This window comes from Cygnus atratus, chromosome 6 (assembly GCF_013377495.2).
Source record: "Cygnus atratus isolate AKBS03 ecotype Queensland, Australia chromosome 6, CAtr_DNAZoo_HiC_assembly, whole genome shotgun sequence".
Taxonomy (NCBI): Eukaryota; Metazoa; Chordata; class Aves; order Anseriformes; family Anatidae; genus Cygnus; species Cygnus atratus.
The window spans coordinates 4,949,342-5,175,877 of NC_066367.1; the positions used below are offsets into that span (position 1 = coordinate 4,949,342).

At 36.5% G+C, this 226,536-nt stretch overlaps 1 protein-coding gene across 13 annotated transcripts; it reads left to right on the forward strand.

Annotated features, from left to right (window-relative positions):
- Positions 1-9,533: 9,533 nt before the first annotated feature.
- On the forward strand, positions 9,534-222,609 carry TFPI (tissue factor pathway inhibitor). 13 transcript variants are annotated; one of them, XM_050711583.1, is made up of 11 exons: positions 9,534-9,551; positions 142,702-142,838; positions 159,741-159,849; positions 194,529-194,648; positions 202,493-202,693; positions 208,158-208,196; positions 211,070-211,246; positions 212,836-212,931; positions 213,401-213,493; positions 220,245-220,427; positions 220,792-221,551. In XM_050711583.1, the coding sequence occupies exons 4-11, from the start codon at positions 194,534-194,536 to the stop codon at positions 220,902-220,904; spliced, it is 1,017 nt and encodes a 338-aa protein (XP_050567540.1). In that variant the 5' UTR covers positions 9,534-9,551; positions 142,702-142,838; positions 159,741-159,849; positions 194,529-194,533; the 3' UTR covers positions 220,905-221,551. The 13 variants fall into 13 exon arrangements, with proteins under 13 accessions (XP_050567540.1, XP_050567542.1, XP_050567539.1 ...); XM_050711582.1 differs by lacking the exon at positions 9,534-9,551 and adding an exon at positions 120,132-120,147; XM_035569280.2 differs by lacking the exon at positions 9,534-9,551 and adding an exon at positions 142,289-142,447.
- The last annotated feature ends 3,927 nt before the right edge of the window (positions 222,610-226,536 follow it).

Genomic DNA, 226,536 nt, shown 5'->3' on the forward strand with positions numbered 1-226,536 from the left:
CATGTATTCTCCAGCATATGACCATGGGCCTCTGATTTTGGGGCTGGCTTCAGTGTTTCCTCAAATCAGTAGTGATAATCTCACACAAAAGGTAGTGAAATCCTTGTGTGTGGAGCATGTAGTTCTGTGCTGAAGCCTCACTAATGGTTACTAAGTGTAGTTCACCAGAAAGTAAATTGATTTTTTCAGAAATGTCTGTTCACTGCAGATGTCTGGTTATTCTAATGTTGTTCTGATGGAAACAGTTTCAATGAGAAACAGAAGTCTGTCTATTTCTGCTTCATATGTTTTAGCCATCTCCATCATAGCTGGTAATTCTGTACAGCTGAAGGACTTTACTGCGGTGCACTGAATACAGGTGCATGCAGCTGTTTTTCTTTTCTTTTCAGCTGTTTCTATTACTTTCCAGTGTTTGTGTGTATATACTATAAAGGTGTCTTACCGAAGAAAGAGAGTAATAAAAAGTTGGTGTCATGTTTAAGCTAATCAAAGCATGTCTCCTTGTTTCTTTCTACAGCTGTCCACTTAGAGAGATTCTAGAGGTATTGGGTATTACGAAAGCTCCATGTACCTTGCTTGAAGCACTGACTGATTAAACTGTCCAGAGGTACTAAGCCATTATGTTGAAGAATTGGTATAGACTGTTAGCAATGTGTGGAATTTAGTAAATTCAGTTCGACTGTTCTCAATAGCTTTCTACTTCCTTCCTTTCTACACTATTTTCTCTTGTTCATAATCTGTATACAGTATTTTTAATGTTAACGGTCAGTTTCTCAAATTTCCATCTAATAATGTTGTACCAGTTTAATAAAAAAAAAAAAAAGGAAAAGTAACATGAACCGGCAAGAAAGCTGCAAAACCAAGAGTAGACAATCCTGTTATTTTAGTGTTTTGTTTTTAAAATGTCAGCATCTAGGAACACCTGATTTGTGTTGAAAGATTACACATTGCAGCATATAACTAATCTAAATCTGAATAACCTTTTTGTCACATTTCAAACTTTAAAAGGAAGCTAAAATCTGAACCACTGATTTATAAATTGGGGATATGGATGGCCTGTTTGGGGAAGTAATGTTCCTGGCCTCTAGAATTTAACCAGATGGTTGGGAGAGTGTTGTTGGGTAGGATGTAATAGGAGTCTGTACTTGAGAGACTTAAAAACCAGTGCTACTGGCTCAAGACAGGTAATTTACATCAACTTCCAGGACTGTCTTGTGGGCTCTACTCTGCATGTGTTCAGGTGAATCCCCTATAAACTGAAATAATAGGATAGTATGGCAGGAAATTACTTTGTGCATAAATCTTTTATCTTTTACATTGGTATCAGCTTAATCTTTGTTCCTATCATGACTATATTACTTAATGCTTTTAAATCTCAATTCAAAGAACATTTGGAAGACTTATAGTAGAAGTTACGGTTACATACGTAACTTGAAATTTATCATAGTGTTTATGTGATTCTTTGTTAATAGGAAATAAAGAAAAAATGGTGCTGCACTTTTCTTCCCACACAATGTGAACTAAAATGAATTTGAATCTAGGATTTACTGGGACGACTTAGGTGCCAAGAGAATACCTTAGAGTGCATGCCAAAAAAAAAGTCACTTTACTGAATAATGGAACTTTTAATAAGTTAATAAGGTTTCAAAACCTTAACTAGCAATGCCTTGGTGAATTATTTTTAAAGACCTTTCAGGTCCTCATGTAGCAAGACATACATAATCATTCATTATGCAACCGTGGAAGTAGGCAAATACTACTGACTGAGGTTTGGATAGGATGTCTCTCCTAAATTGCTGTAGGAGGCATTCCTCAGCCAAGGAAAAATAAATTATGCTAGCTGTTAGCTTAATCAGCTAATAGGTTATCTGCCTACTCGCTGAAATGGGGAATGTGAACTGTATGAAGTGTCATTTTGTTCCAATTAATGCAAACCTTTTTTAACATGCTAGCTAGAATGTCTGTCTTCACAATTTGGCAGACCTAGATGTAATGGATAGTAACATTTGTCCTTGTTCCTAGTTCTCAATCACTTCTTTAAACTTGTGATCACCTGCTGTGTTTTCCTATCTATCATTCTAACTGTGGAATCTCTGCTTGGGGCTGATTGTGTGTGTTGTCTCTGAAATGAACATGAGGAGAAAAACATGAAGTCTAGAGCTGCTTCTGCAAGAAAAGGTACAGACTGGGGCAACTGAGCTTCTTTACTATTGATTAGATGAAGATAGGAGTGTGAAAATAAACTATAGATTAGTAGATAGAGCTCTGCACATTAGCACTCATCTGAAACCTTACGTGGAATACTAAAGGCCTATTGATTCTGCTACTTTTAAAAATGCAAACAAATGCAAGCTGAATTGTAAGACGTGACTTTTTAAGTGCTTGATATACATAATTTGTATGTATGATTTACGCATGCAGTCATTCTCCTATGGAAGATGGTATCATGAGTAAAATAAAAACCTAAGGATTTTTGAGTTAGACTGCATCATGATGATGGCTGCTGGTTGTGAACACAAAAATGAAAACTTCGGAATTAGCATGTACAAGAAATCTGCTAATTTGGGATTAAGAAAAATGAAGATTAGAAAGCAGATGAGACTATTCCTTTTAAGGGAGTGAAGAAATTATTCCTCTTTAACGAAGACTCTGGTAGGAACATAAAATTATTATTGGGATGTGTAACTTTCAAACAGTGTTTGAACTAATTCATAAACTAGTTTTCTTGAGATTTAACTTGCATAACTTTGCACTTGAAGATCTCTAAGTTTTTATCTATTGTTTCTATTCATGGAGGGAAAGATATCCAAGACTAGATTCTTCAAGTAAGCCAGCATAGCCCTATTTATTCAGTGTTTTCAAGTTTTTTTGGTTGTGTTATGAGTCAACCAGATTCCTGTCATCTAGTTTTCATCAAGAATTTCCTCTCTGGGGAGTTAATTCTAAATCCAGCGGTAGGTTACACCCTGTTCTTAAAAGACTGTAGGTGGTTTTCAAGGGACAGATCTTAGCTTTGTTTTCTTAGGTTCTAATATATGTTTGAATATGGAAGAGTTGATTTGTGAAATCCCTGTTATGAATGTAGAAATATGTAGAATTAAATGGATTATGGTTTTCTATTCATATTTGTTAGCAGCTTTAGAAATTAACTTGAAATAAGTATGTAGACCTTCTGAACATGTGGTATTGGTATATTTACAAAGGCTTTTTTGTAACAAGGTACCTGTTCCATTTTAGATCCTTATTGCTTTTTAAGCTTCTGCATCTAATTAAAACATCAGAATGGGAGTAGTAACTTTATGGGCTTGTATACCAACTTAATTACCAGCTTTTAACATACAATCTGGTACTTTTATTAGCTTGGCATATAGAAAAGTGTAATGAGCTCTGAGCATTACTCTGCTACTGAAAATAGGTGGTAGTGGTTACGGCGGGTGAAGCAAGTTTTCTGCTACTTGTATAAAAAATGGTGGCACAAAAAATGTGGTTGGCTGTTGGAGGAAGATGATATTTAGGTACTGTTGCAAGGTATGCAATATTTTCACTCTAAAACTATGTGGATATACTAGTAAAAGTTTGCTATCCTTTCTCTGTCTGGTCCTATTTTATGGTTTCTAAGAGATTAGGGCTACTTGACTGATTTATGAACAGAGCTGAATTATTACCTCTGTAGTTATGCTGAATATTTTAATGCATTCTTTTTGCTGTGTTTTCACAGAATAAATCCCCGTTTAAGCTCTTTGTCAGGTTCATCTGTTTACTGTTCCTTGGAGATCTGATGTTCTCTAATTGACTGGAAAAAAAAAACAACAAAGAACACCTTGCCTTCTATATTGAAAGTGACTTCTGTTACCTGTAATTGGCTTGCTTATCTAGGTGTTCATATTTCTTAGGGGGGAAAAAAAGAGCTAAAATCAATTTTCATGGAACTATGAAAATCAAAACTTGAATTTTATTCACCTGGGAAAAAAACTCCTAAAAGTCTAGTTGCTATCTCTTCAGACCCAGTATGCAATCCAAACCACAGGTCACTTCATTTTGTGCTTTGTTACCCTATCTGTATATTGTAGATGGCCCTACAGATGCAGAAAAACCTCTTTGAAAGGAGTCTACATAGATTTAGTAAGTCTGACCAATGCTATTACATTATTTCTGAAGTACTGCTTGAAGGTCCTTGTGAAGTGGTCAATAATTAATAATGTTCCCTGACAGGGAACTAGACCTGATTATCCTTGATGTGCCTTCCAGCCCAATGTTCCTAATTCCCCAGATGTGCTTCCCATGTGGGGGGACATGCTGTTCTGTGACTGCATCTTTTTACTTGGTTTATTTTTGATATGATTTCTGGAATCTATGAGCTTTACTAGTGTTTAATTTACTTGTGTTTAATTTAAGCTGCTTGAGAGACCATAGAGGAAAACGTGAAAGCCACCAGCTCAGCAGCTTGTAAACTGTTTCTTTCTCTTGATCTCTTCCCCAAAATTCTCATCAATTCTATACAGCATTCTGCAGATTAACTTGAGTGCAGCTACAAATCAAACTCTTAGCCCCTGAATTTTCTATATTGGTATGGGTGTCAACTCAACAAGCACCAAGATTCAGAACGAGATCCAGGTGAAAAGGTAGGGGAAATAGCAAGATACTGTGAAATTGTGATACTGTAGCATAGCTTCTGCATCTATTCATATGCTGCTGCTTTGCTGTACTGCTTCTCTTACTGGGGTTGTGCATCTTCTTTAGTGACAATCCTTTCCCATTGAACTCAGAGGTGAAGGCCACATTTTTTGTTTGATTTGGGCCTAACATTTCCTTCCAAGGAAGTTCTAAGGTGAGTTCCCTTCAAGTGACAGGAGGAAGTATTCTGAGGTAGGTTTCCATCAGTTTTTCCTGTTAGTGATTTAACTCCCCGTAACCACACACAAATGGTAACTGATAGATGGATAGTAGGACTACAGAGGTCTGCTGTTCTTCATGGATTTTTCATAAATATTTTTAAATTTTTCATAAATATTTTTAAATATAAGGGTATATTTCAATAGTTTGGTGTCTGTAAAAAAGAATTCCTTGATTTCAATACCCCCCTGTACTAAGACACAGAATAAATATACATACACAAACGCAGGGGAGAAAAATGAGCAGTGAGAGGTACTAAAGACCGACTACATATAGTTAATTAATAAAATTCTGAAAGACAATACTAATATCCTATGCTACTTCACAACTGTATATTCTCACATTGTTTCACAACCCTTGTGTTGCATTCCTGGCTTCAGGTGTTTATTTGGAAATGTTTTTAAAAAAAAAAAAAAGTAAAAAAACTCCTCAGAGTATTGGAAATTGCCTTCCTCCTGTACTTGAAGTCTGTTTCCATATTGCTGCTGATTTCACTTGAGAATTTTCAAATTGCCACACAAAAATTAGCAATAGAGACAGACTAGCAGGGAGTTCATAAACATTTGTGCTGTTCCCCATCTAATATTTGCATCTGTGCATGTTTTTGTACAATGTCCGCATCAAAAATGTAATTAAAAAGTTAATATTTAGGAAGTCCTTGAAAGAGTTCACATGAGCTCTCTAAATGACTTTGGGCCTTAATCTTTCTCTGTTTATGCAGGTGAATGATGTAAAGTTTATTCCATTAAAATATTGACATTTTCTGAATTCTTGCTGCTGTTTGTTAAAGCTAATCAATCTTAAATCTTTGCTACAAATGGATCTGAACATTCTGCACTCCAATTCCTGTGAAATTAGCACTAATTTCCTTTGAGAGAGATTAGAGAACAGGCAATGAATTATTACTCTCCCCACCCACAAGTGGGTTCTATGCATTCAAGAACACTTTGAATAAGTACACCGAAAAAATTGGTGATTTTTTTTTTTTTTTTTTTTCTGGCCATACTGTATCCCTATACTTTTAACGTTATTTTAATTCAGCTGCAGGAGGGGGGCTTCAAAGCATCTTTATTCAAGTAATATCTCTAGCATTTATTTGTTTTTGGAGCTTGAGCTAAGAATGTCCAGTTGCAATGTATGGCAATAGAGAAATTGAGGCAGGAACTTAAATATCTATCACACAATACTCCAGAGTATCACACAATACTCCAGATACAGCAACAAATCAGAATCCTGGCCTGGGTGATGGCAAGACTTAGAGAGATGTCTTTTTGTAATTGTGCGCTATTACTGTAGCTGTAGATCATCACCATAACTTCTTCCTTGATGTTTAGGATTGGAGAGAACTTTCACTTAAACACCTTGTTGTGGTTTAGCCCGGCTGGCAGCCAAACACCACACAGCCGTTCGCTCACCCTCCCCCCTCCCTCTCCGGGATGGGGGAGAGAAACGGGAAAGTGAAGCCTGTGAGTTGAGATAAGGACAGTTTATTAAGACAGGGAAAATAATAACAATAATAATAATAATAATAATAGTAATAATGTGTACAAAGTGATGCACAATGCAATTGCTCACCACCCGTTGACCGATGCCCAGCCTATCCCCGAGCAGCCGGCCCCCCCACCCCGGCTAGCCACCCCTATATATTGTTCAGCATGACGTCAGATGGTATGGAATACCCCTTTGGCCAGTTTGGGTCAGCTGTCCTGGGTCTGTCCCCTCCCAGCTCCTGCTGCACCCCCAGCCTGCTCGCTAGCAGGACAGAGCGAGAAGCTGAAAAGTCCTTGGCTTGGTGTAAGCATTGCTCTACAACAATTAAAACAGGACACACCTGCTACGAACTAACATATCCAAAGCAAGCAAAAGAAAATTCCCCAAAGCCTGCAGGTTGTCCTCTATAGGTTATTAGGGTTGCAGGAGAAAAGGCTGTTAATAAACGTTGACTTGGAATATAAAAAGTGTTAAGTTTGCATTGGAGAACGATGGATCTATAGATGTTAATGCATAACACAATGACTCAATTTTCTTGCTTTTCTGTTTTGAAAGGAAAGATGAAATAAAATACCCTGAGAGGTGTTTTGATTTTTGCCAACTCTGTTCTTCCCTTTTTTCATAGCTGACTAGTATAGATAAAGCCCCTTTTCCTTCCTTTAAGAATGCATGTACTTAATTTTAGAACATGCTCTGACTGGTAGTTACTGTATTGTAAACAGTCCCCCAAACCATGGTATGTAAAGTCCAGAACTTGCAATTTAAAAAAAAAAAAATATATATATATATATAAGACATTCTGGAATTTATTCTATTAATGGTGTCTTTAATCTCTGCTAGCAAAACCGCCATTTATTTGGAACAAAAGATGGGGAGTAAAATAGAACTGTGCAGAGACTGCATCGGGAGAACAGTCATTTGAATACGCATGTGGTTTGGTGTCAGAAGCCTACAGAATTATGGTAGACATCAGGAGTATTCAATTAGTATGTTATCTTGAAGATTTAGTGTGCTCTCTGGGACTTGAACTATCTGTACTTGACTTGCATGAGACCTTCCACATTTTTTATTACTAATGAATAAAGCTTAAAGATGCTTCTGCACACAGAACAAAATGTTCATCACTTCTGCGTTCTTAAAATCCCTGTAGGATTCTGGTGTTTCAACACAAGGTCTTTAAAAGCTAATGATATCCTGGGGGATCTACAGTTATGTATATACTCACAGCACACAATACTGGTGCTTTCATGTGTCAAACCAGCTCCAAAGGCTCCCTTGTTAGGTAGCTCAGGTGACCATGTGTGACCATGTATGACCATATCAGGAAGCTGAAGGCACTGAATGCTGCTCTTTGTTCTTTTCAGTGATATAGTAGCTAAAGAAGAAAATCCTGGTTCCTCATGGAGAATCATGTAGAAATTACCCAGTGGTTATATAAGTGATCTTTGGAAAGAATGTCGAGGTTGTTTCTGCTGGCTGCCAAATAGTTTTCTATCATTTATCATCCACTTGCTCACCTACAACTATTAGAAGGGCAGGTTTTATTCTTTAACATGAATTTGTCACAAGATGATCTTTTTGTGTTCTGAGATGTACTGGACTGAGCATTGTGGAGCTAACTCTCAAAACATCTCACCACTTAGGTAGGGTATGAAAGTCAACACAACTATCAGAAAGAAGAACTCCACGTGGGAGAGATTCTGGGATGATTCTGCTTTTCACATGAGCACTGGGATCGTGGATACATGCTTCAATTTGGGTTATAACAGAATTGAACATTTTGATTACATGGAGTAATTGTTTGTAGTAGATGACAAGATGCACTGATGAGACACTGCCATAAAAATTTGGACCTGATCTAAATGTAAGTAAGGCTACAAGAATAGCAGCTTATGTAAATAGCTATAGCTATTTTTTCAGAGCTTTGCTTTTCCTAACCCCTGGAAATTTGCTCTAAACCAATAAAATCGTTAAGACATTTTCAGTTTCTGAATTTTGCAGTGGTCACACATTAAAGAAAACAAGCTGTTTAACTTCCTCATGAAGAGATTTCTGGTGTGACGGGCTTACGTGACTGTTGTATGTCTTTTTCATGCTTGCAGTGTGCCACTTGTGTGCACGCATTCAGCCTTTAGAAGGAACTAATTACAGGAACTAATAAAGAGCTGATATTTCTTTCATTCCTGAAGTGTCACACAGTTACTGTGCAGTAGCATGCTTTAGCTTACCACAGGCTTATATGTTAAAAGAGAAACTTATCAACATGATCTATCCCCCACTCATATCTGGTCATCTTGAAGACTAGAGATGGCTGGCATGTAAGAAGCCCTGTGGGCTGTAATTCAGCAAGTCAAGAACTGCCAAAATATCTTTTGGATTAAATAAGTGGTCTCTATTTTGTGATTTTTTTCAGATCTTTAGTGACCGAAGTTGAAAAACAGTTAACAAGTTGACATTTATTTATGCAAAACATAATTCAAGCAATGAGTCTTTTCTTCCCAAAGTTCCCTGCCTGTACTTGGCAGGCTGTTATAAAATGAAGATATTTTGCATGTGTAGTGATCTTACGAGCAGTACTATATTGTGTCACTGGTTTAAGTAATGCATATTTCCCCCCCCTCTTCCAGTGGTAGCCCATGAGCACTTCTGACTAGATAGCAGCTGAGTAAAGGAAAGAGCGTGGCATGGTTTGTGTTCACTCAGTCCCAATCCTCTGTTGACATTGGCAGAGAAGAAAATTAGTTCATGTTTTTCCTGTTATTTGCTTGGCCAGCTGTTCTTGGTGGAAAATACCACAACGGAAGGAATCAGATTCTTCTCCAAGCTCTGCTTGCTTTCCTGTCCTTGACTTTTCCCTTGCTCCCCTCCCTACCACAGCAGCAACCACCCAACCACTGCTCTTGCCATAGTGTTCTTTCCTGAGCATAGGGGAAAGACCAGGCAGTCTGGCTTCAGTGAGGCTATTCATACAGAAGGGGTTTTCAGTCTGAGGACTACACAGGGTGAGGTGATCCGAGGATTTCCTGTGTAATAAGATTCTGTCACAAAGTAAATGCCATACAAGATGGCACTTTAAGTGAAACATGGCCTAGATTTACTGAGGGTGAAAATCAATAAGATGTATCATAGCAGCTAGATGCCAAAGGAGACTGCTGTTCACGTTCAAGGTATTTCTTAGATGACAGTATGCTATTTTTCTTCCTGCAAAGAAGGACTTATGTGAGTTTACTTGTGCCTTGTCAGGCAAAACAAATCAAAATGTTTAGGCTGCTATATGAATGTTCTGGCAAGGAAAATGTTAGCACAAACGCATAAGATATGTTCAACTTTAATGGAAATTTGCAAAGGAGAAGTATGAGGTGTAGCTTGTAGAGACAGCTTGGATGTGAATGGATAACATACTTGCCATTTTTAGGACTTCTTTAGATACAATTTAGCGCTGCTCAAACACTACTTATATGTGAGTCCATTCTGTCCAAAGGGAGTGGAAGATGCATAAGATAAAATTGCTTTATATTGGATTGATATCCCAACATCTTTTGCCTGTTCAAGTGCCCATATAATAACAATTAAAGCCAAAATTCAGCTTTGTGTTCTCTTCAGGGGCTGAGTATTACAACAATTATTTGAAATAATTTAATCTTCATTAAATATGCTATTTTGCTTAAATGCTGCATGGCCACAGATTCCTGTGATCGATTATAATTTTACCAGCCCAGATTTCGCTCTGTGTGACATATTATAAATGGCTTAACTTTTTGACACTGCGTTAGATCTCAGATTACAGTCACTCCCTGTACTGGCACTGCAACAGCATTGCAGCAGGTTTTCAGTTACTGATTTACTCACTTTAACAATAAAGAAACATCTGTGTAGATTAATGATAGAATGATTCAATAATTAAAATAAAAATTGTAATACAAATTTCAAGCTTTTTTGCAGACAGGGGAGTTAGCTCTAAGAATGAAAAAGGTTTGAGTTTACTGAGGAAGATTACAGTTGTCTGAAATAACCAATATATATATATTTTTTTTTATCTTGTGGGAAAATATGTATCTTTTGCTCTTGGAAATGATCATTCTTGCAATTGGCTTGCAGATCAACTCAGCTGTACCCAGAGGGTTGCTACATATAAATTCATAGTTTTTAAGCAGTATGCTTTTATGGATTTTTTTTGCAGGAACTCAATTGAGGATGGCTGAAACTTCATGGCTCTGATAAGGTCCCATGGTTTAAGATTATTTTTTTTCAGAAGCTATTGTTTTGCTAAGATGAACTAAGGCTCTAGTTTCCCTTGGCCCTGTGTGAACATGCAAATGTACATAAGTGCCCTTTTTGAGGCTGTTTATGTATGACCACAATTAATGATACCCTTTTAAGTACTTGTTATTATTAGCCTGAAATAGAGGTTACAAAAGTATAACATTTGTTTGATGTTTCTGTTCTTAAACATTCCTCTTAACAGAACATGTACATTACTGTATACTTGTATTGCAATGTTTGTTGCTTTAAGATTATAACAAGGACAATCCAACAGCCATGTCTCTCTTTATGATTAGACCTTGTTTTTTCATTGCTCTCCATAAATTGAGCATTTCTTTCTTATCCTGGAAATTCTATTATTTAATCACTTCATTGTGCACTGTGGTACAAACCTTCTAAAGGTTAAGGCTAGTCTCTTGTGTGATGTAACTTCATATGGAGTTTATAAATGTTAATGGTATCTGGCAATATTAATCCTGAATTATTTAATGTTTTAACTAGATATTTATGGCATCATACATATATGTGAGGAATGAATGTTAGTGTTTGAGGTTGTGAACAGCTGAAGAATGTATAGAAAAGTAAGAAAGATGCAGGGTTTATTTTTATTAAAGGGCATCTTGATAATTTTCAAGTGGAAGTATAGCAGTCCTGTGAGAATGTTCTGAAGATTTGGTTAGCTTTCTGGAAATATGGAGTCTAAAGTGAAAGAGGGATTAAGAGTAGGGAGCTTCTTTAGTTGATTTTTCCAATTATGACTATTTTTCCTAGATGATGATTCACTTTCTTACCCTTTGCAGAAGAATTTACATGCATTTTTCACAGATAAAACTCTGCTCAACTTGCCTGTTGCTGCTTCTTGTGAGAAACAGATGAGATAAGTTTTTGCAACAAGCCTACTAGTCATTTTCATGCTCACCTTCTTCACTTTTGTGGTTAAATGCACGCTGTGTATTTCAGGAATACTCACAAATTCTTCTCAATATCTGTTCCTCAAAATCTTCCTTAAGGCTTCCTCTTGTGGTACCTTGAGACACTGAGTATATTACACATTACCAATTTTGTTCTTAAATTTGTATACTCATTGAGAATGACTTTCAGTGCTTTATTTATTATTATTTTTACATGTGATACCACTAGAATTAGTTGTTACCTGCTAGATCTGTTATGGCTAAGGGGTTTGGAACAATTGTTTTTGTTACAGGAATCTGACTAGCAAACATGTAGCTCAAAGTAAATAATCCAAATTTGACATCTGAAAAAAAAAGTCAGCACTGCTTCCATTACTACTACTAATAGCTCAACTCATGGCCTTTTGTCTTTTTCCCTGTTAGAACTGATCATGCAAATTAGCAGCAAAGTGCTTCTGTTCTACTAAAAAGATGACAGTACAGAATTTACATCAATTTCATGTTTAACATTGACGCGATGCTTGTTCCAAGATCTTTAAGCGAATAGAAAAGCTGTCCATCTGTTAGGGGCTTTCTGGGTTGTGGGATGTCAGATAGTTCCATTGTACCAGTTCATAATGCAAAACAGGGCTGAAAGTTACGGCTTGGAGATTAGTTGCAAATGATCACAATTAAAAGGGATTAAGCAGCTGGTTAAACAAGAAATTTTGATTTTCTCCACATGCCTGAATGGCCTTCGTCCTCTACTCTATTGGAATGTCAATACTGAAAGCCAATCCACTTTGTTCCACTGAGGGCTACTAACATGGAGAAGATCAGAGGAACTGGACTTCATTGGAAAATACTTGCTTCTAACTATGCTGTGAATGTTACCAGGAGGTTCTTGGCAGGAGTTGTTCTGTGCAATACGTGAAGAGAGTTACCTATCACTGGACAAGCAGATAACAAGCACTGATTCAGACACGTAATGTCTAATCATTAGTCCCATTGATGATTTCAGACAATTTGCTGCTTTGCTTAACTGGCAGTGCATTTGCAGGGACAGATTTTCACAAATGAGCAATATTAATGTTATGGGGGGATTTTTATTTTTTATTTTTTTTAGATTACTCCTAGATCATAAAAGTGAACTTCTGATCTCTATTTTGATATTTCAGTTGCTTGAACTCTGAATGTATTCACCGCAGTACTTACCCACATAAACATAATGTCCCTTCTTAGTACTGTCACTTGCGACAATGACTGTTTAGAAGAATGAGACTAAGACAGAGCTTGTTGCCTCCTGCTAACCTTCAGGCTAGTTTCCTTGTAAGAAGAACTTTCTTTCAGATTACAATTTTATTCAGTTAGGAAAAGGGGAAGAACGTTAACTAAAATGTAATGTATTTCAGCAAGTTGTCTCCCTTAGAGTCATCCCTGTGTTTACGAGGTGCAAACCCACACCTAGATAGCACTGACAGCAGAAAGTGTTCTGGTGGAGGATGCAAACAGCTGTAAGATTTATCTGACCTGCTGAGCTCTCACTGCGGTTAGTCATGCAACTGAGCGCCAGTGCAGGGAATCAGTCTGGCCAGGACTTTTGTTGTATCTAAATGGCCACTGATTCAATGGTCCTCTGTATTTCATATTTGACAAGAAAAAGCAGACAGCTTTTATTAATGCCATCTCTAACTGTGAAAAGACCAGTGTCTGGAAATATGCAGATGTAATTAGTTCAATCTGCAGGAATCTCTGCTGTACTAATAAACCATGCAATTCTGTATGTTCTGAGACACTTTTTCTGTACCAGCAATCTATTTGGCTGAATATAGTTGCATCTTTTCCTTTGCTTTCAATCTACATGGTGGATGATCATCAAAGAACCTACCAAATTATTTGAAAACTTGCCTGCAGCGGGTTCAGTGTATGATCTTATCATACATGTCTGGCAGTTTCGTTTTATCAGAGGTTTGTGGCCAACCAGATAAGCTAGGCTTATGGATATGACTTTGTGGTATCACACTACAAAATTCACAACACTGGTGAACATTTTAACACTGGTGAACAACTCCATTCCAGATAGGCTTTCATTAGGCTATTAGACCTCAGTGTTCTTGAGGTTTAATCCTGCTTATTATTTGCTGCATGTGGTTTATGTGAAGTTGTTCACCTGAGTTTATCTACCTAAATTATGGGCACAGTAGTAACATTAAATAACTAAGATAATCATATTGAATACAATGCACATACTTGTCGAGCATCATGAAGAATAAAAGTCCCATATTACCTTCAAGATAACAATCAAAATAGATTAACAGCTCAAGTTTCTTTACTGCTGAGCATGTTTTATTAATAAAAATCTATTTAAAATGTGAAACCTAATAAAATTGCTACTGTTATGACTATAAATTCTAGTTTCTCTCCTGCTTACTTGGAAGAATGTTGTACTTTCAGTTCATCATTATTCATTTTAGGATAACTAGATGTTCTGTCTAGTATGTATGAAACATTTAACTGAAAGTAAATGAAAATATCAAGTGTCTCTTGAATAATATTGGAAAAGACTTTTTGAAGCCTGAACCCATTTTAAAGAGGTACCTTGAAAGCTGCTGCTTATAGAAGAAATAAAGCAGCAAGCTGCCAGATGGATTTAGTGCTGTAAGGCTAGCTTACACTCTGTGTATGCGGTAAATGTGTCCCAAGTCTGACCATTCAAAGTATGAAAAAACTAAGACAATATTTATCTTCCTGTGAAACTCATGTCACAAATTTTTAAACTGATTTTACTGCTTCATTCTATTGTGTTGCCCTGCAATTAAAATAAGCCTAGTTAGAAATAGCAGAATCTTTTTCACTCTCCAGAAATTTTTCCATGGATGGTTTTTTCCCTGAGACTGGGTTACAACTTACAAATGGAAGCTGTAGCTGCAACAACTTGTGAAAGAGACAATTCAGCCAGTCAAATCTCTGAAAGACTGAAAATTTTGTTTGTATCCCAGATTTTCACTATGCTGATTAAAATAAAAACAGGCAGATTTCATTAAAAGTTGTGAATTCTGTGACGTGGTTTCATATGAATCATCAATGCTGTCATGCTGAGTGCTTGGATCTTTTATACATTAACTGTGTGAAAAACCTTTGAAATCTCTGGAAAGGGCAGCTCTTTCAAGTAGATTTGAACAGCATGAAGTTTCACTCTGTCAATGTAACTGACTGCAAGCTCAGGTGGGGATTTTCAAGTTGTCTTCTGATTTGGAGATTAAAGATATGTATCTGATTTCAGGAGAAAACAATTCTAGACGTTTAAATATGTTGTTAGAAGAAACATACGCTGCAACTGAAACTGTTTTAGCTATCTATTCAAACTTCATCAGGCTTTTGCAAGCAATATTGAAACATGCTTTGAATGAACTTGAGAAAGCAATACAGGATGCCTAAATTGTAGTCCACATCCTTCACATCCTTTGTCTTGTTTTACACTCTGCTCTGGAATTTCAGCAAAACTGAGTTTTAGCTAAATCTGGCCCTTGAAACCTTTATTAGCGATATGATATTGTAAAAATAAATAAAAAAAAATAAAAAAGTTCAGAAGGTGCTGCAGAGAGATTAACTGGGGAGTTATTTTTTGTTGCAGGTCTGATACTTTCTTTTTCACATATTCAGTTGAGAGGAGATGCAGTTTTAAAGTACAGTCTTAGTTTTGGGGGAAGCAGATTTAAATGAAAATAGGCAACCTAGGTTAAAGGTACGCATACTTAGTACAACAGAATTAGGCTGTGACAGAATTGCAAAACACTAATATTTTCTTAGTTATGGGACAGCATTCAATCCTGAAGTAGCTTTGTAATGCTAGGAATACTAGTTAGGGAACACCAAAGCTCACTGTGTGCATCCCGAGAATCCGTTGGAGAAAATGAGTGTGAGGGAGTGGGTGATGCAAGGTCTGTGCACGCTGGAGTTGTATCTGAAGCTTGTGGACAGAGGAATTGACTTTCATATGGTGCTGGTAAAAGGCAGAAATACTACAAGCAGTTACATTTCCATGCGTGTCTAACAATTACAGCCATGGTTACTTTCAGTAAACAAAAAAAAATCCCTTCTATTGTTGACTACCTCAGCTTACGGGTCCTTTTTTCTTTGACAGGCACTCCTAAAGCTTGGAATGCCCTTTTAGGGAAATTAGTTGGAAAGTGGAAAGAGTCATCGTGCCAATTTCTGCAGCTTATGGAAATGTAATAGCTGTACAAGAATTACTGGAACTTCTGCTCCATCGAAGGCTTGCAGATATTAGGCTTTTTGGACAAGATGTTGAACCAGAAAAAAAAAAAGTATTTATGAGCAAGTTGGAGGTCTTGGTGATTCTAGACCCATGGATGGATGCAGCCTGGCATATCCCTGTTGTTAGTCAGTCCACTCCCAATCAGTCTTCCTAAATTTTATTTTTTGAAATGCTATGTCCACCAAAGTTCTGTGCTCTCCTTGCTCTAAGACAATTAGCTAATGTAAGATGTTCTCTCTCTTTTTTTTTTTTTTAAAGTATGATAGAAATAACAATGAGCTTTTATTTTGGTATAAAATTTTAATATATCAGGCTGATATTTTAAATGTCAATTTGAGTGTTGTGCTGTTGTCTGACAGAACAAACAATTGTTTTCAACATTGTTTACCACGAGATCTGGAAGAATGTACAAGTCTCTTGCTAGCACTGTCTCCTGTGATTGCCATCATGTTAACAACATTTAAAGCACACTTTTTCATTTATATCTTTTAGTTGCTCTGTTTTGTTTGTCCTGGACAACTTCTGTTCTTGGTCAGAAATGCAGGCAATCTTTCTAGAATATTGGAAGTCTGTTTAATAAATATAAGCATATAAGCCACTTTTTTTTTTCCCCCATTAGGAATAGATGGATATAGTGCAGTCAAAAGCCATTTAAAGTAAAAGAGTTCCTGGTGTGTTTTTTGTTTGTTTTAAAAAAGGTGAATAACAATCTAACCTGAAGTGGTTGAAACAGGAAGGTTTGGGATGCTCAGCTGGTTAGTCAGAGCCTGTTTTTCGTCATGGCCCACAGAACTCCTAGAGCACAAGGTACTTCTGAATAACAGCATGCTATGAAATGAATGCCACGATTTGGGCATATCCCGGCTTATATTATGTCTAATTTTCCTATAACTTAAGTAACAGGGAAAAGTGTAACTCCTGCTTCTCTTCAAACTTAGTGACATTTTGTACCCTGAAATCTTTCAGGGAATTGGAATCACAATAGGGTTCTCTTTATACTCAATTAGTAGTGCAGGAAAAGAGAAACTGTGTGGGAGGGAAACTCTACTAATATTTGAAAAAATACTTTCCTAAAGAATGAGGTCTCATTTAGCAAGCCCCTTTCCATTTCAGGTTTTAAATGCATTTTTTTTTCCAAGTATGCTTTTTCCCCCCCAAGCAAAACTCAGACTAATTCCATTAATCTCCTTGCCTATTTATTGTTACAAGGAGTTTCCCTCAAAAGAGTTTTCACAGGTAGTTTCAGAGGAATTATGGTGCTACTCATGTTTCAGCACTAAGGAGCAAATAAAGTCCTGTTGAGTATATGGTCCTGTGCAAGTATCAATTCTCAGGGAGAGGACCTCTTTTCCAGATCAAATGCTTGATTCTACTATAAATAATCATAGTAGTCTTATGGGAATGTTTTCATTGATTTGTAGGTATTTTACCAAAAGTTTCAAACAGTACATCAGTGTTCTAATGTCTTGGCTTTGCATTTAGTTTTGGAGCAAGAACATGTTTTTAAGTTTGCTGTATTTTAAATTATTTGGCATGAATATGTTTCTATTTAACATATATTAATAAGGAACATTAAGATTCTTGTGGAAATAAATCTGGCAACAAAAGAAAGCAGAGAAAATAAAGGCAGACATGCCATGTTCTTTAAATCATAAGTACCAGCTCTAACAAGTTACGCAAAATAATTTGATCTTGATTGTCAGCAAATTTTACAAGATGTATTTTAATGAATAAAAATAAGCATGTGATGGCCTCATGTAGTATCTATGGCCTTAAGTGATCATGTTATTATTAATAAACATCTCATGTGAATATTATTTATGACTGCATGGTGAAAACATTTCATATGAATCCCTTCTCAGGGAAAAAAAAAAAAAAAAGTATTTTTAGAGCATGAAAGTCTTGTAGATTTTGATATCATCTATTTGAATCAAAGCAAAGCTGTCAGTATGAAAACACTAATCCAGCACAAGAACAATTGAGAATGAAACACATAACATCCTAGATTGTTTTGATGCTAATGATACACTCTGCACCTGGCACATTGTCTGCACAGTTTGTAATTCTCTTTAATTGAAGAGTACTTTGTATATCTTTCTCTGATTTTTCTCTGTTGCTGCACAGTGTTCTAGTTCAGTCTTGAGTTCATTCTTTACATAACTGCCCTCATCCTGTAATATGTCAGCCACATGAATAGACAGGTCCCGTGTGATAAAATGAATGGGAAGCAGGGTGGTGTGAAGACACGTATGTAACTCTGGCTTAGTATTTGGTAAGTTTTAAGGGCATGCAGAAGAATCTCTATGCTAAAGGAGTTTACTGGATTAATGCCATTTGTGGCTTTTGAAGTAGCCTGTACTCAGTTACAAAAAAGTGTGTGAACCGGAGACTTCATAGTGTACAGTACTGGATGTTCCAAGCAGAACAACAGTTTACTACATATCATGTCTCTATGTATTTTCTTATAACTACATATATCTCAGTGATCAAATATTTACAGAGAAAAAGCAGCATGCGCCTTAGGATCTTGCTATTATTCACTTTGCCTTCTTGCTTATTCCTCTCCTCAGTCTGAGATCAGTCCTGGTGACTGCTGAACTCTAAAACCTCTGCTGATGATGTGGAAACTGAAAGAACCCAACTTGACATTCAGGTCTCTAGCTTAATTTTCAAGACATTTAAAAAAATAAAAATAAATGAAAGCTAAATAGTGCATGTATCTTAACAAGCAGCTCCTTTAGGCATTTAGTTTTCCTTAAATTAAGTAAATTGCTTTGGGGCAATTATTGAGAGTTTCTCTTCTTTTTTTCTCTTTTTTTTTGTTTTTTGTTTTCTGATGTGCTTTCCACAGCCTTGACCCAGCTATGTTGAAGTATATGAGATTCTTTGATTTATGACTCAAAATCACTACAGTAGTGATGCTAAATTTTGTGTAGTTTAGAGCTAGTAAGGAGAGGAAGAAATTAGATTTTCACTGAAGAAACAAAACATTGTGTTTCAGTCTCCTAAGTGGCTTAGGATATGTATATAACATAAACTGGCAGCATGCAGTTTAAAGATGATGCTGATGAAATGAAAATCAGATAGGGATGATTTAAATGCCATTTTCAAACTGATATATAAAAGAAGAGTTTTGTTTGTTTTTTGCTTGGGCATATTTCCCTGCATGACATGTGAGATGCTATAGCAGTAAAAAGAAAGCTTGTTTTTCAGGTTGTGTAAAGGGAAGTGATCTTCAAATTGATCTGATGTTGTCACGCTTCATAACCTTGCCTTTCTTTTTGCCTTAAAGCAGCACTAATCATAACAGCTATGATAAATGGAAATATTTTTAATGCTTTTCATCTCTGCAGGTAGGAAATAATGTTTCACCAGAGCAGAACTTTGTTGTCAGTCAGTGCCAGTTTATGCTGGAGACTTCCTGAGCCAAATAATCTAATATGTCCAGACTGTACGTGTGAATTGGAAAATGTCTGTCTAATCACATCTAATGTCTCTGGACCATGTGCTTTTATTTTGAAGTATAAAACAAGCTCATTTTGTCTTAGCCAGTACGTTTAGTTGAACTTTTAGGCCTATCCCATGAATTTTCTTAACTGATTGGGAAGTACATTCAATTCTACATTCCTTGATCTTCACCCCAAATAACAGTGAGGAAATTTAAGATTATTAAATTATTTTCTTCTTCACCTCTGTAATGATTTCAGGACTTCTTAATTTAGTGGTTCTGTTGCTCTTACCCCTTTCAATTAAAGTGTGTGCTAGATTCATTGGTCCATGACCATATAATTAATACCTAAGTTCTGCAATTTTGTGGAATATTTGCCTGCCTTCATATCACAAGCTCTACTGAAAATGCTTTTTGTGCTGACAGATAAAGGAATGGAATTTTTATTGAAATACCAGACAGGCTGACTTAGAAATTCAGGGAAATGTGTATTTGAAATATAGAATTATTTTTTGAAAACATGTTCCCAATTGCCACTGAAGTATATAACACTGTGTATGGGATACCTAGGTATTGGAACACGGTCTGCACTATGCAAAATACTGGCAGATGCTGCTTTCATAATATTTGGTGCTATTACTTAAATACAAAATGCAATGTCTGCCAATTTCCTTGGAGCTGACTTTATATTTTTCCAGAACGCCTACATTAGCTCATTCAGTAACTTGAATCTGTCTTTCTTTGAATTAACAGCAGGGGAATCCAATTTCAAGAAGAGGAAGTGTCAAATGATTTGCTTTTAGGGCAAGAGTGCAACCTAGTTGGAAATAGCCTGTGAACACTCAGTTTCATGGAAGCTCTCCCAACTGTGGGGAGTGAAGGGACATTTAATTTAATGGAATAAAATCCTCCTTACCTTTTTATGTCTATAAAGCTGTAAGACGGCACCTATATTATTCTACAAAACTGTGAGACTGACTGGTTTCTTTGCAATATGCAACAAAAAGCTGCTAATGATTTCTTCAGGCTGTACCTTTAAATATGTGAAAGTGCATAACCCCTTTGCTGCCCTTGGAAGATTATTTGGCCTCAGATGTGTCATACTTAGGACTTTATTACCAGCTGTTTTACTTTGTGATAGAATTGCTCCTGAGGCTGTTAAGCACCATCATTTGTATGAGTTGTTAGGGTCTTTTTTTTTTTTTCCTTTTTTCTTTTTTTTTTTTCCTTTCCTAAAGAGACTTGGCAGCTGCAAAAAAATTACACCTTGGCTCCTTTTACTTCTAAATTTAAAAATAAAATTGTGCCCTCTGAGAGGGGAATCCTTCTGTCTTCTGTTCTTCATGGTGGCAGCAAGTCAAGCTTACTTTTCCATCAACCACAAAGCTTTCTGTTGTGCCAGCTGTAACAAAGACCACAATCCCCGTGTTTGTCACGGATGACTTGCTGGGGCCATCAGTAGTCCACTGATTAGCTTGAAGCTCTGCCTTAGCTGGAGCAATGGTGAGCAGCACAAGGAAGAGATGTAGGGGGAGGAATGCTGCCTAAGATAGTGATTTGAGGCGTCTTTGACCCGCCCCCCCCAAAAAAAGCTATTTTAAGGAAAATGTATTGCAGATCACATGCTTTTTAACAAAAGCAAGATAAAATTGTTTAGCAAGAGCCTGAAATTAATTTCAGTTGCAGAAGTGTAACTCGTTCTCTGCCTGACGTAGATACTGGGAAGGAACAGCACAGGCAGATTTCTTCATTACCAGTCCTGCTCTCCACTTCTATTTCCTCTTATTTATATGCTTCTTTATTCTTTCCTTGTAAATGAGCACCTTCTTGCTCCCCCTTCTTCCTTTGAAGAATGCTGCTGTGTTCCTAGATGGAACGCAACCCCCTTGTTTCTGAGAGCACTTTAAATAAGTAAATTATGTAAATAAAAGTTACTAAAAAACCAGTTATTAAAGGCTAGGAACAAGTCAAAGGAAAAGTCTGCCAGAGGCAAGCAAGACTGTGAGTAGTGCTTTTAACTGGAGAAAGCAGTGTGCTGCCTGTTAATTTTGCCAGCATTTTGGGGCTGGTATCTAAAATTACCAGGCAATCTTAGTAAAAATCTCCCACTTCATTGGTAAAAATTTTTAGAGCTCTTCTGTTTTCTGTAAGGCGTCTTCAGGCTGTGGCTTCTGATAGGAGCTGTTCTCTATTGTCAGCCAGAGACAAAAATAAGGGGGAGACAGGAGAGGTGGAGGACAGGGGACATAAAATGGGAACAGAGCAAACTCATTCCAGCTTTGCATGCTGTGTTCAGTACTGATGTCCTACACTGTGGGACAGTAACATTACATCTTTGATTTGCTTTCTCAGATCTGTAAAATGCATAATGTGGGAGCCAGGGAAAAAGTACTGACTGCTGCTCTAGCTTTGTGAAACTGCAAATTATTCACTGTTATTGAAAAATTACTTAGAAATTATAAAAAGATACTCAAAATGGCAGGGAAGGCAGGAGGTATTTCTCATTATTTTGATTTGTCCTTTTGTTAGATCAGTTAGCACTTCTACTCAAAAGTAGCTCCAAAAGGCTATTTGACATTATTAAGGTGCCTTAAATCCTGGGAAGGAGAACACTTTAAAATAACTACTTTTTGTTTGTTTGTTTGCTTGCTTCTGCGTAACACTTTAAATTTCCTCTTCCTTCCCTGTCCTTGCTTTCCAAAAGATGAAACATGGTTCAGAGAAACCCAGTTACAGTCGTCTTGGCCTCCTTGCATGTTAGTTGTCTCTGCTAGCCTCGGGTAAGGGTTACATTGCTGATTTAAAAAAAAAAAAAAAAAAAGCTAAGCAATGCTGGGAGTACATTTCAAGAAATATCTGATATCTGAGGCTGCTTTCTTAAAAGGTCTTAAACTTATGTTCTGCACACTGAGGTTTCTACTCTTTTGGTAGTGTCTTACATTGTTTCACATCTTTTATATAAAAATATCAAAATCTGATCTAATTTTAAGGCATTTTACACTGAATGTAGATATTTGACATTTGTTTGTTTTCTCAAAAAGCATGCATAGTGACTATTGAAGTCTAAATTGATACTTCATCTCTTTTGGTAATTTTCTTTAACAAGGTTTTACTGCATTGTAGTCTGACACTAGATTGTCTCCTAGAAGATTTTCTTTAATACCACTTCTTGGTCAAGCTTTTTTTTTTTTCTTTTTCTTAGTTTTTTGCATTGGTCAAAATAGATCTGATGGAGGGAAGGAAATCTCATTGCAATGGAGGAAGATAAGGTAAAAATGAATATAAATGTAAGGCTGCCACTTAGGGCAACATTGTCACATGAATACAAGTGTGCAAGTGCAGAATACATGGACATTAACAAGTCATAGAATGGGTTCATGGGATCATGGGCAGCCCTATCTTCTGATCACCTTGGCAAGAATGTAATAGCTAAAGGGATATATTTCAGAATTTCCAGTCACTGAGAAGACAGGAGTACAGCAAGCTCATTGTGCCTTGTGCTACACCAGATGAAGAAGACTAGGAATATTTTCTCAGCCAGAGCTTTTTGGGGCTCTGACTGAACTTCATTAATGTTTTGGAGTTCTGTTACGTAGCCCCACTTCTACTGCTGAAAGTACAAGTAGAGGGTATTTTAGGCATTATGTAGGATATCTGACAGGCTTCCATGGCCTGTTTTAAACCGTTACGTCATTCTCATAAAAGTTTCCCTGAACTTATATTGTCTAACCCCGTTTATTAATCTTGAACTGGGCATAAATTTTAGATGGTTAGGAAGAATTTGTAAGTGATTTAATTACCTTTTAGCAGCCAAAGCATTGTTGAGCATTGTCTGCATGGTCTTGTGCAGACAACCACAGCTGCAGGGCAAGCGAGGACACCCAAACCCTGATATCCTTCTATTGCCAATGCAGTAAATGTCACCAGAACCTCCCAAATCCTATAAATTAAATTGATAAAACACTTCTGTAGGGAAATCTGTCTATCTGAAATTCCGATGAACTCAAAACCTTCTGAGAAGTATGTGTGATTTGAATTGAATGGATGCAGCTTCATCAGTGAAACTTTGAAATCAAGACAAAGCCATAATATAACCATTAGTTTTCAGAAAGCATTCCCCGTTGTATATTTTAAATGCTAATTTTAATCACTATAAGAGACATCTAAACTAGTCATGAAGCTTCAGTCCTCTTGAGAGCAATAGGATTTATGGTGTAGCCGCTTGTCTGATGAGCCTCCTCAGCAGTTGTATGAAGAAATGCTTAAATGAGGAAAACATATTTTGGCAGCTTGTGACTTAGAAAAGGTTTCCAGCTGTTCCTTTGAATTTAAAATACTAAAGAGTAAGTTTTAAGGTCTTCAGGTGTTTGTTGCTACAGAAGTCATTTTTTTCCTCGTCCTACTGTATGTTGAGGGCACTAAAGTAATCTCTGGTCAGATAAAAGAAAACCTGGGAGTGGGGATAGAAAAGCAGTGTAAGAAAACTAAAAAGTACTTGTGCGTACCATTACACCATATGGGAGAAGTCAGTGTGAATGTTCCAGGAAAATGGGAGGTGGTGTTCTTGGCTGTCACATGTACATGCATGAAGAAAGCATTCCCTTTCTGTGCTACAATTTTTATCTTCCTGTAACTGCTGTCAGCTGTCTTTATGGGTTGCAAAGGCTATACTTGGTCCTGGTTGAAGTGCTCAAGATGTTATGTACTGAACACCGTGCTTTGTGCATTCAAAAAAGCTTACAGGGAGCATAACAGTTTAAACACCGGTGGAACCATCAGAGGTGTAAGGACTAATAATTCAAACATTACCAGTAGTTATGTCTCTCAGGTGTCATTTCTGAGCCAACGTCATCCTGATAAGTAAGATGTCCAGTGATATCTAACAGTCAGATACTTTCTATAGCTACCTTGAAAACAATTTTCCTTTTGTTTATTTTCTTTAGACTTACCCTGCCCTGTAGATGACGGATTTCAGTTTTCCCTTTCAGATCCAATTCTAAAATATCTGATAGGAAAAAAAAAAAAAAATTTGTTTAATCTCTTACAAATAGCAGTCTAATTATTTCTCATTGATTTCTCTTCTTAACAAGACAAACCATAACAGTGCCCAGAAAAATCAGATATACAGAGTAGTACTGTTTGTTCTTGCTTTCAGTCTGTAACATGTTTCTTAATACTAATTCATAATGCTGCTTTAGCCTGTGTAGTCAGGGTCAAATGAGTTCTGAAAAAATCCCATTAAGCCTTGGTAGCAGGATAACTGCTAATCTTATGCCATAGATGAATTGATATAGTTGAAAGGTAGATTAAAAAACTAACTAAACACCGTGTCAGAGGTTTTTGAATGGACTTGACTATGTAAAACATGGTAAAGTGATGCAGATTATGGACTAAACCAAACCTGATCTGTTGAATTTATTAGCTATGAGATGAAAAAAGCTGGAGTGATGTGTTTGATTACAGTGTGCAATTCATCCAGTTCAGTATTGTCTCTTTTGCTTAGGCATGATTGTGTGGTGAGATGCTAAGCTATAATGACATTTATGCTGTAGGAAATGAGAAAATGGAGATGTATAGTTTCTTTTAAAGCCCAAATTTACTGCTGCATGCGTACAACCCTTCTGAGGATCCCTCAAATCAGAAAGCAATCTCTATATTTTTCAGCAGAGGGCTATTTGTATTTTAATACACAGCAGTACTTCGGAGATTCACCCAGGAAAAGCTGCTTTGCAAATGTTTATTAGGCATAAACACAGTTGGTAAAAAAGGAAAGAAAAAGGAAAAAGGCAAGAAAAGAAGGGAAATGAACTCCAGGAGGAGAGAACTATCCAAACTGATGACATGAATAACAATTTATTTTTTTTTAAAAAGAAAGTACGCTGAGTGAAGAAACTTTGGGGATAATGTTCTTCAAATGAACTCAAGTGTCATAAAATTGTGCCAGGATTGCTCAACAAGGACAAGTTAAGTTCCTCTTCAGAGTGAAGTTAGATAAAATTTGGACACTCTTAGTATTTTTAATTAAAAAAAAAAATGTTTTGTGCTTGTAGTTGTGCAAATATGTAAGCTCAAAAAGGCATCAAAAATTCCAGTCAAATTGTAAAAATGAAATCTCTTTTACAACTCTAGTCATGAATGACACTTGAAAATGAAAAGTTTAGATTAATATTTAATGACCAAGAGAAATCTAGCTGAGGGATTAGTAACATGACAAGGGTCATACTGGGTCTACTTTGCCCAACATCCAGTCTCTGACTGGTGCCAACAACAGATGTCTGGAGAAAAGGCAGAATACAGTCATTACCAGTCTTCCTGGGAGAAAAAAAGCTTACAGCTTCAAAAGATATACAGTTTTAGGAACTTTTCACTCTGTAACTAGTCACTGCTTTGTGAGGGGGTAATAACAAGATGCTCTGGAATTTGAGTATGTAAATTATTGTAAATTGGCTCAGATTGGTTTTGTTAGATGAGCCACCTGCCTAGAAGAGGAGAGGAAATGCCTTCATATTCACTCAGTGCACAAGCATGCATCAAGTAAGCTTTCCATTTGTCAAAAAAAAAAAAAAAAAAGGAAAAGTATTTCAGTTCCTTTTTTTTTTTTTTTGTCTCCAAAACCAGCCCTATTTTGGAAAACTGAGGCAAAACTATTCCTTACAGAAGGTGTAATAGCATAGTAGATTCATATGTTTTATATTCATTGTTAGAAAAGGTGTCTGCTCAACTTGAGTAAGAGAGAGACCATTTGAAATCTTAAATTTTCATTTATTCAGTCTGGTTTCAGATTAGCTATCAGCAATTGAGCAATTGTTAGATATAAAAATTGGGAATGTTTTAAGATAACTGCAAAGTTTTCCAGAGATAAAAACACTACAGAGGAAGCATAAAAACTGCAGAGTTTGTTGTTGTTTTAAATAAAAATAAAAGAATTGCATTACATGTATATCAACTCTGATCATTATAGCAGTGAAAGTAACTGGTTTGAAATGTGTATTATACAAGTCCCAGCAGGCATATGGTCCCTTGATTATTAACACATTTGCAGATTATATGTAAGATTAAATAGAAGTGATCATGCCCTGTCCATCTGCCTGAAAATCCTCTAAGAATTTAATTTCACAGTCAATACAATCAATATGCATTTTCTTGTATCTTTTTTTTTTTTTTTGTATTTTCTGTGGATGTTAGAGATGTTATAATTTATTTGTAAACCCAGCTGCTTTTACATGGTTCTGTCTGGGGCAGGAAACAGTATGCCTTGGATTTTAATGAGTCTTCAGATCAGTTTTAAATGCCCTGACTTCTGTTCTGCCTTTATCAGTTACCTTGTTACACTTTTTTCCCCATCCTTCCATCCTCTGCCTGCTTAAAATATCATAACTGTACAGTCACACATGGTTTTTCCTATTTAAGACACATTTATTTCCAAAACCTATGAACCCCACTCTGGGATACTCTAAGATTGAACTGAATGTTTTCTAAAGCTTTTATTATGGCATTTCATTTCAAACATGCCTATAAATCATGATCTGCAGTGCTTTGAAACTAAATCCAAAACCTGCCACTCTCTGTGATAATTTTGCAATTTATTTAATGTTGCAGAGAGCTTATCTTGCACAATCTTTTCTCACAGTAAAGCAAACAAAAAATGTAAAATTTGTGGGTTTTTCAAAAACTGCACATATTATAGTTACTTTACTACTGTGGTATGTGTTAAAAATGCATGTCATAAGTGGTAATACAGAAAACAGCTAACGAAATTTCAGAGATACCCATTGTCAGCAATGATTTAAAACAAAAAATAATTCCAAGTCCAAACCAACTCTTGCAATTATTTTTATAAAATGATGATTTAACGCTAGACCTATTTATCTTGGAGTTGTTTGAAAATATTATTTAAATGTAGAAACTGCTTTCCTTAAAAATCTAATACTTTAAATACTGGGAGTTGTTGATGAAAATATATCAAGGCATTGTGTTTTGCAAAATTCTGGGATTTTGTTTTGCCCTCGTGAAGTTAGTTGGTGATAGCAATGTACTGTGTTAGAATATAATAATCAAAAGCAGGAAGGTCTTCATTGTTGAAAAAAATCTTAGTGCTGATACAAACACTTCATCTTTTCAGCACCTCATTTTCATGTGCATAGCATGCTGGGGCAGGTATGTTCTGGTACTTGTCAGATGGTGCTGAATTCTGTGTTGTAGTAACTCAGTAACTGAACTACGTTGTTTTTAAGTCATGCTTACAAATACTGTAGGAATATAATAATAATTCCAAATGTTCACTTCGTAGTTCCAAAAGTGAAAAATGTATTCCTTGCATATATATCCTCATCTTTTATGGAAACGTTGAAAATATTTTACTTAAAAATTAGTGCAGTTATTGGTCCTATAAATTCCAATGATATTTTTCCAGCTCTGTGGCTGTTTCTCAGAGAAAAATCAGTGTAATCAGTCCAATGGATAAAGTTAGTAGCATTATTGTTTATTTCCAAGTTTATGTATGTTATAATTGCCCTCTTCGTTTATATTCTGTTTTGCAGACTGTTGTTATACAGTCTGATTAGATGTGAAAAGGAAGTACATGCTGAGCACTACATTCATAATTTTGAATAATTAGTACTCATTAGCCAGGCAACGCAGCAGCTGAAGCCCAGGGGATGAGGAATGAACTTTATGGGTGATGGTGGGTGAATGCTTACTGCTCTGAGATGAAAATGTTCAGTTCATGTCTATTACTTTTTGCTTTCATAAGAACTAGTATAAAATAGAACTGAAAATTTACTCAGGTTTGCCTCTGATCAGACTTGATTTTGTAATTAATCAGATCATTTGCCTGCAGTTTTCCCTTACCTATTTTATTGAACCTGACTGAGGAACACTGATGCTCAGTTTCAATTATACGTACCAGTTAATCAACACAAGTGCTGTTAAGATCAGGCACTTTGTCTAGATGTAAAATGTATAATTACTCACTTTGATGTGATGTTAATCTTCTAATCTTTGCCCCTTCTAAAAACAGTGTAAAGGAGGATGTACTTCAAAATTTGTGTGGAAGAACACTTCTTGCACCTTTTTCTCTCCTTTTCCTTATCTAATTTCATCCCTCAACCTCAGCTTCCAGACTATTTCCCAAATACTTTGTTTCTAAAACTGTCAAACCTTGCAAATCTGTTATGTCCGGCGTTACCCTGTAAATCCAATAATTTAAGCTGTTTGGACTCTGTGCTCTATCATACAGCTTCCTGTTCGGCTTCAAAGGACAGTTTATAGTTTTACTGTAGTTTATAGCTTCACTTCTGTTACCAAATGATTTTTCAAAACACAGGATGATTTGGCTGGTATATATGTGCTCTGCTGCTTTTAACTCTAATACTGATCATTCTATACACTATAATGACATAATGAAGTAATTCACTACATGCTCCAAAATACCGAAATAGTTTCAGAAACACAAAATAAATCTGATATCTGTCAATTGCTCAGCTTTCCCATCCCAAATAAGCGTGGAACCAGTCATTTCTATGAACTCATAAACAGGATGAGACAAATGGAGGGTTTTCCTTAAGTAACAAGCAAAGGAAGCATCCTGCATGGTACATATTTCCTGTTTCTGCTTATGAATTGAAAGTGATCCATTGCTAGAGATCGATGGTAACCGTGAGGGCACCAAAAGCAACAGAAGTTGCTTTTCAAATGGGTGCTTGGGCAGTAAAACAGAGCAATCATAAGTAATCACAGAAGATATAGTGTGATTCAGAAGCTCTCTGTATGTCTCTGATTTTGATGCCACACTGAGCATGTCTGCTCAGGACTTAGGATTTTATCTATCCAAAAATGAATAGGAGAGTATTGCAATGACTACTCTGTTCATGCAGGAATAATTGAGTCATTTGCCCATGGATTCTTTTCTAGTGTAATTTGGCACCCAAATGACCCAAAGCTAGCTCCCTATTTCCAAGGAACAGTATTTACAACAGTCCTTTGGGTGTAAGATGTCTTTGGGCACTGTTGTGCATGGAATGGAGAAATATAGCTTTATAGAAATGATCTGGGTAATGTTAAATTTCTGCTTGTTGGCTTCAGTTAGCATTCAGTTCTAAAAACTGAGTGAAACACTAGAAAAATGGTTTTAAAATAAAGTACATCAGCACTGTTTCAAAGCAGCTTGCAACGTGCTATTTGAACTTGCTGAGAGACATGAATAATTATTAATTGTTGGGTGGCTAGAATGTTTGCTGATTGATACTCATCTAATTGGGTTGCTGATTAACAGATGATCAATAATCACTCGACAACTTAACCACTCAGTACAGTGGTTAAGTTAATGTTACCTGACATCCTCCTAGTTATTTACATGAAACAGCTCTTCTGTTGCAGCTGCTCTGTGTCTCCTTACTAGCATTCTGACTCTCAAAGGGGCCTAAATATGTCAGAAAGAAATTGTTTGGGGGTAACTAATGTTTCTATAGAATTAATGTACTGATAATCTTGTCCTCGATACTGTTAGCAACACTGCAAAAAGTCAGACCGAGTTGTCATCCTCATCATGACTGAAAGTTTGTTCTTTCAGTGCCAGCAAGGTACCTGCGAGACTGCTGTCTGTAATGCAGTGCCTGCAGACAGCATCATAACCAAGACAGTGAAAAGACAATTTACAGCACATTTATGTAACTTGAGATAGAGCATCTTTGGTATCTGAGGATCTGATTGCAATATTTCATGCATACAAAATAATTTCTAAGGCAAGTTGTGCAATTGGCTATTTCTAGGTGCTTCTTGGCATTGAAAAGTAGTGGTTTATGGTAGCTACTGGATTTCCAGGTTTTGTGGGGTAGTATGAAATACCATTTTTTTTTCAATTTGGGTATTGGGAGGATAGCCCTGGGTTGGGAAAGCTGTGTAGGAATATAGTAACAGCATCAGAATTCAGCACCATTAAGTGGTCAGTGTCTGCTGGAGGGCTTGGGGAAAGGGGTGATTAAAAAAGGCGGTGTGGGAGGAAACAGTCTGTTGTGCTGTGGTACAAAAGCACTATCTAGGAAGGGCATATAGGCATTTGTAGGTGTGAAGGATGTTTTGCTACTTATGTAAATTAATAAGGAGTTAATGTGCAACATGAACAAGTACCTGGTGAAAGTAATTTTCTATCTTTTCTTAGACTGTGTACAAGATTATAAAGAATATACCATTAAAAGACAATGTATATGTTGAAATTTTTAGTAGTGGAAATACTTCTGAAATTGCTTATAACAAACTGGAATTGATAGTATTAGAATCAAAATCTTTGTATCACTTGTAAACCTTATGGTATCAGCATTGCAGCAATACTGTGCAACAGATCTTAACATAGTCTCAAAACAAATACAGAGACTCAGGAAAATATCTCGGTCTGTCTGTCAAGATTATTTTATATTATAACATCTCTTGTCAAAATGTTAACAATATTCTTCAGATGTATTCAGATGCATTTAATTTGTTCCTTAATTTTGTGTTTGTTTTTTTGACTAAAACGTTTTCTTTAAATGCACCAGCTCTATTATTGCTTTACAAATGAGCTCATTCCACCATGAGTTAATTTTATTCCTAGTTCAGTATTATTTCATGCCGAAAAATTGGATTTATACTCTGAAAATGATGCTGCCTGTTACTTGCTCAATTCCCAATCATGTTCAGTTTGATGCTTTCAGGCCATGATGTGATTGGAATGTGCCTGTTTGAAGTTGCTTGTTTCATGCCACAATAAATACATGTCAGCCTTCATCTGTATGATTCCCCAGTCTTGAAAACTGCTTATGCCATTTGATAATGCTTCTTTCTTTCATCTCTTAATAATGAGGTCTTTGTGAAACTTATAATACTTAAAGGTGAAGTTCTTTTTCCACTAACTTGTTGTTTAGTACTGAAATAAACTAATATTGGCTACTGCATTTCTACTGAGGACAGAATAGAGGGGCTGCACGCAACACCTATACAGAAGATGGTTAGCTTCTGGATAGACCCTGCAGCTTTCACAGCAGGTATAGGAACAGTCTGAGCATGAACTGAGAGCAGAACTCAAACTCCCGTGGTTTTGATGAACCTTTATCTATTGCTGCTTCTACCTGCTCTTTCCTGTTTCTTTTCACATCTGTATTGCCCCAGTTGTCTTCTGTCCTCTCGGAAGAACAGGGAACACTTTTTTGGCTATTCCTTTCTATCCTTTGTTTTGCTTTCCTTAAATTCCTTATTCTGCCTCACTCTCTCAGATTTCCACCTGTCGCTTTTCCACTACCTCCTTACAAACAAAAAAAGAGTGAAAGATCCCACAGTGTACGCCTTGCCAGCTCAGATTGCAAGTCCTTCAGGCCAGGGTGGTCTTAGCTATAGTACTTATCAGAAGCAGCTTAGATGAACTAGAAGCATCACTATTACAACAAGAATTTATCAAGTTGAGAGGCCTCTCCTCCTTCTCCTTGACCTGAGCCAGCCTGTGGACTGAGATAGACTTGGACCTATCTTGTAATGTCAGCTGGAACATTTCTCTTCATCTGGAAAGAGTGGTTCTCCAGTCTTTAATTACAGCAAATACTTGGCCTCTCAAAGCTGCCTTAGAAGTGCAAAAGAAGAATTATGGAGTGGATTTTCCTCGGTCAGCAGGTGCAGTAGCAAAAGCATTTAGGCTCTTTGGAACAGCAGAGTTGGTACAGCAGCCTTTCAGGGAGCTCGTTTTTGTTCTCCACCTGCAGGGGAACCAGAGAGGGAGACAGCCCTGGGACCTCAGCAGGCGGTTTGGGAGCCATCTGGGATTTTCACTGTTAGTGGGGCGAGGTTGTATTGAACTGCCACTTGTACACACTTGTTACTGCTGCTGTTTATAAATCTCAATGTGAAAATATTTTCTGTAGAAGCTCTAGTAGTATTTTGTAAGAATGTAGAAAAATCTGTAGAGAACCTCCAGTCAGATGGATGTTTGATAAAGAAAAAATGAGATTACTATGTTGAACCATAACTCTCATAAGAAATACAGGCAATACATCATTAAACTGAATAGAGATGAGCTGTGCAAACATGAAAGCCATAAAAATATTGGATAGTAATGGAAAAAAAAAAAAAAGAAAGAAAATTAATAGGCATAGTCTGGCTCTCAGAGGTGCTCAGCACTTCCATCAGTCAATGTCAGAAAATCCTGCACTGTTTGGCATCTCTAAAACTGAAGTCAATAAAGGCAGCAGAAAATTGACATGTTTGTGGTAAAAAGGCTTAGACCTAATTTTCAAAAGTCAAAGAACGTGAAATAAAACAGCCAATCAGGTGCCCTGATAGCTTCTGCATGTGAAATGGCTGCCATACTGCTGCATGCAGATTGTAAAGGTGGGGTTTCAATGCTTACAAATGTAAGGAGACAATGTTCCTTCAATAAGATTACCATGTGCAATATTATCACTTCATGATTTGGAAACAAAGGTGATCTCATTTCCCTGAAGTAGGAAAAGAAAAATCAAAATCTTCAGGAATAACAAAAACAAAGCCAATAAAAACAATAATATCACAACCAATATGGTCAAAGAAGAAAAGATGAAAAGCATCAGACAGCATAGAAGCGTTGAGTGGTGATTTTGTAAAATTGTTTTTTCCACCCTCAAAATGACATTTTGGGGCATTAGTAAGTTAAATAATAAAACTGAGAAGTGCAGTAAAAATTAAGTTATTCATATAACTCCAGGATAAAAAATCATTAAGTAATAAGGGAATTGTATTCATTTTTTTCATTCTTTTATTCTTTTTCTTTTCTATTTTTAAGGGGAAAAAGGTATTAAGGAACACAGTATAATTTTGTGTGTAAGGAAGGTATTAATTTCCCAGTCTTGCCTTAAGACTAATTATTCATTTCTCCCAGTTCTGGGAACAGCGTTTAAAAAAAAAAAAAAAAAAAAAAAGGACTAATTCTATAATGTAAATGATAAATGAGTTAATGAGAAGATGAATGAATACAAGTTCCAATTCACATAATTGCTGTAGATTATTCTGTAGAAAACGCTTAGGTATCAGAAGTACAAAAATAGTTGTACTTTCCCATGTGATCTTTTTGAAATACTTTTCACCTGTTTAAGGATAAACCAAAAGACTATTTCAACCTTATTCCTATGAGGGACTTCATCTCTTTCTGCAATATATAGAATGTCTTTGGACTCTTTGAAGACATGTATTTTACAACTTCTTGAATTGAAATCAGAATGAATAAGAAGTTGGTGGTAAGTACTCTTTTTAAAATAAATTTACTTATATTCCCTGAGTCCCACATCTATCTGATCTGCCCGACCTCTAGCATTGTAAAGCTGCTAGTTTCAAAGAAAAAATTAATTGTGACATGAATTTATATTTATGGGCACTTAAAATAGTCTAGTGGTCTCATTTTATTTTCAATTACACAATAATGCAGATAAGCATTAAATCTTTTGATTAAACAGAAAAAAATAATTAAAAAATACTTATGGTTAAGTCCTAATAAGGACCATAACTCCTGGATAAATTATGAAGAAGGTGCTCAAAATTTGAAAGCACTGGTTCGGAAAAGGAGAAATGGAAGATATTTGCCAACAGGTTGAGACTTGATATAAATTGCACAGTAAAACTATTCTGTTCTGACATGAATCACTGCAACTGTCTGAAGAGCAAGCAATTCATTACAGTTAGTGTTTAAAGACAGGTATGTACTTAATGCATTATGTATTGTTGGTTTTGTTTATTTGTGTTTGAATATCAGATATAAAGTCAGTTGTCTTAATTTATTGCTACTTTCATGAAGTTGTAGTTTTTTGCCCCCTTCAAGTTTCAAATGGTTTATGATTGGCAGAGAAAATACTTCACTTTTTTCTTTGGTGTTTATAATCTCTTACACATGATTACTGAGACGTATTTCATTATTTTTATGGATGATAAGAAACACAGTTTTAACAGTATGATACCCAGGAATTAAATCATTGGGCATGAAGTGTTGGCACTAGTCAGTACCTAAGGTGAAGAGCAATGGTATCAACACAAATCAGCCCAGCTACTTTGATGAATCCCAGATGATGCTAAATAGATTATTTTCTAAAAAAAAGAAAATCTGTAAACTCAGCACTTATTAACATCCTCTTCTCCCCCACACACCCCAAAGAGGAAAGTTTTGGAAGGAACTCTGTATTATTGCTTTTAAAGTGGAACATGAGACCATCTTTAAACTTTCTCTGGTTTATCCAGATAGACTAAACATAAAAAAAATAAAAACTTTTTTTTTGTATATGTGAAATGCTTTTAATTGAAAAATGCATTATATGTCTGTAAAACCATTTAAACCTAATCTGGTAAAGAGAAATTAGTGTTGAAGGTTAATGGGGAAATAATGTCAGACTCAGAGTTGACATCCCAGGTGTAGACGTGTTCTGAACATGAATGTATGGAACAATACCAATTTCCTGAAACGTGTCAGAGGTGAAAAGTTGTGGTGGGAGTGATGTATATCGACCCCAACTTGAAAAGAAAACAATTGTTAATGAGCACCTCTGTGTGTTTTTTGTTGTTGTTGTTGTTTTGTTTTTGTTTTACATGAAACATTAAATGGAAGAGGTGAAATGGCAGCTTCTGAATGATTTTAACATGGCCAGATTAGATAACTCAGCTCTATTAGGAGAGTGAGTTATCTAGTTATGACTGATGTTGACTCTGGAAGTGTTTTCTGCTGCTAAAGTCTTTTAAAATCTTTTAAACCTGGTAAATCTTCAACCACACTTAGTAACCTTCACTGTCAGAATGGGGTATCGGGTTAACCAGTACCTGTTAATCTCAAATGCTGAGAAGGTTAAGTAAGCCTCAGCAAAATGCAGCTGCTTTAAGTGACCATAGTGATAGAAGATGGACTGGAAACTTGGAAAATGAAGTGTTTTGAGTTCAAGTGGACCTTAGAAAATGTCAGTGATACAAATTGAAGTGATACTGATTCAAAATGAAGAAAACATAAATCTCAGTAAAAAAGTAAAATGCAATGAGGTCTCTTGCTCAGGAGAGAGACCTGTGACTTCAGGGTCAATTATGGCTTGTACTAAAAGCCTTTCGTTAACTATAAATAAAAGTATCATTGTAAGGGATGGGGATTCAACTGGATGTGATACAGCCATGAGAGTTCTGAATACCTTAGACTGTGAAAACTGGCATATGTGATGGTCACTTCAAGATTTTTGATCTTAGTACAGTGCTTACGGTTATCATTGCTTTGAAGCAATAAGTGAACAGAGCTGTTGCCTGAAAAGAAAGGACTCTGCTGGTAACAGCCTGTCTTCAGGAAGATCTTGTATAAAAGATGCACTGAAAGATTTGAGTGACAGTTTTCTGAGAATTTTAAGGGTCACTATATCCATAAATGATGAATTTGTGAACTGGAAATTACCCAAAAAATAAGAAGTATTAATATGCATAGGGAGATGACTTGTAACAGATATGCTTACAGAAGTATGTCTGTTAAAAGTATATTTTGACTATAATAGAAAGGAGGAGAAGTGAAATGCTTTTTAACTCTGGAGGTGAGTATCAGAATGTTGCTGTTGCTCAGATCCTTGTAATGTTCAGGGAAATAAAAGGACTAAACAAAATAGATGAGCTGTCGGAATAATTCATGTTCTCCGAAGCACTAAAGTAGAAGCAGTTATCATGAATGAGACAGGTTAGATTGACATTTGAAGTATTACAAAAAACTGTTTTGTGACAGTTACAGAATATATGCTGTAGATGATCCTGAGAGTGCAAAGAAAAACACTGACACTTGGCAGTAACATCGAGAGTAAAACGTGAGGGTGAAAATTACAGGAAATAAATCTGAACACAGGAATGATATATACTTATTGTCTGAAGAATAGGAAAAGCTATGGATGTTGATAAAAAGATGAATTTTGGACGAAGAGGAAGGTGTCAGTATTCTGTGAGTATTAATGAGAGAAGTAAAGTAGGCAACAGAGTTGTTGTAGCACTCAATCCTATTACGTCTCAGAAGGGATACCGGGTTTCTTCTGTGCAAAGGGGCCAAGCCTAATCAAACATTTCAACATCTTTGTGCGGGTGCATGTAGAGCAGCTATGAAAACTGGAGAGGTAGGCATTTGTTCTGAAAGGTCCCAACTACTACTTGTATGCAGTTGTTTAGAGCTATTGAAATTGGCAATCTTTTTCTTTGCATGTCTATATGCATTGGTTTGCTCCCATGTGGCTTCTGGATTGCGATTCAGTGTATTTTACTGAAAACTGTAAAAGGCAAACACAGATATCTTATGATTACAGGAAAGCTGTTTATAGGAAGACAAAGGAAGCACACTGAGCTTGAAAACAGATGCAGACGTTATTTCAGTCAGCTTGAGCTCATAAAATGTTCATGCAATATTAATCAGGATAGTAGCTTCTACTAAATACCAGAAATGAACCTCTGTGAGGAATATCAGTTTTTCTTCAATGTAACTGTCACTGCTGTAACACTAAGATCTTAATAAAATAGAAGAAAATAAGAATTGAATAATTGAACACTTCCAGTATATATATTCTTTCATCACCTTTACTTGATAGCTTTTATAGTTTTACAGTAACATCTTAAAAACTTGCCTTTTATAAATATAACAGATTAGAATGACATTTGGTGCTGTTACATTGCTGGTCTTTTGTTCAGGTGCAGTAATTTCACCAAATATTCACTTTAATCAGTTTGCGCATATATGGAGAAAAAAGACTACAGGAAATGAGCAGTGTGTCACCCATATTTTAATTCTCATATAGATCCAAATTTGCACTTAAAATATTGCTTGAAGTTCTAATGAAATTGCATTCAATTGCCCTGATGTATTAAGCTATTTTTCCGTGGTCAGAACTTTACTGATGTCATGTTTTATGGTATGTTGTACATGTCTAGCAAAATCAGTATTAGAATGGCTGAACAGCTTATTTCCATTAAAAAAAAAAAAAGTCACAGCTTGGTTTGACAGGTCTGTCATTACTGTCTGTTTGCAAACAGTTGTAACTTCACATTAATGAAGTTAAAGTTTTTAAGGTTTGACATCTGTAACAGGTAATGTATGTGGAACTTTTGGACAGCTGTATTAGCCAAAATGCTTTTGGCTGACTGGATTTATTTTTTCAAATCTGACTTTTTTAGCTGAAATATTCTATTTAGGTAATGCTATAGTACTATGTCAGGGAGAAAAAAGCTAGTATGTAAAAAAAAAAAAAAAGTCAATTTTATGGTACAGTTATGCATAACGTAATCAACATTCACAAAGTTTATATTACATATGAATGCATTCTCCGTGTTCTGTTTTACATGAAGGCTTTTTTCAGCAACAATCACCTTTATATGTACATTTTGAACGCAAAATCAATTGGTAGAAATTGTGATTGCCCATGGAAAAGAAATGCAGTCAATTCTTGCAAAATGCAGTTGAATTTTAATAATTTAGACTTAAGCATCTGTAATTTTAAAACCAGACTTCCTCCTTCTGAAAGGACTGAAATGCTCTATCAGTAGGCTTGACAATTCCATCCTATGTGCTTAGAAGTCAACTTTGATTTCCTGGACATGTTCAAGAAATGTTATATATCTTATCTTATAAATGTTTTACTGTCTTGAATACATTGACTGCTGCTGTCACTCTGGAGTTGCATGCTGCTGTGTGTACTTGTCAGAGTAGTTTGATTCTCTATGTAGATAATTTGTAGGCTGAATCTACTTGCCCTGTGTGCACATGTACTGTACCAATAACTGTTAGTGGAAGAATGGGATCCACTCCTCTTTTAACAACTACTCCCCTATAGAAAGACTGCTAACAACTCAGATCTGCCAACTGAAACTGTGGCATGTAACGATTCACTTCAGGCAGAAGCTAGTTTGAAGTCTGTAAACAGTACATCTTTGCTGTTGGTTTGTGTAGACTGAAATAAATGAAAGAAAATTTCCAGGATGCTATCATTGATGTCTAGTCTGGAAAACGTGATGCTTGCACATCCATAGTATGGATGGAGAAGTTTTGATTTCAGCTTTAGGAAACAATTTGTTGAGAGCAAGCGTGAGCAAGAAGCAACTATTTTGAGTCTTTCAATGAATGACTTGTGCAAAAAGTAAACTTAGGCAAAACTATGACTGAATTCACATTACCTCACTCATGTTTAAGCACTCCCCACTGACATCAGTGTGGAGTTCTTCACAAATGCTGTCATAATCTCATTTTAAAACAAATATGCAGGTCATGAGTCCAAACACACATTAAATGTTAATATTCTGATAAAAAGGAACCTGTGGTTACCTTGCTAAAAATGATTAATAGACAAATAAGATGTGCTGTGAAAGCATAACACTTTTAATGCACTCAGATGACTGGAACAGCTTATAATACTGTTCCCGCAGAGAAAAAAATACAAAATAAAATTATTATAAGTAATGTGCCCATAAATTTATATGATATCCTGTCCCCAACAGTAGGTGTAATGAAAAAAAAAAAAAAAACTCCAAAGGAATGTAAAGCCTTTCTATTACTTCAGTGAATTGAGTATAGATTTTGATGTAGCTTTATTTTCATTTGTTTTATGTCAGTGATGACAGTCTAAGGGGACTCAGGAGAATAATATAAATAATACATGATGCCTTTTTTGGCCTGGGAAGATAAAGCATACAAGAAATACTATACAATGTAGTTTTGTTTATAAGATAGCTTGGGTAAATACTGTTGATTTTATAATCATATTAAATGGCTATTGAAACTGGATAAGATCTGAGAAGTTAGGAAAAAAAGTTTGAGTTGCTGGTAGATATTTTGCATCTTTGACTTATGACTCAAAAATACATTTTTTCATTTGCCTAGGTCTGTATTTCTCTTAATTTCTTGGTTCCAGAGGATAGGATCCAATTTCATAAAATTGCAGTATTTTATCATTCACAGCCATAAGATTTATAGCAAGGAACAAAAAAATAATTTTAGGCTTTATAACTTTCATGCACTGCTATCGACTGAATTGGTCTGCCTGTAACCTGGTATGGTATGATGACAAAGTGGACAGTCTTTTTTTGTGTAGTGCTATGGTTTATGTATCATATAGTGTTGTAGTTAACAATAAATGTGTGCCTCTCTTCCTGAAATACTGTACCAGAGAGTATTTAGTTGGCTTTACTGGTAGAGTCAGAGTGTGTCATGGCAGAGCTGATTTGTGACAATATACTGACTTCTCCATTTAATCGCACTGTCAAATACATTCAGTCTTATGACTTTGTTAGAAGCCAATCAGAATCATTTAAGGAACAGTCTGCAGAAATTCCTCCCTAGAACTGTGCTGCATTCCTAATGCAATGCAGCTGTACTTAAATGCAAAATACTGAATATTTTTAAATTGTCCAGTATATTAGCTTGTATATATGCCTTCAGTTCTAATTACTAGTGTCTATCTCAAATACATTTGCAATATCTAGAGATGTTGTGATAATTAGTATTCCATTTATTTTTTTTTAATGGAATAATACTTGTAACAGATGACAAAATTCAAATATAAATTCAGGAATGGCTGTTAGCAAAAGGAGATGCCTAAATTTTGTCACCTTTTTGGTAAATGCAATGAGCCTTGTTTTTTTTTGTTTGTTTGTTTGCTTGTTTTTTTTTCTCATTGTATGGGAGGGAGGAGCAACAGTGAGCTGCTGCTAATATGTATTGGCTTTGTCCGGTTGTTGGTAACACAGTGCTCCATCACAGCTATGTTTTCCATAAGATGACAATTTCCAAGTTCCTTTCTTTTGCTAGCCAACCTGTCTGCCACCTGCTAAAGTGAATTAAAGCAGGTGAAGTGTAAACTGCTTTGCAGCCACCTTCTGTTCTGCTAATAACTGGAAGTGATCATCAAGGTCATGTAGTCCCTGCTGGATTTTCAGAATCAGTTTGCTAATAGGAAAGTCAGAGACAAGTGTTCAACTGCTCTTTGTGCACTTAGGAAAAAACTTCAGTGGTTTTTAGGCTCATTTTCAAAATTTCATTTCTAACGTAGAAGACCCTGTCTGTCAATGCTGATGTACTGATTGCTCCTTCATTCCAAGTTTTAAAAGGTATTGTTTTGGAGGAGTGATTCAAGTCTGTTTGCTAATGAACTGCTTCCCTTTGTCTTTAAAATTTGGTTTCTGCATTTGTTAAAGAACATAGTTTTGAATCTCGTGACTAGAACTTAATGTGTGTGGAAATCAGATAAAATATCCTGGATCTGTTGAAAAAACTCTCAGTTAATTGAAGCCAACATTTTCTGTCTTCAGCACTGAATTCTCTCTTAAAGTTGCTGTAAGTTTTCATTTAATGTTACACATTTCAATAGGAGACAAAAAAAAGGGGGTGGGGGAATGTTGAATATTATCTGAGTTGTCTTTACATCGTGGAGGCAATAGGTCTTTGAGCTTTGATTTATTGGGTGGGGATCAGATTCCATCTTTCAACTTCTGTTTAGCTGTGTGAGTTGTACAATACCTTGTTTCAGGGAAGATTTAAAAATACTAATCTTTGTTCCTTCATTATTGAGGTATCCAATGTTTCTCAATGGCTGACAAAAACCTCTACCTAGCAGTTGGTATTTCAGAGTACAGCTTTTAATTGCAAGATATGGGATAGATTATTTGCTTATTTTTTTTCAAGAAAATTGTAGGACACCCCACAAAATATCTAACCTATAGAGGAAACTCTTACCTAATTACCTGGAGGCAAATCAACCTGTATATGTGCAAATTTAGATATATTCTAGACTTCACTAATCATACTATAGTGATTACCAATTACTGTACTCACTGAATTAATAAAAGTGCACTGCGTCTGTCCCTGGATTTCTGTTTTTCTTGCTGCATCCATGGGTGACAGAACAAAGCAAAGAGCTCATTAAAGTGTACCGCAAAGAGCAGCCAAAGTATGCAGGTTCTCAAGGGCTAGATGAATTTTTATTTTTTTTTAAATAAAAATAAAAAGTGCTATTCACGTTCATCTCAGGCTTTTTTTTCAGTAATTGAAGATTAGTTGCAACCTTTCCATAATCTCTAAAGCTTTCTGAAGCTTATGAATCCATTTCACTTAAGTAAAATATGCTGTCAGCTTCCAGTCACGTTCAATGCTTGGACATATTTACTATGGTTGCACATTTTATCCACTGATGGTGATGGGTCAGGGTGCAATTAAGCTTGTCTTCTTAGCAGTTACTGTGGAACCTGAACTCTATGCTGCCTATCATCCTATTTTAAGGTCCCTTCAGGTGATCTGGTCATAATCATTGGTGCTGGGGACTGTTAGAAGTAGATCTGTTTTTAATATTTCTATACATTCGTAATTTGTCAGTCTGCTAGGAGAGAAATTAGGCCGCGAGGAAGGTGTGTTATTAATATGGAGCAATTGCAAGTGATGTCATAGCAAGCCCAGAGGAATGAGATGCCTGTAGGCAGCCTGTGTCTATTTAACTGAAAGCTTGTCAAGCCTCTTTTGCTGTTGTTATAGTGTGCTCCAGTCAGTGTGAATTAACCTTTTTTTTTTTTTTTTTTATGCTATGCACTCTTCACCATTTTAACCATTACTAAGATTAAGAGGAAAATTAATAAGTGGAGAAAGTTCACAGTAAAGTGGTATGGAAATCATTGTAAGTCTGCATGTACAATATAGACAATTTATAACACCTGAAGTGGGAAACATTTGGTCTGGGGAGTATTTTCCTCAGGTTCATAACTATACACACATACAAACCATTGAAAGATGACTCTCCACCAAAGCAGTCAGATGAAAAGCAATTGGGGTTGGCCACAGAATCAGTGAGGTTGGAAGGGGTCTCTGGAGATCATCTAGTTCAACCCCCCTGCTCAAAGCAGGGTCAGCTAGAGCAAGTTGCTCAGGGCTGTGTTCAGTCAGGTTTGGAAGACCTGCAAGGATGGGGACTCAGCCTCTCTGGATGTCCTATTCCACTGTTTGACCACCTTTGCAATGAAAAAAAGAATTGTTCTTTTTTTTAGGATCAAATGGATTTTACCTTATTTTAGTTGTGCCCATTGACTTGCCCTTTCATTGGCAGACCAGACTAGTTCCATGTTCTTTATTGCCTCCCCTCTGGTGTTAGGCCCATTGGTAAGATCTCTGCCCAAACCTTCTTCTCCAGCCTAAAAGATCACATCCTGTCTTTATATGTCAGATGATCCAGCCCCTTAATCGTTTTCTTGACCCTTCACTGGACTCCAGTCTGTCTATGTACTGGGGCACAGCACTTCAGATGTCTCACCAAGGCTGAGCAGAGAAGGGCCACGGCCATCAACCTGCTGGCAATGCCCCTCCTAATGCAGGCCAAGATGTTGTCAGCCTTCTTTGCCACAAGGGTGCATCGCTGGCTAATTTTCAACTCGTGGTCGACCAGGACCCCCAGTTTGTAGCCTTGTATGCAAAATTGATCACCCTCGATATGCTGGTGCATGGAGTTATTCTTCCCAAAGTACTGGACTTCACATTTTTACTGGTCTGTAGTTCCCATGTTGCCCTTCTTGAAGACAGTATCATTTTCCTTCCAGTCCTCAGGAACATCCCCTCATTGCCATGACTTTTCAAACAAAAAAAAACTTTAAAAGTTATCTTTCCAGAAACCTAATCAGTCTTTGAAATTAAACTGAAGAGGTTTTTGCAGAGGATAATACTAGATCCTCTTCTCTCCCATCAATTGCTTCTGAAGGGAATCAGCAAATTATTGTGTTAAAGTGAAGCCTTGGAATGCTAACACAGAACTTCATTAAATTCAGAAATTACTCTGTGGTAGCAGAGTAGGTTCCTGTTAAATTTGCCACAGTGTTTTTTTTTTTTTGTTATGTTTTGTTTTTATTATTATTAAATAAGATAAAATCTCTATCATTAACAGAAGTTCTAGCCTTTGAGTAATATCCTTTGAGCTACTCTGGGCATGACACTCAAAGAACAGTTTGGAGCTTACTGTACTTGTTATAGTTACTTGTCAAATCCATTGGCCACAATCGCCTTATTATAAAACTCATATCTATATATATATTTTCCAAATGTCAGTTTTATGTAATAGAAAAGTTATGTATTATTATGTATCATATTATGTAGTATCAATAACTGTTCTATGGTCTTAGCAATTTTTGCAAGGTCTACTATTAGGTTAAATCAATGGAACTGTGGCAGAATGCTTAACTATGGGTCTACTTTGCTATTTAAAATGAAAGTACAAAGGAATGTCAAGACAAATTTCAATGCAGTTTTTTTTTCCTGATCAGCAGTTTAGGATGCAACTCTTGTATTAATAACTCTGAATACATTATTGATGAGGAAAGGAGACTTCTAGTGCAGTTCTCTCTAAATGCTCAGTATAACTCAGTGTGAATTGTATTGCACTGGGGTTGTCCAAATCTTGAAACATCTGTTAGTATTTCAAGGTAAATAAATAAATCCCGATAGTGGTGTAAGCTGCATATGGGGCAGAGACTTCACAACTTTTTCACTCCTTTTTATGCCTATTTAGTTTCACTGGTGTAATACCTTTAGCTCTGCTCATGTCCTCAGTCTTAGAGAATCATGTGATTACAAGAAACTCCAGGATTTTTAGTCTCTGAAGTCTCTAGCTTTTCTGGTAGTCTGAAAAGAGATCAGAAGCATTGAATGCCTTTTAAGGTAGGGAAAAGCAAGAGCATTGCAGTAGAAAACTTGCCATCAGAAAAAAGAAAGCTGGCTAAATGAAGCAATATGCAGCTTAACCTACAAATATACAGCTTTGAGATAAAAGAACTGTTGCAGTTCCATAGAAGATACAATTTCAGTTCTAAGCAAATAAATGGCATCAGTCTGGAAGTCAAGTGTTTCTGTCGCTTCCATAGCAACTTTTTAAATGGCACTATTTTATAAAATTGTTGTTATAAGATGAGGAAAAAAATAAGCTCTGTAAAGGTCAGAATCCTTGCCAAGGATTCAAACTCCTGCTTAATAAATCTAACGGCTATGCTGAAAAAGGTATGAAAATGCAGTCTTCAGGCCCTGGTTCAGGAAGTCGTTTAACCGTTTCCTTCCTTGAAAACACACAGGTAAGATGGGATAAATATCCACAGATGTTGTATTTTTCTTTCAGTATAGATGTGCTTATCTCAAACACAAGGACTGGTTTTAGGTTTAGAGCTTCTCCTGTAGAGCTTGTAAATTTGTATTTGTATGTGATTGTTTTTTATCACTTAGAGTAATTAGGCTGTCAGGACAGACGACCACGCATTTACAATATCAATGCATTTTGATCAGTTCAATTTTGTTTTGTGTTGCCCATTGACAATACATGGGCATGAAGTAGTAAAGATCTGTAATGGCAAAACAGCCCAGCCAGCCATGCTTTCTTCTCATAAAACAAAAAGATTATAATCACTTCAGTAGTTACAGTCTGGGTTAGCTAGGAGCAGATGCTAATTTAAACATGATACTAATACAATCATAAGACCTAATAAAGTTGGATTCTGACAGTATAGTTGAAAGAGATGAAGTACTGAGAGCTCTGTATAGCACAACAGAATTGTGATATGAAGCTTGGGAGGGGGATGTTTGTCTCATTGTAAAGATCTGGAATAGGGAGATTTTCTTATTATGACCACAAACCTGAGTCAGAGGAGCCCTGGGTTCTGCACAAACAAAAATGCTGCAAAAAAGGAAGTAGGCTTTGAACATAGTGATAAGAATACAAGTTTGGGTGTGGACAGATGAAGGAGTTTTAATTGATTAGTATTTTTCCTTTGTTTTAAAAATATATAGTTGCCCTGTAACCAGTGAAAACAAAGCTGATGAAAAGCAGCATTATTATTTTAGTAGACTTGTCACAAGCAGCAAATTGCAGCAGAGAGTTGAAGGCTGGCATTTCAGTAGAAAATCTAGCATTCCTCGTAAACCTTACTTTTCTGATCAGCTGGAATCCCACATTAATGAAAGGACAGAGAAGATGAATCCTGAACTTCCAAGGTATTTCCTGTTTTAGGTTTTGAAGCTCATGATTTTGGTTTCACTAAAGAAAAACAAATTGCTGCTCAGCTATGGAGTAGTTGCCATGAAATCTGCTAGTCAGAACTGGCAAAGCTGCTTACAGTTGGTGGAGTAAAATGCTTTTAAAGTAAATCAAAAGCTCAAAGACATGTTGCAGTATTTTGCAATTTCTATTTATATAAGTATATGATATATAAATGTTGCATTCCAAAGGGCTACAGTACAGTTAGGAATGTAAGTAAATAGTGTGTATTACCTAAATGTTTGCCAGCTGACTAAAGTGTTTTGTCACTGACTGAAACAGGCAATAGGGCAGTTGGAAATGAAATCAAAATCATGTCGTATGTTTTTAAATAGGGTTTGAGCAGTGCAAGTTTTGACCTTTTATTTAAACCTACACGAAGATTTATTGTTCCGTTGTTTAAAACAGACTTTGCACAGCTTTCTTGGTAGGTATTGCCTTCTGTTTCAGGTAATACATGATACCTATTTTTAGCCCCCACAGAGATCTGAAGTTATAACAAACCATTATCAGGAACAAAAAATATGATTTAGCCTTTATTATAGTCACAACTGAACCCCTACACTGTTTAAATAAACTTCAGTTTCATCCACTACTATAATTTAGATTATGGCAGAGGAGAATTCTGTTGTAAATTGTTTTTCTCGTTCCCCTGAGATATTGTTATTTACAAGCTTGTGAGAGTCCTTCCCTGTATTTATCTTTGCATATGTTTTTGCTTCTATACAACATTCTCTGTCAAACTGAAGGATGAGGAGACTGTAAAAAGAGATTTTATGCAATTCATCAAGTTATATTCTCAGTGTTTCAGGTCTTTTTGCAGCAACTTTTTAGTTTTTTTTTTCTATTAGTACTGCAGATGTGACTTCATGTTTTACTGGACTGAACTAGTGTGATCCAACATCTGTTTTGAACTAACAAAAATGCTGCAAAAAAAGGTTTCTTAATTTAATAACAGTGATTTCTATCAAAAGGTAATATATTTGATTGAATAATGAGCTCTAAAAAGGCTGGAAGGAAATTTAATTTCTTTTTGTGTAAACACAAAATTATGTATTTGTGTTCATGTATTAATGTTGTTTGGCCTACGATGTAAATAATGAAAAGTGATTGCTGAAACTAGCGCTTCCCCTAGCTGTGGTAGTAAGAATTCTCATGAAATGACTTAATGGCTTTAATGACAATCATTATAAGAAATTGTTAAAAAAAAAAAAAAAAAAGGGGAAAAAAAAGGAAAGAAAATTGTCAGTTAAAAAACAAACAACTGCAATTATGTGCCCATCCATCATTATTTCTGAAAGTTGTGTATATAATTATTGCGTATATAATTGCTTGTATAAACTTCTTGAATGTTCATAAAAATCAGCTTTTGCAAGATCTAGAATTAAGATGAACAAAACTGATTTAATGGGAGAAGAAAAGGCAGACAAAAATCCTAAAACAAATTATTCCTGTATCTTCCTAATCTGCAGTTTTGCCAGTCCATTCCTGAGGTTCACACCTGTGTAAGTCTCGTCTTTTTCTTTCCTGCAATCATGGAGGAGTATGACTAAGGATAGCAGTCTGATATATCCCCCTTCCAATAGCTTTGTTTCCAAAGGAAATTTTAAACACCACCAAAAGCAAAACAGAAACGATCATTGATGTGTTGAACCAACTTGGGAAATGTCAATGGACATGACCTGGCAATAAATAGGCTGATATTGATATAGGAACAAAGAATTATAATATCCAGAAAAACTAGTGTGAGGCCTAAAGAAAGAGATCTGAAAATAACTATTTACAAAGATAAAGCTTTTGGTATCTTCCAGTTAAATTTCCCCTGAAAATTACTTCAACACAGAAAATGAAATCCAATTCTCCTCTGAAAATGCTGCATTTCAAAACCAAACAGAAAGTGACATGAACAAAAACACATTTATCCCTTAGTTATCTATCTGACCATGTTTTGTGTATAAGTGTACATAGGAAAAATTATTTTCACAGCCAGTGTGCATATCTGTAGTGCTTGTTGACATCTGATAATCAGTTTTCCAAATGACTGTCTCTGCATTTGGACTGTGAAAGCCTTGTTTGAAAGCAGACTGGCAAAAAAAAAAAACAAAAAAAACTTGTTCTCCCCACCTCATTACTTATAACTACCCTGTGCTTTCAAAGAGACTTCATTACTGTGCTGTGACATCTTAATGTTATTCTTTTGCATTAATAGTTTCTTAATGGGATTGAAACTTTGGAAATTGCGGTGCCTGTAGAAGTAACTCATACTGGTTTAGAAATGTCTGACTGTTGAATGCTATGGGCTATCTTACAGTTACTATTCTTAGTGTTTTTACAAAATCCCATTGAGATTAATTAGAGTGAGGGATAAGAAAGGGCAGAGATGCTTTATAACCTCTACAAAGCACCTAGCACTGCATTCAGCACAAGTGGCCAAAAGCATTGCTTCTTTACCACAAGGGGAATTCATGTAACTTGACTGAACAGTAGGTGTTTTCTAAGTCATTCAGTTGTTTTCTGTGGGAGCTGGGCTCTTCCTTGAACAGATAATAATATATTACATGATGCAATTGTTAGTATGGGTTTGTCAGCTTAGTATTGTTAATATAACTGTTTAACTAATAACACCTCACAGAATTAAACACCTCACAGAGTTGTCATTCTTCTTGAGTTCTCCAAGGCTTCTACAGCCGCAGTTCCCTCAAAGGTACTACAGTATGTAGCAGGGAAATTCCTTCTTCTCACTTCCAGGATACCAGTGAAGGTAGATGGCTAATCACACTGCTGAAAGGTACTTTTCAGGGTTTGACAGTTGGGCTACTGAAGATTCACAGAGCAAACCTACTCCTTTTGATATGATACATATTCTATGTTACTAGAGCAGATGTGTACTTTTATTTTAATATGTAATTAAGGATGGAAAATAAGGGTCCTGTCATATTGGCAGTGGATATTATCAATATTATAGGGGATATCTTAAGTAATATAATCATGCTTATCTGTCAGAAAGAAGTTGGGTATATTATTCTACATGGAACTTCTAGACTACTATACATTTAGGTCACTGCCTTTGGGTCTCTTGTGTTTGTGAACCATGCAGCACTGATTATTAACAAAAGTAATTTCAGAATTGTTTGGCAGAGGTTTAGTATATGCTATAGTGAAATATGTCACCAAAGCTTCTTGTTTAGATTGTTAGATATTAATTTTCCTCCTCCTTAAAATGTCTGCAAAACCACCACCACCACCACCAGTAATGAGAACAGTTAAGATTCTCTTGGTACTATAGCCAAAAGCTTTTATTGCTTTGTTGTTGTTGCGTTGCCATGACACAAGCTGTTTTGTGATATGGCTTTATCAGCTGTTTTTAACTGGTATTCAGAGTTATATAGTCTTGTTATTAACTAGTCTCATTAACTAATCATTGCATGCATCATTGTCATATGCCATTCCACTGACCCCTCTTTAGATCCATAGTTGTGTTTGTTGCTTTTTTGTTTTCACCTGAAGATTTTCTCAATCTGCTCAGTTCTGTCCTTGGGTGGCTAGAATCTAACTAGAGCAGCCAGGATGATATTGTATTATCGATCAATATCATAGAAAGACTTTGTGTAATTGTCTAAAGGAGGTAGGGAGGAAAAATGGAAAAAGCATCCAATAAATGCTATAAATACCAAGAGTTATTTATTATATGTGGGGTTTTAGAAACATTGATTTCAGTTGATGCAATTTCATTTTTCTTAAAGATTTCTGAGAGTTTGATAATCCATGATGTTTCCTGAAGCTAGGTAAATAGGTTGTTTTCCTTTCCATGGCTCAATCTCGTTGTGTCTCAACAGCACTGAATTATTTTCTCACCTTGTTTTTTAGTGAGAGCTAGTATCTAGTTGAAACTGAAAATAACTGCTGCGGTTCATGGCATTCAAATATTCCAGTTCCCACATCATCAAAATATGCACCAAATTGCTTCCTTCAAACTTGCACTTCAGTACAGCAAGCAGGAACTTATAACTTCCACCAAAGAGGAAGCTTTACTGCGGATTTGAAATTCATTTAGGGACATTGGCATCAGGAAGTGCTTTCTGGCCCCTACAGTAAAGTGAAATGACATTGGTAGTCCCCTGATTTGATTGAATTACTTATTTTCTTTTCTTCCAGTATTCTTATGACTATGCCTATATCTCTTTCACCTTTTTCACTTATTTTACTACTGTTTTTCTTTGTCTATATTCTCTTCTCTGAGGCCTCCAGCTACTCTGCAGAGCTGGTTAGAAAACTGTCAGTTCAGCAAAGCAAAAAGCACAAGGCAAGCTAGATCTAATTGTTAATTCCAGAATGAGTTCTCAGGATTTGTGAAATCCTACAAATAAAGTGAAAAATATACTTAAAATACAAGTCGAAGTCAAAATGTTCCATACAAATTTACCATATTTAAACATGAATCCAGTCAAAGCAAATTGGGATACCTCAAAATCTACAATTCTCTTTCCTTCCTTCTCTCTGGTTGAAATGCCAACCCTGGAGAGTAAGCCTATGGTTGCCTACTGACTTTTTTTCTAGCATGTTAGATCATTCAAAATGCAGAAAAATAAAAGCATTTTTCAAATGTCAAGCTTTTTTTTTTTTAACTGAAGTTCTTCTCAGGAATGTTACTGACATTACGTGGTTAAAGGACTATTTTAATAGTGTATTTATCGAAAAAGGTAAATGTACTCTATGGAATAGATATTCCTTACTACTATTTATAAAGTAAATTATGAATTTTTAGAATGAACCCGAGCAGGACAATATGAAAAAAAAAAAAAAAAAAGGTAGCCTTAATCATTTTTTTTATGTAGTGGTTGGGAAGTTTACTTTTTGTGTCTAGTGATATTATGCCAGCAACTGGGAAATTAAAGGTATTACACAAGCTCAAAAGCGACTTTGCTTCAAGGTAATAAAGGATGAGTGTCCTTCTCAACAAATAGTTACTGGTAAATCATGACAGCCTTTATTTGGAAATCTACTTTCTTCTTAGGTGTATTATTAATCTTTAATCTTTTTCATGTGGGATAATATGTTACTACCTGAATGGTTCTGCAGAAGTACAAGCCATGGAAAATAGAGCTCTGTGATCATTTTTTTTTGCTTAAGGGTTAGCTTACAGCACTGCAGTACATTCTGAGGAAAGAACAGCGTAGCTATAACTTGAGACTAAATGAATTCATGGGTTCTTTCTGTTTTACTTTTACTCGTAAGAAAATAATCTATTACTAGTCTACTGAAACAAGTAACAAAACATTGATTTCATCATAACGATGAAATAGGTTTGCTTTGTGATCGAAAATATTTAATCTGATTTTTTATTCTCTGCATTGGATGAGGCAGAGAAGAGCCTCCAGTTGTAGCCCTACTCAGGATAGGGGTTACAGCCATGTAAAAACTATCTGCACACAGCCGTGCAGTGCCAGTTGTATTTCTGTGCAAGGGGAACTACAAAGCTGTACAGAGGTCAGGGAAAATGGAATCACCAGGATGCTGAATAAATCTAGGTGCCAGTAAATTGCAGGTGTGTGTAACAGGGCTTCTCTGCACTCCTCTGCTTGGGCAAACCCCAGTTTAGCCTCTATGCCAACTCAGAGTATTGAAGTGCTTTGTCAATCTTGGACTTTGTGCAGGGAACATTTTTATGTTAGAGACAGTGTATCTAGCAACTGCAATGGACTACTTGAGAACATATTTCAGTCAGAGCACTTTTCATTAAAAAATAATCATTTTAACAAAGAGCATAGAATTCTTGCATGATTGGAACAGGAAGTATTTCCTATTTAGGGGAAAAAAAAAGTTCTACTCCTTTGTGTATTGCATTCTTTACAATTTGCAGCAAAAGCTTCCTATTAAGCATTTGTGAAGAGCATGCCATTCAAGAAAATTAACTTTATATTTAAGTAGAATGGTTAATTTTTTTTTTCTTCAGTCTCTGTGACTGGGTTTAAAAATAGTGTTATCTTACAAACGTTGCAGTGTGCCATTTTGACAGCAATATTCCAACTTGGAAATACCTGTACTAAGATCTTGCATACTTACTCGTTTGACTGTAGACATGTTATGCTTAAAAATCAACATTTCCCTGAGGTATTTAGAATGATTTTTAAAAAGTTCACTTAAATAAAGGTGCAATTGTGTGTGAACCTACAGTTATAGAAATTGCAGTAGACTTTTAGCAATGATCTTTAACACCTATACAAAGCTCTCCCTGCTTCTTGGCAAGAAAAGTATAATACACCAAGGTGAAGGAGAAGGCATTCCTCCTGATTGACATTGGTCAAAACCTGCTTGTGATTGTATTTTGGTCTGTAATTGCAAATGTAAAGAACATTTGGGGAAAAAAAAAAAAGAAACAAACAAACAAACAAACTATATGTCTTGAGATTCTGCCTGCTATGCCAACTTTCCTAATTTTGTACATGACAGACAAGAAATGAGCATCTCTTTCAGAAAGGAAGAATGCTCAGCAAATGACCTTCATCATTAGTCATCCATATCTGTCTGGCACTCCCAACTGCCAAAGAGAAGTAATTTCCTGAGTGAAAAAGTAGGTAAAATGAGATGAACATTTGCCCTTTCAGGACTCATGTAATGTGAGCCCCTCTTTTCAGAACATAAAGGTGTATGGGACCAGGTGAACACTTTGTACCTGTTGTGGGAGATGTAATTCCAGGAAACCTGTATTTGCCTTGGTAAAGCTCCTATATAGGATTCACTCTGATTCTAAATGACCATTCTCATTTTGAACAAGTTCTTAAAAAAAAATGTTATGACAAGCCTTGCAATTTTTTTTCCCTCTTTTAACTAAAAGAAATATGTGCTGCTATCATCTGCTTCCAACAAATGTCACTTTCAGGCTTTTTTCCCCTTGCATTTGTGAAAGTCAGCAGATTTGTCAGCTTCAAAATCAGGGGAGGAGTGATACTGTTGCAGCTTTTTAGCTTTTACCAGTGGCAGCTATATCTTTCAAATTTAGGATAAATGGCTCTGTCTACATTTAATGCTGTCATGGTCTTTGTTTTTAGTGTAAAATAGAAATAAAAACTGCAAAATACAGAAACAATGCTGGATGCTTGTTTGCATGTTACCACAAAAACTTTTTGTTTGTTTGTTTGTTTTTGTTTTGTTTTTGTTTTTGCGTTGTAGGCATATCTAGAAAGTATGGAAGTATCAAAGGAACAAGCTGTTTCTGTAATTGCTTACCTATGCGACTGAATCCTGCAAGGTCATGAGGTAGATGAATGTTTGAAGATCATGGCTATATTTAAAATTGTTTCAATTCCTGAGGAAGCTGTTTTCTCTAAATTCTACAACATGTAGTAAAAATCCCTAGAAATACCATGATATTAAGGGGTAAACACTTTTTTTTTTTTTAATATGTACATCTAACTAAAGTCCTCAGCAGTTCTGCGGCTAAGTCTTTTCTCTAGACAACCAAATATCGAAATATTTTCCTTTGCCATTGTCTGTGCTAGCTCATCTTGTTCTTGGGAATAACATGAATTCAGGCTTCTTGTATGTTTCTGCAGAATGTGGAGTGTAAATCTACAGGAAGAGAAAGGAGGAGGGAAAAATTAAAACTTACTGGAAGACAGAGTATTTTGGAGACACTCCAGAGCAAGAGGGAAAGTTCAGTGACAGAAACAAAACTACTGCTTTATATACAGATTTATAGCTGTAGAAAAGAATAGGAAATCAATTCAATTTGAAAACATTTAACTGGTTCAATTTGAAGACCTTTATGTTAAGTTGAGGTTGTGCACTTAACAAACCCCATGCCAGACATAGATTTCAAAAATTTCCCTTGCAGACTGAATCTGAGAAGGTAGTTAAGGGTTTCTATCTGAAAGTCAGAGTTAGAAAAGAGCTGGCTGGCTTTGGGATGGAAACTGTGGGAGTTGGGGCATTAGTCCAGCTCCCTAGGCTTTGTTGAGAGCTCAGGACTGCCAATCAACTGTGTTTGTGGCCAGTTACTTAACGTGAGAGACTGCTGCTTGGGTTGGAGCTCACGGATTTCCTGACTGTGGGGAAAAACAAAGTCGCAACAGCTCTGGGCCTCCCCTGTTGGGTTGCCAGGCTCAGTAGTTCAGAGATGGTATGTACTTTAGAATCTAAGCTCTGCAGGAGCGCCCTGGATAAGGTAGCAAAGTCTGAGTTGCTGGCACTCTGCCTACATGCTCTTAGACGGCATCAAAGGCTATGTGCTCTTGCAGTTTCTGATAAAAACTTGTTTTTCTGGGTAATTTCCAAGCAGTTCTGCCAAGAAATTTAGAACATCAGAGATGCTGAGCCAACAAGAAGAGCTGACCAACCAGTTTTGTTTTGTCTTTTTTTTTTTTTTTTTTTTTATTCTATTTAAAAGTGGTAGAAGGAGGAATGGAAAAAGAAAAAAAAAAGAGGGCATAATACAGTACTGAGTCTTGGAAAGCAGGCACACAGCTGAACATGCTAAACAAGTAGCTTCCTATAATTGACTAAAATAAAATCTTCTAAATGCTTGAATAAGGGATAAGTTTAACACTCAGTCTCTGAAAAAAGTCACTCCTTTTAAGACGTTTCAAGTTGAACACCCCAAAGGAAACTTAAATTGCAAAACACTGCAAATCAAAGCTCAGCTTTCTCGTGTCTTGAGCTGTGTGTCTGCTTATGGACACCATGAGCACAGACCATTCATTGTGCTATACTGAGTGGGAGGTGAGGAACGAATGGGAAAGTGCACAAGTGCTTAGTGATTTTTCTCCTTTTCTGATCCCTTTCACAGATGAAATGCTTGAGCAACTGAATATCTTAGTATCTTTAAATACTTGCTATCTGGGTTTAAATCTAGATCTAGGAATTAATTTTAAAATGAAAGTTCTTTCCAGTTAGTTTTCAGAATTAGTAAGCATTTTTATATGTTTTTAGCTACAGTTGCTTTGGCTACTTCATTTTTTATTCCCGATGTTTCTACAAGAGATTTTTTCTCAATATGTATGTGGCCACAGATACGATGAAGAGGGGAATGAGAACCTTCCAGCACTTCTGGATTTGAGGAATATGAACAGTGTCGTACTTGTCTTTGAGACATGTAGAAAGACCTATTGCTAGTGCTGTTAAAAACGGCAACCAGCTGCTGTTAGGAGAAAATGGGAGCAGCATTTGATTTTTCTAGTGTGGTCATTAAGAATATACTCAAATTTACCTCTAACTTGAATTTTAAAGAGTCATTTCTCTTTCCTTGTGATTATCTACAGTTATGAGGGCATTTTGTAAGAGACCACCATGCTGCTCTTCCTAAGCTTTCCTTAGATGCTTCGCTTTTTACTTTTCAGATCATTTTCACTTCTGATCTTGATTTCAGCTGAAGTGCTTAAAGATGATGCCTCTGTAGTGACCATAGCTTAGATTCTGAAATAAGTGCTCTCATTTTGCTGTAGAAAGGGCTACGTGATCAGCTGGCAAATGACCTTCACAGACACTGGGGCTTTGGGGTCATGTGGCTTTTACTTTCATTTTTTTTTTTTTTTTCAGTTTCAAATTTATTTTTTCAATTTTCTTTCTTTTACTGCTTATTCTACTTATAAACTGTAGTTGCTCAGATCCATGCTGCTTTGTTTTTTAAAAAAAGTGTGACAGTACAGGTGTATCTTAAGAGACCATGTCCTGAACTGTGGCTATTGATATCAGCTCACAGTATTTCTCCTTACTTAACATTTGCATGCAGTTAAGTCTTTTTTTTTTTTTTTTTTTCCCCTTCGTTCTTTTAACAGGCCTGATCCCAAACTCTTTGGAATTAAGGACTTATTTTTCATTGATTTAAGTTATATAAGTATTGATTCAAAAGTTCTTAGACACTAAAGCAAAGTAGGGAATCTTTCTGTATCTTTTTCAATCTTTCTGAACTTTACTAAGTTTTATGGAATGGGAATATTAAATAGCTTGTCTTTACAATAAGGCTCGAAATGTTTATGTCTGTTTCTTTTATTCATCTAGTAAGTGTATTCTGAGATCAAACTGATAACTTATAATGATGAAAAAAACACATTAATTTTAGCTTGAGCCAGCTTGAGATGTATAAAATCACAACCAACTTATGCCCATTCATCTGTTTTTAAATGAGGAAAAATATTACCTTTGATTAAGTTGTTAAGCACATAAGTGAACATTTGTGGTTGTGTATATTTCTACTGTCAGGGCTGCAGTATGTATGTATTCCCTTCATTCAGCTTCATGGTGAATGCAAAGATGAAAAAGCCCAGACAAGGTTTGCTGGTGTAGAAAACATGTAGGACTACCGCCTGTTTTTATGGCTTTAAAGCCAAGATGGAATAGGACAGAAAAGAACAATGTTCTACCACAACCTGAAAGCAAAGCAGTGAGATGTGATATGGAAGACAGAGACCTATGAAACACCATTTCGTTTGTTCCCTTTTCTCATCCAAGTACTACTTAGTTTCCCTATTACTTGTAGCCCCATCAAAGCTTTAGCCTAGCTAATAAAATATAAATGTAATGCTAAACTTCCATTTGCTGTCTGTGCTGTGAATCAAGGTTACAAATGGCTGCATACATGCAAGGTATGCAGTTGCATCTGTCCGCGTAGCTCAACTTTACTGTCATAGATGATGAAGTGCCTGACAGGATAGCTACCCATGTGGCAATTCAGCTGTTTTCATTTATTCTACATAATTAATTTTGAATAATGTACATATTGATTTCCATGTATTATGCAGACTCCGTATAAAATTAGGGCCTCTTTGTTGACTAGAGTAGGCCTCAGTGCATATATCTATGCTTTGCATCGATATGTAAGCTAGCAGCAAGAGGGATGATGCATTTATGTAAGGCAGTTCAATATTTTGCCAATAGGTTTACATGGTGTAGGAAGTATCGGTGTTGCTCTCAGCATAGACAAGAGGTGAAAGACTACAGACTCATTGACATTGCTAGATTATTTATAATTTAAGAACCTTGATGTTCTTAAGTTAGTTCCTGTATGGTTCTCCAGAGTATGAAGAGGATATAGCTTTCAGCCTTCTGAAAGCTAACTCTTTATTTTTCTTATGTACTTTAACAAGGCAACCGTGCTTTATTTTCCAGTTAAATGGTAGGGGTTAAAAAATCTTTTTCTCTTCTCTTGTGCTTTTTTTTTTTTTTTTTTGATGACTTGAAATATCCTTTGGGATATGCAGATGCTGAAAGAAAAATCAATGATACAGAACACTGGTATTCTACTTGGAAATTGATGATAATGATAAGATCTGCTAACTTGTACTTTTATGGTGATTTTCAGAAGCTTCCTATTCTTTCAGCTGCTGTGCCAAATCAGTGTCAAAAAGGACTAGTTACAGGCTTGTAGTCCTGTTGGCATTGCTCTTTTAAGAGAAAATGCTGCTTTGAAGACAGGATCTTGTCCTTGCAATACTCTTTGAATCAAGAATGCACTTGAATTTTTTTCCTGTTGTTCCTGAGTCAGAAATATTTCCTGAGGACTCCTGAAGGTCTTCCTGAATGGAAAGTCACAGCATAAGCAGTAGGAGGCATATTTTAAAAGCAAATGCAAGACAAACTAGATGATAACTTTACCACAGATCATTTCAGAACAACAACAACAAAAAAAGCTTTGTCATTGTGCAATTAAAGAATAGTGTTACCCTTACAAGTGAACTAAGCTAGCTGACAGTGAGAATTACGTAGTCTTTCTAGGTAAAAAGTGTTGTTGTTATGAGGGGTGTATAATATTCTTATTTCTTTCATGTTCCAAGAACATTTTCATTGTCAGGTGCCCACCTGGTACTAGATTAATGTACTGTACAGATCTGGTCTTTTGAGTTTCCACTGGTGATATATTTCAGCAATGTATTTGTCATCTAGATCAGGCTGTAGTATGGTAATATTAATATGGCATGCTCAGCAAATAAGCTGCCCAGACAGTATATATTTCTGTAAAATTTAACATGAAAGTAGTTACGGAAAAAGTTGGAAATGCCTTACTGAACCTATCCATAGTATATTAACACGAGTGGATATATTGTATAAATGTATAAAACTATATCTACTAAGATGTTAAATTCCACTAATGTGAAAACACTGACATGGTGATTGATAAAATATTTTAAAGAAAAATTGATTTACCGTAAGTCTAGCAATTTGTCTTGTCTTTAACTTATCTATATTTCTAATTACAAGTTTATGCTTGTGAGTATTCTCAGTATACCACAAATGGGATTTTAGAATACAGATGGATGTCATGCTCCTGCATGGAATAGTACAAGCTGAAGCATGAAAAAAGACAGTTATCTAACATTACCTCTGAATTAAAAACTGTCTAAATGAACTTCTTAAAACAAAATGGTAAAATGAGAGAACTTAGTTTTCATCTTCCTCAAACGTTAGAGAAGCCATCTAATATCTCAATATTATCCTCGGGGGCAAAAAGATTTCTTAACAGAAGTAAGGATTCATGGCAGTGACAGAACAAAACGTGTTTTATCAGTTTGACATTTGCCTGATGTTTTGCTTTAGGAAGCACTTAATTAGATTTACTATTGCTGTAAATTTTCCATATAAAAATATAACTTGTTCAAAGAAGTTCATAAATAACTTATGCCTTCCATTCAGCTGGCTCTCTCAGTACAGTATCAGTCACAGAAGATAAATCCATTATTTTGTTTAAAATAATGATTTAGTTTAAAATCAATTTCACCGAACAAGTTGGGAATATAATTGTAAAAGGAAGTGTTTATAAATGATTTGTCAATAGATGATTTGGAGCAGTGCTGGGCAAATCACAGAAGTGAATAATTTTCCCTTTAGAAATTTTGATTTGCAGCAGTCTCCCTAGCCTGAGACAATACTGGCTTCAGGCTTCTCCGGTATCAGGTCTCGCACAGTAACTGAAGTTGATCACATTATACACTGGGAAAGGGAATGTCATTGAAGAGATGGTAAAAGCTGTCCAAAGGGATAGTTAGTGTTATGGTAGGTGATAATGCCACATGAATGTGTTTTAAGATACACTTCATAAGCAAGTTTTGACCTCTTTGTATGCAGAAGGATTTATAGAGTGCAATATTGATATGCTCAATCATTTTATTTCTGTGTAGCATTAGGCTGACAGAAGTGTAGACACATTAATTGTTTTGAACTCATTGCTTTGAAAATCTGTTTTTGTTACATTTTACAATTGAGTAAGATTGCTATTGAAATTTCTTTATTGAGGTTATTTCAAAGTCTTTATACTTATGAGCCATAAATGAACAGTGCATTAATTTGATTTTAAACATTATGAAATAATTTTGCTTGAACCATGAGGTGACTTCAATCTCATTTGCAGGATTGTCTATGGCTAATTACTTTATAATGATAATATGAAAAAAGAAAAAAAACTGTTTTAGAGATCTTACTGAAGCCTGATCCCTTTTGAGCAAAAAACAGAACTAAGCTACATTTTTTGTAGCCTTTGATATTTTTTTCTGTGCAATTCTACCTGTTGCATGAAAAGCTTCCTTGATATTTGAAATGTGCTTCTGTTGTGGGCATCAGTAGCATATCATTTGATGAAATTTGTCAGTCTACTTGCTGGAAGCAGGCATCCAGATTTCACGTAGGGAAAGCACAGTACATTTTGGTCTAATAAAACCCTCTCCTAATGTAGAAGCTTTGGTAAAGCTGTTTTGCTAATATTTACGCAAACAAAACTAAGAATTCCTAGTTACCTTGGAGCCCGGAAGAAGACTTCATGCCCTTTTGCAAAGAACATTTTTCCTGTTCCGCCCCCCCCCCCCCCCCCCCCCTCATTTGAAGAAATTAGGAGCAAAATAAGAGGGTAAAAATTGTTGCGAGATTTATGGTGAGACTCTCTTTTCCTGTCAGTTGTCAGATAAAAAAAAAAAAAAAAAAGAAAATGCTTAAAAAGAGTTTAAAGATAGGAAAATCGTGTGCTTAGGAGCTGTACAGAATTTTTTCCTGACCGTTAGCACCAACTGAATATACAAACTTACATAAAAATCCACCTCCATCAGGAATTTTGTGAGCCCCAAATGAAGCAGATCTCAGGATTTCAAAGGGTAACTCCTGTAGAGAGCTCATTAATGTGCTGGTTTATATCCTGAGGCAGGATACTCATCCTTTCAAAACTTAGAAGCTCTAGGTAATTTTATAACTCTACATGTCTAATTTCTTCTAGGATGAGTATCTTCTGTAAATTCTGTAATCAACTCTATGGAGAATGTGGTTTGCTTCCAGTGTTAATGGAGGGGGAAAAAAAAGTACCAGAGACAAAATTTGTGCGTAATGGTCCATTGTTTGGGGAAGCTGTTACTTAGCTGCTTCTTCAAACTGCTACTTGTGGTAATGTTTCCTTTCTCTTTTTTTTTATTATTATTTTTTAATTATTATTATTATTATTTTCAGGTTTTCATTCTTAGTTTTATTTAATGTTGCTTAGGAACAGATCTTGCCTGTATAATTAGGCATTAATATGATACTCCATCTAAATACTGACCTCTAGTCCACATTTGTGAAGGTGCATTCTGACATTGCCTAGACCTTTACAGATTCAAACAGGCACTTGATAGGTACCTCAGCAGAGTCATTTTAAAATTTTTTAAATCATTCCTACTTAGAAATAATATTTGCCAAGACCAAGCTGAATCTGTATTTTGTGCCCTGCAAATAACATCTTTTCTGATGCATGTATTTTATTGCTGTAAAATAAGATTAGTGTAACCAACAACCTTCATGAAAGTGTAAACGATATATAAAAGCAATTTAACTAAGCTGAAATACCATCTGTATTTTGAAGTTTTGAACTCTACATATTGCAAGATTCATGTGACAAAATCTTTTAAACAGTCATTGTTTTTCAGTAAATCCAAAATGCTGGGATTTTCTTTAAAAAGCACGGACGACTATTATGTTGCATTTTACTTTCCTTCTCTTTCCTCACCACCCCCAATCCTAAAGTGTACTTCAGGAATTTCTCAATAAATAAAGGAATAAAGCATATTGCTTTGTTAAAAAAATGAAATATGAGAGATTGTGATTAAAAAAAAAAAAAGCAAAATTCAGTAGCAGTGACATTTTCCAAGAGAAAACATATATTCAATAAACTCGTCAGGGTTCACAGGAGGTGATATTAGCTTGTTGAGAAGATGGCTATTTTTAAGAAGCTTCATTTTTTTCGTGAATAAAATTTCAAACATTAGTTTGTCATGGTTGCTCACTACTCTGTAAGGAAATGCTAACATGAAACATCTGCAGACCTTTCTACTGCAGTAGATCTCTTTACCAGAGATGTACTAGATCATTATTTTAGCTTCCTGGAAATGTCTGCTTGAATTCTATAAATTTTTCATGTAAACATAAATAAAACTTCCAGTTTAAGATTTATCTTTTTTTTTAAGTTGTCAATACTTAATATTTTTTTTTCTGCTATTATGAAGGTGGAACCACAGTTTTTTTGGACGAAAAAGAAAAGTTTTGTTCAAGTTACACGAAGTACATGTGAACATTGTGTTCACTGAGATGATGAAACAAACATACAAAAAAAAAATTTAAAAAGTCAAAACTAACTTGTGCTTAAGGTCTCTGCTGGTCACTTTCTGGTGAGTTCAGCCACAGGACACTTCTGCACAGAATAATTTGTCTTTCTGCAGAAACCTAATTTCACTCCAAAACTAAGAATTATAGTAAGTGTTTTGAATATGCTTGAATATATGATGCTCAAGGAGAACAACATAACATAGATTATGAACCTTATGGGAGCAAGAAATGTTCCAGTACTGTGTTGTTTTTGCAGATGAAGTGTGAAGTGACCTTAGCAATTTAGCTTCACAGTCAAAATAATTACCTATGAAACCTCTTGCTTCCCCAGTAAACAAGATGAATCCTCTTAATGAAAGTAAGAATAGTCAGTAATTTACAGTCAAGGTATTCAAGAGCAACCAAGAATTAGAAAAGTCTTTTTGCAGTGGATGAGAAATAAGTTTGAAATAATTCTTTACCTATAGAGAATAAGATGCCTTTCACAATTCTCAGGCTGTATTTTCAAAACCATACTCCCAAATTTTTAGTTGCTAGTGAAAATCTAGGACTGCTCAGCTCCATCAGAGTTCCTATATCCAGTCCTTCCAAAGTTACTGTATAGTACCTAATGGAAGCCTACTACATTCATATGATTTTATTTTTTTTCTTCATGTAGTTAATCTGCTAAACATTTTCCCACCTAGATCTCTCAAATACCACTTCAGTTCTCTGATTCAGTGTAGACTGAAGGGAATCATTACCCAAGAGGTTTTGAGTAGAATAAATGGCAGTCTGGGATGCCAAAGGCAGATTGCCATTGAAAATTATTTGAGAACAAATGCACTTGGAAGTGCGAATGAGTACTTACAAATGAGACTTTCAAGGGTAGTTAGGTAGTCAAAGATGCAAATAAGCACCTGACTAATTTGATATCACTGACAGTTGAGTTCTTTGAAAATCCTACTTTATGCCTATTTACATCTTTATCATTAAAGTCTGCTGTCCTAAATCATGTGTTGCCTACTTACAGAAAATTTCCATTGTATTTATGGAAGTGTAATGTAAGCAGGGAGAGAAAAAAATTCTCTCTCCTTTCCACCCGAGATAATTTTCCTCAAAGTTATTGTCATTACAAAAACTAATGTTATGCATTCTGTAGGAGATAAACTTGTTGGCTCTAGGGAGCAATAAATTATGTACACATCATAATTAGCTACATTAGGAAGTTGCATTATTTATAAGGATAGAAACATTTTCAGTAACTTGACATCCAGGTGTTGTATGTGATAGTAGATAGAAACTGAATTATGTAATTGTTAAATCCCAAAGAGAAGGTCATGACTCATGCTGTCTGAGGTCTGGAGGAGATAATTGCTGCAAATATTTGCCAATTAAAGGAGAATGTTCAATCAGAAAATAATTGATAAATCAAATAGTATTTTTATGTGAAAGATGCTGAAAAATTATTTAGCTACTTAAAATAAAGATAGCCTGATAAGCACATCACCATGCCTACTTTCAAAATCGGTCTCACTCTTATTTGCAAGTGCTTGTAGGCTGGATATTTGGGTAATAATTAGGAGGACATTTTTCATTAACTTGCATTAATGCAACTTTTACCAAAACTTTTAGTTGAAATATCTTAACTTTGAGTTGATCTCTGAGAAAGTTTTTAATCAAACTCCTGCTGGACTGGGGAATGGGATACCACAACAAGCTCTTTCTGGTTCTGGATTATTAAATGAAACCCTCCATGACCTGTCAGTTGTGTTTGTAACAAACATTTTTTTCTCGGTTTGCTATTAGCTTTACCCTCTGATGCTGGAACACTGTCTGACATTAAGTGGCAACTTTGTCTCATGATATGTAAATGAAACTCAGTAGTTTACCAGATCAATGGCCTAACAGGCAGAGAAAATATATATAGATAGATGTATGTGTTTCTATATACAGGGGCTTTTTTCTTTGTTTTATAATATATGGTTTTGCCAGTTTTCTAGTACTCCTAAATTGTTAGTTGTCTAGTATTGTAATAATAGACATTGTGGATTATTTGCAAGATAAGGTAAAATTTAATTTTCTAAATAGAAATCCGTTTATGCAGGAAAGCAAAATGGTAAATAAAATGCACTGAAGGCTTAATGGTGCGTTAAAATCAGGCAAACTGGAGAAATACATACATATATGTATAAAACTTATCTGTAGATAAGGTTGAGGTAAGAATTGAAATGAATGCCTGTTGTCATTCAACGTAATAGCATGATTGTATATTTTGATTGAGATTGTAGTATTATCTTTGAGTATTGGAAAGCACAGCTCAGTTTGGAAGACATTTTCAAATAGGTGATACTTAAAACACACATAAATGTCTGTTAAACAGATGGAAGAATGGCATTTTACCTCCTCTTGAACAAGTTACCCTATAAATAAACTGTATATTAAATCTTAATACTTTAGAGTAAAGAGTATCATCTTTCCAAACAGGTCACTGTGTTACCTCCAAATACATTTTATGAGAAGAGTTAGTCAGACTTTCTGAAGTAATTTTATTATGAGAGCTGCTTAGAGGAAGTTAACACTTTCCCTCTTCCTCTGGTAAAGTGACCAAGCAAATTCCTTTCAGTAACTTTTAAATTCATCAAGGAAGACAGGTAAAGGCAGAATTACAATGTGATTTCAATGTGTCTTGCTGGGATGATGATATACATCTGGGAGAGTGGGAGGGAAAGGGAGAGGTTTGGTGCAAATGTAATAATGTATTCCTGAGACTAATCGTATTTGATCACCCATGATAATATAGGCTAAATGATTTCCTTCCAGAATATATCTGACAGGGTATTTTTAAATCAATATAAACATACAAAGATTTCTGTAACTAAAACTGCAGTCACACCTTGGGTTACCATAAAATAATGTAGGCAAGGAATATTTCTATCTAAAGAGTCTACTAATTTATTTAAATAATATGTCACACTAATTGCTTAAACCTGTTTTGATTTCCTCCTGGACTACTTATGCTCCTGCATTAGGCAATTTCTTTGTGTCCTATTATTTCAAGCCAGTTTGTGTACAGGATTTATCAGTGCTGTGTTATGATTGACACTGTGGAGGCAATCAAGCACCAACAAGTGTTCTCAGGCTCATTTTAGCCAAAATGATTTCCGATAATAATCCATCTGACCTTTAGCGGAGCCCGTTGAACCCTTGCACCCTCAAAGTTGAGGATCTAGCTTCATTCTTAGTATGTTGAATGTTGGAGGCTTTGAGTTTCATCCTGTCAGGACTCACTTCTCACCAAGCTTTGGGAAGCACTGTGTAAGGAACAAAAATAGATGCTATCATTTCTGCAGCTATAAAATCAACAACTCAGTAGAATCTCTCAAAAGGAGAACCTGCTTCGACATGTTTTTTTCTTCAAAATGTCTGCCTTTAGCCGAAGCATCTCATCATCTTACCATCAAAGGAAGAAAAGAAAAAAATAAAAATAAAAAATCCTAAGTTCAGCCTGTTTTCTGTCTACTGAAAGGTGTAAAAAATAAATAAAATTAAATCAGGGGAAGCAACAGAAATGAAATAAATGCTGTATGCCTGTAAGCAGGTGTGCTTCTTCACTAGTAAACAGGAAAAAAAAAATGTTACTTCAAAATAGTCATTTGGAAGATGGCAGATATGTTTGCCAGATATGACTCTTTGACATGACTATTAAACCAGGTCGGAAAGATGGAAAAAGTTCTGGAAGATCTTTCCTGCCGGTATTTAGCGCAGTTGGAGCATATATTCTAGATGGGTGCAGATACAGAATTTCAGGATGTCTCTGTAAAGCTAACAGCTGTATTGATAGTGACTGCTGTTATCTGTCAAGGCTAGACTTTTGCCCTTTCCAGCACTGATGCTTGTGATAGATGACTGATATATGGGGGGGGGGCGGGGTGGAGCATGGCACAAGTTTCTTGCTCTTTGCTGTGGGAAAGACAATCTGTATATGTAATTTTAAACTCAGAAATCAATTTAATGTTTTCAATTTTATGTAGTGGAGTGATGTGGAAGTCTTATAGGGTTTGTGATATTGCTTTTGTTCATGAGCCACTGACCTAGTTTATGTGACTAAAGTAAGCAAAAAGGTTCAGGTTCTTGTCAGCCAGCCCACAGTTCATGATACTTGGTTAGCTGGTGCGTTAAGATGAACTAGTCTTGAAGTGAAAGGATTGGAGATGTGTGGCTGTATAGTTCAAATTAACAAAGGTACAGCAATTTAAATTTTCCTTTTCAACAAAATTCATTGATACTCTTACCTAGGAACACTCAGAAGATTTTATTAAATCCTTTGCATTCCTAAACTATGGAAATACCTTTACATTCTTCACACATTCTTTTATAGGTTATGCACTCTATGCACATAATTTCCTTTTTTATATGTACTTAATTCTCTTTGACGTTTTTCTTTAGTTTGCCTATAATTTCTTCTTAATTCTGTATATTCTACTTCTGTAAAAAGATTTTCCTGCTTTTATTGAATCTACAAAAAGCTCTTGTAGACTCCATCAAAATAGATCTAATGTTTTCCATACAGTCCAGTAAGCTTGACTGTAAATATGTCACAACACAACAATAATGATTTCCAAAGTAATGGCTGCCAGTGAGGCGATATTTCTTCAGTGACTTGCTCATCTCCTGAACCACCCTATAAATACCAAGAATCCCCTGAAAAGTCCTTGAATATAAAATCAGTTTTTATCCTACCTTAGGTGCATGCATCTGAGATGAATCATTCTGTGATCTTTGCATTTGTTCAAAGTTCATGCAGAAAAATATCTGCAGGTACATGTTCCTAAAACATCAAGTTCTGCATTTGTTCATGACCATGGCATTTCATTGTAGTTATTGTTAAGGTGACTTAATCTGTAAGCAGTTAAGTATGTGCCCAACTCAGGCAAATGATGTTAATGTAGCCCATTAAAAAATGAGAGAGGTCTGCAAAGGCACTAATAGGCAGGTTTTCCTTAAACTGAAGAACAACATGAAATAAAATGTCTCCCAGGATAAATATTTGCCTTCCTGGGAATGGAAATGAAGATATGAAAGCTGCTACTATACAAGATGCATTGATGGGGGGGGGGAAAAATGTTAAAAAAAAAAAAAAAAGGATGTGTAGAGAGAGATGGAGTGAGTTTGTAATTGCTAGACTATTAGCCTAGTAAAAAGTAAACTGTCTTTTGGCTCTTGTGATTGACTTATGGCCAGGATAGCAGAGGGCTGCACTCTGGGTGTTTAGCTGCAGTAATAAGCAGTGGAATTAGTTCCCTGGTTTGGCTGTAGTCCTCTCTCTTGTCATCAGCTGGCAGACATAGCGTAATCAATCTTTAATCTTTCACAACTTCTGGCTTCAATTAGAAAATAAACATTGAAATGATAAGCATTTCTCTAGCAGGTGAAAGCTTGAAATAAAAAATATAATCAGTTTTTATAAAGCATTTTAGTAAACAAGGGAAAAGATGTATGTGTATACGTGCACAGAGCACAAGTCTACACATGCCACTGTTTACTCAGCTTCTAATGCAGAGGTAGTCTGAATGTTCTGTTTGTTCATCCTTTCTATTAATTCACAACATAAAAGGGCTTCCTTCAGGAGATTCTGGTGTCTACTGCTTCATTTTGGTTCTAAAGGTGACAAGCATTTTTTAATACATAACGTGGCTTAACTCAGAGCCATTCTGGTTGTGGAGATAGCATGTCTCCAAGTCTTTTCTTGGTCCAAAGCGATTTTGCAGTTTCAGGGTAAGGCAAGTCTCTATAAGTGTATATGGAGCAGGTATGTGGAGCAGCTCATTTTGGTAGCCCTGAGAAGTTGACTGGAAAGTTGGATTTGCACCTCTCTTCCCTACCGTTATCTTCATATGTAGCATTATTCATTGTTTGTAAGTCTTACTGTAAGACTGATAGTTACCAAATCTTTCATCCTACGTTGGTATTTACCATAAGGACCAATTTATGGGGATAAGCATGTACTTGGTGTACAGGCAACGACAGGAAACCAGCCTGTTAGCTTTTATGTTTTCTACTGTGATCTTTCCTGCTTTGTGATGCTGCACCATCTCCATGGTGGTGTTTGCTTGTGCTGCAACCCTGGGTCTGGCTGCCAGGGTCTCCTTCCTGAAACACATCTCAGGCAGTTTCTTTAAATTTTTTTGTTATTCTAGGAAATATTGTTCTATGCTCTAGCTATTTTTTTTTTTTTTGTCAAGGTCATATATCTAATTTTCTAATTTAAGGTGGTAGAAAGCATAGCTCTAGCATTGATCTGGGGTGAGAAATACTGTCACTAGTGTTTTGTCATCCAGAGCTTGTCTGAAGGCTCTGCTGCTGTGTCTTCTGTTGCCCTTCTGTTGCTTGACCACAATTCTTCCTGTCTCGTGTTATAACTGCTTGATATAGATAGTTTTTGTTGTTGTTGTTGTTTTGTAGTAATGTGCAACTTTACTGTCTATAGTAGAGAGATATCATTTATCTAAATAGAAATCATGAAATTGCATAACTCCCATGTGGCTTAAAAGAAAAAAAAAAAAAAAAGCTATACAGCCTAGCTTTTAAAAAATCATCTGCCTAAAACTCTTTCACCCCAAGACCTTTACTTGGATTAGAGGTTATAGATGCTTCTTGTATGCGCAGAGTATGAAATCTGATATTTTGTCAGTAAGATTTAGGTGGTCTTTGTAGAATATTCTGCCCTTGAGTTTTCTTCTATGCAGTATCTAACATACTAGGAATGCTAAATTCAACTGAGTCCTGCAGTTTGTGCCTCAGTTTCCTGTATTGATAACTTTAAGTAATTGAAATGCCAATAACATAGGCTATACTTTTAAATTTTCAAATTTATGGTTTTCACTCCATTTATCTTTGTCTAAGAAGCAATGCCTTTGTCACAACATACATGAAGATATTGGTTAGCATGTCAACTTTTTTTTCCAGCTGCATTCAGGTTACATTTTCTAACTAGTCTGACTCACTTTTAAGGCAGACAGTCCATAGTTTTTAAGACAGACAGCCCATAGTCAAGATGTTATTGAGGTTTTTAAGTAACGCTTTTTGTCCTTGTTTACTTCATTTACACCCACAGCAGTAGCAATATTGTCATAGCTCCAACAAAGGAACAAATGCAAAGCAATCAGATCACATTATTTCCAACAATGTAAAGAAGCCAGAAAGTAATATTGTCAATTACATCCTTTGCACAAATGTCACTATAAGAAAAAGTACCAAAAGTTTCTTGGTGGCACTTCCAGAATACAAATGTTTTCCCCTGTCCTAGTTAGGTGCTTCTGAAACAGTATTTTAAGTTATTTAAATAATTGTGAACTCCGCTGCTAGGATATTGAATATGCTAGGTCACACCAAGAAATCTTTTTAAAGATATTCAAAGAGACTGTGGAAAAATTCTTAGGAGAATAGTAAGGTCTTATTAAGAGGAAATGACAAAGATTTAAGCCAGTTCTGTAGTAAAAGATGGCTTTTGATGTTGTGCAGGTTACAGAATAAACTGTGTTAGTACAACAGACCTGACTACATTACGGGATTTATTTTTGATTCATGTTAGAATAAGGTTAAAAATTCTGTTTCTCAGTGGGAGTTATTGCATTTATAAAATTTTTTTCATTTTTCTTTTTAGATTGTTGTGGACAGTAGTAAAAGTACAGTTGGAACTAACTGCAGCTTTATTAGTTTCACGATCCCTGGGCACTTAGGTCCAGAGAGTAAACCAGTTCATGTAAAATTCTGGCCTCACTGACTTCAGTGAGGATGTAATTTTATCCCGTCTTTAGAGCAAGTCTCTTCTTTGACAAAAATGAAGAACAGTGATCAAATCCAATTTGGCACCAGTTGGAATATAGAATTAATCTTAATTATACAGTGTAAATCTAGGTAGCTTCACTGAAATCTGTTAAGTTAAATTGCTGTGAAACAAATGTGAATTAAAACTTATGCTTTTAATGTATATTAATAAGGCTTTACTTTGCTTTAAATGTTTAATTAGTAGTAATTAACAGTAGTTCTCAGACTTTTCAAAGAAAAATTTTAAGACAGTTGTGGTTAAATTGAATTTGAAGTATGCTTTGAGGGATTAAAATAAATGTCATTTTCTACATCACTGTTGTACAATTAGATCTCAGTGATTTCTGAGGAATAGTTCTCTCAAACACATGCAGAATTAGAACTGTTTTAATATTTCAGCAAAATTCATAGGCTCTGTGATGATAGGTTCCAGCATTATCTGTCAATCTATTCAATAAATTTTTATACTTTCTCAGTCAAGCCTAAGAATTCAGCTTTAGCTATCAAAATCTTTTTAAAAATCCATGATGATTTGCAGAAATCCATCGTATATTAAGAAAATTATTCTTGTGATTTGTTACCTTCACTGAACCCTGAAATTCTTTCATGTAATAAAAATGAAACTCCCTTTTATATTTCTATCTTTGAAGAAATTCACATCCACTTTCAACTGAAATGCAAAGTATCATTCACAAAGTTCAGCACTGATAAGCTTAGAAATTCCAGTGATTTGCTCTAGGAATGAAAGATGTTTATGCAACCAGGGTTTTAATTCTGCAGAATACAACACAAGTTTTCTACCTTGTTTTCTGGTATAGCATTAGGCTGTGATGACTAAGCTTTCTCTGCAATTCTGTCCAAATCTTTTGTTTCTTAAATCTTTTAATAGAGAAAAATAATCTGCATGGAAACAAAAACTATTCTATCTCAGCTGCAAACAAAAAGTACGAAAAGAAAGTTTACAATTTAAGTGGAAGAATTGCCCATCCCTGACTGCTATGAATAAGTATAGCAACTTTTTTTGTTTAGCACTCTGGGGTAGAACAGGGGAGAGTTATTATGATGTTTATATCTAAAATCTGCCCTTTCATGATTTAAATGTTTTAGATAAAATATTCATTTAATTATACAGTGCATGTAGGCATAGAACTAGTATGTTATTTCTGTTGGCTAGCACTGCATGAAGGAAATAGCTTTTTCAATTTCATTATATATATATTTGTTTTATGGTTATTAATATCACTGTATCACTGTTTTAGATATGATAATTGGAATAAGACTGCTATGAAAAGGTTTCTATTCAATATGTGATACCCTTATAAGTTATAGTAAAAATACCCTTTCTAATAGACAAAGAATAATAATTGTGGAAAATTGCCACAAGAAGTATTTAACTGTGCAAATTATTCTAATGGGTCTAAGGTTGCATACAGAAAAAAGATTAATGCTTCCTTCCACTTGAGCCAGGCAAAGGATGTAAACAGCCTGACACATAACAGTCAGGGCAGCAGGAGAGAATGCTGACATTTTCTAAGTTTTCTAAGGGCTGAAGATTACAGGACCCCATTCAGACCATCCATCCTGGTGCCTCCTTCCTTAGTGATGCAAAGGTCCATGGCGATGCTGTCTGACTCCCAGACATTTCCCTATACTTTGAAATGAGCCTTATCTTGGTTCTGCAGCTGATTGAATGCCCCCAGAAGTCATTGATCTGTTTTCTTGGAATTCAGTGGACATCAGATTGGGATCATATGGAAAGAAGATTAAATAATTACAAATAGTCTGCTGATAAATGAGAATCCCCAGTCTCCGGATTACTGGGGACTCAGTGAATTAGTAGGCAAACTACAGTAGCACTGAGTACACAGTGTTTCCCTTCCTGCTTTAAAGAAGGAACCATTTGCTACCTATGCATTCAATATTTGACATTATGAAATCTAGTTTGTCAACTAGATTTGATGGCAGACTCAAATTTTTAATTTTTGTTTTGAGCCTGTATTGTGACCTGGGCATTTCAAACTTAGCTTCAGCTCTTCTACCTGCAAAATGATGAAATACTTTGCTAGCATACTCTTATTGTAGTTATTTAAGAAACTGTCGTAGGGCTGGAAGTTTGAACCCTTTTCTGAGTGACAGTGGTACACACTTGATAGCTTTGATGGTAAAGTGATGAGTCTAAGCAGTCCATCATTGCAGGGGAGAATGCATCAGTAGATAACCAGCAGTAAGCAAAAAGAGAGAGCATGTCTGGGGAAAACAGAATTCCGAATGAAACATTTTCCACAAAGATTATTTTACGTGGTTGGAAATACATTAGAAAAGCAGCAAACAGAATTTGCTGTCAGTGCAAAAGGAATTAAACTGTGCAGACTGATTCTGATCATTATGATATATATTTATATATATATGAAAGGCATGTCTACAGTATTCAAAACCTGTAAATGTCTGAAATGGCAAACATCACATGGACAATGTCAAAATAAATTGAAAATCAGCTCCTGAGATTCCTTAAACAAAAGAGGGGGATTATTGGTCTAGAAGATTTTCTTTTGCTTTTCCCTAAGCATGTAAGGAATACCAATGAATGGGTCTCTCTTGGAGAAAAAAGAAAAAAAAAAAAAGAAAAAAAAAAAAGAGATGTCACTTAAATTGCAGTTTAACAGAAGGAGGAAATTAAACCCCATGGACAAAAGTATGCTTCCTTATGGATGACATTAGTTTTAACCAGTTTGCAGACTTAATATACAGCATGACATGATTTCTCTCCTAAACATTCTGGTAGAAAAAAATTATCTCAGACTAAAAGCAGAAACTTTGATTTTTGCCACAGTTACCAGCTGAACTTAATCTAAAATTGTTAGCAGGCATTTGATTGAGAATGTCTTATTTTTCTTCCCTGTCAAGAGTTAACACAGCTGTCCCTAATTTTGGTTATTGCTTCTGATAATAGCTCTTAGCTTCCAAGCTGATTTTGAAAGAAACTGGCTATCATTTCCTTATGTTAGAGCCCAAATGTGGGGCATGGTATATTTTTGTTTTGATTTGTGTGTTGTTTTTTTTTTTTTGCCACAAAATCATAGTGTAGAAGAATGCTGTGACAGGGCTTTGGAAGATTTTAAATTTAATAATGGTAAAGTAATTTTTTTCTAAACCACAAAATCTTCTTCACACTAGTCACTTGTATGTCATGTGCACTCTAGTTAGAGTTAGTATGACTTCATATATACTATACACCTATGTAAGATTTACAACACTTAGATTGGTCTGATACATAAGATAATCAATTTCAACTCTTCTGTTCATAAATTCCTGTGTAAAAGCATATGATTTTGAAGTTTTATGAAAGAATTTTTTCCCAGCTGCTGAAATGCAGTGAGATGAGTCTTGCGCTCTTCACTTCATTTCACGTTTACATATGTACATACAAACTACCAAAAAAAAAATACAGAATAAATGAAACTATTAGACAGAAACATTAATTTAAGGAGATAGAATTAAAGGTATGTACTAGGAATTGTTAACACCAGCTAACAGCAATTAGAAGCAGTCCTTGAAACAATAACATATAGTTCTTGGAAGCCTAATGCCTCGATATGACAAAGGAAAACATTCATGCATAAAGATATAATTCCATAAAATGCACAAAATCTTTTGCTCTCAACCCCCCTCTTTGCCAAACAATGTAACAATGAACAAAAAATGTAATGTTGTTTGAAAGATTAAAAAAAAGTCATGCTTTGTATATTTTTTCTTGACAGGTCTTTTATAAAAGCATTAATTAATAATGATATTTTGAAGTCAGATTTTTATACATTAGGAGGTTTCTACATATGTGGCATATTTGAGAACAGCATATTGAAATGGCTCAGAGGCTTGAACTGTCTGACCTGGTATGCTACATCATGGCATACATTTTGAAGAAAAAATGCTTTATAGGCTTATGTTTAGAGAAAAAATGCATGACCGGTTTTGTACTTCTTACGAGAAATCAAGCCTGTAAGGTTTTGTCTCTCTGTATAGTCTGTATCTCAAGTGTTCTTAATACAGAGGAGCAGTGAGTTTAATAATTCTGTTAGAGAGCTATCTCCTGTGGCAATTTTCTGTTGAATGACATATGAGACACCAGGCTCATCCACCAAAATGGACAGGGGCCATAACACTATCTCTGCAGTCATATAGGGGAAAAAAAAATCCAGCTGTTTACTATTTTCTGACTTCAGTACTGCAAGATGAAGGATTATATTTTTGAATACCTGAGATGGAGAATGACAGAGTTCAGGGTTACTTCTGACAGCTGGACATGGAGTCTGCAGACATTAACAGCTGTTGTTTTTTTTTCTTTGACATACATATTTAGGGCTAACATAAATCTGTAGAAATGTCAAATGTAATTAAAATTTTAGTTCTGTTAATATTAGCTGTCTGTTTTTAGTACTGGAATAGCTGAGATTACTGAAAAGAAAATTCAAAGTGCCAAGGACAGCCAGTGAATGCTGAAGAAAGCATAAAGGCCAACAAACACTGACGGTCCCAAAGCTCCCCTAAATCTCAGAGGACTGGAAATGGCTGCAGTGGGAGGAGAACTGGGTCCTGCACAGTCCAAGAAGCAGGCGGTGCCAGCATGAGCATGTGTGTGTTGTATGAACAGAAAGCTCTGGAGGGTTTTCAGAATGTCCTGAGGACTTTCAGTGCAATATTTTTAATCTAAAAAAACAAGACACTAAATTCAGCCAATTTATCACTAATAAAGAAGTGTGTCTTAGTGAAGAGAACAGCAAACTACCTGTATATATGTATATGTAGGGCTGTGCTTAGTCCTATGCCTTACAAAAAAAATTGTGTAGCTAGCTCGCTTATCTTTGGGAGTTTATCTCAGGGGTGAGAAAATTAAAATTCAATCCTTTTCTTTGGCAGGAAATGCAAATGAGAAATTAGCAATCTCTATATACCAATATTTGATTCAGCATTCTGAGAGAAACCATTTTGATAATAAATCCCTACATAAGTGCTATGATATACCAATAACTGTTGTGGTTTAGCCCGGCCGGCAGCTAAACACCACACAGCCGTTCGCTCACCCTCCCCCCTCCCTCTCCGGGATGGGGGAGAGAAACGGGAAAGTGAAGCCTGTGAGTTGAGATAAAGACAGTTTATTAAGACAGGAAAAATAATAACAATAATAATAATAATAATAATAATAATAATAATAGTAATAATGTGTACGAAATAAGTGATGCACAATGCAATTGCTCACCACCCGTTGACCAATGCCCAGCCTATCCCCGAGCAGCCGGCCCCCCCCCACCCCGGCTAGCCACCCCTATATATTGTTCAGCATGACGTCAGATGGTATGGAATACCCCTTTGGCCAGTTTGGGTCAGCTGTCCTGGGTCTGTCCCCTCCCAGCTCCTGCTGCATCCCTAGCCTGCTCGCTAGCAGGACAGAGCGAGAAGCTGAAAAGTCCTTGGCTTGGTGTAAGCACTGCTCTACAACAATTAAAACATCAGCATGTTATCAGCGCTCTTCTCATCCTAATCCAAAACATAGCACCCTGCCAGCTACTAGGAGGAAAATTAACTCTGTCCTAACTGAAACCAGGACAATAACTTATTAGGACAATTTAATTCTAAAGTATCCTGACACCAGTTCTTTCAAGTATGGGCACTTCTGTGTCATGCAAATAGTTTTCCTTGAGAGCACAATTTGGATTAGCATCTGATGTTCAAAGTAATCATCGTATTGCTACCAATGATATTGCATTCTCTCGCTGAAGAGTTTTAATATGAATCTGGACTAAAAGCTATTTCTATCAGTCACATTCTCAAAGCTTCAAAGGAACATGAAAATGATATCTATTCCAATTGGTTAGAAGAAGTTGGTTAATGAGTTTATTCTCATTAGTTGATAAAGAATGTTGGTAATGTTGGTGATGCAAGTTAGTACATCTAGAAAGAGATAAGAATACCCTCATGGATACTCTTGAAAATAACTGTAATTTAGAGGTAGATGGAACTAGAATTTTCCCTTACCATTTATTGCTTGTATTTACACACCCCGTAAAAGCAAATGTCAGCCATTCAAACATATGTGGTCAAAGTATAGGTTGGATCTAGAATTCAATGTCAGTTATACAAATTGGGAATTGGAAGTTTTTGTTTGTTTGTTTGTCTGTTTGTTCTAATGGTAGTCTTGAATTAGTGGGATGGCTTCATGAGTAGGGTGAAGGCATGTGGAGAGGAAGAAAGAAGGGTGTCATTAAATGACTATGCTTCAGGTACAAAGACAGCTCGGCAATAGTAAGTGATTTTATTATTTTTTTCTTTTAAAAAAAGATCTTTCCCCTGTTTTCACACACTACACATCAGTCACGTGTATGAATTTCATTTTTATTTAGGCTATGCATGATGTTATTCCAATCTAAGCAAAAATGAATTTTAAACCCAATTTAAGCTGTATTTCATCTTAACATTTTTTAAATCAAAGACATGAGAAGAAAATCTTGTGCATTAAAATGGTGTTATACTTTCATTAGATGTTGACATTAAGTGAAGGTTTTACAAAAAACTCTAAAAGAATTTCTAAAAAGCATTAATGTTATGTGCACATCATGAACTATTAGGTGTTTTTTTTAGACTTTTTTTTTGTTTTATTTTTAACCTGTACCAAAATATATAAATGTTGAATTCAAAAAGATAGGTATTTAACAAGATCAGAAATTAAACTTGGCACAGAAAAACTTGTAGTATCCAAACCATGTTTTTATCATGTCCAAGGTATTTTTTAAAACATGCTTGTTATTTACCACAAACCATTTTTGTTAAGGACTAGACTTAAAAGAAGCAGTAGTTGGCCTTGAATTCTTCCCTTAATAGGATTATACAATTAAATCTCTCTCACAAGGGTGCCCAATAGATCTTTTCCAACTTGGCAATAATATTTCTGCTTTCCTCAGGATAAATTTAGTGATTTTTTTTTTCCTTTTCATTCTTTATCTTGTATTGTAATTATAAGATTTTGAGATTAACAAATACTATCTGCTTGTCACTGTAGAAAATACTTTTAAAAGTATATTTGAGAAATTAAGCCTCAAATATAAATACCAACCACATCATCATTTTAATAGTAATAATTTTAAAAAGATATATGTCCTTATTCAGTTTGTAGACTCTTTTGGCTTCTCAGCAGTATTTTTCTGTTATTTTTTGTCTTTTATTCCCCCACAACCTGTTCATTTCTTAATATATGATTGTTATAAGATACAGGTGGCTGGTATATGACTGACAGTATTTAATAACACTTGACATTAAATGTTGTCTGAAAATATTGGTGCAGTGGAACTGCAGTGAAATCGCTATGCCTAGAGAATTCCTGTTGAATCAGGATGCTGCTCAAAGAAACAGAAGAATTTGTTGGGGGCACTAGGCAAAGGAGCTACAGCTTTTTCCTTACCTCAGATGGAAATAAACAACCGTATTTTTAAATGTGAGAGGGGCAAATACAGAAAGGAGCTGTTAGAACAAGAAAGTGGTTTGAAAAAATTGTACTGTGGAAGCCTATGACTACATTCTATGCAGAAGAAATTATCCTACCACAATGAATGCTCAGCAGTAATAAATAAAATCAATCTTTCACATCAGTCAGTCTTTTATGTATGTCTGCACATTTGTATCTTTCTTCCTGAATGGTTTCGATTATTCTCAAAGTCAGCAAAGTGCTAAAATACAATACCCTCTTAAGCCGACGATTTTAAACATGGGTGCTTCAATCTGACTGATAAACTGCATACTTATTCCTGTTGCCACAGAGCACTACCATTTTAATGCAGAGTAGGAATCTGCTCCTAAAGTTTTCTGCAATTCAGTTGTGCCAAAAAGGAAGCTATAATGCCTGCAGAAGGGAACAGATGCACTATGGCCAGTGGCTACAGAAGCATTGCCATTTCTACTTAGCCTCCCATGGCTCACTTTTCTACACAATTATACTTCAGCCCAGAGGAACAATGCTACAGCTCACTGTGTTTAATAGTCCCGAGATCACACATGAGTCAGTGCCCGAGTCCATCCTGGTGTTAGATTCTCTGCTGGAATGAGTGATCCAGATGATTGCACTTGCAATGATAGTGCTGTGATATGCACATGCATTTACTGCCCATCAGTATCAAGAATGAGGCTATCAGGCTTGCTCACAGAAGCCATCAAGCAGTCAGTTGGCAACAAAAGCTTTCAGTGGTAATTGACCACAGCTAGAACATAAGTCATTCATCTCAAAACTAGCTTACTGTGCAGTCTTTAAAAAAGGTTCCTGTACTAAGCACCTTTTCTCCCCTTTAAAAAAAGAAAACATGGGATTCTGATTCAGATCATATCACTATTTCCACTGATTCTGCTTGTTCATAACCGTGGTAAATTGTTAAATGTGTTCTTTTTTTATGTTTTGGTGTTGTGTTTTTTTTTTGTTTGTTTGTTTTTGTTTGTAATATATATGTTCTCACTCTCACTCAATTTTTTTTTTATTTTTTTATTTTTTAGATGGAGGCTCTGTATATACATGAGTATAGATCTATATTAAATACGAGAACTTGCTTTAATTCCCTTAACTTATGCTTTTTGGTAAAGATTGCATGGCCATGAATTGCTATATCAGAGTTTATGGGGGAAAAAATGGAATATAGGGTCTAAAATCACCATTTTTAATTGCAGAAATGCCTTTTCAAAGAGAAATCACCACCTGCAAAGAGTCAGATAACATGCTAAAATGGTAATATAATGTAGTCATTTGATAATGCCTGTATACAAGTTTTCAGAGCATGCTGTGAATAATTTTCTATTTAGAAAGTTAGCAAAATCATGAATAGACTCCTTATTCCTCTTATTCTGTTAGACTGTAAACTAGATGTGATCAGAACATTTCTTTATATAAACATTAAGATCTAGTTCATCCATCATTAAGATCTAGTCCATCCAAACCTAAGGAATCTCAGCAGGCTGACATTGTTTATACATTTCAGTGCCTCATGTAAGGAGAGCAAATTTATTCAGTGGCTGTCTCTATAGATTCCATTCTCTTTCATAGCCCAACACCCATCCATCTGTTTTAGATGGGGGCAGGTTTTGCATGAATATAACAATTAGTGAGCTGAGTGTGTGCTGTCTCAGATAATGGTGGATAGATGGTACACAATGATGCTTGCAGAACAGGTGGCATAGGAGAGCATTCCCTTCTGAATTCTGCAGATTCCCCCACTATTCTGCAAAGGAGAGCATCCCCTGCAAAACGACTCTCTAAGTCCTTGGTAGATTTTTGTTCTGTCAGTATTTTCTACTCACTTTCTGAAGCCAAATGGCCTTCACAACATTTTGTAGCACAAATTTCCAATTCTGTATATTTGCCCCATAATACATATTTCCTTTCCTGTTTTAATTTTCATAAATAAATATTTTATATTCTTTTAATTATTAATAACCAGAAAATCGGAGTTTTTTTGTTATTATTTTTAACCTTTCATGTTTTATAGTGTCATCTCTTTTCCAAAATAAATAGTGTAGCCAAGTGTATTTAATCTCTTCTTGTGCAGGAGTTATTCACAGGTCTTTGCCACCCTTCTTTGTACTTTGTTTGTGTATACTACATTACAAAGTGTAACTGTGCATGGCAGAGTTCTTCTATGTTTTTGGGAGGCTGGAAGAGCAGGAGCAAAACTGTTCAAAACGTACTTAGTATGCAGCATATTATGTATTTATGTAGTTGCACAGTATTTTCTTTTGTTAGCTGTTTTTTCTCCAAGTATTTCCCAATAGCAAACGTTTAATATTTAACACGACTGAGGACTGTACTGATAATTTCATAGAATTACACAGAAACATGCAATCTCTCCTGCTTGAATAATTTTAGCTGATTTAGAGTCCATTTTTAGATATATAAATATACCTTTTGTATTTATAGTTAAACTGTTTGTATGTGCATCTCAGATATAAAACATATTTTGAATAAATCCTGGATATATCTGAAACTCCTAGTTCTAGAAAGTTGGTTTTCCTTGTATTTACCTACCCTAAAACTGGAGAACAAATGAAAAGTTTGTTCCAAACATAGGATACGGTAGGTTGAGCTCACTGCTGGATAATTTATTCTGTGATGCATCTGCGTAGCTCTTTTTGGTTTAGGAATTCTGCTCATTCCTTTCTCTTTTTATTGTGATGTCTCAATACGATCTAAAATTTTGTTGAAGGCTTATATTTTTGTTTAGCTGAAGTTCTTGCAAAGACACAAACACAGGAGAAGGACATCAAGTATCTCACAAAATATTCTTGCTTCTTTCCAGAAAGAAATTATTTTCTTGCACAAAACTACTGATTCCTATTTGTACAGTGACCAACTATATTAACAAAACTTTCCTACCCACATAAGTAGTTGAACCTGTATTACTGGATATAAGAAAGCAGATTGGTTAATCACCACAGATTGTCAGAATTAAAATAACTAAAAATATGGCACCTTAAGAGTTGTGTGATCAACTTGTTGCTCTTTTGCAAAAATGACAGTCAGCCAATTTGTCCTGTGGTAGACGTCCCTGTGGTTTGCAGTCTATACCAAACCCCATAATTTCTTTCACCATCCCTCGTAACTAAAGATCATTTCCCGGTCCATCATGCCAGGTCACCTCCTTTCTCTTTCCCTGAAATAAATTCTGACAATATACTGCTATTTGCACCTTTTTTTTTTTCTTCTCCCCTGCTTTACAGAAGCAATATATTTTTTCCTTTGTTTTACACTCATGGAGTATAATTTCATGAATGCAGTATATAAATAATGACCAAAAAGACATTATCTAACTGGAGATTAAGCTTTTAACCTTCAAGTTCCCTGCTATTAAGCACAAATGATGAAAATTGTGTTTTCACAGTTAGAATTGCCAGAAATAGGCTGCTTTGCATAATAACCCTTATACAGTTGGAAACATTGATGTAATATGTGGGTTTTTATCTACTGGAAACATTCACTTAGCATTTTCCTGCTTTCCCTGCAGACAAACAGGAGGAAAGATGGTTTCACCAACTAGTTTACCAGGACCAGAATTTTATCCGTATCTGTCTCTGCATAATCCTTGATAACATATAGACAGAGAAGCAGATCAGCTTTGTACAATAACCACAGTTCAGGTATAGAAGATGTCACTGCTTGAATATTACGTTGTTTTTTTTTTTTTTCACCTGAAACCTAAAGTTTCTGGTAAAATATTTTTAGTGCAATAAAGTCAGATTTTTCTGATATTTAAGAAACTTTTGACATATATACTGCATTCTATAGTGTATCTGTAAGAAGGTATAGATGAGCACCTTGGGTGTCTGAATAGTGGGGCTTGAATAGTATGGGTGAGTTAGGCTGGTCAAGGCTTTCTGTTCTACATGCAATGCAGAAAGAAAAACTTGGAGAAAAACACCTCAGCCTTTGACAATGTAGAAGTCAGATTTTATCCTTTGAAACTTAGCTATGTTTTGAATTTTGCTTTGACTGCAAAAATGAGGTAAAAAAGAATCCATCAGGAAGGTTTCATATTCTGAAAATATCAAGCAGAGCATGGCAGTCTATTTCTGAATGATTTTGCTTTGTTGTACTTGGTAATGGAGACAAAAAGGTGTGCTGAATTATCATCTCAGAAGCATTGTTAGCAAAGTCAGTTAGAAAACTCAAGTTTTGAGACTGCTGAAATCAGTAGTCAGTTTTAAAAGTATCCCTTTACTTCTATTTTTACTGATTTCCTCCATTAATGGGAAGCATTAGACTAATTATTAAAGTTATATGCCTGATTCTTTGTTATTAACTTTGTAAATCTTCTATCAGGAAGTATTTAAAAAATAATTCCATCAATCGGTCAAGTCACTCTAAGGAAATGCTCTCAATCATGGAATCAATATAAATTTTTTTTTGGACAATATATGAACTAAGTGGACACTTGGCATCTCTACTGCTTTCTTCAGTCATAAAAGCATTTTACATTGTCACTCCTTTCAGTAGCAATTTAGATTGATTGAACTGTTACCATTTAGACTATATTACGACATTTATAGAATGAAAATAAGCTGAGTCCACTGAGCTGTCCTCAACTCCTAAATGATCAAGGCTCAGAATTAGAAATGTTTAACTATGATATAATTTATTTTTTAATCTCTTTGGCTGGTGTGTGCCAGAGAGGAAGCAACTCTTAAGGAATTAAGCAGGGTGAATAATCTTTGAGTTCTTTGATTAGAGAAGTACTGAAATTGATAAGAGTAGTGAGATGACTGAATCAAGTCTGAGTTGTACGATTCAGTGCTTTTAATGCTTATACTTATATATTAATACATGGACTGCAGACTTTGATTTCTTTAGCTTTTTAGCTAATCTGTCTGTTAACCTACGCATTCCATCTTTATCAGTGTTTCACATGAATGTTTGTTATTAGTCTTTTTCTGCCAAAGATGATGACATTGGAATGTAAATAATAATAATAATGTTTGCAGGTCACATATTCCTGATTTCTTTCCGATTTATGGAAAAACTTTTGAAGAATTGGCAGAATTGCATAGTTGTACTTTTATCTTCATCTCCTAATGCCTGAAAGCACCTAGTAAAGTAACTAAACTATGAAACTGTGTCAGCTGCTCTCAGGAAGAGATATTAGGGACTTCATAAGGACAGGGAGTGAACAGTGTCTCAGGATCAATGATGTAATTTCAGAGTTGCAATTTCTCTCTTGTTTTCATATCGGATAAATTACAGTGGCATATTTTCTATTGATTGCAGTGAACACCGATTCATCTTTTAGCTACAAAATGAGGGACTTATAATAATAATAATAATAAAAGCAATGAAAAAAATCACCATTATAAATGTGAAGCAGTACTATTTAAAAGGCTGATTTATTTCAGGTACTTGAAGATATAATTAAGCTTCTCTGGATGCAGACAATAGCACATTAAGTGTTCACATTTATCAATTGAATTTGTACTATTATCCCAACAATTACTATATATGGAGAGATGATTTTGTCTTTAACAGCATTCCAACAGCCTTTTGAGGGGTTAACTGTTAAAGCAAATCTGGTATCAATAAACAGGCTGTAATAGTTTATTCATTCATGTAATATTCTTTTTGGACAGCAGATATATTTGCACTAAGGGTTTAAAATCCGATTTTGTAAAGGTCTCAGCTTTATTCTGAAACTTTCTTAGAAAAAAAAAATTCTCTGGTATTACTGCCTGGTGTACTTTAAGATATGATCAAACTAATGTGTCCAATCCATCTCACCCCATTGTATCGGATGTGTAGAAGCAATGAACAGAGCCCTATACAACTTCCAGGACTCTTCTAGAAGATGGCCAAAGCTATGTCTTTTGTAACTTTCAAAGAGAGTTTGCAGGGGTTTTTGGTGAATTACCTAATATATTCATAACAGATGGTGTGTGTTCAGCAACATAATAACGAAGAGAGTAGGGAATTTTCATTGCTGTGACCTTTCATCCTCAAATGTTGTATTTCATGCCTTTATTGTTAGTGTTGCATATGTCCAGCCGTTTGTATAGGACTGTGTACAAATGAGACAAAAATTCCTGGTGGATTCCTCTCTGTGTCTTTTGAAGAACAGACATGGTGAGATTTGATCTTACTTTTTGGGGGGAGGGGTGTGTCATCTTTTTTTTTTTTTTCTTTCAGATTTTGTAATTTTTCTAGATTTATCTTTTTGTGATGTTCATTGCCATTGTATACCAGGCAGTTTGCATTTATTTTTCCTAATACGTGGTTAAATGAAAGATGGAAACTATGAAACTCTTAATATTAAGGAATAAATGGTGAAACTTCTGAAAATTACCTCAGTATTTGGACTGTCAAACTAAGGTTTTGGATAGACTTGTGAGATGTGTGAAACCTACAGGTTTTGCATTGTATTTGCCTGTAGTATTACCTCAGCCCTTGAAAATATAGAAACCTTTGGTCTCTTCTTAAGTGTGTAAGTGTTTTGTTCTTTTTTTTTTTTCCAAGCTGAAACCTTTTCTGCCCAAGGATGGGCAAAAAGCTGGTCAGCCTTTTATTATTTTTAAGTCTTAATTATCGTAATGATCTCATTTCACTTCATCATTTGCCCACATTTTACTTTTTTTCCCTGTAACCTTCTAAAGCACGTGAACGAATTGATACGTACAATAGTGCAGTGATGCTATAAAGAAGGGACTTCTAGCTTTTCATCTGTAACCAACGATTTTGACTATTCTTATTATGATCTAGGGTCATTGGCATCTTCCGTTGTGATCAGGCGAAATGCCACTATAATGTCAGATGGCTATTCATAGACAAAAAAGCCAACTAATACATTTCTGAAAGACAAAAATCACAGTCAAAAGAAAGTTAAATATGTAGCTATCCTGAACGTCTGCTTCTGCTGAACATGACTATACAGTTGTCATGCTTTCAACTTCCCAGATACAAATGCCATGCAAAACAGTTGAACTCTGTTGAATTCAGTCATTCATTCTTGCAGAGGTACGCCCATATTCTATAATACTGTATATCATTCTAACAAAATGAAGAAAACTTCTGACATAATTACTCTGATTTCTCTGATTCTCGATACCTAAGATGTTTTAGATTTCTGCACAATAAATCAAAAGAAGATAAACTGATTGAAGTTGTGGTCTCTCAAGTCAATGAGATCTGTGAAGGTAATTCAGAGATTTGTAGAGATACGTGAATCTAGACTGGAAAGAATCTAGAGAAAGATATGTTAATAACCATTTTTAAGGCATCTCCACAAAGTTTTTGATTTCCATAAAGTCTGTATTTTGCATCCTGATGCCTTTGATCATCACCATGTCTTACATGGATTAATGTAAAATTATATGGAAGGATAACAGGAGGGAATTAAGGAAGGAGAAAGAGAGTCTGCAGCCATTCTTGTACAGCAATATAGCTGAAACACATAAATGCTGTAATAACTAAATGAATGCTGGCTTCACTTGAAAAATTTCTTACTTTTCATATGTGTTAAAAAAAAAAGTAATTATTTATCTTTACAACCCCTTTTCTGTAGCGATGAAATACCCAGACTTGGGCTGTTTTCTGAGACTTGTTTTTCCAGCTCAGCTGAATGTGTCTTGGCTTCATTTCATAGAATAAATCATTGATTCAGTTAAGGTCAAAGTTAATTTTCTCTTAACTCCTGTTCTGCCCTTTCTGTTAGAGTCTTCACAGGCTACTGTGAATGTGGCAATGCAGTTTTTTGAACCGGAACAGTAAAGAAAAACTAAATTAAAAAAAAAAAAAAAAAGACAACAAAACACTCTATATTTTACTTCAATTAACATAAAAAGAACAATTAAAAAACCTTGACAATTAAAATAATTTTAAATATAAAGCATCTGTTTGTTTGTGAAAACAGGTGGAAGCATAAAATAAAGTAGAATCTCCTTCTTTCGAATGATGCCTACCCTGCTTGTATCTTTGTACGTGCGAGAATAAATCCTTGACTGCATGTCAGCAGGTTCCCAGCACTACCCTGGAACTGCGGATATTATGAGTTCTAAGAACTACAAGTTGAAAGTGCTTGTGCCCTTGTACTGACTCCAGAAGATTAAGATAAACTTTTATATAGTATTGATGGTTTTATACTGAGAAAATTAATTATTGTTATTTTACAGCTTTTGTGTATTTGAAATCATGACTGTCGATAGCATCTTGAGTAATTAAATACGTTGTTTTCATTTGAAATCTATTTGCTGTGTAGAAAATCATACCAGATGATCCTCTCAGTTTTTTCCTATGAAATTTATATGAAAATAGGAGAAATACCTAGATTATAGCTGGTACTGTTTTTTTGTTTGTTTGTTTGTTTGTTTGTTTTAAGTTTGAGGTAGCAGTTTTGGCAATAACAAAATGAGTTCTATTTTCCAATAACTCTAGGGTCACGGGATTGAAAATGGAAAAAAAAGGGGAAAAAAAAAGGAATTTGGAATGGGTCCATTTCTAATGTTGGTTCTCAATCAGTATGGTAACTCATATTTTATAACAATGTTATATAGAACACTACAGTTTAAAAGGTTATAAGAAAGTTGAAGTTTTTAGTTCATAAAACTTATTCTTAGTGTTTCATTCTAGACAAGCTCTCAGTCCAGAATTATAATCAAAACAAAACTGGTTAACCAGGTTTTGGTTACACAGAAATAAGTATCTCAAAGGATTAAGGATTGCTAGTGTCAAGACACAGTGAGAACATGTGACTTTTAGTGATCCGTGTTTTAAGGGAGGAATTGCCCTGTGAAGGACTAATTTCTGTGGATGTTTTAAAACCAGAACCAGAAACAAATTAATGCTTGGTTCATCCAGGTAAAAATAAATAAATAAATAAATAAAATTAATAATACCAGAAGTTAAATCTCCCTATAGATGAAAGTTCAAAAACAAAAGAATCAATCAATTAGACTTAAACAGGTTAATTTGGAGAGGCTGATGAGCATAATTGATTTAACTTTTGAAGTGGCTGGGAAAAGTATTCTTCTTGGTGCTAGGTGAGTGTGAATGAAACAGAAATGCAGTACTATGCAAGTGCTAGTAAAAATAATATTTAAACAATAAACATGCCTTGGTCTGTGGCAAGAAAGGATTGAGACTCAGAATCATCCACATCCCTGTTCTCTGGTTCTGCCTGAGAGTTTGAGGTTCAAATTTACAGTCTTGTATGAGGCCTACACAGCCTTCTTCCCCATTTACGGAAATAATAAACTCTCAAACTTGAAATATGAGGAACTTCTTGCTTTCTTTGCCATTTGCTTCCCTTACAAATTCTGACTTGCCACAGTGAAAGAGGCAGGAAAGTACAACAGGAGAAAGAGAAAGCACCAAGTATAATTAAGAGACATAGATAAACATACTAGGTTGGTATCAAGTGGACTGAGCTACAATTCATGTTGGCCGTTGTTTTTGGCAATGGATGTATAACTGGAAAAAGTTTTTCTCTCATTTTTGAACATTAGTTCTGGAGGGAGGGGACTTTTTCCCATGACACATTTGAATCATACTTGTGTAGCTGTAAGCATCATGGGAAATTCTAAATTCTGGATGTTATTAAATAAATAAATAAAAGACTAATTAAAATTTTAATCAAGAGCCTAATCCAAAACTCCTGGTCTTAAAGGAAAGAGAAGAATCTGATTATCTCCAGGAGTCCCTAGATGAGATTCGGTGCTTGCTGAAGAAATAAAAAATCTCCCAGCCATATCATTTTGCCATCTACTAGAGATTTACTTACCCATTCTTAAGGTTGGCTGCTTTCAAACAAACAGGCATTGTAAATGTTTGTATGCTGGAATAGCTTTGTTTTTCAAGGGCATTTAGTCCAGATGATCCTTGGAGTTGAAAAGCTGCCTTAATTTTTTGGCTCAAGGTCTCTGGTAAATTTTTGATTGGTGGCATTGAAAAAGGTAGCCTTTTCCAAAAAGGCATTTTGTCAGGTCCCTGACCTTTCTAGCTTCCTCTGTTGCTTGCAGTGTATTTGGATATTAAAGCAAATATAAGTGGCTCACCAAAGATCTATGCAATTTAACTTTTGTAATCTGTGCAAAAGGCACCAGATATTACTGGGATCCCAACTTTTCTGTCTTTGGACTTCCTTCCTTTACCATCACTATTGGAGGAAAAAAAAAAAAAGCTTTTGAAGACTTTGAAGACTGTGATAGTGTTGTCTGTTGATGCTCTTATGTTATGGTTTAAAATACTTTAGAAAACAACCAGATGGGCAGCACATCAAAGCACCTCAGAAGCTGTGTGAAGGAATGAATGTTTCCTTTTCCATTTTAGGCAAAACAATAGCAAGATTAGCATATGTATGAGCACAACAGTTTAGAGGACAGGTTTTCTCCTCAATTATAGCTGTGGAATAACTGCTTGTAGTTAGGTATTTGGGAAAGATTCTTTCTTTCTCTGTCATTCAAAACTGGGAAAAATAAATAAATAAATTGCTATAATTCACAAATAGAGCACACTGCCTTATGTTCATGCGTAGTATGACTGTTTTGCAAAGTACATTCTTATTTCCTTCCAGGTTATTAAAGGCGACGGCACTAACGTATTCTTATGTGTTTCCTTTAAAATGATTGTAAATGTCAGTGATGTTGGAGGGAGGGGAACCAGAAGGCTGAAAGCATTTATTTTTTCCTCCTACTTAGCGCTATTTTTTTTAGAAAGTTATTGTAGGTTTGAGGTCTAGGCAGTTGTTTGCATCATCAGAAAGTTCAACTAAAAAACAAATCATATGCACTTACATGACTTAATGAAGTAATCCCAGTAACTTTGTTGACTTAATTCATATTCCGGAAAGGGATTTTCAGGAAAGCACTTATCATTCTTTGTTTTAATTGGCAACATAAGCAGAGATCAGGAAATAATTTTGTCTCCTCAGTTTCTGCACCTTTTTACTGACTGTCATGAAAGAATAGATGTTGAATTTTACTTTGTCATACTTTTCAGAAAAATAGAAAATCTTTCAGTGTCTAAACTCCTGTTTGAGGGGAGTGGGGGCTGAATCTGCATTTTGTTTGGGTAAAATATCTTGGGTAAAAAGTAAAATGTTTAAATCTAATATTATTTCAATTTTTGATACCTTGGGGGGTGGACAAAAAAAAAATATCCCTTTTAAATGCTTTTAGTTAAGCAAAAATTAGAGATGGATAAAAATCACAGAATCATCTAGGTTGGAAGAGACCTCCAAGATCACCCAGTCCAACCTCTGACCTAACACTAACAAGTCCTCCACTAAACCATATCACTAAGCTCTACATCTAAACGTTTCTTAAAGACCTCCAGGGATGGTTACTCAACCACTTCTCTGGGCAGCCTATTCCAATGCCTAACAACCCTTTCAGTAAAGAAGTTCTTCCTAATATCCAACCTAACCCCCCCCCTGGTGCAACTTTAGCCCATTCCCCCTCATCCTGTCACCAGGCATGTGGGAGAATAGACCAACCCCTACCTTGCTACAGCCTCCTTTAAGGTAACTGTAGAGAGCGATAAGGTCGCCCCTGAGCCTCCTCTTCTCCAGGCTGAACAATCCCAGCTCCCTCAGCCTCTCCTCATAAGACTTGTTCTTCAGACCCCTCACCAGCTTTGTTGTCCTTCTCTGGACTCTCTCGAGCACCTCCATGTCCTTCTTGTAGCGAGGGGCCCAAAACTGAACACAGTACTCAAGGTGCGGCCTCACCAGAGCCGAGTACAGGGGGACAATCACTTCCCTAGCCCTGCTGGCCACACTGTTTCTTATACAAGCCAGGATGCTGTTGGCCTTCTTGGCCACCTGAGCACACTGCTGGCTCATATTCAGCCGACTGTCAACCAGTACTCCCGGGTCCTTCTCTGCCAGGCAGCTTTCCAACCACTCATCTCCCATCCTGTAGCGCTGCTTGGGGTTGTTGCGCCCCAGGTGCAGGACCCGGCACTTGGCCTTGTTGAACTTCATACAGCTGGCCTCAGCCCATCGGTCCAGTCTATCCAGATCCTCCTGCAGAGCCTTCCTACCCTCGAGCAGATCGACACACGCATCTAACTTGGTGTCGTCTGCAAACTTACTGAGGGTGCACTCGATCCCCTCATCCAGATCATCAATAAAGATATTGAAGAGGACTGGCCCCAGTACTGAGCCCTGGGGGACTCCACTAGTAACCGGCCTCCAACTGAATTTAACTCCATTCACCACGACTCTTTGGGCCCAGCTACCCAGCCAGTTTCTAACCCAACAAAGCGTATGCCAGTCCAAGCCTTGAGCAGCCAGTTTCTCAAGGACAATGCTGTGGGAAACGGTGTCAAAAGTCTTACTGAAGTCAAGGTAGACCATATCCACAGCCTTTCCCTCATCCACCAAGCGCGTCACACGTCATCCACACGCGTGTCATAGAAGGAGATCAGGTTAGTCAAGCAGGACCTGCCTTTCATAAACCCATGCTGACTGGGCCTGATCACCTGCTTGCCCTGCAAGTGCCGCGTGATGACATTCAAGATAATCTGCTCCATGAGCTTCCCTGGCACTGAGGTCAAACTAGCAGGCCTATAGTTTCCTGGGTCAACCTTCTGGCCCTTCTTGTACATGGGCATCATATTTGCAAGCCGCCAGTTGACTGGGAACTCCCCTGATAGCCAGAACTGCTGATAAATGATGGAAAGTGGCTTGGCCAGTTCTTCCGCCAGTTCTCTCAGCACCCTCGGGTGGATCCCATCTGGCCCCATCGACTTGCATACATCTAAGTGCTGTAGCAGGTCACCAACAATTTCCTTGTGGATTGTGAGGGCCACATCCTGCTCCCCATCCCCTTCCACCAGCTCAGGGTACTGGGTATCCAGATAACAACTAGTCTTGCCGCTAAAGACTGAGGCAAAGAAGGCATTAAGCACCTCAGCCTTTTCCTCGTCTCTCGTCACTAAGTTTCCCCCCCCATCCAGTAAAGGATGGAGATTCTCCTTAGTCCTCCTTTTTGTGTTATTTATAAAAACATTTTCTGTTATCTTTAACAGCAGTAGCCAGATTGATCTCCAGATGAGCTTTGGCCTTTCTAATTTTGTCCCTACACATCCTTACAACATCCTTATAATCCTTCTGAGTGGCCCGCCCTCTTTTCCAAAGATCATAAACCCTCTTGTTTTTTTCCTAAGCTCTAGCCACAACTCTCTGTTCAGCCAGGCCGGTCTTCTTCCATGCTGGCTCATCTTTGGGCACATGGGGACAGACCGCTCCTGAGCCATTAAGATTTCCTTCTTGAGGAGTGCCCAGCCTTCCTGGACTCCTCTGCCCTTCAGGACTGCCTCCCAAGGGACTCTGCCAACCAGTGTCCTGAACAGCTCAAAGTCTGCCCTCTGGAAGTCCAAGACAGCAGTTTTACTGGTCCCCCTCCTGACTTCACCAAGAATAGAGAACTCTACCATTTCATGGTCACTGTGCCCAAGACAGCTCCCGACCACCACATCTCCCACCAGTCCTTCTCTGTTTGTGAACACAAGGTCCAGCGGGGCATCTGCCCTGGTAGGCTCGCTAACTAGCTGCGTCAGGAAACTATCTTCCACGCTCTCCAGAAACCTCCTAGACTGCTTCCTCTGAGCTGTATTGCATGTCCAGGATATGTCTGGGAAGTCAAAGTCCCCCATGAGGACAAGAGCCGATGATTTTGCAACTTTTGCCAGCTGCCTGTAGAATTCCTCATCCGTCTCCTCATCCCGGTTTGGTGGTCTATAACAGACCCCCACCAGGATGCCTGCCTTGTTGGCCTTCCCGCTGATCCTAACCCATAGGGACTCAACCTTATCATTCCCAGTCTCAGCCTCGAGATCCACAACATCAAAATACTCTCTAATATAGAGAGCCACACCACCACCCCTTCTGTGCTGCCTATCCCTTCTGAAGAGCCTATATCCAGTCATCTTCTGAGTCAGCAGGAAAAAAAAAAAAAAAAAGGAAGAAAAATAAAAACCACTTCTGACTAGTTTTGTTTGGTAAAACAAATGAGGAAATCAGTAGGAGTGAAATTTGCCGGGTGGAATGTCATTTCCACAGATCACATGAGCAAGGCCATTGGCAGTTTCTTTACCTCCTAAAATCGACAGATATGGTTCATCAGACTTGCAGGACCTACTGGAAAATATTGGAGCCTTCCTAGGACTCCTTCAAGAAAAAGTATTTTTACGGTTCATACTAGCACTTTTTTTACACTTTAACTCAGATAATAATTGCTTTTCTATTCCCAATGAAGCATTAACCATACTAAGCAGATTCACGGGCTGATTAAAGCCTTGACTGTAAGAGTGAGGCTAAACAGAGAAAAGTTCCTCTCTGTTTCCTTCAGAGAAGGTTAAAAATAAAGAGGAATGGTGAAGGATATTTGATACCATAAAAGAGAATAAACTTAAATTCAGAGCTCTGGGAACTATCTGGTTCCATTTTCACAAAAATAGCCACATGTGCTTGTGTCAGTAATTGTGCATTAAGAACCTGCAAACACTTCTGAAACAGTTGTTACTGCCTAGCTTTATCCTGTCACTTTGTCAGTGTCATTCTTGTCACTTCTGTCATAAAACCTCTGCTTTAAGAATGTTGATATTCAGCAACCTCTCTGTTATAATTTATAAAAATTCAATCTCATTAGACTCATGACTTTGTTAAGGGACAGACACCACACACACACACACACAAAATCAGAGCAATGCAATAGGTGTTACATCATGTATGAAAATTCAGGAAGATAAGAACATGTTTAAAGTTATAAGCAGCTCTTTCTCAATTCAATATGTTCATATTTTTTCCTATTGGTAGGAACTGACTTAGAAATGAGCCTTATTTCAAATTCTGTCTTTATTTCTAATAATTGATTGCATTGAATATCTTTCCAGATGGGTGGCCGAATGCTCATCCCCTGTAGTTTTTCATAATGAAGCTTTCATTTTGTCTTATTCTGTTTCTAGATGTGTCAGTCACATATACAGCCTTGATTTTCTGTCATTGAGAGAAAAATAGCTGACAATAGATGCAACCATGATATTTTAAAATATTTCCTCATTTTGAAGCAGAGAACTCTGTGAAAAAAACCTGTAAAACAGCAAAAAGTAGTCTGAGTACAATCGTTTCTGTGGATGCCTGTTAAGAGAAAACTGTCACTATTTTTACAGATATGTAGCAATAAAAATCAGAAGTTGGAACCATGAAAAAAGTGATTGTAAACCTTGTGAACATTAATAAGCACATTCCGTTAACTTTTTTCTCTTACGAAGATTTTTTGGTAAATTTGGGATTTTTTTTCTTTTAAGGACCAATGTTTAACTCTTCTCTGCAGATTTAAGTCTCTTGAGTGTTTTCAACACTTTCTTATCAGCATTGTTTCTGTTCTTCCCCTTACTGTTGTTCAGACGTAATAACAAGAAGACTGATACATCAAGGCGGTGCTGCACTCTTCGTTCTTTGTGTATGCTTTTGTAATTCCTCTTAGTTACAGAAGGGTTAAAGATAGATCTTGCAAAATTTCTTCTTTTTAAGTATTCTAATTAAAGTCACAAATGTAGGATTGAATATCTGCATTGTACAGACACAATGAAGCACAACTGAACTGCAAAGCTTAGCTAGTTATAACTTGTCAGCTGAGCAACTCTGAATAAATGCACACTTTTTCTTGTCTTAAATGTGACAAAGAATAACACCTTTTTTTTTTTTTTTAGAAGTGCTTTCATTGACCAGTGTTCTTCAGCTCGCCCTGTTAATAACCTCAGCCTGTATGTTTGCAAGCCTTTACAAACTTCTGCTGTCCCTTGGAGATCACAACTTCCTATACTGCCTTTCTGCAATTGTGCGATAGTCTGCTTTTTAAGACGGCTTTCCACTTTTGTGGAAAAAGTAGTTGAAAGAGCAGTAGACAAGCTCATAATTTCATAACACAATCTGTCGACATTTTGCATTTTCTCATCTCTCTGTTTTACTAGTGTATTATCATACCAAGTATTTGTGTCAAGCTGACCTGTTCTTAACTTTGGGGCTGAATAAGTACTACTATTTAGGTTTCTGTTGGTTACATGGAATCCTCTATCAGAAACCTTCTGCTTTTGACTTCTTCCAGGAAACAGATACTGGTGACAAGGCTGCATCTTCACGGTCAATTAAATTCACATCTGAACATATGTCAGTGTCACTCACTTTTCTGCACTGTTACTAGTATGAAATATTTTACACTTTATGTTATGGCCAAAAGCCTTCTAGGTCAGAGAAAATGGTGGAACAACATAAAATAATCAGAAATTCAGGCTAAGAAAAACACTAAATATTGGCTTCTGAAAGCCATTACGTTATTAAATGTTACTTACCGATCCACTGAGTGTCTCTGTCTTAGTACAAAGTTAAGCAACATTGCTTTATGGTGACTGTGTGAGAATGCTGACACAGCACCCACACAGTGGTGTTTGATGTCTCCACTGAGACATTGTCCACTCCCAGTTTTGTGTGATCTATCAATACTCTTCTGCTTCACCACAAAGTTGAACAGTTTGTTTCACCTAAACTCTTCCTTTACCCTGCTGCATTGTCAAATAACACTTTAAGCAAACCCAGTTTAACTTCGCATTATAAGAGGTCACCTAGCCACAGGCAGTTTAAGAGGCTGCTTTTTTCTGCCTTGCAGCATTCAGTTGCTGCTGGCAGCTGAGATGCAGTTCAAGACTTTCTTTCTACTAAGGTAAATATAAAAGCAGCAGGACTCAGGAGGATGAAGGAAAACCTCTGGATTGGGTATTGGGGCCAACACCAGTCCAGTCATTCAGCTCAGATTTTCTGTCAAACAAAACATGTTTATTGTGTATGTACAGGAGTTTAAGAGAACGCTGCTGCAAAAATCATGAACAGTACGTAAGTTATGAATTATCAAGGTAATATTAACAAGATAAGAATGTTTGATCTGTAAAGAAACAAAAAAATAGTGTTTTATAAAGTACCTTTTATTATTTTTTGTGTGCCTTTTTTTTTACCTTTTTTTTTTTCATAGCCCAAGCTGCCACATAAGTCACTATGAATGTGGAATATGAAGGAAAAATTCCTGTTGAGGTCTATTGCACAGGTACATGAATGCTCAAGGGCTCAGTAACACATTTACTGAGCTTGTGGGTTTTTTTTCTTAACTAGGATTAATCGTATTTGACGTCTCTCATGGTGAATAATACAGATGTAAATGATTTATTTAGCTTACGGCATTCATTTTGAAATCAGAGAAATCCAACCTGAGCCCTATCAATTCAGACTTGCATGTTCACATCGTATATGTCACTTAATTATGTAGATTTTTATTCAGTTTGTCAGCAATTTTGTCTACCTAAGCAACCATCCAAAATCAGTATGTATGGTCTAGCATGCCTAAAACTACAGCAACTAAACCCTGATATGAGATGAAAGTATGTCTTCTACTGTGAGCAGTAAAGGCACATTCTGTTGTTCAGCAGTGTAAATTATGTTGTCCCATCCCCTTAGAGATGCAGGTTATGTACTTTTTATGATACTGATTTCCTCTCCCTTCTTCAACTTCCTTTACATTTCTGCATCTAACATGATATTTAGGAGCCTTGGTATTGCTTAAATATTAAGCTTTGTGTAGCTGGACCTCAGAAGCGAAACACTGCATGGAGTACATCAGAAAGGTATTTGGTCCCTTTCAAAAATAGAATTGTTTGGGGAAAAGTATTTTATAGAAGCAAACAGCTGCTTTCTCACAGGCCAACCAGTGATGTAAGGAATGTCACTTCTCTTTTTCAGTCCTCTAGTCCTTGTCTGGTTTTCTAACACCTTTTACTTTTTGGTCTTTTTTTCCTCCTTATTGTCAATTGTATTTAACCTATTCCTGTCTCTTTAATCATTTCTCTGGCAGTGTTCATCTCTGGCAGTAATAACTGCTCCTTACCCTAGTGCCTGAAGTCAGCAGAGTTCTTCAAATTAAGAGAAAGAATAATTTAACTGGAAGACAGATGTAGCAGCACACAGAGCAAGTTCACTTGAATTGCAATAAGTAGATACCTTAATCACAGCGATTAGGACAGGAAATTGTCTGACAGTTATGAACTTGGGCACTTTATAGTAATGGCACCTGGCTTCTTCAGTGTCATTTTTTTGTGTTAGATAAAAGGATGATGGTTCTCATCACATTGACCTTTATTAACTCTGAGAGGAATTGTTGTTTGAAGTAGCAAATCTGTGGAGTAATGCAAGTGTTTGCTTTTGGGTCAAAGATGGGGAAGGCTGGAAAGATTAACCATAGGTCTTACTGGTTTAAAGGAAACAGGATCTACCACCATTAAAAAATAATAATTCTGTGGTAGCTGTGCAAAAAGAAAAAGTGTTTTATTTATTTAAAAGTAGTTCTGCTATTATCAGTATGTGTCAGGAAGATTTGTAGCATTTGGGTTATCAAAGGCAAACTAATAAATATATGTAACAAAAATGGTGAAAGAAAACAAAGTTCTCTACAATCTATTACAGGAGAATCTCAGGGAAAGGTTTTGCAGGAGTTTTGTATAGCTGAGTAGTCTGCAATCCTACAATCTACTTTTCACAGATTCAAAAGGGAATGATCTAGATAGAACTCCTTGTGAGAATGTGGTCTAGGTTTACACGGGGGCAATTTAAAATTGCAAAGATGGGATATGGAATCCTATTTTTGAGATTCTTTGACGTGAGACCATTATACTTAACAGGTATCTTGCTGTTGAAGACAATAGAAGGAATTTGCAGTTGTGATGAAATTGGTGCCAATTCAGGCTTACAGCTAATTTGAGTCTATATTTTAGGACATAGGGAGAGATTTTAAAAGTGATATATGATCATGGGTATCTATGGTTATCTTAATGTTTCAATTTGCAGGGTGTTTTACACTTCAAATGTGCATATGGTCTGTGTAGATTGTATGCAAAGAAATTCTGATGTAGAGAGATACTTGAATCCTTTTATACCAAGTCAGCTAACTGAAAAATTTGGAGCTACTTCCATGATCACAGTAACCAATTTAGAGGTAACAGTGAAACTACGTAAATTGTAGTTAGAAGATCTGTTTGTTTTTTTTTTCTTCATTTTTTTTGTTTCTCCATTGAGTATGAAATCCTCTGTTGTCTGCATTTTGTCTAATATCGGCCATGCTATATACTGCACAGGATTTGTATTTCAAATTCCAGAGCCTAGGTAGAAGTAAAGAAATACTGCAGTTGTGCATAAATGCCTTCATTTGTACTCTTGTTGTCTTAGTTGCCATGAATGGAATTTGAGTACTGAATAGAACCACTTATTTGGTTAGATTTATTTATGCGGATCCCATAGGAGGCTTCCTACTTTCTTAGCCAAATTCAGTTTGTCAGAGGTCTGTGCACCAACCCTATTCTGTCTATGTCTGGTTTGAAACTCCAATGGTCTTTCCTTGATGTTTATATTGTCTTTCCTTTGCTGACATAGAGCAATCCCACATGCAGGCTAATTCAAATGTCTGCTATGTAGACTAATTCAAGGATTCTTTGATCATCATTAGTTTTCCAAAATCTAACCTTTATTTTTGTTGTTGTTGTTTTTTCCCACATGAAATAATTTGAAAACAAGTGTTGTTCTGTCTAACAGACGAAGAGCATGGACAAGGCTCGGTTTATCTTTTCCAAAATGTGATTGTTTGTATGGAGCTTTGACCACTCTGCAAAAGCAATTTGGAAGGAAAAGTATCTCAGCAGTGTATGTGTACTAACTTAGTGCTTGCTTAGAGAGTCCTAGGAAAATTTCTTTCACTGAAACAAGCCTTATTTGGGTGAACGGTAACCTGTACTATTTGTCTGCCCAAGAGAAAGTCTATTGCAAATAAAGGCTAGATAATCTATTTTTTCTTTATTGTTAACAGATACCTTCCTGTTATTTTTCATCCTTTATGTTAAAACAATGCTTGATAAGACTTGCATGCCCTGAGCACAATATTTGTCTGAAAGAAAGTTTGAAGGCAAAAAGAACTGTATTATTCTAGGCATCTGTTGAACATTTTTTTTAAAGAAAGCTTGAGTCTGTGACTTCAAATAGATTCATAAGGAAAACTTTTGAGTTCTCTACTTTGTTTTACAAAGAAACTTGAGCCTTTTTCAGTTGTTAGCTGAGATACATGTCTATAATTATTGCCTTGTGACAAACTGATTAAGATGAATAACTTGCAGTCCATGGCTCCATTTGACTTGAACCTGTGTATTGTAAAATTCAGGAAATGGTTTAAGCTTTTCGTCTGTCTTAATTTCAAGGATAAATATGGCTGACCAAAAGATTCTATCCTAGCCTGGAAAAATCTTTCCAATTTTACTTGTATGCTCTGGAAATTGATTTGATTAATGAATGTTTTCTCTTACAAAGAGAATTCCCAAGAACTCTATATTCTTATCTTGAGAGTTTTCATGGGAGATTGCAATGCAGTAGGTATGGTGAATTTGTTGGCTGAGGCAACAAAAAAGAAGGTACTGAAGGTTAAATGAGGAGGAGTGGCTTTAACGTGAGGGACAGCTGCAAAAAGGTGTGTGGATCAATCTGAAGGAATAGCTGCTATTGAGGTTTGCCACAAGCAGTAGTAGAAAAAGCATCTAGCCAAACAATAAAGGTCTAATCGTGAAAGATATTCATGTACTGCACTTCTGCACAGCACTTTAAAGATGTAAAATGTAGCGTAATTTCTATGATTTATTAATGCATTCACCTACTTCTGTAATAGCTCCAGTATTTTCTATTAACAACAAATACATTTACAAATGCATTGTTTGCAAAGCTGTTTTAGTCACCAACCACTTTGAAATGTATATAAATTTTAGCACATTATTTTAGCGTGCACTTTTATATGCAGAGTTTTCTACATATAAAAGGCTCCTAATTTCTTTTAAATTGTACCCTAGGGAGTTAAAGCCCAGGAACAAGATTATTTAATGGCTTACTAAGTTGATAATACACACTGCTTTATAGCTACTTGAAAGCAGTACATGATTTGCCTGCTTCTTTATGGGATGGATTACAATTGTTTTCTTTTGTGGAACTCAGGGTTTAACAACCAGAGCTATGAATAGGGTGCCATGTCCCATGGAACTGCAGCATCAGAAAATGCAAGTTCTTCAAGCAGGATGAAGGGTTTAGTCTGCATAGACTAATTGGACCTGCTTTACACAGTTCTCTTGATAGAACCTAGTAGACTTGAAATCTGCTTTCCATTTCTCAAGCCCTGCAGGTTTAGCTTGGCAATGTGTGCTGCCACAACAGCTGGAGAGTTTGCTCTGAATTTCCTGATAGCTTCATGGCAAATTCCCTCTAATCAAAACTTTGGTCACAGCACAGAGAAAAAAGCCAACTCTTCAGTATCCTTTTACTGGTGTGTTAAATTTAAATAGAAGTAAATTTAATAACAAAATATTTTGAAACAAAAAATTGAAGCAAATATTTCTATTTTCAACACTAGCAATATTGACCTAAGTCTGACAGAAAAACATTTACGGGGTGTTTCTGGTAATTTTTGTTTGCATATTTTTGGTAACTCTGGTAACTCATTTTTGTAACTTTCTTAATCTTGTTTTTCCTCTGTAATACTTACTGGAAAGTGTGGCCCTGTATTTCTAATTTTAACCTCTCCTTTAGCTCATTTTGTGGTAGAGCAGGACTCTTGTCTCTTCACTGACAGATCTCTCCTTGTAACAGAATGTATACACTTTTTTCTTTTGAAAATAGATTGATTGAGGTTGACTAAAGCCAATTTAAAAATCAATCCTTCTTTCATCTGATTTATTTATTTATTTATTTATTTTCCTGTCTTTTATTGGGGGGGGGGGGGGGGGGGGGGGGAGACATGGAAGCAAAAGCTTAAATATTATCTCCTGCTGGATGTTTGGTTTTAAAGGAACCTTAACCTAGAGATTTAAATGGAAACACATTATCTGTAGTTTTAAAAGGAGTATTGGAATTAAGGTTTGACCTTTAGGTTGACAATGCAGAATGTGTTTATCAGAATTGAAGTCAGCAAGAAATCCAGAAGCCTGTGTCTTTCTCTTTTTAAATAATATTTTAAATTGAGCCCTATCCCCTTGTTGGGCATGAAATGGGAAAAGAATTTAGTATAGATGGAAAACCAGATTTTGACCATAAATCAACATTTTCTGCTCCTCTTCCTCTGTTCCAGACACTGAATATTCAACTATATCTGCTACCTGAGGCTTTGCTTACTCAGTTTCAAAAATAGGTTAAAATGAATGTTGGGGAGAAAGGGATACGAAATGTATTCCTAAGTATTTCTGAAATGCTGAGAAGTAGAGAGCATTAGAAAAAAACAGCCTAACTTGTCAGGTAGCATGTTAGAGGAAAGTAACAAAGTTAATGCATATTTGAAGTGCATGTTCTCTTGTGTGAATTTGTATTTTCTTCATATTCAGGCTTGTTGACAAACTGAGAATGATTTGGGGTTGATGGCTATGGCAGATGTAGGGACATCTATTCAGCAGCTGTATGCCATTATAAGTAGATAATTCTGGGCCCATTTGTCCAAAGGAACAAAAGGACTGTGAAGTGCTAATTACACTTAAGGACACCTGCTCACTCTCAGATAACTCGAGTATGTTTCCCTTTATTCAAGACTGTTTCTTTCATATCAGTTGCTGCTACACAAGTGCAGCAAAATAGTGTCAGAAAATGCTGGTTGCTCTTTAATGCTGTCTGGCATGACATCATCTGACATGTTCACCTTTGGGCAAATGAGTATTTTGACTGCCACTCTTAACTTCAAAATAAAGGTTCATCCTGAGTATGCACTGGACCTGCCAGTTTCCCTCTTTAATCTGAGTTAATAGTCCCTTCATATATACACACACATTTACCATTCCCTTTCAAAGACACCGCCAAAAGATGATGTATTTAAATACTATACTAATAATATTTCAATATACAAAAATGACCTGACTGAAATGGGATGAGTAAAAAGCCTGCTTTACATAGTATGCCGAACCCCAGTTGCTTGCACAGTGGCCAGTGGCAGGTGCAAATCACCTCACAATAAAGTCCGAAGATGCCAATAATCTGACCAGAGAAGGTTTCTTGGAGCTATCTGTCTTGTAAGCAGAGAGGATATGGAGGTGTGTGGAAGCCAGTGCCCCTCTAAGATTTCAGCTCTTCTCCAGGTTCAGGAAAAAAGCCTGCACCTCCCATAAGACTGTCTTGCCCCTGAAGGTTTATATCCCTTCTTCCAAATAAGGTGTTCTTGAACCCTTTGCTTCTGAAGAAGGTGATGGTGGAGAAAGAACTGTGTATTCATGGTTTAAACACTGTTCCAGAGAGGAAGAGACCTGACTCCTATACCTGCTACTGGTGCTCAAAAGACACTTCCTGGCCTCCAGGGACTGTGCTGAGTCAGATGGTCTAAACATTCTGCCTCCATGCTGGGCTACGATAAAATTGCCATTTGCTTTCTTTATGCATTTATATCATAGGAACATTTCTCCCATATATATTAGTATACAAATCATTCATATATGTATATAATACACATATATACAGTCTGAAGATAGCCTGAAGGCATACTGCAGAGCCTTAGCTTTGCAATAAGTCATTTTTAAGAAGAGAGATGATATTGCAAATGATTTTAAGAGCAAGGGGACAGCATTGTGACAGACTGACTTAGAAACTCTTTAGAAAACTGCTTCACCCTGCAGAAATGTTGTGGTAGGGTTCCTGGTGATTCTCTGCACTGTGGAGAGATTTGAAGGCAGCTCTCCAGGGCTGAATACCTTTCCTGCCCCCAGTTACAGTGAGCAAAAGCTTTTCTGAGTCACAGTTATCATGTTCAGGTTGCAGTGTGATGGTATTTGAAGCCTCTAGTGCATTTGACTGCTGCATAAGTTTTCAGTAATAAATTGGTGGAGGAACTGGTCAGTTTGTGGGTGGGTGGCCTCTTAAAACTGCTCTGTGTCTCTCTGATTGATTTGTCTAGCAAGAAAAGAAACAGTACACAGAGCTGTTTAAAGAGTATTTTGATACTATTTGCAGCAGTTCTTCAAATGCTTTATATATTTCAGAGTTGAGAACATTTACCTTGTAGCTTTGTGGAGAGAGGTCTTTTTGGCTTTTGTTTGTATAATGCCTTGTGAAATGGTACAGTTATAAAATGATAAAAAGCCCTAGCCCATTTGGAGACTCACTCATTTCATAAATGGAACTGTGAATAATCAGAACTTTATAAATTTTCTCAAGAAAAACACTTGTCAAAAGAATAAATGCATGGGAGAGGAGTAGAATATTCAAGAGCTCATTTTTCATTTCTTTAGAAGTTATGATTAATAGAGTTACCCCACAGAATCTTTCATCTTTTTCTGGCCTGCAAAAAGCACAAGGCATCAGCGTTGTCTGACGCCATTTGAATTATAAGAACTGAACTTTGCATTTTACAAAGCAAATGAACTTTTAAAATTGCTTTCAGTCTTGTCCTTGCGTTTAGCCACTGACTGCAGTTTCAGGAAAACTTGTTATAACATTTGCTTATAATTGACACAATGACTTCAGTAGAATAATGTAGAAAATTGTGGTTTTTTTTTTTTTTTTTTCACAATTAATCACAAACTTTGAACTCATGGTGATTTTTTCCCCTCAACTTTTTACCCTCTGTTTGGCATCCGGTGTAGTTCCCATTGACACTAGACAGAAATATGACTTTGTTTTGTTCTACTTTTTTCCCTTAGTAATTTTCTATTGATACATAAAAATGATAGATCTGTCCTTTAACTAGTAGTAATAATAATAATAGTAGTATCAATAATAGAAGATTATGTATATGTTTTTGTTTTCTAGCAATCCCAGATGGGGATTTGATTTAACGTCTAAAAACATCATCATTAGGACAAAAATTTCCACTTTAAACCATGAAGTGTAGTTTTGAGAAAGTCAAAGTACAGTATAAACTGAGTTACAACTTGTTTCTCTTCATGTGTTTATAGTCTTACACTTGAATTCAGAGATTGAACTTTATGATGAAATCACAGGGATTTATTTACCATTTCTAATCCAACTCTGTAATATATAGAATCATAGAATCATAGAATATCCCGAGTTGGAAGGGACCCATAAGGATCATCAAGTCCAACTCCTGGCACTGCACAGCTCTGCCCAAAAGTTTAGACCATGTGACTAAGTGCACAGTTCAATTGCTTCTTAAATTCAGACAGGCTTGGTGCAGTGACTACTTCACTGGGGAGCCTGTTCCAGTGTGCAACCACCCTCTCGGTGAAGAACCTCTTCCTGATGTCTAGCCTAAACTTCCCCTGCCTCAGCTTCACACCGTTCCCATGGGTCCTGTCACTGGTGATAACAGAGAATAGGTCACCTGCCTCTCCACTCCCTCTCGCGAGGAAGTTGTAGACTGCAATGAGGTCCCCCCTCAGCCTCCTCTTCTCCAGGCTGAACAGGCCCAGTGACCTCAGCTGCTCCTCATATGTCTTCCCCTCTAGGCCCTTCACCGTCTTTGTCGCCCTCCTCTGGACACTCTCCAACAGTTTCATGTCCTTTTTGTACTGTGGTGCCCAGAACTGCACACAGTACTCGAGGTGAGGCCACACCAGCGCAGAGTAGAGCCGGACAATCACTTCCCTCGACCGACTAGCAATGCCGTGCTTGATGAACCCCAGGATACGGTTGGCCCTCCTGGCTGCCAGGGCACGCTGCTGGCTCATATTCAACTTGCTGTCGACCACAACCCCCAGATCCCTCTCTGCAGGGCTGCTCTCCAGCGTCTCATTGCCCAGTCCGTACGTATAGCCAGGGTTGCCCCGCCCCAGGTGCAGGACCCGGCACTTGCTTTTGTTAAACTTCATGTGGTTGGTGATCGCCCAGCTCTCCAATCTGTCCAGATCTCTCTGCAAGACCTTTCCACCCTCATCTGAGTCCACAACTCCTCCAAGTTTGGTGTCGTCGGCAAATTTGCTCAGAACACCTTCTAGTCCTACATCCAAATCATTTATAAAAACATTGAAGAGGACTGGCCCTAAAATGGAGCCTTGAGGGACCCCACTAGTGACCATCCGCCAGCCAGATGTGGCCCCATTTACCACAACCCTTTGAGCCCTGCCCGTCAGCCAATTGCTCACCCATCGCATGATGGTTTTGTTTAGCTGTATGCTGGACATTTTGTCCAGTAGCATCCTATGGGAAACCGTGTCAAAAGCTTTGCTGAAGTCCAAAAAGATCACATCAGCTGGTTTCCCTTGATCGACTAGATGGGTGATCTTATCATAAAAGGAAATCAAATTTGTTAGGCAGGACCTACCCCTCATGAACCCATGTTGGCTGGGACCAATGACTGCATTGTCCCCCCAGGTGCGCCTCAATAACTTCAAGGATCATCCTCTCCATAATTTTACCAGGCACTGACGTGAGACTGACAGGCCTGTAATTGCTAGGGTCTTCTTTCTTACCCTTCTTGAAAATTGGCACAACATTTGCCAGCTTCCAGTCCAATGGGACCTCTCCAGATTCCCAAGATCGTTGAAAAATAATTGAGAGAGGTCCCGCGATGATGTCAGCCAGCTCTTTAAGCACCCTGGGATGAATCCCATCCGGACCCATGGACTTGTATGGATCCAGGTGGAGCAGCAAATCCCGCACACGTTCGGGGTCGGTTGGGAGTTTGTTATTCCCACCGTCATGGTCCTCCAGCTCAGGGTACCCTGGGTCCCGAAGCCCATCATCAACGTTGAAGACAGAGGTGAAGAAGGCATTAAACGTCTCTGCTTTGCCTATGTCATTGTCTGTGAGGAGACCTTCCCCATCTAGTAGCGGACCTATGTTTTCTTTGGTTCTCCTTTTTCTGTTCACATATCTAAAAAAAACTTTTTTATTGTCTCCCACAGACATGGCCAGCTTCAACTCTAGTTGGGCTTTGGCCACATGAATTTTCTCCCTACAAACACGAACAACATCCCTATATTCCTTCATCGTCGCCTGACCCTCCTTCCAGCAGCCGTACACTTTCTTTTTTCGCCTTAGCTCCAGTAGAAGATCCCTGGTCAGCCAGGCTGGCCTTCTGCCCTGCTTGCCTGACTTCCGATATTTTGGAATCGCCTGATCTTGAGCTTTTAGGAGGCAGTGCTTAAAGATGGACCAGCACTGATGGACACCAATGCCTTCAAAAGCAGTTTCCCAGGGGACCTTGCTGACTAATTCCCTGAGCAGCCTGAAGTCTGCTTTCCCCACATCCAGGGCTGGAGTTTCGGTGGCTGTTTTCCTTCTGTCACCATAGATTCTGAACTCAACCACTTCATGGTCACTATGACCGAGACGGCCGCCAATTGCCGTGTCTCCCACAAGACCCTCTCTGTTCTCCAGCAACAGACCTAGGAGGGCGCCTTTCCTAGTTGGCTCACTTAGCACCTGCACCAAGAAGTTATCATCTAGGTGCTTTATGAACCTCCTGGACTTGCTCGTGTCAGCCATGTGGTGATCCCAGTTGACATCTGGCAAGGTAAAATCCCCCATTAGGACGAGGGGAGTCGATCTCGAGGCATATCTTAGTTCTGCAAAGAATAATTCATCGGTGTTGTCAGTCCTGGCCAGGTGGTCTGTAATAGACTCCCACAACGACATCACCTTTATTTGTTCGTCCCTTAATCCTTACCTCTCAACTTTGCCATCGCCGACTTGAAGTTCCACACAGTCCAGCCCATTCTTCACATACATCGCCACCCCACCACCTCACCTACCCTGCCTGTCCCTCCTGAAGAGCCTGTAACCGTCTATTGCAACACAATAGACTCCCATCAAAGTAATTAAAAATAAATATGTATCTGAGGCTTAAACACCTGTATGCATGCACGCATTCAGACAAAGTAAAGACCAGGTCATTTAGAACTGTTCCTTACATCAAATTGTTCTGTATAACTTTATACTAGAGTAGGTATGTAAACATTATTATTTTTATAAAGTTCAATAAGGGCACAAAGGATACTGCTACCAGAATGTATTCCTGACTTGCTCTATACACAAATATTTTCCTGATGACTCAAAAGAAAAACAAGTCCTATCAAAATAACTAGTAGTCCTTTACTTTCAACTGCAGAACACCGAAAATATTCTAAGCTGGAACACGACTGGATTTCCCTCTATCAGTTGTTGATTTTTGTTGAACAAATATGCCCTTTGTGTTTTAATGTTTTAAATATTATGAATGTCAGTGTGTTTTCCTACAATAAATAAATAAAATTCCTCAAAGAGTTCAGATAAGAATGGTCCTACACCCAGCAGCTTCCAGTTTAAAGAGTTTATAGAAAACTTTCCTCAGTTTTGTTTCCTAACAATTGCTTCTCTACATCATTGCCTCAAAGCCCACATGAATTATGAATTCTGAAAATAAAAATTATTAGAAATGGATAAAATCCATAACTTCTACTCCCAAACTCATAAATTCTGTTCCTCCCCAAATTCCTCCATGATATGTTCTTTCATAGCCCTGATTTCTTATTTTCATTTTGGCTGATTTATTTCTTGTGCTCCCTCTTAGTGTGGTTTCTTGATCAAACTGACCCCCAAACTTGTTGGATGATGTTCCTCAACTTGAGGAAAGATGCTGGACCTGGTTGTCTCAAAGGTCAATACTGCTCCTCAGCTGATGGAGAGTCTGCAGAACCGAGCAGGCAAGCCCTGGGGGTGTGCAGTAACAGACAGGAAAAGGGGCTGGAAAAGCAAGGAAGATGTTCTGACTGCATGAACTTTAAATTTAGTAAGTAAGTGTAGTAGCACAAGCTTACACCTGGTTCTGACTCCACTTTTAACATAACTTTTTTTTTAAAAAAAACTTTAAGTATGTTAAAAGTGGAGTCAGAACCAGGTATAAATTTGGGCTACTATAATGAATACTTAATCCTCTGACCTAGGAAAACAACAACAACAACAAAAACTAGAAAATTACTGGCAAGTAAAAGCAGTGAGCAACTGCTTACTTGCAGTCACTCACAACCGCAGAAACTGCAGTACTTCACTTTCTAACCCCCTGTCCTAACCCAAGAGAGCTGAGCCACTGCTTCCTTTTTTTCTACTTTTTATTTAGATTCTTTTTTTCCTAATGCTTTGCAATGCCCTTTGAATTTTTCTGTATTCTCTAAGGGGTTGTGAGACAGTGTGAAAAATACTCCTTACTCCAACTGTTTGGCACTGTGGGACCAGAGTATTTACCCTAGGGCTAGCTATGTTCATCTGTCACAGCCCTCTGGGATCACAAAAATGAAAATGTCCTCAAAAAAAACTCTATGTAGAAAAACATCCATGCTGAGAAAAGGAAACAAATCTGGGGAAAGACCAATTTATTCTAATGGTTACTGGGTTTTATGTCAAGGAAAAGAGATTTGTTAAAGAAACAATACTCTCTCGTGAATGGCCAACTAGTTTCTGGACCCAATTTTTTCTACACTTTGTAGGCTATATTTGTAGTGTTTCTACATTTCTTGCCCCCTTTCCACATCAATGGAATTTCTAAAGCTTTCTCTCTCTTTTCTTATTTTCTTGTAATGTAAAAAAATAAAATAAAAAAAAAATCCAGCATCTCCAGGCATTCCCAGGGCTGACATTGCATTAGCAAGACAGATGTATTATACAGAAGAAACTTTGCAATGAATAAAGGTGCATAAAACATTTCCTGTAAAATAGGATCCCCTCATGCCTGGAACAGACATCTTTTTTCCAGCCAGACTAACACTCCTTTAAAATTCTGAAATATTCAACTAAATAGTTTAATTCTCTTTAGTTTCTGTCTCAGCCTGGGGTCAAGACAGAAATGCCACTGGACTGGCTTTTCTCAAGATATTTAATATTCCAGTCTGGCAAACTCATGTAACTTGATAAGATCTGTGTGTTTTAATGTGCATCTGAATTAAACCTTAATTCAGTACATTCAAGTACTCCAGCTACAGAAAAAGTACTCAAAAAGTTTCAAGTCTCTGTAAGATTCAGTAAGGCATGACCTACATTTTTTGGATTTTTAATTATTCAAGGAGCCTTACGTAGCCTTTTTTTTTTTCTTCTTCTTATTTTCAGAAAAAAATGAAATACGATTGCAAAGAGAAGTATTTTCCTTTTTGGTATGCTCCCCCTCATTTTGATCATGCATGCAAAATCTTATAAAAATCAAATGAAAGAAATTTCTAGTGTTGAGTATCCAACTTTTCTCTGCTTAACTAAAATGTATGAATCTGCAAACTGCTTAATGGTGTCTGTTGTATGCTGAATGTGTTATGAGAGTTTCCTCTTCAGTGTTTTGTTCTTTAGGGTAGATAATGCTTTCTTTGTTCTCCATATATAATAATCTTACTGGTACAACATGTGTAAGTCATTCTGTAGTATGTATTTTCAGTTTTTTGTTATGTAGCATTTTTAATACAAATCAAAATTATCCCTTTCCCTTTCCTTTTCCCTTTCCCTTTCCCTCTCACATGAATTGCTGTGTTTCATTTATTTGCGGAAAATAAGATAGTCTAGCTGTTTCCTTTCCTGAATTATCCAAAGCAGGCATTTCAGGGAGGAGCTGTGCTCTAAAATTAGTGGTGCAATATTGGTCCATCTCTTGAAAATATTGAAGATATTTTGTTATATTCTACTCTGGCATGGAGAAAATTACATACAGTTGCCCACTTTGAGGCTTAATAAGAAATACTACAAGTGTTGTTCAAAATGTATAGTAGCAGATATATTTAAGGATAGTACCTAGAACAGATGGACTTTCAAAAATATATAAATATATATATATATATTTTTTTTTTTCCAAGAGTTGAATAAAACTCCATTGGAGTCAGGAGAATTTTCCTATATAACTCATTGGGACATCAGAGTCAGGCCTTCACAGAACCACTTCATTTTCTTATATGCCAAGAAAATCTCAGAGAGACCTTGGTCTGCTTAGTTAGACTTAGGGAGCAAAGATTAGTTCTCTTGTGTTGCAGTCAGATGTTTGTATAGGACACATACTACATACATTTACTGTTCTAGTGGGACATGCAAGTTGTGTGGCACTTGGCTCATTCCAGGATATCAATGCTTTCCACAATATGCATAGATGTAGTTGATACTTTTCTAAAAATCTGATAATTGTGACATAGTAGGGGTACAGATTGGATGTCTCTATTTCTGGCCTTTCAGGATATGCCCATGACAGAGGGAAATGAGAAGGTCAGAGCCCTCAGGAGTCTTCTGCAGAAGAGTTGCTGAGAAGCTGTTTTGCTAGCTAGGTTGAGAGAAAGTGATGGAGCAGCAACTTTTAGAAAGCAAAAGCACCAGAGCCTATAGTATTGCAATGCTCCTCTACTACTTGGAAGCATCTGTACATATCTAATATTCATACCAGAAAATATTTGCAAGGATAGTTTCCTTAGAAAATATTTGGTGTAGGTAATTTAGACTGAAATTAGACCTGCCATCAATTGATGTTGTTTTTCCCCTCTCCGTACAAGTAGTTTTTATTTTTTGTTATTCTGACTTGAGAAGAGAAATGTTGGTTTCAGGGATTCAGTTGATGCTGGCACTAAAAGCTTACCATATGGCAAATCTGCTCACTGAATCACAGTTTGCATCCCCGGCTACCATAGTCTCAAAATAGGTATTTTTAAAATTCAGTATTATGCTGTTATTTGTCTTGTATTTTATTGTATCGTCATGGTAGTTTAAAAGAGTCTTGCTGTAGACATGGCTTATAATTAATGAAAATTCTAATTAATTTTTTAGCAGCACAATGGTAAGACTCAGTCTGCAAGATGCAAAGCAGTCCTCAAGTCTTGCTCATTTTGGTACTAGTTAATGGTACTGGTCTTGCAGTACTAAACCTAAAAGTAGTAAGCAGCAAAGAATTAAGACTTGTATGAGTAAGTAGATCTAAGTCACCCTCAGCCTGGATTATATCAACATTGAAAACCACTGAAAGTGACTTATTCTTGGACAACAGTTTTTTCTCTCAGAAGGCAGGGAGTTTTCATACTCTAGAGGCATGAAAGAGTGTTTATTATAAAAAAAAAAATCACAGTAAGTAAAACTTCTATGTACACCAAATTATTTCAAAACTATTTATACTTAAGTAAATCTTTTGTATCTACAAGATAAGCTGCTTGCTTCAAATCTCCCTCATGGAAATCCAGAGCTTCCACTGTTGCGCTCCAGCATCATCATTCTCAGGGAAGCCTAATGGGGGGACTGAAACTTAACCTTCTATTTAGTTTAAGAAACCAATGTGCAGTTATCACTAGATAGAAGAAGACAGGCCAGCAGAAAATCTCACACTTCATTAGCAACATGCAGAGAAATATTCAATATAGTATGTTTCCTTAACAGAAAGGTTTTCCAAGACATGAAATTTAATAGGAGTGCTTTATTGTCTGTCAAGCTCACTGGCAGTATCTTAAAAAGTCAAATCTATTAATATAGTTTTTATTTATTTTTATATCATTTGGTTCCAATTGCTTCTAAAATGTATTGTTCCTTTATGGGTATTTTTTTCCTGTACATCAGTTAGATATAATATTAGACACAGCAATATCTAAAAAAAAAGGGGGGGGGGAGGGTATTTATGGCTATATGCATTATTCTGAAACTAGGAATAAATACTTAGAAAGTCTGCACTAGGTACGAGATGCAATATCAACACTTGCAGGAAACTAATAATAGCTGCTTTATGATAAAACCTGAGAAATGATGGGGGGGGGGGGGGGAAGCCCAAGTAATTGTGTTCCAAATAATCAAGACAGATGTCATATATGCCATTTAATCAAAACCAAAAGTCAGTGAAGAACATATATAGGTAGAACTTAAACATCATTGTCAAATAATATTCATGTTAATACTGCTCATTTATACACCAGCCATTGAGGTTAAATTATGAAAAGCTTGTATGAATCGATAAAGCTGAATTATTTTTTAGCTTAAAGTTGAGGAGATGTGTATCTTTGTCAGGCAAATTGCTTATTTCAATTTGCTTGTTTCAAGCAGCAGAAAAGAAAGGATTACATAGAATAGAGGAAAGGCTTAAAGGCTGAAAGCCATTTATTTCCACAGAAACTGAGTGGTTATCACACAGCAATCTAGAAAGCAAGGATAGTTTGACAATAGGAAATTAACAAAACCAGAAACAAACGAGCAAAAACACTGAATGTAGAACTGAAAGTGAAATATTTGTATAGAGCTTAAGTGTAGATTTAACATGCAAGAGCATCAGTCAAACATTCGGCAATGTAATGTGTATTTAAACAGGAAAAACCGCAGACAGGATCACATTAATAAACCAACACATACTGATTCATTTTATGCTTGTAAGCACTAATTAAATGTGTGAACAGCCTACTTGGGTATCATTATGCCCTAAATCATGAATTTCTGTTGTTAAGATAACATAATCATTTCTAGATCCAACAGAATCTAAATAAAGGCTATCATTCTTCTGTTCAGAGAAAACTAAATCCTCAAGGAGCCTCAGAATGAAGCTCAGAATGAAGCTACCATTCTTAACTGGGTGAGTCTGAAACAGAACAGAAGTGACAGACTATCACTGAATAATTAAAGTTTTACTTAGAATTATAAGGATAAAATTAAGGAAAACAAATTACATTCCTGTGTTTGAGAAGTGACTTGGGTAGGTATGCTACACAATAAGGAATAAATAAAGGAATGAGAAGAGTTGAGGTTATTTGAAATAACCACCAGATTTCAACGCAGCTATCAGAGGACAACTGCAACCTGGTTCCTTTAGAATAGCAAAAGCTGATTGAGCATTCAGAGAAATGTGTCAGGTTTTACATCCACCAGCTGAGAGCACCACCTTTATCCAAGGCCAGCAGGACCCCCATTTTTTTTCTTGATAATTTTGCTCCTTAGCATAACCTAGCAAGTAAATATAATTGAACGCATGCTTGGAATGAAACTTAAGCCTAAATTTTTATTGTTTTTTTTTTTTTTTCTTTTTCTGTCCTGCATTTATTCAGTGTCAATCCTAGAGAAGTTTTAGACCAGAAATGTTTAAATAAAGAGAATTTCAACTTCCAGGCAGTTTAGCAAGAAATGGTAGTATGTGTTCATGCTACTGCCCTTTTGATTAAACATGTTTTCAGAAAGATGAAAAAACTCCCCAAGAATATCTACTAAAGAGTACTTCAGTAGAACTGTTGCCAAAAGCAGAAGCTAAAGCTATCAAGTGTGAAATGAAAATTAGGAAGTCATTGGACATTGATTTGAATTAACTCATAATGACCTGGTTTATGTTTCTGGCCTCTGGAAAGATGATTAGAACATAAAAACAACTTTCTGTGAAGGACATTGAACTATTAGTGAGCTAGTCATCAGAACATGAGCCATAAATGTCTTTGGTTAAGGTCTCTGGAAAACAATCATTCTGTTAAGGTGCTGCAATAAACACTGGAATGGGATGAAAAGACCAGAAGAGTCTAAAACGTAAATGATTGTATTCTAGAAGGAAGCACAGGGGCATAAATGAATCAAAAGAATTAAGTGGCTTTCAAGAGTGTAGCTTAATTATAAACACGAGAGAAAGCAGCATATGGTATTGTGATTTATTTGGTTTTGGCCCCTCTGCAAAACAACTGAAGGTCAAGTTGTAGGAGAAATGCAAGGAAATTCAGTGTTTTTCTACTTGAAGTGTCTTGGATGACCCATATAAACAGTTTTGTTATAAAGGGAGCTTTAACAGTTTGTATCTTCTGATGATCTGTTACATGATTCTAGTTGACAGAATATTTTTTTGGAAAATACATTGTGAGAAATGAAATGTTAAACCTGAAAACAGATCAGTTCTATGCTCCTAGACATACCTTCAAGATTTAAAAAGAAGATTGGGATTTATTTCAATTTATGGGCTCCTCCTTTTTTCAGTTTCATTACCCTTTCCCTTTCACTTTCCATCCCCATTTTTAGCAAAAAAAAAAACCAAAAACTGAATGCAATCACAATTTAACTTTTGGGAAAGATGTCTATGTTGGATTCCTGTTTTTCCCTTGTATTGTAGGTGTAACGAGGTGTAATGGTCTTAAGAAATGGAAATGCAAAAATAGAGAATTAAAATATTAAAATAAACATATGATACTAATCATTTAAATGGTTGTGAGGCTAGTTTCTTGCATGCACAATCACTTGGATTTGTAGTCTCTGATTGAGGGATGGGAGATCTGATACATATCATACATATGCATTTTAGAATTTCATACAGCTGCTTAACTCTGGGTTATATCAGTGGGTTTTAATGTTTTGTGTTTTTTTTTGGGGGGGGGATAAAATCTACATATTCTATGAAAAAAATCAGTAAATATTTTTAAAATTGTTAAAAGCTTTTTAAAATAATTCCATAATATTGTGAAGAAAAAGTGTTATAGTGTCTGAGCTGTAATGTACTGTAAATACAAAAAAAAAAAAATAGCTTTTAAGAGCATGGAAAATTCTGTTCTAAAGGATTTTTGCATTTAGATATTTGGTATTGAATATGCTGTCAGTTGAGAAGGTCTTTATTTGAGAGAAGAAATGTTTGATAGCCAAGAACTCTCTAATTGACCTCTGCTAATTATAATATTGATTTAACATGCTCATCATTCTACTCGTGTTTTATTCATGAATTTTATGGTGGGGAAAAAAAAGTCTTCAGTGTAAATCTCTTATTGAATGACAACCACTGAAAATATATTCTTTGTGTCTGATTATTGCAGCAGAATAAGAGGTATGGATAGTAAAAGATACCAGTTTTAGCTGTTCTAGGATATGGTCTTGCCTTTCCAACAAGGTATAGTTGGATAATTTGCCATTTAGGAATTTATATCATCCCAGTATTAAAAATACATGTTTCAGTCTGTGAAATCTTATAAAAACTCCTTAGTTGGCCACAGTTGGAGATTCAATTCCTGTGCAGCATATCCCGGAAGATCTTCTGAAAAAAAATGCATCTAGCCTGCAGTGTTCCCAGTCTCAGCCTCTAGTGAAAGAGGTGTAAAAATACACCATTACTGTAGTTTCATTCTATAATCTTCCATTAAATAACTCTCTCTTGTGATCATGGTGTCTTTGATTGTCTAAGCAATGTTTTGGGGCTTAGTTGTTATAAAAAGTACCAGGTTTCAAGTGATGGAGAACTTTTATTAGCAGAGACATTATGTCAAATATAATGAGGTCTGAGCACCCAATGTGCTCTTAGCACTTGTGGGTAGAATGGCAAGGAATAGGTAATTTGTAAGTGAGAAGGTGGTATAAAGTAAACGTTCAAAATCTGGACTTAGAATGTTTTTTTATTATTTATTTATTTATTTTATTTTTTTGTTGAGGGGTTGTTTCTCACGGTTTTCCTCTCTAGGTTCAAGTTATGACTCAAGAATCTAGGAGAGGTTGACAAATTCCTTCAACAGAAGGCAGATGTGATTTAACTGTATGGTACATCAGTTGTCTTAACTTAAACTGCTGTTGCGGGGTATATAAACTAAACCAGATTTTGCATAATCGTGGTGCTCTTGTGTTTTCCATTGCATGCTTGATCTGTGGATGTTGTCAGATTGCTGAGCAAGTAAATGATGTGCAAGTAAATTTTGTCTTTTCCACCTAGATGGTGCATAAAATGTCTATAGAGACTAAGATATCAGAAACTGTTTTGGGAAAATCTGTCCTAAGATTACAATATCTTTGGAAAAAGTCATCATTTCAAAGTCCATTTCAGTTACACAAATATCACTGAAAAGCACACCCCTCTCCAAACAAATAAATATATATATATATATAAGCTATATACTTTGTAAATATAGGTAGAAGATACATATGCGTATCAATATATAGTGATATAACTTTATATGGTGGGGCATGGGATTCTCTGTGTGCTAGTCTCAAGCTAAGATTTATTAGTAGTACTGTTGGAAAAATGAATTTTCTTAAAACAGAGAAATTTCTGAAAAAGACTATACAAAAATAAAAGATTTGAAATGAGTTCTCCCTGATGCTTAATGTGGCTTTTCAGGGCATTTCTTTACCTTCAGATTTTTTCTCTGTTTAACAACTTTTTAATTGCTTCCTGGATTACAGTAAACCTTCAAATCCCTTCTGAGTCCCTAGGAAAAATATCTCTGCTTCTTGCTCTTCTCTGAATTTCCAGAATCAGCCTTTGCTGCTCTAGGGACCTATCAAAAACTTAGAGAGATTCTGATCTTTCAAAGATGAAATGTGCAACAATTTTTAAAAAGGTATTCTGTATAATCCCCCCAGTTCTCCTTTTGTTCATATTTTCTCTCTTGAAAGACAATATAATAAGTTCAACTGTTTCTAACTAGTTTCACTTTCAGATGTTCATTTAGTAACAGAAGATTGCAAAGTATAAGAAATGAATGCCATCATAGACACATCTTCTATTGGTAGTTCACATCCAATTTCCCACAGTATTAATCTCTTAGTAAATGCAACCCTGCTTCCATCTGAAGTTATAAAGTTTTACTATGGCAAAAATATAAATAGGGGACAAAACCTTAATAACATACCTTAAAGAGAATATTTTGGAAAGGCATATTCTCAAAACTGGTCTTCCATATTAGTGCAGTGACAGTGGGTGGCAGGGGAGAGGAGGGAGAGGAGACATTTTGGTTTGAGACCAGCAGAACTGACTGCTCCTAGCAGCTCATTGTAGAACATGATGGACCTAAAGAAATTCATGGAATCCTCCTGTACATCATATGACATTTATTTGCTTGCAAAAGCTTTTTTAGGTAACCTCCACAGATGTTTATTTTAAAAATACATGGGCAATGTTTTCTTTCATTGTAATGCTGACAGAATTGCATTTAGAACTCGGAAGCAAAAGATCAGAAACAATAACAATGCCAAGAATCTTTTTTTTTTGACTGACAGCCACACTAGTTTGTTTGTTTTTACTCTGACAAATCTGGAACAAAAACTGAAGATAGTCTATGAAATGAGATCTAGGACATAAAGAAGAAAACAGTAAAATTTAAACTTGTTACTTCTTCAGAGTAAAATATTTTGTGTATTCTAACTGATTTTGTCTTGGGAATCCAAGTGGTATCTAGAGTATTCAGCAACAAAGCTGTTAAAAAGGACATCAGTTCAGAATGAAAAATTAACTTCTATGCAGAAGCTAAGGCTGGTTCAATTTTAAGAAAAGCTACCTGTTAAATTGAATTAGCTGCACGTTCTTTGCAAAATAGAGGATTTCAGCCAGATAAGCATTTGGCCACTATATCAGGTGCATGATATTGCAAATAGTTATTGGCTTCTCATAGAATTGTGAGACGCGCTGGTTCAATATGAAATGACAAAGATGTCACTATGAAGATAGAGCTTTGCAGAATGGTTATGGCTCCTGATCTGTCAGTGGGACTATTCCATTATACGTCACAATATGAAGTAGACTTTCTTTATTTTACATGGAATAGACCTGTTATATCAACATCTCCATTATCTTTCAAGTGTGAGGAGATGCTGTTTGTGTTCTTTAAAGGACATCTTAGCTACACAGTTCCCATGGAAGGTTTCATGTTTTGTAAAGGGAATTTTTCTATTTAATAAAAGACAGCAATGCTTCTGAAAATTAAAGAAAAGTTTTCTTCTTCTTAGACTGGTGTAATATACTGTCTTTATCCTGAAGCAGGGAGAAAGAGGGGCTCCTCAGTCCCTAGCATCTCTTCATAATTTCTTGCCCATGTAGGTTTTTTTTTGTTGTTGTTTTGTTTTGTTTTTATAAAAGTCAGATTAAACACAGATGTAGCACAAGAACTGTAAAAATGCTTTCTTTTGGAAGAAAACATAAAGTCCCAAAGTGAAATTCTGTAAATATTGTATAATTATTATATGAACAATTTCTTACTTAGCAGGTGTTTGGTTTTTTTTTTGGTTTGTGTGTGTGTGTTGTTTTTTTTTCCTGACGTCTCATGTCTAAAGGAAAGACAAGTAACAGTCAAATGTACCTCACCATTGTTAACTGAGTATTGGTTGGTTTATTCCTCTGTATTCATTCAAAAATATCTATGGGTCCAAAAAGCTTTGCAAAATTTCATCATGAATGATGATAATTTTTGTGATGGATGATAGGGTGATATTGTTATTTTATTTTACTTTGTTTTGTTTTGTTTTGTTTTGTTTTGCTTTGCTTTGCTTTGCTTTGTTTCAGGGAGGGCATTTTACATCTTTCTAATTTTTCTGTTTTAAACTCATTCAATTACTCAGTCAAGAAATTTAAAGTGAGTGACTGGCAACTGCTATGAGTGACACCTAGCAAGTATTTGTAATGGGAGCATAACATTGGTAACAACACATCTTGTGTTATAGGCAAGGAGGGGGTGGGAAGGAACCCTTCAAGGGAAATGTTGCAATCCTAAATGGAAGAAAGGATATTAGAAAAAAACACACAGCCTACAGAGAACAGTGGAATTTATATGTCCCAGAAGGCTGTATCTTGAAGGTGAGGGACCATCAGATCTAACTAATAATAATTGTCAACCGAAAAACACAATTATACTTTAGGAGGGAAATTAAAACTGATACAAATGGTCCTTTAGTCATAAAATAAAATGGGATCTTTATGCTTTGACAATGAAGATGAGATTAGAGCTGATCAAGATATTACCCCTGAACTAGAGGAATACATTAGCTAAGTTTTCAGTAAGAGTGATAAGGTGAAGCATGAGGATGGAAACAAGATAACTAGTGGAAATGGAAATAACCATATCCAAAGAAAACGGAAATTAATTCAGTCATAATAAGGATGAAGGGGAGATAGACAATTTCCATTCCAGAATACAGAAATTACAATGAAGTTGCACTTCATCAAAAAAAAAAAAAAAACACCACCACCAACAACAAAAAAACTCTGTCAAACGGGACATGGTTTTATATGATAGGGAGGTAACAAATGTAACAAATGTACTTATTTTAAGAATCAGAACTGAGGTAGGAAACTATTAATCTGTTGTTTTGACTTAAAAACAACAAGACTCCTGGAAACAAACATTTGAATGCTTTGAGGGAAAGGGGAAAATAGGATTATTTAAGACTGATCGTTCAAGACCTTATTGTTTGTATACAGAATGAAAAAGAAATTTAACAAGTATGAGACCCATGCTAGAAGGTTGACCTACATTTTCCATATGAGACTATGACTCTTACATCTACTGTCATCAGCATGCAATTTCTTAGAAAATATTTCATGATCTAAGTAATGCATTCTTTCATGCACACATTCTCCTTGAGGCAATTATTCCTATGTCTTTTAAACTATTTTAGACTAAAAAAGAAATAGGGAATTAATACAGGTACATTTACAACTTGTTCTAGCTTGTAACTGTAAAATATAACTTAGTTTTACAATTTACTACTGTAATTGATTATTAATTTATTTTTTTTCTCATTCCTAACTCATATCCTTTCCTTCCATTGAGAGAATCACAGTTCTGACAGATGTATTTTTATGGAATTGTCTGTAGATATTAATTGGTGTAATATGCATATTTCTTTGGATCTCCATGCCAACTGAGAGTAAAAGTACCGAGAACAGAAATAGTTTGCTAGGGATTTTTTAGAGCAACTGTAGTATAAACCACACAAAAGTGATTTTAACTCCCCCCCCCCCCCCCCCCCCCCCTTCAAAAAAGGCCTTTCCAATTACACAGGGAATAATTAACATACTTGTAATACTGAGCAGAGAGCAAGTCAGTCATGGTCCTTTAAAAATGAACATAGCTGAATTTACTGATGTGAAAGTCACTCTAGCAAATACTTTTCCATTTTTGTTTCCTTCATTTTTTGACTAAGCCTCACACTTTTCTGTGTAGAGAGCTTTAATTTTCTTTAGAAAGAGGAAAACGGGAATGCCCTGTTTGTGAATATATTACTGTTGTTTTTTCCCTCATAGCTTACAAATGTTTTGCTCTTTTTCCTTCAGTTATACATTACACCTTTCTGTTTTATGGAGACTATTATTCATTCACTTTTTCTCAAAATAAAATGTTTGCTTAGCAGTTTTATGTATGCAATTCTCTGCTTACAGAGCTTCATGCTATCCAAGTTCTTTGACATATTTGGTGTCCTACTTTGATGTATATGGAATCAAACACATGGAGAGTGCTATGTCTCCCACCATATGAATACTTCCCTTAGGTTCTGCAGTGCATCTCATTCCAGAGCTATTCATTTAACCATAATATTTGCTTTAAGCTGTTGCTAAGAAGCTTAAACATGTGCCACTGCAGTGAAACACTTTCAGTTGACCTTAAAATGCATCCATCTTTAAAATTTGCTTTTTGAAAGATGTCGTATTTTATCTCTAATTGTAAACAGTGATAATGTAGTTCAAAGACAACCTGAATCTTGAAACTGTAAAACTTGTGGACATACATCTCCACTGCACCATGCAAAGCTCAGATTGTGATGGGGACACCACCTGTCCATAGAAGATTAATGATATTGTGGTATTGCTTTAAAACTGTCAAATTACTAAAAGGTGGATTCATAAAGGCCCGTAACTGAGATATGGCAGAATTAAATATTTAATTCCAATGAATAGTGTAAACTAGCAGCAGAGCAATGTCTATTAAGTTAGACTCATTGCAGAATAGCACTGCCGTACACTTTCACTATATTCACAACACTTGTATTCATTTCAGCTTTCTACTCAATTTTATTACCCTTTGGTACCTGCTATTTTTCAAACAAAAATTTGTTGTGAAGCAATCCATGTCCTCCTGAGCACTGTCTTTCTTTCAATTCTTCCCCCTCCACAGTTGCACAACATTTCACTCCTCTCCATGTTTAGATATTTACTAAAACTGCTGAAAAGGACTTCTGGAAGTGGGGAGAAATGATTAGCACAGTCTTTCTAATGGTGATGTGACTGAGAGATATATGTGATTTCAAGATAGGGATGTGACCATACACACGTTAGGGAGAATCAAGCTGATGTGGCTACAAAAATTGCAACTGTAGTTGCAGCTGTTTATTTTGTGTCTTGCTGTTGTTTTCTAACATGGTGAAGATTAAAAATCCTTAAATTAAATAAAAAATCTCTGACAGCATGAGTGCTGTATCATCACCTCTTAGTTCATAAAGGTAGATAAATATTCAAACATTCATTTGTGCTCCCTTTAAATTACTATGATGTGTTACTTTTTCATTAATGACAATACAGTTATTTAAATTTGAAGTCAGGTTCATGAATCCATTTCAGAGGAGGATGTTAACATTGAAAAAAATCAATACATAATCAAGATTATACAATCCCACTATACCAACCTTCTGATGAAAATGCAATAGGAGATGGTAATTGTGTTGATTAGCAGTATTCACAGACCATGACTGCAGAAAGTGTGTGCAAAGGATGAAGAAACCATACACATGGCGGAGGACCAGGCAATTAAAAACTGGACGTTTGTTTTTAATTTCATCCTGAAACAAAAACAAATTTACACTTCACTGATTTCTTTTTAACAGAGAGGAATCAAGTGAGAAACAGTAGTTTATCTTTTGTTTGGTAATATTTAGGTACAGAGGGACAAATAACCGAGGTGTTCACAGTATCTCTATAAAAAATCGTGCTGGCAAGATATGTTTTCCCTTAGTCGTTTACATATGATTAATATTTTCAGTGCCTAAACAGCAGGGGGGCAAAATGGACCCTTCAAATATTATATAGCAAAATATATACTAACTTATAGATAATCAAGTTGAGATGGCAATAATGACTGGACAATTCTAGATATATCATAAAAATTGGAAAAAAGTTGTTTTGTATTTTCCTCATTCCATTCCTCCTTGCTACCTAAATGCCAGAATTCTGCCGGTATAAAACTGATGCTTCTTTGCTTTTTTTTTTCTTTTTTAATTTTATTTTTTATTTTTTTCTTAAGGAGAACTAGTTTAAAATTTTCTTATCTTTTCACTGATGAGATTTATTGATCTGCCTCACTGGTCCTGCTTTCATATCAATTACATTGAAAACTTCATGTGTTGAGTACCACTGAAAATCAGTCTGTGAGCTACCTAGTACTGAAAGCATTAGACCTTCCTCAGGAACTTTTTGTTTCAAAGGTATTCTTTGTGCTGTATGTGTAAGAAATCATATTTTGAGCCATGGAGTGGAAATGAAAAGCTGCAAAGCTCTGACCTGCTTTGATAAAAAAAAAAAAAAAATTATAGAGCTGTGCTCGTTTTCTTCCTAAAGCTCTTATCAGCCCTAAAAGCTTTCAATCTACCTGAAGCTGCTAAAAAAAACCTTAATATCTTTCAGGTTTTGCAATCAACCCTGAGATTTAGTGCAACTTGAAAAGTATCACATAGGGAGGATATTCTGTAATAATTCTTTAGTGATCTCCCGCTAGGTATTTGCCAGTTCTCCAAGGTATTCCCTGATGAACAACACAAACTGAGAAAATACATGCACAAAAGTAGCACAGACACTGGTTCCTGGTTACCTTACAGGGAACAAGTAGTCGTGTTTTTTGTTTAAATTTAGTTAATTTAAATTTTAGTTGACAATTGGTCGGTTTTCAGAAGGTTGGCTTTGTTTGTTGGTTGGTTTGTTTCATTTCTTTGTTCTAGTTTGTCTAGGAATGTACTGGAGGTTTCATATTCATTGTGGGAAGATATCCCCCACAAAATCTCTTAGCTGTTATGCAGCATTTGACGAAAAGCATAGTCAAAGACATGCCTGAGATTCAAATTCTGTTGAACAAACCTGCCCTGTTTCTTTTGCACTGGGTTTGCATCTGACCTAGCTTCTTCTTGCTTGCTGATTTATCTGATTGCTATGTCAGAATGTGGCCATATTGTAGTTAGACTAATCAAAAAATTTGGACCATTAGTTTTGTTTACTGCACAGCAATAGAGCCATAAAAAGAATCTTACCCTCTGTATTGCAGAGTTCCCAGCACAGAGCAAGATCTACAATTTTGTCGAAAGGTTGAATGTCTAACTGAAAGTGATGGACAGTACAGAGAATCTTTCCAAGGTATCTCTTTTCTGTGGCTTGAAGTGGACTGTAAGTACAGATTCAGACACTTTTATTCTGAAGAATTATTAGCTTTTTTCTTGAGTATAGCTATTTGTTTGGAATGTGACTGCAGGTACATTAAACCTGACACCAAATAACACATGCCAGTTTCAGGTTCTTGCTGATTTTTAACAGCCATCAGAAACTAAGAGCTAGGGAATAGATAGTAAATGATAGCTATTGCTATCAAATGATAGCAATTATTCCATTATGAGGCATTTCTGATTCAGTGTGATGAGAAGAACATTAAATTAAGTTCTTCTCTCATTTTCATCTTTCTGAACTGTTTGACCAACCGCAGATATATATCAGAAAATTGCACTCAGGAGATAAGGAACTAGTACAACAGAGGGACATGCCAGCAGTTCCTTAGAAAAGAAGATTGGGGCAGAGGCATTTATTATTGTAAGGTATTATTGTAAAAAACCTTAAAGATTTTTCTTAGCTGTCGAAGTTGCAGAAAAAGAGCTTAGGTTTGAGCCCATCTAAGGTCAAAAGGGTCAATTTTGTGGGCTTTATTTGCAAATAGTCTCATTTTCCAACTTGAAGTTTGGTGAATAACTCTGTCTTTGCTCAGTTCATGCTTTTAATCTTTCTGTTAAAATGCTGTGTGGAAAGGCTGTGATTTTTCTGCAAAACTGCTTGGAATAGAAACCTGATATTCCAAGTGGAAAGGAGGATATTTTTTAAGCTAATGAGTGTATTTTTTTGTGAATTAGTTCAGACTGACTTTACAATATTTGGTACAGTTAACCACAGAATTTTCAAGAAGTATTTTGCACCAGTGTCACAAACTACAGTCGTACACAGGCATTTAAACTTTCCAAAACACACACAAATTCTTCCATATGCTTATGCTGTATAGCAAACATTTTTTATCTCCATTACAAATGTGTGACTTTTATGACTTCTAGGAAAGCTACTAAAACATATCTGGGAGAAAAATCTGCTCTTTAAGATGGAAGAAAAAAAATGTGAAGGACTTTGAAAGCCTAAATGCAGCACTATGTCATCCAACTTGCCTGCATGTACTATTTTGTGGGAAAAGTGAGTAAAGATAGACCAATATAAACATGAAAATTTGAGTTCTCATTTATTTCTTGCAGAAAGATTGCAGAATTATTTCCAAAAGCAATGTGGGCATAATCCTGTCTATCATTTGCTGCCAAAGTGAGAGACTTCAGGGAGAAATTCACTTGCACACAAAGCAGGGCTGAATCATGTAATTTTACTATAAAAAACAGTGGGTTTAATCTTTGTATATAAATGGTTAAAGTTAAGTGGTTTTGCAGAGTTATGAGCAAGATAAAATGGATCATTTTCCCAATTAACTTTAAGAGTGAACACTGAAAATAATTGTAAAAATTATGGGAGCAAAAAATTCAGTATAGTCCCCACAGGGCTAGAGTTCTAGAGCTAAGAGGGTCAAGACAGCAAAGATTTTGGCATTTGAACTGGTATATGTTTTGCTTATACTGAAATAATTTTAAAACAATCTGTGCCTCCTGTATACAACTTTTTTTTTTTTTTTTTTTTTTCCAGTTTAGGTGATTGGAAGTGAACAACAAAGTTTGAGATAATGCATTTTTTTATTGTAAATTGTATTATATGCTACAAATAGTATGTTTTCTGTGCATAGGTGTTTGTCTATATTATGTAGGTAAAAAATGCAAATGATTTGTATTTTGTCATTTTGATTAGGTTTGAGTTGATGTGCAAATCTTAATCTCAGAAGGCTGTGTATTGTTCTGTGTGGTTAGGCTAGACTTGTACACAAATTCTTACTAGCTTCATGGGAAAAGTCCAACTTGAAAGTGGGAGCTCGCTCACACACCAAACCTTGATCTTCAGACAGATAGTGTGAACATAACCTTTTGTAACCTCCTGAAAAGGCTGTTTTCACAATCACAGGAAAGAATAAAGAGAGCACATTGGAGTATTTTTGTTATATTTTTCTAGTCCAACTCCCACTTTAGTAAACAGAATTATTCCCTTGTGAATTGATGGATTTATTTTTTTTCCTTTCAGATTTGTTTTCTTGTCTGAACAGTGTGTGAGTACTGTTCTCTGACTCTTGACTGAAGATATGTTTCATTTTTTTGTTTTAACTCTAATGCCATTTTCAGATAAAGTGGAATGAATGCTATATCTGCCTATGCAGCAGCAAATCCATTTATGAGTATTATAGGCTGATACTTTTCCAGAAATAATATAAATCTATTGGGAAAGCAGTTGCTGTATTGATACATGGGTGAATTTAATGTATTCATATTGTATTTTTGTTATATTCACCAATAGTCTTGTTCCCTGTTCTTCCTGTGCATTTTTCAGGAGTTTATTCCCATAGTAGAATCTTACGTGTTGTTGAAGGTATTTTTGTTGTGGTGGTGGTGGTGGTGGTGGTTTTGTTTTGTTTTATTTTAATATGTCCTGTCTGTAGTTCACCTGGTGTAATATCTCTTTATAGCAGAAGCAATTTAAATTTTTAAAAATTCTGCAGCTCTTGTGCCAGAGAAGAATCCAATTTTCTCTGAAATGGTATAGACTATGGCATGACTAGGTGAAATTACGGGTTAAACCTGTGACTGCTTTAAAGCAAGTAAACAAAGCTGGAAAATGCATAAGAATTACATGGTTGTGACGATGTGTCAGTTCAGTTTGGACTTTTAGTACTCATAGTGATGTTTGTCTCAGGTTAATCTGACCTCTTAAGGTTTAATTCAGGCTTTTATTTTATTTTATTTTATTTTATTTTTTCTTCTATGTTTCCCAGAAGCCCAGGACCACACAAACAGTTTGCATATACTAATACTTAAAATGCTAGTATTAGATACTTCTCTGAGCCCCTAAAATGAGACAGTTATTTAATTGGCACATACATAGAGTCTGTACCAACTATGCTCTGACATACCTGTAATTCAACGTGTAGCTGTACCTGCTGAAATCACTTACTACTCTGAGGCTTTGTGCTGCAGTATCATTTTAATACTGTAAGTTACATTGTAGGAATTAGAAGGGAAAACATAAATCAAGTTACAGTAATAGAAAAGCTACTTTAAAAAAAAAAGGGGGGGGGGCTATCAGGTTATCGGTTCAATCTCTGATTTTATTTATTTTTTTTGTTGTTAATCAGAGGAATTTATGTGCTGTGTTTGTATTTCCCCTGCTTTTAGTACACATAATGCAGTCAAGATTCAGGGTATTGATTCACTAATGTTATTCAAAGTCAGATGCTTTGGAAGCATTCAAGTTTCTTTTCAGTTTAGTTGTTTTGTTTGTTTAGTTTTGTGTTGCAAACAGCTGTTTGAGTTGACACAACAAAAATGTGGAGAAAAATAAAGGCAGTATATGAAAGACTTTTATCATTATGCTTTCAGAGTCTAACTGACTGAAGTTGGAAACCAAAGCTATTCCCCTCTTAGGAGAAACAAAGTTAATTCACAAGGGCTATGCTGACTGTAGCTTTGCTTCTTCATGAGTTGGTTGTTGTCAATCATTTTAATTGCTAGCAATCCAAGTTGTGCATGTAGTAAATTAACCTCTTCTCAATCCTCTTTCACTAATCTTTTACCATGCTATCTAAATGCATAAAATGGGTATTAAGTAACACATAGTGTAATTCCCAAGCTGAATCCTTACACTTATATGAATATATCGCTAATAAAACTAACTCGGTTATGTTCTGAATAAAGATGTTGATGTCTTAAATCATACTTCTGACACCATATCAGAAAATGAGTTGTTTTTAAAAAGAATTAGAAAATACGTTTGTTTCCATTTCTCATACCATATAACAGAAAAAGACAGCTAGCATCTCTCTTTTGGAGCACTATCTGATTGCATTGGCACCTGAGCATACCATATGTCCTTTTGGATACCCAGTGGCAATGAAAATAAGATATTCACCTACTTTGAAAGACAAAAGTAAAAAATAGCTCTCTCAAGTATCCAATTTCAAGATCTTTGAAAATATTCCTGCATATTATAGACCTTTGATTTCTTTTCTGTCCCTAGGTACAAGAGACATGCATGTCACCTCTCCTGTCTGTGAAATATGATTTATGATGAAGATAAACGATTACAATAGCATTTGAAACCAGTTTAGTTTTCTCTTTCCAGTAAAGCCTTCCTATTCATCAAATATACAACGGTGTGTACAGTGCTATCACTGAATTTAGTGGAGTTGTTTATCTGTCTAGAATAAGCTAAAACTTTAAGCACTTAAATAAAGTGTCATATATGTGACGTATTGCCATACATATTGTCATGCACGTAAATGGCAAAACTGTACATGGGAGTGAACCCTCCTAATGTTTTCTGAAGGTACCGTTTCATACTGGATCTGTGTAAAAACTGACAAAGGAGACTAGGAATTAGAGATTACTTGCAGCTCCCTTGCAAACCTCTCTCTTAGTGTGACTCAGGCTTTGCTCATCTGTTTTCCGTACTTCCACACATTAATCTCTGAAAAAGAAAACTGAAAAGATGAGAAACCTTCCCTTCTTCTCCAGTGAAAGTGAAAAAATCCATATTCTGCCCCACCAAGAACTCCTGAGGTTACCTGAAACTGTTGAAGGAGCTTTACCTGTCCTCAATACAGCTCTACTCTTGTGAGCTGCTGAAGGAAATGGTATTCCCTATAACCGCAGGCTCCTTTTCTCATTATCACAGACAGCAAAACTTGTCTTACAGGAATGAGCTATGACATGAGGTAACCTTAGCAATGAATTACTGTAACTTTTTCTCATTGATGAATTTCTGTAAGCTTTTCTCTGTGTATTTCATGGACAAGGTCATGCAGTAGGGAGATGACTATACTGTGGAACAGCACCCACAGATTTAAAATTAATTTTATATTAAATTAATTCCTACTACCAAGATGGATTAGTCTGGTTAGCAGATGCACTTTCTTCTCTTTTAGCAATAAAGAAAGATAAGAAAGTGATAGGAATCAACTCTTTGTTTTGAGATTCAAAAAACAAGAGGCATGAAATGAAACAAACTAATGGTAGACCCTAAACAAATGAAGATTGATGCTCATTAACAAGACAGGATCATTACCTGGGGAGGTCCATGGTTCTTTGGGAGACGAGTATTGAGCTAATAGGACTCAATATATTATGTTTGTTCTTCTTTGTACCATACAAAATTAACTTCTAAAGAAAATTCCATTTTAAGTCCCTTTATAGTCCAAAAACTCAATCCAAAGGTACTTTCTTCATATTTTTCTTTTCAAAGTACAATTATATATGAGGTTGATCAACTCCAGTTTGCAAGTCACCAATATTTCATTTCCTTTCTATCTTCTGCACAAGGGTCAACAGAGCATTCAGCTCTGATAAATGCACCTTTGCAAAGGTAGGATGTTTGGAAATGTTGAGGTAGGTATTTTAGACAGCTTGATTTTTAATAAGCACATTCTGCATAAGAGAGGCATACTTAATTTTACAAGAATCCATTTTAAAGGAAAAGATAAAATACCTGTAAAGAAAAAAACTGTAGAATACGTGGAAGTAATCATAGCTTCATTAATTCGGTAAGTTTTTCAAAGGAAGGGAAGATATTCTGTGATTTTTATATTCCAGTTACAATAATAGGAAAGCAAGGTCCTTTCTTTCTCTTGAATCTTCTGCCAGCTGTTGAGTTTTGTGAGAGCTCTCAGGTTAACCCTTTCCAAGATAATTATTTACAGCTTTCTGTGTGAATCTGTGTCTGCATTCAGTCTTACTGAATTATTGGAACAGACAGCTGGGGGCAATGATTGGGAATTTGCTTGAATTGCAGAGTTTGCAGCTCACATAGGAGGTCTTCTTTAACTGCCCCTGAAGCTAAGGCATGCATTTGAAAAATGTTCAAGTAAGAGAGGCATCGGTGCTTCTGAAAGACATCTGCCCACGTAGTACCCAAATTTATAATATGACTCTTATTCAAAAAGGTACTACCTGACTCCACACATATCTGCTGTGCAGCTACACTGCTGAAGTAGTTCTGATATTGCCAATCATTATAAATGAACACTATGAAAAATGTCTTAGGTGTGCTACACAGGGCACAGCCTTAACAGTTTAAATATTCATGGAAGAGAAACATGCATCAAAGGGTACTAACTACAAAGACAACATCTCTGGCTGAGAACAAGTCTGATCCAAAGTTTGTTGAAGTAAGGAAATATATTTTGATGCCTCTTATGCCAGAAATGTCATAGATTATACATAGATGGATATAATACTACAGATGAATACTATTCCAATAAATGCATTTACTGTATTAGGCCAAGTTTTGGTTTTCATTTTTCTGCTTTTCATTATAAATGAATAATGTGAAATAACAAGTTTGTGTAACACATTACAATTGAGTCATTGCCCATGCCTGAGGCAGGGTAGTGATCTCACTTGTCCAAGTCACTACACAAGTCAACAGGGACTCCAATCTTCACCAGCATGATCGGACTTCTGGAATAAATTCATACTCATTTTCTCTGTTATACGTACTCAACCTGGAAGTTTCCTCTAATTGAAACATAGCTTCATGTCACTACTTTTTTCTAAAATCCAAGAAGTCAAAGAGAGAGTTTGATTGTAATTCTATGACTATGCTGGTGAAGAATATTTTAATGATAAATCTTTTTCAAACATAAGACCTCTAATCTTATTTCACTAGTACAGAGTTTTATACACACAGTCAATTAAAAATCTTTTTTTTTTTTTCCAGTTGATTTATTAGCTGAAAAATATGCATGCATAAATGCCCTCATTTTCTCCAAAGCTTGAATTACACTCACCCAAAATCTTTGGTTTTCCATAAACTGTTAGTAGGGATAGCAAACCTTGAAAATAATCCTTTGGTTTTGTCCATTCATAGTATGATTTATTTTTCATCAATCTTTGTGTTAGTTACTTTCCTTTCACCCAAATTGTATGAATAATAGAATAATGCTTAAGCTAAAGGTAAGTGAAAACAAAATACAATTAAGCATGGTAAAAGTTATGCATTCAGCCAAGACATGAACACAGGAAATTTTACAACAGATCACTGCAGAACCAGGGTCCTCATTAACATGAATACATGTCATTAAGGGTTTTTGAAATGGTAAATTATATTGAAATATTTGTATCAGAACTAGAAACCTGACAGACTTTCTAAATAGTGTTGTCCAGATAGTACTGTAAATACCAATGATGCGTTTGGAAACCTAAATAAATTTAAAGATGCTGATGAAATATTTAGTGAGATGAAATATTTAGTGAGCCTGTAATTGCTGCTGGGAGGAGTATTTTAAGTCAAAAGTCAAGATCAGTTTTTTCTGTTCCACAGGCCCTAACAAAAATAAGGAGCTAAAATGATCAAATAGAGGACAATACTGTACTTTTATTTCCATTATAGGAGATTTCATGCCCTTATGTACAGAAAGCCCGTGTAAGACAGACATAGCCCAATTTAAAAAGGGTTCTAGGAAATCCTGTGAATACAGAGGTTATTTTACAGTAAGAGTGCATGATCTGAAAGCTGAATATAAACCTCACAATCTTTAAGTATTTGCAGATACAGTCCTAGAGCAGTAGAAAAAAAGCATGCTAAAGTTGAGAGCCAAATGTCGTTTTGATATATAAATCTCACTCTTGCAGGAATTGCACTTTTTAATTGTTATTATACTTGTTTCAAATGAACAGTGAACTGATGCAGAGTTTTGTTTTCATCTGATAGGAAGTAAAAGAGAATGTTTTGGGTGACATGGCAAAAATTACGTCCTTGAGACAAAACATAGCTTTGTTTATGCCAATTGGGAAAAATATTTTAATTTAATGTGTATTACTCTCTGATATACTTTACCAGAAGATACCATTATGAGAGAGATGATTACTTATGCAAACTTTGCTTTTTCCAGACCAAGTATACTTAACATTATAATGTTTAATAATGCCCAATTTAATGAGCGTGAAGTGAAACGTTTTTAATGGTGCTATGGTAAAGATAGGCTTTTGGAAAACCATAATAAATTAATTAAGAAAAGCAACAGAGGGAAAGGATACTGGACTAAATGTAAAGCTGTACCAAATGACGCTAAATTGCAGGCTGCCGTGAATTGGTTTGTTTTCTGCAGCTCTTCATTAAAAATTTAGTAACTAGAACACCTTATAATAAGAGAAGTTAGAATGCAAAGGAACAGAGGCATATTATATGGAGACAGACTTTTCATTTCACACTCAAAGAAACAAAAACAATCAATAGGATGACAACAAATCCTTTCCAAGATTCACCTAACATTTAATGTTACATATCCCTGATTAAAATAAGACAGTTATCATCCCACATGATTCATGTCTTTGACAGGTGCCTTCACATCAAAGCCAATTCTAAAGTAAGAAGAAAGAAAGAAAGAAAGAAAGAAAGAAAGAAAGAAAGAAAGAAAGAAAAAAAGAAACCTACAGTACAAAAAAGTTTTCTTTTGGAGGAGAGACAGAAAAAAAAAAAAGCTCAAAAGCTGTTGATCATTGCCACAATCGTGAAATGTCATGAAATTATTTTAAAAGACAAGTATGAGAATTTGGAGAAACAATGAACAATGAAATAGTTTATTATTTTAACTTCCAGTAACTGCCATTATTTTTCATTTCAGCATTCACGAAGATTAAATAGTGAAATAAGTTTCCATCTGTCTTATTAAAATACTGATCAAAATTCAGAACCCTACAATAAAATTAAGTCTAGACCAGCAGCCTGGCATAAAAGGCTTGCACCACTTTTCACCCAAACTACATAGCATTATTTTAGGGGATATATTTCTGTAACAATACAGAGTGAAACCCTTCTTGTACCCTACATGCATCCTCAATGCATGAAGAAGGCAACCAGTTGTTGGATTATTTATTTATTTATTTGTTTGTTTATAGAATACTTCCTTAGTAAGAGTGTCATGAACCTAAACCTAAACACTGGCTTTTAATTGAAGATTATAATCTGTTGGTTTACAATTAACTAAGTAAACGACATGAAACTCTGAATTGTTTCCATCTTAAGAAGATGTATTGTGTTTTTTAAGGCTAAAAACAATTTGCATTGAGTGAGATGACAATTTCTTTTCAGTCTGGAAGAGTTTAACATTTTCAAGCCATGCCAACTTTTCAAGTAATTGGAACGATGAGATGAAACCATTATAGATAATATAGATAAACTCTGTATGAAGAATGCAAAGTAATTTGAGTACCTGAACCAGTTTGTTAAAGAAGTGACCTCTGAGATTCAGTTCTTATGAACTTATTTGACCTCTTGATGCTACAGAAGTGGACAAACTGTAGAACAGGCTTTAACAAATCACAAAATATGTTTAAATCACAAAACAGCTTCAAGTTTCCCTTAGTCTCTAGTCTTATCTGAAAAATGAAAGGATAGAATATAGATGTAGAAATAATCTTCAACATGAAAAGCTTAAACTTCAATACTGACTTTGAGTTAAACTGAGCCTTCAGTCAAAGCCTGTAATTAAATTTATTGTAACTTGAAAAATAATAAGCAAAATTTTCAGGGACATTACAATTTTAATCTTTTACAAGAAGTGATCTGGAGATACTTGTCCCTGAGACAATTTTCCACAATTTCCTGCATGATTTCCCTCCTATTTTAGTATACTTTTGTGTCTGAGTTTATATGTCTTTACATGTTCCCATTATGGTGTAATTTCACTCTCCTGGAAAGTGAAGAGAGATCAGCTTGAGCTTTTGGCTTGTCTTTTAATGACTATGATTTGTTTTGATCTTTATGCAAAGTAAAGAAAAATTAGTGGCATCTTAGTAATGACACCAGTAATGCTGATGTAAAGTTTAAATTACTTGGACTCAGACATTAGCTACCACACATTTTCTGTGTGATTTTAGGCAAGACGTTTAATTCTATATCATAATGTGATTGAACATCATAGTGCTTTCTCACCTGGATTTTGTACCAGGATTATATCTTCAGCTGTTCTGCTTCAGAGCAGCTTTACTAGGGTAAAACCAGTCTACATCATCTGAGGATAGGGCTAGTAAGCCTCCACTGAGGCAATGATAAAAATACGTCCCTTGCTTTGAAGGGGCTGTGAGAGGTAATCCAGCAGCATATAAATACATCTAAAATTAAGAGGCACTACATTCATTCACCTTTCGTTTCTCTTTTTTCTCCATTGTATACAAATTTGAGAAAATGCCCCAGATAAGTTATCTATTAAGGTTGCTTTTTAAGATTTTACAGTAGAAGTCTGATTTAAGAAAATCTTTCCTAAATGAAAATGCTGTTTTCTGATAGCTCTGTTGATGTGGAAAATGGAGTTGGTTTAGGCTCTCCCTCATCCCTTCAGCATTTTAGATATACAGGAGCTAATTTGTGTGAAATGAGAGAACTGATTTTTTAGCCAGCTCATTAGATGCAATTAGAAGAAAACTGTCCCTCAGGGTCAATGAAAATCACTACCAGAGAAATGATTATTCGTGTAAGAGGGCCATCTTTGCTTAAGTATAATAATGTTGTGTTGGCTTGTACTTTTCATACACTTCTTGTGGTTTAGTTAGAAACAACACACAATGAAAGAACACTCACTTTGCTGCATGGAACATTTGAATCTAACCTTTTTTTGTTATTGTTGTTTGTTTTTATTTTTAGTAAAACCCATGTACTATAGAGTGGAAACCTGGGTTTAGAAAGATTTTGTTCATAAAAGAATTGATTTTCAAGTGTCATTTAAGTAGTTCTGTATAAGATTTAAAAAATTTTATTTTTAATGTAGTTTTGTGAGGAAAAATGGAACACTGAGAGTAGTATAATGAATGGATAATGTTAATGACTGTGTGTACTTTTATACCTAAAGATAAAATTTTGCAGTATAGATAATATTATGAAAAATTTACTATAAATGATTCTTGGAGTCATTCATCTGAAATGATTCCTCAAAACAAAATTATGAAAATTATGCTGAGGTTAATTGTTTTGATATCTGCACCTCTTTTGCTTGTCTTCAAGCACGGGAGTATTTTGAAGCATGCATGCCCAGAGGAAGAGTTTATGTACTTCTGGGCATGCAGACCAAGTTACTTCATCCATCCTTGAAGCTCTGACCCTGTGCCAGAAGAGTCTATTTCTGCCCTCCCCTCCTCCCCACCCCCCTTTCTTTTTTTTTTACATCACATTGAAAAACAGAACACTTTTTCCATCAATAAGTTAAATATAGACATGTTTGTTACAATATGCTAATGAGTATTTTGCCTAGTTTCTCAGCAAAACATACAAATGAGCTGTAGCCATTTCTCAGGGAGACTATTTAATATTTAGGAGATATTTGTGTTAGTAAAATATTCTTAATGTTCATTCTAAACGTTTCCTGTGGTCTGTTTCACACTACTGCTTCTAGTATTGTCCTCTTAGACCTTTCTCAGTGATGTACAGCCCTCTTTGGAATAAAACGCTTCTTTTGACTATTTTTTTTTTCAATCATAAAGCACAAGTATATACTTCTAATTTTAAAATTATTCCCTCTTTCATGTTGTGATCCAATGCTCCACAGAAGAAAGACAAGCAGCTTTACAGAACAGAAAATAATTGCTGTTGTATATTAAATACTGAAATATAATTACCATCTGAAAGTTACAAAAAATCCTAATTGATCACTTGCTTCTTTGCAATAAAAGACCCAGTGTTTCCAGAATAGCAAAGTGACGTACTTTGGTGTATAGTTAAATAATAATAATAATAAAATAATTAAAAAAAGTAAATGCCAGATTTTTCTTTCTATTGGTCAAAGTTGCAATTATTACAGCAATTAACCTTTTGATCTCTGTTATAGTGCAAGTCAAATCAACAGAAGTTAAAAATGACATGGTGGGGTTTTTTTTGCAATGAAATGTACTAGCAGAAGCTGTCAAGAAGTTTAGCAATGAATCATGCTGTTATGGATATAGAAATCATTCTGTCCTTTAGAAATGTATGCCTCACACATAGAGAAAATAGTAATGTAGCACCTTGAGACGGATACTTTTTCTGGTGTTCATCTATTAAAATTGAACCAACTGGTCTTCAGATTCTGAACTTTTTCTTCAGGTAAATTGGTTAAAAGAATTTTATACAGCTTGTGTATAGTCACAATGACCCAAATTGGTATTAATCAGTAACATTATGCAAAAGTTATGTGATGATTATTTTATGAGGCCAAACGTGTATTACAAACGTATACAATAGATTTATCTAGATAAGTAGCTTTTAAGAAGTAGGGCAATTAAAAAGAGAATGCTTTGACCTATGTTGTCCAAGCAAAGTGATTTAAATTTAATATTCTACATTTGCTAGTGAGCATGAGGTTTATTTTCATTGGCTCAGACTATAAAAGACCTTATGGTCTCATGATTAAAGCAACAATTTAGCACTTCATGATAAGGTTATACAGAAGTTCAAGACGGGATGAGGGCTACTACATTGAAATACAGCCACAGTATTTATTTAGGCAAAATAATTATTGGACTGGAAAATGGTGTTGTATACTGGATTGCTGAATTAATTTGGCTTTTTAAGTGTTTCTCTAGAATTCCAATTTTTTTCTTTATTTTTTAACCAAGATCAGTTCACAGCACAGCTACACAAATAATATGGCCCAATAAGAGATCAGTCAGGAGCAAAAAACAGGTGACTGAGACAAGTGAGAGGGGCAATTATAATCCATTATTTATTTTTTTTTCTTTTAAGTCAAATTATTCTAGTACTTGAACATAAGTTGGAGTCTTTATAGTTTTGAGAACTCAAGACTAGACCAGTTTAAGAGAAAACATAAGCCTTGCAGCCTTAAATATACAGAAATGAGGAAGAGGAAAAAAGATGGATAAACACAGCAATAAAAGTGAAAGCAATTTGGCCACAGTCGTTCAATAAATTAGTGGTATTCAATACATTATATGGTATTCTGGATATTTTCTTTTTGTGATATTCTCTGCATGCATACCTACTATTACATGCTATCAGGATTAGTAGTATTAACATTTTATCAGGTCTTCAGTTATGAAGAGAATAATGAACCAGTATCTAGGGAAAATACTGAAACAAACCAAGGCAAATTCATCTGTAATGCAGTAGAGACAGCACCTTTCTGTAATACTGTTTTGATTTGGTATGGTATGTGTTATTGCTCATCAAAGAAATTTAATGGTCTCATGTAATGATTGGTCAAAAGGAGAACAGTTTTATTGAGACATAAAAGATTAAAGCAAGAAAAAAAAAGAATAACATTTTTGTTTTCTTTGTGACTTCCAAGTGGCTATTTTTCAGTACTAACTGCTTTTTTTCTCCCATAATCTGAAATAGTTTCATAAAGATCTATTGTATTTGTCTTCATATAATCATTCCATGCATCCAGTTTCAAAACCATTGAAGATGTTTTGATCTATATCACACTCATACTTGACTAATGTTTTTACACGGTATTGGATAACATGAAATCTTTTGTGATGGGGAGGGACAGCAGCCATGGATGAAGCACAGATCTAAGGCTTTTAAGGTCTGTTGCCACAGTGTTTCATGAAAAGCTGACATTTAAGTATCTGTGGTATACTTTTTTTGTGGGATATATGCAGTTACAGGGCAAGTGATTATCTATAAATGAATGATTTTCCAGACAGTTTCAACATAATTAGGCTAAAGAATTAGTGAAATGAGAGGAGTTGTTTGCACATGCTCATAGCTTTCAACAATGCTTTTAACAAGATGCTAAAATTGTTTTCCTCAAGATATTTACTGAAGAGTAGTATTAGCTAATTTAGAAGAACTCTGCTTTAATCTAATTCTAGGAAATTATAGATACTTGAGAAGAATGGTTGTGGGATTTTTTCTTTATCCAATAGTACCATTTCTGCTTGTTGAAATAGACTCTGCATGGAAAAAAAATGGTAAATCGGATTTTTTTTTCCACATTGATCTAAAATAAATCTATCAATTTATTGATGACCTTTCTGCTAAGTGTGAAGACAGGGATCACTTGAATTGTGAATCAGTTCACAAGAAGTGAATACGTATTTTTGTTATCTATCCCATACCAATAATATTCTTAAGTTTTTTTTTCATTTCTTCTTTTCATTATGGATAGCAAATTTAGATAAAGAAAAAAAAAAGTTATTTATAATTAAAATATTACTTTTGTACTGGAGATCCACTGTATAAGACCTCATTTTATTCTGCTTTTCTTTTTCATGCACTTAATTTGGTTACTATTTGTCCTATTATCAAAAGACTTGAACTGTAATTGGAGAAGAGTCCTTGGAAGTTAAAGAACTTGCTGTGCTTTGGTATAGCAGGACTTGACATTCCTACACATGCCCCAAGAGGGAAGCAGAGTGGCAGCAAAATCACAAATTAGTGATCTTTCTTCTCCCCCACCCCTCATTTTTTTCTTTATTTATTTGAATGGATCAGTCTCCAAGAGACTGAATGTCTCTTTTCTGGTATTTTCTGGTATCTGGTAAAATACCTTTTCTGGTATTTTGCCTTCATCACAGTACTAACAAAACATTTATTTTTCTATAAATGTTTTGTTAGTACTGTGATGAAGGCAAAATACGTATAAACTGCCCTTCTGGTTTTAGTCACTGTTTTGACTGTTTTTTAGTCACTGTTTTGATTTTGTTTTTTAATTAGTCCTTGCCAAGATGGGGGAAAGGTGGTTATGTTAGTGGAAAACACTACAAAATCTTTTGATACTCAATTCCTGTGCTAGTATCAGTGATTACTAATGCTATCAATAAGCCTATGAAAATATTTGACCAGTAAGGAGGTTAAGAGTGAGAAAAACTTAATATGAACTTTAGGCATGGAAGAAACTACAGAAAAATCAAAAGCTAGCATTAATGGAACTGGAGCATTCTTATGAATTCTGTTTCTGTAGTTTATTTTCAGCAACCTTAATCTATAAATATGCCTATCCCTCCATCCCACCACCCCTAAATTTTAGTTCAGATATAGAACACAGACTCATGATGTAATAAACAGACAGAAAATTCATTCATAAATATATTTTCTTTCTTGTATAGGGCAGGTATATAGCCTGAATCTCATGTAATGGTATTTATCATTTGGTCTTTTTTACTCCAGCCACTTTTTGTTCTATTTCACTGTGCTTCCTTCTAGATGTATATAGGCTGGATGAAGTTCAATAAGCAATAAAGTATTTTGAGTTTATTAAAACCATTTCAACCAGTATGCAATTAATTGAAATTCTCAAGTTTATAAATAATTGGGCAAAATATCTTTATGCTACTTATTGGACTAGTAGTAGGAGGTGCCCCTGAGAATTTACAATATGATTTCATGAAAGATTAGGAAATGTTTCTCTTGGGATAGCTGTGGTATCCAAATTTATCATATTCTCTGTAAATTCCATGTGGGTATATCGGTTTTTAATATGTTATTATTATCACACCACAAATATAGTTAGTGAGGTATTTAGTATAACACTGAATTTAATTACCGTAACAATACACTGGCAAAATAGGGAAGTTATATTGCTTTCATTTTGCCCAGAGGAAACCTAGATGCAAAAAGTGTATGTCTTATCCCATACAACATAATTATAATCTCAGGTAATATTTCTGTGAAGTCATCCTGAGTACTACAATAGTAATTTACCCACTGGATTATCACTGGATTAACTCTCACCTTGAAAGAGAAAGAAGGAAAGGAAAAAAAAAAAAAAAAAAAAAAAAAAGATCTCTTTGCTTTTGTTTTAAATAAAAAATTAAATGCTTTTGTTTTAAATAAAAGATTCCCATTAGACAAAAAGGGTCTTTCCATTGACCATGAATGAGTTGATGAGTCTTAAAAAGATTATTTTTGTCTTCTAATTTCTCATGGAAAATGAGATGACTGCCTATTTATTTATTTATTTTTGCATGCATCATAAGTACGGGTTTACTTTAGGTTCTATTTAAAGTGGTGCACAGTTTAGCACAAAATATACTTCCTAGCATGCAGTACTATTAAAAACAGTATGTTTGTCTTCTAAATGTTAATAGAAATCCCTTGACAAAAGGACGAAGTTCAACAATATCTATAGTATCTCTAGATACTATAAAATCAGAAATTCATAGATAAAATAGATAAAACATGTAATGCAGTCTAGGCAGAATCTGGTTTTATACAAGATAAGCAATTTTACGTGAAGTTGAACATGTCATCTGTCCTAGTTTCAAATGATTTGCTTCACTTAGAATACCTATCAGTAACTGATAATTATTTTCAATAATGAATTTTTCACACAAGCATTTTTTCCACCATATCCATCCAAAACCATACTAATTTGTACTCATTATAGTACATTTTTCTGCCTATGTCAGAACATTAGTTACGCATTTGAAGTTATACCAACAGTATGGTACATGAAAAGTTGTTCAAAATGTGTACTCTAATGGACTATTATTCAATTTTTAATTAAAACCCTATAAAAGATACTTTTTTCATTACTATATTGACACACAACCAAAGTTATGCAAATGCTCTGAAGCTGCATCGTCATCAGCTGCTCTTAGATCCAGATTATTTCAAAGATCTTATATGGAATACAGAAATATCTTAAATTAGCAGCCAACAGAACAGAAAGAGGTGACTAAATTGCTATAGGCTATGTTGGACAATGCATAGATCACTTTTATTGTGGACCTCACTTTTACTTGCACTCACCTTACACTCACCTTGACTTGATAGGTATCTCAAGAAACAAGATGTAATAGAATACGTAAAACTTTATTTTACTCCTTTTAACGAGGCATTGATTTCTTGCAGAGGAAAGTCTGAGGCAGTTCTTTACTGTGTATACATCCTATGTGTTCAAATGGGGTGCATAATACTATTTAATATAGAATAATTCTGATATTCACTTGCTTGACCTTCTACAGGCCACCACCTAAATAGGTAAAAATAAATAAATAAATAAATAAAATCCTATGTATCAAAGATTGTGCAACCACAGTCAATGTCTTCTGTGGGGGATTTCAAGACTTCAATACGAAAAAATAAGGATGAGTCAGCTGATGGGACTAACTCTTAGAAAGTGACCTCATTCCATCTGAGCATTACTTAATCAATGTAAGAAAAACAATAGTTGAAGGAAAAAAAAAAAGATCAGAATTACATTAATGAAGCAATTGTTTATCTCTAGTGCACATGCTATGAAAAAAATAATTTCAGGAGAGATGACTTAGTGGATAATTCTGTAATAATTGCAATTTTATCCTTCAAATAGGTACTCTAAATATAATATAGGCTAATAATGACTGAATGGCTCCCAGTAGCTCCTGCCAAATGAATTGTACAAGAATAAAGAATACTGTGAAAATAACATGTTTTTTTGAAGACAGAGGACTTTTATTCCTTAAAATTGCTAATCTACCATTTTTAGAATATCATTTTCATTGCTGTTTCAAAACACAATATGAAAATAGAGAGTTCTATCTCTTCCATCTTGCAGGTTGTATTTGTCACAAAATTAGATGGTATTGTTCCTTATAGCACATATCAAGTAATTTGATAATAACATTAATTCAAGCTTCCCACAGCAAAATGTAAGGATGGCACAAGCATTCTCTTTAACAGAGTAAATTCTTGGAGTAAAAGCAGTAATATTCAAGCACGCTGAAAAGGAATATTGAAAGATATCATTTGTATCATTAGTCTAGGTCCCACAGCATTCTTATACTTCTATTTCCCCGGTAGTTTTTCTACAGATATTAACATGAAGACACATTTTGTTACCATGAAACTCTACAGCTTTTGAGCTTTGGAATAAAGTGTGGTAGTGCTTGACTTCACTATTTTTTTTATCCGTTTATCACCGTGAGATGTCTTGTTTCTAATGGAAATGGAAAACCTGTTATGTTCCAGCTAAAAATGCCAGAGGCTAACATACAAAACTTTGTTGTTTCTAATGTCATTTAGAGATTCACTATATAGATCTCCAGATACCCACCAGTTCTTAAGAAGAAGAAGTGAACATTTTAAGAATATGGGAACCAAACCCACAATTGGAGAAAATAAAGTGTTAGCAACTCCCTTGCTTCTGCAGAGGTGATTACTAGTCTTTTCTGCATTTCTTTGTACACTAATAAGTGTGTAAAAACACAGGAAAATTGCCCTCAAACTGAACAAGAGGTGTACATTATCTGTAGAAACAGATTGGTAACATCATTTTCAGTAAACAGTAGATTAGTGTGAAATTACTTACTTTAGCCATGGCTAATTGAGCTGCTGTAGTGGCACTCTTGTCTCTGTCAAAGTCAGCGATTCTTTGAGGTCTCACAAATACGTCCAGGAAAAGGGAGTGAGCACACAATGAATAAGATTATCTAAAGAAAATAAATGAATATGATGTTAGGGCTCAGATGTATAATTTGCATGGACAAGAATAATATAGATTTTGAGGGGTCTACAGACTGTATAATATTTAATACTGGGACTAACAGGAACTGATAAAATTTGTCATGCTCTTCGGAGTCTGATTTACGGAAGTAACATGACTGAGAGCTATAGTTTTATGTGAAATTCAGGCTTCATGAAGACTGCCATAATATACTTCATTCACATCTCTATAATAAGATTGTAAACAAATACTAGTTATGAATGTATTCTCTGTGGGGAAAATTTGTATGGAATCCATGAGGGGAGGATTACTGGTTATTGCTAGAGTTGAAAGAGAGTAGTAAGTACATAAAATAAATTAAGAATCCATTTTTCTTCTGTGTTACTGCCACAACACTTGCTTGAATTTTTTTTTATTATTATTATTTTTTTTCTGAATAGTATGATTGTTGCCATCAAGATATTTGTCTTACTGCTTATGGAGTGCTTTCAGTTCCTCATCTGCAGGGACAGCTGCAGGGTCCCCAGGACGGTACATTGTCTTCTGAGCAGGGGCAAGGCTGGGAGCAGAGGTCTAGGACTCAGCATGCTTTTTAGGTGTGGGGCACGATGATGCAAGAAGTAACAACAGAAGGAACTTCCATCCTCATAGAGTCTGTCTTCTTCCCCACTCACTAAAGCAGCCAAAACCAAGGCAGAAAGAGGGGACAACCCTGTCCCTGTCTTACAAGGCTGTCCACACAGCTCCATCCTTCAAAGTACCCCTTTCCCCTCTGACAGCTACCACCCCGACACTCCACCAACTCCAAATGCCAGCTGACAGCCCTGGCACTTGGGTGTGTAGCTACATTTACATTTCACGACTTCCCCAGGGAATCCACTGCAGGGAACACCTCCTCCCAGCCACCCCAAAACACCCCAGGCATCCCTTTGCTGAACCCACCAGCCACCCTCTGCTGGGAGAATCTGCCTGGCCACCTTGATGGAAGGCTTCAGAATCTGGGGCATCACTGAAGCTGGCACTCTGGGCACATTGTACCGGGCAGGAAAGGCTTCAGCCCTGTTTACAGGGGGCTTGCTCTACACTGGCTCAGCAGCATCATGCCAGGAACTCCTGGGCACAGGCTGTTTTCCAAATTACAGGGCAGCCCTGCTTCCAAAGGGCAGAAAAGGCTCTTTTGCCCTGATGCAAGTGGTATACTGCAAGACACCTCACTTCTTAATGGGGTGCTTACCCTAGCCATATGCAAGCAGGCAGGAAGTGGCAGCGTAAAGGGCCCTGCCCTCCTTATAGGGCAGGCAACAGTTCTCCATTGAGGACAAAGTGATGCTCACCCTTCTTAAAGGGTTGTGATTCTCCTCAGGTAAGGAAAGGAGCAACAAAACAAAGGGCCACAAACAGGCCAAGACCCCAGCCCTCATTATAGAGTGGGTCACCCAGCTCCAAGGCAGGCTGGCCAACAGCAGGGCCAGCCATGCTCTTATGTGACCTGGGCTTGGTTACAGGCAGGTCCCTGTGCACAGAGTGCCATTCTCTTTTCTTCTTTTTGCTCTGTTTTTTATAAAATTTTCTTTCTGTCTCAGCCCCATATTTTTTTCTTGCGCTGTAAGGCTATGAAATAAAAAAAAATAAAAATAAAAAAAGGTCAGGAGCTTAAGGCTTACTTTCTCAAATTTAAGAACTATAGCTTTTGTAAGTATAATCCAAAACTCTTGTTCCCACTTGGACCAAAAATTCTGTTCAGATTGTTTCCTTGATGATACATTTCTTTTTCTAAACTGTTTCAAACAATGAGGTCCTTTGAGTCAGCTCTAATATATTTTACTTAGAACGTATGGTTAGAACTAGCAGTAGTAGTCAACGAAGCTGCTTCAACATTTCTTACTGAAATCTTCATCCTTTCTTCTGCTTTTCACACCTACCTATTTACGGCCTGCCCCCCCCCCCCCCCCATATCTTCTTTCCTCTTTCCACCAAAGTTTTTCATTCCCTTTTTGCACCTACTCTTGCCTTTCTGCCTTTAAGGGCTACCTGTTCCCTATTACCTGTTCAACCAGAGGATTCCTTAGATTTCTCATAAAATTTTTACCAGTGAATCAGTTTGTCTACTGTATATCAGTAACGCACCAGCTGTCACCCAAATGCTTCTGCAATCCTCAGATAAGTCAGTATTTCCTGCCTAAACACAGAGAAACTACCTCAGTTATTTCTGCTCAGAACATTCTGCTCTCTGCACAGTGTTACCTCAGGGATTCCCTACCAAACTCCTCTGCTTTCCCTGCTGAGGAAACTCAGGGTTTCCTTCCCAAAGCCTTCTGCTTTTCCTTCCAGAAATGGGTTCATACAGTCAGCTGTATCCTCCACATTCAGTGGCTTTGTCAGTTTTCTATCGTGCAAAGAACTGTTTTGTTTTCCCAAACAGAAAATATTTTTATTTGTGGAATTTTTTTTAAGGAAGTCAAAACTCTTATTCAGAACCAGGAACCAAAGAATTTTATCTCATTTTCAGGCTGGGCAAGAGGACGTAGGGTGAAAGCTGGAAAGGGAGTGGACAAAACACGTGTCTCCCTTATCTCAAAAATTTTGGAGATCATTCTGAATTGGAATGAGAAAGGAAGAATCGAGCCCAGGCAGTGATGAAAATCTGAGAAATGCAATGTCCTCAACAGAGTCTAAATATTTAGTTCAAGAACTGGCTGAAACTCATTCAGCTGAACTGTATTTAACTGCCTCCTCCACTGGACTGCTTCTCAGCAGAGCTGGCCTGTAACAGATAGCAATGGCAGTGTGCTTTGAAGATTAGAAACAATCATAACACACTCTGAGAATACCACCTATGTATTGGAGCCAAACTGACTGCAACTATTAAATTAATGATATGTTATTAAAGCTCTGAGATACGTATGAAATCCAATCATCAGAGTACTTGTATAATTACCACTTATTCATCAGACTTTTGAGTGCTGCAGTCTGCCATGCAAAATGGTGTCATCTGAAATGTGTTTGCAAGAACCAGCTTGTCCTTGTGGCACAATCAGGATCACACTGCCGTGTGGATTGCTATGTTGACATTCACATCAGGTGAAATAATTGTGACTCTGGAAAACTCAGAGAACTCAGAAGAAAAGAGAAAAATTGGACAAACCAAACTGAGCTAAACGAAGTACAGACTAGCTGCATTTTTCTGGATGTTCTGAGATACATCGGCTTGACAGAGGTTTCAAAACATCTAGCAGTCTTCTTGTGTCATTTTAAACCATGATTCTTTGAAAAAATGATCATTAATCCTGTCAGAAAAGGATCTTTATCTCACCTTTGCGCATTATTTCATCCTTTCGTCCAGCCTACATCTAAGCTGGAGTTGATGTTTCTGTGAACGGGGAGGTTTTGCCCCTTGAGCTGTGGCCATTTCCCTGCCCCCTCGGGGAGAGACACTCCCAGCCTTTGGGGGAAGGTTGGCCATCAGCAGCCCCCTTGCTCTCAGACCGCACGGCCACGTCTAGTGTAACTAACACTTGCTGCTTTCGTCACGTCGGTCACGATAGCTTTTTGCTGACCTTCGCTTCAGTACAAGCTTCGTGGCTTTGCCTGCACTGCGCCGGGTCCCTCGGAGGGGACTCGCCGTGCTGAGGGAGGCGGGCTGGGGCGTCGCCGTTAGGCACCGGCACGGGGGGGTGGCGAGGAGGCTGAGAGCGCTGCCCCTTCGTGCCCGAAAGGACTCCGTACGGTCTGTACGGTAACGGGAGAGCGACCGTTGGTCCCTGCGCGCGGCGGGCGGCTGTAAGACGAGGCGGGCGCCCCCCGCCACCCCGCTCTGTGAGGGGCCGTTCCAACGGGCGCCCTCGTGGCCCGCCTGGGTGCGAGTAGCTTCTGAGAGACTTTGGGAGACGCCGCATTTAGCTTGTGAGGAGAACGTTTGTTCTGTGGTGTTCGTTTTCGATTTTTTTTTTTTTTTTTTTTGTCTAGCTTAAAAAACTCTGTTTGTTTTCAGCTTGGTAGCCTTCCCTTCTGGTTAACGTTGTGTTGTTGGAGGAGTGAGCAATTTACCAGTAGCACAGGCATATTGTCAAGCTTTTACTGTGTGGGCCAAAAAAATGAGCATTACACTTATATATTTAAAGATATTTAAATGCATTGTTTTTACTATTCCCTTATAGATTAACACCAGAGGCGCAGTCCTTCCCATCACCCAACACACGCAGGTGGAGCAGCGTTGGTCTGAAATGCTGGAGCAGTCATGCCTGGTGGGCAGGTGGAAACAGCAGAAGCTGTGCATGCTGTGCTTGGCTTTCAGGTCAGGTTGGCACAGAAATGGGATCTTCCTGAAAAATGGGAAATACAAGGGCAAATTTAGTGCTTTTCACAATGGCAGACTTTTTGTTTTCTGTGTTCAATGGCTTAACTAAACTGATAAGGCTAGCAAGTAAACAAGTTTCTAAGTAATTCAGAGATGTAGTTTAAGCTGTTTTCTCACAGGAAACCAGAATTCTATAACACTGGGAAAAAGTAGTGAATGAACTGATTACAGAAACAAAGTATCTAATACTTCGTACATCTTTTAAGCTATTAAGAAAAGCGCTAAAGGTGGTGCGAAAGGGGATGATTTCATTAGTGGGTGTAAGCAGTAGCTGCAGTACTAAAAAGTGCTCTTTAATATTCCTATTTGAATGTATGTACAGCGGAAGAGATAAAGAATGGCAAAGGTCAAACAGCTCTGCTCTGTACCCTTCTCACAGTATGTTGCGAATAAATTTGACTAGCAGCATCTGTTTGGCATGTATGTAAACTGCCAAATAAATTCCTTGAAGATGAGGAAAAAATGCTTCAGCTTCCACCGGCTCTGCTTTGAGCATGTAAACACCTTTATAGATTTAATGAATTAGTGGGGGAAAAGGATTTAAAAAAAACCAAAACAATAGTAATAAAAATGAATATTGAAACAGTTTTAAATACACTGTCAGGAGTACTTTTGGAGTATAAATTAACTTCTGCATTGGTGAGCACAGTGCTACAATAGTCAGACCTCAGTCTGGGTTAATGGCAAATGAGAGAAGGGGTGAAAAATTGAGTTATATCATCAGCTACAACTTAATACTTTACCTTATAAAACAGTTTTTCCTTCTCTAGCTTCGTAAGACTAGATGTGAAAGGTAAGTACGTGAAACAAAACTGTGTATGGATATGGTTCGTTGTTAGAATGAATTAGTAGACCCAGAGGACTCACTAGTTCCAAGACAGGTAGTAAAACTGTCTGTGGAATGTTGGCAACTGTAATAAGGCTCAAGATTATCTTCTGTGGCAATAGTGGGTCCAAAGGCAGTACAAAATACCCCTCTCTTCCAGGCTAGCCTGTGAAAGTGACAGTGTCTAAACTTTTTCTTGTGTCTTGTAGTTACTTATGATCAAAAGACATTTAAAAAAAAAAACAAAGATGGAAAAACTGCCACAAGCTTTCTCCAAATGGTATGATTGGATTAGATAATGACGCTTAACAGATTTCCAGTGGATTCTGCTGGACAGTGTTATTTAAAGGATAAAGGTTGCATAGTAGCTGTTCCTTTGTCTTTCCCTACCTCTACAGGAAGGGAACAGACATCAGAAACAATAGGTATCTCTTCTTCCACTATTTTTTTTTTAATTAAAAAGACAAACAAAAAAACACATACCAATAAGTAAGTATTGGCCTATTGCTTCTGACGAACAACGGCTCTATGGACTGACCGCTTTTTTCCCTCTCTCTTTATGGAGTTGTCTTAAATTTTGACTAAAGCTTTGCAAGTTTAGGTATCACGGCTTGTTTTCTCTAAAATGGTTTCAGACTCCAAACTTTATTCTGAGACTAACATGTTAGGTAGAATAAAATTCTCACAACATATACCTGAATTAATAAATTCAATTTTTACACTTGGTAAAATAATTCTGTATTGAACAGAATAATTCTGTACTGAACCATGTTGGTTCTGTGGTTGGTAGAAAAGTTAAACTTTGTAGAGGATGGATTTTTTTCAAGTCTTCAGTCTTGAAAATTAGGCATTACTTTTCTTATAGTTTCTTTGGTTTTCCATAACTTAAGTAGTAAGACTGTTACTGCAAAATACGTCTGTCACATGTATCCCTTTACACATGCTATGAATAATACCATCAATCAATCTGAAATTTGAAAAAATAAAATAAAGCATGCCATTAAACCTTATGGAGCACCACCCCACCATCAGAGGCAACCTACATACCTTCCTACAGAGAACTGCAGTTACTTCGAAGTAACTTCCAGTTAATTACATAAGTGGCTATTTATATGAACACCTGGTAAGGTAGTATATTAGCAGAGAGCAACCAGCAGCACTTAGTGCTTTTCAACTAGCGGGTATTTCAACAAATTACTGGCAGAACTCTAGAGGATCAGTGACTACTCACTGAGTTTAGCAGACAAAAAGGGTTAGGGTGGGCATTAAGTAGATTGCTGTCAGCTTTGCAATCAGTGAATTGTTAACTTTTGTCTTTGCATTGCTGTAGGAAGCCATGTTTATGCTTGTTTTCAACTGCAATTAGCTGTATAAAGCAAGTATTTTCTTCAGCGCCTTTCAAAAGTTTTTATAGTGGTAGATGAGGATTTGCAAGGTTGAGAATTAAGTGTTAACCACAGACAATGAAAGAACTGAAATGTGCTATGAAATAGGGAAACTGAAGAAGTTGCTGTTGCGGTGGAGCCAAAGTCACCAAAAGGCAAGAGTCCATTCTCTCCTTCTCCTTCCTTTCCTTGCACATCCATATGGATACATAATCACCTCTCCTTTCCTTGAACAAACTTGTGGATTCCTTTGCTGAGCATTAGTGAATTGAGTGAGAAGGCCAAAGAAGCAGCTGAGCTGGTGTGACAGAAAGATGTGATGGCTGGGAACAAAAGAAGAAAGGTAGGGGGCAGGCAGAGAGCAGGTCATTCATCTTCTGGAGACAGAGGGCATTTAGACTGAAACATGCATCTTAGCTGTGAAATGTGACATTCCCTAAAAAAAAATATATATATATAAAAATATATATATATATTTAATAATAATAGTAATAAAAACTGTCAGGGAGCAGAAAAAGCAGGTTGTTTCATCAGAGAGGTTGTTTCAGGCAGGCAGGAGCAGTCCCACTGGGTACAAAGGGTACAGTCCCACAGTATGAGTGAGGCAAGGACAGAGGTCCTGGGGATGGCACCCAGGGGTGGTTAAGGATCCATATACACAGGCAAGTTTGTCATGATAAGGCAGGTCTGAGATCAACCTGGGGAGTGAGCAAGACAGGGTTGGGATTAGGTCTAGAGAGAGTAACCAGGGTCAGACACAGCCCAGGGATCACAAGACAAGTTCCGCAATGATGGGGTGGATTTTAGGTCAAGGCAAGTCAGTCTGTCGGCCAGGGTCTGGAGCAATGGCTTGACACAGGCATGGCTGTAACACTGCTGCAGTGCTGGTTTCCCAGCACCAATGTCTAGTTGGTCCTAAGAAGCTTTGAAACCGTGTCAACAGAGCTGTGATCTTGATTTTGTTTTTCACCATGTGAGATAGGCAAGAGCCGAAGGCTAGATTCGGACCGATAGCATACATATATGCATATACTGTATAGCATACAGTAGGAATAAATTTTTTTTTTTCAATTCTCTTCAGTGCCAAGCAGCTTCAGGGGACATTGAAAAAGAAGGTAGTGAATGAAGTATTGTATCTGAGCTGTCTTGCAGTGAGAACTTGACAAATTAGAACACTAGTTCTTCTATAATTGGAAAATCAGTGGGAGATTAGATAAATTTCCACTTCAGAGCTGATGACTCAAATCTGGTTGTAGTTATTTTCTTGTTTCTCCTTAACTGCTCAGATGAATAGCTATATATTCTCCAGATGTTTTCTCCCCCCCCCTATACATAGAAAAATGCAAAAAAGGGACTCCCCGTCAAAGATAAGTAGGACACACAGAATGGGCCGAATGAGGAGTAGTCAGTCATATGAGGAGTGATATTTGAAAGGGGAGTCAAGTCAGAAAAAGGATGATTTATAGACAGTTAAGTAAGACAGTTATGAGGTTAACTTAGCTTCCTCTGGGTCTCTGAAAATGTGTTTTTGAACCCTGGGAGATACATAGCTCTGGCAGATTACTGGAAACACACTAATGTGTGGTGTTTGTCTTGGCCACTTAAATAGTTCATGAAACCAAATAGGCTTTTTTGTAGATATTATACTAAAACAGGGCCAGTTTTTGCATTAGACTTAAGGCATATTTGGAACATGTAGCTGTCAGTTTAGAGTTGTCTTATATGTCAAAATGATAAAACGCGTTATTGAACCACATTTCCAACCTGTATAAATAAACATTGGTTTTCATTAATTTCTGTCCTAATAAAGGAGCCAGACACCTTTATGCTGAAGTTGCTGACATTTTCATACAGCTGTCTTATGGATAGCCAAACTTGCCTTTTTTTCTACACTGTTAAAATATGCTATTTAAATATACCTAAAATTACAGGGAGAAAAGGTGGGAATATGAGAAATATGACCTAAATTCAGGTTGATGCAAGTAGAGATAAAGCTGCACAAACTACAGTAATATTTCCTAGCTCTTGAGGGGTTCTCACCATTCAATTGCAAAATTGCTGCATTCTACAGCTCTCCAAAAACTGTACATATCGAGTTCTATACCCTATGCAAGTAGTGTATAACAATACCGACCACTGTGTGGGTAATGTATTAAACCTCTAAAATGAGAAACCTGGAAAGTTACTGAACATAAAATGAAATGGTCATTATGAAGCTTTTAGTTTATGTGAAATAGATACACAGAAATTCAATAAATGCAAATACTTCTTTTATGGAAATGCTTAATATGTGTGTGCAAAATTTCTCATCTTGTAGATGAGATTTATGTGAACAAATGGTAAGTCATTCACTGGAATATTTCTCCCATGTCAGTCATAGTAATATTCCAAATTGTAGAGCTTTTGAGTCATTGAGGCTTGGAATTGACTTTTAGGTTTTGGTTTTGTTCTGATTTTAGTGAAAATATTCAGTTGTGAGCTTTATATATAAAATAGGTCATTACGAATGTCTACTGTTCTGATGCATCGCTGTCTGCATGTGGAATGATAGATCCATTCCACAGCGTACATTAGTAATGCTTGTGTACAACCTGAGTTTAAGTCCTGTCCCAAGAACTTCAGTTAATCAAAATGTTGCCAAATAATGCTTCTCTATTTAATCTAATGATACATTTGCGGTACCTTTGACACTCCCTGTATAATCAAACTAATAGAGGCATAATTAAGAACAATTATATACGTTAACTAACACGCGTCTGATTAGTGCTACCTACTCTGTGTTGTTAGAACAATAGTGTACTTAGAACTGTTTTTGCTACAAGGAAGTCCATGTTTTTGCAGCTTTAAGCTGTCTAAGTTTTAGGCTTGCCTCTGGCTTTATAGAAGTTTGTCTAGGTATAATCAGTTGTTAGTCAGCTTTACCTCTTTTCTCTTGTTTTTCCTCAAGCACTTGTCTCAGCTGCTACCAATCTGTAATCTTTTTGCCATTGAAATGTGACACCAGGTTCAGGGAAACATTAGGGAATGCATTTGTGTAGGGAAAAAGGAACAAGTTATCATTAGTTTATATTACCTTTAAGCCTTGCATCTCATGCTGTGGATATGCTAAAAAAGCCAATGAAGGAACTTGCTCTGTATGTGCATGGGAAGAAATTCCACAATAGGATTCTTGCAGTTCATTTAATGTGAGGAAACTCCATTCTCAGGGGAAGAAGTGAATATTCAGCATTCCCTCTAATACAAAATGATTTATAAAGAGAAGTGGGTGAATATAACTGATAATTTGCCAAAGGATGTGGCTGAGTTGTTCATCCTGTGCAGGTTTTCTACTTATGTGCAGTACAATGACCTTTCCAAATTTAATAATACTCGCTTACTTTTTTATTTGAAAATTAGGCCTGGAGTTTGTCCCCTCATGTTTGTAGCAAGAGGCTGCATTAGCTCTGAAACCATGGCCTGGTCTCTCTGGAATTCCAATTTCATTTTAAACCTGTCTTAATATGCTATCTGTCCTGGTTTCAGGTAGGACAGAGTTAATTTTCCTCCTAGTAGCTGGCAGGGTGTTATGTTTTGGATTAGGATGAGAAGAGCGCTAATAACATGCTGATGTTTTAATTGTTGTAGAGCAATGCTTACACCAAGCCAAGGACTTTTCAGCTTCTCGCTCTGTCCTGCTAGCGAGCAGGCTGGGGGTGCAGCAGGAGCTGGGAGGGGACAGACCCAGGACAGCTGACCCAAACTGGCCAAAGGGGTATTCCATACCATCTGACGTCATGCTGAACAATATATAGGGGTGGCTAGCCGGGGTGGGGGGCCGGCTGCTCGGGGATAGGCTGGGCATCGGTCAACGGGTGGTGAGCAATTGCATTGTGCATCACTTATTTTGTACACATTATTACTATTATTATTATTATTATTGTTTTTCCTGTCTTAATAAACTGTCGTTATCTCAACTCACAGGCTTCACTTTCCCGTTTCTCTCCCCCATCCCGGAGAGGGAGGGGGGAGGGTGAGCGAATGGCTGCGTGGTGTTTGGCTGCCAGCCGGGCTAAACCACAACAGTCAATTTGGCGCCCAACGTGGGGCACGAAGGGTTGAGATATCGACAGATTTGACCTGAGTGTGTTAAGCTAAAATTGGTATAAGTATTCGACCTGCTTAATAGTTGCTAGTCACAATGTTGATTGCTTTCATCTCAGGTCTGCTGTACCTGTTTCCCAAATTGAGTTTTATAGCAAGTTACTTTCTGTATGTGCTCCCTGTCGTGCTGTTTATCCTTTCCGGGCCCTGGTTCAAGATTGTTATGGTACTGTGTGGTGTAACGATGGCTTATGAAATGATGAGATATCTGGTCATGACTCTAACCTGGTATTTGTACTCAGCACTGTCGTCGACTCTATACTTCGGAAACCATATCTCAGAAACTATTAGCAATTACACCTATTGCCTTTTTTCATCAGGGAGCCAATCTCTGGAGGGGACAGGGGAAGATATTTTCTCCTACCTGTTCACTCTCCCTTCCTCCTTCACCACCCTCTTATCCCCCGAGCTAGTTACGGTAGCTCTCCAAGATGTTGAATATCCTTGGGATACTCAGACCAGCATGTTCTTGTTGTTATGTCTCCTGAATGCGCTTCAGGTTTTGTTTAAGGTTAAACAACTACTTAGGAATCTCATCCGGAGATCTGTCTTGAGGCGGGATAGTTGCGAGTGGCAGGGAGTGTGGGAGGATATGGGCAGGTTTCTAGGGCAGTGGGCACCTCCAGTGTTTTGGACGTTCACCCCTGAACAACTGCAAAATCCTAAAAAACTGGTAGAATGCTTGAAAAAAAGGTGTCATGACTCCGGCAGTTCCGAAGTGACACAAATCACTGTGGCGTGCTGGGGTCTGGCCTGTGCCTATCGAGCTGCAATTGATGCTACTATCAACCTAGTGACAGCTCCCGCAGCCGTTCCAGCTCCAGCTCCCGCAGCTGTTCCAGCTCCAGCTCCCGCAGCCGTCCCGGTTCCGGCTCCCGCAGCCGTTCCAGCTCCAGCTCCCGCAGCCGTTCCAGCTCCCGCAGCCGTTCCAGCTCCCGCAGCCGTTCCAGCTCCCGCAGCCGTTCCAGCTCCCGCAGCCGTTCCAGCTCCCGCAGCCGTTCCAGCTCCCACAGCCGTTCCAGCTCCAGCTCCCGCAGCCGTCCCGGCACCCACAGCCGTTCCAGCTCCCGCAGCCGTTCCCACTCCTGTGGCTGGGTCAGAGAAACGAACTGTAGCAGTGCAAGTTGCCCCTGCAGAGGGTACTCCAACCCCTGTGGCAGACCCTGTGGCTGGGTCGGAGAAACGAACTGTAGCAGTGCAAGTTGCCCCTGCAGAGGGTATTCCAACCCCTGTGGCAGACTCTGTGGCTGGGTCGGAGAGGCGAGCTGTAGCAGTGCAAGTTGCCCCTGTAGAAAAGGTGAAAAAATGGCATAGAGACTCAGGTCGTTTAGAACGCAGAAAGTCTTCTGCTAAGTCTGGGCGTGGAGAAGACGAGGCTGGGCCATCAAGTGTGCAGGAGGATGAAGATAAGGATGAGGATGTCAGACAATCAACAGTAACTACCCGAACCCTATACCAGCGTGAGCTACGAGATGTGCGAAAAGATTTTGGTCGTTGTATAGGTGAACAGCTTGTCACCTGGCTGCTCCGGTGCTGGGACACTGGAGCCAATGGTGTGGAATTAGAGGGCAGGGAAGCCAAGCGGTTGGGATCCCTTGCTAGAGATGCAAGCATTGACAAAGCAATTGGAGATGGAACACGATCTCCCAGCCTCTGGAGGCGTCTCCTGTTAGCTGTGAAGGGAAGGTATCCCTACAAGGAAGAACTTGTATGTCTACCAGGCAAGTGGACCACCATGGAGAAGGGAATCCAGTACCTGAGGGAATTAGCCGTACGGGAAGTAATTTATAAGGACCTAGACGACGCACAAACATCCACAGATCCAGATGAAGTCCAGTGTACTCGACCCATATGGCGGAAGTTTGTACAGAATGCACCATCATCATGGGCCAGCACATTGGCAATACTAACCTGGAAAGACGGTGAAGATCCCACAGTGGGTGACATGGCTAAACAACTCCGGCAGTACGAAGGAAATCTCTCCTCTTCCCTACAGGCCTGCGTCTCGGCTGTGGAGAAACTCTCTGAAGAGTTCCACCAACTTAAAGAGAATTTATCTTCCCCCCCACCTGAACAAACCAGTGGCCACCAACTAAAAGAGAATACTTTGGAGAAACTTTTTGAAGAGGTCCACCAACTTAAAGAGAATTTATATTCCCCCCCACCTGAACGAACCAGTGGCCACCAACTAAAAGAGAATACTTTGGAGAAACTTTTTGAAGAGGTCCACCAACTTAAAGAGAGTGTATTTTCTTCCCCACCTGTACGAACCAGCGTCTCGGCTATTAGGGGTAAACGCGCATCCGTGCAAAGAAGACAATATGGTGGGTACACACCCCGCGCCACCCTGTGGTTTTACCTACGTGACCATGGAGAGGACATGAGAAAATGGGATGGAAAATCTACTTAGACCCTAGAGGCACGGGTACGTGAGTTGCAAAAGAAAACAATCGGGAGAAAGGGGTTCTCTGACTGTGTGGATTCGATGGCCTGGCACGTCTGACGCACAGAAGTATAAGGCTTTAGTAGACACCGGTGCACAATGTACTCTAATGCCATCAAGCTGTAAAGGGCCAGAGCCCATCTGTATTTATGGCGTGACAGGGGGATCCCAGCAGTTAACTGTATTGGAGGCTGAAGTGAGTCTAACTGGAAATGAGTGGCAAAAGCACCGTATTGTGACTGGCCTGGATGCTCCGTGCATCCTTGGCATAGACTATCTTAGAAGAGGATATTTCAAGGACCCAAAAGGGTTCCGCTGGGCTTTTGGCATAGCTGCCTTAGAGACAGAGGACATTAAACAGTTGTCTACCTTGCCCGGTCTCTCAGAGGACCCTTCTGTTGTGGGGTTGCTGAGGGTTGAAGAACAGCAAGTGCCAATCGCTACCACAACTGTGCACCGGCGGCAATATCGCACCAACCGAGACTCCCTGATTCCCATCCATGAGCTAATTTGTCAACTGGAGAGCCAAGGAGTGATCAGCAAGACCCATTCACCTTTTAATAGTCCCATATGGCCAGTGCGAAAGTCTAATGGTGAGTGGAGACTAACAGTGGACTATCGTGGCCTGAACGAAGTCACACCACCACTGAGTGCTGCAGTGCCGGACATGCTAGAACTCCAGTATGAACTGGAATCAAAGGCAGCCAAGTGCCACAATTGATATTGCTAATGCATTTTTCTCCATCCCTCTAGCAGCAGAGTGCAGGCCACAGTTTGCTTTCACTTGGAGGGGAGTCCAATATACTTGGAATCGGCTGCCCCAGGGGTGGAAACATAGCCCTACCATTTGCCATGGACTGATCCAGTCTGCGCTGGAGCAGGGGGAGGCTCCTGAACACCTGCAGTACATCGATGACATCATTGTGTGGGGTGACACGGCAGAGGAAGTTTTCGAGAAAGGGAAGAAAATAGTCCAAATCCTTCTGAAGGCCAGTTTTGCCATAAAACAAAATAAAGTCAAAGGACCTGCACGAGAGATCCAGTTTTTAGGAATAAAATGGCAAGATGGACGTCGTCAAATCCCAATGGATGTGATCAACAAAATAACAGCTATGTCTCCACCAACTAGCAAAAAGGAAACACAAACTTTCCTAGGTGTCGTGGGGTTTTGGAGAATGCATATTCCAAATTACAGTCTGATTGTAAACCCGCTCTACCAAGTAACTCGTAAGAAGAATGCTTTTGAATGGGGCCCTGAGCAACGACAAGCCTTTGAACAAATTAAGCAGGAAATAGTTCATGCAGTAGCCCTTGGGCCAGTCCGAACAGGACCAGACGTAAAGAATGTGCTCTACACCGCAGCCGGGGAGAATGGTCCCACCTGGAGCCTCTGGCAGAAAGAACCTGGGGAAACTCGAGGTCGACCCCTGGGGTTTTGGAGTCGGGGATACAGAGGATCTGAGGCCCGCTATACTCCAACCGAAAAGGAGATATTGGCAGCATATGAGGGAGTTCGATCTGCTTCGGAAGTGATCGGTACTGAAGCGCAGCTCCTCCTGGCACCCCGACTGCCGGTACTGGGTTGGATGTTCAAAGGAAGGGTCCCCTCTACACATCATGCAACTGATGCTACATGGAGCAAGTGGGTTGCACTGATTACTCAGCGGGCTCGAATAGGAAACCCCAGTCGCCCAGGAATCCTGGAAGTGATTATGGACTGGCCAGAAGGCAAGTACTTTGGGATATCAGCAGAGGAGGAGGTGGTCCGTGCTGAAGAAGCCCCACTGTACAACAAGCTACCAGAAAATGAGAAGAAATACGCCCTGTTCACTGATGGGTCCTGTCGTATGGTGGGAAAGCATCGGAGATGGAAAGCTGCTGTATGGAGTCCTACACGATGAGTTGCAGAAGCTGCTGAGGGAGAAGGTGAATCGAGTCAGTTTGCAGAAGTGAAAGCCGTTCAGCTGGCCTTAGATATTGCTGAACGAGAAAAGTGGCCAGTTCTCTATCTCTACACTGATTCATGGATGGTAGCAAATGCCCAGTGCTACCTAAGTAAGTAGTGCTAAGCTTAGTGCTAAGCTAAAAGTGCTTAGAAAAAATCGTTATCTCAACTCACAGGCTTCACTTTCCCGTTTCTCTCCCCCATCCCGGAGAGGGAGGGGGGAGGGTGAGCGAACGGCTGTGTGGTGTTTGGCTGCCAGCCGGGCTAAACCACAACACTATCTTACTACATTTTCATCATGTTACATTCTATTTAAACTTTCATGCTAGATGTAAGGAGGAGATTAACATCTAGGATTTGGTGGTGGAGCGGAAAAAGAAACCATGGTTTATTTTTATGTCAAAAGGACTTGCTGAGTGAAAGAGTGGTATATACCCTGGAGAAAAACTCCAGTGCAAAGTCATCCTTTTTGTATGAGTTCTACTCTTTTCTGCAAGTAACTAAATTTATCAATTGAAGGAAAGCTTAAAAAAAAATCCTCTTCTTTTAAGAAACACAAATATCAGTCATTATTTCTTTCTCTTCTTAACTGAGTGCTAAATGTAGTTTTTTGCATTTCTTGCCCTGGGTTTTTGATGCATTGGTGGAAGGTAAATCTGCGGCTTGTGGTTTGTTGCAGGAGGAGGTGAAGGCAGCTTGGTGTTCTGAATGCTTTGACTTTGGCTCTGTGCCTACTTTTCAAATGTGAGGATTCAAGGACCCAGGGGTCCCTTCCTCTTTGTGTCTTATGTTGTATTTTCATGATACATGTAAAACCTTGTTCATGAGTATGCACATAGTATATATGCATATAATAAATCCACCAACATTATAAGCATTTTATTATTTACAAATTCTTGCTAACAAACTCTTCCCTACTTAAATTAACAAAATTCCTAGCGCTATTAATAAAAGGTGTTTATTTTCTTCCTCTAACTTGTTTTCTTGTTGCATAGAGCTTGGAAATTATGTGTAAAGTGTTAGCATTACAGGAAATGGCTCAAACTATGACTTTTACCGTGAAGTATGTTCATAACTGCAAACACTTCAGAATTGCTTTCTATAAATAATCAGTGGTGTGGAAATATGTGTTTTTTTTCTTTTTTTTTTTTTTTTCTTTGAAAGCAGAAAGTAAGGACTCATCTGCTGTTGATTATCGTGCTACCACATGTTAATTATGCCTGGCAAAAGGTTTTGTTGTTTTCCATTATATGTTTGCAGAGAAGCTAGTTAGTCCTGCTTCTTTTCAGTGAACTGGGCTGATGTCCCAGAGAGCTATTTTTAGTTACTGCATTGCCATAGTTTATACCAAATGGTGAAATTTATAATTATCAGGATGAAATGTGCAACCTGAAAAGGAAGTTCTTGGGGAAACATGTTTGTGTTCAGTTCGTTCTGTACTTATGCCATATTCATGACAGCTAGGTTTTTCAGTTTATTTATTCATTTGTTTATTTTGTTATTGAGCTCTTACAACAATTAAAAAATAAGCTGATATTTTGCACCTTAAGTTGTGGAAACAGGGCTATAAGACATGGCCATGTAAGAAAATTAACTGTAGTAAGTGCCTGAGAAGAACACCAAAACTGAACTTGAATTTGAATTCTGATTCAGCTGTATGTCACTGAAGCAGATCTCCTTAACCAGTAGGGCATCTGTCTTCCTGGGTAGCTTTGTTACAGATTTATTTTGTGATTGTTACTTCTTAAAGTTACAATTGTATTTCAGCACCACCTATAGGTATTGAAAGGAAATATATTAAAATCTGTGGCCAGGATTAACAAATAGATCCCATATTTATGGAAAATGAAACTATTTTTGATGAACCTACAGCTACTGCTACAAATAGATATTTTCAGTTTTCATTTGTAAGTCACATAAACTGTTATAGTACTGTGTTTTAGTGAGCAAATATTTAGCATGAAATCGTACCACCAGAGAGCATGACAGAAATGTTTAATGAGATGGAATTTTCAAAAATAGAGTAATTTTTGCAAGTTTTTCCCCTTTCTATGTAACCAGAGGGCTGGGAGGCAAATAGAAGATATTCCACAGTGGAAACATTTTTCTCTTTTCATAGGTGTATATTATATAGTTTTGGAAGCATGTTTTTGATTATTAAAAACACAATTGCTTATGCAAATGTGGCTGATAGTTCAAAGTACCTAGTACACTTTTGGGCCAGTCTCATGTTTACATTGGGTGGTTCCTATGTTGGCATTTGGCAAGAGCAGTGCAATAATTGCTGTTTTAACTGATTAACATCTGAGAACTAAGGTTGCTTAGGACTTCAAGAGAATGTCTATTCAAAGAACCCATGAATTTGGTACTTTTTGAGAAACTACATACTAGTATGTTAGTGCTTAGAAATTTTTATTTTAAGATTTTATGCATTGCCTGGAATTTTTATATAGTTGAATCAAGTTTTGATTTACTGTTTTTTAATCATATGTCAAAATGATATTTTGGGTAAGCCATACAAAATGCATACCAAAGCCTTAAAATACATTACTAGATCTGAGGTAAAAACAATTCAACTGAATATTGGGCTTTCTAGCTTGTGTTTGTGAATGAAAAATTATTATTGACCAGATTTTTCTACAGATCTGAACAGAGAATACAGCCATCAACTTGTCATCCCTTATTCTGTTCTGCAAGTTCATTGTCTGCTTAACAACACACAAAGAATTGAGCAAATTATGAATTGAGCAAATTACTTTTTTTTTTTTCCCCTCTGGACAGATATTATTAGTAGCAAAGGTCACTCAATATGGGGAAAAAATAAATAAATAAAAATAAAACACCTGAAAACAAATCAAGAAAAGACCTTCTAGTCTGCATATTGCACTTCTTATCAAACTGCTTTGAAGAGAAAGTCACTATCTTATGTTCCTAATTTAATGGCATGCATGTTTGTTATTGTGCTTAAAATGAAAACAAAGAACATTTAGAAGTGGACCAGTGCTGTTGGACAGTTCATTACATGGAATGTGAATGTGGAAAGTAAAAGAACAGGTTGCTGACATACTCAAAACTGGAGAGTCCTACTGTCTTAAGGTGAACTTTTGTTTCTCAACTATTTCAATTATGAGCCTACTACTGTACTTGAAGCAAATATAAGAGATCTGTTATAACAAACTAAAATTGGAGTCTTCCTCAAGACCTTGTGTTGTCTCCTCTATAAGACTTGTACTGCACATGGGGGAAAATCCAAGTGTTCAGTACGTTTTTCCATAGTTGTCCAAATGCTGTTTACAGTTGGCCATAGGCTGATATTTAATTCTTGGTAAAAATTTTAGTAATTGTATCTCTTTCCAAAGTTTTCATTTCTTCATTGATTAACCTGTCTGAAGCATAGCTCTTAATTTAAACCAAAGATTTCAACTGTAATTTGTATTTTGGTCTCATGAGAGACAAATAGCAATAAAAAGCTATTTAATAATTCCTTTCTCCACCTCATCATGTCCATCATGTGCATGACATAGTACAGACTGGATGAAGGGACAGGAAAGCATTGGGAATATTTCATTCCTTTCTAATACGATCATGTGTCACTGGGTGCTCTCTGAAAGGCAAGTAACAAATTGATACATCTCATCTGGCTTTTCTGAGTCTATGCTTCTGGCATTTGTAGTTACTGCTCTAGTCTAGGATTGGAAGAGTTGAAAGGGCAGCTTGCTGTAACCTTTAAACAAGACATGAGCTACAGCTGGTGAGGCTTAAGTGCTCTGAATCTTTAGAAAGTGCAGCTAAGTGGATTTGACTTAACCTTGGTTCATACTGCACACCTTGTACTTGGCTAGGTAATGCATGAAGGAGTACTGCAAAGTTGTTTTTTCTTACTAGCATGGTATATTATTCCCATGCTGCAGGAGCATGCTTTTGTTCTAATTCTGTGTGGACAATATGGAAAAACATAACAGACTAGCTGCGGTACCACTTGATTCAAGCAATAATTTAGAATTACTTCTTTCATCATCTGCAATACTTCCACGTATTCTGTTATTCCTTGCTGAATATCTGTGTTGACAAGTATTGATCAAAAGTAATTTTTTTTAATCAACTATATAATAAGAATGGTGTACCTTAAGAAAATGAAAAGAGAATTTCATTTCTTTTCCTCTCATTTCTTTAAGATAATAATCAATATATAAATTGAATATGGGAATGAGTTCAAAAGGAAAAAGATTTTTGTGTGTGTTTTTTGTTGTTTTTGTTGTTTGTTCTTAACTTAGCTACTGAGTAAGCTTTCACCTTATGGAAATTGCTTTGTATTCAGAAAAATACATGAGGCTTCCAGGCGTGGGCAATACATTACCCTTTTTCACTCACAAAAATACCATGTGACAAGTTGTGTGTCTTAAATGACTGAGCCAGTTAAGCAGACTAGTGCTTAACTCAAGATAGTAAGTATTGTAACTCAAGTGAAACAGACACCATATTTCTGAATGGAATCCTGTCATACTACCATTTCGAAAAATTGTGAGGATGAATAGGGAAAAAGGAAGAAGTATTCCAGGTGATGTCTATTGGTCATTGGTTGTATATCATGTATATCATATATTCCATGATCTAGTTATTACCTGACTTTGTGAACACAGAGTCACTTTTACTTACTCTCACTCAGGCAGGACACAAGGGCAATAAATGAAATTAAACAAGGGATCTGTGCCTCAAAGAACGCATCAGAAGGATATATTCATTCTAGTTAGATAGGAGAGGAGTAATCAAGTGCATGAGGAAATCACATTGAATGAGAGCAATTTAGAGAAGGTTGCTAGAGGATTTTTACTTACTGTTTCATGTTGGAGAAGAATGCAAATACAACCTCAGAGATAAAAGGAGGGCAAAAAAAACTGATTTGAAAGTAAGACGAGGTTAAGAGAAATGCTTGGTTTTTGTCTCAAAGAAAAATAATATAATGCCCACAATCCATTCAGTGTCAAATGAAGATAGTGCATGCAACTCTGGCACTTCAGGCAGAAATACTTTTGAGAAGGCATCATTCTTTTTTTGTTTGTTTTTGTTTGTTTTTTTTTCATTTGCCTACATGTGTATATATATCAGAAACGGGAGGCCTGTAGCCCACCTGGCTATAAGCATGATTAGCTTTAGTGGCACGATTAGCTTTAGGAATATCCTGTATGTTATCTTCTCCAGTAGGAGAAGCTTGGACCACATAAAAGCTGTGATAAGGGAAGAGATATAAAAAGTTGTTATGCAGATATAGGAGGCAGTGTCAGAAACTGCTGAACTTGAGCTGAAACGTAGGAAATAGATGCTGTGAGTCCTCAGGTTGCTTAAAGCAGCTCCATTCCACATTCACCTGAACCCACTTGCATTTGTGACACAACAGATAACCATGCCAGACAGGGCTTGAAGGAGACAGGGCTTTCCTGTTCTTCAATATCTGTAGTAACTCCTATTCTTGCCCATTCTGAGGCTCTTAAATTTGTCTTTTCTTATCCTAACCTTAGTCCAAAGCAGACAGGACTTCTTGTTGCAAAATGATTCTTAGTTCTTTAGAGATCTGCACTGGCCCTGAGCTTCTGTTTCAGTTCATTTAGCAATCGCAGTCTTTTCTTTGCTATTATTCATCTCATGTATCTTTCTGTCATGCATAAGGTACTCTGTGATAGTTTCTTGTAACAGAAGCCAGTCTTTTGCCACAAGATGGCTCAGCAGGTATTGGTCTTGCTAGCCCTATTTGCTTTGACCATTGCTATTCTTCCCATCTCTATAGTTATACCTGCACTGCTCCATTTCCATTCTCCAGTAAATTCACTCAGAAGGCTGCTTGATTGTCACTAAACATAATGTTAAAGGAAGATAAAGCTTTAAGTATTCAACTCTCTTGTTATATCTTCATACACCAAGTATGATATATACCAGAGAGCAATAATTTTCTACTTCTGACAACAAATGTATTCCTTTGAAATAATGAAGTGTTTATTTGAAAGAAAGAATTTTCTATTTTGTGTTATGTAGGGAGCAACACTTTACAGACACTTGCTGAATTAGTGAGCTGTTTCCTACTTCATGATTTTTATTTTTTTTACAGGATTTCAGAAGTTCTTACTGCTGTGGCAGGTGAAACCCCAGACCTCTCATGTTGATGCTGATACTATGTTTTGAAGATAGAATAAATGGATGAAATGTCAAGCAGACTAGTAAGTGGAGCATTTGCCTGAGACCATTTTCTCCCTTTATTTAAGGACCCAATTGCTAAGATACTGGCACTTCTGGCATCTGTCTTTACTTTCTGGCTTTCTGCATAGATTTGGTTATTGCATTCTATTGGTATATTGCCAAGAAAAGGTTAAGTATTAATAGTCTGACATTTCTGACTGAAAACTGTTTCTTGGTAGATAACATCCATTTCTAAAACATATCCATGTTTAAAGAATGTTTTCCTTACCATATCCATATCTGGTGATGATTTAGGTAGTCATTAATCTGTATGTAGTACATGATTTAGTAGTCTTGCAGGGAGAGAACTTAAGGTTAAAGAGAGAGAACTTTTTTCCAAGAACAACATTAATAACGCTATGGTACAGAGCAACTGTATAGAGCTTTTATCTTTCTCTTTCACATTGTTTCTAAGTTTTTTTAAGAGCTTTATTTCCTTTTTGTGTTTTCTTGAACTGTATGAGTACTGAGGTATACTGTAATGTCTGAAGTAAGAATAAGAATGTTTACAAAACATAGCATCAGTATCTTCTAATATAGTAATCTTATAACTTAAGATTTGTACTGAGAAATCTATAACCACTATGACTTTGTAATTACTATAGTCGTTTTTTTTCTGTGGTTCTGTGGAATCTGCATCCAACTGAAACTTGCAAAAGGCATTAATCTGTTTTTCTCTTCACTTTCAACAATTGCTTTGTAAAATTACTCTTTAATGTTTTATTCCAATCCAGGTAAAATGCCTGTCAAAAAGGTAGTAGTGAGTCTGTTTTATTGTGCATGATGTCAGCTGCATCACCCAGTTAATAACAGAGAACAATTCACTCCATCACAGAACTAGCTAAACAACTGTTCTTTAGACATTATTTGGGACTAGACTGAACAGTATTAGTCCTAAATACCTGGTTGAGGCTGTAGTGTTACTTGAGCAGTTGACTTCTGAGGGATTTTTACTTTAGCAAAAGTAGAAAATGCAGAAGAAAATCCTAGCTACGTTTTTTTTTTTTTGTTGGTTGGTTAGTTGGTTGGGGTTTTTTTGTTTGTTTGTTTGTTTTTTTAGGTAGCACATTTACCTGGCTCTCCCTTCTATTTCTGGTAGAAAATTTTGAAAAATGATTCCGTTTCTGATAGTACTAATAGTAGCAGTCACAATATTCCTGGTAACTTACATTATTAGCTAGACATTGGCTGGGGAGGAAATGAACAAAAAATGATCAGACATGAAATAGAATTTGTGCTGTAATAACAATCAAAATTATGTTGTCATCTGCAAAGGACTTTGTCCATCTAGAATAGGTGGAGAAGTTTCTTTTAGCTGACTTCATAGCATAGCTACCTTTTTGGGAACCAACAGTAGTGCATTCTTTGGAAAAATAAGATTAACGTGATGAGGAGAATCACAGAATCATCTAGGTTGGAAGAGACCTCCAAGATCACTTAGTCCAACCTCTGACCTAACACTAATAAGTCCTCCACTAAACCATATCACTAAGGGCTACATCTAAACGTCTTTTAAAGACCTCCAGGGATGGTGACTCAACCACTTCCCTGGGCAGCCCATTCCAATGCCTAACAACCCTTTCAGTAAAGAAGTTCTTCCGAATATCCAACCTAAACCTCCCCTGGCGCAACTGTAGCCCATTCCCCCTCATCCTGTCACCAGGCATGTGGCAGAACAGACCAACCCCCACCTCGCTACAGCCTCCTTTAAGGTACCTGTAGAGTGCGATAAGGTCGCCCCTGAGCCTTCTCTTCTCCAGGCTGAACAATCCCAGCTCCCTCAGCCTCTCCTCATAAGACTTGTTCTCCAGACCCCTCACCAGCTTTGTTGCCCTTCTCTGGACTCTCTCGAGCACCTCCATGTCCTTCTTGTAGTGAGGGACCCAAAACTGAACACAGTACTCAAGGTGCGGCCTCACCAGAGCCGAGTACAGGGGGACAATCACTTCCCTAGCCCTGCTGGCCACACTGTTTCTTATACAAGCCAGGATGCTGTTGGCCTTCTTGGCCACCTGAGCACACTGCTGGCTCATATTCAGCCGACTGTCAACCAGTACTCCCAGGTCCTTCTCTGCCAGGCAGCTTTCTAACCGCTCATCTCCCAGCCTGTAGCTCTGCTTGGGGTTGTTGCGCCCCAGGTGCAGGACCCGGCACTTGGCCTTGTTGAACTTCATACAGTTGGCCTTGGCCCATCGGTCAACCACAAGATGTATTTGTTAAAGTACATTGGACATTCTTCATGATCTCAAGTTCTTAAATCAAGATTAGATGTGTATCTTAAATATCATATGGCCAGTAACTGAATTTAGTGAAAAGATTAAAAAAAAGCTGTAGTCAGAATTACAGAAAAGGTCAAATTAGATGGTCAACATGGATTCTTTGGCATCTATTAGTGAATGAAGCAAGCCTGCACATTTCTCCTTGGGGAACTGAAGAGAACATAAAGTTTATAATGCATGGTTCAATTGCAAAGCAGAGGAAATATTCTCTTCAGAATTTAGTCATGTCAGGGGTTTTGGGCAAACAACAGAAGAATACATAAAGCCTTTTAACAGTGGGAGGGCATAGTAGACACCTTGGCTTATAGCCCAGATCTGAGGCTTCATATATGAAAGCTGTACTTTAATGGGGTTTGAGAATTCAGTCTTTTTTCAGATGTGGGTTGAGCAATCCTATTAGCTTCCTTGGTGCACAGCCAGTGTTTCAGTTCTATCACGCAGGAACTGATGGGATTGACGATTGGGCAGATTGCTCTTGGTAGAGACATCTGCTTATGACTACAGGGGCCTTGCCCATCAGCAAGGATAATTCACACAATTCTGTGATGTTTTCACCTCTATTTTGATCATTTTCTTTAACCACGATAGTGATGACAGACATTACAGTATTATTACATACCTCTCTACATAACTGCTGGATAGCAAATTAAGTGACCTCATCAATGACAGCATTGTTTTAGTAAAAACAATGGCAGTGAAAGTGTGAGATTATCACACTGAGGTTATTCATAAAAAAAAAAAAAAAAAGAGAGAATAAAAAAAAGGAATAAAACTCCAGGGGGGATTTTTTTCTACTGCCTCCTCATTTTTCATGAGGACAGTTGCTGTTGGCATTTTCTGTGTATTGATGTCATCTATTTGCTTTAAATAACTTTGGGACTTCTGCAGCTTTTTACAGTTTGAATAGCAACTTGGTCTGGTGTTCTGAGTTTTTCACTTTACTGCTGATGCTGGTGAATTGTGAAAAGAGCTTTTGTGAGTAATTCAAGCTTATCATTTTGCTCTGGAGTTAATTTCAAAGTCCAGTGACACTGCAGGTAAATTCTGAAGTTAGCAGTGTGAATTGCATTTTAATAAGAAAACCACATGCCAATCTGAAATGCAGGTGAAAAGTCTGCAAGCTGAAAATTTTCAGCAGTGCTATATGAAATAATAAGACATTTTACCCAATAAGTTCATTCTGTGGATGTAAGCTGGAAGAAATTCTTTGTTTTTACCATGCTTTTTGTTTCCTAAAGAAGCACCTTTATTCCAGTTCCAAATATTCTAGGCTTGTTATTTATTATGTTATTCATAAGTTTTATGAACATCACATTTGCTCAAGTTTTTGTGTGCTAATTCCGTGACTTTTTGGTGGATTACTGAAATGTAAAAATATGCTTAACTCCCCTCAAAAATAATCTGACTATTAACCCAGTGTTTCCTTACCCCAACGGTTTCAATTTTACTTTTCAGTCTATGGTTAAATGATACTGTTGCTCTCTGTCATTGCATCTGGTGAAGTGTCGGTGTTGCTTTCTGATAAACTGTAGTTAAACTGGTTAAACGTACTATGTTATTAGCTATTCTGAAATTTTCTTATGAGGATCTGGATTTCCATTGGCACTAATTCAACCATAGGATATGTTTTTCTAGTGTATTGCCAGCTTTAAGAGAAATTTTGGGGAAGATAAACTGTAACAGACGTTCGCCATCTCTTCATCTTTAACGGATAATAAAAAGAAGAAAAAAGGAATCATTCCTCCCAGTCAAATGCTATAGTCAACAATAGGTAATTGTTAAAACTGTAAAAAGGATTATATCTTTCAATATAAACAAAATGCATGCCAGGTGATATGAGGAAGCATCTCTGCAGAACTTCATGCTTTGTAGTACATGTAGTCGTAGTGCATGTTCTTCCAGCATCATATAACGAGATCATTTATTTTGAGAGATATTTTACTTCTGTGCTATTGTTGTTGTATTTCACTTTATTTGTTGGATAAAAGGGTCTGTTGTGTTATTTGAGCTTCTGTCAGAAAAATGCAGGTTTAGAAATGTATTGAAGAGAGTGGAGAAAGGAAGAAACACAAAAGTAGGTAAGCAGACAAATTATTTCCTGAAATTTAAAGGAAGAATTAGCAGCTATTGCTTTTTTAGGGGATGAGTGCCAATGTCTGACAGAGCTGACATTCCGGCTGAGGGCACATGGCAATGGGGCAGCTAAATGGTCACTCCAGCACCAAGAATAAAAAAGACAATTATTCACCAGCGAGATGATGACACTTTTTAAACTGAAACCAGAAGTATTCCTTTTCATTAAACTCTGGTACCTATTCAGAGCAGATGCTTCTGTGGGTGGAGAAGGAGAGGTCCCACTGGGGAGCCTCTGTAGGATCTGACCTAAGTTATAAACCCTGTACTGTAGTCCAGGAACCTGAGGAAGATGAGTGTTGGAGTCTTGGCCAGAAAGTAGACTGTTCTGCTACTGGTTTGATGCCTCAGTATTACTGAGACTATTAAAATACTAGCTGCTTTGTAGAACTTATCATGGCTTTTAGGCTACTAGGAGACACAGAAATATTTTAAGATATCGCACTTCCAAATAGCAAGCTGATGCATTGTGTCAGCAGGATTTGTCAGTATCTTCCCATTTCTCAGGCAAGCAATGTTGTTTCTTTATTTGTTGTTTGATCACAGACTTGTTTGTCTATAATAAAGTCTCTTGCAATTTAAACATTTCTTTCTGGTCATAGTATAAAAATGTTGCTTCACTCATAGCAGACAATGAAACTGCTACAACACTGATTTGAGTAATTGGCTCTCATTAACAGTGACCAGCACCAACCAGTGAGACTTGGCTTCATAAATGTGATGTTTACTGAAGTTCACAGCACACATTTTTAAGAAGTGTGTAAAGGATTCAGCAAAGGGTTAAAGAAAATTAACTTTTAGCTTGGTCATTTGTCAAGAATGTGGTTCTTCATAAATAGCCAGCGATGTGAGCACACTGTTCAGATGTCCTTTGTCTAAAGAAAAAAAGAAAAAGCATTTAGGGAATGTGGGCCTAGTTCTCTGCTGTCTATTGCTGAAATAGAATGCACATATTTGTATAGTCTTGTGGAGTTTGTGGAAATGAACAACTTATTATTCCATTGAAAGAAAATCTGTAAAGCTCTGCTGCAGTTGTCAAGGCCTGTGTTATGAATGTTCCTTTTAGTTTGCTTCAGACCCTTTAGGGCACAAGAGTTACTCAACTCCTTGGCCTTCAGATTGGCCTTTCTCATTAGGCATGCAGAAAGCAGTGCATGGGCTCACCTTCTGCGTGGTGGTGGTTGACTTTCTTTGCTGGAGACTGTTTCCATTTACATCACATTTTCTCTGAATAAAATTGGTTATTAATGACTTTAATTTTCATATCACATGCTGTTTGAAAGCCTATGGTGCAGTTCTTGCTTTTGAATCCTGTTCATGCAAAGAAGATCCATGATGTACTTTCACAGAATTAAACAATACTGACAGGCTAACTTCTTAATTCCTTTGTTGTTATACTTTACACTTACCCTGATATTAATGCTTATTTTCTTCTCTGATTTTTCTTGCTTATTTTGTCTTGTAAAACTTGGTATTACCAGCTAGGATAGCTTGTTCTCATACTTAAATGACTGTATCTTGCTGAAATCAATCATAGTAATGTTTGGTTATTCAGAAGTCCTGAATTGATTCACAGTTATTAAAAGCCCTTGTATTATCCCTGCAAGGCTTTAATACCTGAACACCAGAGTTCATTGTGGTTTATTGATGTTGCTCATTTTAAAATAGAATTCTAACATAATGGCATAGTGAATTATCTGTTGCTTAGATACAATGCAGTGTAGTTGTTTTTCTTTTCAGTTACTTATTTTCTCCCGTTTCTTTGATTGGCTGCTAAGGCCTATCTCTTACGGAAGTTTTCTCAGTGTAATATCTTAAGACCTGACTTACTGTCCACCCTTCAAGGAATTTAGATGGTTGTAATTCAGACTTTAAAAAAAAATAATAAATAATAAAATCAAAACAAGCCGACCAGCCAAACCACCACCAACAAAAAGTACCCGTGCAAAGAGAAGGTAAAGACGTAGCCATCAGATAATTTCTTCCTCCATCACATCTTCTCGCTTGTCAGAAGTGACTCAGTTCTAGTATGAAGTTAAGCATCCCTTGATATTCTTACTGTTGAAATTACAGTAAAGTTTGTTTATCTGTTGCTTATCCTAGGAAAATAGATCATGTCAAACAAAGGTTGTCTTTTTCTTGATAGACTCTTGATGCTGGAGTATCTCCATGCCTGTGAGGTGGTAAATATTCAGTGTTCCACTTAAACTCCTCTTGTTTTGGAGGAATAGAGATGTTCTCACAAGTAGCCACTGTAACAGTGGAGTTTGTGTGTTTTTTCATATGTGTATTTTACAAAAATAGATGTACTCAGTGAAGAAGTGACTATTTTACAGCGATTGAAAGATACCACGCATACAGAATATTTGCTGTGTCACTGTTAAGCAATCTTTTAAAGTAAATCTGAGAAAACAGCTTTTTTTTTTTTTTTTTTAATTCTTTTGGAAAATCAAAGTACATCAGAGAACCTCTGCATATATCAAACAGTGAGTAAAATCACAATTACTATTTTCATCCTATTCTGTCTTCAATAACCTACGCTCCTGCTTAACCTTAGATTTATATATTCTAGTAGAGCAGGGCTTCATTTTTCTTATGAGAAAGCTACACTGAGCAGACTGTTTTCAGGTCCATTTTGAAATAAAAGTTTTTTTTTTTTTTTTTTTTTCTAGACACTTGCAGACCTTAGCACAAAGGGAAAAAGGTACATCAGCAAGCTAGGAGGAGAGTCCCAGGGTGGTTGTCCTCCATGCTGTGTACTGCAGAGCTGCAGTGCCTTTCTGTGATTTTTCAAGACATGGTTGGTATACACTGATGAAGGAAGAAATACAATTGTAGGACTTTATTTTTTCTCCCAATAAAAACTACCACCATATTCACAAAGGCTTCTTCAAACTAACTAGCAAGTAACTAAATTCACCACTGTGAAGTCTCATGCTTTTTACCAAAAAGCAGTAATCAATCACCAAGAAACTATTTTACAATTTGGCATTAAGCACATGCCCCTTGATATGCCTGATGCCCAGCCAAGGTATTTCCTCAATAAATTACTTAATTCATTATTCCCTTAATTCAATAAGCAGAAAGAACTGGCAGCCCATTATTCACACAGATAATTGGTTAATCATTTTCCTATTGTCTCTGGTAAGCAAAAGATTGATAGCTGAGAGATTTCGATAAGAAAGTTGAATGTGAATATTCTCTGTAAAAAATCTAAGGATCTTCTTTTGAGAGTAAATCAACTATATTTAGCAAAAAAAAAATTTTTTTTGGAAAAAAATACTGTTTACTGGGGACCTAACTTTGCACGAACATTTTTATTTCCAAAAATACATGCAAAAACTCCCTAGGGATTCATCTTTAAATGTCTCATGCTTTGGGCAATTGCAACTTTCTGCTTTATTTTTTCCTTCTTTCCAGCTGGCCTACCCACCTGCTTGTAATTTGTGTCCAAAAAGCACAGTTCAAAAACCAGCAAGTTGTTTTAAACAACAGAATGAGTCAGTCATGATAATGCCTGTGTTCTTCATTACTTCTAAAATTTTGACATAACCTGGAAAAATGCATCCTGACCAGTACCACTGAATGAACTAATGGACTGGATGGTGAAAACCTTATGGTAGAGTAGAAGATAAGGGAATGATTAAATTGTATATGTTTTTGTGCAAATGTTTACAAAATATTTTCCTTATGAATGACTAATTACTCCAAAGGTTGCTTTGTTTTGTTTCTCGTTAAATTCGACCTCATCTTACATACTTCGCACTACACTAACAGAAATGAAGAAAAATCTTGAATTTTAAAAATGCTGTTGCCTGAATGAGCATCATTTTACATAATACAGGGAACAAGTCCTGAAAACTTCATTTTTCTTATCTTTTCAGTATATAAGCCTATTCTGAGTCTGTCTCCTGTTCAAGCTTCTGTTTAATTAACCATCCACACTCTACATATTTTCTTGTTGGTTCATCAGTAAGGGAATAAAAATGAGATGAAAGTTTGTTATTTGGGACACATGACTAAATCATCCGTCATTATACTTTGTGGAGCAGATAAATGAAGTGGATAGAGCAGCAGAGTTACAAGATTCCTATGCTTATATGCAAATAAAGTTTACTTGGTCCCCTTCTGCAGGACTCATAGAATCATAGGATGGTTTGGTTTGGAGAGGACTTTAAAGTTCATTCAGTTCCAACCCTCCCCCCACCCCCCCATCATGATCTGATCTGAGTTCAGATCTAATCTGAAGTGTCAGTTGCAAGCTAGACCATGCTTTTCAGAATGTTGGATATACTGCATGACAAAGCAGCAGTCCAGACAAATAATGTGATTAGGCATTTAGCCTGTGCAAAATCTACAGGCTACTTACAGTCAAACATGAATTGGTTTTGGTTTGTTTGTTTTTTTAATATGCTTCTGAGTAGTAAAATGCAACTCTGCTATCCTTTGCTTTTAGTGTAAAATTGCATCAAGTCATCGGTGCTTATATAACTAATATCATTCATATTTTTAAAGCAATAAAAATGTCATGGAATACTTACTGAGAAGCTCCATTTTACAGTATTGCGTTTGTAATAACAAAGTGTTTGAAATATCGTTCATTGGCAAAATTTTTACAAGTTTTTTGCATAGAATAGTTTGAGTTTGGTAGTACTAAATGACTTACAAAAGTTTGCCAGCATTTTTCTTTACTGTTTTTCCTAAGTCATTCAGCTTAAAGAATTTTTTATTTATTTATTTTTTTTAAGTAAGAGATTGCCTATTATTTGCAAAGAAACCATGACTTCAGTGGTATATTGCATTTTAAAAACTTTTTTGGTTATCATTAATTGAAATACGCAAGTTACAAAACAATTCAATTAATTGTTTTATTTTTGCTTTGTCATTAGCTGTACTAAGTATTCCTTAATGCATGGCATAAACAGCAGCAGCACAAATACCAGATTAGCGGCAGATACAGTTTTCATTAGCAGTTATTATAGACCCAAATCCAAGTCATTAAATTTTTTTGTTTTTGTTTTGGTCTATTACAATACATGTTCTCTGATCTCTCCCATGTATCTTTTACTTATGGGAGGCACAGCAATAGAACAGCTGCTTCTGGCATGTGTGAGGTCAGTGTATGTTTTATTTACACAGTGCCAGCGTGATGGTTTTCCATTAAAACAATGGATTGTAAATCCTCATGAAACACTTGTAGTGTTAAGATAAACTTAATCTTCACAATTGCTTATGTTGTGTATTATCATTGAATGGCAAAACCTGCTCTTAACATATTCTGGTTGTAAATGACAATCACCACCTTACCCAATAGCATTTTTTTTCTTCTTAGGTAATTCTTAAGCAGCTGAAATATCAAAAAATCAACCAGGTTGCAATAACCTTGATTCAGAGTTCATGTGCATATTCACTTGGCCTCCTGTCCTCCTCGCCTCATGTCACATTTGGAGAAAAGGCATACTCACCATTATCTCAGGGGAAAGAAATCCAGGTTTCCACTAGGATTAAGAATTTGGACTACCCTTGTAAAACTCTAATTTTTTCTTTGGTCCAACAGAGTGCTCTGGTGGCTGTTGGAAATCTTTGTTCTGCCTAAGTATAAGTGTTAGGAGGAAATCACTTGTTTGTTTGAATCACTGCAAGTAGTTTGTATTGAGAGTATCCTTGAAACATAGGTGCAATCAATAGCAACTTGCTTTTACAAGCATTATTCCGTGAAATAAATGTATATGCTTACATTAGAATAGTTATCCACTGTATTAGAACAGACTGTGTGTATTATTGTATCTTGGCTTTGGGCAGGTTTTGTTACCTTGTAATGTAAGGAAGCAAAAATTATGACCCCTGTTATCCCTCGTGCTGTAAAATCAAATAGGCTGTCAAGTTTCTGCCAGAATCTAGAGGAGATTTGTATGGTACTGGAAAGAGATTGCAGAGGATCAAAGGGAAATATAGAGTAATTTTTAATCTTCTTTTCCATACGGCACCCAAGCTTTATAAAAAATCCTCCTCCTCTGCATGTTTTCTTAATAAAATGAACTAATTCAGGGAAGGTGGAGGGAGACTTCAACCCTTGATCCAGCTTCATGATGATGTTTAATGAAAAGATGCATTATCACAAAGCCTCACAAAATAAGCATCAAAAGGAAATCTCATTAGTAAATACCACTTGTAGGTTTGGTTCAGAGAAACGTGCAAAAGTATGATGGTGGGTTTTAATTTATACTGTCTTTCATAGTGATTATTAAAAAAACTGTTTATATGAATTAAATATTTAAGTGGGAGTTGTCATTTAAAAATTTGTCCCTCAGCTAACTAGTATTTTACAAAAAAAAAATTTGGATTTTTCCACAGAAACCATACAAATTTCCACATATTGTAAATACAAATTCTGTGAGTACTCTGAACAGCTGTGTTGAATTATGCTGTAGTAAGGGAAGTACGTACTCCTCATGAACAACCTATAAATACTAATTTTTCTGGTTATTGATACAGCATCATTATATTGTCAATCTTCAGTAAATCTTAATCTCAGTTTCCTACCTCCTCCAATATGACTTCTCCTCTGGTAGCACTGGTAGTAAATATTTTGCATGAACTGCCTGGCATTAAATTAATTCATTCCTACTAAAGGACTATTATGGATGGAATTTCAGTTGAATCATTCATCTAGTTACCAACCAGTGGAACGTGTCTGAACTTGCTAATGAGACAAAAATGCAGTAGTAAGTACAATTTAATGTAGCATCCTGAGAAATATTTTTCTGCTTTGTAAAAATGCTTCCTTATTGCTGTGTTATTACTCATGTGTTTAGAATTAGGCATATGCTTAAGTGATTTTGGCTGGTCAGCATCCCAGATGTTTATTCTTCATTTTGAAAAGATTAAGCCAAAATGGAAAACTCTTCTGAAAGGCATTATATGTTCCATTTCCTGCCTCCTGAGACAGGCAATCTTGCAAAGGATCTTTTTTATTTTTTGCATTTTTGTTGGTGTGCCATGAAACTCTTACACGTAAAAGATGTTTTGAACCCTGTGTATTAGCTGAAGTCGTTTCCCTACTAAGGAAAGGAATAAATGGCATTACCAATGAATAACTTGATATATAGCAGTCATCTAAAGTAGCTCTTACCTAATGAGTTTGTATGGGGTCTCCTGTCTAGACTGGTGTCACAGGACCTGTGACACACAATTTATTAGTATTGCATCATCAGTTTTCAGTATTATACTGTGCAAAATAGTTCATGTTTGGCATAGTCTTCTCTTGATTGAGTAGCTTTGAAACAGTGTGATACTGAACATTCAACATGCTATGTTTTTTGCAGTTTTAATCAAGTACTTCCCTTCTTCTTGAGGTAGAGACTTTTTCTTTTGATAGATTTTTTTTTTTTTAAATTAAAAAAAATTAGCGTTACTGACACGTGTGAAACTAGTATCTAACCAGAAACACAGTGACCTGACTGGAGAGATCTCAACAGAGAGCTATTTCAATGCAGTCCAGTAAGGGGAATCACTCACTCAGGATGGACAAGAGGAATTACATATAGACTTGATTGATATTATTGTGTAGTGGCATATGTGATTGATCCGTCAACTTCTGTAAATACATAGAAGCTTCCCACTGTTATAGATACTGTTCAAATATGGAATTAGAACAATAACAGCAAAAGTTCCAGGTCATTTTAAGGTATATTGTGGCTGATTCGACAGATTGTACCTCTTACTCACAATTGAATAACTGCTTGTAGTTCCAAAACTTGTACCAAATAGATTCTTAAAAAATCTCATTTTACTGGATTCACCAGTTTCACCAGGTTCACCAGACTTCAATAGCAAAACCAGTTTAAATGGTCAGGTTGTGAGCTGACTGCAGTTTGAAATCCTGTGATGCTGCCAGTGCTTCATGGTCTCGTGGCAAAGCTGTTAATTGGTCCAGTCTGTGACTAAATGAAATACTGATGAACTTTGTCTACTTTTGTTATGCAACAAAATCCAAAGCTGTAAACAATTTGGGGAGTTCTATATGCTTATGGATTAGGTTGCATTATAAATATTTTTAATTTTTTTTGGTTGGAGCTGTTCAGGTTTTCCATTTGCATAATTTCATGCTTGCTTTATCTGATGGGAATTTTGTCCATTGTCCTTTTAATCACCTGTCTCTCCTAAGACATAGGAACTCTGATATCTAGACGTCTTACTGATGTCTATCTGCTCGTTATTTATTACTTATTCTCTATTGGGGGGAAAAAGGTAGTAATAATACTGGGAAAATAAGATTTTTGTCTCACAGCTAGTCAGTATGAACTTTGCTGAAGATGGATTAGTGTTCTGTCATCTGAGAAGCATTAATGGTTCCCTCGCTTCTTGGAGAGCACAAGCATAGCAAAGGGCAGACAATTGTTCTATGCCTCCTAGGAGTTACAATTGCTGTGTAAATAATTGTCCTCCATCCTCTGGAAAGTGAGTGCACTCCAATAAGAGCGTCACACAGGAACAACTGGCTGTTTTCTGTGTTCTATTGACTTCTCATGAGAACACTTCAGGAGCTTGTTGAGCTCAAAGTTGTTGTCTTAGATACTGGATAGCAGCTGAAGACAGCTGCCAAGGCGTATGCAGCATTTGCCAAACATCTTTTGTCCTTTATCTCCAAGAGAAGTCTTTTCCTCTTCAAATACACACTTGGCTGTCTGCAAGGCAGTGAGGTGGGGAGGAAGTGGCCTGGCCTAGGGAGTGCAAGACTTTATCATAGCAGTTGTTGGCAATGCTTTGTTTTCTTTTTAGTGGCCCAGTAGGGTTCAGAAACCAGTTTCCTGCTCAGCTGCTTGAATTGTCTTTCTATAGCTATAGGTGTACAGGTGTATAGGTGTATTTCTATAGGTGTAGGCATTAGGAGTGAGTAGGTGGTAGAACACAGAAATAACAACTAGGACAGATATGCTAAGAGCCAGTCTTGGCAAGAGAGCAATGGCACCAAGTTTGAGGTGGGGTGAACAGAAGGAAGCAAGTTTGACATCGCAGCAGCGAGGGCTGAGGGGTGGATACAGGCTTGGCAGACCTGTTAGTTGATGCATCGTTACTAGCTGCTCAGACTCCCCAGAGCTGGCAGCAGCTCACGTGTCCTCAGTTGCCATCTCCTTCAATTACTCATCCTCCCAAAATACTTTTCTGAAAGCATATTGTGAAACTCCTGTTGTTGCTCCTTATGTCATGGTCTGAGCATCTCTTGTACCTTCTTTATTTATTTCCCAGCCATAATATACCGGAGAATTCAACCTCACAGGCTGTAAGAGGCTGATATGTTTAAAAAAGAAAAATAAAATGCCATAGAAGAAGACTTAGCTTCTGTTTGTAGGAACATTTGTAGTGGCTTCTGGTCAAATTCACCGTAGAGAAAATAATTTTCATTTCTGTTCATAAGATAAAGAATATACAGGCATGCTCATAACTTTCCTGGCGGGGGGCAGGGAGGCAGGTTGGAAATCCAATGAACAGGGAATAATGCTTATTCTTGGTCATCTATCTAAACCCAGTTTCCATGGTTTTTTTTCCACTTTGTTTCATTTAAATGAGAGATGGAAACAGACCATGTTTTTTAACTAAAATAGAAGTAGTTTTGAAATTAAATGAAATCCCAACTAGTAGAGTAGTCTCTTTTCTTCACCTCACAGCACAGAAGTGTTCAGGCCATATGATAAATCTAAATACTCTATCCACAATAAAACTCGTGCTGATTTCACCCAGAGTACGAATAAGACCCTTTAAAATGACATTTAAAAATAAGTAAAAATGGAGGGGTAAAAAAAGTAGAAGTGTATTTGCCTTCTGTTTCCCGATAAAATACCTAAGCTCTTAGCGCTGCAACAGTGACATCCAGTGACTAAGCCCGGTAGTTCTAGACTTGATCTGCATTTGGACTGCATGCTAAAGGGCATGGACAGAAAGGGAGGTTTATTTACTGAGATCCTTAGTGAAATACTGGACCGATTGAGGATAAATAGACACTCCATGAGAACGCAAAACATGATAAATAACTAATCTGAAAATTTTATATTAATGTTTAGTTATCCCATATCTGTTTCAGAGTTAGACGTTTAATGAGCCAAGGGAGGAATAAATTATTTTTAAGCAATAGCTTTGTCCAGTGAGGCAGTTTGTTTATTGAGATTATACAACATTTCATACGGGTTTTGATAATTTAACGATAGAATTAAATAAAAAGACCAAAAAGAATTAAGAAACCTTCCTTGTATAAGGAACATGACAAAATGCGTACCGCCCTTTCATACCTGATTCCGTTTTAACTGAAGTCAATGTGTGTTTGTAATGAAATTCAAACCTCATGTAAACTTCTGGCTCTGAAAATGAGTGGCATCTGGTACTGACCTGACCCCCTACTACCTCAGCTATCCAAATGGTCTTGGTTGGAACAGACTCTTGAAATATCTGTATTATTTGAAATGTTATGTTATACGTTCTGTTTATTGTAATCATACTATAGAAGTACCTTGTTTCTGGGGTTTTTGAAAAGGTAGTAATAGATGCTAATTCTTTAAGGATTTCAGCTTTAAAGCATACTCCAAGTTGCAAACTCTTTTACTGTTAGGAAATCGATGAATGAAGAAATGAGAGTATGAGTTATGTAAGCTCATAAGTAAGGAGAAATACACAGGAAAACTAAGAACTGAAAGCAGAATTTTAAAAATGAGCTTAAAGTTCATGAAATAGTATTTATGTGTTTACTTGCTCAAGACTCGATATTCCTTTTAGGCCTCTGCCTCAAATTACTGGAAGTGAAATACAACCTCAGATTCAGAAATGTAGCCTACTCTCATTCTGTGTTTAAAGCAGTATGGACTAAAATAATAGTAAAATTGGAGAAATATTAAAAAGAAAAATATTAAAAATTATTACAGTGCACCTTTTGGCCCCAAAAAAATGGGATATGTACTGCATTCATTAGAAATCTGGTCCATCTGGCTTGCTAAAGATACTGAGGGATTGAAACCCATGATGAGGCAGTTCATTTCATGTAGTTAATCATAAAACTGATTCTGTTGAAGTACTCATTAAACAAGAACTCTGATTCAGCTCAGAGTTTTCCAAAGGAAATCGTTTTTTTTGTTTATTTCAAAATCTTTTTTTGTTGTTGTTTGTTTGTTTGTTTCCTAGAAAACAACTTTGTGTTAGTATTATATTTAAAAGAATCAGAAAGAAAACAAATGCCCAGCTAAACGAAGAAATCTGAAAGTTTGTCACATCTACCCTTTGGCAAGAGGTAATGCTTTTGATTAGCAATACGAGGAAAAGAATAAAAACTTAAAAAGTAGATGCTGAATGTACTCCTTTCTCCTTCTCAAACAGTTTTAATAGTTCAGCAGGGAAACTTTTCAACCAGTAAGGAATGGATCTGATTATCAGTTTTCTCTCATCTGTCACTCACTTCCTTTCCTCTTCTCAACCCTAAAACAAACAAAACTGTTTATCCAACTTACCCTTGTTAGCCTTGCTACATGTTTGATTTTAAAAAAAAAAAACAAAACAAAACATGTAAGACATCTTCGATAACCTAAATTTGGATGTAAAGAACCCAAGGGAATTGAGAAACTTGAAGACTCTCTCCCCTTTAAAAATGTTGTTACCTTTCTATCAGTCAACTTTAGTAATAGTTTAGTAATAGTTTAGTAATAGTTTAGTAATAGTTTAGTAATAGTTTAGTAATAGTTTAGTAATAGTTTAGTAATAGTTTAGTAATAGTTTTAGTAATAAAAGCCTTACTGTATCCATACCTCCCAAATGTACACGTTCCTTAGCCTGTTAAGAGCACTCTCTCCCAGGCATCTCAGAATGCAGGGAGTAACATTTGAAGAGCCTACCTTTGAAGATGAGTACAGAAGTGAGGACAGAGACATAGTCGTTTCCTCATAGTGCTATGTTCTGCTATCAGCATCAGCAGTCATCCTTTCTGTGCATTCTGATTTTGGTCTTTAGAAATTGCTCAAGACATCCATGGTTTCCTTATAAGAATATGAAGTCACAGGAAAGAAGAAGGGGGGAAAAGAGGATGAATGTGTTATAGAGACAGATTTTCAAGGGTCAGCTGCTGGGTTCTGGTCTTCCTTTTACTTTGTTTTGGGTGTTTTTATGTGGGTTTAAAATATTAAATGCTATGAAGACCACAATACAAATAATAAAACAGATACAATATAAAACAAATAATTGAGACACCTGTGAAACTCGGTTTTATTAGATGGAATATACCTAAAATTGTTCTTTTTCTACCTGGATGGGTCCTTGCAGCTGCGTGTCATTGCATGTAGGTGACCTCAGCTGGAAAAGCAGGCATACCCTTCATTCAGTTCGGTGGCCTCAAAAAAAAAGATGAACTAGTTGTAAGACATTGTAATACTTAACTACAAAAGTAACAACTAATACTGCAAATGTGGAGTCTGTGCTAGGTAGACGGTCCCAACTTGTAACTGCTGTGGTGTGCCACATGGGCAACAGCAACAGTCTGTCCCTCCAGAAACTCTGCAAGAGCAACAACTTCACGCTAAGATGATTGTTAGCTTCTGTGCTAAAGGAAAGGGTCCTTTGTAGCTTTTGCCCTGTATGCTGGTAGCAACTGCTCCCTCCCTCTTAACTTTTCCGTTAAGATCATTGGGACAAGCCAACCATGCTGGTGGTGCGTTTCCTGTACACATGCTGCGGTCTGGTTCCTTATGAGGGTGAGAAATATCCATACTTCATCCGATACAAGCACGGAGTAAAAGTATTAAGTTATGATTTAGTTTGTTGAAGGCAGGAGACAGGAAGCTCTTGATTCTATGGACATTTCTAAAGAACTAAGCAATGGAAAAATGAATCGGCATCACTAGGGGGCAATAAAACATCACAGACGTCTATATTGTTAAACAAGAATGCAAGCGATGTCACTCCCTCACTGAGGGAGGCACTTGTGTTATGACCTGAAGAACAGCTTGCAAATGATTTTGTGTGAAGAACAGTTTGGCAAATGCTTTTGTGTTTTTCTGACTGTGTTTTGTAGTCAGTCTTGCCCCAAAGATGATAGAGTTCTCAAAAAAAATACATTTATATTACATAAGCAGACAAAAAAATTTTCGTATAATTTTGTGTTGTTTTGTCTCCATTTTGTCACAGTAAAGCAATAGCAAGATTGGGCATTTGAGCATCACTTTTGTTTCTGAGCACCACGTATTTAGCACTGCGGTTAAGTATAACATATTTTGCTAAAGCCCATCCATTTTGTACAAATAAATCAAAGATACAGAGTACTAAAAAATTTGAATCTGAAGCTCACTGTCTTTTGCTCTGTCCCTCTCAGTCTCTCCTTGAGACCACCAACTCAAACTGTAGACAGACAATCCAGAAGAGTGCTGCCCCAGTCCTCTTAAGCTATCAAGTTAGTTATTAACCATTGCCTCCCATTTTCCCCATGTCTTGCTGGCACTATATATCTGTTTACTGATTTTAGAGAGGTATAGAGGCCATAAAACAATGGATGTGTAAGACTTTTTGGAGGGCAGAAATGCAGTATAAACTGTGCCTGTGTTAGATTTCTTAACAGAAGTTGTTGGAGATATGATTGATTTTGAACACATTCAGTAGCACTGATCTTGTCTGCTGTCCTTCAGGCCTTTCTACTGGTCCTTTTCTGCTCCAATCTGCGATGCTCTGGGGTTGTAATCCCTGAGTAAAAGTTTTCCTGACTATAGGAGAAGAGTCATATAAATGCTCTCTGGCCTTTCATTTCACTTTCAAACCTGAGTCTTTTCCAAATACGTCAGCAAAAAGTGGCGTGTAAAGTGGACTGGAATATTAGGCTTGTATTGCCCTTGCTGCATGCCAGTGCAAACTGTGCAAAACAAGCAGGATTTGGTAGCTAACCTGTTGTTTGTGTGTACTGTAGATGGTCTTTACTCACATTGATTCAACAATTTGTGCAGTGCCTATTGTTACATAACTGTCCAGAGCCTGACTCTGTGGATAGACCTCAGAAGTCATGTGAAAGAGTGATCTTATTAACTGTAATCTTTATATTGACAATTGTTTCATGTGACACATGCTGTAAATAAATGTGAAGAGAGAATGTAATGATAATGTCACATACTCAAAGGTTAGAAATTCCTTGAGTAAGAATTTCTGGGTTCTTCAGAACAGCAACAGTGCTTAATAAAAACAACAGTTAGGCGATGTCTTAAGGAGAAGCTAGATCAGTGAATTTCTCTATGATTTGCAAGTTCTGCATTTCAAAAGGTTGTCAACCTCCCACAGGACATTAGAAAAGTGTTTTAGTAACTTCTTATATTTTCCAGAAATTTCAACTTGCTGATCTTGAAAGTCACTCCTAAAAAGGATCCGAAAAACTTTGTTAGAATTGTAGGGACTTTTTCCTGTGGTGTGGACCTTTAGCTATTGACAACTTTCTCAAGCTGTCAGCAATCTCCAGAGCAAGACAGAGGTCAGTGCGATTGTCTTCACCAGGTCAGAGCGGAATGGAATTCTTTGATCCCACTTCAGGTTCAAAACAGTTTTGTTTCTATCTTCAAAGTGTTTCTGGTTGCATCTTAGTTCTTTTGTGTTTTAGTTAAAATTACAATGAAAAGGATTCCAAATGTCGACCTTCTTGACTACTAAATTAGGAGAAGTGAATGTGACAGCTGAAGAGACGTGAGCAAAATATATAGTAAAAATATTCATCTTAAAACGAAATATTGTTGCCTTCAACTTTCTTTTAGATAAGCATTTTTCACTTACATATGGTGATATTTTCACTCTTATCCTGTTTTATTAATATTAACCAAAGATTTCTTAGTATAACTTGTATCAAAATAAGGGGTTTCATTCTCATAAATGTCCCCCCAAATAGATTTCTTTATATATATCATTTTCCACTTATTTGACCATAAGAAGACAAAATATGTTTAAGAACTGCAGCATTTTCTTACATCTTGTTTTTTTATGTCTGTGTACTAATTCTTTCAGAATTTCTTCATTGTTTTGCACACCAAATTTGCGTGACTTGAGGAAGAATTTGGAGAAACTAATAAGGAATGAGGCTGATACATTCTGATATAAACCTTCAAAATTTTTTTGCACATTCATTTAAAAAACAAAATAGAACAAAAACACATTTCCCATTAAAAAGCAAAAAGAAGCTTACTTGAAGTTTTGACCATGTCAGGTCCCTAGATTAGAAATATGTTTGTACAGACTGGTAAATTCAGCCCACTCAGCATCCAATATGACAAAAAATAAAGCAGTTCTGCTGTAAATGCCCTGTATAGTGGGGCAACTTTGAATCTCTGTTAATCCACATTTTAAGAAAAGCAAAAGTAAGATATCTGTCACGTATCGGAAGCCTAGCTGGTTTTGTTCCTATTCCAAGTGTATAGACAGATTTCTTTAAATCATGATGTAACCTTAGTGCATCTGTTTTGGTCCATCTTACCTTAGAGATTTGTGGATAGTTCTACCAGAAACTAATTTCTAACACAGGGGCTCCCAAAATGTTTTTCAAAGGCTTGGGTGTCACACAAATGAGAGACTGACCACTTGCATTTACCTAGCGTCTCCTGAAATGGTTTGCTCCTCCCTTTATCTGAGCTCGGAGTTGGTAATTAGGAACTGTATGACAGAAGCCAACCCGCAGTATTTAAGCTGCCTCTTTACGTTTTGAGTGCTTCTAGTCCATTTCAGGAGAGTTAATCCATTTGATTATTGACCCAGTTAATAGTTGGACTCAAATGGCTACTGGCTTTGCCTTGAAATGGATTACAGACAGTCCTACAATCCAAGAATGACAGATCTCAGAAGCTACCAGGAACACTTCTGATTGTTTCAGAGCAAGTAAACCTGTTAACAGACTTTGAGAAATTTCCAGTCTGTTTCGGGATGTTGATGAACATATGAATATAAATCTTCCCTTTAATTTGTCTGTTTGTCTTTGCCTGGAAACAATTGCAATTGGTTACAGCTACTAATTGTATAAGTTGCTGTTCTCCAGCTGTTCCTTCTGTCTCTGTTGCTATTTAATTCATTACCTGGGAAATTCTCTTCAAGTGGTGTCCAGGACTAGGATTCTGGTCTACTGTCTTTATATGCACAAGTTACAACGTCTCTGTCTTATAAGAGTACAGTAGCTGAGGAAAGGGATGGCTACTGTGATGATGTTTACTGTTTTAGCACATACTAACACGATTCATAATTAGGTTGTGCGTATGTATTTTGCTCAAGGCAGAATAGCCTTTGTAGTCAAGGTGTTGGTGCTGTAATGAACGCAGCCTAGATCTAGAGTGAACGGCTTCATTTAAAAACTGACAAAAAGAACAGAACTGTAAACTACATCTCTGCCTTAAATAAGCAATGCGTATGGCATCCTCATGAATTGAAGTCTGCAAGGTAAAAAGAAGAGAATATTCTACAGGCTGTCTCTTGTTCTTTAAAACTGTGTTTCAGTTTAGCTAGTGCCATTTAGAACACAGTTGCTCTAAACTGGGAGCAGATATGAAAACTTAAGCAGGAAGCTTCCCTGCCGCTGCTGCAGAGCTCTGACTTGTACCCAGAGTAAACCCATGTGCTCTACAAAAGCAAGAACGAGGACTAGCTGATTAATCAACAGGCAGGATCCTGCTCTAGGAAGATCAGGTTGCAATCCTGCCTTTGTAGCTTTACACCACACCCCCACGTATTATCTTAAATGTGACTTAGTAGGGGAGGACCACATTCAGCACGGATTCAGGAATCCTCTGTGTGTATAACAACTGTTTCTAGGAGTTTGGTGAGTACTTTGTAACAGAATTTGTTTTACATGAGATCTTTTTTTCTTCAGCTGGCAGAAAAGTGTCCACTGTTATGTTTTCTTTAGAATGTGGTAGATGCAGTAGTCAAATGTTTAGATTCAAAGTCCAGCTGCAAAAAGGGAGACTTCTGTATAAATCTGAAACAGTACAGCAATAAATGTAACTTTACAAATACTAATACAACTAATCTTTGGTTGTCAGAATGTCAGACTAAGGTATTGTTAGCACCAAGGCAATTCAATATCTTTGAAAGAAAGCTATTCATAAAGTGAATATATTCATTTTGATCAGTAGCTGGAGTTTGGGGGGTGGGGGGGAACTGAATCTTCTGTTTATTCAAACAATTCCTCTACTACAGTAACTTCAAGGGAGGCTTGATTCAGGCAGAGTGGTCTGCCAGGCTATTTCAAATCCTTCTAAGTTATGTAACATTTGAAGCAATTAATACTTGGAGAAGTACAAGAATATTTTAAGAGTCAAATTAAGCTGATGTTAGTACAAACCAATTTCACTCATAATGTATATGGAAATTCATAAGTACTAAAACATCTGAGCAATAAAGAGGGTAGTGGGATGGGGCTTGCAGACCTTGGTGCCAATTAAAAAAAAAAAAAAGGCAGAAAAATGTCAGTGACTTCTGTAATATTTTACTTGTAAGAATCTACATGAGCTTCATCTTCTGTAACTCTTCAATGAAAAACAATGATAACAATCTGCATTAAAAAAAAAAAAAAGGTAAAATATAAATAGCTGTTCTAGAAAATCTAAATACATCTTAAATGAGGAAAAGGCATGTAACAATGGGAAAAGTGGAGTAGGGAAAACTCAAACAATTTAGACGGGGGGAGTATGTGAAAGGTCAGTGTGACTCAGTACTCTAGAAATTAGTCATCAAAGTACTTCATGGAAAACATGTAAAGATATAAACCTTCCTTCCTGAATGCCTTATAGACAGATGCAAAGACAGGAAATCCAAGCTGCCAGTATAGATATGAACAGCAAAGGCATGTTTTCATAATTGCTGGGAACCTACTTGGGGAAAATTGTTGGCCTTTTCCCTTTGCCATCTTCTGCTCATTCTTTAATTCTATCGGGACAGAGTTTGTGATCAGCTGTGAAGGTAGCAAGCATCTATGTCCACAGTAAATTAATCTGGCCTGTTGTTTGAGCTGCATTTGAAAACTGTAATCATTAACCAGCTTACTTTGGGTGAAATGTATGCAGTTAGAACAATATTAAGGAGCTGAAGATTATTAAAACATATTCTGCTCTAGTCTTTTTTCCTGTCAAGCATGTCCCACTTAAAAGGATTAATTAAAAAACTAATCACATATGCCATTGCTTGGTAAATCTATGTCTTTTAAATATATATATATAACTTCTATGGTAAGGAATCACCAACTGTACTTGAAATTGAATTTCAGTAATCTTTGTTTATCCTTACTTTGTGAGCTGTATAGTTTGCAATTTGGAGATAAAATGAATTTCAACTGTCAGTGTAAGTTATTTGATCTTCAAAGTGCATTTAGCCTTGCAGTGCAGTGCCCCCACTAACTGATATTGTTAATGAAAACTGAATTTTAACTCATCTAGCTAAATGCAGAGTAACTTTAAACTGAAGTTTTATGGTCTTCTTGTCTCAGGAGAGTTTGAACAATTAATGGCACTGAATTTATCTATCCTCCTTAATCTCATTGCAGAGTTAATGTTGGAAGTCTAATGGTCAAAACTCCTGAATTGCTGTTAACTATTTAAGAGCTGGATGTCAGGTGTGAAGGGCCATGACACACAACGTACCAAAAAAAGAGGCCAAATTTCTGTCAGAGAGGAAATTTTAAGAGACTGGGGGAAAAGTTGTCCAAGATAAAAACGTGGCTAGGAAACAAAGCAAAGATGTAAAAGAACAAGCTTCCAAATAGGCTCTTAGAAAACATATACAGAGTCTCTAGAGAGCTGGAAATCTCACCTCTATCTAGACCAGACCCACAGTCAGAGAAGAACTAGTGGATTCTAGGTCTAGCTTCAAGGACGTTTCTGCAATAACCCTTCCATGTTAAATGCATAAACAGGAACAAATATTAGCATCCAGTTTGTTCTCTGTTCAGTACAGGGTCACCAATGTCTTTTATACTACTCTTGTGACTCTGTGAACCTTAAATTATGCTAGTGGAGAGAGCACAGACTGTTCTCAGAGATGTCAACATATAGCAATGGAATGAGGGTAGTTTCTGGAAATGTGAATATCAAATCTCTTCTGGACAAAAAGAGGAACTGCTGCTGTCTCTTCTGTTCTGGGAAGCTGCTCTAGCACCTATATTTACTTTAAGAAGATGATTCTGGCAGTAACTCTCTTCTGTGTTTTAAAATAAAGTGGTAGCTGCTTGAAGTGCTTTGCAAGTATTGTGGTTTTTGGTTTATGGTTTTTGGTGTGAATTCAGCATGTGCTGAGAATGTCTGCCAGAGGAAGTCAGAGCATGGGTGCAGAAACAAGAAGAGAAATTTTAAAATTAAAAACACACACACACACAAAAAAAGAACATCAGTAGAGCTTATGGGCCTCAAGAATGGCACGAATCTTGCACATTACAATTTTGGAGCACACTGTTTACAGTTTGTCTAATTCCAATGCTCTTTGTTTGGGCTAAATTTTGAATAGTCATATTATCTCTTTGAAAACTGGGAGATACTAACAGTTTCTAAAGAAACCAAAACTAGACAGAGGGTTTTGGTGAGGATCTCAATTTTTAAAGCTCTTCATGCTTGAACCCAGTAAAACTGCTCTTAAAAAATAAAAAAAAATAAATAAAAAAGACAAACTACCGACTTCTATGTGTTTCTCTTATGAAACTTAGAGTATGGGACAGAGTGCCCCTGGGGATGGAATGGAGCAAAGCCATATGGGGAGTCATACAATTCCTTTCCTATTATAGTTACTGCACAGCAAAATAGATTATTTTTTAGTCATTCAGCTGTTCATTTTCCTTCCTTAGTATTGTTGTCACTTTCCCTGATATGTGTCATGCATAACTGAAGTTACCTAGTTAATTTGATCTACTATTTAGAGGGAAAAAAAAAAAAAATAGACATTTGAACATGGTGACCCAGGATGAGCTCTGGACTCCAGAAAGTTCAACAACCTTCTTCCAGAAAACAGAGCATTTCAAAAGAACTGATTTTAAAACAACCGTATTGAAGGTAGCAACTGCAGCAAGCAAGTTAGACATACAAGTATATGAAGGAAATATTTAGCTGGTGCTGGTACCGTTTTTATGAACTTGACAGGAAGGTCCATATAAACTTATTAGTGTTTTTCTGTAAACATGTTCTACTTTTCCATTGATTGACTGTTACTGCCACTTTTTTTTTTATCATGTTTCCATCTCCCCATCTCCTCTCCCCCCCGTTAGGTGGTGGAAGATTCACAAGGGACTGTGACGCTTTCCTCTCTGTGGCAGTGTTATTTTGTGTTGGTTTTAAGTATGTGCAGAGTGATAATCTGAGGCTGTTTCAGTTTGCAGGTATTCCCACTGGTGGTAATTGTAGCATTACCAGTGCAATGATCCAGAGCATGCACAGCCATTGCAATTAAAATCTTTTTGGTGTATCGACACGGGAAACAGAGGGTGAGCTAAACTTGCTTGGCAAAGCAAGATAACTAGTATTTTGATGTTTGGTATGTGTGCAAAATGTGACTTACAATTATGAGGTTTCACAGTGTTAATAGTTAGGTATGGTCAAAATCAGTCATAAGACACCACTGCGGCAGATAGTTTCCTCCTATGCCCGCCTGCCTGTTACACTTTCAATAAGTGGCAGCTTCACTTCAGTGCAATAAAGTAGTTATGTTTCTGTAGTGTGTACAGTGTGGAAATGCACACAACTGAGTTGAAGACAAATACACAGCACTGAAATGACTGTCCATTAGAGAAGAGGATTGGGGTAGGCTAGCTAACTGCTAAATACAGGACAGTTTGTTTCTAAGTGAGGAGAGCTGAGATTTGGAAACATCCACTGTATTTTTTCAGTCCAAACTGCTGAAAGAAGAGGTTGGAGGCTTTATAATCCCGGTGTTTGCTGTTGGGACTGCCATGCTAGTTTCCAAAAGCATAACTAAAATTGCTGCTTGTCTGTTTTGTTTGTTGCTTCTGTGCTGTGAGGGTAGGTACTATTAGAATGATGAAGGCATTCCCTATTTGAAAATAGAATTATATGACCTATGATTTTGCTACCACCAATTATTTTTTGTCTAAACCTAAACACTGTGCACCATTATATGATGCCTGTATACATCTTTCCTGCTTAGTTTTCTGAGGCGTTGGGCTATATTTTGCATTAAATGTAACATTAACCTAGTTTTCACTTACCAGTTTGGGTACATCTTACCTTGTTATCAAAGGGGAGAATTAGTGCAGGATTGGGTATGTGGTAGTGATAGATTTTTGGTTATTTTTGTTTTCAAATTTATGAAATAATGGAAACTAGTGATTTGGATTATTCCATATTAAAATAATAATAATAATAATAATTTAATAATAATAATTTTTGTTGGAACAAATTAATATTTCTTTTCATTATTGCAAGCTATCTCACAGTGCAGACAGGGCTGTATATGATGAACAGAGATTTACCTCAGATATGGCATGTCACATAGATGTCATTGCCACATCTAAATAAAGAACTGACTCGTTATTTCTTTATTTCTGTTTAAATGAGCCTTCTATGAGGTGGAAACAGAAAGTCAAGTAATGTACTCAGTATGTCCTTTTGATGAACTCATAAAGTTGGGTCATGTGCCATGTGCTTTTTGTTTTTTTTCTCTGTGGTTAGAGCAAGTAGCTAGAAAATCATTAGACATTCCCTCAAGGTCTCTTTAGTAGCTTTGCGATTTGGTGTAGACAAATCCTGTGTTCCTGTGAAAGAAGTAAGTGCAGCTATTCAAAAAGTAACGCTTAATTTCAGGGTTTGTAAATAACTTGAACTTTGCACCAAGTGGTCTGCTCTACACTGCCATAGAGTTGAGCAAGTTTCTCGCAGGCTACCTCTGCCAAGGCATGCCATCTGTAGGATGCATTCTCAGCCCATTCTCCCGGTTCCCAGCTCTTGGATGATGTGAGGCCCAGACTGAGCCACCTAGGAAGAACTCAGGGGAGGAGATGAAGTAGGGTCTGGAGCTGTGTGACACGAGAAGGTGAGTGGAAGCATGATGGCAGCAGTACCCAGAGCCAGGTGTGAGATGAGTAGAAGGGAATAGATCCTGGCACTAAGTTGGGGAAATGGAAAACTGTTTTAAGCACAGGCAAAAGGAGTCAACAAAGGAAAGTGAAAGGTCAAGAGACATCTATAGTTATGTGAAAAAAAGAAGGGTATTCTGGTGGTAGCCTTATTAATTAATTTATTGATTTTTCTGTCAAAACATGACAAGGTTTTCTTTTCAGTTAGTTTGTAAATTGTGTTTGCAAAGCATCATTTACAACTTTAGTGCAAACAGAACCAAAGTGAAAGTTTAAGTCTGAAACAGTGACATCAGGCCATGCAGCTCTTTAGCATAAAAGCTAATGAAGAGCTTTGTTTTTTCTAAATTTTAACTTCCCAATTTTCACTTCACTACCCAATTTTCACTTGGAAACTTAAGGTGCTGGAATAGTGCAGCAGCAAGTCAACCTTCACGTCAAATGATGAAAGGTAACCAACCAAAATCCTCTTTCATAACGAAAAGGTGATTTGAAGTTCTTAGAATAATCTGGTGGAGTCTCTGATCTTAGGACAGATATGGACTATTAGGGAGGTAAGATGAAGGGTGGGAATTTTGATAGCTCATGTTTTCAGTTACTAATGTTTGCTTGCTGATGATCCACGTTAGACTGCCTCCTTTCTGATAAGTTGCTGGGAGACTGCAAGGCTTTGCGTTGATGTCACTTTGAATGTCAGACTGGTACTGACTCTGGGACTGATACAGAGCACAAGTTTCTGAGCCACAGTGTGAATATCCTCTTTTTATATATATGTAAAAAGACATGGTGCCTGATGACCTCTTGCAGTTCCCCTCATCCAGTTTCTGGGAATACTCTGCCACAAGTCTGTGAGAGGAAGGAAACAGGCAGGTGGAATGTCAAGACTAAATACAGACCCTAACTGTATTTACATGTAGTGTATGTATTGTCCTAACTTGAGAGGGTATGTTCTCAAATCATGTGTAATGTATATATTTATATAGTAGGCTCAGGAGGTGCATTAATGATACCCTGCTGAAAGAGCTGTCTGCCTGCTTTATGCAATGGGAAGGGCAGAAGGATTTGTCTTGACAAAGGACACTTTGTCTTGATAACAGCTATAATAGCTGTGATAGAGGCAGTTTTTACCTTGAGTTGCATTTTATATCTTTGCTAGCCACACCAGATACTGCGTAGTAAGAGGATTTTTTATTTTTACAAGGAATGTTTGATAAGTTAGTGTAGTACAGCTGCCATGGTGCCTTTTCAGTGTTTCTGCATATGAAATGTTACCTAAAGGGAGACCGCATATTGGTTCAATATAATTTTGCACAAAGAAAAATCTTTGTCAAGCTGATACTCCCAGAGTGGTTGAGAAACAGTCCCTCTCGCTGCTGAATTGAAATAAAATGTGTTGGTTTAGTCTTGTTTTTGAAATGAGTCTGCTTTCTGTTGCCAGATCAGCATGTGGCTAAGGAAATAAGTCTTAGCAGGAGTCTAGTTTGGGAAGACTGGGAGGGTGGCTTAGCTGTTGCACTCATGCTGACTGCAATGTGGACATTGTTTTAAAAAGCAGAAAATAGGAGAGGGAAAATATTAAAATTCAAAAATACCTTTAGTACCAGTCCACCCAAGACAGTGGCATATTGGTCAATCTTATTGACATGTTTCTTGAGCTAAGCGAGTGTTTTCTGGGTTAGGATGCAGATGCATATCAAATATATGTCCTGGCATTCAGGAGATACTCTCTGCAATATTTACTTTTTTATGAGGTCTATAAGCTTCTTTATTGGCAGTGACAGTTCCTTCTGGTTGAAGGCACAGGTCCAAGTCCTGTCTAGTTCCTAGTAAGAACAGTTTGCTTGCATGTGGTCTGGAGGACAAATTTAGAGTCTTTCTTCTGTTGTAATACATTTAAATATTTTAAAAACAGCTTCACCTGCTGCCACACTTTGATTCCGTGTGCCTATTCCTTTATGAACAGATTCAAAAACTTCTGAGGTCTTCTGATCCTTAGCATTCCACACCCGACCTTCACCTCCCATGCTGTCGCAAGGGTGAAGCATTCCAGGTCTTATTTGGATGCATAACTAAATATAGTACAGGGTTAAAATAAAATAGTATTTAGGCTGACTCCAGGAGTGTATAGGTTCTCAAGAACAGGCAGGGATGGCATTTGGCTGAGTGTCAGCAGTTAGAGAAGTGACATCAAGCCGTTACATCACCAGAGGAGCAGAGAGCTACTTGTGCAAAAGCACAAGGTTGGGGAGAATGTTGCCACAGGTGTACATAGCAAGCATAAGTATACCATAATGAATCATGGAAAGATATAGTTGCTTCAAGAAAGTGCAGAGATTTTGCTTTTGCAGTTGCAACAGAATTGCTGTAGTAGCAGGTGGTAAGAGTGGAGTGGTAAGAGTGGGAGTAAGAGACTGTAGTTCCCACTTTCACATTTTAATACAGCTTTCTAGGCAGAACCTGACAGTGGAGACCTACTCACATTGCACCTCTCAATGTTTTAGAGGATCATAATTTTTATAAATAAATTAATTATAACAGCAGTGTATTTTTCTATTACATCTTCAAGGATGATTAAGCAAATACAGAAGTTATAAATATGTAATTATTTTCCACGGAATCTTGCAACCCATAGGTCTTCTCCCAGCTGCAATGAGAAGTTTGCTATAGTAAAGTCTTTGGTAATTGGAGAGAAAGTAGAGTCTCATTCCTGGTGTTCCTTTACTCCCCAGGCAGGTCTCCTTGTCTGCTGTTGTTTTAGGTGTTGCACAGTTGATTTCTTTTCTAGCACATGGCAGTGATGGAGTTGATGATAAATTATCCATGCTACATTTAACAATTGGCACATGTTTTACAGTGGCACAGAAGCTGTCTTACAAACAATACTCAGTCTTCTGAAGTAAACATGCACAAAAGGATTATCAGTTTGTCTCGGGGGGAAAAAAATATGTTCCTCTTTATTTTATTCAGAAAATAATCTGGGAAAAACAGAATTCCCTCTTATTTCTGGTGGTCTCATGAAGAAAAAAAAAAGTAGAATTTGTCTGGTTTCTGTAGCATCTTTTTCTACTTTTCGTGATGTGCCTTGGGTAATGCTTGTAGTGTTGGGAAAAATAGATATGTCAAGGATGCATGACTTCAACAGTCAAATATTAGTCATCTGTCCCTAACTTTAGTGAATCAAACTGAGTTCCATAAACATTTATCTTGCATTGCCCTTGGCTTGCCTTTTAACTAAAGGAACACAGTTTTAGAATTGATAAATGATATGATAGGATTCATACTTTCTTCATTGTTCTTACTTCTCCAGAGTAAGTGAGCAAACATGATGTTTCAAAAAGCTGTAACACAGCATGTGTAGTAAAATACTTTCAGGCAACTCACTGACTCAGCCAGCTGGGAGACAATTCTACAATTAGGTAGAATTCAATTAATTCTATCAATCTAACAATCCAATTAATTCTCTGTCATATACGTCCCAGTAGGTGGTACAAGATACCGTAGGGCAAATATAACACCCGAGAAGGACATTGAGCTAATAAAGGTCTGTTTTCATATCAGAGGCACTGTAATGTTGTCTAATTAGACCTTCTTTAATTTCAGGCTGTGCTAATTTAACCTTTTATTCCTCCATTTACTGTATCCTTTTTTTTCTTTCTTTTTTTTTCTTTTTTTTTTCTCCTTCCATTTCCTGGGCTGTCAGTGTGAATGAGTCACTTTTACAGTCATTACAATGTCACTTTGTGCCATTTTCTGAAGCTGTCTGTTTCTGGCTACTGCGGAAATGCTAGCTTTTATTTTGCTTTTTCCAGTTAGCTGGTTAGAGATAAATAGGGTGCTGAAGAAACGCTTGTTTCTAAACATTCTGGTAACTATAGAAATTGCTGCAGAACAGACTAAGTAAACATACAGATAAAAGGTCTGACTCCAATGGCTGTAAACTGCTCAGAGAATGCAGTGAGTTTTCTACTTATCTGCTTTTAGCAAAAAATCTAGAGAGCCTCCTGGTATTTCTGTGTTTAGGTGGCAGGATAAAAAAGACCTGGTTATAAGAGAGATAATAAGGGTCTGGTACTGGGAATTTCCTTGATTGCTTGTGATCTGCTTTGTTTACCTATATTCCAGCTTGACGGAAGCTAGTGGCATTATTCACAAGTCAAAGCATTTAATTAAATCAGTGAGTCACTGCCAGCTACCACCCATAGACCTTTGATTCCCTTGTCAGGCAACTTAAACATTTTCTGTTTATGGATAAAAATATCTCATCTAAAAGCTAGTTAGTTTGGGAGCAGCACAGCTCCTAAGGAAATGTTTTTAGGAATTTATGAAATTTGCATTAGTGACATTTTGACATATAGAAAAGCCGCTATTAATGCTGGACTGATCTTTTGCTGTCCTAAATTAGAACCCTTTCTGGAGTAAGAGGCTATATTTACTCCCAGAGATTTTCTTTTTTTGGGGTCTATATAATCAGACCATTTAACATGAGTTATTTATGCTCAAAGCATTTTCAATATTTCCCATAACATGCAGTGCTTCACACAAGTTCTTTTATACTTTACTGAGATGAATGTCATAGTCACAGTAATTTGAATTTTACCTTTCACTTAAATGCAATAACCCTCCCAATGTATTAAAAAAAAAAAAAAGAAAAAAGAAATAAAACCAATATCATAATAATCAAAAATCAATATCAATTAAATATATCAATTAAAGCTTACAGCTTTAAAATTCTGTTACAGAGCAACTGAACATTAAATCAGAGAACTTGGACTTTTCTAGATGGCTGGGTTTTTTTAATTGAAAAAGCACAGCCAAGTTCACTTTGATCTTGGATTTTACTCTTCCTTTAGGAATTAAAGGATTTAAGGATTTAATCATTTCAGTACTAACACCTGCACCCCCTTCATCCCATTTCTACCCATACCTGATACTGTGCTCTGGGAATGTACAACCCTGTGGGAAGGCTAGCCAGAAGAGAGGCAATTATGTTTGGTCAGTAGACTTTGCAATAAGGTAGATATACAGTTAGCCTAAATTTTTTGTCTTGTGAAATTGGCCGAGCATAAATGAGTCTGACTTTCCACAACATCCTCTCTTCAGGGAATACAGGAGTTAAGTGGAAGAATAGTAATACTGTACCCCAGTGAGATTTTTGATCTCTATACAAACGCAGTCATTTATCCTTGTAATCGCACAGTGGCAATTACGCATCGTAGCTATACAAAATTTTATTTTAAAGTGCAAAAAAAAATATACAAAATTTTATTTTAAAGACTCATCTTCAAATGAAACATTTATTGTGGATTTCCATTTCTGGATGATTTTCCTATATTTTCCTTCTAATTGGGAACAAAGTTTTGGGAATATAGGATGACAATAAAAATGGATTTACTAAATTGCCATCATGTTTGGAAAAACTCAAATACAGAAAATGAGAGCCACAGGGCAAGCTTGGAATTAATCCACAGGCAATTGAGGCTGTGGGTAATTTCCAAATCCCTTTATGAAGGGTCAAAACCATGTCAATTATTACCAATTAAGGCTTGTAAGGAAAAGAAAGTACTTAGAAAATTCCCCTTTCCCATGTCATTTTAAAAACTAAAATTGAAAGTCTGTTCTGTAATTTTTCATTCCTATGAACTCAGAGTAGTCAGGCAAAGCCTTTCAGACTTTTCAGGTTCTTTTTTAGCTACCTGAGTATCAAATCCGAATATTTGATGGTTATTTCTGATTTTATCCAGCTTTAAATGATATCAAACTATCACCACCTTTATTTACATTATAATGCTGAGTACTTATACAATTATTTGAAAATTTTCCTTAATATTTCTCCCCATACAGTTGTTTCTTAGTTGTGGATCTATATTGTTTTAGTTAGTGTCAAACTAATATCATAACTCAGATGTCTCACAAATTATAAAGAGAATCTTAGACAACTTCACATTACCTTGTAAGGAGTTTTTTTTTTGTTCCTCTTTAAAGCATGGCTGTACTTCTTATCGAATAGTGAATAAAGAGATTTGCTCTACTTTATCTAAACTTGTGATAAAAAATAAATAGAAATCTACGACCTTGTACTACAAAACTTTGCATGGATGAAAATTTGGTATTAGGCCAAATGTATCATAAGCGGTGTTCTGTTTCTGGAAATCATACTGGCCTATGGAAACTAAAAAGGAATGTTGTCAACTCTCTTGACTTTGTGCAGAAATATAGTCAATAAAACTCCTTTTTTTCAGATGCTTTGTTGGTCTATTTTGGATGTATGATATTCTCTTATGTGGTATTATTTCAATATGTTAAAATTTTTGCTTATTATGTATGTGGCTTATTTCTAGTGTCTGAAGTCTCAAACATGATTTTTGCAAGGCAGTGCACAAACAGTTGCATCTCTGTGGACATTCAGGCATTAAATTCTAGCACACACACAGAAGCTTATCAATCTTCCTGAAAATGTGACAGTAATGTCAAGGTTGGCTGTTGCCCTTGGTCTTGAACAGTTACTTTGCTCTAACTGTTGGAGAGGGAGTCTCTGCTGTTTGGTTTACTGGAAAACTGAAAATTATCTGGAAAATAATAAAATGAAATGCTGAGAATATCTTAAAAAGACAGCTTGTTAACGCTAATGTTAGGCCTGGAACTCAAAAGTATTGAGTGGATAGCAATGAGCATTTCAGTAAAGACTCTTCCTCTAACAGTGTATTATTTTTTAAAGCCTGTTGGTGAGATAACATCAGAACAACTGTTGGGAGCATTAGAAAAAGGAAATAATTAATGCACGTAATTATCACACATAAATAAGAGACTTATAGACAGAATGACAAAGTAGTAAGAAAGATAGCCAGATGGGGTACACAAGTTAGTGCAGACAGTAGCATTAATGAATGTGATCTTGTCTGACATGTCAGAATGAAGTGTTGAGTCCATAGCACAGTGTCATGTTTTCTTTCTTGTCTTTTAGCAATGCTGTAGGGATATCAGGCAGTCAGCAGAACACACCTTTGTTTTTTTTTGTATTTTTTTCTACAGCACTGTGAGTTAGGAAAACACTGGAGGAAAAAAATTGAAACAGGAGGAAAAAAATGAAACATTCTCAAATGAGAAGTGAAAATTCGGGCTCTGGTTTGGTGTTGAAGATACAACTCTTACTATACAACTATATCCAAAGTCGGGTGGCAGGCTCTTCCCCCAGACCCTCCTGCCCTCATTGTTTTAGTACCTCTGCATCACCCATCTTCATAGACAAGTAGACAAAAACAATAATGATAAAACAATGCCTGAAGGCAAGGAACTTCCTAGTCCTTTAGATTTTTATGAAGTTGGTGTTAATTAACTTAGCCAAAGTTTGATATCGTACTTTAAGAAAAGGGGACATCTGTCGATAGCTAAAGAAGATATTGAGCCTACTCCCTAGTTAGAATTCAGGGTTACCTAATAAGCTTTTAATTAGTTTGAAAACATGTATTTCTAAATAATTAAAGCAAAAGTTTTCCTAAGGTGCTCTCCAATATGTGCATACACAACCTTATTTTCAGCATAACTTGAACATGCAGGCTTCTGTGGAATAATTTTCTTTGTGTGAATAACTATGGCTTCACTGATCCCATGTGGAAAAGAATAGCTCTGCACTTATTAACTGAGGAATTCAATATTAAGGGGATCTGCAAGATACAAAATACTATTTAATACTGTTAAAGCCCATGTTGCGAAAAAGTTCACTGACTACAGTGAACTGCAGCTTCCAGGAACTCGATAACTATAAATTGATGAAATATTTGTTAAAAATATAATACTGTGCTTTTGGCAATGAACCCATGGTCTGCAGACAGAGTAAAACTTATTTTGAAGAACTAGAAATAAGGACATTAAAAATTTATTTAAAAGTACAAAGTATTACATTTTATATTGTTATGTATTCTGGGAGGTGATTTAAAATTGTGGCTTTAAATAAAAATAACGTCAATGTCTCTAGTATGTACTGGAGATGGGATGGGAGACTTGAAATCAGCTGAAAGCAACTAAAAATCTTGTCGTGTTATTCATTGTGCTTATAATATAATTATACTAAAGTATCTTACATTATTCCAAAGCTCTCTGTGTATCTATCCATAAACCTATGTTCTACCCTGCTAATGACTTTTGCAGAGCACTCAAGAAATTTGATTAAAGTGTATATTGTCATTTATATGTTATTCAGGAAAGATGAAAGGAAGAAAGAGGGGATGTTTCTTACCTTTAACCTTTTTCATGCTGTTTGTCTGTATCGCTGGACATGTGACTGATGACTCAGATGATGGCGAAGAAGAGGATGTTCTTGGTAAGAGTTCACAGAAACAACACAAAAAACTCTCTCTCATAACAAAACCACCATGTTATATGCACTCTAAATGTACTTCTGTACTTGATTTTTTTTTCAGGGAAAATTGAAAGTGGAACTAAGCATGCAACAGTGCTGAAAACAGACTGGGTTCTTAACTAACCAGGAGATGCTCAGAATTTTGCATCTAGCTGTAGCAAAATTGTTCACCTTCTATAACAGCTTCTGCTTTGTATGCTTTTTGAAAGTTCTAATCTTAATCAAAGTATTAGATATCAAGATTATTCCCTTTAAGCTGTGCTTTAGGACCTCTGGAAAAGTTCAGTGTTGAGGGAAAAGAACATGCAGGTGGTAAACTCTGGCTTTGTCTTCCTGTGCAAATGGAGTAGAAACATGATGAATAACACTGTAAGCTGATATTACTCTCTCCTGTGCACAGCTCTCTTCAGCCACAGTTAATTTGCAAAGTTTGCAAAATTCTGGATTGCCCTACTTGTTTTCCTTGGCCTTAGAGATGATTTCTGTATGAAAAAAAACATCTCTACCAAGTGATTTGGTATTGGTGGATAAATAAAAACTCGGCAGTTAGAGATTTTTGTTGGAAAAAAATATCAAGTGTGAGTTAGGACTGGAGGGGTTCTTGGATTCTCTTACCATTGTAAGGCTGTTGTTCATTGTACCTTCACTTCATTGAAATTCAGTGAGTTGGGTCAAATTTCTGTACTGGATATCATTGTGAAAAGTATTTTAATTTCATCACAAGCAATCATGAGAAAGCAGATGAGGGAAAATGCACTTTTTGTACCATATTGAAATAGGCTTCTTTCCTTTTAGAAAATGACTTAAAATGGTGACCTCTTTCTTACGCTGTAGAAAGCAATGTAGTGGATACCTCTCACATTTGACATGTCTAATTTTGAAGACCAACTAGGAATACAGCTAAGGGTGACCTTCTGTTGCTGTTGCTGGTACTCATATATCTGCCTATGGCTTGTCAACTTTCCATCCACATTATTTCTTTCTATAAGTTTTTTGCAGCAGCCTTGTGACAAAATATTAATTCTGTACAGTCGTGGCTGTACTACAAAATAAGCCAGCACTTTAGGGCCATATCACAATTAGTCACCACAATTTAAAATATTAGACATTCCACATTAAGTGTATGCTTATCATGCCAATGTCGTCAGATGGTTTCATAAAGAAAAAATTTTTCTATTTACCCTTGAGGTACCTAAGTACCCTTCTTGTTTGAAGGCAAAGTTGTATTTATCTTTGCTCTCCCCCACAACTCTGTTTTATAAAAACCTCAGCCTAAACTTGCAGTTCATGAAGGCCAAATTGTCTTGTTGGTTAAAATAATACACTTCTTCAACAGAACAAGAAATATGCAGGATTAGTCTTTTTTTTTCTTTTTTTTTTCTTTTTTTTTCTTTTTTTTTTTTTTTTTGTGGCCCTGTGTACTTACTTGTTTTTAAATATAAAAGACAACAGGAAAAGCATGCCAAGGAAATTAAATAGTCTCTTTTTTTTTTTTTTTTTAATCCAGCAGTATTTTATCACCAATTATTTAACAATCAGTCATTTAAAATTATACAGCCAGTAAATGATTTAGAATGAGGGACAGTTATTGACTTCTGAACTAGCATTCCACAGTAAAAAATAGTCAAATGCGATGCTTAGAAATCAAACCAGGGCCCTGTTATGACTAGTGAAGACTCGGTTGTGGTGTTTACAAGAAATTATTTTTGCATTAATCTGATTATGTTTTTATAAAATGATTATGTTGTTGCTATTTAAAATTACTCATGATTGCTTATGAATTAAATTCTGGTTTCACTGAATTTAACAACAGAAAGTTTGTAGGCTGCAATTTCACTAATGGCATGTATTTTCTGATGGTAAGTGGTTATAAAACGTTGACGTACTTCACCCCAGCATTCAGTACCTTCCAGGTATTGAAGGATGAAATAAGTTGTATGCATCCATTGCTTGCAATATGGTACTTTTGGATCGCATTTGATACATGCTCTGTATGAATCTGGGCTTTTTAATTCTTTTGTATGTGTGTCTGTTTTGTTTGTGTGTTTGTTTTGTTTTGTCTATTAGTATTTAAACTGCAGTAGTAATTAAAGTTGAAAGTCAAGTCCAACAGGTTAAAACGGGTTCTCAATGTGTTCTTTTCCAGCAAAAATGCAGTCATTTTTCCATGAGTAAATTAGATTTATTAAAAAAGTAAATGATATAAAAATAACTAGTTCATGTATATTGTTCCATAATACCTTATGTGTTTGGGAGCACTTTAGTTGATGTTCCAAAGCCTGAAGAAAATAACTTACTAGTTGAATGTGCTTTTTATTCTAATGTGAAAGTTTATCAAGAATAAATGTGACTGCTTTAAGAAAGGGTAGGAAACACATTGGTAGGAAAAGCAGTGAACAGTGTGTGGGTGGGAAGCTGTCAAACGGGCAAAGATGGAGAAAGAAGAAACAGTTATTCATTAGCGACAAGGTGCTTAGTATTGATATCACTTATCAAAGAGAGACATTTACAAGAAAGCTTGGAAAGATGACAGCATATCTTTGTAATTAAGGATAACCACAGGAATTCATATGAGTGAGAACCTGTAACCTAAGAAACAAAACAGAATGTATTCTACTTAAAAACAGAAATTCCTATTTCAGCTTAACATAATATAGATCAAACTTTTTTTTTTCCCAATTAATTTATGTAGTTCTGTTCTGAAAAGCAAGTATGCAGCAATGCTGTTGTCTTTCATATTTATTGTGCCATAGATATATCAGGGAAATTATTTCACAGTCTAATTAAAAGGATACATTTTTAACAACCAGTTTTGCAAATCGATGTAGCAAGAGTCTACAAGTCAAGTTAGATTCTTTGAGTATGTCTGCACCTGGGGAAAATGGTATTGTTTTTACTTTTACTAATGTAAAACGATTAGAGAAAATATTCACTGCTTCTGGTTTGTAATATTGTATTGCTTACTAGTAAGGTACTAACAGGGCTTTACACAGGTATTATAAGCTCCATGTGCTACATGGATGGCTACAGCATGACTAACTGCAGGTTATTAGAGTTTTCACAGTGAAAGTACTACTTCTAAGTTGATAGTAACTGTTCAAACAACAGCCTTGTCCTAAGTTGCAAAAATTGCTGTGTGAAGGACAATAAGTGGCTGTGCTGTGTGGGAACTGTCTTGGCCAGTATCCTGGCTCTTGACAGTTGCCAAAAGTAGGAAGACTGTAGGAATGGAGCATGAATCATAGAACCATAGAATGTCCCAAGTTGGAAGGGACCCACAAGGACCATCAGGTCCAATTCCTGGCTCAACACAGGACCACCCAAAAATCAAACCCTATGTCTGAGAGTGTTGTCCAAACACTTCTTGACCTCTGGCAGGCTCGATGCTGTGACCACTGCCCTGGGGAGCCTGTTCTACATCACCCTCTTGGTGAAGAACCTTTTCCTGATACCCACCCAACCTGAGCCTCCTGTGATGCAGTTCCATGCCATTCCCTCGGGTCATATCACTGTCACCAGAGAGAGCAGCAACTCTCTCTGCTACCTAAGATTGTAGTGACATAGAATACCTGCGCTAAACTCATGGCCAGTGTGAGCCATTTTGTTGATATTACTTTGCACTTATAACAAAGCATGAGTGCAAAGATTTGTTAGCATAGGAATAGGCACTTAGTGCCTTTAATCACGACAAGCTACAATATAGTTGATCTAACAAAGGTTTGAAATGAAAATTTTTGAGGAAAAGTAGGGAGAAAATGTTTTGCTTTATTTTATTTTTGGTGTGGCAAGTAATAACTTCTGTGTAACAGTGTGTATCAGCTGTAATCCTTTTTTCAATGTTTTTCTAGCAAAACACTATCCATGTTCTTGATTTAGGGTAGTAAAATTCTATAATTCTACAGATTTTCTAAAAGTTTGTTTGGACCAGGTGCTTAAGCCTGGAATGCCTAATAAACATCCAACAGGGCCAGATCCAATGGAGAGACTTAAACTCATTTTCCTTTTAAAATGATGGTTGCAACATGCTATATTTAGAAGAATAAATGCATTTGTAAATATAAGGTGGAAAATAACTGTTTAAGCACTTGTATAATGAGGTTGTATTTGCTGAAAAGTAAGTAGAAGTTGCAGAACGTTACAGACGTAGTGTAATGTTGTAAACAAGGCTAGTAATTCTGTGATGTATTAATTAAAAAAAAAAAAAAAAGGACAATTGCCCCACTTTGTAGGCACCACTAATGCCTCAGGTAGATATTGTGTTCAGCTCTGGGCCATACACTTTAAAAGTAATCCAAACCAATAGGAAAGGATCCAAAGGAAAGTTGCAAGAGGGTTAGAAAGCAAGACCAATAAAAAGAGATTGAAGAAGGGATTTTATTTATTATAGAGATAATTAAAAGGATAGAAAAGTCATCCAATAATAATAATAATAATAGAAATTAAAAAATAAAGGAAAATTGGATGTCTTGAAATTATTCTTCCTACACACTGAAGGGAAGTACAAAATTATTTAATATGTAATAAAGAATATTTGGGCTGTATATTATGAAAAATGCTTGTATTGCAAGTAGGGTAGTAAAATTCTGGAACTGGCTGCTTCAGGTTACTGTGAACTTTACTTCACTGGACTTTTTTAAGAATGATTTGGCCATCTATCAGGAAAGGTCTCAAGGTATTTATCCCATAGAAATATGCCAAAAGTTGACTGAGAAACACCATTAAAACTGCTTTCAGTTTACGTTGTTAGTTGATGACTATTCACTGATGTTTCTGATAGACAGCTTCTCTAAATGTCATATCCTGTGCTCTTCACACAAGGCCTAAAATGTAGTAGGAACAATCTCTTTTAGAACTGAATAGGAGAGGAGGAGGCTATACAATAGGAATTAGCTTTTTCAAGGCACATTCCACATGTGAAACTGGTGCAGACATATTTGTATCTATGCAGACCTACTGGCTAAACACTCATGCTTGCCTTCTCAACTGGTGCTTTAATCTGAGAAGGAAAGCTAATTTTATACCATCTGTGGTGAGCTAAGTGTTCCCAGGTGTAAAGTAATGGGGGAAGAACTCTCTCTCTGTTCCCAGACACAGGAATGATTCAGTTCCCATGAATCCCTTTGAGACATCTTTCCTCAGAGTCACTTGGTTATTGTTCAAAGGGAGAGGACTTGGCTCTCTGGGGCTTCACAGGGTACGTATTTTAGTCAAAGTATGGTAATTTACCAGCACGCCTAAGAAAATAAATGTCTCTGCCACTTCATAGATTGCCAAAAAGTGAGACACAAATAGTTGTTATGTTTGCAGTAAATGTTAGTACATCTGACAGTGGTAACAATGTCACTGACTGCAGAGGAAAGGTCTGAGGAGGTAAGCAAAACAAAGATTTAGTTCTGTGGGTTTGGTGGGAAATAAGCAGAAGTTGAGACCAAAAAGTTTCTAAGATTAGTATACTAAGCCAGTTGTTCTTCACTGTGTAGTTTTGCATCTATGCTTGGGCACTATTTCTGTTTTGATAACCCACAACATTGGTATGGCATAATGCAGTGAGCAAAATGATCTGACATAACCCCATGTTTGTAATTCTGGTAGTTAAGAAACCTAGTAAGTTTTCACAACCTCTTTGAGACTGAACTGGGTCACTGACATAGGTCACTTATGAGGTCTCATTACTTGTGTGCCAAGAAAGTAAAATGTTTATAAACCAGCTGTTAAATCTCACCCACCCTCATTTAAGCTGGATTGATTTCTGTGCAGCTAAATGTTTGATTTTAGCCTTTCAGGCATTATTCCAAATGTTACTAAAACCTCTGATGTTTTGAAGGCATTTTTTTCCCCCTATTACTCAGTGAGGGAATTCCAAAGTTTCATTTTGCAATGTACTGTTCTCTCTGTTTTTCTAGTTGAGCCTTTTCAAGTTTCTTCCAAAGGATTTCCAAACCTGTTGGAGAACTTTGGACGTTTGAGGTACAACTTGGAATCTTATATGATGTCTAAATCCAGATTCTTCATGGGCTTGGGAAGACCCAGATAAGGAAATTGGCAAGAAACAAAGTTCAGAAATCTTTGGCAAGCCGAGCTCTGTAGGAATTTTAGTGAAACTCATATCTCTTTGAAATGTGTCATTTAATTCATCCACAGTACTTATTAGACAATCTTCAGTAGTATTTTCAAATCTGTTTTTCTAACTTCAGAATCTGTAAATATCATTTCTCTAATGAGGTAGAGGCAGACAATTTTAGGGACTGAATATTTGGTATGCATTTTGAAATTAAACGTCTCATTCTGTATTTTAACACCAAATTGACCATTTTAAGAATGGAAGATCTAATTACCTGCTACAATTTTTGTGTTGATAGTATTTGTGTAATAAAACTTATTTTTTCAAGGATTTACATGATATGGGATAAAAGATTTTAGCGGTGAAAATTATTTCTTTGCTGTATATATATGTTATCAATGTCTCAAACGGAATAAAGAGTAAACTTGCATTGGCCTCAGTGTTTATGAGGGTTTACTTCAGCTGCGTATTTCAGTTAAAGATTTTATAATAAGATACATGTTATATGTTAAACTAATAGCCACAGAGTGGGTAGGTAGTAATGTCAATTTCCTTATCACCATGTCCTAAAGTGGGATTTTTGTGGATTCTGTTAATTAAAACTGGAAATTTACTCTAGTTAGCACAAGAAAGCTGTATAATGATCAGGTATATGCTTGTCCTCATCTTTTTTTCCTCCTTCCTGAGCCACTGCAGATAGCACTGGTAGATACTTTTGAATACACATATTAAGAGACATCAGTGTTCTGATTAGCTCTGTGAGAATGAGGGAAAGATTTCAGCTCTGTTCTTCTGACTGCAATTGCAAACACAAGTTCTGCAAAGCTTTCAAAAGCCTCTAGGGTAAAATACTTCCTTGGAAAAGGAAAGCAGGAAAAAATCTCAAAGCCTATATTGGTAAGGGAACAGTATCATAAATGGGATCATCAGAGTTTCCTTATAGGCATTGACAGTATAACACTTTGTTAGTAATCTTCTCCAAAATATGTATGTCAATTTTTACATAACATTCCAAGAGTTAATCATGTATATTGAAAGACATAAAAATGACTTGAGGTGAAAAGGTGCAACTTCTTTTCACCCAAACTTTCTGTTGTGTTCTTTTCAGCTCTTAAAAGGTCTTATGCAAGAACAGTGAAATCGAAGAAAGGTATCATGAAACGTGTCAAAGAAAAGTATCATGACCTTTCAATTGTACAGGATGGGTTTATGTACCAGTAACGTGTAATCTGGTAGGGGAATGGTGCCCTCTGCAGGGCTCTCTCGCTTAGTTCACCGCATGCTGCTGTCTGCTATGAGACGCCCTTACGAACTATGTTCATCGTCAGAGATGTTCATGCACAAGGCACACTCCTTCAGCCTTTTTTTATGCAGGGTAGTCAGTGTGTCTTTCGGAGCTGCCAGAATTTTCTCAGTATATTTGTTGATATTTTTTTCACTAGGTTCGATGAATAAACTGCTGTCTGTAGTTGTTTACAGAATTATGGTGAGGATCTGTTTTTTGGAATATGAGCTCTGTCGGTTGAAAGTTAAAACCAACATTTCCATTTGACTGAGTGGAACTTGTGTTCCAATGGACATGATGGTTGTCTTTTTACATCTATGTTTAATGTGTTTAGAGCTTTACTGCCAGATATTAGCAGTGCCTCTCCAGCACAACAGGCAAGCAATTTGATTGTGAAGTTAAGCTGTGCAGTGAAGCAAAGTAACTTGGTAACAGTTGTTCTCCTTCTTTTTATCACAGGTGCTTCTTTGCCACCGCTGAAACTGGGACATTCAATCTGTGCCCTGAAAGCAGATGAAGGTCCGTGCAAAGCTATCCACATGCGCTATTATTTCAACATTCAAAGCCGTGAGTGTGAAATGTTTGAATATGGAGGATGCCATGGCAATGAAAACAACTTTCTAACACTGGAAGAATGTCAGAACAAGTGTGTGGTAACAGGCCAGTACCCATTCTCCTATTCTCATCAGTTCTTCATTTGCATTTGTTAATTGTCATCCATAAACAGTATGAATTTTAGAAGTAGAGGTCCTCTTTGGTTCCTGTTAATACAGTAATGTGATGCTCCCAATTATTCTACTACGTTGTAGTCATCTGGATTATTTTAGATTCTGCAGGCAAAATTCTGGATTTGGGAAGACAAATTGTGATTTTTTTTTTTTTTTAGTGGACCTGTAGAATAGAGAGTAATGCAAGAAAGCTTATTTTCTGGCTAAAGCCATGTTTTGAAAGAGTTGTTAAAGTAAAATTGATTTTGAGGCTGGGCTAAACTGTTGGCCAGTGCATTCATTGCTTTTGGAATATCATACCCAATTTCTGATTCCACACTTCTCTTTGTTCGAGAAGCTGATACAAGCTATCCAAAATCTTGAACATCTGCCATGATTCAACAAAATTAGAACTGCAGTAATAAAATAGTTCTCTTTAAAAATGTCAGTTATAGCTGTTTGGCTTAAAATATCTGTTTTGTTGCAACTTCATCAATTAATCATTAGAAAGAGGAAAATGAGATCCAAAACACAACAAAATATACAGAAAGTGCCTTGTGAATGCCGTTTTTGCTGTTAAAAATTATCATCATAATTAACTAAGGCCTTCAGCATTGTGAAGGCTTTACAGAGTGAAGGGGGCTGTTTTCTTACCTGTAAAAATTGAGCCAGAATAGTGTGATTAAATAGAGCACAAACCTCAGTGGGACTGTATGTGTAAATAATAGCCAAGTTTAATCTGAGATGTTGTACCTGAGCAAAGTTTCATTGATGAGAAACTATCAGAACAGCTAACAGAAAGAAGACGTGTCTTTCCTAACAGGTTTTCTCTGGTCTTCATCCCTTTGATCTTTCTAGCAAGGAGACTGCATGCATTCTATACGATCCCTGAATGTGATCCCTGAATTTTATAATGAAAGCAGATTTCAGTTCTTCTCTCAAACAACCCCATGCATATAGAATAATTTCTGCCAGGATGGAAAAAAAAACAGTACAAAATGTCACCAACAACTTGTGAAAGTGATAAAGATCAGACCACTACATTCTTTAATTGAATGTCAGTTTTTCACTGTAGTTAACTCTCAGGATTGATTTGAGACTATTTTTTAACGGCTTCTATTATCCACTGATAAGCCTTGGAGACCAGATGTACTCCAGTGAAGAAGGAGCAAGGATCAATTGCAGTCTCACTCTGTCCTCGAGTCATATATGGGTAAATGTAAATTATATTAAAATAAGATTTATATTGAAATCACTTATCACTGAGGAATAATGTTTTGGATATCATAATTCCTTTGTTACTAAGTAACATCATCTAGAATTTTAAGTCAAAAAAAAGAGATGGCATAGAGAAAACTATCTTTCTGAATATAAACATCTTGCAATGAATGAAAGCATACACAAATTGAATGAAATTCTGTCCTTCTACTTGGGCCTGAATTGAGTCATAACCCAGCTCTCACTGAACTGGCTGAGAAGGCAAAGGACCTTCACATCATTGATTTGATTTCTTTTCATGTTGAAGTCACAGATATTGCTAGAATTGCAGATTAGTATTCACATCTAGCACTGAAATGACATTTGCTCCTTTTTTACCTTTAATGTTTTCTTCTTACATTTCTGCAAATTGTTCTGTCAAAATTGCTAGCTGTTCATTCTGTTGAGAACCCTGCAATATTGAAGGAGAGCAAATAGCCCTGTGCTGGTTAGAGCACAGCTCACAGTCAGTAAGAAATTTCCATTTTCTTGTATTGCGGCCTAAGTGCTAGTTCTGCTGTCTCTGTATTTGGGTCATTTTCTTCAACTAGAATATGCCAGTTTTAGTGATTGGTAGTAGAGGAAACTTAGAGGGCAGGAGCTGATCTTGTTTCAAAAGTAGGCTGAAGACTGACACCCACCAAACTGGGTGTAAGAATTGGGTGATGATACTTTGATGAGCATTAAAGAAGAATTAATTTGATTTTAAGGAATCATAGAATCATTAAGGTTGGAAAAGACCCTCAAGACCATCCAGTCTAGCCATCACCCTACTACCAATGTCACCCACTAAACCATGTCCCTAAGCACCAGGTCCAACCTTAAAGAGTTAAACATTATTCAAATTCTGGCTTTAATATTTTGCATAGTTATTCCCTGTTTCCTTGACAGTGGTCTTTCTACACTTGCATCTTTTGTTTTGTCATATAGCTTCTACAAGTCATAAGTTTGTATCAAGGATTTAGCTGATTTTATTTTTTTTCCTCTACACAATCAGCTCAAAAATTATTTCTGTATTTATTGAACTTTCATAACAGAAATTAATAAAACTTACAATTGAATTCCATAGTTAATGCATATATCTAAGTTTTAAAAAGTCAGCAAAGTCATTCTAAGAGGAAAAACCTTCCTTACAAGGCATTTTCCTCACTTCTACAGCTGTACTCCATGTTTTGTTTGGAAAATTGTGATTAATCAGTTTCTAGTTACAGCTCCACAAAGTTAACAATACAGTCTTTCAAGATAAAAAATGATAAGCTCTTTTTCTTGATTAGCATTCATAGTCAAAAACTATTTAGGATGTGAAGATACCTCTTCTTTTTCTGTCACCAGGCTAGCTTTTGGCACTTCACATCTGGCATCTGGTTTTGGTTTTCAGCTGGACCTACAGCATTTCTGCAATTTTCAGAGCAGGGTTGTTTGCAGGACTGCAGCTGCCAGTATCTCATCCAAAACATCTGTTTTTCTTGTGATTTGGAGTGTTTGTCCTAAATTCCAGTTTAAAGGCTAAGACTGAAGAAGGTTCACAGGTGCAGAATTTGGGTTGAAGAGTGTATAAAAGCCATGATCAGGTGCCACGAGTGAAGTTCTGCAAAATTATTTCTTTAATCTAATGTTGATATTTTGATTAATAGTGTTATTTTGACTCTGACACATATGTTGGATCAATACCTGAAACAGATCTTCTGAACCAAATCCTATGCTAGCATGTAATTTGCTTAATTCCGTAGAATGAAATGGAAAAATCATTTAAAATAAGAGCTGGCACAGTGTCTATCTACATGTTGGTACTCAGCCTGGGTTCCAGTATTTGGTATATGCGTAATTATAGTCCAAGAATTTGCAATGTAGAGTCTGCAGTCAGGAACTGGAGCAATAGAGGCTCAACATTTTTGTATTCTCTGAATGAGTAACTGCAGAATAATATGGTTTGGCGTCACACACAGTACACTGTCAAACATTAAATTCTTTTTTTTTTTTTTTTAAAGTAGTAGCTTCTATTTGTTAAGCCTGGTTCTGTGCAGTCTCATATTACATTATGTTCATCTTAGTTAATGTTTCTCTTATTTATTACTGCAGAAAGATAACTAATTTAGTAACAGAGTAGAAATCAGACTAAAAAGACAGTGCTGACTGGTAAATTCTTGAAAATAAAGAAAAATCTAAGAGCTGTTCAGAGAATTTCCACTGTGAAGAATGTGAAGGTAAAGATTGCTAAAAATAAGCTAAAGGGAAGTTTTGAGATGTATAAAATCAAAAGAAATAATGTGAATAGCCAAAATGTCTAATTTTTCAGCATTAAGCACAAATAAATAAGCTAACATGAGTGAACTGCAGGGCTCCTTAAACTGGAATATTAAAAAAAAATATGGATGAATAAACCATCAAAGATGGAAACTAATGATTCCCAGAGCTGGTTAGAGTCAGCACAAGAAGGTCTGGAGAGTCCAACTACAAGCTGGCCACTTTAAGCTTCTCTAAGACAATGTTTTGATTCAAGATGCCTAGTTCTGATTCACGTCTCCTAGAAATCAAGTGCATTTTTTGTTTCTTGTGCTTTTGAAGGTCACCACTTCAGAGAGTGGATAGGAGTAAAATTGCAAATGGCAACACAAGCATAAAGGTCCTAATTTTCAATGCAATGAATGTTTATCCTGGAAAGACTATTTAAGCTTTCTAGTATGGAAAAAATACCTGTTGGTAAAAGGTTCTGGACATGACAGCAATTTTTAGGTCAGTTATTTAAACAGTAGATCTACTCAGAATTATAGTTTGTTTACAAAGAAGAAATTAACTCAGCTATGGATTTGGCTTTTTGAGCAAAACCAGAAGCAAAGAGACGATGTTGACATGGTGGTAAGGTTAAAATACTTTAGGCCTGTATAAACTCACAATAAATTCTTCCTGTTTTGTGCCAGAAGGGTAGAGATCACACCAAAGTCTGATTGCTGATTTTGGCCTGAATGAGACAGCTGAGTGGAATTAGTGAAATAGCCCAAAACCATTGTCCTGAAAATAATTTTTTGTTTGTTTGTTTGTTTTGTTTTGTTTTAAATCAAGTCATAGGTTTAATGCTAAAGGCATAGCCTCCTACTAACAGGAAGCACTGGAAATATGTTCAAACAAATGATTTGTCACTCTCAAGTGCATGTCATATCTTTGAATAATATTTTTTTAAGAATGCCAGTCGAATTATCCCAGAGACAAAAGGAAAATGTAGCATGATAGAATTTCTACCGAATATATTTGCTTTGAAAATACAACACAAGCAGCGTTTTCAGAAGGAAAAGAAAAGTCTACAATAACAAACTGGTAGGATTGTGGCACACAGTGGCAGTATAACTGACACTAAAACCATATTAGCTATCAGCACATCTTAGAATGGGAGCCAAGGAAGGTCTAACAGTATATAAATGACAGTTGCAAATGCTTGCTCTCAAATATGAGTGGAGGATGAATTGTTAAAACTAGTTTCAGTTTTAGCCTGTGAAGAGATTGTTATAACTAGTGTGTGTGGCAAGGGAAACCTTATGAAAATTACAAATTGCAGAAAGGGTAAGGATGCAGATGGCTGAATTATCTTATGTTACTGCTTAAATAAGAAGGAAGGGCACAGCAGCAACTCCATTTTTTCCAGTAGGAATTGTTTTCTGCCTGGTGCTTTAATATTGCAAACATCAGAAGGAACACTTTACACTGACACTTTTTGGCATAGCAAAGGGAATTGAACAGCATAAGAGAGGTTTTTGTTGTTAACTAGATCTGCTCCAAAGCTATATTAGCACTATCAGTAGCTGAAGTAGTTGGGTTAAATTAACCTAGCCTCTTTTGGGGAGTAAGATTACATAATGCAGGATTCTGGTTCCAGTAACATAAAGAGGAATTTCCCTGTTCAATTCAATATGGGCATAATTTAATTCCAGCATTTTCCATATCCTCTTCTTTCAAATATAGCAGGTCTTCTCATACGAAAGAAACAATACTTCAGTCCTTCAGATCATGATTTTGTGCTACTTCTTTAATAAAGAGAAGAAAGGAGGGGAGGAGATGTTGTGTTCTTCCTCCTCAGTGCTCATAGTCATGTGAAGCAATCTGGTACTACAGGTGAAACTTTATGTCTCTACTTTTATTAATTATTTTTCTTTTTATTTATATTGTAGAATTCTCTCTGAAGATGATGCTAGCAAAAATGAAACAAGGTAACTGTTTACATACTAATCTCAGACTCTTATACAATAAGGTATTTAGCCTCTTTTGATAGATTCTTTATGTTTGTTCCAAGCTGTCTCCTAATAACAACAATGCCATACTAAAGTGAGTTATTATTTCTAATCTTCTTCGTCCATATTCATCAAAGACTTCAAGGACAATTGTGGTCACTGTGGTCAGACACTTTTCCCTAAAACAAACATATTCTCTCTTTCTTCAGTAATCAGAAAACTGTGATTATGCAGAGAATCAAGCATTATGTAGTTAGCCATAATGTGGAACTTTTTTATTGTGTGTTTTGAGAACAATCTAAATACTCCCTCTACTATTAGCAAAAATAGGAAAAATCACTCTGAAACAGAGCTGTTTCACATATTGCCTGTGTGAGAGATAACAGGATTAGTGTGGCCTCTCTAATTACTCAAAAAGGCAAGAGAGCAAGTTTTCTTCTGCAGAAACTACTGAATGGACAGACTGTTTTACAGAAATTTAAATGCCCAATGCTTAGACTTCCTAAGTAGCCAATGAAAAATGGCTAGGTCCTACCTTAAGCACTGAAAATCACCTGCTTGGAACACTGTGGGGTCTGTTGAGGTGTAACCTGTGATCCTAACATGGATATTTAGGTCTGACACTTAGAGCTTGTGAAGACTTATTGCACGCCTCCTCATTCCACATTTGAGGCTTATCTGGATTGGGCCCAATAGTGGTAGCCAGAGTTCTCCTTTGATTTCATCAGAAATCAGCTCTTCTTTCACTGCTTACCAGGATCTCGCTCCTTCTCCTTACTTCCTCTTGAACTGGTATGCATTTAACTCCCCATAGAAATGCCAGTATTTGCATACACAGTTTGAAATAGACTAAATCATTTCTCTCTACTGAATGGTATTCTGGAATATTTTTATACTGAGATTATGGTTTTCTTTTCCCTTTTTCTACTCTCTCTCCCATTCTTAATGCATTGAGAAATCCTGGGTTTTATGCTATAGAAATTTAAAAAACTGATTTTCCATAGATGCTGCAGAAGTTTTGCACTGCTTCCTTTAATGTCTTACTCTAGTTCCTGCTTTTATTGACAAAAAAGAATATATTCAGTTAACCTTAGCTCATGACTATAAACACCATTACATATTTACTATTGTTCCCAGTAATGTATTCTTGAATATTAATCTGTGGAGAAAGACGTCATTTAGAAGTGTAATACTAGTTTGTATGGTTAGGATTATACCGCTGTATTGTCTTCATGGCCTCTCTCTGCAAAAGTGGCTATAAAAGTTAGCTGTGAGCTCAACTTACTTGAATTTAATTTTCTCTTTCTGCAAGAACCACTTTAATATAAGGATTTTCAAAATGAGGAGCAAATGTTTTTATTTACATACCTTTATTTTCCACCTTCCTTTTTCAGTTAATATCTAATTTATTTATACTTTTTTTTTTACTCTTATTTGACAATATTACGCAATATACTGGCAGAAAATGTCAGTTTTAATGAAAGATCAAAATTAAGCTATCCAGAAGCACTTAAAATAGTCAATTTCTTTAATTTATGCAAGAACATTGTAATGGTTGAAATTTCCTTGATCTCTGAAAATGACATTTTGCTATTAATGAGGCTTTATAAAAAGTGAAATGCAAGATATTGACTGTTATTTCTCAGGAAAACTAAATTTATGAGCTATTATGATGCTTGATATGAGTATTTGATTTGTCTCGAACTTAGTAATATTGTTCGAGCAATACTTAAGTTAAAAATAGAGGTTATAGGACAAACTTCTTTACTACTCCATAATCTACTCCAAAAGCATTAGGGACTTCAAACTAATTGTTCTGTAGTCATTTTTATTAAAATGCACACTGTTTTAGTCTCACCTCTCTGTTAACTTTCACATATAAGGACTGCCTCATGTGTCACATCTGACACAACTGTTTTATATAAAGACTAAATATACTTTGCTAGTCATCTCAGTAAAGTATCATATTTCAAAGTATGTAGTAGCAAGAATTTGAGAATACCTCCAGATATATTTTATTATTTTTGTCATGATTTTCTTTTAAAATTATAATTAAGGAGAAAAAAAAATGAGTACAGTGAAAAACAACATTTGAAGATCATTGTACAAAGATGTGTTTTTCTTCACTGCCAGAAGCTGTGATATCATGCCTGGTTATTCAGTCAAATCATGTAGTATTCATTTATTAAAATTTTCTTCTTTAATATTGTAATTACAGAGCATGAACTAGGAACTGAGACTGAAAAGTGGTAGTCAGAATAGTTGTTCTGCCTTCTAGTTTCCTGTATCATTTTATAGCAGCAGACTGTCCCAGACAAAGTGCATTGTTAGATTTCTTATAGAAAAAATAGAAATAGATTAAAAAAAACCCAACTATTTCCTTTTTCCTTCTATTTTAACAGTGTCTTCTGAGTCATTCACACCAACATTGGCTAAAAAAATGGGAAGAATGTGTACTTAGGTTCAAATGATCCAGCTGTGATTTAATTTTAATTTTTATTTTTTTTAATTCAGAGTTAAAACTAATGTTCATCTTAGAGCTTCAGTGTAGGAGGACAGCTAGAGGAGTCATCAGTACTCATTTTCCAAGGTACAATTGAATGGTTATTTGAAAAAAAGAAAAAAAAAAAAAAGCAATAACAATGTCCTATAATGCTCTAGCACAGTATCGCAGTGTTATATATATAGAACAAAAGCAGTACACTAAAGCAGCAGTTATTTTACAATTGGTCTTTAGTCTAAAGATGCAGGTTTATTATATCAACTTTTTCCAGTTCTTTTGTTGTCTTACAGTGTGTTTTGCTTTTTTTTTTCCTTCCCTCACCCTGTTCATCATTTACCATTGTTTGTAGAAAAGCCCGACTTCTGTTTTCATGAGAAAGACCCTGGAACCTGCAGAGGCTTCTTTTCCAGATATTTCTATAACAAAGAGTCAAAACTATGTGAAATATTCAAGTATGGTGGGTGTCTAGGAAACCAGAACAACTTTAAGAGTTTGGAAGAATGCCAGACTACCTGCCAAGGCGACTGTAAGTTGTTGTCCTGTTATTCTTAGCTTTATTCTTGTATAAACAACATTGTGTTTTGAAGGTAGTTGGCATAGGAGAAAAGGCAATGTAGGAGACTCCAAAGCAGCAATAATTTATACCTGAGATTAACACAATTATATATTCTTAAAAATACATACAAAAATAAGAAATATAAAGTAAAAAGGAAAAATATTTTTAAAGTGGTATGTACTGAATTTTAATCAATATTGCAGGACTCCTGCCGTTTATTTTTCCCTGTCAAATACCTACATGAATTTTAATTCCACAAACCCCTGCAAAAATATGTTAACCTTGTTGAACCTATTGTATAAAAGAAACATGATATTATTATTTTTTTGAAAATTGCATATTCTTTAATATATCTAAGTTGAAACAAATAATGAGTGGTATATAATTTGAAACAGAACATTGAAAGTAATGCAGACAGATACAGTAATTGAAGTGACATCAATTTTAAGTGAAGAAGGGACTTGGTCCAAAACGTGCTGTCTCCTGATTGTACCTTGATATTAGAGCACTGCATTTCTCCGTTAAACTTGCTGTTAGAAAACAGATTTTATAAGCCCATTTTCTTGAGCAGAAATCTGGGGAAATATGTTTTGAAATATATTGTGAAAATATTAAAGAAGGCAGAGACTTAACAGTAACAGAGATTATAAAGACAGGGAATGAAGAAGTGGACCTATTCAGGTTGCAGCCACATCACTAAGTCATCTTTTTCATTATTTTTCTTTTTAAATCTAAGATATGTTAACTGTTTGGCCTTGCAATGTTATAAAAAGTTTATATATTTTAAGCCATACATCTGAATCTATTCCTTTCAAAACATGTCTTGTAAAGAAAAGAGGGATTTCTGTTTTTACTGTTTCCTTACTCTGTGTTGCTACCTTCCCACCAAAGAATCATGCAAAACTGGTCCTTCATCTGAATGATTTAGCCATGCAGTTTAGGCTATGAAACAGCCACTTAGACTAACCACAGATCATTCTTCTGCTTCCTTGTCTTCCTAGTTCCTATGAATTTTTCTATATCAGAATACAGTAACCTTCCTAACTCTTCCTAGCTCGTCAGAGCACTTAATTATATTCATAGTTTAAGATACGTTTTCCCACCCAGAACTTCTGGACCCTTTTGCTTTGTTTTTTATCTAGTGGGTCTATTTCCAGGACAGTTTCAAGTGTCTTTTCAGTAAGGGGAACCTGAGCTCATTCATGTTTAGAACAGGAAAGACCCACTAAGGCTCCTTTTTCAAGGATTTTCAGAAAATACACGTATAGAGCCAAATGCTTTTCCCCTACATTTTGCTGAAGCATTCCTTCCTGGGCTCTGATTCCATTTTTATCTTCTGGACTAAAAGTTGCAAAATGCTTTTTAAAAATTATCTTATCATTATTTTTTTATTTTATTTTATTTCAATCTGAAATAACACCTAATTGTAAATTTGTGTGAATATCAAAGAAGGGAGCCATAGTTTCAATAGACAGAAGTTTTTACCTTAGTGATACTGAAACTTTGATAGCAATTATTTTGTGTTTTTCCTCATTGTTTTCCATTCATTTTTCTTTTAGCAAACTTATTGCCAGATGCTCCAACTGAAGATCATCTTAACATTATGAACAGTAGCTCCCCAGAGGAAGAGCACAACCAGTTTCCCAGGATATTTGGTAAGAATTTGCTTTTGTTGTTTATAATTTTCCTTTTTTTTGATGAAGCAGTTACTCTGAGGCTTGTCCACTTGTTTTGGCTTGTCCATATAGTTTATTTGAGAATAGATACGTCAGTTGAAATACATAAGTCGAATGAGCCAGTACATGCAAACTAGCTTCATAGCCATTTTTTGTCAGTAATAATAAGTATTTTGAAAAGGGGTTATTATTGCAAAGGTTAGAATGTTTGCTAGTAATATAATAACAACCTCACCAGACCATATTTGATTTAAGTATTATATAAATAAAACTAAAAAAAAAAAAAAAAGAATCCATCTCAAAATTGCTTCAGAATATGAGTTTCTTATGCCTTTGGGACTTGAGGAAACAAGGTAAATGGGTACCCAATCATAGTTTACTTTCAGAACTTTGTTGTGTCTAGATAGCCTATCATTTATTGTTTTATCACCTTTTTTTTTCCTTTTAGTAAATTTGTTGCCAACTGCTCCAAATGAGAAGTCCAATATTATGAACAGTAGTTACCCGGAGGAAGAGCACAAGCAGTTTCCTAGGTTTTTCGGTAAGAATTTGTTTTTGCAGTTCCCAGGTCTCAGTCTTTTATGTGCACTCTGGATTTCCTGGGGGAAAATGGGTGGAAATGGAATATCTGAGACTAAAGAATGGGTTCCCATCTATGTCAATAGTTTCAATAAGCAGAGAAAGTCAAAACAAAAAAATATATTGCTACTTACAGATCTTCTATAGATATCAGAAAGTGGAATACTGATTACACTTTGTCCTCTTATGAAGGTGTGTTCTTTGTGAAGTTCTGATAAACACAGAACTTTAAATACCGAAAGCAAAAGCAGTGTTGCAGAGTTGTTTTAGTCAAAATAAATCCTTTTCCAGGGCACTGTCAGAGCACTTAAAGTTCCTTTTACCCATTAAGAAAGAATTATATTTGGGTTTTGGAATATGGTGCAATATATTTATCATAATACATTTTTATTGTTGTTAAGGTCATATTAAACTTAATTCATGGTTTGATTATAGTCAAGGTAAGTGTGAATGAATTTCATGTCTACTTAAAGGGATTTTTGCACTATTATGTAGTATAATGCAGATGAGGATCTGGACCTCTACTGGGGAGGTTTTTACAGTTTCTGCAGCTGGGGACTGTCCACTATAGATTGCTGGTACTTGCTCACACTGTAAAGGGTGATTGAATTTGAGGTATATCATTTTTATGATCCACAGTTATGCAAGAGGAAACAAGAAACAGTTGGGAAAAGCCTGAGCATTCTTACCAAGTATTTCTATTTGTCTTATTTTTGCATTTACACTTATTTGTACTTTTGGGGATTATGTGATAGTTTACAGATTCATCAATGCTTTTGTGTTTTATATGGTCTGTAGGATAATGGGCATGTAGGATAACATTCCTGTGCTCTTTGCTTAGAATTGTGTCTAATAAAGCTTGATTGTATGTTGTATTCTATTTATTTTGCTTGTACTGTGATCACATGTACTGTTGGCTTGAGGTAAATTTCTGAGATAGCTGGATTGTTTACCACATATAAAACATTAAAATGACTGAACAAAAAACAGTAAGCCTCTTGGTAGCTTATTTTACTGAAAAATATTTGCATGACAAAAAGCCTGGTCGTAAATCTAGGGACATGAGTGCACATGTTCCCTGAAGGTTTCTACTCACAGTGTGATCTCCCAGATTCCCAAAACAACTAGCCTATGCAAGCAAAGAGACGTTATTCCGTGTGTTTTCTTAGAGGAAACTCAAAAAAAAAAAAATGAAGGGTCCTTGGTTGTATCAGCAATAGTGAATTTTGTGGTAGAGCAGATTTCAGGAAAGAGATGAGGGTAAGAGGAAGGACAGAAGACTGGAAGGTTGGTGGTAAAAAGGCTGAAGTAACAAGGGTAGGTAGATTCAGTGTAACTGGATGGGTCAGGTAAGAAACATGACCTTGGAAGGACTGATGAGTTTCAGTGGAAAGTCTGAAGACCTCACAGTTCTTTCTCTGCAATATAACCTTTGTCTGTCTTACGCTAGCCTGCCTCATGCAGATGCCTGCTGCGATTCCGTTTATCTGCCCATACCTTTCAGGCTGCTAGGATGGGCTAAAATCGTGTGTTTTGTGCAATCCCACTTCATGGCAATGAAAATGGTAGGACCAAAACAGACCACTATTTTCTCCACAGGGCATAGCTTCCACTCCTGCTGTTACTAGAGGCAGGAGTATTAATTGAAGTTGCAAGGTAGAGTTATTTCACACAAATGTGCAAAGTGACTCCCATCACCCCCTGGGAGGGAGGAAAATCTAGTTACACACATGCAATATCAGAATGGACTGCTTGGGATGGAGTGGCTGATTCTTATCTTCTCAAGCACAGGTGAAATAGCTCATCTGCTACTGTAACGTGTTTTGTATATTGGCCTGGCTATGTAGCTTCTTTTCTTTCTTTTTTTTTTTTTTTAAATACATGACCAACATTAAAAAATAAAAAAAAAAAATAAAAAAATAAAATTGCAAGGAGTTGTCCCTTATGGAATAACTTACCTTGCAACTGAAATGCTATTTCCTCTTGATTTCAAGAAAAAAAATACATATTATTGGTACTATGTATAACTTTGTCATGATACCAGATTAGTAGATTTCCAACAAAGTTCTTGATCTTCAGAAGATTAAAGTCTTCCATGACCAAGAGAAACTAACTTTATCTGCATATAAACACAAGACTTCTAGTGTTCTCTGTCAGCAATGAACTTGCTGCAGAGAGCCAATATTGTTCTGGTCTTATTCTGCTATAAGATGTAAAACAATTTCTGGGGAAGTGAAAGTGAAGCCAAGAATCAAGCCTTTCATTTTTAGATTAAATGAAGTGATCTATGGTACAAAATTGCAAGTGCTATATTCTACATTCAACTTGTGAAATCTAAGTGGGATGCAAGATCAAAAGTCGGTTTTCCACTCAACAAGTTTGGAATGGCACACAGAAGCAGCTCCTGTTATTATTTCTTAGAGTCAGGGCCATATCTTTTGCCGATATAAACTGACACAACTATATTTGCTATAATGGATCTGAACCAATTTATACCTATAGAGTACTGTCAAGTGCAGATGACTCATTATTTTTGTAATAGCCTGTCTACTTGAGAATTCTTTTATTATCTCTCTGCTGTAACCAGAATGAGAAACTGAAGTCTGCATATAAAAATGTGGCAGTAAACCTGAAGTTTCATGAATGTCAAACACCTGTGTTTAGCAAAAAAGAATGCAGCAAGCATTGTATGCATCACTCATGAAGATAATTTCAAACTTCTTTTGTATTATCAGTTCATTGTCACACATTCCAACCCCAGCTAAGCCTGAGGGAAAGCGGTTTTTGTTTCAAAGCACGTTTGAGATTATTTTTGATAAATGAATCCATGTCTGAATGTGCGTGTTTCAGAGATTCCAATGTATGACCATATCATCTGTTTACATCAGAGAGGGTTTGTCTGGGATTCAAGGAAAGACTGTATATAAAGAATTAAATCTTAAACCATGAACTTTAAAAGATCTCTAGGTAGCAGTGAAGAGTAAGATACACTAGTCTTTTTATAGGTAAGAACAATAGCTTTTTTTTATTTATTGCCTGTTCATGGAATTAGTTTACCTAATTTTTCAGAGACAAAATATCAAATATTGTGGTTTTGGATCTCATTCTCTGACCAAAACAAAATCAGTCCGAACATCTGCATCATCAACAGAAGAAGAGACAAATGCATCTACAGTGTTTTACTATAATAAAATGTGAAGCCTGTTTGAAAAGCTCCTGTAGAGATAGTGGTGAGAGTTCCAGCTTCCAAACTCCACTTGAGATGGGTTCCAAGTTATTATCTTGATGGAGTTGCCATGTTTCTGAGGAACACTTCTTATTTCATTGTATCAGCAGTTTCCAAAAGAAAAGTTTACACTTGGAGAATGTTTGACTAATTCAGCTTGGAAGCTATTGTTTGTCGTTTGCCTATATGAATTGTAAATTCTTTTTTGCCGTGTCCATTTGTGACCTGACTTATGTCACGTATTTTTGGCAAATAATATGCATAGCAAATCCAAAGTTATGAACTTGCTATTGGATATTTAAAACCCATTTAAACGAGTTATTTTGGATAAACAGAATAGCTTGCGCACAAGGGCGAAGCCAGAGTCTTAAGGCTTGTTGCTGTCAATGTAAATACCACGTAGTTCCATGTATAATGAAACTAGAAAGTATGTCATGACACATTAATTTGGGGGTTCATAGGATCTAATGGATGTTAGCATGTAATGATTTATGTAATGTAACGAATAATACTACTTGCACTGTAAAAAATGGTATAGCTAAAATGCAATCTAAATTGAGAACTAAGTAAAGATAAAAGCAACATTCCTGTCTGAAGTAATCTTTCAATAGAGTTGACATCTGTTCACAGACCTTCATAGACCTGTAACGATTAGATTAGGACAAAATAATTCTGATAGAGGAATGTGTATTTTTTGGCTTTTGTTTCTGCTGTTGTTTGGCTTTGTTTTTACTGTTTTCAGTGTGTACCCCTTCATCTCTGTGTAGTTCCGTGAGTTGTGGGATTTGCTTCTCACCCCCCCACCCCTGAAAATGCAGGAGATAAAGGCATTTCAACAACTCTTAGAAAAATAAGGTTGTAAAACCAAAACATTTGAGAGAGATACTCAAGAACAGGCATAATGTCAAAACTTATTGTAATATCATATAAGCACAACATTAGAAGCTGGGGCTGAACAGAGAAAAATTACCTGGATCTAATGCTCCCAGTGACTATGTTAACACACTGGCTCACAGGCTTGGGAATGCCAACAGAGATGTTGGGTTGGGAATAAGACAGTACATATTTTATGCTTACAGTAACTTGAAGTTAACAAATCTTTTAGTGGTCAGTATATTAAAATAAATTCACAATTTTCATGATTCTCAGCAGACCGGGAATAAAGTCATTTCATTTTTATTTTAATATACTGTTTTGTGGAAAAAAATGGCTGCTGTATGGCAAAATTAAGAGTTTTTTTTTCATGAGCTGTGTGCTTCTGTGAGTGCAAAGAATACGCAGATATTTTGAAAATGAAGATACAACTTGTATAAACAGTACAATATAGATTCTGAATAACTTTCAGATGCCACTCTGCTAGTTGCTTTATACATATGCAGATAGTCCTTATTCATCAGTTACCACAACACTTGCTCCTTGGCTCCAAAAGCTTATAATTGTTGTGAGAACTCATTCATTAGGGGACTTTGCAGTCTCTCTAGAAAATTCATACCAGACAAGTAATTTATATTACAGGTATATATTTAAATTCCATTATAATTAACAAACCTGAACCATTTGCTGACAAGTCTTGCTTTCATCGCTGACAAGTCTATGTTGTTCTTTTTAAGTACACTAATTTTTAAGTTAAAATAGGTAAATATGTTTTTTTCTGTTTTTTTTTTTTTGTTTTATTTCGTTTTTTGTTTTTCTTCAATGATGCTGAACATTTGTTTTGAAAGCTTATTTATTCCCCAGCTAGAATCTGGGTGAAGTTATTTCTAGGCTCAGGAGTTCTTGGAGCCAATACCAAACATATTGCAAGTTTATTTAGCTACCGTCTTCATTATGAATAAAGCAGTAGATTTAATATCCATTGTATAACATTGTGGGCACTTACTCTAGATCGAGATTGAACCTTACTCTTAAAATAATGTCACAGGTATCAAAAGAAACTAATTAGTACTCATGCTATAACTTGAAATTAATTTAATCTATCTTGAAATACCAGCTCATGACTCAGTTTTTGCTTTTACAGGATACTTTTTTGAGTAGTAGTACACTGTTGCTAATGTGGATTCAAATGTATTAATAATTTAATTTTCCTGTCTTAGCTTTCCATAAATTACCTTTCTATTTCTGTCTGGGCAATTTTTCACAGTTTTTCACCACACTGGCCTGTCAGTTATACTTAGCAGACAAGCTTTTTTTCAGCAAGTATAAGACGTGCAAGACAAACAAAATGTAGCGTGTTCTTTTGGGGTATTTTCTTGTCAGCCTCTTGAATTGCCCAAGTTAATTCATAACTTCTTGCTTCCAGCAACTCATCTGCTTCCCCCTTTTCTGAAAACAGGATGCCTTCAGCTCTGTTGTAACCCAAGTTATTCCCTAAAATTTTAACTCAGTCTTTCCTCTAAACCACTTTTGCCAGCTATGTGGCTTTCTAACTTTAAGAAGGCCATCTGACTAGCTTCATGTGTCCATTTATGCTTTCAGATCTCAGTTACCTCAACTCTGCTACTTCTTGAAGGAAAATGGCGTTCCTTTGTGTCCCTCATAACTGATGATTTAATGGCTCCCATTCTTGTTTTTTCTTCCTCTACAGCAGCTATTTGTCAGTTCTAATTTTGCATATGAGTTACTCCAGGGTGATAGGTGATGGAGGTTCTCCAGGGGTGAGCATGGGTGAGCTTGAACTTGTTCCAATTCCCAGGTACTTCATACACTTCAGGTTCATCTTCCAGCGTTTCAGTTCTCACACTCTCACTTTCAGCAACACTGAAGATCCAAAACATCAGGCTACTCCATGGAATGGTAAAAAGCTAACAGCAGCACTAAAGCACCAGCATCACAGTTGTTTTGTGCACTTAACTCTTCACCCTTGATCCTCTTTATTCTGCGAGTTACAAACTTTTCCTTCATAATTGCTCAGTGTTTTCCAGTAGACCAAAGTTTATTACTTAAGTCAAACTTTCTATAGTCATGTGACAAACCTAATATTAAGTTATTGAATCTTACATCAGAAATGCTGGATACTCTTACCTTGTATTTGATTTCAAAATGTCTAGCAGTAATTAGAAAAATTCACTTCATTATCATAAATATTTAACATATTTTTAAAGCTGTCCAAGATTAATTTATTTCACTCTGTGTTCTACAAGTAGTTCACTTGAAACTCCCCTAAGTGAATTTGAGTGCTGTCTCCTACCACAGAAACAGCAATTTTAACACTAAATTTATAGGAAACAAACCTTGCTTTCAGGATAAGGTTTTGTTGGCTTTTGGAATTCAAAGGGAGAATAACATTTGCTGGTATTTTTGGTAGTTATAATATGGCAGATGCTTATGTAAAATATCCTGGATTTTCAGAACAGAATTAAATTTGCCACTGAATTTCATATAAATTTCTAAGTTCTCAAAGCTTCAAATCTCATATGAAATATCAACATAACAGAAAACTGGTTAATGACAGTGTTGTCTCTAACCTTTTTTTTCCTGTTATTTCTAGAACCACCTGCTATCCCTTCTTTGTGCATGACTCCTATGGATAAAGGACTTTGTAGAGCTAAAGAGACAAGATTTTTCTACAACTACTCAACTGGAAGATGTCGCCCATTTAACTATAGTGGTTGTGGTGGGAATGAAAATAATTTCACCTCCAGAAAGTCGTGTTTGAGGATCTGCAAGAAAGGTATGGGAAATGATACTGCCACAGACTATCACAAGAGGTAAATATTATGCACTCTATGGGCTTAAACGTTCTTGCAACTTTTGGTAGTAAGTATTGGCCTGATAAAATGTAATAGTTGAAAGTCTTAGCAAAGTGCAACTGGTAATCAGAAGAGAGAGCTAGAGAGAGAAGGATGGACGCTAAAATACTGTGTACAAGAGCAGACATCTTGACCTTGGTCAGGCAAATGAAGACTAGGTAAGACAAAATGTTCTTTTTCCTCTTTTTTCAAGAATATTTCTTGAAAACTAGATGTCTCATTTCTGATTATCTTGGATGTGTTAGTCATATAGCATCTTAACTTACTCTTTCATTTTACCTTCAGGATTCATTAAAAATAAAGGTGAAAGAAGAGTAATAAAAATCAAGAAGAAGAAAAAGAAACTGACAGTAAAGGTTTTGGAAGAGGAAAGCATCCCTGAAAGAATACATCTTTGATTTTTATGGAAATGGGAAGTAAACTGCTCTTCACCTGTGAATGAAAGCCTCTAGTGTACCCAATTTAAATATATGTACTGTACTCATTATTTAGATTGCATATTATTAAGCTGTTTATGTTTTTATTATGTATGCCTCCTTTATGTTAATAAATATTACTTCGTACTTTGGAAAAGAGCACTTAAAATGTAGTTTGACTATATAATTGCTAGAGATGAAACAGGACAGAACAGGCTATGTGGGTGTAGAACTCATAACAATTAAAAAGTAGGCAAGATTCAAATTTACTTTATTTCCCCATTCTTTTCTGAAATCTATTTTGGTCCTAAAAAAGAAGTATAAGGTTTGTCAAAGAGTAATCACTTGTCAAGCATGATTATTTCAATCTTAGATTAAAAGATGAGTCTACTGATAAAAAGAGGAAATAGGCAATGGATTTGTTTTAATCAGATTTATTTTGGGTTACGCAAGCTAGATGCAACTCCACTGAAGTGCATAGAATTAGACTTGTCAAATGAATATGAATCAGAATTAACCCACCAAAAACATAAAGAGAATGTTCAAGTTGTAAATGTGTGACACAATGTGACAGAAATTTACAAAAAAAAATAAAATATATTTGTTGGGTTCATCGATTTATCCATGTTACTGAAGTAGATTCATGGCTTGCAAGTTAATAATTTCTGGAAATATGTATTCTTGGGGAAAAAAAAAAAAAGGAACAAAACCCATTCATAGATGAAGAAATCAGTATAGTTGCTTTAGTGGTAATGGTACATTTCCTCTCCAGTTGACTTTAAGTTTGTTTATCGGGGGCAGGGGGGTCTTTTGCTTCTGTTTGTTTTTGGTTTCTTGTCATTGTGGGTGGTTTTGTTTGCTTTAAGACTGACATGAGATAGTGGTTCAGTTCTTGTCCTTCTTCCAGGCACCTCTCTGATCTGGGTAGATCTTTTCTAACAAGATATTTTTCTTAAACGAAAGAAAAAAGAAAAAAGTAGTTGGTTTCCTGGTAAGGTTCACAGAAATGACCTGCTGCCTATAAAACAGAAGATAGGATACGTTTTTCAAAAATATCCTTCTATCCTCTTTGATGCTGAAAATCTTTTTTTAATGTATCATGTTTTCTGTTTGTGCTTAAGACTACTGAGGATACTTGCACTGCTGTTTGTGAGAGGCAATGTGAAAATACATATCTGAAATAGATGTGAGGGGCTCAGACACTACAGCAAGGAGCAAGGAGACAACAATGACAGAATAATACATGATCTGTTGGACTAACCTGCCTTTGCCTGAGCGCTACGAATTGCATGTGATTTCAGAAAGCCTCTGGGTTTTTTATATACCCAGTGAACTTTGGACTAACTCCACAAAAAGGCTAATCTTTACTGCTGAAAATTAAAGCATTTATGCATTCTAAATATCTGAGGGGGTAAGTAAAAGTTTTTTTTTATGCAGAAATTCTTATTTCTGGTGCCTAAGTCCTTTCATGACTCTCTTAATTTATGATCTACTAAGTGTGATTTGAAAAATGCTCATGAATCTGAAGTATAGACTAAAAAATACTTATGTAGAGTCTTGTCATATGAAATGTAAGAGCACCACAGACTTAAACTGCAATAACTATATGAATCAGACAAGTGCATTTCTGACAGAGGAAACCTATAAACTCCATTTAGACACTTAGACACTGCTAAAGACTTGCAGTGTCAGTTCTTCACAAAACTAATTTGGTGCAAGTGTCATTACCTACTACGTTCAATTCCAGCTTGATGCCTTCCAGTTCTAGTGCATTGTTTTTATTGACCTTACTCTCCAGGTATCCTCTGTACTCCATAGGCTAGGAGTCTAGTCTGTAGTTGTGAGATGTACCACACAGGAGCAGAGCAGGAGGTTAAATACTTGGGCCAGCCAGCATTTGTCATTGCAGATAAGTGGAAAGCCTGTGGTTTAAACTGCTCCTAGGCCTTTCCACCTGAATTAGCACAGTACTGCACGTTGCCTCCTAAAGCAGAAGCTGCTTGAGGCATGCTAGGTACAGGAGGTGGAAGCCTTATCAGTGTGCTGAACACCCCATTAATGCCACAGTTACCCTGTTTCTGCATTGACTCTGGCATGTGTCTGCCTGGCTAAGAATGCAGGTAAGTTCACAGGTGTCTGCACCTTTGCTTGTATAAACTTTATGATGAAGGCAGTAAATACATCTAATCTTCCAGTCTTAGTCATTAAAATTTCCTGCGGACTGCTGGTATTACAATTTAAGTAATCACTAGATAGCGTGATGTACTTAGGAGTGGAGACAGAGCTGAATTTGATGCGACTGCTTCTCCAGCAGCTTAGGGAATCAGTAAGGATATTGTACGTGTATGGTTTCAGATTAAAGCAAAAGAGAGAGTGCCAAGTGCTGCTGGATATTTGGATATCACATTTACAACAGCCTCCTCCTGTCACTGGTCTCTGGCAGAGAGGCAGGGCTATCCTAAACACCACATCCTCTTACAAAGATATGTGGTATTCCCTAGCATGATTTTGAGGTATTTGAGCATGATTTGCATTAAACTAAAACCTCTTTTAGAGCTTTAATGTGAAAGAGAATGAAACTTGTTTTTTTAGCAGCAGGAGTGCAACATTCAGATAATCCACTATTTATTTGAATTTGCATTATTGGCAGCATTTCTTCTTTATAGAGAAAGTGTTTTTTCTCAGCATCAAGCCCAAATAGAGATGGCTGAGCAGAACTTTTTCTCACGAACTGTCCTCTGCCCAGCTTCAGTGGCTGTGACTGCAGCTGTAAACCTCGCATTGGTTTTAGATGAGATGGGACTCTGAGCCTTGTAGGGTTTAGGAGGAAGGGGAAGAGGGTTGCCCATAGTGTCTCTTAAAGCAGCCCACCAAAAAGACTAACAATTATTAGGGTTTGGTTTTATGAGATTATAACCTAGAATGATGATCTTTCTTAAAGAGAATATTCTGAATGAGACAGTAGATATGCCCCATCCTTGGAAGTGCTCAAAACCAGGCTGGATGGGGCTTTAAGCAACCTGGTCTAGTGGAAGGTGTCCCTGCCCATGGCAGAGGGGTTGAGCTAGATGGTCCCTTCCAACCCAAACCATTTTATGATTTAAGATATCGGTACATATAAAAGAATGGATGCATTTGTTTCAATACATATTGCCATTTGTACATAAATCATCCTTTCTGTCCCTGCAGAAACCTGGCTGTGTGGCTGCTTCCCAATTCTAAGTCTCCTGCTTGCAGAGCTCTCCTGCAGACTAACAGGTTCTCCTCGCTGAGCATGCTCTGTTGCTCTGTGCAGTCTTTTCTTCCAGAACTGCTGTAGCTAGGAGAGGACTAACAGGTACTCCCCCATGCTCTCTTACCCTGTAGTTACACAGTAGTAAGAAACTTCGCGTGCATTCATTTTTTAGTAACAGAGATTAAACAAATGATTAGTTGGGGAAACTCTTCTGTCGTTGCTGAGACAGAAAAAGACTACAAAGTTATGGCATCTCAGCATAAATCAACTCTACTAACCAAGAAACCATTACAAAGAGATTTATCTTTTAGACTTATTATGTAGAGTTCAGTGAGGAAAAAACAACAACAAACAAGCAAACAAACAAAAACTGGCATGTTATAGACAATAAAACAACAACAACATCAAACTGATTAGATTATAATCAGAAGTTTGGTGGAGGTACTGGGTTTGGCCACCATACCAGTTATCCATCTCAGTCTGTTATCTTGTTTTTGTATAGCTCTAAAATGCATTGAATTAGTTTTTCATGTTAAAAGGCCAAACTGAAGTGTGATCTGATTTGCATCTTCATTAACTCCACAAGAAATTATTTTTGTATCCTTCTCATTCATTCAGTTCTTGTCATTCTTGTATCTTTAATACCTGCAGAACAACCACATGCAAGAATATCAAAAAGATCTGTGCATTTCTCAAAGACAGGTCAAGGATGAATGGAGTAGGGGAACAGCTGGGCACAAGGAAAAGATAGGGAATTAGATGTCAGAATGGTGAAGACGTTAGACTATAAAGCTATGCTAACAAGTTACCAGTGACTATATGCATTTCCAGTCAACTAGAGTCCCTTCACCCAGTCATTTCATTCCAGATTCTGCCCTCGTTGCTTTGGAGGAAATACGCACATTGCCATGAAATTTCTCCAACATTGTATGACGGGAGCCAACAAGCCAATGAAGTTACAGAGATTTGATGAATTTCCATGTATCACCTGGTGTGTGCCCTGGGTCCATTCTGGTGATGAAACAATATGTCTTTGAGAAATAATCTAAAGTCTTTTGACTCATCCTTTTTTCCTCCCATTTTTTATGGGCATGCCTTTTTTTTTTTTTTAACCTTTGTTACGTAAGTCCTGTCCCTTCCTTTTCTTTTCTTTCCATTTCCATTTAAACCAGAATTTCTCCTCATATCTCCAATCCAACTCCTTTTTCAAAACTGTTAACATTTATTTAGAGTTTGGGAGTCTTCATCCTTCTAGAATCTACCTTTGGAACATTTTCATGTGGATATAAGGATGATGTTTCATCACTGCCCTCTTTTAGCAGTATCTGCTGAGAAAGAATCCTGTTTGAATATATAATATGGGTATTAAGTGTTTAAATATGAACTCTAGTATTTTATTCATGGGCAATATATGACCAAGCGTCAGAAGTTTCTTCGGTTTTGTTTATCCCATGGTCTCCTTGAACCCATGGCACCGACACGTCGGAATTTGCTCACCAAGGTTTTTTTCACGGGACGCTCATCATCCACCGCCTGTGCGAGAGGTGGGCAAGGCGGCGTGTCCCGGGGCAGCCTCGCGTCTGGAGAAGATGCTCGGAGGATGCGTTTAGATGCGGGTCCACGGCAGGGAAGAGGAAAGGAGAGGCGAGGCGATGCGGGCGGCAAGGTCTGGCAGGAGCAGCCCGGCCGCTGCGCTCCAGGTGGCAGCACCGCGCCGCCAGGGGGCGCCGCTCCTCAGTCCTCGGGCAGGTGCGGGGCTGCACGGCCCGGAGCTCCCCGGGCGGAGAGGGGCCTGGCCGGGAGGAAAAAGTGGGAAAAACACCGCCTGGCCTTGCAGCCCCTCCGTCAGCCACAGAGAGACCTCCCTCACTAGCGCAGCGCTGCAGAGAGGGGTTCTCAGCCCATCAGGAGTTGTCCCATTATAAGCAAAACTATATTTATCCCTCAGCTTCTGAGATAGATCAAAACTCGTGGTAACAGGTGGAATTAGTATTTTATCTTTTTTCTTCGCAAGGTTTTAAGCTTTGGTTAAAGCACAGTCTGTTGTGTTCATTTAGATCCCTTTTGAATGGCTCTCGCCCACGCTGTCGATAAGCAGGGGAGCTGGTACGGGTGTCATTTACATGCCTTTCAGCCAGAAAAAGGGGGAGCTGAGGCAGTGTGGGGGCCTCCCGCGTCTTTGAAGTTCAAATTGCACCAGCTGAGATGTCTCAAATACCTGTTGAGTAGGAGTAAGAAAGTTCCAGTGATAGCTAAATAAGTAGAATATAAGAATTTTGAAGTTAAAAAAAACAACAACAAAAGCCCACACAACTCCACTGAACTTGACATGCCAAATCAAACATGACCTATGTAATAAATCTCTCCAGTTAATTCAGA

Coding starts and splice junctions, on each gene's coding strand:
- TFPI (XM_050711583.1), top strand. CDS start 194,534: ATGAAAGGAAGAAAGAGGGGATGTTTCTTACCTTTAACCTTTTTCATG. Junction 213,494..220,244: donor GCAGTTTCCTAGGTTTTTCG/GTAAGAATTTGT, acceptor TGTTATTTCTAG/AACCACCTGCTATCCCTTCT. Junction 220,428..220,791: donor TTTGAGGATCTGCAAGAAAG/GTATGGGAAATG, acceptor TTTTACCTTCAG/GATTCATTAAAAATAAAGGT.